The following is a 237,143-nucleotide window of genomic DNA, read 5'->3' as shown; positions in this document are numbered from 1 at the left end:
TCCTGCCCTATAGCTGCCCTATAGCTGCCCTATAGCCCACAGCCCCCGGAGCAGCCCAGGCACCACTGGTAAGTGCTCCCCAGCTCTGGGGCTGTGCTCTTCTTGTTATTATCGGTATGGTTCTCGAGGGAATGGTTTCTTTTCTGTGTAACTGAGGCTGTGAAATGGGCCGAGAGGGGGGTCTGCTCCCCGCAGCTGCTTGCTCCTGCCTCTGCCCGAGCAGCTCAGCTGCAGGCAGCAGGGGTTTTTCTCTGGAGATGTTGCTGATGAGCTGCTGCCGTTAACTCCCGTTCCTGGCTGTTGAGCAGCTCAGTGCACAGCCCTGGCTTCTCCAGGGGGCTGTGGGCACATGCTGTTGTTCAAAACCCTTGTTCCTGGAGTCAGGTGCTCGGACACCTCGGATAACTCTGCTTTAGTGACACTCCTCCCCGCAGGTAGGTTAGAAAACAGGACAGTGTTGATTCTACAGCTCCAGAAGCAAGGACAGAAAAAAATCTCTCCTCCTCTGTGCTCCTGTCTCTCCCCAACAGCCCTTATCGGGGTGCTGTGGCTGGCGCTGCCCGGGCACGCAACTGCACGCAGCCTTGACGCTGCTGCAGTGAAGCAGTAAATATTCCTCCCTGCAATCTCTGACCAGGTGGGCTCCTCAGGTTTGCAACAGAGTGTTTGTGCTGCTTCAAAATCAGCTTTTGCAAGCCTGCCCTTGTTGGATTGTTTACCCTGAGGAGCTGATGGCCTGATCCTGCTCAGCTGTTAGTGCTGCTGGCACACGGGGCCGTGTTGGATGCAGCGTTAAGGCAGGGGAAGGATGAGCTCGTTGCTGCTGTGCGAAGGTACCTGCCAGGTTTGCTCCTGCATCGGGCAGGCTTGGTTCTGCGAGCACGGCCGCGACAGCTTGGTGAGCTGCGAGGAGGGGAGGAAGCACGTCTGCGTGCTGGTGGCGTTTGTAGGGGGGGGCTCAGTCGGGGCCCTGGCACAGACCACGGCTCTGGCACCAGCTCCCGGGCAGGTTGCAGGAGCAGTGACCGGGCGGTGATGCCCACGTGTACATGGGAGCCTTGGGGAACCCATCTCTGCGCCCGTGCCCCACCGCTGCGCTGCCCTTGGGGGGGGCTGTGGAAGGGGCAGGAGCGGTTGGGTCGCAGGCAGCATCTCCCCGCTGCCTGCCCTGCAAAGCGTGGGGCGGCTCTGCAGCACGCACGTCCGAGGGGGTTTGTTGCGCGTCTGTGGGCTGGAGCGGGTCTGGACGCAGCTTTGAAGCTCAGCTGCTGCTGCAGGCGCGGAGAAAACCGAGACCTTTGAAGTCTGGTTGGTGCTGAAAACACTTCATTACGCTGCACTAATGAATGGCTGATTCTGGGAATTCGAAATTCCTCAGCTGTGATGGGTGCCTTCAGACAGGCTCTGTCCAGAGGGCAGTTCTGGGTAATGCTCCCTCCTGCGGCTCTTAATTGCCCCTGGAAATAAAAACAATTTCTCAACCCAGCTTTGCCTTCCCGACACAGACGTTGGCTTGTGCAAGGACCAGACTCTCCACGTGCTGCTCGGTTGTTACAGGGCCGCAGCCAGCCCTCTAAAATGAGAAAGCGCTCGCAATGCATTGTGTACGCGTGGCTTTTACGTCTTGCTCAGGGAGCTGGAGCTCGAACCCCGCAGGCCTGTTGGCTGGACGTGAGCTGGGGGCACGTACGGCTGTCGTGTCGTGTGACCCCCCCCCAAAGGGCTCAGGCAGCCCCAGGTTCCGGGGAGCGGCACAACAGCCGGATCCCAGCGCCGTTACCAGCACAACTCGTCTTCGCAGGATGTGAGTGGTTTTAATCCCGGTTGCTGAATGTCACTCGTGTCTGGAGACGGGATGCTGGATGAAATCAGACGGGCTTCACGGACAGCGGTGTTTGTGTCTATTTTTAAAGGCTCGTCCAGCTTTGTGCCTGGCCCTGCGGAGCCTCCGCTCCCCACGCTGCGGAGCCCCGGGGGGGGGATGCACCAGGGGATGCTCCGGGCACGGCCAGCGCTGAGCGGCGGGGCAGGGAGCTCCCAAACCAGGCGGTTGAACCCCGAGCAGCCCGTTTTGGAGCTTTTGGGTACCAGAATTGGCTGGTGCTGCTATCTGCTGGTGGGAAGTGGCCGTGCAGGGAGTGCGTGGCCGTGGCCAGGACCAGCCTTTCCCACGCGTGCCCGGACACGGGGGGGTTCGTGGTGGGCGTACGGCTCCCGGCAGCGGTGCTGGGTGTGCAGCTGGCAGAGCCCCGGGCAGCCAGGCACGGCCCGGCATTGGCGTAGACGCCGCGATGGTGGCTGCCAGCAGAGGTTGGTTCGTGCGACTCGTGCGTAGACCCATTCCTACCTGGCCGCTTCACCTTGTACTGGGAAAAACACATCCCTCGATAATAGTAACGTAAACTATTGACTGCTGGCAAAGGACAGGAGCTCAGGGCAGCGTGGCAGAGCTGGAAACATCCTCGATAGTAAGGGAATTGTTGTACGTACCTGCTGGCGCGGGACAGGGATAGATTCCCTCAGACTGCGTTAGCCTGAGCTAGGCTTTTCCATCGCGCAGAGATGGCTCTGGAGCTGCAGTTCTCTAACAGCGTTTGAACAACTCGAGGTGTCCAACCCTGGCGCTTGGCTTAGCGGTACCTGCTTTTCTACTTCAAGCTACACGCATAGCTACACACAGCTTACTCTGCCTTCTGAACTGACACAGCAGCTTCAGTGACTCGAAGACAACTTTGGGTCCCAAATGTCCTGCTTGGCTGGAGCGTCCCAGTCCCCACAGCAACAACTCATTCAAGCTGTTTTCTTTTGCACTTCAAGAAATGTTATCCACGCCTACATCTTATCAAAAATTTTCCTCCTGTCTGTGGCAGTGTTGCTTTGACGCAGTTTGCGTGTTTTAAAACAGGGAGACTTCTCCCTTGCACAGCTCTTCCCGCTTACCTTGAATTCAGGAATTCCATCTCACTATTTCCGTGCTTTAGCCATAATACAGAAATTCCTCGTGTTCTTTTACTTCTGCACGCTAATCTCAGTGCTCAACACTGGTGAAATCTTGCACTGAACCACATTTGTACTCAGCTCTTTAGGGGGCAAAACACTTTTCTAGACAAAGTGGGCTCTGCAGACGTTAGGTCACAGTTCTGTTCAAATAACAGTATTATCAAAGAGACAAATAACAAATAACAGTATTATCAAACAAATAACAGTATTATCAAAGAGACAACGTAGTTAGCGTAGACAGGTAGCCGAAGGCGATTCTGTCAGCACAGTTACGGCTACTAGCAACGTCTATCCGTGCTACACAGAGGCAGGAGTGACGCTTGAGCAATGAGGTTATTTTATTGAAATAACACTTGTTTTCGCTAACCACCAGTTAATAGAAACACTCAGCATTGCACACTGGCTGTACGAACACGGCAGGGGCGCAGGTACAGAACGGCGAGCACAGTACAACGGTAGCTGTTTCTGGATTGCAAGTCACATGTTTAAAGTGCTGATAACACCTTGCGATGACTGGCTTTTTTTTTTTGAGTCCGAGTGTTCTAAAGGCAGGCTGACCTCTAGAAAAGACATTTCATTCTACTTAGCACCAAGTCTAACTTTAATTTTACAGTAAATATAAATATACATATTTAAAATCCATAATATGAGTAATTTCTGAGCATTTACATAGGACAAAGTAAAAAAATTAACAAATGCTAAAAACAGCTTTTCAGTATCCTCCTCTAGAGTCTACCAAAAAACAGGTTGACACTGGAGCGTGTGAAGAATCATTTTGTAAAGCACAGTAAGTCTGAGAGCACTTGCTGATGTATAGTTCTGAGCCTGGCAGGGTTTAACCCAGTCCTACATCGGACTTGAGAAACATCTATGGGTCCCCACATAACCCAGTGGGATCCTTAAAATGCAACTCTCCGCCTCCCGTGCGGTGCCTGGCACCTGCTGCAGCGCTGGCTGACAAAGGCTCGGGCAGTGGAAGCTGTCCTCTTCACTGCCCTGCTCGTCCAGCAAGTTCTTAGGTCTTTCTGAGCAGTTCAGTTCAGCCACACCACTGAGGAGCGCTGGTCCTGCCTTGGCTGTGGCTATTCTCCTCGGTACAACTGTGACAGCGAAATACAACAGCTACACGGGTCATTCTGCGCACTGGTTATTAGTTAAACCATGCTAACTAGGATCAAGAGCTTGAGCTTGTAAACTGTGGCAGCAGGATAAGCGGCAAACCCTGGATATGTGGGTATGCTCCTGCAGAGGATTTCAAACTGTAGAACAGGCTTTACTGGACTTCAGCTTAGCTCATCCTGCGCCCGGGCCTTTACGACAATGAAAAGCTGCCCTTCCTAAAGTTTAAGAGCACATACACCTGATCAGTAACAGCACAGAGAGCAGCATCATTATTAACATATTTACAAGATAAGTTAAATGGGGGGAGTAGGGGATCCAGTACAAATGAGAAGCTGGTGCCACCCAGTCTTAGCCTGGCCTAGCTGCTAACAGAGGGAAGGGCCCCTGAGGGCTACCGACACCTTTTTGTGTAAAGCAGCCTCCTGGAAAACCTCCTGGAAAACCACTCTTCCCTGTTAAGGAGGTGCAGAGATGAAAGCTCTTCTCTCCTGGCGTTAGTCCTTGCTGGCTTCAGGCTAGACTCCGTTGGCACTGGCCTTGCTGCTCTGAGATGCTTCCATTTTAGTCTAGGTGTAAGGGAGAGTTTCTGGTTTTAGACAGTACCAATACAAATGCTTCTTAAAATTCAAAACCTTTTTTGAAGAAGCTATCTTCCCATTTAATCCAGTAAGCTGCTCTGGAGAATAACAGTTGCCTAAGAATAAAGTTATTTGGGGTAAAGGAACATTCTCCTGTCGATGAAAGTCAGCCTGGACTCCCAAACTCACCTTAAGTGGGCATCCATGATGTATATGTAAGCAGCTAAATTGAAATCAAATATTCAGAGAAAGAAAATAGGCAAAAGAAAAGGCAAGTCACTGTAGAAATGTTTTTACAGATACAAAATGGCTCTAAGCACTGCGGTGGTTCTGAGGGAAGGCTAGCCTGTCCTGGTGGTCCAAAGCAGATGATTAAGGAAGAGAATGGGGACAGGACACACTGGTAATTCCCCACAGTGCTCCGCTACCTCCCCCAGTTTGACTGGGGTCCCTCAGCCACATGTGCTATGTCTGTATTTAACAGCCCGCGATGCAGTTCTCGTCCACAGTTTCTCCAGTCGCTCCTTGAACTGAACATTCCCAACACCTGTAGCATCAATTTCCAGTTTGTCCATAAGTCATGTGAAGAACAATCTCCTTTGGAAAGCCTAAGAATTTTGAAAAGCTTACCTCTCGTGGGGGAGGCTTAACTGACACTTCTGAGACTGGCAATTTCTCCGTTGGCTGACATACAAATTCTTCATTCTTTAAGAAAAAAGCAGCTTTAAGTCACAGAACCCTCTCAGAAAACAAAGCTCTAGTTAGACCCTGTACCCTCCCTTCTTTCTGAATAAGGCTGTTCCCTGCAATGCGTGTTTGTGAAAGCTGTGTGTTGGCATTTCCATTACTTCCCCTACGCAATTTAACAGAGCTATTTGGAAATATTTCTAGCAGTTGACACAATATTCTCCTTTAATTTCTGTTGCTGCTTTTATCAGGTTGGACTAATCTAAGGAATTCACTTCAGCCTTATGCTGAGAACCATATGCTCTGGCTTTCTTCCCCCAGATATTTTGGCTCTTTTTGTCCTGGACAACTCAGCCCCAGTTCACTAGGAGAGCTGAAAATGAGTCGCTTTTAACAGGCTTCTCTGAGCTAAATGTGTCCGGATCGAAATCTCTGTATTTATGCAAATAAAGCAACTTGGAAGCTTGCGAGTGCTCCTCTGCTGGAAGCCAGTAACAGGGTGTTGAACAACCAGCTGCTTCCAGCAACAGGACAAGGCGTGCCACAGCAGATCTCTGTACCCTTTCATTACCTCTTAAGTCAGAGGATGCAACTGTGAGGCACTCGGGCAAAAACACGTACACAACAGAAGAATATCCATTGTGCTCTGTGCAATGGCATCAAACATTGGTCTTTGCCTAGCTTTGGAGAGGTGGTTCACGCGCTCTTCCCAAAGGTTACAGCACTACGCCCTCGTTTTCCTACTTGTAGACCACTATTTTCTAACCTTTCTTCCCTGAACAATGGGGGCAGGATCCACTAGGGTCTCTTGATCTTCAGGGACGGATGTCATGATTTCAGCAGTTCCACCTATCTGTGGAAGAACATATAGTTCAGCACAGTTAGAACTTCAGTCCACTTGGAGAATCAAAGAACAAGATTCATGTCACTGTGGTTCATTTTTATAACGTGTAATGGTTAAACTATTAACCTGAAAGTTTCATTCAAACAACTCACCTTATTTTGTGGAACCGGGACAGATTGTGGCTTTACATCTATTAAGTACAAGGCACGGGAAAGTAGGAGCAGAGAAGGTGGAACATTCTCTTTTAAATGCAGATCCAGCCACTGTTAGAAGAAAACAGAAGGAAAAGTCATTTCATATTGGCTCTACGTCAGTACTTATTTATATGGCACTCTTTGTCCTTAGAGATCTTAAAGCTATCTTGAGTTTGACTAATACAGTTTTAAGTTACCACAAAGAGAAGAAATAGTTTTGAAGAGTTAAGAATACCACAGGGAATATGCACTAGAGAGGAAGTTTCCAGCTACTAGTGAGGTACCAGCATCACTACTGACAGCCAGCCAACAGTGAAAGCTAAGTACTTTGCATTATCTACAGCTTATCTGAAATGCAGCACCTACAGCGGTATCTGTAATCTGTTTGAATGCCTATAAAAGACTAGCGTTGGCTCTACTACAAGTCTTGGCTACTTTAGAAGCCTAAAACATATTCTGTCCCCCCCAGACTTCATCTTGCTTCTATCTGGCCCTGATGTTACTTGGTTTTCTCTTTAGTGTAGGACATCATCTGGACACTTCATGCCTTAAAGCTCAGCTATGCAGGAGAGGATCCATCTAGAAATACTTGCATGAATTCTTGGTGAAACTGTGCCTGCTCTGTCTGAACACTGCACACCACTGCCCTAGGAGAAACCCTGTCAAAGAAGGCCAGACCAGAGCATACTTGCCTGTCTGAGCTGTTCCTTTAGTTGCTCCTCCGAGAGACCCAGTGATCGCATTCCTCTGGCTCTGCACGCGCTCTGCAGTTCAGACACACTCAGGCCATGGACTCCTTCCTTGGCAATCATCTGAAATAGAAAGGAACGTTCCTACCTGGGCATCGAGTAACCAAAACCCTGATGTGCCTGATGAGCCTGAGCCCAAAGAAACGTCTGTTTAGGTAAATGTGCATAAAGCCATACAGATAAAGACGAGACAGAACTGACTCTGCAGATAATTCATTCTGTCCTTGAAAGCTGACAGTCTTCAGCTACAGAGGATAAAAAAAACTTCGATCCTGATTATTTTGTTTTTCCCCCAAGTACTGGGAATTTCACTTTTACACGTGAACCTACAGGTTTGAAGAATTCACACAAAGGCAGGCGACCGTGAGAATTGTCAGCTTTAAAGCTGAACCTGTGGTTAGCTGCATGTGCCGTTCAGAACTGGTCACCTCTTAGTAGCAAGAAGTTTTCCGGTCTTTCCTCTGTGTCGTAACAGGATTCTTTACACCATTTCAAATTACAGTTCCTACGCAATCGCAAAATGTAGGCTGGAAGGGACTTCTGGAGGTCCCCAGCCCAACCTCCTGTTCAAAAGAGATGAACTTAAAAGTTTCTTTACATTGCTCAGCCTTTTCCATTTATGCTTTGAGCCTCTCTGGGGATGGGAATTTCACAACCTCTGGACAGCCATTGTTTACCCACTCACTGATTTTATTTTTTTTCTTTTCTTATCAAGTTGGAATTTCCCTTGCTGCAACTTACGACCATTACCTGTTGTGCTTTCACCATGCACCTGTAACTCTGGTTCCACTTTCTAAATAACCCCACTAGGCAGTTGAAAAGCAAGCAGATTCTCCCTTGGCCTTCTCCAGGCTACATAAATCCAGCCACTTCATAAACTAATATAAACTCGTACTGAATTCAGTTGGTTAAAATCTGGTGTTTCCATCCAATATTTATTCCATCATCAGAACCTCCCTATTTTACAAGTTAGTATGACTCCAGAATAAAAATATAAGGGTGTTCTAAACAGTGACACACGCGTGAGATTCACCAAAGGCAGTAAGGCTGCAGGAAGATGAACTCTCATTCTGTTTTTTTTCTGGAATCTCTCCCGGGGAGAACCTGACTCCCATCGATATTAAAGTTCAATCCGAGGATGGAGTGTGGGCAGTGACACATGCCTTATGTAAAGCAGGCAGTGATTCAGAGGGCAGAACTTGAGATTGCGAAAAGCATGCATTCCACCAAAGCAGTCACATCTGTGCTATTTTAAACTTACTTCATCATCTGCCTTGATAGTTCTGAGTCTCAGCAGAAGTTGAAAGCGGAGCAGATTGTTGGTGCCAATGGGCTGCAGCTCAAGCAATTTGCAAAGAGCTACCAACTGTGGCCGTTCCAAGTGTTCCAGGGTCAACTCATCCTCAAAGAGCTTGGAGAAACGTACAATCTCCTGGGTGCTGGGCTGATGGCCGGTGTGCCGAATCTAAACAAAGCAGAGGCATCAGGGCCAAAAGCCAAACCTAACCAGAATCGCAGTTTGTGAATCCTCTTCCCACTCCGAGGAAGAATCCCGTCCTGTTTCTCACACTGGTGTTCCTGTCTCTGGGTGGAAGCAGAATGATGTAGTTAAAAGGCCAAAGTGAAACCGTGTTTTTGAGTGACCACTTAAAGGATTTCACAGGGTAAGACTTTCATTCTTGTTCCAGGATGGAAACGCTTGTCTGTGCAGATCGCCCTGACAGATGAGGTCAAAAGCCAGAGTTAGTAGGACATCAGCTGCAAGAGCACATCCAGTTAACAGTAATGCCTGACAGGACAGCTCCGCGCTGTCAAACCTCTCCACAATCTTTGTTCGCTGCCCAAAAAAACAGCACTAACGCTGGCATAAGTACTATTGCTGACACCCCCAGCACAGCCCATTTTACCTGGTGCACATAAGAAGAGAATTGTTTTCCTTGTCCTGTATCTGCTTTGTTCCTTTTGGCCATCTCTGCAATGGTCTCCCGCAGGAACTTTGCTAACTCCAGCTTTGCGTTTAACTTCTTTTTCTGCTTTTCTTCCTTCATTTAGGAAATAAAACATAATTAGAAATTCCACTTGAAAATCGGAAGGGGGGGATTCTGGAAAAGAGATGAAATAAGACTTCAGTACTGAAAGCAAATAGGCTTTGGTTGCTGTAGAAAATTGCTGTGCACTTCCCCACTGATCCCTGCCTACAGTACGGTCTTCAAATTCTGCTGTCCTGTGTAGGAATAAGCGAGCAACGTCTGACCTAGACATGTGCGTGACGCTGACACTCATTTACAGCAGCAGGCAGGAAACAACAGGTCTTTATGCAGTTGTACAGACGTTCTAACGAGCTGCAGTAGAGAGCCTACGGCTTCACAAAGGACGCATACCTTTTTTGACTCAGTCTCAAACGTCGAGGGCAGCATTTCAGGAAAGAGTTTCAAGAATACAGGTAACAGAAATTCCATGAAGGGGACAATGACAAACACCAGGAAGGGAACCAGCCGGAAGAGATCTGCGCAAGTTCTCAGCAACTGTATGGAGAAGAGCACAGCAGAAATTATTATTCAACCAGACAAGACAGAAGCATGGAAACTGAGCGGTTAAACATCTTGCATTACAGTAAGCCTCTTAATGCATCATTTTAGCAAGGTGTTCATGTGTATGCACTTACCCTTCGTCTCTCCCTCCTAGTGAGGACCTGACCATGTAAGAGCCTCCACACCATCCTGGCAGCCACCTTAGTGTCAATCCAAAGCAAGTGGAATCCATTGTAATAATGTTTCAGTTCATCCACAATTTTTTGGCGTAAAGACTTTTTTCCCCCGGCAGTCTCTACAACTTGTTTTGCTGGACTTTTAGCAGGCTTGGTACCCTGGTTTACAGTACTTCGGTGGGGCGGAGGTTCGTCTCGGAGGTCCTGACGCAAGCAGGCGGACGTGTGAAACGTTCGCACGGCTTTAGCTGGTGAGTGAGGTAGGCCAGTGCCCAACCGTGCGCAGCGCAGCCATGGCTGGTTTTCAGAGTCTCTTACGCAAGTCCGGTTTGAATGAGAATCCACTAGCTGGACAAAAGCAACTGCTGGAGAGTATGGAGGGTTGGAGTGCGCAAGAAGATGGGAGCCTCTGAAACTGGAGAGGTATTTAAGAAAGGAATAGTGCATTGTGGCTAAGGTACCTACGCGTTACACACAAATTCGTGTTCTTAGTGCCAAAATTAATCTTGTGAAATTGATCTTGTGGCTGCCTCAGTATCTGAGATTCCCATCCTTCAGCAACAGATGAAACACTGAAAACTCGTCCCTTGTTAACAACTTCTCTCTTGGGGGAGAGTAACCCAAGATCTCAGACTGCCTCTCGGGAGCCCTTCTACCAATTGCGTCGGCTAAAACTTGCCAGTTGCAAACAAAGAAAAACCAAAGCCCCTTCTCCTCTCACCGAGCGTTATACAGATCTCTGTATTTCCTGCCCCTTCCCTCCCCCAGCAGCGTCAGCTGGAAAGGACAGGCTGCACACTGGCGAGAGGCAAGCGGTTAAATAGCCTGATCTCTTTTATAAGAGAGCTAAGACCTCAGAGACTGCTATGCCTTACGGCGACTGCTGAAATCCCTTACTATTAGCTAAATCAAAGTTTGCTCTTCTCACGTTTAGCCAGGTAATCTTTCGTAGGAGTTTGTGGAAGTACTCTGGTTCAAAGCATTGATATTACACTGGATTTGTACACTAGCAAACATCGGAACCGCACCAGTCACCTTCAATAAATCGCTAAAGATTTATTATAATCGTTGTCGTTTATAATCGTTGTCGTGCCAGGGAGCCTCCTTGCTCCCTTAGGCGTGATTATGCTCGGCCCGTTTCACCTCCAATCTGGTACAGGAACGCTACGGCACAGAGCGCCTGGAAAAATCAACCCCCGTCTTACCTCGACCTGGCTACTGCAAGGAGCATGTTACAGCTGCGGTGCCACGGAGTCATCGGCTCTGGCGGGGCGCGGGCGGCGGGACCCTCATTTCCAACGGCGGGGGCAAGCGGCCGGGGAGCCTCGGGGAGCTGCGGCCCTCTGCCGCGGGGCCGAGGCCAGGCAGGACCCGCCAGGCCTCTGGGACATCACGTCAATCACATCACATCATCACGTTACATCATCACCTTCCGCCCGCATCCTGGGTGTGAAGGGAGACGTGAGCGCGGGTGGGGGCTGCGGGACGGCTCGCCCCGGGCTGGCAGGGGGACAGGGCCCGCCGGCTGACCAGGCCGCACCGGTGCCAGCACCCGGCGGTTCCCCCGGTCCCGTTACCCCCCATCACCGGGCCGGATCCCGGCGCCCCGGTCCGTCCCACCCCCCCGGGCCGTCCCGACCCCGCTGTCCCTCCCCAGGGCCGGTCCCGGTGCCGCCGCCCCCCCTCACCGCCGGCCCCGCTCCCCGCCAGGGCCCCGGCCGCGGCCCGAGTCCTCCCGGGCTGTCCCATCGCTCCCTGCCCGCGGCGCTCTAGCCGGCAAGCGGCGCTCTATGGTTCCCGCTCCATCACGCCATAGCGTTGCGTCACAGCCCCTTTGGCGGGAGCCAATCGGAAGGTAGGGCTGCTGCCCTGCCGGAGGCCACCCAATGGGAGCGGGGCGGGGCGGGGCTTGACCCGAGATGCCCTCAGGAAGAGCCGCTCATTGGCTGCGAAGGGGGTGGCGGTGAGCCACGAGAGGGCGGGCCTTGCCGGGTGATGTCACGGGACGGTGCGTGACGCCATCGCGAGGCGGTGGGTCTGGGTGTGACGTAAGGGAGAGCAAGGAGGTGGCGCCCTCGGGAACGGCCTGGGGAGACGAGAGCCAGTGACCGGGGCGGCCTCTGGGCCTGAGGCCGGTGGCGGGGCCTGCGGCGGGGCCTTCTCCTCGGCCCGGTGCCCGGGGCAGGCGCAGGCCCCGGGGTGGCAGCGGCCTGGTGACCCGCCCGGGGACCCGCCTTTCTCCCGCTCTTTATGTCACTTCTCGTTAGTTTTGTCGCAGGCCGCCCCAGCGCACTCCCAGGATCGGCGGCGCTCCTGCCCGAGCGGTGACGCTGGAGGAGGTGTGCTGGTGGCGTATCGTCACCTCTGCCTTTTTGTTGTTTATTTAGCGCCTGGAGAGCCGGGGAGACACCGGGAGCCATGCACGGAGACGGGCTCCTGGGCGGAAGGGACTCTCCGGTTCTGCTCTGTGCGCCTGCTGCATCCTGCAGAGCCTTGGCTCGAGTCCTGGCGAAAGGTAGGAGAGCTTGTTAAGCAGTTACCTCACACACTGACATTGTTTTGTTGTCAGCCATGGCAGAAGTTTCCTGGTGCGCTTATAGGGTTTTCAGCAGCCTACCGTAGCTAGCCCACGCTATCCAGCAAAATGTTGACAGTATCCTGTTGTTTGTTTTTATGGAACAAAAATTTGCTTTTATGTGAAAAGTTCCCGTTTCAGGGACCGCAGTTTGCATCAGTGTAGGGAGCAGAACATGTTCTGAGCAGCTGCGTGTCCAGCTTTGCTTGGAATTAGGTGTCAGGAGGAAGTCTCAAGCCCTGACGTGTTTGACACAAATACTGTGGGTCTGGGATCTGATGAAACACGCCGGCAGCTGGAGAAACGCTCTCGGTAGGTGACAGGAGACTTGGTCTCTTGAAATGTCTTCTGTGTTTGAGAGGCGTGGGGAAAAGGTTTGTAACCCTTTGGCAACTTCACTAACGGGTGCCTACACAGATGAACAGTATTTAAAAAAGTAGAAAATAAAATTGGGAAAGATGGGTAAGGAAAAAGGACACAAAGCTCCCAAGCTCTGCCACCAGAGCTCTCGGCACATTGCTGTTTTCCATTGGTTGGAAAGCACGCTTCCCATAAAGGGCTGGGCTTCAAGTCCTTTAAATTCTGAAAAAAACTCACCCCACCATTTATCCAAATACTTTTTTAATGTCAAAAACATTTTGGCATTGTTAATACAGCCCATGTAAACAGTAAAATTCAGTTCCTGCATGCTTTGTTCTGCTGAACCATACCCCCCGGGATCACAGAAGAGGGTTTGGTTTTGTTTTTTTTTCCCCTTGGAGAGGCTCTTGCTTGAGGAAGTGACAGAATAGGAAATTAAAACTAGACGAGTAGGCAAACACAAACTCCCGTCCTCTGAACCCAGCTCAAGGTGTCCTTTGTTCATCTCGCTAGAGGGGGAGGCCTGCGTTACTGTTCCAGCGCTCCAGACCTTGGGAACGCTGGTTTTGTCTTCAATTGTGAATTCGTGAGACGGCCTCTAAGATGATGTAGGCCAGAGTTGAATGTGCTTATTTACCTTCTAGTTTTCACGGTGTTCAGAACTGTGATTTAAACATATTTAGATTAGATCTTCCAAGATTTTTTCCTGCATGACCGGGGGCTAGACACTCTTGTTTTTAAAGGAGACTGGTACGTGGATGCTCCCTCGCTGTGCTAAGTGCTGGAAAAGTCACTGAAGCGGCGTGGGGCCAGAGCCCCTCCTGTACGCTGCCCGCTTGAAGCCCTGCTAGAGACCTGCAGCTTCTGCGCCGCTGTTCAGAGCCCCCTTAGCAACGCCACCCCTTCTTTTTGGGAACCACACCGGGCACAGATAGATCGTCCAGGAACAGGCTTCGGTGCTGAACTGTTCTGAAACACGCAGGCAGCATGGTTTGGGGCACGGCTTCTGGAAGCAATTAGCGTGCTGTATTTAAAGGGGAACATTCTTCAGGGAGAACACAGCACCTCTTTGATTGTTCAAGAATATTGTTTTCTCTTACATTCGGCTCCAGTGTTATTGTGAAGCACTCGAGTGTGTGGCGTGTAAGGAATGCTGAGGTCTGTTACTGATGGAGCTGCGGTCGCTTGCTGGCTGGAACCGCGTGCGATGATCTCCTGGAGCTGGAAATGTGGAGTCTGGCGGCGAGGTCGCACAGTTTCCTCAGCGCAGGCTGAGTGGCGATCCTCGTGCGGATCGCTAATTACTGTGACTGCGTGTTCTTATGGTGGCCGGTTATATCTTGTAGTCCCTGCACAGGGTGAGCAAAATGGTGTGTTGTGTTTCCCTTATTCCTCATGCTGTGCTGGCCACGGCATGGATCATCCAGCCTTCCGCAGGGGCTGAGAAAGGTGAAGCTGCTGTCGCGGCGCTTCCCTCATCTGCGCTCAGCTTTAGCTCTGCCTGCGGTGTCCCAACCAACAGATCATTTCTGGTAAAAATTGTCAGGAGCAGGAAGAAGTAATGCGGAAGACAAGTGAACAAGAGAAAAGATGGAGGGAAAACTGTGATTCCTGTTGGAACGTGCATTAGTTGGCAAAAGGAATCAGAATGTATTCTCATCCCTTGACTACCTCAGCTGCAGGAACGTCAGGACCCCCCCCATATTAATATTAACCTTAATGTTAATGTTTAATATTAAAGCATTTAGAGTTTACAGAAGGGAGGAGAAGAGAGAGAAAGCCTTTTCTAGGTCACCTCCATTTTTGGTGCCTTATTGTATTGAAGGAGGAGGAGAATCGTTTTTTAAATTCACTTTATTACAGTAATTCCCACCCCCCCAGACAAGAAAAACGCCTCCTCGTCGTGGGCTCCGAGCCTCTGCTTTCAGGAAATGCTGTGAATTTGGAAATCATTGCTCGGTCTTTGCTCAGTGACTCGCAAAGCTCATATCTCTTCAGCTTCCTCTTTCATGTTGGGTCACGTCTCTCTTTCTACCTAATTCTTCTTGGTTTATTACCTGACCTTTTTTTTTTTTTTTCCCTTCTGGTAACAGACGTCGTCATCTTATCTTCCCATCTTGTTTACTTTCCATTCTCTTGTGCTTTTCTTGCTTTCCATTTTCCTTTTTTTTTTTTCCCTTGCACGTTAATGTTTTTGCTGCAGGAAAGATCTATTGTGTGCACTTCAGTTGCGTTTTCTTCCGCAAAAGAAAGACTTGAGGGTTGTGGAGGAGGGGAATTAATTGCAAACATCTCAACGCATAATTTTTCAGCCAAAATAGGATTAGAAACTACTGAGGATGACAGCATTTTCTTTCTCAACCCAGCCCAGACGCCAAACCTCAGGAACTAGACCCTGCAAGGCACGTTACCATCTCTCCAGCAGAATTTGTTTTTTTCCCAGGCCTCGTGCCGCCCGGCAGTAATTAAACACGTGCCGTACGTCTCGGCTGTGCCGTTCTTGTTTCCTACCAGCGGTGCAAGCGCACGGCACGGTTCGGTGGGGCGGTTCTGGGTCGGTAACACCTCGGCACGTGCCGGGCGTCGCAGGAACAAACGCCCGTGCCCAACGCTGGTCGCCCGCAGGCGTCTTTGTTGCTTAACCGGCAGCCGTCGTTGCGCCGGGGCTGCTGGAACCGCCATCCTCTCGCCACGTTCAGCTCGGCGGGCTCACGCGTGGCGCGGTTTGTTGGCAGGCGGTAGGCACGCTTCACGCCGCCTCGTAGCGCTTGGGCGTGCAGAGCAATGGCTCGAGAGCGCAAGGTCCCGGTCCTGGCGGCCGGATTTCCGTAACACCGGGGCAGCCAGCGGCGGGTGTCGCTGAGCGTGTTGAACGCGGGGTTACTTGGAGCCGGTTCCTGCCGCTGCGGCGCCCGCCCAGCTCAGCCCCCACCGGTGCCCCGGGCCCGGCCCGACGGACTACATCTCCCGTCGTGCCTTGCGGCGGGCGCCTCCCGAGAGGCCAATGGGGCGCGGGGGGCGGTGGCGGCGCGTGCGCGGGCGCCTGCGCGGTGAGCAGCGGCGGCGGGGGGGGGGGCGGAGGCGGAGGGCGCGCAAGCGGGGCCGGGACCCGGACAGAGCGGCACGGAGCGCCGCCTTCCCCCGCCGCCAGCGGTCGCCCGCGCCCGCCCGCGCCCCGCCGAGCGCCTCCCCTTGGCCGCACCGGCCGGGAGCGGGCGGTGGGGGGGCGGGCGGCCTCCCGGGGCGGAGCCCGGCGCCAGCGGCGGGGGCGCGGAAATCGAGGCCGGGGCTCCGTCGCGGCCTGCTGCTGCGGGAGGAGGCGGGGAGGCCCGTCGCCGCCGTCGCCCCCGCCGCCGGCCTTTGTCTCCGCTGGGCTGGGTGGACGCGGCGGGGGCAGTTAGAATGGAACAGACTGAAGGTGAGGGCGGCGGGCGGCCGCGCTGGCGGGCGGCGGGGGCGGCCGCGGCGGCGCCGGCCCGCCCGGGCTTAAAGGGGCCGCGGCCGCCATGTTTGCTGCCGCCGCTGCGGCGGCGGCGCGGTCCCCGGGGCCGCCCCCCGCGGAGGGAGGACGGGAGGGAGCGGTGGGCCCCGGGCCGTCCCGACCTGACCCGACCCTGCGGGCAGAGCCGGGCGGGGAGGCGGCGGCCTGCTGTCTCCGTGAGGCGCGGAGCCGGGCCGCAGCGGGCCGGACCGGGCCAGGCAAGGCTCCGTGACGCGCAGCGGGATCTGCTCGCTTGTTCTACCCGGCTGGGTTTCGGGAAGCGGTGGCCCCCAGCGCCTCCTTATTCCCCGCTCCGGCCGACGGCAGGTATCTGGGGCGAGCGCCCGGGTTTCGGGGGGTCCGCGGGGAGAGCCGGTCTTGGCGAGGAGAAACCTCCGGGTGGGGAGAACTTGGGGCTGGAGCCTGCCCGCGCTCTTCTGAAACGGTGCAAAGCTGTCTTCGGGACCGAGCCGCGGACTTGTCACCTTCTCAGATAAAAAGGTTTTCAGTGCATACTCTTAAAACTGCATATAAGCAAAGGATTTGCTGTTTTCTGGATTTTTTTTTTTTTTGAGGTACTGTTGCATTTGTACTCTGTTTTGGTTTGTGTCTCGCTCTGCTCTCTTTTGACTGCCAGTATAGTCGGTAGTTTTAATACAGGTTTAAGATTTTCGATTTATCTAAAAAAAAAAAATCTTAATGGTAACATAGTTCTATATATAACAACTAACTCAAAAGGCAATGTAAAGTAGCCTGTAATCATAGTTGAAGAAAAAATTGTAGCCTGTTTTGATGACTGTTTAGGACTTCCAGTGGCTTATTGTAGAGATGCACAGAGAATGTTTTGGCAGTTAGATTTTTATTTGTAAAAAAAAATTTTAAGGAACTGCTTGAAAAGATTTTGCTCTAAAAGGTGAGCACGTGTTTTATGAAATTACAGACTAAGAGTAGAGGGCGATGATCAAAGACTGTGTGTTTTGTTTTGATACAACCATGTTTTGCATTTTTCAGTTCAGCAAGTTTGCCTGAGTTTGGAGTGATTCACGTGAGATACGTTGCAGTTATAGTTACTACACTGGTTTTGATATGCGAAAGCGTGTCATGACTCTTAGAGTATTTGATATTGCCAAAGATCTGACTTCTGGTTTTATGTGAATATCAATCCATGACTCTCCCTGAAGAAGAAAAGATTTTCATCCACATTTCCTATTTGAATCCCAAGGCTGTAAAACCCAATGAGTACTCTAAGCCCATTTTCAAGACAAACTGCTTTCTCTTTTTTTTTTTTTTCTTTTTAGCATTTTCGTTGCTGCTGTCTGAGTTACTTCTTTCCATGTCACCATGGCAAACTTGTTACAAGTGGCCTTATCAAAACCGTATTACAGACATGACTATTTCTTCTGACATTTAAAAAAAGACCCAAACCACCTTTATAAAGGTATACAAGGAAGTAATCAGCCTTGCCACAATGCTTTAAAGTTTGTCAGGAGGCCTCTGATTCACCATTAGTGTCTGCCAGAAGAGACTGCTCAGTCCAGCTGAAGTCAGTAGAAATCCACAGGCTACAGTTTTTCTGCTAATGTGCTGTTGAAACACTTAGCATTGTCTTAACGTATGTAAATCAAACTTGCCATGCATGATTTCTTAAGGACATCCAGAACAAAACAGGAAAAAGCTGACTGTAAATATGGAATGCAGGAATCAATAGGAATAATTATTTTATTTCTGTCTACAGTTCATATAATTTGAACACCATAGGATGCTGGTACAGGCGATAAAGGTGGCCCTCTGGGTGATTTTTGGCATGACTGTAGAAAGAGCTCTAGCTCTAGTGAGGAGTGCGGTGGCAGGTGTGTATGCTGAACTTCAGCGAAAGCCATGCTCTACATTTCTCGTGGTTCTGGCTGGGCAGTCTTAAGGTTTTGAAAGGAGGAATGAAAACACGACAGAAGTCTATTGCATCAGTTAAAAATCCCGACCAACCCAGCCTGTTCCAGCCAAACAGCTGTCTGTCTGTAAAACGTGTAGCAGTGAACGTCTGTTGAGAGTAGTTGCTGCGCAGGTTAGACCCTTGAGATGACCACTGTCAGCGCAGGTTAGGTGCAGGCATACGTTGGACTGAAACAGCGCAGAAAATGGCAATAAATGTACGTGCGGTGACTCAGGTGATGATGGGGTGGTAGGACGCGAACAGATCTTTGAATCTCTCAGATTTAGGTCTGTGTGGACAGGAGTTGGGTTGTCGTTTGTGCATAAAGATGGCCTAGAACTTCTGCTTTCCAGGCTGTTGATAGAAAGTCCAGCTCAGGGTGACGAGGCAGTGACACTGTTCACTGAACACGTAAGACTGACTCAAATGACTGCTTTTTCAACTCAGTCAGTGAGCCAGTAGGACAGTTTCTGTTTTCACAGCAGACACTTTCCATCTATGTCAAATGCCTTGCCTCTAACGAGTGCTAACCCAGCTGCTTTAGGCAGGGCCACCCACATGCTGGCTGTCAACAGAAAAGGATAAAATCAGTTCAGAAAGGTTTTGTGGAAACTCAGTTTAAAATACGTGCATGCTACATGTTTTATCAGTAGATGGCTGTGGTGATAGCCAGCCTCAGATTAACAGGCATCCGTGCTGGTCCGAGCGGGGTTCATCAGCTGGTAGCAGCGGGCAGAAGGTGCACAGAACCCCCTGGGTTGCAGTCATTTTGCTTCTGGCTGCCTCTGGCTGGGTACGGCCAGTTTCTCTGGGTTTGCATCCAGCAGGCTTTGGAGAGAGTCTCCCCTTCTTGTGCTTGGAGTTTTTACCTTGGGCTCCTGTTCGGGGATGACTAGTGGTGGGCGCTTCTGACGCTTAGGAAATTTCTCTTATGCGTTGCAAAGTTACCGTATGTTTTCTCACTTTTTTGAGCTCTGCCCGACTGAGCAATAATACAGCGGATAGATGCATATTGGTGTGTGCTAGAGGTAAGTCCTACCGTGTTGCTGTATCTTGTGCAAACCTACAAAACTCCCTCTTTGGGAGAAAGAACTTTTATCAGTAATAAATGGGATCAGCAGTGTTCAGAATTGTTTGATAATCTGAGAAGTCACTTATTATTTAGTCTACTGCAGCATGAAAGCGATATTTGAGAACTTCATAAATATCTTGTTTCCTGAGAGTGAAAAATGTGAACCCAGAGGATTCCTAATCTCTCTGAAACTTTCCCATGACAGAGCACTCACCATTGAAGGTGTACCTTGATTATTTTCAAGTTAGTCTCAGTCAAACTAAGAAGCTCATGACGAGAAGTGAAACAGAAGTGTTGATGTAAGAAAGAGCACTGTAAGAGCTATAGTAGGTTGACATACCTTACTTTGTACTGCTTGTATTTTTTTATTTTTTTCCTCTGATACTTTGAATTGTGACTGTCCCATGGGCAATGTGAAAATATTTGCTCAGTGTCCATGTGTCAAGTCTTGGTGCCTGTAAATAGTCCTGTTTTCCTGCTTGGTCAGAAGATCCCACAGCCGTGGGAAAGGACGAGAACAGAATACTGGCTACCCACTTTTAGAGATCAAACTCTTTTTCTCTCATTAGGAAATTCAGTTGCAGTTTTGAAGGTATTGTTGATTTCAAGTTGTTTCCCAGCTGCTATAAAGTATCTATTTCCTGTAAACCTTGAAATAATTTGTTTCTTTATCTGTTGGTTGAGTTCCAATGTCATATCGGCATAGTATCTGTTGTGGGCCGTATTTGGAAGCTAAATCCTGCAGCTTGCAGGAGGCTGATACTGTAATTTAGTAGAGTAATTGCTGTTGTAGTGAGAAGACTTTGTTCTGAAATACTTTTCTGCAAGATCAACACATATCACTGAAAATCACGTTCACTTGTGGTTTTAGGTAGTGTTCCTCTGCTGAGGAAGGATAGGTACGACTCTCTTGGGCCTGTTGTTGATATTTCAATGACAATGGGGTATTCTTTGCATTAGAGCTTGGGAGTGACTTTCACAAAGTAATCCTTCCTTAAGTTTAAACGTCGAGATTCCTACGTGTTCAGGATTCATTGTTTTGTTCTATTATTTCGGTAGCTCCAGGGGCTGTCCTTTCATTGTAATGCAGCCCTGATGCCGTTTCACTGGGCAACAACTGAGAAATGAACAACTGATGCAGAGTTTTGGAAAGGAAGCAGGGTGGGAAAATCTGGGTGTGTTAGCTGCGATGACAGCGAAAGGCTCAGAAGGAAGAAGCTCTCGATGATGTAAGCTCTGTGGGAGGAGAACAACGTCTTGTGTTTTAAGACTGTTGAGAGTAGCAATTCAGTGAAGCAATATTCCTTGCTTCTGCAGCCTGTATAGGAAGATAATGAAGCCGATGTACAAATTGTCCCACCTATGAAGCATAGGCCAGCATCAAGGTCTGTTTTACACAGCCGAGCTCCAGAAAGGAATTACTTTTTAAAAAAAAAAAACCAAACACAAACTATTTTCTTTTACTGGTGACTCTTAAATCCAGTGTAAGTAGAGTGTTTTGAAGTTCACTAATCCACAGCTTGTCACATAACAAAATAAAGTGCACTGGTGGCTTCAGTTAGTACCTGTGGAAGCGAGTGCACAGACAGCTTTAGGAACTGTCACAGTGGGGGACTTGCTGCTGGGAAGAGCGATACAGCGTGGGCAGACTTTGACCTGGAGGGCTGCATGTGGAGGAGATAAGAGGGACCAGACACTGTCATGCAGCTTTTGAATTCTGTTAATACCGTGACTGGATCTCATTAATACCCCTTTGGTGGGATAGTTGTACCAAGGTATCAGCAGAGAACTTCTGTTTCTCAACACTAGCAAAACTGCATTTTTTTACTTCAATACCTTATTTCAGCCCTTCTGAGAAAAATAAGCTGTCCTGGTAAGAGCATTCTTTGTCTGTGTACAGGTAAGGGCTTTTGCTGGCTGCGTTGATCAACTATTGCATCTTACTGTAGACCCAGCGGACGTGACCGTGACGAGAAGCATGTGTTGTAGTCACAGCTTGGTGCTCTAGCCTTGTGACAGGGAGTTCTTCCTATTGGGAATGGGGCTGAGGCTCATAAGCAGCCTTTGTTAAATCACTTCACAGTCTGTAGATCATCAACTTTTGAATGATGTTTATAGATGGAATTAGAATGGGTGAATATGAATAGCCTAATACACTACGCTATAATCAGCCAGGTATATGCATGTAGCATCCCAGAGAATAAATAAACCTTGGTGTCCCAGTGAAATGCTGCACAAAATAGTTTGGGTTGTATCCCAACTTTTTAAAGTGTGGAAGCTCTTTTAAGGAAAGACTGGAAATTGCCAGTGTAATAGAAAAAGATCTGTTCTTATTTCAACGAGGTGGGATAGGGTAATGCTTTTTAGGGCAGAAACCTCTTCCTTAGGCTGTTGGACAATTTCAGTGTGTCTCAGACTGAAATGTTTGGCCGTGATTGTATGAACAGCTCTCTAGTGCTCTGTACACACCCTCACCTGATGATGCGGCTCAATTTTAGAGAAGTCTTTAAGGAAGATTTCAGTGGATTCAACATACCGGCCTGGCAAGAGATCAGAATTTCTGTAATGTTGTCCACAGCGATGTGCCATTGAACTGCTGCTGGAGGAATGAACTGGACGACTAAATTGTGTAGCCCAGAGGTCACAGTAGTAGAAGACAGGTTTTTTTTTTCCCTGATGCAACAGTTGAGTTACAGGTTCTCAGTCTGTACTTGGCGAGTTGAATGACTAGAAGATGGATGTACGGTTTCAAAGCAGTCTTCTGAATGTAAATATCTGTTGCTGATTTGAAAACGAGGGTTGGTAGAGGCTCTGAATCTGATGGTGTTGGCAGGATGAGCACTAGTTGTTATGGCAGGGGCAGTGAGGTTTTTTTCCTCTTACGCCTTGAGATACTTGCTCGTGAAATGAGTAGTTTGCCTTGATATTTGACATTGTAAGTAAGGCCAAAGAACCTGTACCTGGGAAAAATGTCTTTTAAACGAATTATCATCCTTTCTCTTCCCCCTCAAGAGAGAAACGAAAGGTGTTAAAATCATTCTACCACATCAGATTGCCATCTTCCAGCAGGACCCAAAACTTACAGTTTCCACTCTCAGTCAGACTGATAAGCAGGAAAACATAAAGCATAATTATTCAAATGCCATGTGACATTAGCAGAGTTATACTCTACACGAAGCACAGAATGCTGTATAGTTTTTTGTTTCATAGTTCTACTTTCTGCAAATTGATTTTTGCTTTTTATAGTTCTGCTATGACCGCACCAAAGGTTGGGTCCTGGCGTGACATACTTTAACAGATCCCTTATTTAATGTTCTGGTGCTTAGTTCTACTAAACTAAATGGATGGTCTTACTTTCAGAGCATCTGGGTAAAATAAAGTGATTTAATTACTATTAAAAGAAAACAGCAACAAAAAAAAAATTGGGAAGTTGAGAGTAACTCTAAAATTTCTTAAACTATTCCTGCTTTGACTCTGTCCATCCAGCAATGGATGTGTCGGGATGACTGAAGTGCTGTTGCAGGTTCTCAAGATTGAGTTTTTTTAAATATTCAAAAGAAAAAAAAAAGGTTTAACTTCTTTTTAATAACAAATAAAAGCAGCCTAGGGTGCAATTTCTTGCTAGTGTGAGAAATCCGTTGTTTGCTTTTCAGTTTGGCAGATGTAAAGTAATAATTAATTGGTCAATAGTACAAATAGTCCCACTTCCTCTTCCTAGAATGGGTGGTGGTTTTGTGTTTTTGACCTTGATACGCAATCCTGCCTGCTCTGTGTGCTGTCCCTCAGATATGCTGTCCCCTCGACAGTAACGTTTTTGTGTTGGTTTTGTGGCTGATGTGCAGAGCTGCTGGAGAGAAGGCACGGGTTTACAGCCACGAGATTGAAAAGTTACTGCAATTAGTGAATTTTGCTGTGTAGCGTTGTGCTATTAAGTTGTTTTCCTAAGTCGCTTAATTACAGTGACAAATGTGCCCCTAGTTGATTGCCTGGGCAGTAAAGATGAATACAAACATCAATATAGTCTGAGTATGAAGTCCACAAAACATAGAGCAAAATTCTGGTCAAGTTCTTGCTTGTTACTGTTATAACTTCAATTTCTTTTTGCAGTCTCAGAGGAGGGAAATATTCTTAGTGTTTTGAAAACTATTAGATAAGGTATTGAGATGCGTTGCATTGGGAGGGTGAGAATTTAATGTGGGCAGGGTTATATGTAGATTCTTATTATGAGAAGTATCTGTGGGATGTGTTAATGTCACTTCAAACCCTGACCAAAAGGGCACAGTAACCCTCCTTTGTGCCTACACAGAGACAGAATAAATAATACAGAGCTCTGTTTACTTTGGAAGGGCTAAATTGACCTTGCTTGGAAGCAAACTTGTATTTCTTACGTGATGTTTAGGTCACTGTATATTTCTTGTTGAACATTGAGATTATTTAGGTGAATGCAAAAGCCTTCTCTGAGCCAGCAGTTGAATTTTGGAAATATGACTTTGATTTAGTCTGATTTTGGTGTTTTAATATGCAGTGGAAAATTGAAAGTGTGTATGACAGCTTTCTCAGCTTTAATCTAATTCTGTGAATAATCTCAGGTTTTGGAGAGCTTTTGATGCTGAGGCTATTTTTCTCTCCCTCAGAACCACATAGTGTTTAAGCCCTAAGTGTTGAATATTAAAATAAGGGGGGGGGGGGGGACACGACACAGGGAGTAAGGAGAATAACCCTCCTCACTTAGTTGCTGAGGTGCAAACTCTGCTCCGGTTTTCTGGTGAGGGAAGAGGTTGGGAAAGCCCATCCAAGGCTGTCCTACCCTAGGTATGAACTGGTTTTCCCAGCAGCTGAGGTGGAATGACCTATTCGCTTTAATTGTGCCATTGTTCAGAAAAGCCCATGGCTTAGGGCTCCTTGCTGGCCTAAGGGCTGCTCATCTCGAATTTTGGCAAGGAGCTGGGGAGGAAGACAAGAGGTTTCTCTCTTGTTTGAGTGGTTTGTCTTTGGTTTTTCTGGCTTGTTCAGTTTGCAGCGACTATGATTGTCAAGAGAACTTGGTATCTTCTGTATGCTTGAGGGTCACAGTCTGCTGTCTTACTACTCTGTGTTAGAATAACACTTCTGAGTGCCAAACCAGGAGGGCTATAGCGGGTGATTGGAATTTTAGCACCATTTATTCCATAAACCATAGATTTTAAGCATTTGTAGGTGCTTATAACACTTCTTTGAATGTCTTGGAAAAGAAGAAAGTGGTCACGTAAAAAAGCTGTTCTGCAGAAATGTGTAAAGAGCCCTTTTTAAAGATTCAGTAATACCAGTCCGCTCTAAATCTGTGAGAGGGTGGCTACTGAATGGGGAGGGAGAAATTGATCTTTAGAGCTGGTTTTTGGTTTGTTTGTTTTTTTCCCCCAGCGATTTAATTTGTTTAATTATTATATTTTGATTTCCACTGACTTCTTATTTCCCTTCCCCTGCCTTTAGGCCCTATGAGAAAAAGGGAAAGCTAAGGATGCTGGAGCAGAACAATGGATTTCTCTTTCTCTTTCATGCAAGGGATCATGGGAAACACAATTCAGCAACCACCTCAACTCATTGACTCAGCCAACATCCGCCAAGAGGATGCCTTTGATGCCAGCAGTGACATTGCTGAAGATGGTGGACAACCGCCATACGAAACTGCCCTGCAGCAAGGCTTTCAGTACCCTACGCCCACGACGGAGGACCTTCCACCCATCACCAATGGCTACCCACCAACAATCAATATGTACGAACCTCAAGCCAAATACCAGACATACAGTCAATATCCCAATGGTTCGGCCAATGGTTTTGGCACAGTCAGAAACTTTAGTCCCCCAGAGTATTACCAAATGGAAAACTCTAACACAAGGCCACATGAAGTTCTGGAAAAACCTTCCCCTCCACAGCCGCCACCTCCACCACCACCTTCAGTTTCACAAACGGTGATTCCAAAGAAGACTGGCTCACCAGAGATCAAATTAAAAATAACCAAAACTATCCAGAACGGCAGGGAATTGTTTGAGTCCTCTCTGTGTGGGGACCTTTTAAATGAAGTACAAGCGAGTGAGTATGCTAAGGCGAAACATGAAGGGAGAAAAGAGAAAAGGAAAAAAAGTAGCAAGCATGACTCTTCCCGATCGGAAGAGCGCAAGTCGCACAAAATTCCAAAATTAGAACCAGAGGAACAAAATGTAAGTGGAATAATAGTTTCAGCCATCTGTATACCTGATATTGTTGATGGAGTATGCGTCTTCGGCAGTGTTTTTCCTTGCTTTTAGTTGTATATGTACTTAAAGTCATGAGGCTTTATTTACTGGTCAGATGCTCTATATTAGGTTACCAGGAACTGTATTTCCAGGACCATACGGTTTTGGTGAAAAGACTGCATATAAAAAAATAAATGTTAGAAAAGGTTATGTAATATTTTAAAATATTACTTAGTGTTTTAGCATGCTCAGAATTTGCTCTGAACACTTTGGACAACGTTGAAGATGGAGCTTTTGGCCAGAAGCATACAAGCATGCACATTCCTAAAATTGCCTCTTGAAATAATGCCGGGTTATTCAGTGGAAAGTCGGGTTACTTGGAGTATTCAGCACTGCAGCTTTTACTTATTTTTTGAAAGATATTCTAAATATCATGATGATGTACAAAACCCAAGAGCTATGTAGCATATGTAGAAGCCAGTGGGAATTAGTATTCTACAACAGTAGGCAAATTAGAAATACCAGTTGACTCAGCAAACTTTGGGAAAATTCTGTATTGATGTCTCTTACCGTTACTGTCAAGTTTTGTAACATGGTTGTACATGTACAGAGTGTGAGTATATGTCTGTGGTGTTTAAGCCTGGATCCCAGGAAGGGGAGACACAAATTACTGGTCTTTGGTACTCTCAGCCATTCTTTTTTCTTCAGTTTTATAAGCCACTTCATTAATTCTGTTTCCTGTTCTCTTGCTTATTCCAGCCAACTCTGTGATACTGGTTCCTGTATTTCCCAGTTTGAGGGGAATGGGTAGCAGAGAGGGGCGGCGAGTGTCAGGAACGGGGAAGTTGCCATCTCTGGCCGGGACAGAAATTCCCTAGCTCAGGCTGTTACAGTATACAGCTGAGTTTCTCGTGCCTGTGGCACCTCTTGAGCCAGCCTGCTTTTGGTGGGCTTGGGAGAAGATCCTGCCCTGTAGGGATCAGGATTCTGATCCAGTATAGCAGGTTCATGTGCTTGACTTATTATTGCTACGGTTGTTGTTGTTGTTTTTAATGGAAGATGTGCTGATTTCACGCACACACCCCTTACCAGGAATATTTACAAGTTTTACAACTGTTATATCTCCTTTCTGGTAAGTGGACCTCTTCAGAGGTCAGGTTGGTGATGCATCAAGATTTTGAGCTTCTACTGTATTTGATTACCATAGTTGACTCTAACGAAGCTCAGTAAGATCTTAATAAACACTGTAATCCAAACGTGAAATGGACTGTCCAACGAAAATACCAGCTATCCGTGACTGCATTTCTACGTCATTTTGTTGATCTCAGAAATGCTGTTTGAAGCCACATTCAGGTGGCTGTAGGAACTGACGTGTCCAGAACCGGGAGGCAGTTCTGATGGGAAGGCAGCGCCCCGAATGACGTTGTACCTGTGTGTGGGATCTGTTCTCATGGTCAGCTCTGCTGAATGCCTCTGCTGCTCCTGTGTTTGTCCACCTGTCCTTTGTTTGCTGCTGTAATCGTACATTTATCCCCCAAGTTTCACTTAAATCAAACCTCAGTGAGTTTGGTTCTTTCAGAGTTCAGCTAAACACACGGTCTTTTGTCCAGGCTTTCTGGCCTCTTCTCCAGACTTCTGTCGCCCCCACATCAGGCTGTCAGTTTGGCCTTAGCATTTTGTCCTCCCTCTTACCAGGGACTCCGATTCTACTCTTGCCGCTTCAGCTGTGCCTGTCCCTCTGGTGTTGACTGGTGTTACCTGGTTATCACGAGAACACAATCTTCTGTCTTTTCCAGTGTGCTGTGTTTCCCAGATTGAACTAAAACCTTGCCTATCAAATTCCACGTTCCTAGTCAATGTGTCATCCAGAATTCACCAGAAATCTTGGTCTTGCTTTTGTCCTCCTTGTAGCTTCCATTTCCCTTTCAGAAGGTGGTGTTGCAATAAAATCTTTCATGTTACTCACCCTTGTTTCAGACAGCAGATCACTCTGACTTGAACAGGATTTTGTGCTAGTGGTTTTCATTATGAACTATCCGATGCAGTCTGTTTCATCCTCCCAACATTTGGCTTTCTACTACACAATTTCATCTTCACGTCCGTCCATCATGTACGCTTTGGTCGTCTTTAGTATTAATGGTATGAGACTTGTAACTTAGGATCATCTTAATAGGAACAAACAAAACTTCTGGTACACCTGTGGTTGTTTCACACATTTATACTTGGCGTGGCTATTTGATCTGCAGTTGTTCCCTTGTTCTGACACTGTCATCTCTGTGGAAACCCACTGACCGTGGGGAGATGTTCACACTTGAAAGGCTGATTTGAAATGAAAATGTTATGAAAACATTGTTGAACTTTAAGCTCCGAATACTTGTTTTAAGAATAAGCTACTCTGCTCGTTAGCTGTGTTCTGTGAGGAGCTGGAAGTTTGCAATCTGTGTCATTGGCTTGGCTCTCCTGGCAGAGGTGAAGTTTCCACTAACTCACTGCAGTGAAAGAGGCGGGAGTCATTGCTGCGCTTTCTGCTGTGCCAGGGAGGAGTGATTTCTGCCCAGCAAACATTAACATGATTGGTCTTAAATGATCATTTTCTACAGAGAGGTCTAAATCATATACTGACCTTAATTGTTCTAGATGATGTTTACATGCACGTTTCCTAGTGTCTCTGAGCTGAAGCATGCAGTATCGACTAACGTGGGGTCTTCATTTTAAATGGACTAGGTATAATTTGGATTAACAGCATTATTAGTTCCTCGCTGCATGTGCCTGGCTCCTCTTTTTGGTGCTCTTTGAGTCCTTTACTGACTTCTCCTCTGCTGTAGTAAAATGTCTGGTCTCTGTCTCACTAGAGAGCTCACGACCCACCTCTTATCTGCTCACCTGCTGTGTCATCGCACTCCCTGTCGTGGCCACTCCGCCGGTGTGTTAGCGTCTGTGCAGAGGTGATCCCTCTTCTGCCAAAACCTTTTCCTGTCCTACTCTGCCAGAATGGACTGCGCGTGTGCCTCAGCCTGGCTTGTAAACACACCGTAGGCTTTATATTGTTGACTTTTGATCCTCTAAATATATTTGTCAGCTAAATGCAATTTAACATCCATTTTGAAATTTTTATACTGTATACTTAATGTGATTTTTGTAATGTGGTTTTTGCAAGTAACTGGTATACAGTGAGACTCATCACATTACTATGGATATCCTTCATATGTTCTTCTCTGTTTCTTTGAAGTTGTATATTAATTTAGGTGGAAAGTTATTTGGGTTTACTGTCCCTGAGTGTATGTTCTTCCATCACCTGTTACAGAAGAACACTGTTGTATGTAGGTGTGATGGTAATGTAAATAGTGTAGGGGGGAAAAAAAGGAATTTTTTTGGTTGTGATATGGCTATGTTTTGAATTGGACATACGGAGTTGTCATATTTTCTGGGTTCGTGGTTGCCTTTGTGAATTATTTTTTCTGCCTGGTTCATTATTATGCTTTTTATTTTACTGTCCCCTTACCTTGTCTGTGTTTGTTTTCCTTTTTTCTCTTCGTTGTTCCCCATTTCTTAGAGACCAAATGAGAGGCTTAGCATGCTATCAGAAAGACCAAGAGAAGATACAGTGTTGGAGGAAACCCCGGTTAGTACATAGACTAATTAACACTTTTTGAACTTCTAGTGTGTTACTATTTTTGGACTAATTATTACATGGATCCTTTAATTTGTCAGATAAACCAGTTGCCATTTCTTTGAAACTCTTATTAATCATTACTGTGTCAGAACATCTCTCGTTGTACTGTATTTATTGCTTTATTTTATCCCAAAAGCAACATTCTTAACTTAGAAAGCAGAAACACTTTGGGGTGGTGGTGGAGATTGCTGTTGTGTGTCTTGGTTTGTCAGTGACTGTTTAGGGTAAATCCTAGCTGTATGTCATTCCTTCTGTTATGTTTCCAAGAAATGTTTATCTCCTGTTAGATTATCAAACATCAGGGATACATGAGAGAAAAATAACAAGTCCCTGTGGATAGCGTGCACATCTCTAAGTGCCCTAAATTGTCTTCTGTGGCTTTAAGCTTGCATTTTCTTTGTAGGTCCAGCAGTTCTTGCCTTCTCTTCCAACACAAGTCACCCATGACATCAAGTTTCAGGTTGGCGATCTGGTTTGGTCCAAGGTGGGAACATACCCGTGGTGGCCTTGCATGGTTTCATGTGATCCACAGCTTGATGTTCATACCAAAATTAATACAAGAGGTAAGGGAGGAAGATCTTTGCTGGAATATATCAAGTGTCTGTAGTTGTTCCTTCGTTAAAATTATCTTATCTTTGAATTCCCTTTGCAGGGGGAATTCTGCTTGCGCGTATGCTAAACAGGACTATTCCTGAAATGTATAAATTACCTGTACAGATGAGCCTGTGCAAACTGGGCTTGTGCACAGATGCTCCCCCTTTTCTCAAGCCAATGTATTTACAAGAAGACACTGATAAGCATGAGAGTGTTCAGTGTGGCAGGGTATATTTATCTTCCCATGTTAACCTGTTCTAAATCTAGGCCTGTCTGTCTTCTAAACTTTAGCTAGGTACTTCCACCTGCAGGAGTTGAGTGATGTGGAGGAGGAAAGCGTAAGTTAAACCAGCAAAGCGATGTTGCGAAAACTACTGACTAGAATTTTTCATTTTCAGGTGCCCGTGAATACCACGTTCAGTTTTTTAGCAACCAGCCAGAGAGGGCCTGGGTGCACGAGAAGCGGGTTCGGGAGTACAAAGGACACAAACAGTATGAGCAATTATTGGCTGAGGCTGCTAAGCAAGCCAGCAACCACTCTGAGAAACAGAAGGTATGATGAACGCTAATTGTGTAGAGAGTTATCTGCAGTGCCTGTGCAAGTGAAACTCTCGTGGGGCAGTTTGAAACTCTGTAGTACTTTACCCTCTAGAGGTTTGTCTGCATTTCACTGGCAGAAGTGTTTTTCACAAAGATAATGAAAATGTTTCCATACTCTTATGACTTCCATGTGAAAAGGCTGATAGCTGAACCTACTTTGTCAGCTCCTCATGATGGCAGTCATCCTGGGCATTGGAGATAATTCTACATCTCTATTGAAATATGAAATAAAAACAGTGCCTGTGTGTGCGCTATTAACTTGTCCTTTGGAAAAGACAGTTTTTAAAGGACGCTCTTCCAGCCCCTGATACTAGTGGATAGGTTCTTTTTCCATTGTTTTATTGGAAAGGAATTACTTAGTGTGTAGATGGCCTACTTCAGTCAATATTTATGTTAATCAAAATATTGATGTGGAAGGAGAAGAGTGTTTATAGAAAACCAGGGAGGATTTAAAAAGTAGATAAATTAGGATTAATTCTGTGTCTCATGACAGAATTATGGGCTTGAATACTGCCTGCTCTTGTCTTCAGTGAGGTTATATCTCAGGGCAGACATTTTTAATTGTGATAATCATATGATCCAGCTTGAGTGTCTGCTTGTACTCTGCTCTGTCCACCTTTCAAAAAATACCCTGTAAATGGAGAGCAAATGTAAATCTGCTGCCTGAGAGATTTAAAGAACCTCAGGATTGCATTTTAAGTGCTATACCTGGCAAAATCTTCAGTGTAATTAGCTGCTTGTCTTTGTTCCTTAAGATTCGCAAACCAAGGCCGCAAAGGGAGCGTGCTCAGTGGGATATTGGTATTGCCCATGCTGAGAAAGCATTGAAAATGACTCGGGAAGAAAGGATAGAACAGTACACCTTCATTTATATAGACAAAGAGCCAGAGGAGGTTTTGTCAAAAGCCAAAAAGACTGCTGCTGCTAAATCAGAGACCAAGAAGAACCGACGACCGAAGCCAGCACTGAACCCCCAGCCAGAACATGCCAACGTGATAGCAGCGTCGCCTTCAAACGCTGAAGTGCGAAGACAAAGCCAACGGAGGCAGTCAAGTGTGGAAGAAGAGGAGCCACCTCCTGTGAAAATCGCGTGGAAAACAGCTGCAGCTAGAAAATCCTTACCAGCTTCAATAACCATGCACAACTTGGATCTTCAAAAATGTAACATGTCTCCAGTTGTTAAAATTGAACAGGTTTTTGCCCTTCAGAATGCTGCTGGGGACGGAAAACTCATCGATCAGTTTGTTTATTCCACTAAGGTATGTACTTTGTGTAGTGACTCCGCTTTTGTTCATAAATGATCCCAAGTCTGTCTTACTGTGGAGCTTAAACCTGTGTCCACCAGGCCTTCAGAATGCATGTTCCTTTCACTGGAGAGAGTAAACCTAGCAAAACAGATGTGACAACAGAATCTTTTAGTGCACTGAACTCTTCATTTCAGTGCATCCGACAGTCTGTGGCAGTTACCATTCCAACTGGTGGCAGAGAAGCTCCCTACAGGTGGTTACGTATTTGCTCATAACACATTCAAAATATTAAAGCTGTTTAATGCTAGTTGAAATAATCCAGAAGTTCTCTGTAAATCTTAAAATCAATGGATTTGTGGGAAACAGATGAGATGACAAAACTGTTAATAATGTACTAAAAAGTAATAACTGCGTTTTGTGTAACAGACTTTTAAAATGAGTTCTGCCTCCTAGCTTCCTTCAGGTGCACAGCAGCTTCTCACAGTCAGTGTAAGGAAAAGGTTTAGGACTATTTCTCTGCCTCCTTCTGCCTCTCTACCTGGAGGGTATTTATTTCATCCTAAGCATTAGAGAGAAGGTAATGTTTAGAAAAGCAACTGGAATTTTTTTTTTTTTTTTCCTTGTGTGTAAGGGGAGATTCAAAGGGATGGAAGGTTCTGCAAGGAAGCAGCTCAGTAGTAGATATTATCATGCGTTTGTGTTGCATTGAAGAGTGTTGATTGTTTGTGTGGTGAGGCTTAGGAGCAGATCAACATGCCTGTTAGCAATGACATGTGCATAAATAGGTTAAGAGAATATTTATTTCTTTTTAAGGGAGTTGGTAACAAAACAGAAATAAGTGTCAAAGGACAAGAGAAACTTAATTCTTCATCAAATCAAAGAAATGAAAAAGCAGCGGTGCAAAATGCGTCCTCTCCTGAAACAACTTCTGGGTCAACAGGTAGGCAAAACTGCAGAATCCTTGTCTGAACTTCAGCAGCTTAGCATTTAAATTCAAATATCAAACCCAATGTTTTCTCATTAGTTAAAAATTATTATTAACATCTTTCTGTTTACATAATAGCTGTAACAAGCATGGCTGATGTAACACATGATGAGCCCAGATGCTTAAGAAACACAGGATGTCTTTGGGATGGGATTAGCTGGTTTGGCCTCTGAACTTGTAGCGTCTGCAATTTGCAGTGTCTAAGTCAACCTATTAGAAGGATGGATGCCTTGTGGAGAGCAGATGGCAAGTTGTTCTGGAAGACAACATAGTGGATGTGTGTTAGCAGAGTATTGTAATGGCTTTTGGCACCAAATGTAAGATGCAACGCTGGGATCAAAGGAAGAGACTCTGGAAGTGGCATAGTTGAGTGAGGAATGGCTCTGGGTCGGGATGGGTGCTTTCCCAGACTTTGTTCTTGAGTTCCTGCATGACCTTTGCAAAGGATAGTGATTTTTTTTTTTTTTTTTAACTACTTCAACTAACTCCATCAGCAAAATGAGAGAGTGCTTGCCTTCTGAAGGCATTTTAGGGGCCCCATCATAAAGCACTAAGTTTTGAAGTATCGTGTCTGAGGGAGAAGAACCACTGAAGCGAATAATGGATCTTGAGATTGAAAATGGAAAGCCTGGAACAAGCTATTTGAAGCTTAATTTGTAGTAATAATCGGGCTGGGTGCTTTCTAGACTTGGAACAGAAAACCAACTTTTTTTGTATGTTTTGATTTTTGAGAAATAGCTAATGGGAGTTCTTTCAAAGAGATTGAGTTTTTCCCCAGCAGAGAGATTTGTCTGCAGTGTGTCCTCTCCTTCTCCTCAAGAGGACACAGATCCCCTTTTGGTGAAAGGATGGAGGTTCCTGAAAAGAGAGTTTTGAGTCATCCTAAACCAAGAGCTTTTCAAGTTCCTCCAGGCCTTATAGTGACTTCTGGTTTTCAACCACAGATTTTGTACAGGCCATGTAAAATCCTCATTAACTCTTGCATGTCTGTTGCTGTGCTTGTAATCACATCCTTGGTATAGGCTCAAACATACCCAACGTCAAACTAAGTACGTAAATGTAAATTTTAGGTTGCAGCAGAACACCTTGATATTTTCTCACAGTAGGATGCACAAATGCTCATAACATGAAAGCCAAAAAAAAAAAAAAAGGAAAACTTAATTACAGTACACATGCTAAAACCCCCTCTTTGCTTGAGGTAAAAAAATCTCATAATGTTGCCAAGCATCACTTCTGCTTTAACTGTCTGTCTTTTTCGTTATTTCTTCCGTTCCAAACATAAAATAAATGAGATTCCAAGTCAGAAACCTCAGTGGTCAACATAGATGGGATCACTGTCCTCTGCAAACAGGCTTCAGTTTCTGCACCTTAGTATAGTTTTTGTGTAGGCTTACTTCTATATGCGCTGTTTTATGGCCTGTATTTGGGACTTTACAGTCCGGGCTGAGTACTCCGGATGTTCTGGTGTGAGCAGGGTTTCCTCTGCTGCTGTCGACAGTGGTTCTTCTTTCCAGTTTTAGTTGCTGTCACTACTTCAGTTTTTTCAAACAATTGCTACTTTAGTTGCCTTGCAACAGGAGAGGTGATCGCTGTTGTGTTTCTCTCACCTGGGAACTAAAGGCTTCACCTTCACAATGGCTCTTCAGACGTAGGGGGGGTGAGAATTCTGAGCCTCTCTTTTTTCATTTTCTTAGGTTTTTTGGATACGTAAAACTCCACCTGGTAACACCCTATAGAGTGCATGAGCTTTACTTCAGTATACACTCCAAACACTTTCAAAGCCATTTCCAAAGTCCAGACAGTTATTGGTCCCCTCTCATGGAACATAACTGCGAAGTCCTTTTTTCAAATTTAAGGTCACCGGAACTTCAGAATACCTTTACGGTAAAGTATTTTACAGAATGACTCTGGGAGTCTGTATTAATTACCTGCAGTTAGATATACAGAGTTCCATAATGCCGGGATAATAATTCTGTAACTTGAAATCTGATAATAAGAGAACAACTATGAGAATTCAGAGTGCCTCTGGTCTCCACATACAGCTGAAACAGGATTGACCTGACCTGACCTGGCCAGTAGTGAGGTAGATTGCTGGTCTGAAATCTGTGCTGAAACTCTGGATGAAAATATGCATGAAGACGGGATAAGAGCATTGTGGAGGTGATGCATGGATCCTTGGAGAGCGGGAAGAGGAAAAAGTGCCGTTGCATTGATCAATACTAGATGTGCCGATTCGGGAGTTTCTCCTCTGATACAGGGCTTGCATCTCATTTCCTTTACTACAGTGGGGCAGCGCAGGCAGAAAATACATTATTGGTTAAATGAACTGTTGGTCGCACTTGCTCAAATTTACTTTAAGCTGCTTCAGAGACTTTGGCCAAACAGAAAGGTGACAAAAGATGGCCCTAGCTTTAGTGCTGAGATCTGTCGTGTGTGTGTCTCTCTCAGGATGCAGCTCGTTGTTACATGTGTGCTAACATGAAGGATGTTGAGCTCAGCTACTAATTTCTGAATTATTAATAACTCATTGCTATTATTAATTAGTTAATGTGCTGTAAAACTTTTTATCCCTTGAAGAAAAACAATTATTTTCCCCTCAGAAATACAGTTACTGTAAAATGACAACTTTTTCAACTGGAACGTTTGGTTTCTGAGATACTCCTGAGCCATGCAACCTTGGTAAAAATGCTCATCCGATTAATCATGATGAATCTTTTTTTTTTTTTTTTTCTCTGGAGTCCTTGTGCAAGGCTTTCTTTCAGCATCTGATTAAAGCCTGCCTCTCTCTCTAGATATTTTATCTCCTACCAAGAAGACGCAGGTTTACAACTTCTAACAGTATATCTCTCTGGCACAGTAAACTAATTTCTGGTCCCAAGAGTTTGCATTTTTGCTTGGAAGAATACAAAGTATTTTACATTCGTGTTTTCTTTAGGTGAAACACCCAAAACTGAAAAGCAAGAGTAATGCTTCACAGCAGATCATTGTAAATCTTCAAATTCCAGTTTTCTGTCAGTACAGCTCTGCGTACTTGGTTTCAAAGGTTGCACGTGGTGTTAAGTGTTGTGTCCGTGTTTCTCAATATGCCCTTTATGGAGGTACTGTAGCATAGAAAGGTCTTATTTTGCCAAAAACCCAGTAGCTCCTACTTCATCTCTTGAAATGTCATATTAACCTTCATTAATCTGAGTTTCTTTTCCATGGTAATATTTTCAAAAACTTGTTTTTCCCTTTCATTAATTATAATAACACATCATGATCACTGCTTCTGTTTGTGCTGAGCTTTTCTTCATCTCTCGAAATCTTTCGCTGAGCGTCGAGATTTCGTATTGATGGCACGTGTTATAACGTGGTTCTCGCTTTGAGTTTTTGTGTTGGCCAGTTCTGAGAAGGCTGTGCCCTGCAGAGCAGGGGTGCAGAACTGGTGCTTTGAGTGAAAACTCTGAAGCTGTGTTTTGCGTCTTAAATTTCTAACTTGTTTTAGTTCAAGGAGTTGATGGTGGATACCTTCCCATAAACACCAAAGATGGACTGTTTGGTTAAAAATTAACCAAAGTGAAGACTGTGTTTGAGAGGAGTGCTATGAAAATCTGTTTGCCCTAAACTGGATTTCAGCTTTTTGTTTCATTCTGTTACTGGTGTCTTTTTCTGAAGCCGATCTCTCTATGGAATCCGAACATGTTGTCTGCAACCACAGCACCAGTTGGCAAATAGTTTGGAACTGAATTTAAAAATAAAACATTCAAAAGAGGAAACAGTCTTGGTTTCGTTACTTTATCTGTCGGTTTGGTGTTGAACATCTTGTTGTACCTCAGAAATACAGGGAATCATATAATGGAAACCTTTTTCCTTCTTCAGGTTCTGTAGAAAAGAAGCAACAGAGAAGATCGATTCGAACCCGCTCAGAGTCTGAGAAATCCACTGAAGTTGTGCCAAAGAAGAAGATCAAAAAGGAGCAGGTTGGCTTCCTCCATGTAGAGAGTTAAAATATATTGTATTCATAAATGTTGTGGCTTATATTGGTGCCTTTTTATTTTTCTCCATTTTTCCCCATCGGGTTTCGTTTTGGACTATCCTTCATGAAATCCCCTTGTCAATACCATTGCTGTGACTCTGCTACTGGCATCTTCACAGTATCAGTCAGGCTATGGAAAATGGGAACTCAATGATGCAAGACTCCTAATGAACCTGCCATGTTTACTTTGAGATTTCTGTTATGAGCAAAATGATTTTGTTTCAGTAATTTCTATTTGATGGAATTGCCACCAGGTTCCTTCCTTTTGCTCTTGATTTAGCTGCTGGTTTGTATTGAGGTTTTGTTTTTCAAATGAAGTTAGACGGATTAATCTGACCACTTTTGAAAATGGACTTTAAGAATGATTTAACCTAAAGATGAATAGTCAGACTTTTATGTTGGCAGACATCAGCAAAACAGATCTTCTGGGGTATACGTTTTTTTTTTTTTTTCCTTAAGTAGATCTAACATGTACAGGGCATTCCTTTAATCTGGATGTCAGACAGACAAATGTTGTTGCTTTAAAAAAAACTACAAAAAATTCTGCGTGGAAATGCATAGGAAAGTTCAGTGGATGAATATTAATATTAAAAACTGAATACACCTTTTTAACAAGTTTGTCAAAGTTGTTGGTTCTTTTCCTTACGTGGTTGATCTTCCTTCTTCAAGGGCCTCTCCACTTCAAACTTGAGAATTTTATAGAAAATGTTTCATAGTATAGCTTTTACCAGTGAGAATTTTTAAAAAGGGACAGTCAGGCTAAAGATTTATATGGGAAGGGGAAAAATTGTTTTTATCTCTTTTATTTTAATTTATTCTTTGCCCTTTACGCTTTGTTTTGCACTTCATTCACTTCAGAGATTGAAAGTGGACCCACATGCTTTTTTCCCCCCCCCCCCCCTCTTTTTTCCACATTTTTCTTTCGATGCCATAGCATTTACATTTGTGTTCAGCAGTGGAATGCTCTAACTCTCAAAAGTTTCTTGCTGAAACTTTAAAGCAACTGAAACGTTGGGCATAAGATACCTGACGTAGTCCCTTAAGCCTCTTGCCATGAGGTGTTGCAGCCTCCTTATTTTCAAATGAGTTATTTTATGTTTGTAAATGTTTCTTAATTTAACAAAGGTATAAGAACCAACAATATGAACTTCATGGATCCCGGTTAGCTTTGCTTGCTTATATTATCTAGCTAACTAAGACTATGAACATTAAAGTGCTTTTCTCAGGAAAAGTGTATGACTAAAAATTAAACACAGATGCACTGTAATGCGCATAACCTTGAATGTATTAAGTTATATTAAAAAAAAAAAATCTTACTAACTTCTTACAATTATGCAACAATATTTGTTACCCAAAGTCAAGTTTTCTTGCAACTGATTCCCAAATTAGTCTGCAACAACTTGGTATAAAATTATAACTGGAACGAGTACAATTAATGGGAAAAACAAAATGTTAATGCTACTGTTACAGTGACTAGTGGAGAAATAAAAGTGATTGTTTAGATTTTATATTTGTATTACGAAATGTATCCTATACAAATCCTTCTATTGTATGTTTTTACCTATTGTACAACAAAATAAAATATTTTTTAAAAAAATTATAGAATAATCCTTAAATATTTACTAAATGTGTTTCTACATGCATATGTAACCACATTGTAAAGAAATAACTTGTAATTCTTAACCTTAAAACCAGGATTTTAGGCAACAACTTTCTTCTATAATTATTATGCAGTCACCAAATTCTCACGTGTTACATGTACGTTGGCAGAACAGTTTCTAAACTTACCCTTCCGCTATAGGGTGGAGAACTTGAAGCGCTTTTGCAAGGTTGTAAACTTGTCTGCCTCAGTGTGCGCTGGCAGTGAGTTTCCAGCTGTATAGAGCTCTGCAGCGCCGAGTGCGACGTCCCTCTCGCCATGGCTGGGCGCCGTGCAGCGCTCTATACAGAGAGGAAGTCTCTTCCCAGGAGCTCGAGTGCATGCTTGGTGGAAGCGCCTTAAACGGCCACGCATGAAGCGTCTCGCTAACCCGAGTGTCGTACCTGTTAAGGGGAACTGGTGCTTACAGAGGTGTGGGGTTTTGCCAAAGCTTCAGGGTTGGCTGCCAAAATGAAGCCCGCTCCTGCCCGCTGGACACGGACAAAGCTTCCCTGAAATCTTCATGCCCAGAGGGAGTGATTGGAAAGGACCTTGCTAGTGAACGTATGGCTGCCTTGTCTCCTGGTGTTCAGCGTAGGCAGCTAGGATTAAATCCAACAGGACAAGAAGGCTCACACTGAGAAGGGGATGACAGACTACATCTGAGTTCAGAGATGCTAATCGCTTAAACTTAAATGTTTTCTTTTTAATACTAGGGAGAAAAATTCCTCTGGTTTTAACTATGGATTTTCCTATTCAAACAGGTTGAAATGGTTCCACTGACAGCGGTGAAGACAGGACTGCAGAAAGGTGAGTTACATACAAAAATAAACTTCGTTAAAACTTCCTGGCGCATCGCACCTCGGCAATGGTTTTCGTTCTGTGTAAACTGCAGAGGCCTTAGTGCTTTCTGGTGATGAACAGGATAGATGCTGATCTTAATTTCTCCTGTGAGGGTTTTCTGGGGATTTTTTTTGTTGGTGTTCGTTTGTGAATTGCTCGTTGGAAAGAGTGTTTGTTAATGTGCTGTAAGCACATAATGTAAGTCCTTCTTCTGCACATGTCTTAAAAAAAAGTCTTTGCTTAGCCAGATGATAAAGGTGAATGATGAAGAGATAATCTCCTAAGGGTTTATCCCCAGTTATAGACAATTGAGTAGCTTCCTTCACGATGTCGGCATGTTCACAAGTTTGTCAAAAGCCCTTCCTAAGGTGGATTTCAGTTAATTAGCTTTTCAGGGAAAATTAAACTAGTTTCCAAATTGCAAACTGGACGTTTAGCAAATAAAGAACAGTTTCAGGCTCTCATATTTTTTTCTCCTTTATTAATTTTAAGTAAAAAGTTGAGAACATATATTAAAACTAATTTTAGTATGTTGTGTTAAGGTGCCAGCGAGATTTCAGATTCTTGTAAACCTTTAAAGAAAAGGAGTCGTGCCTCAACGGATGTAGAACTGACTAGTTCGGCTTACAGAGATACATCTGACTCTGATTCAAGAGGACTTAACGATTTACAGGTAAAGGCATATTGTGTCTCACGGGGGCTTGTTCGTTAAATCCTATTGCTAAATATGTGAACACTCTGTTTTCTACAAGTTTCGTATCTTATTGTCTAAAAAATAAAGCCATGTCTTTTTCTTTCTGTTCCCCTCCATTCTATTGATGTAAAAAAAAGATACAATCTTTCTTTACAAATATGCCTACTTTTTTGTCTGGTAAAACATTGGTTTACATCACTGACTCAGTTTGCTCTTTGGAAGGGTGTTGGATTCTTTGGGAATTGGGGGTGCTGCTGTATCTTGGTGTAAAACTGAGAGGTGTCTGGAGAAAGTAAGATAGACACCTTTGTGGTTTCTTGCTTGCACAGGTAAAAGATACGTCAAGAAGGCAGCACTTCTTGTATCGTTCTAACAAATTCAGCAACTTTCAAGGACCTTTTGTACCTCTTGACATATCGAATGATCTTTTAATCGGTGGCGACGTAAATACTTTTTCACACTGTTGTTGTCCTTTGGAAGTGTCTTGTTTCAGTGCCTTGGATTTTTCCTCTTTGTAGGGTAGTTTTGGAAAGCGTTCCGACAGCCCATCAGCTACGGCCGATGCTGACGCTTCTGATGTGCAGTCGGTAGACTCTAGCTTATCCAGGAGAGGAACTGGAACAAATAAAAAAGACACTGTTTGTCAGGTAAATGATGGTACTGTAAAGAAATGAATGCTAAAGATGTATCGTCCACTTCTGTTAGTTTGAGCTTGACAGGCTCTTCAAATTATGCTACTGTGTTTTAATTGTCTAATAATTTGACATCTTGGACAAAATACCAAGGCTTTGGGGAGTTTTTGTGCTCTGGAAACGATTCTTAGCCCTCCAGCATGCTAGAAAGCTCAAAAGCTAGAAAGTGGTGTGTAATCCATGCCTGCTAGCACAAGTAGAAAAAGTAGATGCTATTTTCTGCCTCACTGGAAGATTCCAGATGGTCTTTCAGGTTAGGGCAGAGTGAGACTTGTCCAGTATTTTGGAGAGAAAATCCTGGAATCTTCTGGCCAGTTTCCTGGTCGATAGTAAGGGAACAAGCTGCTCTCGCCATGCATGTGGGTGAGAAAATGAGGAGTCCAGGTGGCTCCTGTAGTGCTGCTCCTATCTCTGCCCAGGCTCGCACTGTTAGGAGAGCAAGGCGCATAAAGTGCTGGGATTGTCTTCAGCCCAGAGACTCACCAGGTCTGCTGTGGGATGTAGGCCAGTTCTCCTGCCTGATCTTAGCTCTGAAGAGATTTCAGCCAGTTTATGTTCTTTGTTAACATCTGGTAGTCATTTGCATTTAAGTATGTCGGGTGCCCTTTGTTCTCTGACTAGCTGTCTGTTTGTTTAAGATCTGCGAGAGCTCTGGCGAGTCTCTGGTGTCCTGCGAGGGTGAGTGTTGCAGCGTCTTTCATGTGGAGTGTCTCGGCCTGAAGTCAATGCCCGATGAGAAGTTCATCTGCACTGAGTGTAAAAACGGTGAGTGTGTTCCCGTGTCTGAAGAGGGGGAGGGATTTCCAATGCCTGAGGGGCCATAATCTGGTCAGAGCAAGCCGAGATGGGACATTTCTAGGTTTTGGGAGTGGGTTTGGGTTGTTCTGTTACTTTTTTTTAACCTCTGAGGCCAGATTCTCATTTTCCACTTAGCAACTACCTGGTAAGAAAAAAAAAAAGTAATAAAGTGGTCAGGGTTTTACTGAGAATAAGGGACTTTGATGTTAGCAGCAATTATGTAGTTTTTGTGGATTATAGTCACCAACTTACCTGTCTGAAGGGAAGGAGCCCGTGTTGCTCAAACCAGTGTAACTCTGTTCACTTCAGAATGTTTTTTAACACCATCTGTATCTGAAAGAGTTGGCTGTTAGTCAGGCTTCCTTATTCCTTCTTTCACAAGGAGAACATACGTGCTTTTCATGCAAACTTCCCGGCAAAGATGTGAAGCGCTGTTCCGTCAACACGTGCGGTAAATTTTATCACGAGGCCTGTGTTCGCAAGTTTGCCACTGCTCTGTTTGAGTCGCGAGGGTTCCGTTGCCCGCAGCATTGCTGTACTGCCTGCTCCATGGATAAGGATATTCATAAAGCAAGCAAAGGTGAGAACAGCCAGCTTTGAACAGCAGGAGGAAACGCACATGCATCATCACAATACCAGTGAATATAACTCTACCCTCTGTAATGCAGCATGCAGCAAGGAACAGGGGTTTCCTTCTTAATGAGGTCATTAATTTAAATATATTGTGGGTGGGAAAAAAACTAGCAGCCTGAGACCGCTGGATCTGCAACACCTGAGTTGTCTTTTGTGGCTGGGTTTAATGGGAGCCAATGGTTAGTAGTGCAAGGCCAAGGAATGTTTTTTAAAAAAGATGGCTGGTAGTGACCTTTAGAACAATTATTTCTCAAGAAAAAAAGAATTCCTTTAGAAATTAACCAAAATATTTAAACAAACCAAGTAGTCTGTAGAATGATTAAAACCATGTATTTTTTCTTAATTGAGTTTTAAAGTGACAGTCAAGAGTTAACATTTTTCTAAAGATGTAAATGTTTCTTTTAAATCTAGTACTCTGATTGGAATAAAAACCAGCCTTGCATCTCTATGTGGTGGCTTCTACCATATCCTGACTCCAGGGTGACATGGTGCATTTTTCTGCATTTATATTGAACAGGTCGCATGGTGAGATGTTTCAGATGTCCCATTGCCTATCACTCAGGAGATGGCTGTATTGCAGCAGGAAGCTTGTTTGTGTCATCCCACATTCTCATCTGTAGTAACCATTCCAAAAGGAATCACTCCTCATCAGCTGTAAATGTAGGCTTTTGTTTCGTTTGTGCAAGAGGTGAGCACACTTGTTTTTTCCCCTGTTTTATAGTTCTTCTGTGGTCACTTGTGCAGTTTAGTGGTAAAAATAATGTATTTCATAAAGAAAAACTCCCTTAGGGCTCTCTGGGATTTAAATGCTGCCTGTGATTATTTTTTTTTGGTCAACAGTTCTCATGAGACTTCCACTTGCTCTTTTGGTCCGTAATATTTGATATTCAGAAACAGCGATAGGTACTCAGAAGGCCTACTTGTGTTGCCAGTAGGAAAAGCGGATGCCGAGCCCCCAATTCCAGCCGTTGCAAGCTGAGAATGGATGCTGTGTTGTCATTCACTGTCTGTTAAGCAGAAGGGGATTCTTTCACCACTCACAAACTTAAAACTGTTTAAATTTTTAAGACTAAAAGGTAGGATTTACTCATGAACTAGAAAAATTCATTTTAATTTATATCTACCATCACATTTGAGAACTTTGAAAGAAAAACATTTGTAATACCGTATAAATAAGTTCCATATGCCAAAGTTCTCTTTTTTTTTTTCTTTTTCTTTTTTTTTCCCACTTGTTACTTTTATGGCCTTTAAGTCCATAGTGTTCTGCCAGACAACAAGTTGAAAAGTTTTGGTGCTTCAGTTGCTTTAGTCACACAATGCAAAAATATCATTATTCTCTCAGATTAATCAAAGTGACACCTTAGGTGTTTGAAGAAGAAGAATAGTAATACGTGTCTTACACAGTATTTCAAAAGTTGACGTTGGATGTAGTCTTTTCAGCAGCTTTTGACAGTCGCTAGTAAGGAAGTGAAAATGAGATGAATCCTGAAGTTCCTTGTTTTCACTTTGTTCGTTCAGTTGGAGCTTTGGTATAGGAAAGATTGCCCTGAATTCGGAAGAGCAGAGCAGTAATTAAAGATCTTTGAACAGGAAGGGAAAGATGGTACCAGAATAATTTCCTTTTTGCCTCTCTCCTTTCTTCCCATTTCCTCCTTTCCAAGTAATTTAGGAGCTGTCACAAAGAATCAAGTTTAAAATAAAATAAAAATCCAGAGGCTCAGGGAGAAACAGTAAGTTTTAGAATGAGCCTTAGAAAAGCTGCTCTGAATGTGTGGAAAGATGTTTACAACATGGGTCAATGTTTCTCCTTTTGTGGGCTTATTTAAACATTGTTGGGGCCACCCCAAAAGAGGATCTGTGTGGTGTGAATCACAGGAGCATTGCATAAATGTACACATGCAAGTTTGACATCGTATGTGTCTTTATGCTCTTTTATTTTAGGTTTTTAGGTAGCCTTATGTATGTTTTCTGTTTAGTTTTGGGTGATCGTATTATTACGTGTACAAATGCACAGTCTGAACAACAAAACCAAACCAGTTGCTGTGCCTTTGAAATAGAGCTAGCAGAAAATGTGATTCTAATAGCAGAGAGATGCTTTTGGGGCATTCTCATCAGCTGCTAGCTCTGAGAAAAGCAGATACCTATCCTTCACCATTATTAATTTAACCAATAATTATGTCCTAAAGCCCAACATAAATACGTGGAAAGAAGGTGATCGTTTTCTAGAGCTAGAGTAGAATCACTAAAACAATTTTTGTGGTAGGTAGAGCCATTCCATAGTATTTTCAGCACTTTGGTTTTATATTTTTTTTTTCTCTCAGTTGTCCAGAGTCAGTCTTTTACCAGGATCAGATATAGGTTTGTGACAGAAGAGTTTCTGTGGATCTTCCCAGGTTTGAATGTCAGATTAGAAATGTTTCTTGGCAAGGTCCAACGGTCCTTTGGCCTGTCCCTGTAAGTATAATGTGAAGAATTCTGTACGGTAGGATGATGTCAGGATGATCTCTTGTCCTGCTGCTCTGCTCCTGCATGAGGTAGGTCATAGGATCTTAGGATAGATAGTAGGTCATAGGATTAGAGAGCTGTGCAGATGCGAATGTCGCGGATCGCGGTTATGAAAGGGGTGTTTGTACTGAGATGTGAATGGAAAGCAATGGCAGCCTTCTGTCATTGGGTTTATCCTAAATGTTTTGGTTTCTACCAATTTCAAAACACTGTTACGCTGTGGTATCAAAATACATGGCATGATACAAACCTGCCAAATACATTCCTTTGAAGTTGTACTTTATTAACCCTGTGGCTAGCTACTACAGATGCTCGAAGCTGACTTAAGATCCAAATATCATAGAAGAGCCTCCTCTAGTGTATAAATCTGCAGTAGTTTGTTACAGATACATATGAAGGTGAATCTCCTTAGGAATTTTTTCTCCAAGTTTTGGCTGCTTCCTCTGTGACACAAAGGTGCAAAATAGAGGCCTCCTCTTGGGTAGAGCCTATTTAAAAGCTTTATGAAAAGGAATCCCTGCTATTTGGCATCCATCTTATGTATATGGCACAGAAATCAGAATTTAGGAGTAGGATTCCAAAACTGAATTACAGGAAGGGAGCCTTGTGCTTGCTGAAGATGCAGACCTGTGTTTATTTCTAAGAAATAAATGAAGTGCCAAAGGAAATTTTCATGCCTTTTTTTTCTTTTTTGTTTTTTTTCCCATTTGACATTGTTTTAGTAATTCTGTTTATACCTGAATCTAGCTTCATCAGAGATGAAACTACAGAAGTCTGTATTTTCTTCTGGCAATATAAGTAACCTCTGAACCCCAACGGATGGAATTTCCTGTCCTGTATATTCACCGAGTCTTAGTTATGAGAACTTAAAAAGTTACAAACCGCTACCACTGACTGAATCCTCTGTATTTTACAGCAACTATGTACTTGTTCTTCTAGAAAATTTTTGTGGGGTTTGTTTCTACTAGGCGTAGCTGGAATCAGGAGCCAGTGTGCTTCACCGAAGAAAGATTGTGCGAGGTTTACATTTAGCAAACTCCCCGGATGGGTTGAAATGAGTCCTGTCTAGTCATATGTGTCAGCGTGAGGGACATAAGGTGAGGACAGCATCTGCGGCAGGAGCAGAGAGTACCTGCTCAGAAAGAAATGGGGAACCGAATGCTTTAGAAATACTTGAGTGTCTGTACGTGAGAACGGTTACTGATTTAGTTTTAGTTGATATCAGAAGGAGAAACTTTGTATTTAGATGCAAAACGTTACTGAAGTGAGAGAATGTAGACATGAAACTATTAAAAAATACAAACTCGCTTATCATGAGGTACTTGGAATACGGTATATTTTAAGACTTCTTATTCACCTTCCTGAAATAGCCTTCATTAAGCACATTATAGTTCACCTAATTGCATGCGTAGGTCATACTTGGTTTCTCCTGAGGACGCGATTTCCAGGTAGGCTGACGCCATTCTCCTTACAGCAGGTTTTTAGGCACCCCAGTTCCAAAGCTTCTCTACAGCACTCAGCTCTGCGTGTGTCCCACACGGGAAAGAACTGGTGGCTGTCTGGGTTGCTCATCTTTCAGGCCTCTTTGGGTCCCAGTTGTTCTGCTCTTCCCATGAATTACTGGCCAAATACTTCTGATCTGTAGCTATGAGGCTCTTGCCTGGGCCACCTGGGTCTTTGGAGCAACGAGGGAAAACTCTTCTTGGTGGAGAAGGACAGAGAAATGCAACCACAGCGTTTGAAATAAAAGCGTGTAGGAGAAGAGAGCGCTTGACTGCTCCAAAGTACCTGTGGGAGGGAAGGGTTGGCAGAGCTTTACGTAAAAACGAACGGCATAGGGCAGAACTTTCTTCTGTTCTTTCCCCTCCGGTGCCTTGCAGAATCACTGACACACACTCCCCACCCCCCTTGTTTTTTTCCAACACAGCTATAAATGCAAACCGCTTTCATAGATAAGATCTTAGAGACAGATTGGTAGTAAGTGGGATGGTGAGTTTGTGTATACAACGTCTGCTTTTCCGGTTTGTGGCCCCAGCTAACAGCATGACCTTTGATGCAGTGACCATCATCCCCCAGCTCTTCACGTTAGCTTGTGTTTTTCATTTGGGAGGGAGGGTGGGTCACTCAGATTTCAAATTGGTTGCTTTTCTTGTGCTTTTCTATAAATACACAAATTAAGGGTAAAAGCACAATTGAAATTCCACTTTAGAAGCAGCTTATTCATCGTCAGTTTTTCCAGTCCAGTTTAATTTAGTCTCTCCAACACATAACCTCTTTCTTAGTGAAGAAACTTTCTGTCAGACTTTTCTTTTTCTTCATTTTACCTTTTTTTCATTCACACATATATGCATTAGAGGTGTTCATTTGATTTATTTTATTTTCTCCTTTATGGAATCATGGGTAGTTTCATTGCAACTCATCTCTTTCTGTTTGTTTCGTATAGGGTTGGTAGTGCAGGATCATTCAGACCCCCTGTTCAGTTCATATGCCTATAAGTCCCACTACCTACTGAATGAATCAAATCGTGCTGAGTTGATGAAATTACCTATGATTCCTCCTCCTTCGTCAGCTTCCAAAAAGAAATGTGAGAAAGGTAACCAAAATAGTTTCTTTCTCTTTAATTTACTTTCGCTTTTTTCTATTATTTCTCTCTCTTTAAATCGAGAAATGTCTGCTTGTCAAGCACCACTTACTGCTTTTCAGTAAACTTCACTCATTGATTATTGTGAGCGTGTGTTCATGTTGTTGGCAATTTTTTTTTTTTTTTGTGTTACAAAAGGGCTTAAAATAATTGCTGTCACTAAATTCTCCGTGAAAGAGGTTAAATCATTTCGTATCTGGCCTAGGCTCTTCCAGCTTCTGGGAAGCTATTTACACAGCAGTGTAAAGAGAAGGCAAATAGAGCTTGATATTGTTGCAGTTCAGTACTTCCCAGGATGATGTAAACCAGCTTCTTACATTGATTTTATGTGTGGAAGAAGAGGGGGGATGTTCTGCTTCAGACCTTCTAGGTAGCTCATGCAGAGCCGGAGAGAAGAAAGGGTTTTTCGGGTTGAACGCGGGTGGGTCCTGTGCCATCCAGGGGATGTCCGAAGGGTGAAGGCAGCGAGGTTTTGCCTGCATGTGTGTCCGTTAGTCCTCGGGCCTCGCGTTCCACCTCCGCTAGCCCGGGAGAGCCGGTGCTCCTCGCTCTCTGAGGCAGTGCTGTGCCTGGGCGGAGGGGCTGTCTGTCCTGCGCAGAACCCCTGCCGCTCCGGGAGAGCCATCGCTTCGTTCCGGTGTGGGTCTGTAGCATCTCAGAACACCTTCTGGGGAGATAACTGTTGTCTGTATAAAATACTCAGGTGTTATATTTTATTCCCCACAGAAATTTGATTTCCCGAGAGCGTTCAGAAACGGTGCCCAATTACCCATTCTAAAGTTAGGTTACTTTGAACGTTGCTAGATCGATGGCTTTCAGTAGTTCCTGTAATTCCTGAAAACAAAAATTATTTTGAGCCCTCTGCTTAGCTTGAGCAATATCTTACTACTGCATCCTGAGAGCAAAGTCTTGGGTTTTGTTTTTTTCTTGCTTAGCACTGAAAGTTTTGTGTTTGATTTTGTTTGATTTTTGCATCTCTTGGCATTTTACCATGTTGGATAATGTTTCAGTAATTTACACTGGGTCTGTATTTCCTCTGAAATAACATTGGGGAAAAAAAAAATTAAAAGTTCAAATTTTATTCTGGGTTTGGGGAGCTCTGGAAAATCCATATGGTTGGACTTTGCTGGTTTTAGCAGAGGAAATACAGTATTGGTCATGCAACTGATTTGTTTAAGGAATGCTTATTGTGACATACGCAATGATATTTTTGAAGGTCTATAGGTGGACAAGGTTTTCTGATAAATGGTTGAAAGTTATTATTTGCACTTCTTTTGATTATTGTGATTGATAATTGCTTTAGATACTCTCAAGTCTCTCCCAGATTTTCCATCTGGGACACAAAAACTTGTTAATTTTTGAAAAATTTGCATCTATAAAAATGTGTATATATATACTCACATATATAAAATATTACAATATGTGTAATGTATCAAGTCCTACTGTATGAGCCGCTTTGTTTGCTGAGGGTGGCTTAGAGATGTGCTGTGGCTCTCCACATTTCATGCATCTGCCAAAATATAAGCCAGCCAAAACAACTTCTGTCCAAATAAGCGCAAACTTCAGAAATTAATGTTAACTGCTGCGCTACGATTTCCTTTGTGCGCAGAAGGAACTTTTGGGATGGGGACAACTCGTGTGGTGTCTCATTCTGCATTACCTACTGTGCTCATACTGGTAAACTTTTGTTTTTGTGGAATAAACACAATTATCATTACAATTCTTTTCTAATGTCCTTGGTACAGAAAAGCATTGATCAACCTATAGGCTGCGGGGGTTTTAAGGCACACTAACTGATTGCTGGGGGATTCAGTCATAACAGTGTTGATTGAAAAAGTCTTTCTTAAAACCGTGGTTATTTGTCATTGTTTTGGCCGTCACCAAAGACATAAACCGAAGTTTTGGCTGTCATAGAAATAAAAGCTCGCAGTGCCACTTTCAGATGCGGTGCTTCCTTTGGGAACGCTGCTTCTCCTGCCAGCTTACCGCATACTTAAAAAATACTCAGCTGCTCTTTTGTGTATCTTTGATGCAGTCCAGAGTCACAACTTGCCCGTTAGGTGATTGCACTGCACGGTCTTTTTTAACCAACATTGTTAAGTTTGACTTGATCCCTTCTTTTGCCATTTTTTTTTTTCCAATGGGGCAAGCGAGAATGTAGAATGGATGATTTAAAATGAATGTCAATTGCTATGCCCAGGGGGAAGCAAATCCTTACTTCTATAAACCAAGCAGGGTTTCTTTGTTTAAAGGTGGAAAACTGTTGTGCTGTGAATCCTGCCCAGCTTCCTTTCACCCTGAGTGTCTCAACATAGAAATGCCTGAAGGATGCTGGAATTGCAATGACTGTAAAGCTGGCAAGAAGCTACGTTACAAGCAGATCGTTTGGGTCAAGCTTGGGAATTACAGGCAAGTTCGCTATTTTTGGTTTTTAGTGCTTTGGATATTTTTACTGTACCATAGAATTACAGGAAGATAACTCAAAGCAGCTCGGTCTTCATAAGCAAGAACAAGAAATACAGTAATTAATCGACTTTGTGTCAGACATCGATGTCGCCCTTGAAATGAAATTCTCCTGCTTTTTCCAGGCAATGATGGATACTTGATTGCACTCGTATTTGCTCTCTAGAGCGTAATAGCGATACGGAAAACCAGGGACTATTGTATAGACCCAAGATGTCCTAGCCTGTGTTTGCTGTTAGTCACCTGCAGGAATACACGCATTTTTAGGTGATCTTAGAAATCCACCCTCATGCCACCTATGTTCTTAAAAAGCTTTTCCAAAATTTGGAGTAAGAGCTTCTCTTGTGTTCTGCGTGGTGCTTCCCAGGTATTGCGAAGGGGACCCTTGACTGCATAAGAAAGGGGTTCATTTCTTTGCGAAAGGAAAACTGGCTTTTATTTCTCAGTCCAGGCAAACTCAGAAGCTGAGGCTATGGTTCAGAGAACTTACATTCTTCTTCTTTTTCCTACTTTCCAGGTGGTGGCCAGCAGAGATCTGCAATCCCAGGTCTGTGCCTCTCAACATACAGGGCCTCAAACATGATATCGGGGACTTCCCAGTATTTTTCTTTGGTTCACATGACTACTATTGGGTACACCAGGGCAGAGTTTTCCCTTATGTTGAAGGAGATAAAAGCTTTGCTGAGGGGCAAACTAGTATTAACAAGACCTTCAAGAAAGGTAAAATCAAACAAAGTTTATAGTGGTTTATGACAAAAATTCCACGTGTTTGTGTCTCCATCACCACTTAACCTGCATGGGAATATTATGTGACTAGTGTTCTGTGTTCACGTAAAATTGCAAACATTATGTAGATCCCTTGACTGCAGATTAAAATATGTTTCTTTAAGTGCCTACTCATTGTGTATTGTTGTGGGCAAGTTCAGTTCTTCCACAAACTGGGAAACGTTAAGACGGAGCTTGGGCTCTGCTGCATGGGATCATTGTTCAGTATCTCAGTACCTACTGAAAAGTACCTGATGCTAGATTCATTATATACTGCAATATCTCATTTTCAGCTTGTGTTTTTGTTTATAGAGTTCTGTTCCTAGCTTTTAAAGAAATAAATTTTAATACATACATGTATATATTTGATTAACAGCAGTTGGTGCTAATTGCTTTCTATTTTGAACTCCCTTGCATAGCACTTGAAGAAGCAGCAAAGCGCTTCCAGGAGCTGAAAGCACAAAGAGAAAGCAAAGAGGCATTAGAAATTGAAAGGAATTCAAGGAAACCTCCACCTTATAAACACATCAAAGTGAGTTGGCTTCTTTCTTTTCCTGTTTTTTTTCCTGTGCATGAGCTAGCTGTGTATTTAAACTAATACTTGCAACAATTCAAAGAAATCATTTTGCCATTCTTTTCAAGAACCTTTTTTTCTGTCTTATAGTACCGCAAAACATTCTTTTAGCAGAGTATTGGTGAAAGAGAGGTAACAGTTGAAGAACAGTGTTACCTAAGGTAGAATTTTGCTGGTTGTCAGCTCATCTCCAGTGTCTTTAGATACATGCTGGCTATTGCAACTTCCTAACTTTGTTAACACTGGACTGGTATTAGCAGGAATGCCGACTGCTCATCCTGCTGCAAAGTCTACCTCTTGCCAGCGATTTTGGACACATAGGACTCAGTGTTGTTCCTTTAATGTTTTTAGTTGTAGTTGGAAGAAATCCCAGTGATGTACTTGATAAACTTCATGTGCTTTGAGTTCCAGAACCAGTAATTTTACTGGGGAGAGACTTGTGCTATACTGTCTGGAGTCATAAGTTTTAATGTTCTTCACTTAAATCACTTACTACTAGTTTCTCTGAACAGTGTGTGTCCCAAATTGAGGTAGCAGTAGAGTGGCAACCACCATCTGTAAAAGCACGTGCACGTGTCAGTTGAATTGCAGGAAGCGTACTTGTTGTGACACACTATCCTTCAAAAGGATCTAGAGGAAAAATAATGACAAAATCATTATTTTCTTGCCTTCTCGTGTCAGTTGACGACTGGCCTCCAATAAAGCTGTTAAGTCTGTGTTCTTTGTGCATTGTCTTCATCATTTATTCTTTTTTTTCCCCTCTGTTCCCCAGTCCAACAAGGTAATAGGGAAGGTTCAGATTCAGGTAGCCGATCTGTCAGAAATCCCGCGCTGTAACTGCAAGCCGTCGGATGAGAACCCTTGCGGCCTGGAGTCCGAGTGTCTGAACAGGATGCTGCAGTACGAGTGCCATCCCCAGGTGTGCCCGGCGGGAGAGCGATGTCAGAACCAGTGTTTCACCAAAAGACTCTACCCTGATGCTGAAATCATAAAAACGGATCGACGTGGATGGGGTCTCAGGACAAAAAGGAGCATTAAAAAGGTAGAGTTACAAAGGGCAATGGTTGTGATAGCCCTCGTTGGACACGGAGTATTGCAGGTAGCTGTTTTGAACAGTGTTTTTATCCATCAGCATCTGCTGTCTTGATAAAGTGATGCTCAGAGTGCTGAGTATTGACTCCCTTGTGTCAAGGTATCAATCGCGTTCCAGCTTTTCTGAATTCCCTTAGGTAAAAGTTGGGAGCATGCTGTTGGCCTGGAGGGCTACTTTGAAACATGGTTCTTAGTGATTTTTTTTTTAAGTGTACAATTTTTGCATAGCCCGTGTTTCATTAAAACTTCATTACTGCAAATGTTCTGAGTTTATTGACTATTAAAAGTCCTAATAAAAGTGAAGTGTGTAGTGAAAATACTTGCCATTGTAATAGTTCACTTTTCCTTAGGAGTCTATCAATGTTGTCTCGTTGTCCTTTTTAAAAGAAAGCATGAAACTTTAAAGGATTCTAGAGAACTGACAAATGCAGCTTATGTAGTGATACAGAAACAGTGCTTGGCTCTGCTGCCTTTTTATTTTGGGTGGGCTTATTGCTCTAGGCAGCAAATAGTGGTGGACGTATTCATGGCTTGCCTACTAGAGGCTTAAAGTTTAATTCTTTTTGTGATGATGAGAGTATATTTTATAGCAAATGCTTTTTTCTGTGCTGCTTCCCTTTATCATCGTAAGAGTAGTAAGCATGGGTTTCTTATTTCTGTTTTCTGTTACTTTTCAGGGTGAATTTGTGAATGAATATGTTGGCGAGCTAATCGACGAAGAAGAGTGCAGATTGCGGATCAAACGTGCACATGAAAACAGAGTAACCAATTTTTATATGTTAACTGTAACAAAGGTAAGTATTATGTCTTGTTCAGTATAAACTGTTTATGGTTGAAACTAGGGGCAAAATGCTGGCAGATTCCTTGTTCCTTGTTTGGTGTTACCCTCCTACCACCACCTGGGTGTCAGTAGGAGGATAGCATCGGTGTTTCTCTTTAATGGAGCGGGTGAAGAGATGAAAGAGAAAGCCTGTGTCTCGCGTGTGCACTCTGTGCCTGTTTCACTTCTCTAAACACAAGTATTCAGACGTTTTTTCATAAAACTAACTCTGCAGGGAAAACTTTCCACTTCTAATTCATTTAAAATAAGCGTATTTTGTGCTGCCTTAGCCATTAGTAGTCACTTGTCGGCAGGAAACCATTTTTTGTTTGCAAGTACTAAATATGTCTTTGTCTTTTTATTTGAAGGACCGGATAATAGATGCTGGCCCAAAGGGGAATTATTCTCGTTTTATGAACCATAGTTGTAATCCAAACTGTGAAACACAGAAATGGACAGTGAATGGTGACATTAGAGTTGGACTGTTTGCTCTTTGTGATATTCCTGCAGGTAAAAAGATGGCACTGTTTTGCCAGTATACTTTTGTCTTGAAATGGCTAAGTTCCTAACCTGGCCATGTTTGGTTGGGTTTTTTTCTCTGAAGTTACTTTAATACCAGTTTATAGGAACTTCTGTCATTCATTGGAGTGGAGACAAATATTTGAGTTCCAGTGTTAGCAGGGATCTTACCATTAGAAATAATTTGAAGCCGAAAGCTCCTGCTAAAGTTAACTGCTGGCCTTGCTGCTATGTACAGTTAACTCTGTGCTGTGTAAAAGCTTACCAGAGCCTTGATGCTCTCACCAGTATTTGTCTGGTGCGGTATTATCTTTCCATGTTAAGTGTTTTACCTGATCTTCATTTGAACTAGGTCTGTGTGGTAGTATAGCTGCTACTTGTGTCTGATCTAGGAGAACTTGCTCCTTTCAAAGTGTATGACATCACTGCACTATTTCAAGCTTTCCCTTTTAAAACACATTACTGCTGGATCTCACAGGCTGTCAGGAGATAAATGCTAATGAACTGTCACTGTCACAAGCCTGTCTTTCCTCGCTGTCGGTGTGGGTGAATTGTTTTTCTTTAAATTTTAGGAATGGAGTTAACATTTAATTACAATTTGGATTGCCTGGGCAATGGTAGGACCGAATGTCATTGTGGAGCAGAAAACTGCAGTGGTTTCCTAGGAGTGCGTCCAAAGGTACGTGGATGAAAATTGAAGCTTTTCTTCCCAAATCCAGAGAGAGTAGGGCAAAGAGAGGTTTTTGTTTTAACTTTTAACTTTAGTCTATGTGATACTTTCCACCCTTGAAAGTCTCTAAAGATTTTACAGTTATGCGCTGTAGTGCCATTGTGTCTAGGGTGAAGTTAATTTCCCAAATGGTGTTCGTTCAGATACACGTGGATGGGCGTTTCTGGCTTTTATAGCTGAAAAACTTTTTTGAGTGGATTTAATTTAAGCATGGTTCATGCAAATAGCAACCCAAAGTTGATTAAATTAATTGTAATGCAAGGAGTTTATAAAGTGACTGTATGCTGTGATCTTTGTAATTGCTAGACAGCATTTGCAACGGCAAATGAAGAGAAGGTGAAGAATGCAAAATTAAAGCAGAAGAAACGGAAAATAAAAACAGAACAGAAGCAGATGCATGAAGACAACTGTTTCCAGTGTGGAGATGGGGGAGAACTGGTCATGTGTGATAAAAAGGACTGTCCCAAAGCATACCACCTCCTATGCCTTAACCTGACTCAACCACCCTTTGGTAAGAACGGTCACGTGGCTTCCTATTCCTCTCTCCCTTCCTGCAACAAGACAATGTTTGGGCTGAAATGCAGTATGCATTTATATTAAATGCAGCGTATTTGCTTTTGCAATACCACCCATATTTAGAAATAGGTCACGGGGTTCCTAAATGAGAACTGATGGACGGAGAGGCGTTGTTAATACTTTAATGTTGTTCTTGTTGCATCTATACTGCCATTGCAAGCATGATGTGTAGGGCTCAATTAATCAGTAAATATGTTTAAATTAGCTACTGTATCCTGATGGCACTTACCTTCCATTTGACTTTTTCCATGTTACGGCATAGCTTTTTGTAGCTAGGGCTCAAATTATTTGACAATACATCTTAATCCGATCACAGGATTTTGTAAAAGTCCTTATGTCTTTAATCTTCCTGATTCCAAAGACTTTGGTGAAAATAATTGGAAGTTCAGATTAGTCAATGATTAAATGAACCAAAAGGCTGCCACAAGTGAAGTTGAATGTCCCGTGCCTTTTCAGTGTATTAGAAACATGGAAGCAATCCTCAAAATAGCTTATTTGCTGGAGAAAGAATTGATAGCATCTTAGCACCAAGAGCAACTTGAGTTAGGTTTTTTGTTTGGCTTTTTCTTTGAAGTTCACGGATTTAACCTGGCCTCCTTGGAGGTCTGGAGTCCCATCCAGGTGCAATTCTCACTCTTTGACATGCGGGTCTCGACACACTAAATGCGGTGTGTTGTGTCCCTGTGAAGGAGAGCACTCTCCGTTTCTCAGCAGTAACCAGCCTGGGCACCACAGCGAGAAGCTTTTGAATCCTGTTTTGTTGTGTCCAGTATGAGAGTTCTGCAGTCTGAGAGTTCAGCACATGGCCATATGTGTCCAAATGGTTCGGGGGGGTCTGGGGGGTTTATGCTCAAACATACTTTTACACAGCTTGTTCTTCTCCGAGCCATTTCTCGCTTATTTTTCAACACTAATGCATTCAGTCTTCTACGTTAAAGTACGCTGCAGTTGAACTAAAACTCAATTTGGAGATACCCGTCTGAGCAAGCACTGTGTGTAGATCAGTAAGAGATGCTCACAAATCAGAAAAACGTACAAAACAAACTCCATCTTGCAACCCTTGATGCCAGAGGGGGTTGATCTAACTATTTTAAGCTCTGGTTATGTACGCAGCAATGTTTTGAGCCAAGCGAGGCCTAAAAAATGCAAAATGACTAAGAACTGTTTCCAGTCAGATTCTTGTAAATGAGAAGCAGAAGTAGTAACTACAGTAAGAGCTGATTTTTCTCAACTTTCTTTGCAATCATGAACAGTTACAGCATGGAGTAAGGGTTAAAGGTGGGTGCTGTCCCCAAAATGCACTAATTCAGCTTCCTGTCTCTCTCTTCTCCCTTCCCCATCTGCCCTCAGGAAAGTGGGAATGTCCGTGGCACCAGTGCGACGTCTGTAGCAATCCTGCAGTTTCATTCTGCGAGTTTTGCCCTCATTCCTTCTGTAAAGATCACGAGAAGGGAGCCCTGGTGGCATCAGCGTTGGATGGTCGTCTCTGCTGCTCTGCACATGACCCCAAGTCTCCTGTGGCACCCGAGTACTGGAGCAAGATAAAGTGCAAATTGGAAGCACAGAATCCTGTAGAAGAAGCAAAGGAGTGAATTTGGTTAAAAACAAACCCGGGAGGGGAGAAGAGGAGCAAACAGGCGATGAACTTGAAGAGACTGCTACGACACATTCAGTCTTTGTCATCGGAGCCGTCGTGTGTGAAGTGGGACCGGGACCATTTAGTCTTAGCAAGCAGAAGCAGGCAGTGGTGTTTTGGGTTTTATTGTTTGGTCTTTCTTTTACCCTTGAATGTGCTACAGCAGCTCTTACTGTTGGAAACCAGAAACATCTTGGCCTTGAAAGAAAAACGTCAGACCTTTTGACAGTGAAAAGAATATTCTGTTTAAAATATGTTCTTTGAGTGTAGAAAGCAAAGCATAGCAACATATTTATTTATTTAATTTTTAAAGGGTGTTGAAGATCTGGTTTTGATCAGTCAACGTGTCTTTAAAAACAAAATAGCAAAGCCAACGTAAGTTTTATGTCTAGTTTAGGAAATGAATAAAGCCTCCCCACTCTGTGTAACATTGAGATGCCATAAAGACAGATGTGGGTTTCAGACCAGGTGACCCTGAAATGCCTCCATTCCAGTACTTGCTTTTAAAGGCATTTTGAGAAGGTAGGTTATAGATCATGTGAGCTTAGGAATAGTATAGTAAAGCTTTTCCTATGAGAAATCAGGTGTATGACTTCTTGGAAGTGCTTGTAACGTGAGATCTGGCATTGTTTAAGGAGGGAAGAAACCATGGTTCCTTGCTCGAGAGCTATAATCGGTGTTTGCAGACAGGTGGAAGCTCAGGAGGAGCTTCATTGCACAGTGGTAATTTCTTTATCCCGCCAATTTGGAAAACCTTCATAGTTAGGAGAGCCTCTCGGCCTCAGGCACATACTGCAGCACACTCGGAACTGAAGGCTTAGTCCTGCCAGTGGGAGCTCTGCCATTGACTGCCACAGATGGAGGATTGTTCTGCGCGTGTGTATGTGTCTTCTGCCAGGTCTGCGCTTGGTTCACGGCAGTTATATTAGTGCGATTCTTTATTGCCGCCTTCTCAGACTCCCATTAGCTCCAAAGGAAGTTTGAGCGCTTAAGGAATCCAACCCATGTGTGCGTTTATTTTGATTGAATGTTTAGATTTTTGTGCTGAGAGAGATCCTCCAACTTTACTCTTCATTGTTCCTGGAGCTAAGAAAAATCTCAGCACTTCTTCAATGAACGGGGTGTTTTCTGTGTCTGGGTGATGGGCCACATTCACAGCAGCCGACTTGAGCCTCATGAGACAGTTCTCTCTCGGATTTCCTCTGTTAATCAGTAGAGAGGCTCCTTCACTGAGGCTTTTGAAGTGGCTTAGGTAGGCTCCTGCTCCGGATTTTCTTTTGAAAACCCATCCTTGTGCGAGGAGCCTGGGGGACTAGTTTCCCCAGGCTGGGGTTAGTCTTTGGTGAACCTCCTCCCCTAGCCAACAATCTTACAAAGCACCGTGCATCTCCCCTTGCCCTGGTAGAGTTAGAGCGTACTTTGGACTTGTGTACTGATACTAGCTAACTTCGTGCTAGCTTTTCACTAATGAGTATTGAAAATAATCCTGAATGAAAAAAAATTCCTATCAAGTGTTGCTGGCATCTGGCTAAATTTAAGCCTTTTAAGAATTAAGAACCTTGTCTCTGGAAAACTGCTTACGTAATCCTGCAGGGACATGGTGACTTCTCAGTTCAAGAAAATAGTAGACTGAAAAAAGTACATGTGGGATTTTAGAGCACGTCTTGCCTCTGGCCGCTGTCCTTCTCGTCCTCAAATTCATGTACGGGGGGGGGGAAATTTTTGTGTGCAATTGTAAAATTACAAAACACACTACAATCTCTTTAAGCAGCAACTGTGCCATGTAACTGATCTGGCAGTTCATCATCTGCGGATGCCTTTCCTACGAACTTGGGGTGTCTTGGGGGGCATTACCGCAGCTATTGGTGGGTCAGTTTGTGGTGCAGAGGGCTAGCGAGATCTATAAAGCACTTCGTCTTGTGGTCCGTACTACAGTGAATGTCTGAAACACTAATCTTGCTTGAAAGCAGTGCTATATTTTGGTATTTTTTACAAAAAAAAAATTACAAAAAGGATTTTATTTTTCTTAACATTTTGTGTGATAAATGTCTCTTTTTAAGCTCTTACTGGGGGTGTTTAACCTTTTCAGAAATTCCAAACGCAGCTCTTGCTACAGCGTCTGTGAGGCCTGATGTTTTTATAGTGTTTATTAGGCTTGGTAACGTTCAAACGATTTTCGGAAGTCCGAGCGTTCCGAACACCGCAGACATGCGGTCGCGTGAGTGCACCTACGTACTACTTCATTCCGTGTCCGTGGTGACTTACCGACCGGAGGGCAATGGTGTGGCAGCACCAGACGGCCCCGCGAGCGTTTGACGTGGCAGGGGAGCAGCCGGGAACCGTGTGTCGTGCCGCTGTGCCAGGCACGGCAGAACCTGTGACGGGTCACAGGAGGCTTAGAAACTTGTGGAATACTGTGATTCGAGGCCGGCTGCTACTCCTGTGCCATGTCGCTTGGTGTCTTGGTTAACTTTGCTTTCAGACTTCTTACAGGTGCTCCTTTTTTCCACCAAAAAAAGCTTAACAATAGCCAACAGCTGGGCTTGGACTTAAAAGGGAAAATAGCAGATTGGTTTATGAGCTTGAACAACAAAAAGTCTGAACTGGATTTCACGCTATCGGAGAGAAGGTGAATCTTTCAAAAAAACTTTAACATTCTGAGAGAAGCAAATACCTAATTCAAAGTGTCTTAGTAACTGTAGGGGGTTTGTTCTAGATGCCAAACACAACATGGTAAAACACATGTTTTAACCACATCTTTGCAAACTGAATAACGATAATGCAATTCCTTTGTAAGGAAAAGATTAAGAGCTGTTTTGATTAATTGGCATCAGCAGAGGGGGAGTCAGCTGCTGAATTAAATTTGTGTGGTCTCTAAAGTGAGCGAAGCCGTGTTGGATAGTTTGGTCGTATCATGCTGAGGCCTGGAAGAAATCCACAGAACTGATGGTGATTTCGGCTGAGAACTGAAATCTGCTGGTTTAAGACCATCAGTTGTTCCTTCACCGGAACGCACCGTCACACTTTTCCCTTCCTTTCATTTTATATTTTTGAGATAGCACCACGCTGCTGGCGATCACCTGCCTCGGGCTCGGTCGCCTGCGTGCTCTCTCTAGTGCGGCGCCTGAGCTGCTCCGCAAATTTCCCGGGATTTTATTGTTTACTGGAGCTTTTACTCTGCAGTTCGCACCTTAGCGCAGCGAAAACGTTCTGCAGACCGTGGCCAAATGGTGCAATGGCTGGTTACTACCATTTTCTAAATACATGGTGCAAGCATTAGTTATTGTAGCTTTCAGATTATTAGTATAGACTTGTCCTGTCGATAGACTGTTGAAGGCATTTGCAGCTCAGGAAGGAGAACGTAAAAGGCGATTTTTGTGGGCAAATTACCTTCTCTGGTCACCACCATGGTCTTAGAGAATCTGTTAAAATGGAGTAATAGGGCTGGAATGTTTAATTTTGGCCTTTCTTCTAAAAACCTTCTTGTATCTTAATTTCAGGATAGAATGGGAAAGACAGAATTACTAGACGTAATTAACAAGGAGCATAAAATCTGTATATATTGAAACTTTACAGAACTATGTGGGTGGGGCGGGGGAGGAGGGCGGGAGGGGGGATGTCCGATGCTGGTACGAAGTAGTCACTTTAACATTGAAACCTCTGCCTCATTGAATTCAGGGTTTAATGTACTTGAAGCTCTGCGGTTCCTTATACAGCTTTTTTATTTATACATAACTTTTTTTTGTATACTACATTGAAAATGTCTTTGACTTCCCTGAAGTTACTTTCTGCTCCCACTGTACAGTGAATCTATGGCAAACGGGAGAGTTTTTCAAAGCCGCTGTCTCAGACTTGTGTGTGTTCGAGAAGTGTGTTGCATGAGAGATGGCAACCTTGGAGTACTGCTGTCCCTTTGCTTTCAGTTTTCCATCGACTTTCCCCCGCCATTTATCTTCGTGTAGCAAAAATGTTTGCACTTACAATACACTCCTACACTTTGGATGTATTCACAATGTTGTTCTGAGGAGAATAGAAAAAAAAAAAGAAAAAAAAAAGGGGGGGAAAAAAAAAAGCTGTTTCCTATTCTATTGTATTCCTGAGTGAGGAGCTCAGGTCCTTATTACCCCTGTGAGGGGCTATCTCACTGCTCTGGAGAGAGGGGAGTTGTTAAGCTGAAACTCTTATCTGTGCTTTGCATAGAAGACTTCTGTAATTAATGTGAAATCAAAAAGGGAAAACGCGGATGAATTTGCCAAAGCCATTCACTCACCGTTTCTCGCGTGGTACTAACTGCCCGGGGGTCGTGCGTGGGAGAAGCGAGCCACTTTTCCCAGCGCTGCCTCTTCCAGCTCCGGGGGACGAGGTGGCCGCGTGGTGGCCGCGTGGTGGCCGCGAGGTCCTTCACAGCCGGGCGCTGCACCCTCTGAGCAGTTCTTACTCGCTTTTGGGTTATAAACTGGCTGGATGGGGGGGGGGGGGGGGGGGGGGGGGACACCAAACACGTTTCCTATTCACTGGTCGAGCTGTATCTCATTTCTGGTGTCACTTTTCCTTTTCAAACAAAGCGATGGCGGTGCCACAGAAAACAAGGTGGTAACGAAGCGTTTCGGCTGGCTGGTCGTGAGGTTTGTTCCGCAGAGGGGTGTGCGCATACCGGGGTTCCGGGAGAAGCTGAACCTCGGGGTTTCCACGCGAGTGATGTTGCACAACACAGATACCTGCAGATTCCGTTTCCATTCCCATGTACTCTTTCTCTGTAAGGATGACCTTTGTAGAGTCGTTATTTCTGTAGACTTTGTTTATCTGTAACAAACTTTGTAGATTCTGTGAAATGTTATTTTAACGAAAATCACTCGAGTCTTTAATAGCAAAGCATCAATATTCACTGAAGTCGGTATCTTAAGAGTTTTTGGAAGTTGACTAGAAGCTCTTGACACTAACGAAGTAGTGTTAAATTTCCCTGGCGATGTTCCACTGGGGCATTACTGTATTATGACTTGATGTTGCCGCATAGACTTTGAGATATACGATATTTTGGGGGTTTTGTTGTTCGGCCTATGTTCTCTTGCATAGTGTGAAACCTGTAAAGCTTGGTTAACCTGTATATAGATAGCTTACTGTCAACTAGTTATAGTGTATCTAGAATTGCCTGTAATATTTTAGCTTCTTACTGAACGTGTGTGATGGTAGAAACATATAATTTTTGTACATTATATTTAATGAGATGTTGCCTTTTTTATTTTACAAATACTTTGGAATTCAGATGTGTTTTTGCTTCCGTGAGGATTAATTTGGAAAGGTTTTTAATGACATTCCACTGATTTGAACTTTTGCTTGAGGTTGACTTCAATAAATCGTTCTGGATGTTCCAACGAGGAAAGGCTTTTCCCTCCGTCTCGCTGGCCGAGGGCAGGAATTCGGTGCCCGGGGGCGGGGGGTGTCGAGGCAGGGCCCGGGTTTTGCTGCTTCGGGAAACGCCGGTTTTCCTCTTGCTGCTCCCGGTGCTCGATGCAGGGGGCGGGACGCCGCCGGGCCCCTTTTGGGGGCGGGGGGGGGGGATCGAGGGGACTCCCGCCCGCGGCTTCCTGCTCCCGGGGAAGGGGAGGGAAGGGCCGGGCCGCTCCGCTCCGCCCCGCCCCGGGGAGGCTGCGGTGCCACGTCGGCGGAGCGGGGCGGAGCGGAGCGGGGCGGCCATGCGGCGGGCGGGCGGCGCGGCGGAGCTGGCGGCGGAGGCGGCGGTGCGGGCCGTGCTGCTGGCCGCCTTCGTGTGAGTGCCCGCCGGCATCGGCTCCGGCTCCTGGGCCCGGCCCGGCGGCATCGGCCCTCCCGTCCCCCCGCGGGTGGGGGTGTCAGCACGGCGCCCGGGGGCTGCGGGGACCGGGGGGAACCCCCGGGGCGGCTCAGCCCTCCCCTGCCCCCGCGATGGGAGGGGCAGAGCTCCAGCTCCCCCCCCGGCTTCTCTCAATGGCAGGTTGTGGGTGCAGGCTGCCTAAAAATAATCTCAATTTTTTCTTTTTTTTTTTTTTTCCCCCTCTCCAGGATGATGGAGTTTTTGCCTCCGTTTCAGCGCGTGGTACAGCCCGAAGAGATGTGGCTCTATAGAAACCCGTACGTGGAAGTGGATCACGTACCCACAGTACCTATGTTTGTAAGTTCAGCGCTTTCCTGTGTTTGCTTGGTTTTTTTCTCTGATTATAAACTGCCCTTTTAAAGCAAAGCCACTGGCTAAAAGACTTGCATTGCGAATACCTGTAGTTCTTAATGCACGTTACTGAAGGTGCAATACATCATTGCAAACCAGGCGACGTCTACAGTCGTTTCTGTCATCTTTTCAGGCTTTACAGGACATCCAGGGTTGTCCTTGGGATTTTAACTAAGTTTATAAAAACTAGCGGGGACTTTTCCGTGTTGTTCATAATCAATTTACCGTCCAGGTGACTAGGGCCGTGGAGGACTGTGTCTCTATATCAGGGAATGTTTTGCTTGAAAGCAGCTGTTTTCAGCAAAGTTTTATTAACGTTTTATTGTGAAAATGTTTTCCCTAGGTCTCTAGGCTCCGTTAAAAGGGTTTAATGTAAAACTGTAAGTGTTGGATTTCAAGCAGTCAGTGGTCCGTTGAAGGGGTTGTCTCTTCACCCGAAGCAGGGCTGTTTCGGTGAGATGCTGTGGCTCCAGGTTTGGGCAAAGCATCCGCTTTCTTAGCAAATAGCACTTTTGGTTCTCTGCAAGAGGCGGGCACTAAACATTAAAGAACAAAGCCTTGCTGTAGCATTAGGTTTGGCGGCGTAAAGCATGACGTATACCAGAGTTCAGGTGGTGGCAGACTCCCTGGGAGCCTGTCGGGCACACCGCAGACATCCCTGGGGTGAAATCCCACAGCGGCAGTTGCCCATGAGATGTTGCGAATGGTTTTCTCCGAATCAGCAACTCCTGTAATTTTTGCTGATGAGCAGCGTGGGCGCTGCTGACAAAGAGCTAATCCTTGTGCTTGCAGGGATGGGGAGAGGTGAGGTGCTGTGGCTGATGCTGCGAAGGGATAACCGGAGGCAGGAGAGGAGGGAGCTGCAGGCAGGAGTGGCGTGAAGCCAGCCAAAGCAGCGCTCTCGTGCCAGAGGTGCTGTTTGAAAGCTTGAGGATGTGCTGGGCTTTTCGGGGGGCGGGGAGGGAAGGATCCGCTGCCCTGCTGAGCGTGTGCACGGGGTGGCTACAGCACGGGAAGGACTGGGATGCAGAGAGGGATGTTTTAGTGCCCTGCATTATTTATGCTGCCTGGGTTGGTTTTTTTTCCTCATGCTTTGGTACAGGCAGCGTCCAGCGGCCCACGAACTTGTTCTTGTACGTGTGGTGCTGCCCTTGGATGGCAAACGGGAGGAAGAGCCGTGCTCTGGGGAGTGCAGGGTTAGTCAGGGTTTGCTGCAAACAGCTGGGCTTGGTTTTGCTTTCTGATGGAAACGTAATCGTGTGCGGAGAGGACAGGTTGCTGCTTGGATTTGGGGAAGGAAAACTTATAGCTGTCTTCAGCAATTGCTGTCGTGTTCTGGTGAGAGTGCTGAAATCTGCTTCGCCAACAGACACCTAACAATCTTCTTGTTTCGTGGCAGTTCATCGCATTTCTGTCTCCCTTACTGCTCATTGTCCTGGCAAGGGTGTTCATGAATGCTGACCGAGAAGACACGCGAGAAGCCTGCCTCGGTGAGCTCCTCCTTATCCCAGAGAGCCGCAGCCCCCTCCGAGGCGGGGGCTGCGAGCCGGGGTCCCCCAGACGAGCCCTTTGCTCTTGTGCCAGGGCTATCAAAGCCGAGCTGTGTGGCTCCAGCTGACGTTCGAGCACTGCCCGTGCCTGAACGTACCTCGAAGCTGCACGCTCAGGTGGGGACGATGCTGATGTGACCTCTCTGCTCTCTCCTAGCTGCCAGCCTTGCTCTCGCCCTGAACGGGGTTTTTACAAACGCCCTGAAGCTTGTTGTGGGGAGGTGAGAAACTGGCTCGTCCTACCTGCGCAGGGAGGGGAGGCACGTCTGCACGGTGGTAGAGCTACAAAAGCAGGAGCGAGGGCCAGAAGCTGAAGCTGAACGTACTCAGCCTGGAAAGAATGTGTTTTTTCTAGCTGTAAAGACAATTAAATATTAGAACAAACACTGCTGGGGACCTGCTGTCCCCGGGCATCTTTCAGAGGGGCTTGTTCAGGCCTGCGCCAGGGAGGAGCGCTTTGGCACGCGTACAGGGAGCAGGAGGGATGGTTTCATCTCCTCGAGCCACGTGGTCAGGGTGGCAAAAAAAGTTACCTGTGCTGAGCCACAGCCCGAGAGGTTTGCTCCGGCGTGCCCGCAGCCTGTGCAGCCGGGTGCATCGAGGCTGCGCGGGAATTTGATTCTTGTAAAGCGTTTGCTCTGCTGGGCTGGATGGGGAGGATCGGCACAGCGCTAATCCTCAGGGTCTGACCCGGGTCCTGCCCGAGCAGCGGTGGGCTGGTGAGGGTGCGCTGCTGCTGCCTGGCTCTCACCCGCCGAGAGCTGGGTGCGATGCTCAGTTTTGCATTGCTCGCAGCCTGCGTCGCGCCGCCTTCCCTTTGCACGGCGGAGGGAGCTGTGCGAGGTGGCTGGTGGCTGCATTCGGACGTGGGTGCTCCGTGGAGGGCTGGGCGCTCGGATGTCTCCCGACTCCGTGCTGGGAGCGCCGCGTGCCCGAGGGCTATGTGCTTTGTTCTCTCCCTAGGCCGAGGCCGGACTTCTTCTATCGATGCTTCCCAGACGGACGAGCGAACGCGGAGCTGGTGTGCACAGGTGACCCTGGCATAGTGACCGAGGGACGCAAAAGCTTCCCCAGCGGACACGCTTCCTGTAAGTTTTGCATGTCCCCTGCAGCCCCAGACAGCGAACCGTGGTGAGCAGAAGCCCGTGGTGGGGGCAGCTTGGGTTTGCTTTCATGCACCCCACGACTTTGGCTACATTCCTTGGCCTATCTGGGGGCCTCAGCTTTCCCTCTGCAAAGCAATGGGGTGAAAAAAGTCATCTGAAGCTGGCTGTAACTCCTGGGAGGAGGGACGCTTGCCAAGTACCAACTTCTACGGCTCCTCTCTCACTCTCGAGCCCGTGCTTCCCTTGGCTTGCGCGGGCCGGGCAAACATCCCCTTTGAGCCCCTCCGCCGCAGCAGGGAGAGGGCGAAGGTCCGGCTGAGAGCCCGTGGCAGAGCCCGGAGCCGTTTCTGAAGGACGCCCTTCTCTTCCAGTCGCCTTCGCTGGTCTCGCCTTCTCTGCCTTCTACATAGCCGGGAAGCTGCGCTGCTTCACTCCCGGCCGGGGCGGCAGGGCTCTGCGGCTCTGCGCCTTCCTCCTCCCGCTCTTCCTCGCCACCCTCATCGCCGTGTCCCGCACCTGCGACTACAAGCACCACTGGCAAGGTGGGTCGGCGTCTGCCCGCACGCCTGGCCGGGGGCACTCTGAGCACAGGGGGGATCCGCGGTGCCACAGGGGAGTTCAGAGCCCGTGGTGGCACCTTGTGCTTTTTAATTACTCCTCCGGTGGTAATTTTTTTTGCTGCCTGCAAGGTGATGATGCCTTTCTCTTTGTTTTTGAAATATAGGCCAAGCTTAGTTTTATAGCTGAGGGTCAGGTCGCCGATGCAGCTCAGCTCTGAGCTGTCTGCTGGAGAATTCACCGACGAGGATTGTGAAGGTGAAGGGAAGCTAACTCTGCTCTGGTCTTGCCCGCAGATGTGTTGGTTGGCTCAGCGATGGGCTTCGTGCTCGCGTACCTCTGCTACAGGCAGTATTACCCTCCTCTGATGGACTCCATGTGCCACAAACCGTTTCTGTACAAATCCAAACAACTGCCAGCGCACCAAGAAAAGCCTGCAGCTTCCAGCTTTCACCTAGATATTTAGCGACGGGCTCTGTCCTGCCAGCACCTTTCCTGCTGCTCCTTGAGCGCCGGGGCAGGGGAAGGCTTTGGGGAGGTCGGTTGTGAGAAGCGACTCAAATGAGGATGAACCTGAAACCCAGCTGGTGTTCTGGTAAGTTGTCCTGCTCAGGGACCGGTGTCGCTTCGTGTAACTGGATTTTGTAGGCGTCCCTCACTTCGGGACCGCTGCGGAGCGAGCGGGGCGCTCGGCGTGCGAGCCTGAGGGAGCACAGCCCGGGTACGAAAGGTCCTGAAGCAAGAGCTGGAAAAGCGTGACAATCTGGTGTGCCCCGTCCAGCGGGCGTTCTTGTGCCCGGTCCTGAAAGCACCGTCAGCCGTCTCCCTTCAACCCAGCCCGGCTGTCCCGTCCCTCGCAGGGGAAGCGTATGGTGAAGTGCAGGACCCGCTCCTCGCGCCGGGTTTAACTCCGTCTTTTCAATCGCAGCTGAGCTGGTCTGGAGCAATGAGCGCGAGGCCGCGGTCTCCGACCGTGGGTTAGCTGGGGAGAGGGAAGCTGGAACTGGCGTGGTGGCTATTTGTATTGTGCTAGCCCTGATTTTTTCTAATTTGCCAAATAAAGGAGTTAATTTTTTTTTTTAAATGAGCTGTGGTACTAAAAACTTGACTTCAAGGACTTGTTTATTGCTGTATCAGCCATTTCCTTTGGTGTGTCTGCAGCGGTTTCTAGGCGGGTGTTTATTCTGTATCTCTTCCCTTGCAGCTTTAATACGGTTGTAAAGAGATGACAATCAGCAGAAAATGAAATGGTGTCTGACAGCATCCCTTCAGAGGTGCTTGTTTCCCTACACCACGGTTGGTTTTCTCAGACAATGGAAGGGTAGAGAAACCCAAGGCACAGCTCTACGGAGGACTCCTGTAAGTAGTTATTTGTCACTAGTCTCCTCCGTAGATACGTGTGTTCTTGACCAAGTCTATGTTCCTGCGAACAGCAAAGGTGAGGCTGTAGCAGAGCACGTGTGCCCCTGCCAAGCTCAGGACGTGACAGTAATGAAAATGCCACCCCGTCGTCTTCAGCGTGGGCCACATAAGCCCTCTGTGACCCTGCAACTTCAACAGAAGTTACAGAAATAGCTTCGCTTTCCCCTAAAACTGTGCACGTGTGGATTCTTCAGCCCCCTCCCCTCCCTCTCCCCCCCCAACCATGCACACACCACAGTCATCTACTTATTTATTTTGGCTTTTACTGGAAAAGACATTAAATAACATTTAAAATGTATTTAACTTTTTTTAACAAAGTGCATAACTTAAAAAGCTGATCATGAGAGTGCCCCTCGTTAAGACTGTTCCTTTTCCTCCTCTTGTAGGAGACGCTTTAGCAATCAGTAGTTCAGGCGCCGACTGAGCAGCGTGTTTCTGCAGTCAGGTAAAAGAACAGCTTCTGTTCCTTTTGGAGGGGGGGGGACGTAGGCTGCAAACAAAACCTTCCAAATAGTGCAAATAACGTAGTACAACAGAGGACAAACAAACAGGCTGTGGAAAAAAGGCTCCTTACCCCACGCAGGGCAGTAGTCGGTGGGAGGGACAGTGGTTTGGCTTTTCCAGAGGCTGTCACAGCAACGGCCCGACACCTCTCTGAAGCGTCTGCCTCGGCCCCAGCAGCCCGCGTGGTTCTGGTGGCAAGGGGGGGGGTCACCGGGGGCTCTCTGGGTCCGTGCCCCTTGGAGCAGAGCTAGCGCACCACGGGCAGCTGCAGGCAGAGCTGCCCGCAGAGCTGGTGTCGTTTCTTCAGCGGGGCCGTTGGGACACGGCATCCAGACCCTGCGTTTCGTGTATTTAAAACCAAACCCAATGATGGGAGCCTGGCTGGTGTGAGATCCCTGTAGCCACCCTGCAAGCCACCCTGCAGCAGGACGGAAGCGTGGCTCCGTGCCCCTGCGAAGCCCGGGAGGGCTGTCCCTCCAGAGACTGCCTGGATGCTGCTGAGGAGCGGCTGCTTTCCCCCGGTCTAGCTGCAGTTTGATCTGGAGGTGAAGCTTGGTCCTACCACGATGCGGGCAGTGCCTCGGGGAGGATGCCGCGGGCTGGGTGAGGATGCTGAGAAGTTGCTACCGACGTATTACAGCAGGCAGGAGCGCCTGGGTCAAGTGCGCACAAACGTGCCGCGCTCAGGAGCTGGTTTAGGGGGTAATCCTGCCCAGGGGTGCACAAACCATGCAGCAGCAATTCGGGGAGATGAGAAGGGCTGGTAGATGCATTCCTGCTCGCTTAACAGCAGATGCCTGTGCCCTGGGCTTCACCTCCCAAAGACCGCGGTCCTCACGCCTGGTGCTCTGTGTTATGGCAGGGAGAAGTCGGCAATCTCCGCTCGACAAGGCTGCTATAGCTCTCTCCGCGGTGCGCGTTTAAGGCTTTTATTCCTCAAGGTCACAAGCTGCGAGTTTCCTCACCGTGCCAGGAGCAGAATCAGGCCCTCGATGTGGGTTCTGAGCCCGGACAGCTAGTCTGCTTCGGTGCTAGAGGAGCTAGTATGATAACTTCTGAGACGGAGGGTTAAAAGTACGTGTTGCCACAGGGAGTCACAGGGCGAGTGCTGTGGGTGTTTGAGCAGAGGTGTTTTCCCTTGATATTCTTTCCCCCCGCCCCTACCCAAAATGGAGGAAAATCATCCTTATCTCCAGGTAGCAGCAAGTACTTGGGAAGCAGCATGCGGGACACAGCAGCAGAGGAGAGAGGAAGGCAGAGAGGAAATCTGGACTTTCTTGGTGAGTACTCGGTTGAATTGGATCTAAGAAAGCAAAAGGAGAACGTAGGAATAGCTGCGCTAGGGCAGACCAAAATCCACCCGTCTCTAAGAAACGTTTCACCGGGAACCCTTGGACTAGAGGCCACGTGTCTGGCCGTTCCCTTGGATCGAACTGATCGTAACCCCGCGCAGTGCCTGCTGCCCTTCTCTTCAGCAGCACCAGTTCACTGATCAGCTCTCCTCGTGCCCGATAGCGCCCGCGTGCAGGATAAGAGGAAGGAAGCCAAGCAGGCTGACAGGCCAAAGGGAAAACCCGACACAGCGCTGTAAGGAAGGAATATCGTTCCCTCAAACGGACCGGGTGTCCTCTGAGGTGTCCTAGGAAATCTGGAAGGAAGGTGTCGGCAAGGTGACTTACCTCAAGCGGCCAGAACAGCGGAGGTTGGTCAGTGGCTTCCTGGCAAAGGTTGATCCGGGGTAATGCCTTGTGTCTGGTAGATCTCCTTCAGAACCAGCAGAACAGTGTCTTCCGACTCCCTGGAACAGGAGGACGTGGGGATTAGAGGGGGACGGTTCCCTCCGCTCTGTCAGGACAGCTGTGACGGTTGTGGGGTAGAGGTGGCGCTCAGCGAACGCAGGCGGTGTTGGAGCTACACCGGCCTCCTTCCTCCCTGTCCCTGCCCACCCGCCACGTCTGCGTTACAGGCAGCAGAATCACATTCCGCTTACATCAGACGTGAATTTGAAGCTTTGATGGTTATACAGAAGCTCACCAATAGCAGAGATGCCCTTGTAGTGCAAATAAATACTCGTTAAAGCTCTCTATTGGCTTCTCCTGCAGCACGTAGTCTATGCGATTCCCTCCGTTCAGCCTCCCCACGTTAATGAGGGAGGCCTCTTCTTTCGCCGCTGCGGGGGCCTCGTCTGGCTTTGTGTCTGAAGGGATAAAGAGGAGCAACGTGCTTCAGGCACGGGAGCCGTGAAGATGCAACAGCATCACCTGCCCTCCCTTCGCCCTCGGTCCTTCCCCCAGGGCTTTCTCTTGGAAAACGTTATTGCAAGGGAGGCTAGAGAAGGGCGGCAGGCTTACAAAGCGGTGTGGGTGTGCGGAGCCTCTCCCCCCCGCCCCTTCATCAGGCAGCTAGGGAGGAAGGCCGCAGCACGGGAGAGCCAAGCGCATCCGCAGCTCAAAGGCAATCCCTTGGCCGAGCGCGGAGGCCGGCGGCGGCGCCTGGGTTTGGCGCCAGGATGGCACCGTGGCTGCAGGGAGCCCGAACCCGCTGCTCCACGGGCAGGTCACGATGCTGCGTCTGCAGCTCCCCGCTGCACCACCGACCTGGCTGCTTCTCCGTGCCGACCTCTGCCGCCGTTTCGGTGTCGGTACTTGCCGCTTCCACGGCCGGCAGCGGGGCTCGAGTGAAGGACTGCCAGGCTACCCGCAGGGACCCCAGCAGGTTGTTCTTCAGGTCCACGCTCATGCGAGTCAGCCCTTCCTTCAGCTCTGAAAGGCAGGAGGGGGGGTGGGCATCGGGCTGGGGCCGCAGCGGCTGCCCCGGGCTGGGGGAGAGGGGCCGCGCTCTGCCTTACCCAGGTGCATTCTCTTCCTGCCCTTGTGATGGGGCAGCAGCATGGGCTCAAACTCCAGGTCTGGGACGATCATGGGCTCAATCCTGTACGCCACCGGGTCGAACTGCACGGAGGAGGGGGACAGTGAGCCCGGGCTCGTGCTCTGCGTGTCTCGCGCGGGAAGGCTCTGGGTCTTATACCTACAGGGTGGAAGATGTTGAAGAAGCCTTTGCAGGTGGGCAGGCTGTAGTTTGGGTTGATCCGCTTCACTCCTCGCACTGTGAGAAACATCCCGATGGGAGACCCAAAAGCAAAGAAGATGGTGGGCTTGTAGTTCAGCTGTGGATAGTTTGCCGAGACCTAGGAGAGAGGGAGATTCGGTTTTTCATGAGACAAACTCCGTGCTGGTGTTACGAGCACCTCGTTGTCGCAGTTAGAGCACGGTGTCGAGCTCAGTAGTTACCTGTCCTAAGCCAACATCCCGGTACTGGCAATTCCTGCCGTCATCTGTGCTCTCTGGGTCACGCTGCAGCGGGGACCCGGGCTCCGCTCCGCTCTCCCCACTGTGCCCGGGACCTGCTGCGCTCTGGTCCTGCAGCAACACAACCAGGACACCCCTGCTAGCGTGGCTCCTGCAGCACCCGCACGCCACGACCCGTCCTACCCACCCGTGAGCAAGCACGGAGGCAGCCAGCTGCCCGGCACCCCGCATCCTCCAGAACCATGGTGGTCTGGGCAGCACCATCCTTCCCCAACCGACCACCTCTAGCTGGCATCACTAACTGCAGTCTCTACCACCGTTAACAAGTCCTCCGGCTCTGCGATCGCCCTTACAGGCCACGGGATAAAGCGATGCCCGGGTACCAGGCTGATCGTAAGTGGTGGAGGCTGGTCCTTGTCTGAGAGCGGTGGGGTGTGACCTGGACAAACACAAGCCGTGCAGAAGACAAACCTGCGTCTGCATCTTGGAGCTGATGTAATGAAGTATCTTCATTCTTGGTCCTAAGGGAATTCCCATTTCTTTAAGGTTTTTCTCTGTGCACAAGAACTAGAAAATAAGCAACCCAGATATTAGTACAGGAGCAGAGAGGTGAGGTATTTCTGTTCTCTGTAATTCTGTTCCTGCTGTGCTCCTCGGAGACATTCCACGTGCGAGTGACTCAGTACCAGGACGATGTGCACAAGGTGGGAGGACTGGGAAGAAAAGCAAAGAAGAAACACAAGAGGCAGCAAAAACAGGAGAGCTCCTTACCAGTGCTTGCCCGTCCATTTTCTCCTTCTCAAAAACATCACAATATTCGGACAGCTCCAGCTTCTTCAGGATTTCTTTTACTTCCTCAATACCCCCGGTGCTTGAGGTTGTCCTGGATCCCTGTGAAAAGAGCCATCGGGGATTGTGCTTTGCGCTCGCTGATTTTCTCCTGTGCGTTCTGGAGTCTCTTCCCCCCCTTCCCCAAGCAGCAGCCGCAGCAGCAGGTCGGTGTGACGTTGCACCGGCACAGCGTGCAAGCGCTGCAGGAGTTCCCCGCGGGTCCGTGCACTGCCGGAGAGCCCGTACTACCTCTTTGCTATGCTCATCCTCCTCGGGAGCAGCCTTCTGGTTCGTCAGGAGATCAAACAAAATGAGCGACCCTAAAAACCAGGCGCAGGCAGACAGAGCGTCAGCGTCTCATCAGGGAAAAGCCCCAGGCCACCTCTGTTCTGGGATGACAGAGCAGCGGCCTCCCTGCTCCCACAGTACGGTGACGCTCACGGGACCCATGGGTGAAGCCCCTTACCCAAGCTGTGCCCCGCAATGGAGACCCCCCCTTTGAAGAGGGGGTTCCTCTGCAGGAAGAGCTGGTACAGGCGGTTCATTTCGGACGCCACCGTGTCCACGATGGTCTGGCAATAGGTGGAGCTGTTGTAAAAGAAAACGTCCAGGATGGTGTCGTTGATGAAGTGACGCAGGCGATTGATGCTCGGCAAAGTGATTCGCTCCAGGTCGCTGTAGGGGGGGGAAAGAGGAGGGAGGGAATTGCAGTTAGAGGTGCCAGCGAACCCCACCGCGTTTCTAAGGCAAAACGTGAAGTTCAGAGAAGGATTGCCACCGTCTCACAGGACGTAATGTTGTAACCCAGACCCTCGATTCATGCCGAGACCGAAGGTAGAGCACGGCCTTTGCTCTCTTGCTCTCCAGGCAGGAGTAAGGAGCCTGGCTTTTCTTCCCCAGGAGCCCAACCTGCTCTCTCCCCTTCCTAGGGCACTGCAGAGCAGCGCTGGAGTGCAGAAACCGGGTACTCGGTTTCCAAAGGCCTTTGGCAAGGTGCGGATGTCCGCGGTCCACCCTGACGTTAGCTAGAGAAAGGCAGAAGCCTCTCCTCTCCGGCTGGATGCTGATCGGAGCAGGCGCCTGCTGCCCGTCGCCAAACAGGGCTGCAAAAAGGCGGTGGGGAGGGGGTCTGGCACGGAGGTGGTCTGCGGGACGCCGTCTGTCCCGCTTACCCCTGCACGCCCACAGCCCTAAACGCTCACAGCTTTCCCTTTGCCTGCAGCGGCCAGCAGAAACAGCAGAGTTTACGCGGGAGGAGGCTGGCTGTGCGCTTTGCCATTCCCGCGGACGCCGGAGGAGATGGCTGGTCGGGACACTTACACGTCCACGCCGGTGGAGTGGAGGGAGCTGTGCCAGTTCACAGGTAGGAACTCCACCCGGCCGATCTGCTGCTGCTCCTGGGCTTTCTTGAAGTGCGCTTGCAGCATGCTCAGGGAAACGTTCCTGAAGTCGTTCACTGGAAAAAGAGCATGAACTCTTACTGGGATCCACTGGGCTACAGGGCAAGCCTGCTGCATCAACAACGCTTAATAAGATAAAAGAAAAGATCATTACCAGGGGAAATCCCACCAGGGTCTTTAATCTGCTGCTGCTACCCTAAGACCTTGAATCTTTAACTGCAAGATCAGGGGAAGGCTCCATGTCCTTACATGTGTGTTTACTGGATTTTGCTGTCCCATCTGTAACAAGCCGCCTTTCCGCATGGGCAAGGCTTTAACACAGCAGTTAGGATAAGAAAGGTACTTTGAAGAATTTAAAAAAAAAAAAAAAATAAAAAATTCTATTCTATGTTAGAAAGGGAATGCTAAGGGAGGAGGTGAACTTGAAATTGCTCCGTTCTGAGGGAGAAAGGCTGATTTTCTTCATTTCAAATGGTCAGCAGCCTTGAAAATAGTTTCATCAGATGAACATGAAGAAGAATAGACTGCATTAAAGCAGAGGTATATTTTATAGGAACTAAAGACAGCCTGCTGTGAAACATCTCAGCTCCCTTGATTTCTACAAGTTAAATCACGTCGGGCTTCCAGGCAGTTCCAGTGATCACCTCTCCTACGGAACCAGAGCACTCTGAGCAAGTAATAACGAACAGGCTGGACCGGAGTTACTTGGTTTAGTACCCTGACTCCAATACTGATCCACAGGGGATGCTCAGAGGAGTGTGTAAGACCAGCGACGCTTCTCGCGCGCTCTCCTAACCTCCAGGCGTTTGCAGCCTGGGGATTTCCTGAGCCAGAAGCAGCGTCCCTGGTTTGGGTCCGAAATCGCTCCAGAGGCTGCTGGATGGGGTGTTGCCTGTTAGGCTTCACCCAGCGAGATTAACCCGTAGCAATAGACTGAGCAGGTTACTAATTAGTTTAGCAGGTTTAGACAGTTACTTGGAAAATCTGTATCCAATTTGGGAAACTCACTATTTTGAGCAGCAGCAGAACACACTGATGAAAAGTGGTTGCCCGGACCTTTCCAGATGGTAGGATTTAGCGGGTTAGTGAGCGTTGCATTCACGCTCCCCACTGCAGTCAGCAAATTCAACCACGTGCCTTTGCCAACGTGAGTGTCGGGATGGTGCGAATGCACTCTGACAGCGTTTCACGCGGTCTGTGCAGATGAGGGTTTACTGGCCCCGCTACAAGCAACGCGCGGGAAGAGCACGCCGGCTGGGCTCCGCACCTACCGCACTGGACGATGCTCCTGAACCGAATGTCGCACGCAGGGCCGATCCCGTGCACCACGAAAACCAGGTGATCAATTTGCAGCGGCTCTCCTAAGGAGGAGAAAAGAATTCAGAGCACGGGCCCTGCGGGAGACATCGCTTAATGCGGCACCGACCCGCTCTGCAGGAGAGCGGAGCCTTCCGTCCTCACCTCAGCCAGGTAAAAACCTTTGGGTTAGCGCCTGGATTTTATGCCTAAAGGGTAGTGGGATTTCTCACGTTTCTGAACTCTTTGTCCTGCTAAATTCAGCTGCCCACCCTGGGATGGATCCGGATCGACAGGACGGTAGAGGAAGGCGAGGTGGCTCGTCCCCCGCTTCTGCCACCATCCTCGCTTCAGCAGGGGTGGCTGGTCCTCGCAGTTCACACCCACCCGGCCGTGGGGCACGTTCAGCATGGGGGGAGGACGGGACCAGGAGGTCTCGGTCCAGCTGCCCTGTGCCCAGCCTGCCCTGCTGAGCCACCGGCCCCCGCGTAGCTGCATCTCTCAGGTAGGCACCGGGTGGAGTTACGTCTTGTCCTCTGCTTCCCACACGCTTCGGTTTGCATAGGCACTTCCCCGAAGGTGCGCGCACGGAAAGCGAAGGGGTTAGACGGGAATAACGTGTTGGGGACGAGTCCTGAGGCCGGACTGGGCGCTCGGGGACAGCTGGGAGCGGGCAGAGCTGATGCACAGCTTCAGAGACGGGGAGAGCACGTGCCCCAGAAAGTCCCTGGCACGTAGGTAAGTGATAGACCCCTGTGTCCCTCCTAGGGCAAGAAAGTCTCCTCCTTTATGAACACAGACGCCAAGACCTCAGGGGTGATTTCACGCTCTGCAGTGCTTTCAACAGCTCTGGCCTCAGCGCAGGAGCTGGAAGCACGCTGCCTTCTCCCCGTGTGTCTGCTGCCTCTGCACGTTCATTTACGCTGCTAGAAAGGTTTCTGAAAACCATTCAGTTCCTTTCGGCACAAAATTTTTAGGTGTGCCCTTCATTTAAAAGATCGGGGAAGCTTCTGTCGGTCTTTTTGAGAAAACAGGTTGGAAAACAGACTCTACGGCTTTGGATGTGCGGAAGGGAGGGAGAAGCGAGCTCACCGTTGGGGATCTCGGCAGCGATGTTTTCTACGCCTCTCTTCACAGTCCGAGGTCGACCTTGTTCCGTAGGAGTTGAGCCCCAGTCATCGGAGGTGGCAACCGGATGGTAGTGCACCATCAGCTTGTAAACAAGAAGAGCCTGTCATTAAGCCGCGCTGCGTGCCGTGGTTAAGCAGGGGAGAAGTTTTGCTCCAACAGCTGGTAGGCGATACGGGGCGTCACCAGATCGCGATGTTTAACCGCGCTGGTACGAGCCCTTGGCCCAAAGGGAGCGTGTTGGAAAGAAACGTTGAGGTGCGAAGCAGGCGCTCTGCTGGCATCGCCCTCTGCTCTGGCGCAGGCAGGCGAGGGCAGTGCCGTTTGGACAGAACTGATTTCTCAGCAGACATGGATAAAAGCAACAGCACAAAGCCAGCACAAGGGCAGGCCCTCAAGGGAACCGATGGGATGTCCTTGCTGGTCAACACAAAGATCACCAGGCCCTCCTCACCTTTGGGTTGTGCAAGATAATGATTTCCCTGCTAGGGGACTCCAGTTTCTTCTTCCACTCATCCAAGGTCACAGCAATCATGTAAGCTTCCTACAGAAAAGAACACCCTCTGTGAGTCACCTGAAGGTATTCAACCACCTGGGACATCCCCCGCCCATTTCACGGTATCTCTTATCAACACGCTTTGCGAAAGAGGCAGAGAAATCGGCCAGGTCAAGCTGGAGGAGCAACGGGATCACCTGAGCATCACCTGCCAGAGAGTTTCCAAGAAGCCCCCGCTTTAATAGCAGCAGCAGACTTCCCCATCAATTCAGAATTGTATTTTTTGTTACATCAGAATACATCTATCTATATATATGTATATATTTATACATCTATCTATCTATCTCTACACATGTGGCTTTCCAAAGAAGGGTCTCCAGCCGTTAGCAGTGCGGACCGCTGAAGTCTCTAACACTACAGAGTGTTCAGTGGGTCCCCGGAACGACGATTCCTCCTTCTTGCGCTCACAGCTCCCTTGGTTTGGTCAAACTACGAGCGCAGGGAGGACGAGTCTCACGAGGAGAGTCGAGCTGAGCAGACAGGGTCAGGGAAAAAAAAAACAAAAAAACCAGAGCAAAGCTGCTAGAGCCAGGCTGCAAGCGATGCCGGAGCTGCGTGGTGTGCTGAGAGCACCCGGGTGCTTCAACGTGTAGGAGAAGGATGCTGGACGAGGGCAGGAGGAAGGGGAGGCAGGCGGGGGCGGGGGAGACGGTGGCAGTGTTTGCAGTTATGTTAATCAGCTGCGAAAACGCCCGCCAAAGCCTCTTTCGAGTTCACGTCCTCGGGCGTGACTGGTGCCAGCGGGAGTTTGGGACATCGGGGGCCAGTATTTGACAATGAGGAGCCAAGGTGCTTCTTGGCAAGATGGATGCTACCAGGAAAGGCGTCTTTACCTCCAGTTCCTCGCTGAAGGTCTCCGAGTAGGGAATATATTTGTTGTCCTTGTCTCCCTTGTAAAACCAGGTGCAGCGACGCACTTCAGATACCTCCTCCTCCCAGTAGACCGCGACGCGCTGCCTCTTCTTCAGATGCACGTCGTACCTACCCCCCGACGTTGGGACAACCAGATCTTCTTTGTCTCTCCCTGCAGGAACCAAGGCCTGGAATTAATCGCGAGAGGACCAGAAAGGCGCGCTACCAGCAAGCTGTATGCCACGCCAGATCACAGGGGTGAGACTGCGTCGTCTTCTGTGGGCAGCACGCACGAGCGTGTGTGTGAGCAACGGCAGCAGACGCCAACGTTCTCCGTACCCAAGCACAGAGAACAGCGTTGGCGGGCGTCCTAGGAGAGATGCCCAGAGTCAGACTTCCCCCAGAGGCAGAAGGTAAGATGAAGGCATTAAGCTACAACCGTCTTCCTCTCTAGTTCGGGCGCAGGCTTACGTGGACCCCGCCTGCCTCGCTCAGATGGCAAACCGTGAATTTGTGGCCCTGGGAAGTGCACTGCGTAACGGTGGAGGTGCGGGTCTCTGCGTCTCAAAGCCATTCCCCTCTAAAACGGAGAATTCCGCATAGATCCCAACGCGGACTTCAAATTCTGGTGGCTGGCTCTGCCCGCTGGCCAGGCTGCTGGCCGAGTGCCCCGTGCCCGGCTGTGCTCGGCTCGGCCGCGGCGCTGAGGACCAGTGGCACGACCTCAGATCCGAAGCTTCCCGGGAGAGGGAAGACAGGATAAGCCCTTGGGCAACCGGTGCTCTGCCCGTGGCCCTCGGCAGCAGCGGTGCTTTAGGCATGGTCTTGGCAGCGGGTTGCACGGACGGGTGATGCTCAGCAGCACGAGGGCCTCGTCGCAAGCGGTGCCGCTCAGAGCAGACCCCCCAGCCTGGGCAGCACCCTCCGGCAGCAGGCAGAGCACCACGCGTCCGCGCCGAGAAATCTCCCCAGCGGAATTTCTGCCCTCCTGCTCGCGCTGTCCCGTCCGCACCAGAAGGGTGCTTTGCAGTATAATTATATATAATTTAGGGCACGTATCAAATGAATAAGGTCAGACCATTCAGTGCATCCAAACGGCTTAGCTATTCCCGTGTTTACGGCTCTAGAGGTAGGCACATTGCCAAAAAAAAAGGCTCAATTTAAAATACCAGGGGGAAAATTCTGCATCCCAGGTGGAAGCTGTGGGATGCGTTCGGGGAATTTGCCCCTGCCACCCGGACGGTGTTTCCCTCGAGCACACACCTGGTGCTCTCCCATCGACCCTTACAACCACGCCAGTTCCTTCCGACGACGTTAAGAGCAAGGACTAGGTATTTAAAAATCAAAGGCCAATTTAAAAATAGAAACGACAGGAGCCGAAGGCAAGCAACGCCGCAAAATCCCCCCCACAGCCCGGGGAGGCGGATGGAGGGGGTTTTTTTGTTTTTTTTTTTTAATCTGCGGTTCCCCCTACCTGCACCGTGAGCCTCCTCCAGCCTCTCCGAGTCCTGCGTGCTGAAGGGGACCCACCGCTCCCTGCAGTCCGTCACCTTGCGGTAAAACCAGTGGGGAACGACCGCTTCGTATCTGTTCGCGGCGTCCGGCTCCGCAGCTTCGGGGGGGGCGGCGGTCGGGGTAGGGGGGGGTTGCTGCGCCTGTTGCTGCTCCTGAGCAGACATGATGCTCCTGCACACGCGCGACGGGGAGACGCGAGTGGGTGTGAATTCAAAAAGCCCTCAGAAACGCCTGTTTCGTCTCCAATGGAAAATGTTTCCCCCAAAATCACGGTGCGCTGGGGCCGGCTGCAGCCGCGGGTGGGAGCGGGACACACTCCACACACACACTCACACACGGCGGGCGGTTCCCCCCTCCCCGGCAGCCCCTTGCGCACACGCGTGTCCGTGGGCGTGCGATCCCCCCCCTCCCTCTACCCCAACCCGGCCGGCTGCCGGCGCGGCCCCCGCTACCCAGGCGGCTCCTCCGGCGGCGCGGCCCGGGCGGCAGCGGCAGGCCCCGGTCCCGGTGACCGCCCAGCCCGGGGCGGTGCTCCCCGCCCGGCCCGCCCCTACCCGGCCCCGCCGCCGCTGCCGTCACCAGTGCGGGCGGGCGGGGACGGAGCGGGCTCCTGCCTGCACCCCTGCCCGCAGCCCCTGCCCTCAGTCCTGCCCGCAACCCCTGCCTGCAGCCCCCTGCCCTCAGTCCTGCCTGCACTGCTGCCTGCACCCCCTGCCTGCACCCCCTGCCCTCAGTCCTGCCTGCAACCCCTGCCTGCAGCCCCCCACCTGCAACCCCTGCCCTCAGTCCTGCCTGCAGCCTCTGCCTGCAGCCCTGCCCTTGCCCTGCCCGCAGCTCTCGGGAGGGTTGCGCAGCCCCGCAGCTGGCAGCGATGCCCACGCTAATTAGGACTCCCCGGCCTAAATCTTGACTTCAGGCTGGTCATTACCCCTAAGCCGGATGCGGGCGGGCAGGGGTGCGCGGTGCCGGCACAGCATCGCCGGGAAGCACGCGCCTTCGTGCCAGTTGCCTCCCACGCGCGGCGTGGACAAACACTTGAGCATAGGGTGCTCTGCAGCAGAAACCACGAGACGCTGATTTAATGGTTGTTGTTCAAGCCTTTCGTGTCCCTTTTGCCTTGGTGGAGATTGAGAAACTCTCTTCTGATGCTCGTAGAAGCAACGGGCAACCCCGGAACAAGAGTTTGGTTTCTGTAGAGACAAGCCTCGTGATAAATAGAGACACGCTTTCTAATTTGGGGGTTTGTGATGTGGGTGGATGCCGTAAGATAAACCAGCTGCCAGGAACTGCCAGCCCACTGCTCACCTCCACCACGGCAGTTTACTGGCGAGACAGATTAAATGGCCAGAAGTGCTAAAATCCTCAGTTTTGCATCCGTAGAGCAAATGGCTGCAAAACCTTGTCCGTGCAGCCTTGCCTGCGCAGGGCCCCCGCCAGCTCGGTGCTGACACAGCTCCTGCCCGCGCCTCTGCTGCAGCGTGTTTCTCCTTTCAGATCGCCGTCCGAGCCGTTGACCCACTTTGGTCCTGCTTTGAAGGAGACGGAAGTCGGCGAGGACGCGGCGGGGAGGATGCGGTTATGCCGGCGGGAGCTTTCTGCAGGCTGCGGTGTGGAAGGTATGCCCCGATCCCTGCTCTCAGTTAGGCTCGGCTTTGGGGGAAACACATAAAACCTGCCCGAGGGACGCAGAAACGTCATACGCGGGGCCACGTCTTCTCACAGAGCTGTTCGAACAACCGGCCCCGCTGAAACGATGACGTGCCATTTCAGCCCGCTTTTTAATGTTTTTTCATGTGCTTTTAACCAGAGGTTCACATAACCCTCTGCCAGGGCCATCCCACATGCGGGGACTTACGCTCCAGAAGAGGAACTATTGTAAAGGAATATATTAATAAATACGTTACCTCGACAGGTTCAGCACCAGAGAAACAGCCCACCTCCCTCCGCCCTCCCAGATTTTGTCCGGCTCGTTTGCCACGTACATACTTTCAGTTTTTCATAGGAACAGATAAATGTTTCATTCTTACGTCTCCGCAGCAGGAAACCTTTGTCCCAGTCCACAGAGCACTGGTGACACAGCAGCCGAGCGTACGCTGTTTTCTCCCCTCCTAGCTGACTGCATTGCAGTGCTACTGAATTTGCAAGGTATCAGGGTTGCTCCGCACTCCTTGCACAGCTAGAACCTACTTTACCTCCTTTCCCTGGCAACGGACAGGGGAGGGAAATGAGTATTAGAGCAAACAGGATGCAATAAACAATACAGTTTTGTTCCTCATGCAATTCTTGCTGCCGAAACAAATACAGAAAATAAAGTTTCAGGCAGCGCCGCGGATTCCAGACGAACTGAAGCTGGCTGGTGGCTGCTGCTTTTCGCCTACCTGTAAGCGGTGACTTGCTGCAGCACGTCTGCTGCTAACACCGCATCCCTCAAAAAAGCAGCGGGGCTGACGCACGGGTGCCCTGTTTGTCTGTTGCCGCCTTACTCGAGCGACAGTAGCAGAAAGAGCTGTGAAAGCCCATCCGCAGGGGGAGGGAGCCCCACCTAGGGCTGGTGGCTGTTGTGGCCCCGTAGCCGCTCTCGGGGCCGTGGGGCAGGGTTAAAGCCGGGCTCTATAAAGGGGTCGATTTGACAAACCCGGCTGTTAGGAGGGGTGCGAAGGAGGGCTGCCTACACCGCGAGTGGTCCTGTGCAGCTGTAGCAGCTCTCCCTGCTGTAGAAGCCCGACGCGCGTCGACTGACGAGCTGAACGATGTCACTGCGCGGCTGGAGCACGGCTTACGCCATCTCCTGCAACAACAGATTTCAGGCTTTGGCTAGATCCTGCACAAAGGGAATCCAAACCTTGATTTCAACAGCCATGCCAACCAAACACAAAAAAACAAATGTGGTAACAGAAGAAACGAGCTCTTTGGTAATTCCCTAGAGAGCACAAACGCAATGAGCCCACAGCCTGGACTCCCTGCTGAACCTGAAATGGCTGGAGAGCGGAGCGGGGAGGGGGGGGTCTCTTTGGGTGCTTACATTCCTTCTTTACTTTTCCATCTCCTTCGTAGCCTTTTGTAGACAATCCTTGCGGGAAATACTAAAGGATCAGAAGAACAGGACTCTGGAATTGAGTCTGCTCGCAATCCTGTAGCACAAGGACTCAGCTTTCTGCCCCCACCCCAAGCATTTCCTCAGAGCGGTTGATGATGATTTTTTTTCTTCCCTGTATTCCCTTTCAAAAAAAAAAAAAAACCTAAATAAAGTTATTAATTTATCAAGCTAATTCAGTGAACCCGCAGCAGTCTCTTGGGAAAGATTTCAGGACGTTAGAGGCAGCATTTAACAAGACTTTCGAGCATAAGATAAAACAAAAGGGGTAGAGACGCCACAGCGCTGCTCTTCGTTCCCCTGGGTTTAAAGAGGTAGCGAGGCTGGCTGTGTGGACATCATCCCCACCGTGAGTATTTCCACAAACGGAAACGAACCCAAAGCACGGATTAATTCCCGGAGAACTGCTGCTGACACTGCTGCCTTTATCAGAGAAATGAAAAGTGGCATTCACTGGGGCTGGGCCATCGCGTTCTGCATCCAGCACACAGACAGGGCTTCGGGCTGTTTATTGTCATCTGCTCTATCTCCCAGTATCGCCACCGACCCTCAGAAGTCGGGTTTTGTGCTGTATCCGAAGGATGGATAGCTCGGCCCGGCTGCTCTCTGCCCGACAAGAGCAGAAATGGAATAGCAACCGCGCGTTTACCCCCACCAGGACGTTCGGCTCGTTCTTTCCTGGCTCCGTCGGCCCCTTGTGATCACAGACGCATCCAAGGAGCCGCAAAGGTCAGTCCGTGCGCACAGCCCCGTCTGGGAATGACGTGGGACCTGCCGGGTGCCTTCAGGCCATCGGCCGGCCGGCAGCCCGCAGAGCGCACGGTCAGGGCACGGCCAGCCGCGGGCATGCCAAGACCCCTCCCAAACCGCGGCCACCAGCCCTACGGCCACGGCTCCTGGAGCATCGGCACCGCTTGGGATGTGACGGGGGCCACGGTACCCCCCAAAACAAGGATGCTCGCTGGTAACTTGCTGCGCTCATCCCTCACCCTCAGCTGCCGAGACAGCCCGGCTGGCGTTTTGGTTACGTTACACAACCTTGCCCACAACTTCTTTTTAAAGAAAAGAGACTTTGAGACGTCTTAATTACAAAATAACATTTAAAAGTTGTCAGGGTTTATTATCTCGTCACACACAGTAATGATTCGCTTCGCGTGTTGTAACCCGCAGGTTAACATCGGCCGAGCTGTTCCCTTCCCCTCTGCGCTGTACAGTGCCACGGGTACGGCCTTTGCAGGGGAATACAAAACTTGCAGTGTGTGGAAGGACGCGACAATTAAAAAGTGGATTTTTACCCAAGTGACCTGGAAAGCGTTTCCAAGCATCCTGCCGTTTCGGGTTGCTCTGCTCTGACGTCATTCCTCTGCTTGTTCCCGTCCTTTTCAGTGGCAGAACTGAGGTTTCCCGGCTGCGTTCCCGTGTCCGCGGGGGACACCAGGCACCGGCTCTTCACGACGGAGGAGGAACAGCACGACGTGACATCTGCTTGCACTGATGGGCTGGCAGCGTGGGCCCTTTCTGCAGCGCTTCGGTGTAGCTACTTGAGTGCACTAAACCCAAACAAAACCCCACGACGACACACAAGATTTTATGGCGAGGAAGCTGAAGCTGAAAATACGGGCAGCGACTGACAAGTCCAGAGTCTTGGTTTGCGGCTGCACGTCGCAGTGCCGGCGTGACCGCGTCTGACAAGCGTTCCGGCTGTTTAAAGAACTGCTGCGGCTGCAGGAGGCACCTTTAGCTCGGGTCTGGTTTGGGGAACTTTGTACAGTGATTTTTTTCCTGCTGATAGAGAGGATGCAGACCCCCACGGAGACCTCTGCAGCGTAAGTACCTTGGGTGGTGCTGCTTTCCCAAAGCCTGGAACAAGCAAACAATTCAGTTTCCTGCTTCAGATTTCTCTTAATTTGTCCATTGCCAAGTTGTTTGTTGGGGCTGGGCTTCTCGGTTGGTTTTTTTGGTGGTTTTGTTTCGTTTTGTTTTTTTTAACTCGGGGCTTATTGCTATTCCATTGTCAATAGTGCGTAGCAGAAAGAGCTGAGATTTAACAGAACTAAAACTCTTTGGAACCTCAACAACAGGCTGTGTGTTGCGGCTGATGTGCTTTCACAACCCCTTTCTTTCCAGTTTTTCCAGTATGGCCTGAATTCTGTGGACGGACTCTTTCCTGGCCTGCCGAACACTGTCCTGGCCACCAGTCTCGATGGAATCCAGTTCCAACAGCAGCTTGGTCAACATCTCCTCCAGAAGCCGGTAGGATTTGTCTGTCTTTTTCCCTACAAATTCATCCACCTCTTGCTCCAGCTGTTCAGCCTCCCCCATTACGTGGAGGATTCTCTGAATCTCTGGCTGGATGGCTACAGAATTCGTTGGTGGGTGGTCACCAGGTTTAAAGCCACCCTCCCGATTCCGAGACGCGCTGTCGTACATTTGGGGCTGCGCGCTGTACTGCACCTTGGGGTTTGGGGGGGGTGGCTTGGCGTTGAGCGGAGTGGCTGGCCTGTGGTCATTCACTGTCCCGCAGTGCTGGTGGTTGACATTGGAGTAGTAGCGGTGTTGGTTTGCGCTTTGCTCGGGTTTGTCGTAAGCAGTATCCTATGGGAGGAAAAAAAACCCAAACCAAACCTTTAAGCGCGTTTCTCTTGAAGGAAAGGGGGGTTTAATCTCTCGTCTCGCACTCAAAAGGGAGGCAGGGCCGAGGGAACTGGGCGGCAGGTGAGGCTGCGGCTGCTCGGAGGGGCGCACGCCTGGGAGGACGGGACAGACCCGGTTAGGCATGACGTTACCGGGGGTCTGGGCAGCGTTTGCTAAACTATCACACACCATGACGTCATAGCACATCACGTCCTCGCAGGCTGGCACCCCGTGTCCTGCCAAGCGGGCTGGTTTCTGCGAGAAGTCCCAAAGAGGGACACGGGACCCACGCTCCAGTCCCTGGCTGTTAAAGAGCAGACCCCAGCAAGAGGCACGTGTCTAAAAGAAACAGCGTGAGTCCCCGAACACCCGTTACCCATCAACGCGGTGATGCAACTAGATTGCAGCACGGTCCCATGGATACACCAGAGAAGATACTTCTCTGCAGGCAGCAGACTTTTAAACTGTTCCCAAATAACAGCAGCCCCCACGCCACACATCCCCGGAGCAGGGCACATGCAGCACTGCTGCTGCTGAGGACCAAAAACCGTGGATTTGGGTCTTCTGTATGCAAACAGGAGATTTTGCTGGCAGTACTCTGGATCCCCGCTGCTTTGTTTCTACCTACGCTAACGGTGCTCGCGGAAAGGGGCATTCCCAGGGGACGGGACGGTGTTGAGGAAAGCCGTATAATCTAGGGGGTCTGTCCACAGTCAGGACCCGGCACGGGCACGCGCTGCAGAAGCATCGGCTGTACCTTTGAGTCCCACACGGGAGGGTGGGACGGAGCCCCGCTGCCGGTCCAGGATGGGTGCGAATCGGAGACGAACGGGTTCCCGTGTGCCGAAGCAGCGGGCCACGCGTAACGCGGCTGCGCCCCATAGACAGTGGGGGGAGCCCACGTGTCCTCCGGGAGTCTGGGCTGTGGCGGAGGCCCCTGCGGCGTGACCCCTGGATTGTCTCCGTATGGATACTGTGGGATGGGCATTGCCGGGGTCTGCAAGAAGAGAGGGAACAGACATTACCAAGCACCGCTCGCTCCAGACAGCCCTAGGAGCAGCCACGGCGTCAGCCTTGCTGCCCGATTCCCGCTTTCCTAACCCACCAGCGTGGAGTCTCTGAAGAACAGGGCAACCACCAGTCTTTGTAAGAATAAAACCAGGTGGGACGAGCTGCCCAAGGCACAACAGCCATTGGGACCCACAGATCCATCGGAGGAGGCACTGTGGGGTTTCCCTCTGCTGCGGCCCCAATAAAACAACTTCTCATGCCCCGGGAAGTGCAAGCCAGCATCTGCACCGACACCGGGGCTGGAAATTGCTGTGGCCGGTGCTCGGCCTCTTACCTGCGGTGGGGAGTAGCCGGGAACCTGCTGCCTCCTGAGAGAAGACCCTTCGGCGGGACAGTCCGGCGGGGCATAGCTCCAGGGGGGAACGGGCGACGGGGGCCGGTACATGCCCGTGGATTCGGCAGGGTAGGGGGTCCGTGGGGGCCCGGAGCAGTAGTACCCCCGCGTGTGCGGCAGGCCGGCATAGTGCGGGGCAGCGCCGGGAACCGGAGGGTACGGGGGGCTGTAGGCTCCGTTTGCGTAGGGAGAATCCATTGCCTGGGGAGGAGGGAAGAGCAGAGGAAAGGTGATGGGGCACGGACACGGGGCAGAGGGGCTCGGTCCGGTCCAGCAGCAGCCTGGGGAAAGAGGACTGGCCCTTCCTGCAGCGTTTAACCAGGGCGTTCCTTCGTCCCCAAGCTAATTTGCCCCAGTTTTAGGTTTTCCTGGGCTAACGTGGCTTTCTGTTGGCCACTGGCAATAAACGCCTGTCTGCCTCACGCTTTGGTCCCACCGCCCTCGCGGCGCGCTCAGGGAGACAGGCAGTGTCGGGGGCATCGCAGGGGGACGGATCTGTCTGGAGGGCGAGAAACAAAGAGATGCACTAAGCTTAACCTTGCTTTGCTCAGAAATACACGTACAGTTCCTCACAGCAAGCAGCTCTCCGGAGGTTCAACCACGTCAATGTAGTCACCGACTGGTGGATGAAAAACGCTCCAGGAAAGTTCGTTTCCTCTTTCAGTCCGCGAACAGAAATGATGCAAACGGACGAGATCTACCAGTTCTGGGGCTCAAGGAACAGGGTGTTCAGATCGCCGAGCCGCAGGTCATGCTGCAGTCGGGTTTGAGAACTTGTCGTACGAAAGGTCCGTATGTCCAGAACGTTTGCGAGAATTTATCTGAATACGTTCCAGTAATCAGTGTACATTGAACGCGAGCGTCCATCTGACCACAGAGGTGACAATTAAGCGTCAGGATTTCAGGAGCTCACGGGTGACTCCCTGTAGCTTTGGGCAAAACAGTTTTTCGCCTGCGAGCCGTTTCACGGAGGAGAGATTATATCACCTGCATGCCGGGATTTATGAAAGAGCCGGCTCAAACCTACACGTCCCACAGGATTAAAACAAACCACAGTTATGTCTGGACAACCTCTTTGGAAAGAGTAAAGCCTTTCTCTTCACACAGTATTTGCACAACGGCCGCTGGAAAAAAGCTATTGCTGCAATAAACCCAACAAATAATACATCTGGGAAGAGCAAGTCATGGGACCGGGGGGCACAGCGGGACCGGCGATGCTTTTCCCCCCGCTCCGCCGGCTCCTCTCCGCTGCCCCTACAAACGCCGCCGCGCTCGGGGCTGGCGTCTCCAGCGTGCCGTGCCGCGCAAGAGGGGGACGTGGCAGGGGTCGGGACCTTGGGCCCCCGCGTTCACACCGGGGAGCAGGTGGTTCTGCCTGCCGGTGACGGGACGGCCAGCGGGGACCAGGGCACGTTGCGGCCGGTGATGCCCGGCTCTCGCAGTCACCTCGGCAGCAAACCGACCGAGGACGGTGGCGTTTCCCCGGCGATCTCTCCGTTAAAATAACGCGCCCTAGAAATGTCACCTTGGACTGGATACCAAGGTAAAAAACTTTCACCACGTTTGTCGTTTTAACGCGTCTTTATCCCAGCGGGACGGAAGAGCCCGCCGTTAACGCAAACGGGTCCATTTGGAAGCCAAGGGCCGGGACAAACCTACCCGGGCCGGAGCTGCGGGGTGACATTAAAGAGCCGCCGGTCCCCAGGGCTCGTTGCCGCTGCCCCTGCGGTTCGGGTCGGGCGCGTTCGGGGAGCAGGCAAGGGAGAGCGGGCCGGTGCTGCCGGGCTCCGTCCTGCCGCCGCTGCCGCACCCGGGTGGCGGAACCGGCCGGTCACGTCTTGGGGAGGGAAACTCGGCTGCCCGTTAGCGGGGGGCAGAGACACGGGCTGCAGCGCTGCCTGCACTGCCTGTACTGCCTGTACTGCCTGCACTGCCCGCCCTGCCCCCGCGGGCAGCCCGCAACGAGGCGGCGCCCGCCCGGCAAGTGTCCGCACCCCGCGGGGCTCTGCCCCGGCCCCGCTGCAGGCCGAGGGGACGGAGACCGTGGCTGCCCCGGCCCGGCGGGCTCCAGCCCCGGTGGCTCGGCTCAACGGCCGGGAGCGGGGAGGCCGCCTCATCCCCCCCCACCCCCGCCGTTACCTGCGCTGCCGCCGGCGGGCGGGGGGACCCGGGGAGCCACGGCGGGCCCGGCTCGGCGGCGCGATCGCGGGGTTCCATGGCCGCCGTCCCGCCCCGTCCCGCCGCCAATGGCCGCCACCCGCCCCGCCACCAATCGGCGGCCAGGCCCCGCCGGCGCCGACCAATCGGTGGCCGTCCCGCGCGCACGGCTGGCGCGGCTTAAAAGGGCAGAGCCGTGGTGGGCCCCGCCCGGCGGCGGGGCGGTTCCGGGGCGGTGGCGGCGGCACCGGCGCATGGCGGCGCTTCCGCTGGGGGCGGCGCGGCGGCACCATGAACTACATGCCCGGCACGGCCAGCCTCATCCAGGACATCGACAGTGAGTGCGCCGCGGGGCCGGGCCCTGCCCACGGCGGGCGGCTGGGGCCCCCCTTCCCTCGAGGGCGTCGTCCCCCGTGGGGCGGCCGGTCTCTGTGGGTGCTGCCCCCCGTGGGGGGGTTGGACTACCATCCTTCCCCAGGGAAACCCCCCGCACCCGTGGGGCGGTCGGACCTCCCGTTCTCTGTGGGTGCTGCTCGCCGTGGGGCGGTCGGACCCCCTCTTTCCTCGGGGGAGCTGCCCCCCCCCGCCCCGCTCCGTGGGTACCTGTCCTGCGTGGGGCTGCTGCCGAAAGCTTCCCCTCTGCCCTGCACGCTGCTGGGGCAGCTCATCATTGGTTTCCCCCCACTCTACGTCAGGGGGGATTGGGGGGGGGGGTGTTAATACCCACGCGTGGCCGTGGCTGACCCTCCCGCTCTCCACCCTCCCGCAGAGAAGCACCTGGTCCTGCTGCGGGACGGCCGGACGCTCATCGGGTACCTGCGCAGCATCGACCAGTTCGGTACGTCTGCACCGGGGCGGGGGTGACGCTGCCGGGGGGGCGGTGATGAAGACTTAGGCCGGGCTTTAGACTGGCTCTAGGGCCAGCGGCGTGCGGGGGCTGGGAGGAGGAAGAGGAGGAGGAGAAGAACCCGGCGGGTCCCGTTCACCTGAGCCGGGCGATGCTCCCGTGCCCGTCGGGGCCGTGTTTACCGGAGCATCTCCCATCCCGAGCAACGGCTGAACGGTAAAGAGAGGAGCTGGGATTTGGTGAGAGTTCCCCCGTTTCATGGTCCCCGCTGAGCGCAGCGGCTGCACCGCTTGCAGTACCGACCCCGCCGCGTGCCGGTCCTGAGCAGGAGCACGCGTTTCCTTGGCTAAACCCAACGCGAGTTTTCAAAGAAATGAGTTTATCTGTGCGCAGAGTGACGTGATTGCAGGTCGCGTTTTTAGAGTGTTTGTGTTGTGGATTAAACCCCCCCTGCGTGTCCCGTCCCCCCCGCCCCCGGAATTGATGCGTCACAGAGACGTCTCCCAGAACCGGGTGCTTCCCCCTCCCGCCTGCATCCAGCGTTGATGCTCTGGAATCCCTTTTTGGGCAGAAATGGCCCGAGACACGTGCGGGTAATGGTTGTGTTCAGGACCGAGTGCCTTGGTCCTTGCCACCAACCTGCAGACCAGTCGTCTTCTCCTCTTCTCCATCGTCGGCGTGTGGTGCTTGGGTGGGCTTTGGCCCCGGTTGTCCGAGCTCGCTGCGCTGCCTGCCCTGCCTGCCCTGCCTGTGGGAGCTGGAGGGCAGAGGCCGCAGCCGCTGTGTTTCGGCCAGGGAGACCGTCGGTGCCTTCGGGGATCCGGCTCGGAGGACCTGCCGGTGCTGTGGCTGCCCAGCGGGGATGATACGCTTTTTATAGCTAGAAAACACGGCGAAATGTGGATTATTTCCTCTCTCTCTTGATCACTGCAGCAAACTTGGTGTTGCACCAGACTGTGGAGCGCATCCACGTGGGCAAGAAATATGGGGACATCCCTCGAGGCATCTTTGTCGTGAGAGGCGAGAATGTTGTTCTGCTGGGGGAAATAGTAAGTAAGCGGCTTGTCCTGCCTGCTCTCTGCCTGCTCTCTGCCTGCTCCCAGCCTGGGGCAGCGTTTCTGCCACAGTCTGAGGCCGAGCTGGTGGCGTTTGTGGTGACGTGACTCCAAGCAGCGCTGCTGAGGCGGACACCGGCGCTAGGTGTCCGTTCGTCTGTCTGTCCGCTGTGAAGTGGGGTTGCTGGCCCCTCGGGGGGCTGACACTGGAGCCCCCTCCCGGGGCCGGTTCAGGCTGAACCCTCAGCGTATCCGGGGGGCAGAGGTGCCATCCCGCAGCTGCAGCCCCTCTGGGACGATGTGAGGGGTAAAGAGCGACACGCGGGCTGGCGAGCGGAGGGAGATGTGGGGAAGCCCTGGCCCCCCCCCCGTTCCCCGTGCGTGGCATTGCTGGAGGGTGTCGTTAGCGGCTGCCCGTGGGGCTGTCCCCTCCCTGCTGGCTCAGCACCGGGGGACACCAGGATGGGCTCAGAGTTGTCGAGCGCCGTCTCACTTCTTGTTCACTTCGTCCCTTTGTGCTGAGCTCAGCCTAGCTGCTCCCCGAGCCCCCTCCCATGCGCCGCTGTCCCGGTGGTCCCCAGTTGTCCTGGGAGTCCCTGCCCCCATCCCCACCCATCGGGGTGCCTCCAGCACATCTGGTCTGCATCGCCTCTGCCTTTTTCACGGGACTCCTGGAAGACGTGTGGGTGCGAGGTCGCTGCGGTCCGGGGAGAGAGTCCGTCCTGCACGTGCAAATCTGTGACCCAGGGAGGACTCGAGCATTCGCAGGGCCAAATCCTCGGGTTGCCCTCGAGCTCGTAAGCCCAGAGCTTGGGAGGCAGACCCTGCCGCCGCTCGGCTGCTCGCCCCGGGAGCTGTCCTGCTCCGATAACTTTGGCAAGAGCGATGGAGCGTGCTGTCTGTGGCACGGCGATGCCCGCTCTCCCTGGGAGCACAGAGCCTGGCCAGGCGCTTGTAGGAAGTGCTCGGACGTCACCAAAGCCCAAGCAGATGAGAGGGGTGTGTGTCAGCATCCCAGTGGAGATGCGGGTGCCGGCCCACCCCAGACCTTTGCTGTCCCTGCTGGCTTTTGGCCCCTCCAGACCGGCGCCGAGATGCGCTCGACAGAGGCAACGTCAGCCCAGCGCCAAGCTTCCCCGCGGGCAGAGCGGTGCTCAGAGCACCCCGTGAGCAAAGCTGCCCGTCTCGGCCACGGCCGCCGCTTTGCGATGCTGAACGTGCCATTTTTCTTTGCAGGACCTGGAGAAAGAGAGCGACACGCCTCTGCAGCAGGTCTCCATCGAGGAGATCCTGGAGGAGCAGCGGGTGGAGCAGCAGGCCAAGCAGGAGTCGGAGAAGCTGAAGGTGCAGGCGCTGAAGGAACGGGGTCTCTCCGTCCCGCGGGCGGACACCCTGGACGAGTACTAGATGTGCTGCCCCTCGGACCTTTCCTCCGCGGCAGAACGAGGGGTGCTCCGTGACCTGCCCGTGCGCGGGCAGATCTCCGGAAAGGGCGGTTTTTATTTTCAGGTTGTTTTTTCTGTGACGCAGATAACTGTAAAAACGTCATGCCTTTAGTTTCTCCTTGCGGAGAAGGAGGAGAGAGAAGGTGTTCGGCTGCCCTTCAAGGTGGCCAGGCGCGCTGCGGAGCGCGAGCGTTTATGTTCAGGAGGCAAATCGCTTGGTCCTTTGGGTTTGTTTGCTTTTTCCTCCTCACGTGACTCTGGGCGAGAGTTTTCCTTGACGTGTAAATAAATCCGTGATCTCAACAACGATGGTTTTGCCTGTGTTCGGGACGTGATGCTTTCCCCTCTCTCGGGACAGCCACCCTGTCCCCACCGGGTGCTGTGCAGGGGGGAGACGGGACCCTTAGTCCTGCCATGGGGTGGGCTTAAGGATGCGGTGAGATCCCTCCCTCCGGCACGGGGAGCAGGACCTGGCTACCCTCCGCACCCCGGGAAGGGCTGCCAGCTCCCCCCCCACCCCCAGCCAGGCTGCGGCTGCTCCCCAGCATCTGAGCCCACTAATTACCTGCTGACGAAGAGCTGCTGGCCCCGCTGCACCGGCAGCATCTCCTCACCTCCGTGCTTTTGAGGAGCTGGCGTGGCTGCGGCAGGTAGGAGAGTCCTTCGTGTCGAGCTTGTCCCGATGCCGTTCGGTGGCGGCAGCGGCGGGCAGGAGCCTTCCTGCGCCGCGGCGGTGGCAGCGGTCGGTCTTGGGTTGGCTTTGGGCAGCTGCCAGGCTGTGGGAGCCTCCTGCGTGCAGGCAGGAAAGAGCAAACCTCGGCGGCGAGCGCAGTGGGTTCTCCCTGTGGAATTTCCCCACAAAGTGAAACGCTCTTGGGGAAGTGCCTGTGCTGGAGGGGAGGGGGGGGACACGATGAGGAGGGGGTCCCCGTGAGTGGGTTTTCTCTTCCAAAGCGGCTCATTTCTTTGCAGAACGAGCCCTGCTCTGCTTGCCAGTGCACGCACCGAGTACAAACGGGTCTGACTGCAGCCTTCCTGGAAAGCAAACAGCCACCATAGCCGGGGCCGGCCCCCCCTCGCTGGCTGGGCAGCCCAGAAATGCGTTTCCCTGCACCCTGCGGTGTGGGCTTCTCCGTTTTGGGGAGAAAACGCGTCTTCCCTGTTGTGTTTACTTGTGTAGGCTTGAGTGGGATATTGTGAGTTTGGTGGTAGAAGAGGCGTAAACAAGGAAATGCAATTTCTTGCTTTAACAAAAAACAAAAACAACAAAAAAAAAAGGCTTTATGGAGATGGTGGTGGCTCCTGCAGCTGGGAAATCTCTGCTGGGAGGAAACGGCTTTTCGGATTTGTTGTTCTGCCGCCCCTCTGTTGGCTTTGGGGGGGCAGCGGGGTGTTTTGGGGTGAGGGGGATTGGGGTGGTGATGCCCGCGGTGGCTGAAGGTGAAGGCAGCCCTGGCAGCGGCTGCCCGGTGGGGGGATCCCGTGCCCGGGCTCAGCCCCGTGGTGTGGGTGGGATGGGGCTCCCCTCCCTGTCGGTTTGGGGTCTCGTTTCTGGGGGGCTTGCGGGGTGCTGGGAGGAGGAGGAGGAGGAGGAAGGCTGCTGTGCTGCAACCTGCTGCTGGGGGTCCGGGGGTCGGTGCCCTCCCCCCCCCCTCCATGGGGGTGCAAGGAGCTGGTGCCGCCCGACCCCCCACCCGGGGAGGGGGAGAAGCCCCAAAGTGGGGTGGGCGCTCCCGTGCGGCGGGGCGCGGCGCTGCCCCTTACATAAGCCCGTGACGCCAGGGGGCGGCCCGTGACGTCACGGCGGTGACGCACCCCCGGAGGCGGCCGGTTGCGGCGGGAGGTGCCCGGACCGCCCCGCGCCGCCGGGGCCGGGGCAGCACCGCGCCGGGCATGGTGTGCGGGCGGCGGGGCTGCTCCGCCGCCCGCTGCCCCCCCTTCCCCTCCCACGCCGCGCCATGGAGCTGGAGAACATCGTGGCCAACACCGTCCTGCTGAAGGCCCGCGAAGGTACCGCGTGTCCCCGTCCCGGGCTGCATCCCGCTCCCCGCTCCCATCCCGGTCCCCGTTCCCACGCTGCATCCCGGCTCCCCTCCCCACGCACCCTTCTTGTATCCCCCTCCCCACGGCCGTCCTCGGCCCCGGTCACCCCACGTACCCCTCCGTGGGCACCTCGGGACCCCTCCGTCCGGGGTGGTGGGTGGCTGGGTGGGCTCATCCCGGTTGGCATCCCCGAGCCCCCGGGAGGGGACGGCTGCCCCGCCGCTGTACCCGGCACCCTGGGACACGTCCGTCCGTCTGTCCCACCCACCCTGCAGACCCAGGGACGTGGGGCAGAGAATTTAAAAAGCGATTTAGGCGCCGTTTCCCCAAACGGTGCATGTGCTGAGATGCCCCGGGCTCAGGACGCAGGTCGGCCGAGAGCCGCTCTGTCCGTCCATCTGTCCGTCTGTCCGTGCCAGCAGGAGCGTCTGGCTTGGACAGGGCTCGCGCAAACAAAACTTTGCTGGTGCCAGGATGGCTCGGTGCAGGCCTGAGCGAAATGGGCGCTGCCAGGAAAAGCACGGCCTTGCCGGTGCAGCGGTGGAGTCGCGGTGGTGCTGGTGCCACCGCCCCAGTTTGAGCCCCACCGGCAGCTGGGGTGAAGCCCGGGGGGGGGGGGCCAAAAAGCTGCGTGTGTCCGCACCCTTCCAGCACCGGGGCTTGGCACGGGCTCCCGGGGGAGCGCAGGCGCCTTTGTTTGCTTTTCGTTTCCTTTGGAAAACCGGCGCCTTCGTCGCTAAACCTTTGTGACCGAAAAGCAAACGGCCCCAAGAGCCACCGGTGCTGGCGCAGCCCTGCGGGCGAGGCGGGAGACAGGGCGGCTCGGAGGTGATCCCATGGTTTTTTGGAAACCCCTGTTCGCGGTCGCTTCTAGCAGTGCTGGAGACGCCGTGGGGTCAGCTCACGTGCAGGAGCTGGAGAGGTGCCGGTGCCTTCGCTGGGGAGGGAGAGGTTTGGTGTTGGGAGCTTGGGGCAGCCGAACCGATCGCACCGGTGCTCCCTGCTCCCAGGGCTGGACCCTGCCCCTGTCCCGTGGGATGCACGCCGCCTGCCCGCGTGAGCCGAAAGCTCTTTCGAGCCAGAGCTGGAGAAGGCGGTTTTGGCCTCGGGAACGAGGGGGGGGCTCTGTCGTCACGGGCGCCAAACGGGTTAATGTCGGTGTGCGACGGCTGCAAGAGGCGCCGGAAGCCGGGAAGCGGAGCGGGACGAGGGCTGGGTCCTGGCCGAGCGGCCGCTTCCCTCCTCGGCGGCATGGGGAGGACTGGAGCCACCTCAGCGGAAAGCTGAGACCCCACTGGCCGTAGCTGGGGGGTCCCCATGTTTGGGGGTCGCAGGCCAGCTTCATGCTGGGAGGTGTGGGGGGCTTGCACAGGTCCACCCCGGAGCAGCCATTGCTGCCACCTGTAATTGCGTTCGGCCAAATTCCTCGGTGGCCGGGGTGTGCTGGGGGAGCTTGGCCTGGGCAAGCAGCCCTGTGCCCCTGGCGCTTTTGGGGGTGCTGGCAGCAGTGGTCCCATAGCACAGGCACTGTGAGACCCAGCATTTGGACACAGCGTGGGTGGGTGCCAGCACCAGGCTGGGCTGCGGGTTCGGGGTCTCTGTTGTTTGAGGGGCTCCCCGAGCTGCTGCCGCCTGCTGTGCCCCTGGAAAGGGCGTTGCTCTGCTGCGGGACCCCTCGCTTTGGCCTCGTGGCCCTTCCTGCTGCACACCCGAAAGGTGCGGGGGGGGGGGGGGGGCTGCTCCCCCCCACCTGGCCCGAGGAGGGCTGCAGGGCTCTCTGGCCAGCCAGACTCCCTGGGCTTGGTGCCACCGGAGCTTTCGAGGGAGAGCTGGTGTCCCCGAGGGCTCCTAAAGCTCAGGGAGCCAGAAGGGCTTGTCCCGCGGAAGTGCCCGGGATAAAATCCCAGGAGCGTGCGGGCGCGGAGGAGGAGATAACAGGCGGAGGTGAGTAAGGCTTTTTATGGCTCACCGGGGCGGGGGCAGCCGGGTCCGTACCTCACGGGGCATCGGTGCCGTCTCGCTGCACACCGGCTGGTGATGGGGCATCTGGGGGGGACACGCGCTCCCGCCTAGCCGTGGGGCTTTTGCTGCCGGCAGCTCTGTTGGTGTAACACACCTCCCCGCGTGCGCCGTGCCGTTTGGAACGTGGGCTCCTTTCTGCTGAGGAATGGGTTTGTTTTGCTTCCAGCAGCTTTTCTGGTTGCCGCGGTCGGCTCGGCAGTGGCAGCATCCTCACGGGGGTTCCCGGCACGGTTCACTTGGGGGAAGCAGCGCTGAGGCGAGCGCCGATTTCTCATTTTATCTTTCCTGCTGCATCCCGCTGCCTGGCAGGCAACTGGCTCTCGCATGTACGGGCAAGGAGAAGGCAACGGTGGGATGCCCCGGCACGGTTGCCGGCCGCTCCCTGCCTGTCCTCTTTGCCGGCTGCCCTGACCCTGCAGCGGATGCTGCGGGAGAAGGGCCGGACGCCTCCAGCACGTCCCTGCCGGTGCTCAGCTCCCAGCACCGAGGGATCCATGCTGTGGGGGGGTGGCCATGCCCGGGCCCCCTGCCCTCCCTGCAGCCCCATACCGGGCCAGGAAAGGCTGCCAGCCCTTCGCACGGCTCCGCCGGGATCCGGCTCCACCCTGGGAAGCCACGGCCGAGGCGAGGGCAGGGCCGCTTCCGCAGGGGGGCTGTGGGTGGTGGGGGGGACGTGGGCTGGGGTGGTCCTGCCCTGCTGTGGGCTGGGGTTGGGGCTCGGTGCCTGCACCTGCCCGTCCCGCAGGTGCTCTGCCTGCAGGGACACATGCGCTGCCTGCACAGATGCGCACGCTGCCTGCAGCGGAGATGGCAGCCATGTCTTCTTGTCCGGGTCGGCATGGAAAGCCACCTGGGCTACTGTGGCACGGGGGGTCCCACTTCACAGGTCCAGGGCTGTAGGGTGCAGCCTGATGCTCTGGGATGAGAAGGGGGAGCTGAAACCCCCGGGAGCAGCCGTGTGCGGCAGGAGCAGACTGAGGACTTGCTGGGGCTCCCCCTGCCCTGGGGGTTTTGTGTCGGCTCAATGCAAGGATTGTATATGATACGATTTCCTTTTCCCCCTTTACTTTGAGGTCTTGAGGTCTCGCACAGGCTCTAGCTCCGTGTCCTGGTGGGACCCACGGCTCAGGTTCCCTCGCTGCGTTCACCACCCGGGGTGGGAGAGGTGGCGGTGGTGGTGGGTGTGCTGGGGAGGGAACGGGATGGGTTTTGCTCAGGCTGAGCACCCTGCGAGTGGAGGAGCGGGTCCCACTCCGAGTGCCGCTCCCCCTTCACCCAGGGGCCCAGGTGGGAGCTGGGGTGGCCCTGCCATGGGTGGGTTTTGGTGTAGCCTCACCCGGGGGATGTGCTGGGCTCTGGACATGCGCTGGGGACGCGGTGCTCGTCCCCGCTCGCCCTGGCTGTGCCGTGCCTGGCGCACTGCAGGGGGGACCGGACCAGGGAAGGAGGATGCTGCAGCAAAAGCCTGTGTGGAGGCAAAATGCTTCTGGCTTGAGCCTCCCCGTGCACTCAGCTCCCCTCCTTCCCACCCAGCCCGCAGCGAGCTCCGGCAGAGCCTGGCCGAGAGCACGTCCCCGGGGCTCAGCCGGGGGAGATGCACTGGGGCGCAGGCGACAAGCGTTAATTTATGTTTATTGTTGCAGCAAACAAGTTGAAATTCGGAAGGAGTGCCGTAAAGTGTCGGGCGGTGCGGGGTGCCAGGGGCTGATCCCTGCAGAGCCTGTGGAAGAGGCAGGGAGGGAATGGCGTGGGCAGCGTGCCGCTGAGCCGGGCCATGAAGCCGCAGCCTCTGAGCATCCCTGCGAGGTGGGGGCTGCCTGGGCCACCCGTGTCGGGTGGGTCCTGGGGCGGGCCAGGGTCCTTGCCTGGGCATCACCCCCGTGCCAGCTGCCTGGGGGAGTCCAGCCTGGGCACCGCGGGGCGAGGGGAGCGGCTGCTCCTCTTCCTCGGGCGCCGAGTGCTCGGGACCCCGTGCCGCCGGTGTCAGGGTGAGCGGGGTGCCCGGGGACCCACGCCTTCCCGCTGCCGAGCTGCTCCGCTGGCTGGCGTGGGGCTATTCCTGCCGGAGGAAGCGAGTCGATGATGGCAGGAAGCTCTGCCCGGTCCAAACGCCGGCTGTGCCGGAGCCCAGCACTGCAGCGTCCCGCGGGCTCGCCTCGGCGTCACCGGGGCCGGTGGCGGGTGGTGCTGGCCAGCCACCAGCTCGGAGCCGCGCTGATGTCAGGTCCCTGCAGAGATGACTTCACATGCCAAGCATCTGCCCGCGAGCGGCTGCTGCTGTGGGACCATCCCCTCTGCCCCCTCCTCATCCTCGGAGAGTCCCCAGCCCTGAGGAGGCAGAGGCCGGGCTGCTGCAGGACGAGCGGCTCGGTGGGGAGATAAGGAAACCAGATGTTTACGGGAGGGAGCGACACGGGGCCGCGGCATTGTTTGGGGAGGAAGCCTGCGCCCGCTGGGCTCAGCCTCCCCCGGCGCCGGGTGCTGCCAAGGGGGATCCCGTTCCTGCCCTGGAGCAGGGGATCCCCACGGGTGTTTGGGGCAGGGGTCCCCTCGGGGGTCAGAGCCCCTCTCCAGGGCTGAGGGCGTTTTCCCACGTGGCTTTAGAGTTGCCCAAAGCCCCAGCGCTGTCGGTGTGCGGGTACTTGTGTGGGTGATGGGGTTTGGGGATGGGGGGATACCCCAAACCGGGCGGCTCTGCAGGACTAGGGCAGGGGCTCTGCCGTCCCGTTCCCCCGTCGCCAGCCGGACCGGGGCCGCGGTGCCCATCCTGCCGCGGTGCCCATCCTGCCGCGGTGCCCGTCCTGCCGCGGTGCCCGTCCTGCCGACATGACCTCTTCTCTCTCTCCCCCTCGGCTGCAGGAGGTGGCGGCAAGCGGAAAGGCAGGAGCAAGAAGTGGCGGGAGATCCTCCGGTTCCCACACATCAGCCAGTGCGACGAGCTGCGGAAGGGCCTGGGTGAGCCGGGGAGGGCGCTGGGAACCGGCAGAACTGGCTCACGGGTCCCGGCACGGCACCGGGTTGCAGACACGGCGTGTGCTTGGCACAGCGCGTGGCACGTCCCGCCTTCCCTTGCAGAGCAGGACTACAGCAGCCTGTGCCAGAAGCAGCCCATCGGCCGGCTGCTCTTCCGGCAGTTCTGCGAGACGCGGCCGGAGCTCCTGCGCTGCATCTGCTTCCTGGACGCCGTGGTGAGGGACCCCGCGGGATGCCACCGCGCCGGCTCTGCTCAGGGACGGTGACGTGCAGAGGCATTTTCCCGGGATGGGGCCGGTCGGGGTTTTGCAGAGTCCCGCAGCAGGTTTGCAGCGGGAGCCCCGGGGTAGGGGCTGCGGAGCGGTACCGGGGGGCTGCGGGGGAGGCAGAGACCACCCCATCCCAGTGCGCTGCTGGTCATGCCGGAGGAAGGGAGCTCTCTGTCCCAGCAAGCTCCAAGCGCCGCGGCGGAATCCGTGCACGCCTGCCGCTGGGTTTACCCCGGCACGTGGGAAACAACGAGCATCATCAAATGATCCGTGTTTGCCGTTGCCGCACGGTTTGTGTCAGCAGCGGGGTCGGCTTTCCAGGGCTCCCCGGGGGGGGGGGGCCTCGGGGGGAGCAGCTGGAGCCTCTCGGGCGTGCAGAGACCCAACAGCCGTGGGGGCTGCTAAATGGGAGACACGTGCCTGTACAGCGGCTGCTGCTTGTGCCGGCTCGTAGAGCTCTCACAGGACGGGCTTTTCCCCCCTTTTTGAATAACTAGGGCTGCAGCGGGGCTGGGGCTGGCAGCCCGCTCCCCTGCCCCCCTCCCCTACCTGTGGGAGACCCCCTCGGGCTGCCGGCACCACCGTGAGCCCCCGGTGCAGGCAGCTGCCCGTGGCACGCGTGCAGACGGGTCCCTCGCCCCGTGGCCGGGGCAGACGTGCCTGGTTTGGGGAGGTTGGGGGCTCGGTGGGGGCGCAGGGCAGAGCCGTGCCCGGTGCCGCCGTCTGCAGCACCCTCCTCTCCCCGGGCATCCCAGGCGGACTATGAGCTCTCCCCGGATGAGAAACGGAAGGAGATGGGGGAGGAGATCATCGGCCGGTTCCTCAAGCAGGAGGTGAGTCCTGGGGGGGCTTTTCTTCCCGGAGCGGGACGGGGTGAAGCTGGGATGGGAGCGGGGCAGCGGCGGGGGGCACGGGGAGTCCCTTACTGGCCACAGAGCCACGTCGCTGCTCTCCGGGCACCCGCGGGTGGGATGCAGGAGCGATGCACCGGGGGCGTGGGTGTGCATCCATCTGCTCCTCTCGGCAGTCCCCAGATTTCCTGCCTGAGGTCGGCCAGCCCCACGCCAGCCGGTGCCTGCAGGACCTGGAGAAGAGCCCCTGCAAGGACCTCTTCAGCAGCTGCCTGCGGTGAGCGCCCGGCCCTGGGGACAGGGGTCCCGGGGGGGCTGCGGGCAATGCTGACCGTCCCCTCTCCCACCCACAGCCCCCTGCACGAGTACCTGAGCGGCGACCCCTTTGCCGACTACCGGGACAGCATGTATTTCGACCGGTTCCTGCAGTGGAAGTACCTGGAGAGGTGAGTGGGGGGTCTGGAGGGGTCCAAGAGGTCTTGGCGGGGGGGTCCGGGGGACGACGGGTCTGATGTGCCCGGGGCTGTGTGTTTCAGGCAGTCGATCACCAAGGACACGTTTCGGCAGTACCGGATCCTGGGCAAGGGCGGTTTTGGAGAGGTACAGCCATGGGAAGTGGGGGGGGGGGGGGTGACAGTGGGCTGGTGGGGACTCACTCCATCGCCATCCCCCCGCTCCTCCCCAGGTGTGCGCCTGCCAGGTGCGGGCCACGGGGAAGATGTATGCCTGCAAGAAGCTGGAGAAGAAGCGGATCAAGAAGCGGAAAGGGGAGGCGATGGCCCTGAACGAGAAGCAGATCCTGGAGAAGGTCAACAGCCGGTTCGTGGTGGGTGTCGCGCTCTCCTGGGGGTTGGGGAGCGGGAGGGGGGCCGGGGCCGGCGCTGACGGCCAGGGCGGGCACACAGGTGAGCCTGGCGTACGCCTACGAGACGAAGGACGCGCTCTGCCTGGTGCTGACCATCATGAATGGCGGCGACCTCAAGTTCCACATCTACAACATGGGCAATCCCGGCTTCGAGGACGAGCGCGTGGTCTTCTACGCGGCGGAGATCTGCTGCGGGCTCCAGCATCTGCACCAGGAGGGCATTGTCTACCGGTGAGCGGGGCACGGGGCCGGCAGGGCGGCTGGATGGGACCGCTCTGTGCTGAGCCATCCGTCTGTCCCTGCAGGGACCTGAAGCCGGAGAACATCCTGCTGGATGATGATGGTGAGGAGGGAGCTACTGGGTCTGGCTCTGCCCATGCTCTTGGCTTTGGGGATGGGTCTCTGCGTGCCTCCCGGGGGGGCTCTGCCTGTGTTTTGGGGACGACGTGCAGGGATTGGGGTGGCCCTTCCCTGGGACACTGCTCTCCGTGCAGGGCACCTTCCCTGGGATGATGCCCTCAACCCCCTCCCTGCCCCAGGCCACATCAGGATCTCCGACCTGGGGCTGGCTATCAAGATCCCCGAGGGCGAGACCATCCGTGGCCGCGTGGGCACCGTCGGCTACATGGGTGAGCGTGGGGGCTGCACCGGCCGGGTGGCCCAGGGGTCCCTGTGCCGCGGCATGCCTGGCCGCTGACGGGTTCAGGGCTGTGCCTCGCAGCCCCGGAGGTGATCAACAACGAGCGCTACACCTTCAGCCCCGACTGGTGGGGCCTGGGCTGCCTGGTGTACGAGATGATCGAGGGGCAGTCGCCCTTCCGTGCCCGCAAGGAGCGGGTGAAGCGGGAGGAGGTGGAGAAGCGGGTGCAGGAGGACCAGGAACCCTACTCGGACAAGTTCAGCAAGGATGCTCAGGCCATCTGCAAGATGGTGAGCTGGGGGGCGGCTGGTCCCCGTGGGGCCAGGGCTGGCTCCATCCCCCCGCCGTGACCTCCGGTCCCCCTCCCCAGCTCCTGGCCAAGGACCCCAAACAGCGGCTGGGCTGCGGGGCCGATGGGGCGGACGAGGTGAAGCGCCATCCCTTCTTCAAGACCATCAACTTCAAGCGCCTGGAGGCTGGAATCATGACACCCTCCTTCGTGCCGGACGTAAGGGACAGGGCAGGGGTGGGCACCAGCTGTGGAGGGGAGCCCCGGTCCCCCCCGCTGAGGCTCTCTGGCTCCTGCAGCCCCGGGCGGTTTATTGTAAGGATGTGCTGGACATCGAGCAGTTCTCAACGGTGAAGGGCGTCAACCTGGACCAAACCGACAACGATTTCTACGCCAAGTTCGCCACCGGCAGCGTCTCCATCCCCTGGCAGAACGAGGTACGGGGGGGCGCGTGGCACCGGGGGGGGTCCTGCCCTGCTGCAGCACTGCCGGGGCTGCTTGTGCCTGTCTCCTCCGTGACCCGATCCCCCCCAGATGATCGAGACCGAGTGCTTCAAGGACCTCAACGTGTTCGGACCCAGCGGGACCCGCTCCCCCGACCTGGACTGGCGGCAGCTGCCCGAGCCCCCCAAGCGGAGCCTTCTGCAGAGGCTCTTTCGACGCCACGTAAGAGACGGGGATTTTGGAGGGCGAGGGATGCCCTGGGGTCTCCCCGAGAAACCCCTGGCTCACTGTTTGCCATCTGTCTGTCCTTTGCAGCCCGCTGACTACAGCATCGGCACCACCATCCACGCCCCCCGCCTGGCCGCCGTGAACTCACAACCTCCCGCAGCCAACTCCGCCGGCCGAGCCACGGCACCGGCACCGTCCTGACCCCTCTCGCCATCCCGGGGCGGGGGGAGTCGCGGGGGCCGGGCAGCCCCCAGGAACCCTGTGCCCTCTCAGGGTTGTCTCGGGCCGGGGATGCTCCGGAGGCGCAGCGGGATGCTGGCACGGGCGGGCAGGAGTGATGGAGGGGCACGGGGCAGGAGCAGGGGCTGCCCGACCCCAACCCTGGCAGCTCCCCGGCCCCTTTCCCCCAGCCCCATGGTGTGTCCAGCCTGTTTTTGGGGGGTCCTGCTGCAGGACACCCCCACCCGCCCCCCCCCAAGCCGCTGCCAGGGGAAGGGGCCAGGGCAGGGACCTATTTTTGCTGCGTTTGAGCCCGTTATCTTATCGCCGGCTCAGTGCGTGACCTCTGTGGGCGCGGGGGGAGGCTGCGGGTTTATCTGTGCTTCCCAAATAGAAACAAAGGCAGCCTTGGAGCGGGGGGTGCCCCTGGCTCCCCGGGTCCCTCCGGCAGTGCTGCGGGGTCCCCGTGGTGGGAGGGATGGGGTGTCCCCAACAGAGCCCCCTCCCCGGAGCGGACACAGCCTCCCCGCTCCTGCTCTGGCCACCACAATGTGAAATGGGCTCAGAAAAGTGAATTTTTCTCCAAAAATTCTGGATGGGATGGGATAGGGGGGGCAGGGGGGAGGGCTCCCTCCGTCCTCACGGGACCGCTCAGGGAGCCTCGGGGTGCCCCAGCCCTGCCCCGGTGGGGTGCACAAGGGCACAGCGCCTGTGGGGCTGGGGGTGCGAGGGGCAGGCAGTGCACGTGGGCGTGCAAGGGGCAGCGCACGTGGGCGTGCAAAGGGCAGGCGCTGTGCGTGGGGGGTGCAAGGGGAGCGCACGTGGGCTGGGGGCGGGGGGGGGGGGCCATGCTGTGGGTGCCCAGGGCCCCCTCACCTTCGGACCCCGGTGAATCTCTGCCTCCAGCACCTTTGGTTTACATTCGATCCCGTTTTGTACATTTGTACACAGTTGTAAATATTTGTACGTTGAGCGCCCGGATGTACATTTTTAAGCTAAAAGCCGCAAACAGAGCTGTGTGGTGACTTTGCATGGGGACGTGGTGGGCATTTCATGGGGGTCGGGGGGGCTGTGGGGGCTTTCTTGGCTGTTTTACCTCCCCTGGTGTTTTCTCTCCCTGCTCCTGCCCCCATGGGACACGGGTGGGAGGGTGCTGGGTGCCCATCCCGGGGCAGGGCTGTGCCATCTGCCCGGGTATCCCCTTGCTGGTGTGCTGGATGCGGCCGTGCCCCCTTCGTACCCCCAGCTCAGCAGGGCCCGGCTCAGCATCGCCAGCCGAGGGTCCGACTGGGTCCAAGCTGCAGCCGGGGCCTCATCCTGCCCCGCGCAAGTGAGTGGTACCAGAGCACGCGTGTGCTCAGCCAGCCAGACCAGCCGTGGTCCCTCCTGCCCCGACAGAGAGGCACCTTCTCGGTGCTCGAGGTGGGTGCTGGGACCCACACGCCGTCCCCACGGCCATGGCGTGGGACCCCCGGGGCCGTCCAGGGGAGATGCCAAGGTGCCATCAGGAGCTGGTGAGGGTCTGGGGGCGGGTGGGGGGGGTGTCCCAGTGACACAGACCCTCCTGAGGGTCCTGGGTGCCTTTTTGGCACAGCTTCCCGCAGGCTGGGGGTCTGCCCGTGCGGGGTGTTCACCTCGTGCACCACGGTGCGGCGTGACTGTCCCCTCCCCAGGGGCACAGAGGGGCTTGTGCCCCCCCCCACCCCAGCCCGCAGCCGGAGGGGCGGCTCTGCCCGGGCTGTTTTGGTTCTTCTCCCAAACAACAGCGTGTCCTTGTGCCGAGGCCTTGTGCCCGGAGTGGCTGCTCCGTCTGGGATAACAACGGGCCCGGCTGGTTCACAGCCGGGGGGTGTCCCTGCCACCCCGGTCCCCGCTGCTGCGTCCCCTGGCTGGGGTGCTCGGGCCACCCCGGCTGCGGGGGGGGCCAGGGGTGACAAACCATGCCGGGGGGGGGGGGTCTCACCCGCTCTCCCCAGGCACCGCGGTCTCATCGGTGCTGGGTGTGCGTTTGGTACGAGCTCTGGGTTGGGAGCTCCCGGCAGCGCTCGGGGATTTCAGCCCCTCCTGATTTTTCCTCCCCTCCGTGTGCAGACATGTGGGGACCGGGTGGACGAAGTGGGGGGGCAGGGGGGGAGCTGCAGTGGGGCCCCGGGGAGCATGTCTGCGCAGAGCTGCAGCACTGGTCGGCGAGCGGGAGCGTGGCTGCGGCAGGGATTTCCCGGTAAACATTTGGGAAGGGGATAGAGCAGCTTTTGGCTTGCTCCTGGTCCTGCTGGCACCTCCATCTAATTGCCCATCGAGGTGTGATGGAGAACAGCAGCCCGGGTGATGGAGAGGAGCCATCCCGGGGAGCAGGGGGACCATTCCTGGGTGGCAGGTAGGACCCAAATCGTCTCTCAGGGGGGTGGGGGGGGCTTGGCGGGCAGGCTGGGGGAGGCGAGGGGCTCCCTGGGGCCGGGCCACCGGCATAGCGAGCGGCTGACCTCCCCCTTGGCCAAGTTGTTGCAACAGCGGGGAGGAAGGTCAGGTTCCCCGCAGGAGGGTGCAGGGGCTGACGTCAAAGGAAGCAGCTGGTGATTCACGGGTTCTTGGGAGCGCTGGTCTCTGGGGCCGTAACTCATCCCAGAAATGTCATTTTTATCCTTGAGTGTTATCGCTGCTCTGCCGTTGCCCACCGCTCCCAGCCCCGTGGCAGATAAACTGGCCTTTGGTGGAGGGACGGGGCTGTCCCTCGTTCCCAGCCCCAGACTCGGCGCCTTAATATGCTTAATATTCAGCTTTATATATGCTGAAAGACACACATAGACTGAAAAGCCCTATATAGAAGACGTATATAGAAGAAATGCTGTTAGTGTGGGGCTCTGCGGGCAAAAGGGTGGGCTGCGTGCTGTCCAAAAATGCTCCTGTCGGTGTGATGTGCACAAAGCATCCCTGGTGTTCCTGGGGCCCACCGGTCCCACACGCGTTCATGGGTGCCAGCGGTGCCAGGGGGTCCTGCTCTGCCTGCAGGGTTGGGTCTCGTGCACCGGGGCTTTAACGTGCCGGCGCATGTGGGGTCTGGTCCCTGGCATGGCGGGGGGGCGGGGAACGTGCTGCTCCAGGTCTTGTGTCCTCAGCAGAGCTTGGTCTGAGCCTGGCTCCCGTGATTCTGGGATGGTTGTGCTGTGAGATGGTGGTGTCCAGCATTATCCATTACTATCTGTTGTCATCCGCCATTATCCATTGTTACCTGTCAGAATGGATTATTATCCGTTATTACCCATGGCTGATGATCAGTGCGGGGCAGCGGTACCGTGGGGTTTGTCCCGGGCACTGCGACTGCCCGCAAAGCACCGTGCAAGCCGGGTGGGGAGGCTGTGCCTCGGTCTCCTGCCCTTATCCTGCTGTGGGACCTGCCTGCACCCCCCCCAAGGCTGGACCATGGACGGGGCTGGCCAGGCTCCACCGTGTCAGCGCGCTGTACGAGCACGTGCCCGCCTGCGCGTGCATCTGCTCGCCGGACGCGCTGACCCGCAGCCCCCGGCAGATGCGCAAGGAGCCGGGTCTGGCCTTGGCCCCCCGGGAGCCCTGCCGTAAGTGATGGCTCTTATCTCCCCGCTGACAAGCCAGCATCCTTCAGCGGGCGTACTTAAGGCCGAGCGCCCGGAGGGCCGGAGCAGAGGAGTCCTCGCTGCAGAGACGCCCACCCGCAGCCCACAGCTCCGTCTGGACCGGGGAGATGCTGCCCGCCACGTTCAAGCTCTGCGCCGCCATCTCCTACCGGCACCTGCGCAACATGACCGGTGAGGGGCCGGGGGGGGCCGGGACGCGGGGCTGGGGGAGCCCCTCTCCACGGGCTGCCTGTGGTGGGCAGCGCCAGCGGGGCTCACGGGGTGGGAGGAGGCTGGAGGCTCCGGGGATGCTGTGCCCACCACATGCCACGGTGCTTTCTGGGTTTCGTGTTTTATTGTCTCCACAACCCTTTTTGCAGCCAGACCTGTTGCTGGGGGTGAGGGGGGCTGCGTGCCGCTGCTGCACGTGAGGGGAGCTGTAGGTAACGCTCCCGCTGCCTGTGAGGATTTTGTATTCTTGTACTCCATTTCTACGGCCTTTCCTGGGTATCCACATGCTCCTCGGTATTTTTACGGCTGTCATCTGCTCCCCGCATGCTGCGTTGCCATTCCTGGAGCAAAGCCTGGGTTTGTTTCAGACAGCTTTTGTCCCAGAGCAGTGCAATGGCAGTCGGCTGCTCCCTGTGCCTGTAGGGACTCCAGCGAAGGCAGGAACAGAAATTTGTTCAATATGTCATATGTTTAAATTGGAAAAACCAAAACCAAAACCAACCCATAACTAGCAAGCCCTCTGCAGTGCAATGCCCGGTGCTGGCGAGTGATGCGCTCTCTGCTCGCAGGTCTGAGAAGACAAGCCGCTGTCGCCATCAGCCAGGAGCTGAGCAAGCTCGCCTGCCGCAGCACGGGCCCCAGCACGTGGATTAACCAGGTTCGCAGAAGGAGCTCCTTGCTCAGTAAGTGACCGGCAGACGGGGTCTGGCCACTCGGGGTGGTGGTGGCGGTGGCCGTCACGGGTTGGGGCTCAGGAGAGCGGTTGGAGGAATCCCCTGTGCTTCTGCTAAACAAGCAGCCAAGGCAGGCCAGCAGTGGGAATTGAGTTTATTTCTCCAGCCCATGGGCACGGAGAAGTGTATTTGATGTAGATAAAGCTTATCTGGCATTACTACGTGTTAGTCAACTGTGCGGTGTTCCTACGCTCACTCCTGCTTTTGTCTGATCCCATGCAGGCTCAAGGCTGGAGGAGAAGCCCTTCAGCGAGATGGAAATGTCTTACATCAAGCAAGGAGAGGAAGCCCTCCAGAAATCGCTCAGCATCCTCGGGGACCAGGATGGCTGGAAGACAGAGACAGTGATGGTGGGTGCTCTGCTTGGCAGCAGACTGACACAGTCCACCTGTAAATATTTGTGATGTTAATTCTGCCTTCCCCTCTCCAGGGTAACGGAGACAAAGTGCTGAGCAAGGTGCTCCCGGACGTGGGCAAGGTCTTCCGACTCGAGGTGGTGGTGGACAAGCCCCTGGACACAGTGTACACTGAGCTGGTGGACAACATGGAGCAGATGGGAGACTGGAATCCCAGCGTCAAAGAAGTCAAGGTCAGGCACGTCAGACTTGGTCCCACACATACGCGCTGCTCCGAGGGCCGTCACAAGGACCAAAGCATCGCTTTGTCCGTCACAGCAGGGACGCGGCCGGTTTTCCACCCATTGTTTGGGAAGGGAGAAGCTAGACTTTATCTTGTCCGCTTCCTGCTGCAGACGTAGAGCTTGTAACGGCATTGCTGCCGCAGCAGAAGTGAGTCGGTAACAGCGTGGCTGCGGAGGGAGGACTTACTCCGTAGGGAACACACCAGCTCTGTTAAATTTCTGTTGTTACTGGAGGAGAAGTAGCACAGTACCCCCATGCGCAGGGAAGAGCGTTTTGTTATTCCACAGCTTGTCTGGAGTAAGAGCCATACCTTCCCTGTTGAGGCATTGCAAACTAATGTTCTGTATTCTGGGATGAAGCACGTGGTTGCAATTTTTCCTCACTATAAGCATTGAGTTTTTCTAAGAGTAATCACACACAGTAATCAAAGCTAGCTTTTAGCCGTATTTGCAGTAAATACCTCAAATTAACATTTTAATTCTGAACTGTCCAGATTCTCCAGAAGATTGGGAAGGACACAGTGATCACCCATGAGAAGGCAGCCACTACCCCCGGTAACATTGTCGGACCGCGGGACTTCGTGAGCGTCCGCTGCTCTAAGAGACGTGGCTCCACCTGCGTCCTGGCCGGCATGGCCACAAAATACGGAGCTATGCCGGAACAGGAAGGATTTATAAGGTAATCGCCTCTTGCATTCACCTACAGGGTGGTTACTGCGTCATATTCACACACCAGCTCTCAGTATGGGCTCAGAGTAATTAGCTTTGTCACAGTAGCAGGAACCGCAGTTCACAAAGTGCTTCAGCACAGCTGGAATTTTGAGGTGAAGTCAGACGTTGCTTTCTAATGCGTGCCCTCCCGTCCTCTTACAGAGCGGAGAACGGTCCCACGTGTATGATCCTGCGCCCGCTGGCCGGCAGTCCTTCCCAAACCAAGCTCATATGGCTCCTCAGCATTGACCTGAAGGTAAGTTTTGCAGCCAATCTTTCCAAGTAGAAGCAGGGTTTGCGTTCGAGGCAGGTTCCACTCACAGCCCGCGTCTGCTCCTCTCTAGGGCTGGCTGCCGAAGACCATCATCAACCAGGTTCTGTCCCAGACGCAGGTCGACTTCGCCAACCACCTTCGGGAACGCCTGGCCCAGACCGTGGCCGTGAACTGCTGACCGTGCATGTAATAATTCATTGTTGGGGTGGAAAGTAGGGAATCTTGTCCTGGGGTAAGTCAGGCACAGTCTAACTTCAGGCTGTGCTGATTAGACAAGGCCTTTAATAGTAGACACCACTAATTAATACATAGTTTCAATAAATAAATAAGTAAAGCTTCATTTATTGAAAGTGACTAGTGAGGGAGGGCGCAGGGACCTGACAGCTCCATCAGAAATTCAAAGCAAGTCCTGCATTTGCTCCTCTGAGCATGTGCTGGCCCAGTCAGGCCCTGTGACCTCCCTCACTAATCACTTTCAATAAATAAATAAAGCTTTAATTAGTGGTGTCTGCTATTAAAAGCCTGGGCTAATTAGTTATTAAGGAAGTCCCAGACACCGGGCTGGGAAGGCAGGAGGACCAGCACATGCTTAGTGGGGTAAACACATTTTACTCCCCTCCTTCCCCCAAAACACAAACAGAGCACACACTTACCTAAAAATTTGATTCCCTTCTTGCCCCAGTGAATCAGCTTTAATTTATTTTTCCTGTACAGACACACGCAAAGTGTCAAATTATTTATTCATTCAAAGCTCTGCAATGATAACTTGTCAATGCTGTGAGCAGGAGATCTTCAGCTTGAGCGATCTCTAGAGCGTAGCTTCTTTGAGTTTAAACCTTATTCATTAAAAGTCTCAAGTAAAAAAAAACCAAAACAAAACAAAAAACCAAACAAACTGAAAGTAAGTTAAAGGCTTTATTTTTTAAACTGGTTTCCAGTTTGTGGGGGGGAAAAAAAAAAAAATACAGTTTGGCCAGCAGCCCAAATTTCAGTCTCACATGCAGTAGTCTTGTTACAACACAATCCTCCTGGCTGGGAGCTGCTGTTTACAACTGAGCGGAAGTGTCAGTATTGCTTCTGCAAGTGTACGTACAGCAGGACGGTCCAACTACAGCCTGCTCTCACTGAAGAGCTGACCATTACAACCCAGGTACAGCACATGAGAAGTTCTCTCAACACAATACTTGCTTCTTCGGCTAGCTACACTGTAAAGGGTACTGAAGACTCCGAAAGATGCCCACAAATAGCACGATACATACTAGAACTGCATTCACTTAGACGCCAGCGTAGTGGTAGAGCGTGGACTCTTCAGCAGGTAACAAATACACACAGCACCTGCCATCAAGGGCTTCAGCGTGTTGGCTTGTTGGCTGATTGTTCCGAGTGATGCATGTTCCTCTAGAATAAAAACCACTTGACTGGATACCCGCTGTCCTTCTCGTTAATGCTGCGCCGCCTGCTTCGTTTATGGCTCCCAGGGTGGGCTTCGTCTTCCATCAACTTCTGTCTCTACATGGTAGAGGACATCTGCCAGCGTGTGCTCGACAACAGCTCCCCAGCCCATGTCGCTCATCTGCAAAGGGACAGGCAGACAGTTAGCTCCAGTCCTGAAGTACAGGCTCCGGACAAAGGGTACAGCGGCGTTCCAGGACTGTTTCCCTCCCAAAAACATCGGGGGGGTGGGAAATTCCCAATTGTTTCCTTAAACAAGAATTCAGCCCTCTTACTGATAAAAGAGGCTAACACAGGCAAGAAAAGGGACTTTATAATGTGTCAGGAGGAACAAGACAGCATTTACTATTTAGTTAAAATGTAGCTAAGTTATATGTTAGGCTATATTTTTAAATACAATCCTTTTGGTTACTCTGTCCAAAGTACAAAGACTGAAGAGGACAGATACAGGCTTGGTCTAGATCAACTCCCGCCACAACAAAATCTCAACCACCTTTTGTTTAAATACTGTGAGGCTATTGCAAAGCAGGGGGTAAAAAGCTTCAGTTATTACTTACCGGGCGGTAAGTGACATCCCTAGGTGGATACTTGAAATATGGCCCAAAGTTTATAGAAACCTGTGGAAGATATACTTGTCATTAGATCCAAAAAAACCCAGGCAAATTTCTACAGTCCTCATTCCCACCCCCTCCTACTCCTGTGCCTACCCACACCCTGTGCAAGACCCCATGAACAAACAATCTTTGGCCTGAAAGGAGAGCGTTCGTTCAACAGCTTGATGAAGTAAATCACGCAAGGGAGTAACAGCATTGTTCCAGAGTCGCTTCACTAAAACAATTCCCGTCTTTCCTCTTCACATCCTTGACACGCTCCTGGAGTGCCCACATTCTAAAACTATGCATTACTAAAACTATGATGGACTTAGAAATTATCTTTCAAAAGATATGTTACTTACCGTGCAGCCTTTGTACAAAGAAATAGCAGGAAAATAAACTCCTTCAAAGATGTCTTTAAAGGCAATTCCTTGGCTGGCACCATTCTTGAAGAATATTATCTAAAAAGAAAAATGAAGAGGGTTTTTTTCCCCATTGATGCTAACTTTTATGGCCTTACTTGTGAACTACAAAGTAATCCTCAAGAAGCAGCTTAACCTACGCTCCCCTTTACCTGACGCCAGACAATTACTCAAGCACTCAAGCGACAGCAGTAACTTTACAAGCAAAGGGCGTAGCCGATTTGTTAAGTTCACGTTTATTGTTGCTTTAATAAAAGCATTCTTGTTCTTGATGAAGAACTAATGATCAGCCTCCCTTTGTGCTCATTAAATGCAAGTGATTAATACATACAATAAACCACTCTCAGCAGGCTTCCCACTCTTCCTGAAGTTATGCACCCTCCACCTACCAGTGCTTGACTTACCTGGCTCCCGGGTGCTTGCTTCAGGCTCTTCTCTGCTTTGTCCACAAAGTCCTTCTCTTCAAAGTACAAGTAGCTTTTGAATTTGATCAAAGCCTGAAATATTAGAAAACAACCACTTCAGAAGCAAGCCAGAAAACCTGTTACCTTTAGTGATGTATTAAAGAACGGCAGACTTACGGGAGCCCTGCTCTGGGGTCAGAGTCCCCATTAAGAATGCTTCACACAACTCAACTATTTGAGAACCAGGAGGGGAAGAGAAGATGAAACCAGATGTGGGCAATCTAGCCTGTGCAGAGTCTTCCCTCACAGAACCTCTGGGTGGTTCTGGATATGTTGTTTTCTCGAGGTTAATGCTTTGGACCTCTCTGCTATGAGCCACAGTGGTACCCAGCAGCAGGATGGAAAGGGGGCACTCAAAGGGGGCAAATGCAAGGCTAGAGCAACCCATTTTCCACTTGTCCTCCTAGCCAACACTTACTCCGATAACGAACTCCACACCTCACCTTATCTTTGTAAGTGTCAGGCAGTGATTTGGCAGTCTCAGTATCTTCTGGAAGACTGATGTAAAATCCCAGGATATCACCCTGTCCGTAGCCAGATGAGTAGTGTTTCCCTATCGACTGGTGAAACTTCGTTCCCTTTTTGCTGCGCCAGGAGTAACTGAACTTGTCGTATCCCAGAGGCGCCTGGAGGTTCCCTGCAGAAACCAACGTTTCTTCATGAACATAACACAGCGGATCAGGAGCACCTCTGTGCATCCCGCTTCAAGCTTTGGAACAGGAATGACATCCAGTTAACAAATAACAACTGCCCTTAGTACAAATGCATTGACTACAGAGTTAAGACAAGGCCAAGCATGCAACGGCATAAAGGGTCCACCCATGCTGCGGTTCTGCACAGTTTAGATCACCTGCAGAAGGAGTTTCCCCTTAGGAAAAGCAGCGAAGAAGTGGGCAAGCTGAACATGACTTACCCTCCCTAGTCTAAATCACTGGGGAAAGAAATACAGGAACCAGTTGGAATCCACTGCTAAGAAATACTTGGTTAAATTATTTACCCAGGGGCTGTGACCAGCCTAATCTGGCAGCTGTGTCTGGAGGCATCTCATCCATGGATATTTCAAAGTACCACGCTCCTTTCCGCACTCCATGCGAGGCTCGTACCATCGAATAGCCTTTCTCGCCAATAACGGTCAGTCTGTCATCCGAAATCTTTAATTGAGGAGCTGCGGTAGATGAGAGAAGATACAAGCAGTTCATTTGTGATTTCTAATGTGTGGTAACGTCAAAAGGCAAGCGAACACACAGAAGTGGATTTAACATTTGCACCTTTTAAAGAATGATGTCCAAAACGTCAATAACCGGTAGCATGAGGTTACAGAAGATGGCCCCTCATAAGAAAAGCCGGCTATACAATGTGCACAGGATTAGCAAGCTCCGTACCTCGGTCATGCAGCGCTAGGAGGACACGTTCATACAGGCAGGCTCTGTAGAGGTCCCCAGGAATAGGCTTTCCTGCCCAACAGTCTAGTTCCAGTTTTTCAGGGTCAGGTGCATGGGGGTCAGGCTCAGCCAAGATGTAACGGTATCCATCTTTATTAAAGGGGTGTTCCAAAGGATAACCGTGGGGTGGTAGGCGCTGGGCGGAAAACAAAGGGTCGCTGTGAAACACAAAAACAACAGGTTGGCATCTCACGGCAGCTATGGTTCAGTAACAAGTCGGCCCAGGACAACAGTGCTCAGGGGATGCACATCGCTTTGCTTCCAAAACAGTGGGTGCAAAATGAACATATACTCCTCTGTTTCAAATAATTTCTAGCATGCGACCTGTCTATAACATCACAGGGCTACAGCACGATTCCCCATGCATCTACCAAGGGCAGGGACAGACAGGAGGCAGCTTAAGGCATCAGAAGTAGAGCTGTCCCTCTGAGTAGCATACAACGCCTTGCTATAGGTGCTCATCAGTGTGCCACCACATCATCTTTCCTCTTACCTTCTGGTTTTCTTGGCTGTTCCCGTGGTCCCTCCGTCCTGCTGCTTGCGCTTTGCTCCCCGTCCCTTCCCACTGCCTCCTGCAGCAATTCCCCCTAAACACAGAAACCAGGAGTTATTAAACAGCTGATGATCAGAGAGCACCTGTGAGCACGGAATCTCCATGAACAGTAAAGGGGCAGAAAAAGCCAAATTAAAACCAGTTCATGAGTTCAAGTACCTTCTTCCACAATCACACTTGAAAACATTATTGAAAATGAGCATAGCAAAATCCAGAACTTTAATGAAGCTTCTAGTCAACTTTTGAAATATCTAAATTTACAGTGGAAGGAAGCTAAGTGAGATTTAGTAACAAAATGAGTTCAGCTCAAACGTTTAAGGTGACAACTAAGAATCTTTTCTGTCATCAAAAGATCTACAGACAACAGCATCACGATCTGCTTCAAAAGCATTTTTATTGGCTTTCATGGAGATTCCAGTCACAGTTCAAATTTCTTTCTGAGGAGTAGCAGAAAACCCAACCTAGAGCACACACTAACTGATTTTAAGCAAAGTCACCATTGCAGTGACACACTACGCTGGAGAAACACTCTGACACCAATAAGCAATAAGCACTTAACATTAAATTTCCATCTATAAAATAAAAATACACCTAAGTTGAGGAAAAATGAAAAGCAATAGAGGTGTTTCTCTTCAGTGTTATCAAAATCAGCACTATGACTGAACAGCGTATCATTTCATATTACAGCACTCAATTACCAGTACGCTATTTCGAAAGAGATCACTGTTGATTTACAAAGAAAACTATAGAATTTTTATGTACTGTAGATAAACACCTTTACGAAACACATACTGTGTTGTAGCTAAAAATATAGTCAGCTTTTAAATTATCAGCATTCCCCTAACGGCGTAAGGGATTCAAACCGTTGAAGGAATACCATATTCTGCACAAACATGACTTGATCTCAGCTGCACTTGCTAGTTTTAGCGCACATAAATATTTAGGCTCTCCAGTTTGTCGTCACTTGTTTACCTAATCAGAATATCATACCAGTTCACAGATTCAGACTGTTTATTCAGGCATTAAGATTTAAAACTACAACAATATCAGGCCAAATCATACAAAGTAAAAACAAACATAAATGAAAATAAAACTTTAAACCAGTCAAGTGGGGCAGAATATGATAATTAAAAGCTTCTAACTGCTACAGATTAAAAAGTGAAATTGTTGTTTTATATTAAAGTATTATTGCAATCACATGAGGGCACGCTTTTGATTTTTAATTGACTTTAGCTTCTAAGCCAATTGAGCAAAAAAGCTTTGCAAACAATAATACTTAAGTTTTAGAAGCTGAAAGGTAAATATTCACCTCCCAAAGAGGCTCCACCTGTAAGAACAGAAGTGGCACCACGTTTGTCAATCTTCCAGAAATTAAAGAAAAAACAACCAGTGCGTGAAATAGAGACAATGCTACCTTAGATATCTATAACCCTGTTTGAAAAAGCCCCAAACGCCTCCTGTTAGGTACTATTTGAATGTGCTTAATACGGAATGCTGTAGCCTTGTGCACAAAGAAATCTCGTCGGCAGTTAATATTACTGCAGTAAGATTACCATAAGTAATCCCAACGCCTTAGGCAAAGTCGTTAGACAGCTGTCATTCCCCAAAAAGCAACAACAGTAAAACACAAGCAGTGATTACAAGGCAGAACAGTACACGTACCTTCCCCAACTACTTTCAAGCCTCAGAGCAAGGGAAATGGGAAATCTAATACAAGCAGGTAAACTAAAATCATTATGGAAGAAAATTGAGAGCTCAGCTTTCTTGCAAGCATCGTGATGTAGTTGGCTGCCATGAAGATCAAAGTCGAACCTTCACAAGAAGGTAGAATTCATTTATCTCTCTATAGAGGCACGGTGAGACTACCTGAACATATTTTGCACATAATAAGCATAACCTCAGTTCACACAACAGGTTTAACTGCAGCATCTCAACTGACGTAACTGCACAGATGCCCAACTACAGGGCTGAGAAAACACAGCTTAGTCCCAAATATTCAAAAACCACCCAATTAAAGAACTTGCCATTTAAGCTTCCGCTCGTCGACACAGCGTTGTTCTGTTTCTGGTTATCATATGCGGGACCAATATTGGCAAGATCCTGAAGGAGATAAAAAAAATCTGATGTATACACTCAGTCAAACTTACGACTCAAAGCCTGAACACGGCACTTCCAGATGCTGGAGGACGCCAACACGTCGCTTGGCACAACACAGGCTCGCACTGAGACTTGGCTAAGTTTTGCTCATTTGACACCAGCAAAAAGAGCCCCCACCACTTCCTCCCATCCCCACGGCGCGCTTCCCTTCCACCTCTGATTACATACTTGGTCTAGGAGTCCAAACTTGGGGTAATCTTCTTCTGGGTCTTTACTCCCTGGGTCCGGATGCTCCTTCACCAAGAATACATCTCTTTCTTTACACTAAAATAGAGGAGGAGTTTAAGTTACATAGGGTAAGATCATACAAAGTTCATTAACAAGTGTTTAAATCATAGTATTTACTATTAATGCATAGTGTATATATCAACTACGTAAGAAGCATTAGAATCTTCACCATTTAGCTCTAAGTCCAGACCTCAGCAAACAACCGTACCATTCCCAGAAAATCCCCTAGGAATTTAATTCCTAATACTTACCATAGTTTTGACAATATTGTTTGGCCAAGTCATCTTCCCAGGTCTCTGTCGCGTTGTCATACACTCCCAGTATTTATCAATAAATGGGATAATATCCTGTAAAATAAAAAATAAAAATTGAGTCTTAACAGTGTGGCTCTGAAAGTCTCACTGCCACTATTTGAACTGGCTCTTCACTGAAATCATAGCTTACGTAAAACCACGATGATTTTTACAACAGCCATACATACCTTATCTTTTGAGAACATAGTTTTTGGGTGCTCATCTTGTGTCCTCGACTGCCACGTTAAGTTGGCCAGAGCACTAAGGCACATTTCCTTGAGATCTTAAAAACAAAAAAATACCAGAGCTGGAGTTACACTTCACAGGGAAGATCAAACATCCTCACATATACAGCGATTACTAAACACGCAGCATCCCCGTTATCTTGAGTAACAGTAAAACCCTCACAAGTTCTGTCCTAACCCAGCAGCCCTCACTAAACAGAAGATTTTCACCATCTTAAGTTAGTAGCAAAACATTTTTAGAAAAAGCCGCACACGCTTGTTGTTGATACTGGATTTTTTTGGGTCATTTTGGGAAAGTTTCAGCAGAGTCCTCCCACCGACTTTAGACAAAGTGAAGCCTCTAGGATTGCCTTGCACAAAATTTCAAATGAGAGTGCTTTTATACTTACTTGCTTGTTTTCTTAAGAAATACGTGTTCCCACTGTGATGGCAAACATTGCAATGGAAACTGTAGTTGGTCATGAAGGGCAGACATGATCTGGAAAAGAGCACACCGATTTGTAAGTTCTGGTGCATGCCTTGCTACATCAGGTTACGAAATTAATTATTCTTGACTACATCAGGGTAAGAAAATAATTATTCTCTCTCCAAAACCAGAAACATCTTATCTTTTCATCAAATTAGTTTTACCAAGGGCACTGAGAAAAGCGACGAAGCTCTTCAGAAAAATCGAAGCAAGTTAAGTGTCATCATCTTGTTTTAGAGAAGTCCTGAAATTCATTCAGCAAAATAAGAGACAACAATCCAGAAGCTCTGGACAAGGAGCTCCACCTGAGTTAATGAATTAATTTTAACTGGAAGTCTAGAGTACTTTTTAGGGACACAATACAACCAAACATGTTGAGTTTTTAAGAATTCTAAAGTCAGTCCCACATAGGCTCTAGAAAGCAAGCTGAATTTACTTTCCACCAACAGGAAGATTTTATCTTTTGTTGACGCCAGCTGAAAATGTCTGTTGAAGCCCCCCCCTGCTTTTCAAACAAGGCTACGTGCCCCTGAGGTGGTACATCCAAGGGCAGCTCTGACAGTCCTGAGGTCTGGGCAAAGACTTTTTAAAGTTGAAAAGTACAAACACGAACACTTCCCATGGCGCTGGGTAAAGCTTTTGTTATTTACACCACACACAGGTTTCCAAGTGTCCAAGGACCCAGGTCCTGGTCTGTGGGAACGTACCCTCTAAGCACTTCCATTTTTGCTAACCAAAGTTTCGCGGCCAGCATTAAGCAGAATTTACGTACGTGGTATCGATGCCAAACGTGTCTGCTGTGAACCACTTTGTACAAATTCCACACTGCAGCTCTATCTCTCCAAGCTGCCGTCCGTTCTCTTCATCCACCGAGCCTGCCTGAGCATCCAAAACCTCAGAGTTGTCCCCGGCAGCTTCCTACAACCAGAGCAGATCAAACTTGGACTGCCTTAAAGATTGACTGAATCAGACAGGAAAGAAGTTTTGTGCAGTAACCTGTCAAGATAGGAGAATTTAGAGGGAATTTCCCCCCCCCCCCCCAATAGACAGCCATGCTGTGAGTGAGCTGGAACTATTCTGCAGATTCACTTAGTTAAAACTAGTCAGATGGGCAAGGATTTAATTTTCAAAATAGTTCTTTAAAGAACTAAAACTGGAGCCAGTAAGATGGAAAGTCCTTCTCATCTGAACCACAGGAATGTGTTCGGATTTTGTTTTTTGAATAACTACTTTTTCCCCTTCTATGCCTTTGTCTTACCCCTGACTTAGTAACCTTGGAAAACTGAGGATGCTCATTAGCCCTAACACATCAGGCATTGCCAGCATCTATTTGTTAAACAGAAACATTTTCTCTTCTGAAAAAAAATTTGACATTTGCCCTTTTTCAAGGCCACGTACAGCCCGTGGCTACCTTACACCTTTGCATCTCCCCACTACCTGTGCAAAGGCACTAGATCGCTACCAACTAAGAATCCTTTGGGAAATTCTGCTGGTGGTGAGGCGAAGAAAAACCCGAATGGGAGAAGGGAGAGGATTAGCAGCCTGGTGAACAGGTATCCCCAGGAGAAGCCCCAAACTCAGCTTGCCATGGAGAGAAGGACAATTCCCTAGGATCGCCCAGGAGAGAAGGACAACTTCCAGCTCCGGGATCCCCAGCTCTCACAGACACACACAGGCTCACACGACAGGCAGCTGTGCCGCAGGGACAAATTGCGGCGAGAGGCAGCACCCTCGGCGAGAGGCAGCACCCTCGGCGAGAGGCAGCACCCTCACCTTCGGGAGCTCTCACTTTCTACCTGCCCCAGCTCCGCAGAACCCACCCCGTGCACTGGCCTCCCCCAGCGAGCCCCGGCTGCCCGCAGCCACCTACCAGGGGGTCCTTTCCGCTGGCAGACTCTGTCTCCAGAGCTGTGGCGACATCGACCAGGGCGGCATCCCCCCTGCGAGAGCAGAAACGAGTTCCCGAGAGCAGCCCCCACCTCGGCCCTGCCGTTACCGCGGCACCGGGCCTTCCCGGGCAACACGGGCCGGGGCACCCCCGTGCGGCTGGGGCAGAAGGACCACCCGGATCCCCGAGGCTTCCCGGGGGGGGGGACGGGACCCCCGCTCCCCTCACGGTTTCCAAGGTAACGGGGGAGCGCCCCCCCCGCCCCCCCTAACCCTCACGGTTCCCAGGGCTGCGCGTGCTTGGGGGGGGGGGGGGGGCTTAGGCCTGCGCCGGCGCGGCCGGGCACCGCGGGCAGACAGAGGCATACCCGGTCTCGGCGTCGGTAGCGCCCGGCTCGGGCGGTGCCGGAGGTTCCGCGGCGGGTGGGTCCGGGGCGGGCTCCGCACCCTCTGCCGCGGGAGCAGCCACTCCAACCGCGGCTGCCGGCGCCGCCGCCGCCGCCGCCGCCATCTTCACCCGCTGCGCCGCTCTCGCGAGAAGGCGCCGCGCGCCACTGGCGGGCCACGCCCTTCTTCAAAGGGCAATGATATCTGGTGGGGGCCACCCCGGGCGGGCGGCCGAGCGGCGCCACCTACCGACGGACTGCGGGAAGGACACGGGGGGGGCGGTGGCGTCAGCCTGCTGGGCCGTGACGTCACCCAGCCAGACCCTGGGAGTTAGGTGCGGGGGTAATAAACCGGAGCTGCCCAACGGGGCGGGGGGTGTCACCGGCAGCTTCAGCACCCACGGGCTCCTCTCTGTGCCCAGAGCCTTCCCACCCACACCGGCCCCACACCGGGGGGGGGTTCCCGCGTGAAGATTTAGCACGTTTCCCCCCCCCGCCCCGGAAAGGAGGCGTGTCACCTCGCCAGCCCCCGCTCTACACCAGCCTCTCGCTGGGAGGGCCGGCGGGGGCGGGCGACCCCCCAGCTCGGCTCCTCACACCGCCGGGGGCCGGGCACAGCTGTGCGGGGGCTGTCGCGCAGCCATGTGTCCCCGCGGCCGCTCTCCCTCGCTCATGGCTCATTTCACCTGTCGCATCCCTCTGCCTGGCCCAGCACCCCTGCCCAGCCGCATCGTGTCCCCCCTCTCTACCCTCCCCCCGCTCCCCCGCACCCAGCGGTACGAGCCCCGTTGTCCTGTCCCGCACGCTGTGCCCTCGGCAGGGAGGGTCGGTGGGTGCTCAGCACCCTCTCCCCTGGTCCTGCTCCGGATGGCGCTAGGAGAAGGGAAAACCGGGGCGGTGGGGGGGGCAGAACCCCTACCTGGACCGGGCTGGGGAGTGATGGGGACGTTGGCCACGGGTACCCCAGGTTCTGGTCCCTTCTCCAAGGAACAGGACAGGATTGCTGGGGGGGGGGGTGCTGTGGCCACCCATCCCCAGGGGTCCGAGATGCCGGGCGGTGCAGGGTGCTGGGGACAGCAGTGTCCCCGCACAGCGAGGGGGTGTCCGCCTCCCATCCCCGGCAAGGCAGGACCGGAGAGAGCTGGTGGTGGGGACGGGCCCAGGAGGGATGGATGGAGACAAGGACGAGGAGGAGTAGGAGAGATGGAGAGATGAAGATATGGAGGGATGAGGCAGCGATGGATAGAAGGGGGGGGGAGGGAGGAACGGGGGAGATGGAAATGGGGAGGGACGGCGGGGGACAGATGGGGGTCGAGGGGAGGGAGGATGGGGATAGAGACGGAGGGAGGGATGGAGCCGGGGACGGAGGGATGGGAAGAGGGACGGGGACGAGAGGGGAGGGCGGGCGGGAGGGGGCCGGGGCCGCGGGGAGGGGGCTGCCGGGGCGCCCGGGGCGGCGCTCGGGGCTGCTGTACAAATAGGGCGGCTGCGGGCGGCCCCTGCAGCCATGCGGGACCCGCTGCGCTCCGCGCCCGCGCTGGCGCTCTGCGCCCTCACCCTGCTCCGCCTGGGCTGCGCACCCACCCGGGCACCCACCCGGGCACCGGCCCACGCACCGACCCGAGCACCATCCCACGCACCCACTCGGGCACCGACTCACGCACCCACCCGCGCCCCGCCGCGCTGCCCCCCGCTGATGCTGCAGCTGCTCCGCGCCCCTCCTGCCCCGCTCCGCGCCGCCGCCGCCGCTGCCCTCAGCCTCTCCCCGCACGGTGAGTGGGGCCGCGGCCCCGAGCATCCCTATCCCGGGACCGGCACTGTCCTCGGGACCATCCCTGTCCCCGGGCATCCCTGTCCCGGGACCGGCACTGTCCCCGGGACCATCCCTGTCCCCGAGCATCCCTGTCCCGGGACCGGCACTGTCCCCGGGACCATCCCTGTCCCCGGGCATCCCTGTCCCGGGACCGGCACTGTCCCCGGGACCATCCCTGTCCCCGGGCATCCCTGTCCCGGGACCGGCACTGTCCCCGGGACCATCCCTGTCCCCGGGCATCCCTGTCCAGGGACTCACACTGTCCCCGAGCATCCCTCTCCCTGGGACCGGCACTGCCCGGTGCTCTTGCTGGCTCTCAGGGCTCGGGGTGGGTCTGGCTGCTCTCCCCAGACCCTCGGGCTCCCACGCCAGGGACCGTGCCCCGGTAGCACGGGAGGACACCGTTCCTCTCCGGCTCTGGCACTCGCTGGCAAAGCCGGCAGTCCCCTCACCATGCCCCTTGGGTTTCAGGCTCCCTGCAGAACGGCTCCCGCTGGGCACTCTCCTTCGACATGTCCTCCCTCTCCAGCAGCCAGGAGGTGAGTCTGGCCGAGCTCCGCATCCGCCTGCCCGGCCTCTCCCCAGCCCGCAACGTCTCCCTGGACATCTACCACAGCCGGCGGCAGAGGTGCTGGGGCGGCGGGACCTGTGCCCACCAGCTCTTCCTGGGCACCGTGGCTGGCAGCCCCTCTTCCACCCAAGCCTCCTGGAAAATCTTTGAGGTCACCAGCCTGCTCCGGTCCTGGCTCCACCAAACCACGGTCCCTGGGCACCGCGGTCTCTCGGGAGGGGAGCGGTGGGAGGCGAGTGGGTTGGCCACCCCGGCCACCGCTGCGACGCACTCGCCCACCTTGAGTGATGCTGGCCCCAAGGAACCAGCCCTGCCCCAGGATGTGACGGACAGAGTCCTGCTGCTCGTCTTCTCCAAGGACAAGTCTCCGGGAGACCACAGCCTCATCAGAACAGCGGAGACCTCCAAGCATGTCATGCGTGACAGCAGCTCCCAGGGCATGGGGACCCGCCGGCACCGCAGGAATAGGAAGGAGAAGCAAAGGATCAAAGCAAGCGATGCTGCCGCTGCCGTCCCGGGCGAGGAGGGCAGGTCCTTGTGTAGGAGGGTGGACATGATGGTGGATTTCGAGCAGACCGGCTGGGGCAGCTGGATCATCTACCCCAAAAAGTACAATGCCTACCGGTGCGAAGGGCAGTGTCCGTCACCCGTGGATGAGAGCTTCAAGCCCACCAACCACGCCTACATACAGGTAAGAGGGGGTTGCTGCCTCCACTCCCCCCACGCACCCCCAGACCCACCAGCCTGTGGCAGAGGGTGATGATGCTCTGCCCTTCCCATGTCTCCCCACAGAGTTTGCTGCAGCTCTACAAGCCCAACCAGGTGCCCTGCCCCGCTTGCTCCCCGGTCAGGATGAGTCCCCTCTCCATGCTCTACTACGAGAAGGGCGAAATCGTCGTCCGCCACCATGAGGACATGATTATCGAGGAGTGTGGCTGCAACTGAGGCCAGCTCATCCCTGCGGGAAGGGACACATCTCTGCCCAGAAAGTGTCCCCGAGGACTGGCTGCCCAACCCACAACCAACGTGCAGACCGGGGCATCACCGGACCCCTGCCACCTCCTAATCCTGCGTGCCCATGGGTTGGCTCTGGCTGTGCCAGGGAGGAGCGGGGTGCCCAGGCATTAGCAGCTCTGCGGCACTGCGCGGCTGCAGTACACGGATGGATCCAGGCTTCGTGCAGGGAAGATGCCGGTGGCAGCACCGAGGTGGTGGGTGCCTGACGGCTGCGTTTAGCCCGGAGCCATGGTGCTGGCCGCTGTGTGCCGGGGCAGCTGAGGGCTGGTGTTGCTCCACAGAGGCAGAAGCCAGGGTGCAGGGCTGGACCTGCACTATCGTTGCTCCATGCCATGACACGCTGCCTATTGCGATGCTCCTTTTGCCCACAATAGCTATCGCTGGTAGCTACGAGCTCTCGGCGGGACACTGCAGCACCAGTGTCTGGCCACACTGTTGGGATTTTCAATCATCCCCAGGGTTCTCTTAAGACTTCTGTTATATTTCTATTAAAACTTATTAAAGCCCAGTGTCCAGAGCCCCTGGACGGAGCACCATGTGGGCAGCAGCAGGCAGGGGTTCATCTCAGCCTGCTCCTTCCCTGAGGCTTCCAGGTTGAGCGTGGTCCCAGGAGGGATGGACCCAGGAGGAACTGGCTGGCAGCAGGCAGCAAGGCAGCGACCTGCATCATATACGTTCCTTGCCCAGGACCACGCAGGGAGTGATGCAAAAGATGGACCTGGGGCTCCCGCATCCCTCCCCAAAGCATCATCCATTCACCAGGAGCCAGAGAGGGTTTGCACGGGCACAAGAGGTGCCCCTGGAAATAATGCAGCCCCGTGGTCGGTCTCAGTGGGTCTGGGCCCCTCCCCCCAGCCCTCCTACCTGCCCTGAACATCCCGGCTCACTCACTGCTTTCCTTTGTAAAACCACGGCTTTGCTCAAAGCTTTTCCACCACTTGCTGGATGGGGCTCATGGTTGTATAATTCATCAATAAATTATATATATTTAAAATCCCTGGTAGATTCTGCTGATTTCCATAGTCCTTTGTTGCTGTAGAATGGTCTCTCAGAGTGTGATTCCCCCATGTCTCTGTGCATCTGGTGCACCCAGAGGCTCTCCCTGCCCTGGGATCTGACTGCAGCCTGCCCTGAGCTCTCTGCCTGCCCAGCATTCCCAGTTTTGCCATACGACTTGCCAGCAGGACCGGCAATGCCAGGCAGTAACACCCGGAGTGGGTAGGCTGCTACTGTAACTTGCTAGAGCAAGGGGGTCCCCTCAAACGGTGCGAATGATGCTCAACAGCTCCGTGAACAGGAAAGTTGGGGTGACATAATGAAGAAGCTGTTCCCACCCTGATGAGGAGTTGCTCAAGAGCAAGTTGGGAAGCACCTGCAGCCTTTGGGAAGGGCTAAGGGAATTTTCCACCTTTATTTACCCCTTGGAGATAAGGGGAAGGGCCATGTTCTCTAACAGAGATGATTTTCAGCCATGTGCAGCAGCCGGTGCAGGCAGCTCTCCTTTGGGTCACCCACCCGAAGGGGTGATGGGGCTGGGAGGGGGATTGCTCCAGCCGCAGACGATGCCCACGGTCTCGAGTGCCCCGGGGATGACCATGCCCCGCTGTGTGCCAGCCCTGAGGGGACGCTCCTCCTGGGGCAGCGAGGCTCAGTCCCGGATTTGGCCGGGCTCACACTGTCGCAGCCCTGGCCGTGGGTCTGGGCACCCCCACGCTCACAGCTGCCCCCTCCCACGGCCGTGGACGGGGACACGGCACACACGTGGGGACCCACTGCTGGCCCCCGGCTACATGCGGCGGAGGGGACGAGCGGGACCGCAGGCATTAGGGCTGGCAGCGGGTGGCCAGGGTGGCTGTGCAGGACCGGCCGTCCCCATCCCTCCCCTCCTGGGACCAAACAGCCCGGACTCCACATCCCGGCCCAGTCTGATTATCCCCAATCCACATCCCAGCCCGCGGATAAACAAAGCGTGTCTGGTTCCTCCTGCGCAGACCCTCCCCTGGGCCGCTTACATATTCCGGCAGCGTTTCACACTGAGACCATCCCGTCATTAGAGGGTCATTTGCAGGAGCTGTCAAGGGTGGGCGAGGGAGGCGTGGGGCTAACCCCTGGCAGGAGGCAGATGTGCACAGAAATCTGGAGATCTGGGCTCTTGATGAAATTAAATTCTTCCCCCCCCCCCCCCCTTCCTCTGCAGGTTCGCTATTCCCTCTCAAAAAATTTGTCACAGCAGCAGCGAAGCCAGGAGGTTTCGCTCTCTCCCACGCTCACCGGCTCCTCACCCCCCAGGGACCCCCTCGCCCTCCCCAGCCCCCTGCGTCCCTCAGCCGTGCTGGGAGCTGTATCTCTGCGATCTCTGCCCCTCCATCAAGCCTGTCTGAAATCGAGCAACGGGTTCAAAAGTTGTCGTGGGGCCAGGGGAGGCAGGCAGCCTTTCCCTGGGAAGAGCAGGGTGGAAAAATAAAGGCTGAGATTCCAGGGCTGTAAGGAAAACATCAAAGTGTGGACGGTGACAATAAAGCTGCACAGCCGTGCTTAGGCAAAGTATCTGCTAGCAAGCCTGGCTTTGCAAAGCTTGGGCTGTGAGCGGAGACCTGATCTGAGCAGAGCGTTCTGCTGCCCGGCCCTTCTGCCCCAATACACATCAGCTGGTGACACAGGGGGCCCAGACACACAGGACAATAAAGCGGGGGGGCAGCTCCAGCCTTGCCATGGGGGTCCTGCCCACCTGCAGGCATCGCCCGTCCCTGCGCTCAGCACCTTTCCAGTGACCGGCACGACCCTTCAGCATCCCAGGGCCAGAGGGTGCTGGGGCAGGGACACTGCACGGGCAGTGGGACGGCAGGAATGGGACATGGAGGCTTTCACCCTGCTCGCGCTGCACGGGGCAGGGAAGAGTCCGGCTCACACACACGGCCAGACCCCGCTCTTGCACTCAGAGATGCTCCTGTGAACCTCACCTGGGCAGAAGACACCAGTTTTTGCACCAGTTTCTGCACCAGTTTTTGCACCAGTTTCTGCACCAGTTTCTCAGAGGGAGTTCTGCTGCAGAGCAGAGACCCTGCCGCGAGTGCTCAGGCAGTGTGGAGCATCTTGCTGCCCTCCCGGAGGTGTTGGGGAGCTGGCAGGGTCTCTGCTTTTGGAAGGGCTGGCTTGGCTTTAGCACCCTGACACGTTGGGAAGGGAAGGACGGAGCCTTCCCAGTACCAGGGAAGGTTTTCTGGCAGGGAGAGCGCCCTGACTGTAATGGAAGTGCGCACGCTCCCTCCCCAACGTCAGCAAGAGCAGCGTCCGCTGTGCCGTACGCGCAGGGGCTGCCAGCGATGGCACGGAGCCGCAGCCACCACCTGCCTGCGTGGAGCCGCTGCCCGCACCTCGGAGGAACAGCACGCGGTCAGGGAGGGAAGACAGGCACGGTTTACTTTGGCTGCACGAGGAAAGAGTGAGAACAAACAGACCGAAGGGCTTATCAAAGGCCCAGGGCAATATTTGTACAACCGGCGTATTAAGGCGCTAGCTGGGTCAGGCAAGCATTGTCAGTCCCATGACCGGGATGCGGAGCAGGACGCAGGCAGGCTGGGTGTGCTGCTCTGCCCTGCTCGAGACGAAAAGGGGCAGGGACGGAAAATGCAAGGACAAAGCCACCACTTGTCCCTCGGACCTCCCCAGAGCATCCCAGCTGTGCAAGGCAGCCACCCACGGCTGCCTCCCCTCCCGTCGCTGCAAGGGCAGCCAGGCAGCAGCCTGCGGGCTCAGCCCGGGCAAGAGCAGCTCCTCAGGCTGTCAGTGCAAGTGCCGGGCGAGGAATGAACCCTGCTCGGGCAGGGATCTGCCCTGGAAACACTGAGCTGCTCCTGACATGGCTTAGGCAAGCTGGGAGAGCGCTAGAAACACGAATGAATGCAGGAGAGGGTCCAAACATGCCCGGCTGAAGGATGCGGCTCTGGCTGGGGGTGTACGGGAGGGAAGGACCGGAGCAGGGGATGCTGAGACCGTGCGGTCCCTGGCCACGGATGGAAGAGTTCAAGGCACGGGCTTGGGACAAATTGCACCAGAGCAGATGCGCACGAGTGCCGCGGCAATGCATCACGGGTTCACAGCTTTGGCAGTGACTCGTTCTGCCCCCAGTGACCGTGCCGATGTGCCCATGGCCCCAGGGCCCCGCACCGGGAAGCCAGCGGGAGCCCTGACCCTCCCGGACCCCCCCCCTCGCACCTGGCCGGGTGCTTCGCAGGGTGCTCGCCCTCTTTCAGAATTATCGGCTATGAATTGCTGTCAGAGGCACCTGGCGCTTTGATGCTCCCTCCAGATCTACATAAGCACGCAGATACCGATGCAAAGCTGTCGCAGGCACGGACAAAATACTTAACACTTAAACACTTGTCCCTCTCGTGTGGGGGTGGGAGGGAGCAGAATTTAAAATTGCTTGCAATAGTTGACACTCACTCCAAAAAACCCCACGCAGTCGCTTTCGTAGCAACGCAAGAACCCAACACCACGAGGCTCTCGTTCGTGTCTGGACCACGGCGAGTCAGAAACTCCTGGCAAAAAAGGCAGCGAGGCTGAAATCGGCTGGTTTCTCCCCAAGAGAGCCACGGGCTGTGCAGCCCTTAGCTGGGGATGGCACCGCTGCGGGGGCACCTCCGGCAGCTCTGCCACCCGGCTCAGCCGCAGTCACCGGCACCGCGTCCCCCACCAAACCTCACTCCGGTAACGCAGCGGGATGGTGCCTGGATGGGGAGCGGGCACAGGGAGCTGTGCAGGCAGCAGCCCTCGGGCCCTGCCCGCAGTTACATCAACACAACCCCCCCAGCTGTAAAGCCACGCTCGAGCAATAATTATAGACACTTTGTTTAGGGCAGAGCAGGAAAACAAGCTTCAGCACTGAGTGTATCGGCTTAATTCTTGCAACCACCACCCCACGAGCCTGTCATGGGTTTTTTGGTCTACCCTAAAGTAACCAGCTTTGGACAAATTAACATCAAGGCGATAAGTTTTCTTAAAAATAACTCTTCTGCTGGTTCTGGAGGTTGCTGTGATGCGCGGTGACCAGAGAGCAGGAGGGCTCCAAGGGCGCGTGTATCTGAACCGCTGCACAACGCTGTCAGCAACGGGGCGATCTAGTAGTGCCATTTCATCTGAAAATATTCATTCAGCAAGACAGACAAGTCAGCGGCAGCTGCAGGTCACAGCGCATGTTCCAGCAGCGACAGCAGCTCCTCTCTGCACACACATCGTAGCAAGACCCAGCACTGGTACAGAGTTGCAAGACTGATAAAGTGACACCCGAGGACAATACATTTGAATCTGTTCCCATTAAGGTTTCAGAGAAACGCTTAATCTTATCTTTAAAAAAACTGCAAGTTTATCTGCAGCAATTGCTTTGTTTCTTCTGTTACTCCCTATTAAAGGCTTGGATAGCATAATGCCACAATTGAGCTTAATTAGCAGATATTTAGATGCTATCTGCCAAGGCTGATTTGAACAGACACTTATTGTCTTTTAGGAAGTCTGAGGTTCATCCTCTTTCCTTGAGGTGCCTCAACCACCACCACACAAGCTGCCACCACCACCAGCACCTCTAACACAGCACCGCAGCAGCATGCTGAGGCTGCTCTAATAGATACTCGTTAAACTGCATCAAGACTAGAGGCGGAGATACTTTCTCTGGGAGCTCAAGTTGAACGCTCCCACAGTAAAATTATTTTTTAAGATGAAAACATCCCTCTCAAAACCAGACAGGCTTAGTTCTAACCCACCAGTTACCAGGTCAATGCAGTCCAAATCCCTGCCCACCAAGTGATGAAAAGGAGAATCAAGCATGAAAAGTTTCAAAAAATACAGCAAGAAACTGTAGCTGAGCAGTCACTCGCACAGTGGATGAGATGCGCTGGTTTGACTGGCAGGAGCCGGAGGCTCAAGTTTTCCCTGGCAGGAGAGGGCAGCTCGGAGCCAGGGACCCTCTTCCCCCCAGCACTCATCTACAGGAGGCTCCTACCAACCCCACGAAGCCGCCTCCACCCGCAGACTGCCTGAGCTCTGGCCCAAAGGCGCCCACAGACACCTGCACTGTGACCTTGCAGAAGAACCATCCAGAAACACAGAGCAGACAGCTCCTGCTATTTCTGGAAGCGGACTCAGAGCACACTGAAACTTCCTGCAGCGACCAGGTGTTGCATGTGGGACGTACACAGAGGTTTTGCCACGAGGGCTTACGGCAGCTCAGCCTGCGTCTCAGGGGAAACCCAAGAGCACGGTGTTTATCTCAAGGCTATACACAGGACCACCCGATTGATTTTCCTACAAGAAGTCAGTGGTTTCTTGCTGGAACAAACAAGGAACAGAAGCCGTATTTATTGCATTAATCTCCATACCAGGAGACTCAAAAATGATTTTTATTTCTCCCTTATATTGCATTTCTGTAACTTTTACAGTATTAAAATGATTAACAAAAGCATAAAACTGGAAACAAAAACAATCATTCAGAGTGTCTCCTCCGGCACCCCAAGGCCCGTCATCAGCAGGGGCTGCGCTTGTGTAATCACACGTGCGTGGAGAAGCTGAGACTCCGTCCTTGCAACAGGACACACGCTGTTCTCGGAAGGGAATGGACTGCCGTTCCCGGGAAGCAGGAAGGCACTCAAGGCATGGCCTGCTTTTAAGCCTGGCTGGTGGGAATCCTCAAGAGAAGGTCCTGGTTCTTCACTGGAGAAGCGCTCAGGGCACGTGCTTTAGATGTCCATGTCAAACTGCTCTTCCTCACCTGTGAGAGGGACAAAACACACGAATGAGGCCTCAAAGCTTCACATGAAATACCAAATATTTTACTGAAGAAACAACCATCAGCTGCCCTTCAGATGTGGCAGTTTGGACTTAAAATCCACGTTCAGGCATCAAGTTTGATAAGAAAACCACCTCATACAAGCAAAATATAACCTCTGTCTGTAGAGGGGATCTTACTTGCAGACAGACAAGAGCAGAAGTAGAGATGCCCTTTAAATAATTTATTTTTACCCCTGGATTTCCTTGTAAAAAGGAATGTAACGAATAACGTCGATGACAATCACTGGTATAAACTTCTGTTGCCAAAGACACGAGCGCACATTTCACACGTTACTATCTGTACAGCTGTTACCACAGCTCACCCAGTCTGACAGGGTGCCAACGTGAGCAGCGATGATCCGTTCCCGAGGACGGCGCTTCTTCGCAAGAGTCACAACCAAGCTGGCACCCAGCGTGCAGCCTGCATTTTGGGTTGCCAGAGAATCCATTGAGCCACTGAAGGTCACGACAGTGTGTAAAAAAAACAACATTAAGCAATATTGACTCTGGAAAGGTTTTGCTTAGAGTGGGCACAGAAGTCAGCTAACAAGCATTCAGATCTTTATTTTTAGAGAGAAGATATATAATCATGCTTGTAGTTTCAGGTTGCTTCAAGAAGTAATCTCACATAGCTTTAAAAAAAAAGTTCAAGAGAAATACTTGCTCGTGTTGCTACTACAGTGCCTGCAGTTATGTGCTGATGCGCACAGAGCGGCCAGTGACCTCTGTTCTCCTGTGGACCAACTCTGCCTTGCTGTCTTACACACACCTGCAAGTGCCTGCAGAACCTGCTAAAGACAGCGACGGATACCAGATAATCGATATCCACAAATCGGGTATTATACCCTAGCTACTTCCACTGAGCTCACTTGTACATCAGAAACCTCGGCGTCAAAAAAAAAAAAAAGTCAGAAGGAATTCACAACTGGGGCTGGTATTAAAACCCCCAGACAAACCCCGCTCTGAATCGTAACGTGATCCTTTCCAAAAAGGCAAAGCAGCTGCAGGATGGTGCAGGACGGAGAGGCAGCAACAGCTGCCCCCATTCTCTCACCACAGGACTATTAATCCAACAGCAGTTCTCCAAATGCTGAATTAATGAGAATTAAGTGATAACAAGAAGTTACACTTAACTAACTGAGAAAAATCACATTACTGGGGACCACCGCAGAACCTAATAACCATGAGAACCTAATTACCTAGTAACATCGAGCACACTTTGATTTTACAAGAAGTTAGCAGAGTATTGACCGTAGGGATCTCCCGGCTCCATTCCATGTGTGAACATTTGTATTCCCAGGAACCAGCACTTCAGTTTGTTGCCATGCTCTCACCTGTGCTCGCTTTCTCATCACAGCTCTGGACATGGTTGTTCTCAATCTTCAACTCCTCCACATTTGGGCTCGTAACTCCTGGAATGTCCGGAAGGTCAGAAGGTGGTGTTTTGGCAACCGGAGAATTGCGGCACTCCATCAAAAATTTACGATCATAAATAATCCTGGTACCTGGAGGGAGAGAACACCACTGTCAGCTTTTAGCATTTTAATGCACAAAATACAGCTGGGCCATCTTCACAGCTAGATGTGCAAAACAGGAGACACTTAAAATGATACCCATCATTTAGCACTTACTCCGCTCATTCTGCGCTACTTTACAAAAAAGCCAGATACAATTAATCTGCCAAAAAAAAAAAAAGGTATGAAAGTCAGTAACCCAAGCGATAGCTAACGCACCAGTGCACAGAGAGAACAAGACTCTGAAACCCAGACCGATATTGCGTGTGATAGGTAGAAGGGGCTGGATCTAACTCAAGGTCATAGCAAAACCCAAAGAAACTGTAAACTGCATTTCATTGCGGCTCATAAACATAACAGGCTTTTCTAAGTCGCCTGGGGCTGAGAATTGTAGACAGACACAAGCACACGCACGGGCTAACAGACACTGCCCGGCAGAAATCCCTGCACAGACATTTGCTCTCGCGTACCGGGTGCTGGCTGTCCGGCACGGTTACACAAAAAGGCTCGAACACAGAGTTGTTAATGCCCGGCTGTTTGAACGGTTAACCAGACCTACTCTCCCTGCCCTGCGTGGGACACGCCAGCTCCAGCACATCACAGCGAGCCTCTGCGGGAGCAGAGCTCGGCTCCAGGCACGGATTTCTAGGAATGATCTGAACAGCCTGTTCCTTATAAAGGAATTGTGCTGGAAAAAACTCAAAAAACACATACAGAAAAGGGATCTGTCCAAACAGACCGCAGCCTCAACCCAGAAAGTACTGAAAATCAGTTTTTTCTTCCCCCAAGAGGAAGTCTGTAAACCTCCTCTCTGGGTCAGGCCCCTACTGCTCCGCTCCTGCTCCAGCAAGAGGGAAAGGCAACTTCTCCTTGTGTGCTCCCTGAAAAACTTTTAGTTAAAATACACACACGCAGGGAAACAAGCACCCATTAACATCTGTTCAGGGACACTAAACTCACTTTATTTTGCAGCACGGCTATAACAATGTAGCTGCATATCACGTTTCAAGAAAATTCTGCTAATGAGCTCCCGAAACCCTGGAAACTTTTTCACTAAAAGATTTTGAATTGCTTCCCTAGATCCAAAGGGAGATCAAACCCAGCTCAGAACTGTGCCTAGCTGGATCTGAGCAGGCAGGCGACTAGCCTGCAAGTCGAGTGTTAAATTCCTGGGAGGTTCACAGAGGTGAGGACGGGGTTTCCTAGAACTACAGCTCCATACCGAGTATTAGGAGCACAGTTCAGGCGGACCAGAGCTTCCATGCCTGGTTCATGTTCCTCTGACGGTCACATGCCCAGAGCGTATGGAAGCAGGACACCCAGCCACGGCTGTCAACAGGCACGGCCCAAGGCCATAAAAATGGGCTCCTTCAAAAACATAAAGCCCAGTTAATAGCAGTTCTCCTCCTGTTGTAAGGGAGAGCATTTAGTATGAAAGACTACACCTCCTGGGAACTGCTCTGCTCCCTGAAAATCCCGGTTATACCACAGCTTCACCCCCCCCTCCAACTGCCTCACTGTGCAGCTTGGAAAGTCCGGATGAGAATTTGGCTCACTGAGTATTTTCATCAGGATGAAACACTAGGTTTGAAGGAGCATCCAGTACAACACCTCGCTCCTTTCCTGCTCCCTGACGGAGTACAGGCACCGTGAACTGCGCTGCTCTAAGCCATCCCGTCCCCGCTGAGAGAACCAACACCTCCGTGGCCGAGCCAGCAGTGCAGAGGCAGTTCCCTCTGCAAAAGGCACCTCTGCTCGCCGTGCATCTCTGCTCGCGACAGACCGAGCAGGCGGGACTCCCCAGATACTACTGCACGTGGGCTTTACTTAAAGACAACGTGTACGCGTGCCCTCGGCAAGCGGGCGAGCAGCCAGGACGGGCACAACAGGAACGCTGAGAACAGACTATGCTTAAAGGTCACACACCACCTCTTACACGCTCCTCTGTGCTCGTTCATGCTATTGTGTTGGGGTTTTTCAACCGCTGCTGGCTGCTGTAAGAAAAACAGCGCTGGCGGAGGACAGGGAATTTCTTCATCCTGCCATCCCTTCCAGAGGAGATCAAAGCCCAGAGAGATCTGTGAAGGTAGCTGAAAAAGGAAAATCAAGTCTTTTCCTCTTGGTTGCTAGCACCAAACCCAAGGCCAGAAACCACAGCGAAGCGAAGCTCGCTCACGTCAGCCCTACGGTGGGCTGTGCCGCTCCCCTGCTACCGGGATTAGAGGGAGGACGCTTTAGAGCATCGCGAGATGCGACCGCCCTCCTCAGAAGGGCCCTTTTAGCCAAACTGCATTTTAGGACATCGCTTCAACACTTCTGGAGACCCAAAAGCAATCTGCCCCAGAACTTCATCTCAGCATTGTGAAAAATCTTAGGAGGAAAAGCTTGTGGTTTTGACCCCAGAGCCAGGCCAGAAAAAAAGATGTTAAGGAGAAAGCTGACCTACAAGTGCCTGATGACTGGAAAAGCAAGTGTTCCCCTGCTCTCTCCAAGTAAATAACCTCGGCTGTTGGATGCACATAACTCGGCATACCACGGCTGTGGAGTCCCACCTTTTCCAAAGCTTGCAGTCACCCAGCACTGCTGCTGTGGGTTTCCAGCCCTGGCACCGAGCCCTTTTTCCATCACTCACATCCCCAGCGCTGCCTACAGCCAAAGGGATGACTTCAGAGATTACAGTCCTCAATTCTTCTCCAAAATTAGTCAGAGGTTTTGCACGACAAACTTGATTTGCTTCTTTCTTCCGATTCTTCGGATTTAACCTCCTGTTTTGCAGAAAATCTCAGACTTTCTTCAGTGGGCTACGTATGCTGAACACTTCCAACAAAAGGACCTAAACCAAGTGGTTCTGAAACATCAGATTATTTATTTTTACGGCAGTCAGGGCTTACACGCAAAGTATCCTGCCTGGATCTGTGGACATATGGGTTAGCGGAAGACAGATGAAGAGAGCACGGCCCAGGAAGCAGAGGGGCTCTCCGAGCCCACGCTGGCCTGGCCCCGGCACTCTTTAAAGTGACGCTTTAATGCATTAATCTGGGGAGTTTGCTGTGCAATGTATTGAGAATGTTTTCATGAGAGCTCTTCCAGACCGCGCAGCACAAGGAACTCTTTGCAATAGTGACCACGAAGGCAGACCAACTAGCCAAAGCTAACACCCCTCCAAGTCCTTCAGGGGTTTGAAGTCACTCCTCCTTTTAGCACCCAAATCCAACACCTGAAGGCAGACGGCCAGCGCCTGCAGCACGAGTTGTCCTCAAACAGGCTGGGGACGGACTAAAGTACCACGCAGTCACGAGAGCACTGTGGATTTTGCCAGGTGTGCACACCCTAACAATAAACACAATTCATGTTTCTCCTCCATGCTCTAGACATTCATTAACTCTCCAACAGAGACAAACAGATGATAATCCTGGAAGGCTCATTATGCTGCAGAGCACTGCTAATTGTTCATTTCTATTCTGTTACTCAGAGCACATGAATATAGCTGAGAAAGTCATTCTCCTTCTCCTATCTTCCATGGCATAATTACTGCAAGTACTATTTAAGTACTTCAGTTATTTACTGCTTTCAGAGGAGCGAGAACATGTGGCAAAAATAACACAAGAACTTCAGTTCCCCAACCAAGCTTTTCTGCACAAAAACAAAAAACCCAAGTGAGTCAGCAATGCTGACTTCCCCTTCTCTGAAATTTAACCCCTTAAATATTGTGTTGTGAAGAGTCTGGTAGGTCTGAGGGACGAACAAAACATCACCCACCACCCCCATTTAGTTTGTCCTTTTGGCTGAACTTCAAGTACAGTTTCATCATTCCTGCTGCTCACCCTGATCTTTTATGCAGCAGCACGGGGGAAAAATTCTTCAAGATATGGAAAAAATTATCTCAAACCACTGATCAGCAGGAGCGCAGGCAGCTGCCGTGGCTGGAAATACACACAAGCGATCCGATGCCCGGTGTTATCATCTGGAACAGCAGTCACGTATCTCGAAAGCCAAACTACTCAAAATAAACACTCAGGCAAGCCACAAAACCGTTCAGATGGACGAGCCCTTTAGGGAGCTTTGCACGTGACATCCCCACTGTAGTACGCGGGGACAGAGGACGCTTTAGGTGTAGCTCAGATAAACACAGAGCTTACACACTGCGGACTTGCAACCCAGCTGCCTCCACCCTGAGCAGGCAGCGAGTATAGCTAACTCTCACAATGTTTATTCTTTATTTGAAGATGAAATCTCTAAAAGATGCCACTCCTGGTAGTCACACGCAGCATGGCTATCGGGGCTGCACAAATCTCTTGCAGCAAAGAAAGAGGGAACCAACCCACCGTCCTTTTGTGACAGAGGAGCACTGCACTTTCAGAAGTTAGAGCAACTTGGGAGAAGAAAAAAAAAAGCCCCAGGGTTTACTTACTGCCAGAGGAAACAGCAAATATTAGAGATTAGAATTAATAAGTAACCCAAACTGGAGGATGGGTTCGCTCCAGCAAGGCTACCCAGGAGCACAAACAGCTGCCTTGCTTTGCAGCACAGACACCCAGGCGGACGCTGTCACGCTGCTCCGGCTCCAGTTCACTCTTGGGAGGGTGGAAATCCCCCCCCCCGCTCCCTTCTTCTCTCACACAGCACAGCAGCCGCCAAGCTCCCAGGGAAAAGGCTGGCCCTGCTAAGCCAGACCCCGGCCCGGGGAGGGGGGGACCCCCCCCAGGCAGCCCCCGGGGCTCCCAGCTCACCCCAGTGCTGAAGCGAGAACACCCACACAGCTGCTGCCGCCCAAACGGGGGCCCTCCCCACACCGCCTGCAGAACGACAGCCCCCCCCCCCGCACCCCCCAGTCAGAGCAAGCTCCCCCCCTCCCAGGCAAACCCCCAGCCAAAGCGGGGGCCACCCCCATATCCCCACCCGAATAAAAGACCCCCAAACCCCCATACAGCCCCTGGGCAAAGCCAGGGCTCCCCCCCCGCTCCCCCCGGACCAAACGAGAGCCCCTTCCCCCCTTCCCTCCTCACCCCCCCCCCAAACACTAGGGCCTTCCCCGTAACCCCACGCTGGGGGGGGGGGAAGAGCCGCCCCCGAACAAGGGCCCGTCCGGTTCCCACCGCAAACCCGGTGCCGCCCGCAGCACCGGGAGGGGAGGGGCTCCCGCTGGAGCATCCCCCCGCAGGGAGAGGCCTGGCCCCGGCCCGCCGCTCACCGCCCGGCGTGGTCCCGAAGACGGTGCCCCCCGGCGTGGTGCTGTAGTCGCCAGGCGGCAGCGGGGCGCCGTCGGGCAGGGCGAGGCGCTTGCCGGGGCCCGGGATGTCGCGACTTGGCGTCTGCCCCTGGCAGCAGCGGCCCGACATGACACCAGCACCGGGGCTGCTGCTGCTGCGGCGGCGGCTGCTCCCGCCCTGCCCGCCCTGCCCGCCGCTTCCCCCCACGGACACGCCCCTTCCGCCGCGGGGTGCGACGGGAAATCGAGCGAGGGGGCGGGGCAGGGCCGGGGGCGGGGGCGGGGTTTAACCTGAGCAGGGGGCGGGGCCTGGCGGGGCGGGGCGCGCCTGGGCGCACGGCGGGTCCCTGTGCCCCCCGGTCCCGCGGGGTAGGGGGGGTGGGGGGGGCGCGTTGCCCCCTGCCCCCCCACCCTGTGCCGTACCCCCCCCCCCCCCCGCCCTGCGGTGACCCCTCAGGGTGTGCAGAGGGATTGCTGACAGCGCTGCCCGCTGCCTCCTCCCCACCGGGGGGCGTGCAGCTGGGGTGGCCGCTGTGGGAGGTCCCGGGTGAGCCCCGTGTGAACCCTGCGGGGACAGATGTCTGCCCGCCTGGGTGGCAGACCCCCAGCCCAAATGGCTCTGCCACCTCCGGGGAAAGGGGGGGGTGAGGGGGGGGGGCAGGAAACAAACGCGGGGGGGCCCACACAGCGTCTGCACACGTGTCCGGCGCCCCCCCACGCCGTGCCCCGGGTGGGGTAGGACTGCTCCGGTCGGGGCTGCCCGGGCCTCGAGGCATTGGAAAAATAGATTTTTTTTCTTAAAACTTTATTAGCTAAACCATTTAAAGAGAAGCTGAAGCGCAGAGGGAGGGCAGCAGGGCGGGTTGGACCTGCTGTGCCCGGCCGGGCCGGGGGCAGAGCACTGAGCCCCTCCGAGCATCCCTGGGCAGGGGCAGAGCCGGCTCCCCCCCGCCCCCAACGCAGGACCACCCTGCTCACGAGTGTGCCGAGTGCCGGCAGCTCAGCCCTGCCTGCGGACGGAGGAAGAGGGGCTCCCCGAGCTCGTCAGCGGGGCAGCACGGCGGGAAGGGGGCAAGACCCCCAGCACTGCCCCCGCTACCCGGGCCGGGTGCTTTGCACGCCCATGCCGACCCCGCTCCCTGCTGTGTGTGTGTCCCCCCCCCCGCAGCTGCGGTCCCCGCTGCAGAAAGCCCTTCAGCTGCAGAAAGCCCTTCCTGCAGCTCCTCCTTGCTCGCCCAGCAGCGGCCGCAGGGTGCCGGCACGGGGACGCCGGTCCGATGCTGACACCTGCCGATGGCGGGGCGGCGGGGCCACCGGGGATGTCGGTACCGCTTCGGGGACCGCGGTGGAGGCCGGGGCTGTGGCAATGACCGTCCCTGGCAAGGGGCTGCGGCTGCTCTCCTGGCCCGGGCGGTGGTGGGACGCGGCCGGCCCCTGCGCTGCCCAAACCCCTCCATCACCCCGGCACCTCGCTGCCCTCCCTGCTTCGGCCGGCCGGGGCTGAGCCGGCTCCCGCGGCTGCTGGACCACTGCCCCATCCCTGGGGAACGAAACCTCATCCCTGCGGAGCCATGCTCCAACCCTGGGGTGCTGGGGGTCCCTGGGGGGGGGCTCTGAGCCCTTTCTCCAGGGCAGCATCTGTGTGGCCAGGGCAGCGGTCTCCTGCCAGGCTGGGGTATGGAGAGGGGCGCTTCAAGGGCTCTGCCCCCCAAGGACCCCTGGGACCCCAGGCAAGCTGCGGTGCCCCCCAGGATTCCCAGGACCTCAGGCAGGCTGCGGTGCCCCCCAAGGACCCCCGGGACCCCAGGCAGGCTGTGGTGCCCCCCAAGGACCCCCAGGACCCTGGGCAGGCTGCAGTGCCAGGCAGGCAGCCCTCGCCCCGTGCCAGCTGCTGAATCGATTACTGGGCGCTGGGGCAGGAAAATAACATATCCGGCCTTGCCGAATGACATCAGCAGTGACCCCCAACCCAGCAAGGCGTCCTGCCGCCAAATAAAAAGGTCCACTGCCATTTCCTCCTCCCAGAGAATGGACCATTACGGGGTCAAGGAGCTGGGGGGAGGTCAGGCTTTAAGGGCACATCCTGGCCAGGGCGGAGCAGGGGGCCACGAGCCCCCGCTTCATCGGGGCATCTGCCCTTGGCGCCTGGGGGACCCCGGCTTGGGGTGTGGGCAAGGCCTGGCTGCAACAGTGAGTGTGTGTGGGGGACCCTCCAGGGTGTTCAAAATCCCACAAAATGCTTTTTTTGGAGATGCCCCTTCGGGGGACCAGACCTTTTCCATCCTGCAGTGACAGCATCTTCACGCCATGAGACCTGCTGGCGCATCCCCATCGGGGGGGCTTCCACACAGCAGTTGGGGTGCCCAGGAGATCCCAAAAGGCTGCAGCGGAGCCGAGCAGTGTGAGACAGCCAGTCCCTGTCCCAGACCAAGGATGCGGACGCTCAGCTCTCACCGCCTTCACTGAGTGCTGCAGAGCTCCAGCCCATCGTGGAGAACATGCTGCTCTCCCAGGCTGGCAGCGACGTCCTTCCTGGACTCTGCTGATACAATCTCCACCGCTGGAGAGACCTCCCCAGAAACCAGCTGGCACCGAGCAAGCTGGTCCGGGATGCACAGCCCAGAGCCCTAACAATAGCCTTTCCTCCTCATCCGTCTCTGTCTCCCATTTCCCACACAGGCTGGAGACTAAAAAAAAAAGGAAGAAGAAAGAAAGGGGAAACCACCTGGACCCAGGGAACAACCAGCCCCGGGCAATAAATCAGTGATGTCTCTGGGGGGGGCAGGACCCCTGTGCCACCTCTCACTGGGCCATCCGGCATTTCTCTGAGGTTCTGTGCATGGGGACAGCACCAACAACCACCAAGAAAAGAGATGAGGGGGGATACGGGGACCCCAACCCCACCACGGCATCACCGTCCCACCGCCTGGTGCAGCTTGGTGCTCCCGGCAGCACACAAGGGACCAGGGATGCTCCTGGCCAGGAGGGTTGTGAGATGCCCCCAGACACCAGCTCCTGCCGCCCTGGTGCTGCCTGCCCTGCGCCGGCGGGCAGAGAAGAGGCATCGGGCCATGGTGCTGGTCTGCCCACGCTACCAGCACCCGCTGGTTACAGTATGTTCATCTTGAGGGCATTTTATCTGCCCTTTCTGGGCAGCTAACAGGGCTGGAAAGCCCTTCATCATCCTCATGTGATACAAGGCTATTGCCTTCTAAATCAGGAGCAGAAGTGCTTCGCGTAGGTGTCTGTCTCTTCGCCTGCTCACCAGCAATTGCAGCGTCTTTGCTACCGACCTGGTCTAAATCACTTTTAGCTGAGCAGGGTTGGCTTTTTGTGAAACGCTTGCTCCCCTAGCAGGCTCCCAGGGAGGGAAACGTACCTGGTGGCTCTTGGAAAACAGGTCTTATAAGTCATGAAATACTAAATTTTGCATTGCGCGCACGACGGCTGGGGGCTGCCGCAGGGAACAGCCCCCTTGTCCGCTGCCCTGCGGCCCTTGGCGTGAGAGCAGCCTCGGGGGACGGGCAGCGAGGGGCAGTTCCTGCCCATCCCCGGGCTATCGCCGGCGGCACTTCCACCAATACTAACTGGGCTGCTGATTACAGGAGGGTTTGCTGCAGACAGGAAGAAAATAAACTGAGGGGAGGATAAACTTCTGTGTGGTGGGCAGCGGGGACTTGGCGGCTTTTGTCTCACCCCATCCATCATCTCCCCATCTGCATGGATCCAGGGCAGGAGGGCTTCTCTCCAACCCAACACTGCACCCCGGCTCTCCCAGCTGGAAACCCAGCTCCAGCCCCATGCAGGACGGTGGGTCCTTGGGTGCTGCTGCCCACCGCAGCGACCCCCCGGGTGAGGATGTCCCTGTTGCGGCGGCATTTCCACCCCATCCGTGTTTACATTCCCCTCCGATTGCCGGCGGAGATAACGACAAACCCACATCCACTTTGCCCGCCCAAGGGCTGTTTGTGCAGATAAAAGTTGCCCCCGGTAAACAAGCCCATCCTGCCCGTGGGAAGCGCACCTCCGCCCTGCCCGCAGCCCTCGAGGAGGAAAACCCTGGCCAGGGCTCAGCAGGACCGTGGTCCCCAATGTCCCCGTCCCCTGGGCACAGATCAGGGCTGGCACTTGCTGGGGGATGCTCAGCATCCCAAAACGCACTCCTGGGACGTGCCGTTTGGTTCACGGCCTTGCAAAGGCAATTTGGCAGAGGCAAGGACATCCCTGCGGGCTGGCATGGAGTGGGCACACGCCTGGCACCAGTGTCTCGCACAAGCCACGGCTCTGCTCGCACCCGCAGCAAGCTCTGCCCCGGACCGAGGGGCCGCAGGGGCTCTCCTGCGCTGCGGGCTGGGGGGTCTCCTGCTGCTTGCGATGGGAAAGCTTGGCAGAAATGACTGTGGGGTGGGAGGAGAACAGAGCAGGGAGGGCAAATGGCACCGAATCAGATTCCCAGGAGCTGGGATGCATCACTGGATCGGGAGGGAAGCTTCTGCCCGTTGGCCGTAGGCTCCCATCCGCACCCTTTGCATGGCGCCCGGCATCCCTCTGCCACGTGCCGGTGGCTGCGTTTGCCCCTTCCTGCACGTGCCGGCCGGCTCCAGCCTGCTCTGTAGATGGGGTTGGAAGCTGGCCTGGAGATGGAAAGCGTTTATGAGCAATCTGCCTGCACTTCGGATGGATCCTGAGCTCTTCCCCGGGGCAGGAGCAGGCAAGCGGCAGGGCGGCTGGGCAGGCTGCAGAGAGCCACCCTGGCTGTGGGGTCGCAGCACCCGGAATCCCCTCGCTGCCCTTGCTCATGCTTCGGGTCACTTCTGGGAGCCAAAAGGCCCATGTGCCAGTTAGGAAATAAAATATTCATTGGACCTTTCCTGACCTCGAAGGGGCTCGGTCCCTCCGCCAGCCCGGCAGCTCCTGCTGGCAGGCTCCCCGCTCTTACAACACCCTGCCCTGCCCGCACAAGCCGTGCTGCCCGTCGCAACCATGGAAATGCCTGGACAGGGAAAGGTTTTCGTTCCCTGCGTGCACTGAGAGCAGCCTGCCCTCAGCAGCCTGGCTGCCCCATGGCCGTGCCGGATCCGTGCGAGCCGGGCTGCTCAGGCAGGTCTGCTGCAGGAGGCGAGGCTGAGCTCCCAGCATGGGTTCTGTCTTCAGGGTTTGGAAAGTGGTTTAGCTTCTGCCTCCTCCTCCTCCTGGCTCCCAGCGCATCCCCCAGTGCTTTGGCTGCAGCCGCAGGACCCCTCATCCACATTCTCCTCTCTCCCCTACCAAAGCACCCGGGAGTCACCAAACAACAAAGCCGCTCGCAGCACTTGATGCATAAGCGTAAAAGCTGAGCTCTGGGTGTGATGCGAACTATGTGCCGACGGAAACACCCGCCCGCACGGCACGGCACGCCAAGAGAAGCAGCTGGGCTGCAGGCGCTGTGGGTGCTGGGGCCGGGCTGTGCAAGATGGCTCTGGGCAGCGATGAGGGTGCCTGGAGCTGTGAAATCTTGCTCAGCTCCCAGTTCCGGAGGAGGGAGTTTCACCTGCCAGGGCAGAGGGACCCAGAACCCCTCACAGCCCCGGGGGTCTCCATCCCGGTGGGCTGGGCGAGGGAACAGGGCACTGGGGCAGCCGCTTCTCCCAGCACCCAGACATGAGCTCGGGGTGCAGGCTGCGGGGAGGAACCTTTTCCCCATTTGCTTCCCTCAAGAAGGAAGTTTCTGAGAAACACCGGGGAGGCAGGAGGAATGCACGGGTTAAAAATAGCTGCCGTGGCATGGGAGCCACCACCGCAGCCACGGCCAGAGCCCGCAGGGAAGCGCCTGACCTCCTTCTCCTCCTCCTCCTCATTGTTGTTGTTGTTGTTGTTGTTGTTGTTCCACCCTGCAAACATCGTGCGCAGAAGCAAACACAGCCCGGGGCTGCGCAAGCGGGGACGATGCCCTTGCACGGTGCCATGGGTGCAGGGTCAGGCCCAGGAGGGCACCGGAGCGCTGGGACGCAGGGATGCTGTGAGGAGCGGGGGTACGAGGAGCTGGAGAGGGGCAGAGGAGGGGCAGGGGGACGCCACCGCGGGCAGCACCGGGGGTCTGACACCGAGGTGGCATGTGGCAGTTTGGCCGGTGGCCATGGCCGGGCTGGCAGGCGGCTCCGCTCGGGGCTGCTGATGCTCCCTCCCTCCCTGCCAGCGCGGGAGCAGGATCTGCACCCCCATCCCTGCCCAGCTTTACCCAAAACAGCCTTTGCTCCCCAAAGCGGGGCCAGACCCACATCCTGCTGCCCCACGGCCGGGGGCAGAGCCGGGCAAAACCACCACCGGGATGCTCCTCTCTTCCTCGGAAACCTCTGCCTGAAAGCACGGCTACTCTCAGATGTTATTTTTGTTGCTGACATTTTTTTCACGACAGTTTCCACACTTTTTGTGAAATCTGTACCAATGTTATTGCAAACTTCTCCCTCCTTCCCCCCCACCCCATTTTTCTTTAGCAATAGCTGCAGGAAAACCAGAAATGATGGACAAGGGGTTGTGAAAAGGTCTGTAAAACCGTCGCAGGTCCCGGTGGCAGCACGAGGACTCTCGTTTCTCAGGGTACCTGTGGCTGGAGGGAGATGGAAATGTCAGAAATGAAACCCTGCTGCAAGGTGTGTTAGAAATGTCAGAAACTGGGAATAACTGCCCGCAGGCATTGCTTTTGCTGCTGCCGTAGGCTTTCCCCGCAGCAACATGGGAAAGAAAACAGCTTTATTATGATTTTTTTTTTTAATCTGAAAACATAATTGCACAGGGATTTGGGGGGCAGGAGAAGGACCTGAGATTGCTTTAGTGTAGCCTTTGACACTGGCTGGGTTTCAGAATCTCGATGCCCCTTTCCCTAATTCTCACAAGGCTGCCGTAGCCTCGGGAAGAGCCACAGCCCGACGCTGGCCAGTGGCCGTGCCCAGCCTCGGGGCTGCCTGCTCTGGGCAGGGCAGGATCTGCCCCAGCAGCGAGATTCCTGCCTCTGCCTCCTCTCTGGTGGGAAGCGATGCTGCTCACCACCGCGGGGGTAACAAGCTGCATTCACCCTGCCAGGTTTCCCACCTCTCCATCCCTGTCTGTCCCCTCAAAGCCACCCTGGGGTGCCCTAGGCGAGGAGAAGGGAACCCACCAGCCCTGCCCAGCCCCATCCTTTGCCCCGGAGGGCAGCATGGCTCCCTCCACCGAAGCTCTGCGTCCGTAGGGCAAAACACTGTGGGAACAGGCTAATAAACAGCAAATTGAGTGACCTCAGCCCTGCCTGCGCAGGCAGCCAGCAGCGGGCTTTGACCTTCTCGGTACCCAGGGTACACTCTGCCTCTTTCATCATTATCGATGCATTTGCTCCCAGGAGCTTCCCTTGGAAAACAGGATGTGAGCGTGTGAGATGGCCGCTCACCCTCCCAAACACGCTCGGACCCTGCCGGGACTCTCCCGTCCCCACCGCCGCGGGAAGCAGGGCTTGCCCCAAGCTGGGATGGCAGCGCCGGGGTGGCACCGGGATTATCCCCCGTGCTCTGCTGTGGGCTGCCGGGGGGGGTTGCACTCAGGCAGCAGGCAGGTCAAAGGAGCTCCTAGATGTGTGTGTGTGGGGGTTTATAAACTGCCCCAGATGCAAAGCAAAAACCCTGCTTAAACCCCCGTAAAGGCGGGATATATGCGGGAAACGTTTCCCTCTGCAGGTACGGTGGGCTATTGAGCATGCCTTGACTAACCCATACTCTGAAACGAGTCAGTGAATGAGTCACATTTTTATTATTTTTTATTGTTCTGACACAGGGAATTTTTTGCTGCCTGTGCCTGAGCCCCGGCTGACGCGGTGCTGCGGCTCCCAGCGCTGTGCTTGTATTTACCGGGGGAGGAGAGTTTATATCGAGCTGAGAGTTTATGTACAGCTTCCTCCAGCCTTCCCGGGACAGGCAGTACCCAGCGGGTTAAAGCTTCATCACAGCGTGTTTATGTGCTGACAAGGAAACATGATGACAGATAATCCCAAACAACTTCAAAGAAAGATTTGTGAATCCGATATGGAAACTATTCCTAAAGTCTCAGCGCAGAGAGCCCCAGACTAATTACCGCTGCGGACATTAAAGGCAGAGCAGGACCCATTGCCAAAAGCCCAGCGCCTGGCCTGGCCCCGTGCCCACCCCGCCGAACCCCGGGCTCCATCCTCGCACCGCATGGGGTGGCCAGGGGGATTTGGGGTAAAATGATGCTCCTTGAGCAGCTCTTGCTTAGGGACAGGGCTGAGCATCACACGGTCCTCACCATCCTCCTCTGCTGTCCCTGGGTGTCCCCGGTAGCCCTGGGTGGGTGAGCAGGGTCTTCCCTGCAGCCAGGACAGCCCCATCTCACCCTTTGGCTCCACCAGCGTGCCTGGCAAGAGGGGGTTAATGCTGAGGCGGGATGCAGCCCCCTCCACCTGGGAGGCATTTAGGGATGGAGGAACAGAAGAGGCCGGGGAGGTGGTGGGACCCTGGTGGCAGCCAGCGCTGTGGCAGGCAGCCTTGCAGGGGCCGGTGGCTTGCTCCGGTGCAGGGAGTGCCACGGCGCGTGGCTTTGCGTGGGGGATGGCTCCCAGCCCGGGTGGGTTTGCTGCAGAGGGGATGTCTGCTCAGCCCCACGTAGCATCGCAGGGTGCTGTGGGTCTGTGGGGTCTCTGGGCAGGGCTTGCTCAGAGCCCTTGTGCGGATGGGGATGCTGTGGGGTCCTGGGCTGGCAGGACTTCCACCATGGGGATTGGCAGCTCTCAGCAGTGACAGTCCTGCCTGCAGAGCCTGAGCCTGCTGCCCCGTACCTGCCTGAGTGCTTCCCCAGGGAGTTCACAGAACTAAATCGTATCTCGAAGCTCTTGAGGGTTTTAGTGGCCACTCAGGTTGCCCTGGCTAGGCTGGGGCATAGAGTATATGTGGTTTCTTGGAAAACCTTGTTGGAAGCATGGTGTGGAACGAGTGCTGATGAGGCAGTAGGGGTGCAGTGCCCGCCCCAGAGGTGCTGGGGCTCGCAGCTCTCCCAGGGCTCTGGTGGTGAACCCCTTCTGCCTGCCCTTGCCCTTTGCTCTGGGCTGGGGACTTGTGCCAGCACAGCTCTGGCTCTGAATTCCACGGACGGGCAATGCTTTGCAACACAAGCCTGGCTCAGGAGGGGTTCTGGCACGGTCTCTTACTGGTGCAAAGCTGAACTGCATCTCTCTGGGTACAGTAGTGCCTCCCCCCGCTCAGCTCCCGGTGCCCGTGCTCCGGGGAAGGGCTGGGGATGGACAGGCAAAACCCTCAAACGCTCTGTCGGCAGTTTCAGCGCTGCGCTGGGTTTGGTTTTCTGAGCCTCTGCTGCGATGGGGAAGCTGGGGAAGGCTGAAGCAAAGGGGAGAGCAGTGAGGCCCTGGGGAGATGGGGATGCCCCCGTCCCTGCCGCCGGTGTGCCTGCAGCGAGCAGCAATGCCACCGTGACTCCTGCCGTACGCTGGTTTTTATCACTTGTTCTGTAACGGCGAGTATGCGAACAGCGTGCCAGGGCAGAGAGAGCAAGAGTTCCCAGCTATAAAAAGCTTTTGTTTTATCCCAGTGTGGCATCAGCCCGGCTCAGCCTTGGCAGAGTCTGAATGTGCTGCGTTTAACGATGCTGAGAGGCAAAGCTGGCGCTTGCCTGTTGCTGCCCAGTCTCTCCTCTCCTCCCACCGAGCCTCAGCCCCTCCTCGGTGCCCGCCTGCCCTCTCTGGGCCCAGCCAGCTTTAGCGAGCTCACAGATGCAATCATGAATTGAACATGAGGGATAGAGGATTAAAACTGTGCTTAATACCTGAGGTGGCAGGTCACGGGAGCTTGGGCAGGGATCTGATAGCTGGTACCTCCTCCCTGCCAGCCGCTCGTGCACCACCTGGCCAGGCTGGATTCATCTCTTGGGCAGATGGGAATGATCCGTCCTCCCCTGCCACCCTCATCCCGGTGCACATCCGCACAGGCACGCTGGGGTACCTCTGGTTTGGACAAGGTCTGGCTCTCCAGTTTGCAGGTGACAGGCTGCGGTGCTGACACCGCCATCGACACCAGCTCGTCACCCCTCGGGGTGCATCGCCCTTCCACGAAGCGGGCTGGAGCCGGAGCTCACATCTGCCAAACTCCTGCAGCCGTCACAAGCTCCCCTCTATCTGCTGAATGCCAGGCGCTGATTTATCCGCTTTGCGTGTCTGGGATCGTGCCTCACCCACACCCTCGGTGGGGGGGATTAGTAGAACCCGAGTCGTACGTGTGAACCTGAAACGCTTAATTAGGATGTTGTGTGCGTGCAGCCTGCTTGGGGTGGATAAAGCTGCGGGACAGGGATTAAGCAGCGCAGGGACTTTGCATCCACTTAAGCAGGAGTGCCAGCATGCAAAAACTGTGTTGAAGATCAGGGCAGGTGATTTACACCTGACACAGGCTCAGGATGCCAGGGCTGGCCAAACCAGGTTCCCCTGGCCCTGCGTGGGGGGCTACGCTGGTGCACCAGCTGGAGGAAGGTGGGCTTGTGTCCCGCCTGAATGATCCCAAGTTATTTCCCTGGGAAGCTACAAAAGGGAATTTGAGCTCCTTGCAGGAGAAACACTGGCCCAGAGGAAGCATCCTCCTCTGGTCTAAGGGATGGCTCCTGCTTGCTGTCAGGGCAGTGCTGGGCATCAGTGGGCGTGGGGGAGCCTGATACTGCAGGATGGTATGCAGCCCCTTGCCCTCAGCACCACCTTCGGAGGAACCCCGGACCTTGCAGACGCCTTGTTCTGGTGCTAGGATCCATTTGGAGGTGAAATTGCCCCGCGATGAGGCATCTTCCAGGAGCTGCTAAACACCCTCTGCAAAGGGCTCCACAGCTGCTCCTTGGGCTCTCTGCCCCTCTAAAGCCGTGCCCAGGCAGACCCCCCGCCCCCTCGGATGCTGTTTGAGACCTCCGTGCCCAGGCAGACCCTCTGTCCCCTCGGATGTGTCTGGGACCAGCTCAGACATCTGTTTCCTCTCTCCAAACACATCCATGGGCACCAGAAGCTCCATGTGCAAGGAGAGCTGCGCCGTTCATTCCCTGCATCCCAGCTCTCCCTGAGCAGGGATCTTCCCTAATCCATCCTGACTCTCTCTCTATATATAAAGAAGTATTTTTAAATATCCACTGTTTATTCTGTAGCAACAGCCAAAGGAGCTGCTCTGATCCATGGCATAAACATATTTTCCCAGAGTTTTCTAAACAGCCACTTGACCCGCCGGCCAGCACTTCCCTGCAGCGTCTCTCCGGGGCTGGCTCAGCCTCCCCCTGCCCGTGGTGGCCGCAGGTAGAGAGCTGGGCCAGCGTTTCTGGCCCGTGGCAGGGATGGGCAAGGGGAGAGGATGCTTTCCGTGGTGACAGCCCTGAGCTGGAGGGTGCAGCCAGGGTCTCTGGCGTTGCGGGGGCTCGGTTCGAGGCTCTAGAGCAGCGGGGATGGCGGACAGGGCTGTGCGAGACCCAGCATCTCCGCGCTTCAGCTTTTCCAGCTGTAAAACTGGGACAAAGATACCGAGCCACGTTACTTCCCCTGCCTTGATGAAATGCCTGGGACTCTCCCTTCCTCTCCCCAGTCGAGTCGGCTCCCTGGGAAGGGAGGAGGGTGGCGAGCTCTCCTGTCTGGGAGTGGGAGGAAAAGTCTTGAGATCCAGAGAGAAGACATCAGCAGTGGTGTTTTGGATGCCTGCTTCGGCATCTCGAGAAAGCCTGGCTGTTTGTCCCGCCACGGGCAGTCTGTCTGTTGCTTTGAATGCAGCGGGAGATCCCCTCCAGAGCACGGTGGTGTGGAGATGGTCTGAAAGCGCCGTGAAGGACTATCTGCAGGAGAAGACACTGTAAAACCCCCAGGGCTGAGTCCTGCAGCCCTTTTCGGTACCCAGGAGCCAGCGCGCAGCCCAGCTCTGCTGTGTGGGTGCACGCTGGGCTGCTGGGGAAGCGGAGGCGAGGATGGGGAGCGGAGGCGAGGATGGGGAGCGGAGGCAAGCATGGGGAGCCAGCAGCTCCTGGTCACCCAGCAAGGTCGTGACAGAGCCGGGCATCCTGTCCCCGTGCCCAGCCTCTGCCAGCTCCATAGAGCCAAGCCCAGCGCCCCCGTTATCCACGGACATCCCCACAGCTGCTCTTGCTTTACTTTGCAGACACAAAATCCAGCTGCGGCTCCATGTGCTGACACACGCTTGAGTTGCATGTGCAGCCACGCTGAAAGGACGATGACTTTTCCTGCACACATCTCGTTTGTGCCATGCACCGTTCCAGCGGAGGGACAAATCACCCTGTAAATAGCAAGCCCAGGGCTCGGTCCAAGCCAGCAATTAATGCCAGAGCTAGGAGCTAAACGGGGTTGCATCAAGCCCTCGTCTGACCGCTTTGAAAAACTGAAACGGTCTTGTAAAGATCAAGCTTGTAAAAATGGGGCTCTGTTTTGCTAGCTCATGAATGGGAAGCAATGCCAACTGGATAATTTTTTACACATATTTTTTTCCTCTTTGTCAACATTCCCCCATTTGGCTGAAACTTCAAAACGCCATATTTGGAGAGCGCCTGTCTTAGAAGTTCCAGTATTTGTATAAATAGCTGATAGTGAAAAAATTACCCGCTCTGGAGCCTGCCCAGGGACCTTCCGGAGGAGCGGAGCTGGGGGCAGCGATGGGGCCGAGGCTGCTGGGGCTCTGGGGCAGCCCAGTGCCTTCCAGTCCGAGGCGGCACCCCGCTGCCGTGCGTGGAGAAGGAAATGTGGGTGGGGGTCTCCAAAACACCAGCACCCGCCCGAAAGCAGGAAGGGGAGCAGCAAAGGTCTGCCCAGCCTCCTCCACCAGCTGGGAAGGGGGTTTGGGCAATAAAGGTGGAAGTGAAATAGTGACAGTGAGACGCCCTGGATGTCGTCTCTTGGAGCGGGGCTGTCACCTCGCCATCCCTCTGCTGATGTCAGGGGGACAGGGGTGTCGGTGTCCCCGCCGCCTGTCCTGCCAGGGAGAGCCTGAGCGCGGTGACGGCTGTACGGAGAAGGGCAGGCGGTGGGGCGCACGCAGCGAGGTCCCGGGGTGCGGGGCGAGATGCTGAGGTGCGTGGGGCAAGTGGCGAGGGGTGCATAGAGGGAAGGAGGGGTGCACTGACGGCGAGGGGTGCACAGAGAAGGACCGGGGTGCGTGGCGAGGGGCTGGTGCGTGCACGGCACGGTGCGGGGTGCGTGGGGAACGAGGACGGATGGCGTGGGACCGGGGCACACGGTGAGGGGCGGCGGGGCAAGGGCGCACGGCGAGGGGCCGGGGTGCACCGGGGAGGTGCCGGAGGGAAGCGGGGCGGGCCGGGGGGTGCCCGGCCGGGGCGGGGGGGAAGGCGGTGCCGGAGCCCGCTCTTCTTTCATTGATCTCCGGAGCGGGGCAGCCCGGGGCCGCCCCGAGCCTTTAAAGGCTCCTCCTCCCCGCAGCGGCCCGGGCAGCGCCGCGGAGGGGAGCCCGGCCCCGCCGCAGCCCCGCCGGTCCGCCCCGAGGGCTGCCCGGGGAGGGAGCGGGGTGCGCACGTCGGGGTGCGGGGGTCCGTGCCCCCCCTACCCCCAGCCCGCCCGGCAGAGATGAGTCCCCTGCCCGCAGGCAACGGCAGCGCCTGGGGGGCGGCAGCGCTGGGCAGCGGCAGCAATTGCAGCGGGGCGGCCAGCCTGAGCCGGCAGTGGGCCGTGGGGGCCGCGCTCGGCCTCACCGTGCTGGTCATCGTGGCCGGCAACTTGCTGGTGATCGTGGCCATCGCCAAGACGCCGCGGCTGCAGACCATGACCAACGTTTTTATCACCTCGCTGGCTTGCGCCGACCTCATCATGGGCTTGCTGGTGGTGCCGCCGGGGGCCACCATCCTGCTGAGCGGCCACTGGCCCTACGGGACGATGGTGTGCGAGCTGTGGACCTCGCTGGACGTGCTGTGCGTCACGGCCAGCATCGAGACGCTGTGCGCCATCGCCGTGGATCGCTACCTCGCCATCACGTCGCCGCTGCAGTACGAGGCGCTGGTGACCAAGGGCAGGGCGCGGGCCGTGGTGTGCATGGTGTGGGCCATCTCTGCCTTCATCTCCTTCCTCCCCATCATGAACCACTGGTGGCGGGACGGGGCGGACGAGCAGGCAGTGCGCTGCTACGACGACCCGCGCTGCTGTGACTTTGTCACCAACATGACCTATGCCATCATCTCCTCCACCATCTCCTTCTACGTGCCCCTGCTTGTCATGATCTTCGTCTACGTCCGTGTCTTCGCTGTGGCTACGCGGCACGTCCAGATCATCGGCAAGGACAAGGTGAGGTTCCTGCAGGAGCCCCCCAGCCCCAGCTCCAGGAGCGGCCGGCGGAGACGGCCCTCCCGTCTGCTGGCCATCAAGGAGCACAAGGCTCTCAAGACCCTGGGCATCATCATGGGCACCTTCACGCTCTGCTGGCTGCCCTTCTTCGTGGCCAACATCATCAAGGTCTTCTGCCGGCCGCTGGTGCCGGATCAGCTCTTCCTCTTCCTCAACTGGCTGGGCTACGTCAACTCAGCCTTCAACCCCATCATCTACTGCCGCAGCCCCGACTTCAGGAGCGCCTTCCGCAAGCTGCTGTGCTGCCCGCGCCGCGCCGACCGCCGGCTCCACGCCGTCTCGCAGGACCTGCAGCGCTGCCCCTGTGCCTTCAGCCCCCGGGGGGGACCCTCGGAGGACAGCAAGGCAGCGGCCCCCGGACACCCTGGGGAGGACGGCGAGGCTCAGGGCAGCGGCAGCAGCAGCTGCTGCAGCAGCCGGACGGAGGAGACCACCCTGTCCCAGGGCAGCGGCCACCGGCAGCGGCCCCTGAGCGAGTCCCGGCCGCAGGGCACCCAGACCACGCTGTGCTCGCAGCTTGACGAGTAGGTACCCGCAGGCACTTGCTTGGGGGACTCCGGGGGACCGACCGGGGGGGGGCTGTCAATGGTGGGGCGGTGGTCTGACGATGCAGCGCAGAGCCGGAGGGCAGATAGTCCCTGGAGTCGAAGGGCAGGCAGTGCCCGGGGTGCGTGGGAGGGCTGCTGGGGTGCAGGGCTGGGAACCGCTGCCTTTAGGTTCCGCTAAACCCCTGGCCCCTCCACTGGGCTGCAAAACTGCCGTCCCAGCCCAGTCCCACCTTGTCCCTTCCCGGGGAACACCCCGGCCCACTGGGATGGGGTCTGCTGTTCCTGGGTAAAGAAAACACTGGTGGTGGACAGGGAAGCGAACCAGCTGAACAGGAACGCATCCTAAAGCCGGGAATTTCCTCCCTGCTCCCCCCGCTCCCACTTTCTGCTGTTAAAGAAGGAAAACACGGGGAGCCCCTCTGCACTGAGGCAGCCAGGGGGCTGCTGTTGCCAGCCTGGGCTCTGCGGGTTGCTTTGCCCTCTGACGGAGTGTAATTCTGGGGAGGGAATTTATTCATCACCCTCCGTCCCTGACTGCCGGCAGCACTGTGCACAGAGACAGGCTTCGCAAGCCGGCAGCGCTGTGCCAGGGCAGAGGGATGGCAGGGATGCCTGTGCTGTGCCTCTGCCCTGCCAGCCCGCTGCCTGCACCTTTACGTGGGTTTACACCTCCTTCTGCAAATTACAGGGTGGGGATTTTCCCCCCTGAGTTTTTTATCAGTGTTACAAAATTTGAATCATTCTGGTTACTGTGGATTTTAACTGGCTCGCTCTGGTCGGAAACCCCTCCTGACACCCGAAGGCAGGAGAGATTCCTGCCAGCACACGCAGGCAGAGCTGCCGTGGCAGAGATGTGCACAAAGTGTTTTCTGAAGCTGCGTGTTCTGAGGAAGGATTTATCCACCCCGGGAACATGGGATGGTAAATCGTGGGAAAGGTCTGGGCTCTTCACACACTGTGCTCGCTCTCCTGTTTAAGGTTTGCCGGCAGAGAGATGCCAGCAGGTCCTTCCATCTGACTGGGAGCAGCTGAGAGCCGGTAAGAGAGTGACCGCGCTTCCCCCTCGGCCGGCGCTGCGGCGGGGTCGGAGCCATCGTCCCTTGCGGCGTCTCCTCTGCCCGCTTTGGCCGCTGCCTTCCCTGGGGGAGCGCAGCCTTTGGCCAGCCCGCGGCAGCTGCCCGCTTTGGGGCACGTGAGCCTGGCGTCAGCCCGGCCGTCTGCTGACACCTCCCGGGGATGCTTTAACCCCCGTCGGGGTGGCTGCCTCTGCTGCGTTGGCTCACTGGCTGCAGGAGCTCCAGACCTTACACGTGGTGCTTTTTGCCCAGCGCCAATCCTGCATCCCCCTCCGTGCGCGCCGCTCCCCTTTCTGCCGGGGCAGTTGCTTTGGGTCCCTGTCCCCAGAGCTGCGCAGCAGCGAGGGTTGAGCCTGGTGGGTGACGCTGTGTCACATCCCACCCTCTTCTTGCAGGGCCGGGTGTTGCAAAGGGGACAGAGGAACGGCGCTGGGGGCAACGGCGCTGGAAGGACCCTCCAGTGCATGCACCGACCCAGAGAGGAGAGGGGTTCTCCCTTGGGAGCGCTCGTGGTCACAGCAGGGCCCGAGGAGCCGGCTGCTCTGGGAAAAAGCTCCCAAGCCGCTCTCCAAGAGGCAGCGCAGCCTCGGGGACGTGCCTGTGCTCCCCGTGCAGATGGGGAACAAGCTCCCCCACCCCGGGGGTGCTTCCTGGTGCGGCCGGCATCGAGATGCGGTGGCCAGTGGCTCCGCTCTCCCAAAGGACCCCGTTGTCCTGGGCTCGGCTGGGTTTCGGACAGCCCGTCGGGAAGGGGAGAAGAGTCTCCTGCAGGCACGAGCCCTTTCCAGGATCTCTGCTCCATCCCTGCCCCAGCCGCTGCATTCCCAGGGCTGGGTGCGATCCCGGGAGCCACGGTGATACCTTTAGCAAAGGAAAAGCACAGGGGAGCAAAAAACGTGAATTATGCTCTTGTCAAACCTCCCCCTGTCTCTCCCTCCCTGCTCAGGGCAGATGTCCGTGCCTCCCTGCCATTCAGGGCTGGGGGGGCTGTTTAGATGAAGCTGGGGGAGCAGCAGCGGGGTCAGGCCGGGGGGAGCGTTGTAGGAGGGTGGTTTTCATCCCGAGGTCCCTGCACACGGGGCTGGGTACGTGGGCAGCGGGGTGAGGGCAGGGAGGTGATTCGCTCCGGCTTTAAAACCCATTTGTGCCGCCAGCGCGGTGGGAAGCGGCGACAGGGCCAGTCCAGCTCCTCCGCACGCTGCAGCGCGAGCAGAGCTCGGGGGGCGCGTACAGATGGGCGCTCGCGTTCGTGGCTGTGCCCGTGCCACGCTGCTGCACGGCGACTTTTGGGGATGGTGTTGGTTGTAAATATGTCACAGTGACTGTAAAGTTTTTGTCCTGTTTTGTCTCTCCCCCCCTGCCCTCTGTGTGAAATAAACCTTCAAAATTTTGCGATGCCTTCGAATCCGTGCTGAGCAGAGGGATGCTTCTTCCACGTGTCCTTCCCGAGGGGCTGCCCGAGCTTTGGGGTGCATCTCCCTCCCGGGCTCCTGGGGCTGTGGCGGGCAGGGACCCCCTGAGCGGGCAGGCAGGGAGAAGCTGTGCTCCGGGTGTGCGCAGTGCCAGCCCCCTGCCCTGCCACGTGTCCTGCACCCCCAAAGGGCAGGCAGAGCCGGGGCTCCCTGGCAAGCAGGGGTGTCCCTCCCCGGCGCCGGGCACAGCACCCCCCAGCCCTGTGCCCCATGGATGGGGCTTTGTGTCCCCCGGGGGTTTGCCAGCCTGGGAATGCACCAGAAGGTTGGCACCACCGTCCCTCCATAATTCGGGAGTTTTTTACCAGTGTGAATATTTGCTGGGGACAGGCAGAGAGCCCCGTGCCAGGATGATGCCTGGGGCACCCCATGCACCCACAGCCCCTCAAGCTGCCCTGGCTGCCCCATCCCTGCCCGGGAGCCCATGCAGAGGCACCCAGTGCCACCTCCTGGCACCGGGGATGTCCCAGCTCCCACACGGAGCCTGCGGGGTCCGGCTGCAGCCCCAGGAACCGGGGTGCTGCAGGGTCTCCCCTGCTGGGATCCTCCCTTGGTGCATTTTGCTCGTAATACCCAGCAAGGATGAAATCACTAAATAAAGAGAAAAATGCAGCTCTTGGTGACTGTTTCCATTTTAGAGCTTCAGACATCGGTTTGGTGGCTCTGATGGCTCTTGGGGGGCTGGTCTCTGACCCCTGCAGCTGACCCCGAGCACAAGCAGGTCCTGTGTTCCCCCCAGCCCCCCATGGCCTCATCCTCCCCAGGGTACCCTCAGTGACCAGCACAGTCCAACACCAGCCCAGGAGCTGCTCGTTAGCCCCCCACCGTGTTAACGAGTAACTTCCCAAACAGCAGGCAAGCCCTGAGCAGGGGGTGAAGGGGGGCTGTCCCAGGGGATGGGGGGCCCCAGGGTCTCTTCATGCCCCCAGCAGGGCTAGCATCCTCATCTCTAATCAAGCTAAACCTGGCTCAGGTGAGCTTCCCTGTTTGGTGTAGGTCCTCCTGGGGATGTGCGGTGATGGGTTGGTGGATGGGTTGGTGGATGCATTGGTGCCACCTGCCCCCCCCCCCCCCCCCCCCCCGGCCCCGAAGCACCTGCACCGCATTCCCAAACTGCACCTCCTGGGGTCCCCCTGCTCTTTATTAACAGCCGGTGTGGGGTGCAGGTGCTTGTTGCTCTCTTGGTGCTGCTCTCCCTGGCTGGGTATGGGCTGCTGGGCAGGGTGTGGGGAAGGATGGGTCCTGTGGTCCCCTGGGGCTGCTGCTGTGCGTGGGGGGCAGCTCCCTCTGACACCCCAGTCCTTGTGCTGGGTTGTGCTGCTAGATTAAACGCCCATGCTGGCAAAGCACCTGATGCTGGAGTGGCATTTAGAGCCCTCCGAGTGCTCTCTCAGTACCAAATGTTTCCCTGAGGCTTCAGCCGCTCTGCTCAGCCCAAATTGTTCTGTGCTCAGAGGGTGCCCTGTGCTACCTCTGCTTATGGTGCTCCCCTGCTGCAGGGAGGCTGCTCATCCTCTTGGAGCTGTTTTTGTCTGTAAATGCATTTAACTGGCTTTTCCTTTCCCCAGAGGATGTGTAAGTGGTGGTTTTGTTCTTCACTTAGCGATGCTATCCTGCCCAGGGGACGTTGGTCCAGCTGCTGGCCTGGCTCCGGGCTTTTGAGACCAGAGAGTTTGCTCTCAGTGCTCCAAAGTCACATTTCTTCCTTGTGTTTCTGCTCCAGGGCAGCCAAAGGCTGTTTTCTCTGGTGTTTGTTCCACAGGAGCTGGTTCCTGCTGCCGGTGTTGGATCTGCTCCGGAGGATGAGCAGCTCTTCTCCCTTCTCCAGGTCGCTGTCGGCGGAGAGGCCGGTTACTGCCCTGTGGGGTACGGAGCTGCACGCCCCGGGCTGCTTTGGTGGGACCTGGTGGCAGGAGCGAGGTGGGGGACGGTGGCAGCCGGGGTGGGTGTGCATGGGGTGTGATTCCCCTTTTCCTGCGGAGGTGCACCTGGGGAAGCTTCCCTTTTGCTTTCGGCTCGCCCGAGGCTTGTGCGGAGGGGCGGCTTGCTCTTGCACCGACAGGGCTGCGTCCCTGCAGGCTGCCAGCTGAACACGGGCACCCGGAGCTGCGTGGTGAAGGAGGACGATGACTTCTTGGAGCACCTGCTCATGCTGAGAACGGTGAGATCTGAGGCTTGCCGAAGAGCCCATCGGAGACAGCTGGGTGCCCCAGCAGCGGGGCTGGCTGACGGCTGGGCTCCCTGCCATGAGGTCTCTGCTGGGCTCTGCAGATCTGCCTGGGGGCTGAGGCCAGGGACGAGCTGCACGTGGTGGCCGTGGATTCAAAAAACACCTACGGAGACCACAAGCCGGTGCCCATTGCGGCGCTGCGGACCTCAGTGCTCCCCATGGTAAGGGCAGCCTGGCGTGCGGCCCCTGGACGCAGGGTAATAACTTCAAATAATTTCACCCTGGGAGCTGGGTCTCCACCGAGCCGTGGGTGATGCTGGGGGCTCCTTTCGGCTCTGGCCACGTCCGTGCGACTGCCTGCAAACCCTCCCTGGTGCGGAGGAGTTGCCCGTGCCATGATGGTGCTGCGGGGGTGAACCCGTGCTGCTGCCTGCCCGGATTGGCCTGGGGGGTGGCTCTGAGCTCCAACTCTTTGCAGATCAGCCTCAAAGGTCTGGAGCTGGTCCCTCCCGTCACCTTCGTGCTCCAGTGTGGAGCTGGACCGGTCTATCTGAGCGGGCAGCACGTCACCCGTGAGTGCAGCGGGGCCAGGGCGAGCGGGTGGGTTGGGGGCCGTGCTGGGGATGTTCCGTGGGTCCCACGGTGGCTTTGGTGGCAGCTTGTGCCCTCCACAGGGCTGCTTCACCCCGGGGACGGAGGGATTGGTGGTCTGGGGGGGGTTAGTGCTTGTTTGCATTCATGGACTCAACACCGTGGTCCATGCTGGCTCTCAGCTCTGTTTTTGCTGCCGTGGGGTGGGATGGTGTCTGTGCTCCCCCACCTCGTGTGGGGTGGGATCGCCGGCTGTGTTTGCAGCCGGGGAGGGGGGGGGTCACCTCCCCTCAGTGGGGCAGGGCCACCCCCTCCCACTGCAGCCCTGCATCTCCTGTCCCCAGTGGAAGATGATGCTAAGTCTGAAGCCCACGAGGAAGAGCTCTCAGAGGAAAATGTAGGCGATGAGGATGATGTCAGAGCACCATAGAATAGCTGCAGCTCGGAGAAGACTTTGAAGTTCTGGGAGTGGAGCTGGCGTGATGGTGGGGATGCCCCGTGCCAGGAGCTGCAAGTGCCTCATGCCAAATGGGATGGATCCTTGCAGGGGGACACAGACTGTCTGGGCTGTGGATATCATCCCTTGTCTCCTCTCTCTGCCCCCTCCATTCCTACCTTGCTCCCAGAAATGTTCTTTTTTCCTCTTTTATTGCAATAACAACGGGAAAGTGCAAATACCCTGGAGTTAGTCTGGACTGTGCTCTGGTGCTGCCATGCCAGCCTGCTCTTGCCTGCTGTCCTGTCCCTCCCTCCCTGCCTGCTGCCTCCGGTGCCCCCTGCCTCCTCTCAGGAAAACGCGTTCCATGGGTGCAATCGCAGCGATGCTGTGGGTCACGTAGCAAACCCATGGGGCTGGGGGTCCCTGCCTGCTGCCCTGCCTGCTGCCCTGCCTGCTGCCCTGCCTGCTGCCCTGCCTGCTGCCCTGGCAGGGGGCTCAGGGGCCCTCCCAGCCCGAGCGTGTCTGGAGGAGGAAGGCTGTACCACACTCTGGCTTGGGACTTGCGTGTTCACGTAAGCTCAGCCACCCCTTCTGGGGGAAGATTGTGCCCCCCCCCAACCCTGCGCAGCCCTGGCACCGATTTTCCTGTGAGATCCCTTCTAATGGTCCTTTTGTTCCGGCAGGAATTGCTCTGGCCATCGCCTGTTTGGATCAACAGGACAAAGTTGTGTTGCTGTCTTCATGGCAGCCCAGGAAACGCAGCCAAAATCCGCCCAGAACAAGCAGCCACTGAAATAATATAATTAAAACTCCTAATTGAGAAAATTGCCCAAATCCATTACATGCATGGTATTAGCTGGCAGCGAGGCTGACTCTGAAGAGGAACCCTGAATCTGCAGGCAGGGTGGGCTGGGAAGGGAGCACGGGGGTCTTTTTTTTTTTTTATTTTCCCCACTTATAATAGAAAAAGCCACAGAGATGAGCTGATCGGCGCGTGGAGGGAAGATTGCTGTCATCACGCAGTAATGGCTCCGGAGATGGGCCTGGGTGAAACCAGCAGCCAACCCTGATGGGCTGCAGCACGTCAGCCACCGGCGTGGGCTGTGCCGGGCTTGGGGACGCGAGGGGATGGGATCACAGGGCGATCGCACGTGGGCTTCACCCTGGGAAGGGGTTTCTCGGGCATCGCCTCCCGCAAGGCAAGCGCGTGCCCCCCAGCCCCTTCCCCGCGCGTGGGTTTGGGGTGTGCCCTGGCATGGGGAGCAGAAAGCCGCTGTTGAGCCCAGCCCCGAGCTCGGGGAGGGGAGAGGGAAGGAAGAGCAGAACTATAACGAGCAATTAACTCGTCCAGCTTTTCCCTGCCCTCGCCTTGCTCCCAGCACACAAGACTGCGCGTGCGACTCCTGGAGAGAGGATCGGAGCCGTGACCATTGCACCTCTCACTGAAACAGGTGATTCTGGCTTATTTTCCCCACTGGGATCAGCTCTGGGACCATTTTCAGTGTGACGATGCCGTGCCTGAAGGTGAGGGCTCTCCCTTGCACCCTGCTGCCAGGGCTCCTTGGGTTTGAGGGTGCCTCAGGGCTGGAGCCTGCGTGAGGCTGGGGCGATGCAGCCCCCCCCCCCGCTGCCTGTCCCAGAGGTGTTCTGCTCGTGCTGGGTGCAGGCAGGGGTGCTAGCTGTGGGGGAGAAGGAATAAAGGTGGATGAATTCATTGCTTCTAATTCCTGAGGCGGGAATGAAACGCGCTGTTAATTGGAAAGCTTGCTGAATGCCGGCTGCTCGGCGTGATCCGGCAGCTGCATTAAGACATCTCGCTGGGTGCAGATTAAGCCCTATAAAGAAATCCAGGAAGAAAAGAAACGCAAAGCGGATTAAGGTCGGTGCCGGTGAATTTGCACAGTGGCCTCTTCAACTCGCAGTGCGTGTCGGGGGAGCGCCCGGCAGCGAAGTGCACAAGTAACCGCCGTGGTGCCGCCGACTTGCCGGTGCCTTCCGGTGAGCGGTGGGAGCACGGCGGCGAGGCCCCCCCAGCTGCTCCCTGTGTGTGAGCGCTAACTGCCCGGTGCTTGCTGATGGGTGCGTGGGGACAGAGCTGTCACCCCACACCAGCCGTAAGCCCCTTGCTGGAGCCTGGTCTGCAAGACACCATGCCCAGCCCTGGCTGCAAATGCAGCGCGGGATGCTGGAGAGCCACGGGCCATGGCCGGAGCTGGCATAGCCCCGGCAGCGGGAAGGATGGGTGTCTGGGGAGATGCTCTGTCCCCCTTCCCGCAGCCCCTGGCAGTGGCACGCTCACCCCATCCCGCATCCTGCGCGGCAGCATCTCCTGGAGGGCTTTGGCATAACCATGGCAACTGCCAGGTAATTAATAGACAAGGCTCAATGTCATGGAGACAAAACAGGCACAAACAGAGCGTGCTGGGCATGGAGGGCCCCGGCGCAGGATGCGGCCCCTGGGCACACCGTGCGTGGCTGGTGCTGTGTCCACCCAGCCAGCACCGGAATGGGCTCTGTTCCCGCCATGGCAGGGACGTCCCCTCATCACCTCGCTGCAAGGGTGGCCTGTGTCAGCCAGCGTGCCCCGGGCAGGACAGGGCTCTGCACGAGCTGGGTGTGAAGAGACAGCCCCGAGCTCCTCGTGGCGTTTGTACGCAGGATGGGTGCCCGCCTGCGACACACCAGCAGGACGGCCAGTGAGTGCCTGGTGGTTAAAGACTTTCTTTTAGGAATAACTGAGAAGAGTTTTGGCAGAGCAGGGGGGATGCAAGAATGAGGTCGTAGTGCAGAAAATGCTCCGGTGAGGCTAAAAGCTGCTTCAGATTTCTTTCAGGCTAACTTGCCCCCCAGGAGTTTGTGGGCTTTGCGCAGGGCGATGGGCACCACGGTCCTGGGCTCGGCTGTAAGACGGTCCCAGCCCCGAGCGGTTGCAGCATCACAGCCCTTCTGGCTTGGCTTTGCTGGGTACCAGGTGCTGTGCAGCTCCAGCTGTGTGCACATCCTCCAGATGTTCACGGTCACACCCCAAAGCCCGGGAGAGCTGTACGAGACCCCCCAGAGAGCGGGGGCTCACCCCAGGCTCTGCCTGTGCAGAAGTTTGTGCCTTCCCCTGCTCCAGGCTGGTCCCCGCACCTCCACCGGGCGCAAGTCGCAGCCTCCTCTGCCATTTTGCGTGAGCAAATTCCAATTAATAAATGCAGGAATGCCCTTTTATTTTGTGCATAAGTAGCCAATTATTTGATGCATGAGCACCCAACTAATTGCAAATGTGAGCACCCCATTAATGTCCTTGGGTGCCCGGGAGGTGAGGCTGTGTGCCTGGCTAGCTCTGGGGTGACACCCCCCCCCCCCCCCCCCCCCCCCCGTTATTTCAGGTGCAGGGCAGGAGGACGCCTGGGGACGGGGGAGGCATTTCCCCAAATACCTTTTAATTATTGACCCTTTCTGTTGTCTCAATACGCATGGCAATGATGAGAAGCTTGTGTTAATTGCAATAAACTAAATCAAGTAAAACTTTCCCCAGTTGAAATTATTTTGCCCCAGTCCCCCTCCTCGCTGGAAGGGCCAGATTCAGCCCCGCTCCTGGAGCTGGGGTGTCCGCAGCCAGCAGAAGGGGTGCACGGCTGAGCTACCCACCTAGGCAGGGACCAAAACCACCGTGGGCTCACCGCACCCCGGCGGCAGGTGAGGGGGGCTGCGGGGGGGGGTGTGTGAGCTGCCCAGCCCGGGGGAAGGCGGCTGCCGGCGAACGCTGCCGCTGTATGGCACAACTTAAGTCTTTGCTGCGGGCGCTTCATTTGGAAAAGCGACCTTTGGTTTCGGGATGCGTGCGGGGCTGTGGATGTATCTCGGTACACGGGGTGATTTATTTACGGGGGCGGGGGGATTTTTACCTGCTGATGCTCAGCTGGCAAAATCCCTCCCTGAGCAGAACAAAGAGCGGCGCGGGGCTGGCTGTGGGGGAGGCGGTTGCACGGCTTTGGATTCAGCGGCAAATATTTCATAAGAGGGACTTTATTCTGAAAAGTCTCTTCTGCCTCCGAATGCATCCTTTGAGGTGGGGTGCCTTGCAGATGCGTGGGGTGAAGCAGGTAGGGTGCGTGGAAGTTGATCTAAGAGGCCAGTTAATGCAAATTTGCAGTTTTTGGGGGCTGCTGAGACGCGTTACAAAACTGCGGCTGGGTGCAGGTCTCCACTAGGTTCCCCCGAGGACTTCCAAAAATCTGCTGGGTGGGCTTTGGTCTTAGGAAATCAAGTAGGCGAGGGCTTAAGGGTGAAATAACAGCTGGTACAGAGAGAAATAAACAGGGTGGCAAGTCCTGTGCTGGGAAAGAGTGGGAGGTAATATATGGAAATGGCCCAGGAAATTAAAGTTGGACGGCAGCGTGTGGTGACACGATCCAGTGTGCGGGGGGAGGCAGGGGATGCGGAGCAGCCCGAGAGGGACGGCTGTGCCGGGGGGGAGGTCCCGGGGGTCTGGCAGCAAAGCACCGTGTGCACAACCCGGCTGCCTGTAGGATGCAGGCAGGGCAGGCAGGGACCCGTCTGCCAGGACTGATGTAATTTTTGCCCCTTAACTTCCCTCTTGTCACCTGTCCCATTCCCTTCGGGGCCGATTACCTGAAAACCTGGCACTGCTTTCGGCAGGACTGTGCCGGGGTCTGTGGAAATACCTCGGCCGAGCCCCCTGAATCGGTGCAGCAGCAAACCCTGGGCTGGCTGCTGTCAGGCTTGGCGTTTGAGGAGAGCCCGGTTAATCTCGTTAGGGGGATGGATGAGCGGGGTGCAGGCGCACGAGGCTTTGAGGCAGCGCAAAAGTAGCAGAGCATCTTTATTCGTTTATGCATTAACGTCCTTTGTTATTTCCAGAAACATTAGGAGCTATTTTCTGGCTCAGCTGCCGCTTCCCTTTTCCCTTCTGCCAGCACCTGCCCCTCCGCACGGGCTGGGCTGGGGCAGAGGCAGGATTGCTGCAAGCGCTTTGTTTAGAGGGGTGCTGATGAGACCAGATTTCGGTAAGTGCTTCCTCTGAGCCCGTGGTCAGCCCCGCTGTTTTTCTCCTTCTCCTTCTCCCCTCCCTGAGCCGTAACTGCTGCTGAGCCCGGGGCTGTCTCTCCCTCCCGACGCAGGGCTGCTCGCCAGCATCGCCCCTTTTCCGAGCCTGATTTTCCATTCCTCTCCCCAGGAGCCCGCAGGACGAAGCCGCCATCCTGAGGAGCCTCCCCGGGTGCGGGGCAGGGTCCTGTGCAACTGCGGGGCAGGGGTGGGGGGGGCAGACAACCACAGCAAAGCTGTGATGAGGGGCAGGATGTGCCCCACGGACACCTGAAACCTGCAACCAACGGATTTTGGGGTGCTGAGGCTGGCCAAAACGAGGATTTCTCAGGTCTCAGCCGCAGCCATGGAACCTGATGGGGACGGGGACGTGACCAACGCCACCGTCCACGAGCTCACCCTGCAGAACCGCTCCAACGCCAGCGCGCAGTTCACCGGGGTGCAGCTCATCCAGTCCTTCAAACCCCTCATCATCCCCTGCTACGCCCTGGTCGTCCTCGTCGGCATCTTCGGCAACTACCTGCTGCTCTACGTCATCTGCAAGACCAAGAAGATGCACAACGTCACCAACTTCTTCATCGGCAACCTGGCTTTCTCCGACATGCTGATGTGCGCCACGTGCGTGCCCTTCACCCTGGCCTATGCCTTCAACCCCCAGGGCTGGGTTTTTGGGAAGTTTTTGTGCTACTTTGTCTTCCTGATGCAGCCCATGACGGTCTACGTCTCCGTCTTCACGCTCACGGCCATCGCGGTTGACAGGTAAGTGCCGGTGGGGCGGATGGTGCAGGGGTCTGGGTCGGTCCCCCTCAAATTCCCTCAAGCTGCTGCTCGCTTGGCTCGGGGTGTTAAGTGCCAAACACTCGAAATCGGAAAAGGAAAAATCCAGGGGATCGTTGCAGGCTCTCTGCAGCCTTTTCTTCAGCATCAGCGCTCGGCCTCGGGTGGAGGAAGCATAGCGGGGGTGTTTGGCCGGCTGCTGGTTTGCATCGGGGAACGATGTGCGTTTTCACGCCTGCCCGTACGAAGCCATCTCCATCCAAATCCAGTCCCGCCCGCAACCGGGTCTGTGCCCCCGGCAGGCGCAGCTCTCGCACGAGGGCTCGTTGGAGTTTGCATCCAGTTCTTTGTACTTTGCTGGATAAATTCGCACCCAGATCATGCTGTGTTCTGGTCCATGTGTGGAGAGCACTTGTGCCTCCCTGAGCGCGCCCGGGCAGGGTCTGACGGGAGGTGGTTGATAAAAACCACGTTTCCATAGAGATCTCCTCTCATAAAAGATGCTCCAAACCCTGCGGGGATGGGTGCGATGCCGGCAGCAGCTACGGCGGTGCTGAGAGTGCCTCTCGTGCGGCTGGTGCTGGTTTTGCCTCTGCCCCTGGGGCAGGACCGGGATGGGAAGGGCAGAAAGAAAAAAGAAAAAAAAAAAAGCAAAACCCCCAAAACAAACAAACAAAAAAAAACCCCCAAAGATTTGAGCGGAATAGCTGAGAAAACCTGGACTGCTGTCCTCGCCGGGGGATTGAGATGTCCGCAGGAGTGCTGGCGCGTTCTTCTTTTGCTCTTCAACAAAACTGTTTTTAGCTCCTGCTAAAGAGGCAGCCACTGAGTTATACTGTCCTCAGTCTGTTCATAAAACATCGCTGGGATTTATCGAAAATGGATGGGTTTTAGCCCAAATCCTCCGGCTCCAATGGAGGGGGGGGGAAGCACGCAGCCACGCCGGGGCTCAGCACGAGCAAAGCACGCGAAGAGCCGTCGATGTTTTCCTTTGGGTACGTCGCGCTACTGAACGTCGCAATTTTAAACGTTGCGATAGCGAACTCCGCAAACCAAGCAGCGGGCAGCGCAGGCTGTGGCGGGGGGCAGAGCATTTAGTATGTGAAAGAGCTGCGTGAAATCAAACGACGGTCACGGAAGGTACCTCGCCGGGAGCTCGTTTAGGACCAGCCCTTGATTATAGGTGAGGCAGCGCCGAGAGGAGCGGAAGATGCTCAAGGGAGGAGGAAGTGAAAGAAGAATTGCCAGCTTTTATCGTCACTCAGTGCTGCCTGCGGTCCTCAGGGCAGGTTCAGAGACAGGCTGCAGGAGGGATGCTCCGTGCCCTGCTTCCCAAAACAGGGGAGTGACCCGGCGCTCCCTTGGCCCCCATGGCAGAGCAAGGGGATGTGGTCACCCCCCCCCCCCCCCGTCCCCAGGCCAGCGCTTCCCAGCAGCCGCTCGGGGCCGTGCCCCTGTTCCCGGAGCTGCCAGGGCTCTGCCTCCCCCAGCCCTGCCGCCAGCCACCCCCTGCCCCGCGGCTGCCGGGGGGATGCTCCGGGGCTCGGGCTCCCCCGTTTCTCTCCCCACAGGTACTACGCCACTGTGCACCCCCTGAAGAAGCGCATCTCGGTCACAAGCTGCATCTCCGTGGTGGGGGGCATCTGGCTGCTCTCCTGCGGGTTGGTGGCCCCCGCCATCGCCCACACGTACCACGTGGAGTTTCGGGAGGAAGGCTTCGCCATCTGCGAGGAGTTCTGGATGGAGAAGGAGACGCAGCGCCTGGCCTACGCCTACGGCACCTTGATTGTCACCTACATCCTGCCCCTCTCCGCCGTCTCCCTCTCCTACATCTGCATCTCGGTGAAGCTGAGGAACCGGGTGGTGCCTGGCCACCCCACGCAGAGCCAAGCTGAGTTCGACCGCCTGAGGAAGAGGAAGATCTTCCGCCTCATCGTGCTGGTGGTGGCGGCTTTCGGGGTCTGCTGGCTCCCCATCCACGTCTTCAACATCATCCGGGACATCGACATCAACCTCATCAACAAGCACTACTTCCTCCTCATCCAGCTGCTCTGCCACTGGTTCGCCATGAGCTCCTCCTGCTGCAACCCCTTCCTCTACGCCTGGCTGCACGACCGCTTCCGCGGGGAGCTCCGCAAGATGTTCGCCTGCAAGAGGAAGATCATCCCCACCAAGAGCTGCGGGGCTGCCGGCGGCATGCTCTGAGGCGGGGGTCCCGCTCCCCAGACCCTCCATGGCCGCGCGCTTCATCCCGTGCACAGCAGAGCTTTCCTCGCTGCCTGTCCTGCCCATGGGAGCGGAGGCAAATGGGTTCCTCCTGCCTGCCCAGGGGTTTGCAGCACTCGCTGCAGGATCCTTCCCTGCGTCGGGGTGCTCAGCTCTGCTCCCGGCGTGCCCTGAGCCCCCCTTCACCTCCAGGACAGCAGCCGTCACGACCAAAAATGCATTTGCTGCAGCTTTTCCCCGCAAAGTCGCCCCAGCCGCCCCTGGCTGTGCACCCGCAGCCCTGCCAGCCCAGCGAGACCCCGTCCCTCCCGCGAGGGTCCCGAAGGTGAACCTGCACCTCCCGGGGGGGGACACGGGCTGGACACCTCTCCCCTCCCGACTGCGGGCAGTCCCCAGGGCAGCGCGCGTGGCCCAAGGGCTGTGTCCCCGTCCCCAGGGCCGTCCCCGGGGCTGGCCGCTGCCCGGCGCGTGCTGCTCGGCGTGCTGCGCTCCAAAGGGCTGGTGTAGCCTCGTGCCGATGCCACCGGGCTCCGGAGGAGGCAACGCGGGGACCGGGGCATCAGCAGCAGCGCTGGGTGCAGGGTGGATGCTCCTGGGGACGGGATGGGACGGGACGGGACGGCAAAGCAAAGCTCCCGGAGGACGCAGCACCCAGCCCCGCGGGAAGGGCGGCAGGGCTGCACGCGTCGCTTCGGGACCTCGTGGTGTAATTGTGAATTAATGAAGGAAATGGGCCTGCGGGAGCGCGAGGAAGGGGTGACAAGCGTTTTGCGGGAGTGACGGCTGTTAGAAGCTGCCCGTTTCATTAAATGAATCATACAGCTCTCATTAAATTGATTCCTGGGTTTTGGAAATGGTGTTTTCGGAGAAGCGCCGGTACTTTTCCTGCAGCCTCAGAGCAGGGGAGGGGACAGAGCTGGCACAGGACAGGTTAGCCTGTGCCGCCGGCCACGCTGCTCAGCCTTGCACACCCTTGCACACCCCCCTGTCACCCTACCTGTATCACTGGGCATGCACCTGCCTGTATGCACAGACACCTGCATACCCCCCCCCGAGACACCTGCACACGCTGCTCCGTGCAGACACACACAGCCCTACACGTGCACAAAACCACACGCCCCTGTACACACACGTGCCCGTACACACCCCTGTGCATATGCACGTGCCCATTCACACCCGCCTCTACACACATACACCCCATACGCACACCTGTACGTACACAGAGACGCTTGTACATACCCCCCATTTACACACCCCTGTATGTATGTGCACACTCTGTAAACTTGTATACCCCTGCACATATACCTGTACACACACCTGCACACACCTGCATATAAACCTGTACACACCCCTGCACATACACCTGTGCACACCCCTGTACCTATACCTGCACACACCTGTACATACCCCTGCACATCCACCTGTACACACCTGTACACACCCCTGTACCTATACTTGCACACCCCTGCACATACACCTGTGCACACCCCTGTACCTACACCTGCACACCCCTGTACCTATACTTGCACACCCCTGCACACACCTGTGCACACCCCTGTACCTACCCCTGCACACCCCTGTACCTATACTTGCACACCCCTGCACATACCCCTGCACATACCCCTGCACACCCCTGTACCTATACTTGCACACCCCTGTACCTACCCCTGCACACCCCTGTACCTACACCTGCACACACCTGTACCTATACTTGCACACCCCTGTACCTACCCCTGCACACCCCTGTACCTACACCTGCACACACCTGTACCTACCCTTGCACACCCCTGTACCTACACCTGCACACACCTGTGCACACCCCTGTACCTACCCCTGCACACCCCTGCACATACCCCTGCACACACCTGTACCTATACTTGCACACCCCTGTACCTACACCTGCACACACCTGTACCTACCCCTGCACACCCCTGTACCTACACCTGCACACCCCTGTACCTATACTTGCACACCCCTGTACCTACCCTTGCACACCCCTGTACCTACACCTGCACACCCCTGTACCTACACCTGCACACACCTGTACCTATACTTGCACACCCCTGTACCTACACCTGCACACACCTGTACCTACCCCTGCACACCCCTGTACCTACACCTGCACACACCTGTACCTACCCCTGCACACCCCTGTACCTACACCTGCACACACCTGTACCTATACTTGCACACCCCTGTACCTACCCTTGCACACCCCTGTACCTACACCTGCACACACCTGTACCTATACTTGCACACCCCTGTACCTACCCTTGCACACCCCTGTACCTACACCTGCACACACCTGTACCTATACTTGCACACCCCTGTACCTACCCCTGCACACCCCTGTACCTACACCTGCACACACCTGTACCTACACCTGCACACCCCTGTACCTACACCTGCACACACCTGTACCTATACTTGCACACCCCTGTACCTACCCCTGCACACCCCTGTACCTACACCTGCACACCCCTGTACCTATACTTGCACACCCCTGTACCTACCCTTGCACACCCCTGTACCTACACCTGCACACACCTGTACCTATACTTGCACACCCCTGTACCTACACCTGCACACCCCTGTACCTACACCTGCACACACCTGTACCTATACTTGCACACCCCTGTACCTACCCTTGCACACCCCTGTACCTACACCTGCACACACCTGTACCTATACTTGCACACCCCTGTACCTACACCTGCACACCCCTGTACCTACACCTGCACACACCTGTACCTATACTTGCACACCCCTGTACCTACACCTGCACACCCCTGTACCTACACCTGCACACACCTGTACCTATACTTGCACACCCCTGTACCTACACCTGCACACCCCTGTACCTACACCTGCACACACCTGTACCTATACTTGCACACCCCTGTACCTACACCTGCACACCCCTGTACCTACACCTGCACACACCTGTACCTATACTTGCACACCCCTGTACCTACCCTTGCACACCCCTGTACCTACACCTGCACACACCTGTACCTATACTTGCACACCCCTGTACCTACACCTGCACACCCCTGTACCTACCCTTGCACACCCCTGTACCTACACCTGCACACACCTGTACCTATACTTGCACACCCCTGTACCTACACCTGCACACACCTGTACCTACCCTTGCACACCCCTGTACCTACACCTGCACACACCTGTGCACACCCCTGTACCTACCCCTGCACACCCCTGCACATACCCCTGCACACACCTGTACCTATACTTGCACACCCCTGTACCTACACCTGCACACACCTGTACCTACCCCTGCACACCCCTGTACCTACACCTGCACACCCCTGTACCTATACTTGCACACCCCTGTACCTACCCTTGCACACCCCTGTACCTACACCTGCACACCCCTGTACCTACACCTGCACACACCTGTACCTATACTTGCACACCCCTGTACCTACACCTGCACACACCTGTACCTACCCCTGCACACCCCTGTACCTACACCTGCACACACCTGTACCTACCCCTGCACACCCCTGTACCTACACCTGCACACACCTGTACCTATACTTGCACACCCCTGTACCTACCCTTGCACACCCCTGTACCTACACCTGCACACACCTGTACCTATACTTGCACACCCCTGTACCTACCCTTGCACACCCCTGTACCTACACCTGCACACACCTGTACCTATACTTGCACACCCCTGTACCTACCCCTGCACACCCCTGTACCTACACCTGCACACACCTGTACCTACACCTGCACACCCCTGTACCTACACCTGCACACACCTGTACCTATACTTGCACACCCCTGTACCTACCCCTGCACACCCCTGTACCTACACCTGCACACCCCTGTACCTATACTTGCACACCCCTGTACCTACCCTTGCACACCCCTGTACCTACACCTGCACACACCTGTACCTATACTTGCACACCCCTGTACCTACACCTGCACACCCCTGTACCTACACCTGCACACACCTGTACCTATACTTGCACACCCCTGTACCTACCCTTGCACACCCCTGTACCTACACCTGCACACACCTGTACCTATACTTGCACACCCCTGTACCTACACCTGCACACCCCTGTACCTACACCTGCACACACCTGTACCTATACTTGCACACCCCTGTACCTACACCTGCACACCCCTGTACCTACACCTGCACACACCTGTACCTATACTTGCACACCCCTGTACCTACACCTGCACACCCCTGTACCTACACCTGCACACACCTGTACCTATACTTGCACACCCCTGTACCTACACCTGCACACCCCTGTACCTACACCTGCACACACCTGTACCTATACTTGCACACCCCTGTACCTACCCTTGCACACCCCTGTACCTACACCTGCACACACCTGTACCTATACTTGCACACCCCTGTACCTACACCTGCACACCCCTGTACCTACACCTGCACACACCTGTACCTATACTTGCACACCCCTGTACCTACACCTGCACACCCCTGTACCTACACCTGCACACACCTGTACCTATACTTGCACACCCCTGTACCTACCCCTGCACACCCCTGTACCTACACCTGCACACACCTGTACCTATACTTGCACACCCCTGTACCTACACCTGCACACACCTGTACCTACCCCTGCACACCCCTGTACCTACACCTGCACACACCTGTACCTATACTTGCACACACCTGTACCTACACCTGCACACACCTGTACCTACCCCTGCACACCCCTGTACCTACACCTGCACACACCTGTACCTACCCCTGCACACACCTGTACCTACCCCTGCACACCCCTGTACCTACACCTGCACACACCTGTACCTATACTTGCACACCCCTGTACCTACCCTTGCACACCCCTGTACCTACACCTGCACACACCTGTACCTATACTTGCACACCCCTGTACCTACCCTTGCACACCCCTGTACCTACACCTGCACACACCTGTACCTATACTTGCACACCCCTGTACCTACCCCTGCACACCCCTGTACCTACACCTGCACACACCTGTACCTATACTTGCACACCCCTGTACCTACACCTGCACACACCTGTACCTACCCCTGCACACACCTGTACCTATACTTGCACACCCCTGTACCTACACCTGCACACACCTGTACCTACCCCTGCACACACCTGTACCTATACTTGCACACCCCTGTACCTACACCTGCACACACCTGTACCTACCCCTGCACACCCCTGTACCTACACCTGCACACACCTGTACCTATACTTGCACACCCCTGTACCTACACCTGCACACACCTGTACGGCCCAGGCCCCGCCCACCCCGGCCCCGCCCCTTGATCTCGCGAGAGGGGCGGGGCGCTGGGGCGGGGCGCTCGGGCGGGGCGGGGTCGCACCGTGCCGCTCCCGTTCCCTTCCCGCTCCGCTCCCCGCTCCGTCCCGCTCCCGCCGCCATGTCCGGCCTGGGCCCGGCCCCGGCCTGGGCGCCCACCCATGTGCAGGTGACGGTGCTGCGGGCGCGGGGGCTGCGGGCCAAGGCGGCGGCAGGTGGCGGCGGCAGCGACGCCTACACGGTAATGGCGCTGGGCCGCGACAAGTTCTCCACCTCGGTGGCGGAGCGGTGCCAGGGGCAGCCGCTCTGGCGGGAGGAGGCCACCTTCGAGCTGCCGCCGCCGCCGCGGCCCGCCGCCCTCCGCCTCACCGTGCTGCACCGCGCCCTGGTCGGCCTCGACAAGTTCCTGGGACGCGCCGAAGTCGACCTGGCCGCGCTGCGGGCTGACGGCGGCCGGCGGCACACCAGGTGGGCCCGGGGGCTCTGAGGGGACTTCTGGGGAACCGGGGCGGGGGGGGGGCTCTGGGCCCTGAGGGGGCTCGGGAGAGGGCTGGGGGGGGGGGCTCTGGGCCCCACGGGGGCTGTGGGGAGGGCTGGGGGGGGGGAGCTCTGTGCCCCACGGGGGCTGTGGGGAGGGCTGTGGGGGGGCTCTGTGCCCTACGGGGGCTGTGGGGAGGGCTGTGGGGGGGCTCTGTGCCCCACGGGGGCTGGGGGGGGGGGGGGGCTCTGTGCCCCATGGAGACCGGGGAGAGGGATGGGGGGACTCTGTGCCCCACGGGAGTCAGGGAGAGGAATGGCGAGGGGGCTCTGGGCCCCACAGGGGCTGGGGGGGTGGGTCTGTGCCCCAGAGAGACCTGGGGTTCTGGCAGGGAACCCCAGTTCCCCATGGGATGTCCTTGTTCCCCGTGGAAACCTCTGTGCCCCACAGAGTTGTGGGGATCTGTGGGGGGGACCTATGTGCCCCAGAGGATTGGGGGACTGGTGAGGGACCCCTGTGCCCCTCGGGGACCCCCTCAAGCCCCTGAGGGCCCATGGGGTTACCCACCCTCCTGGGGTGGGTCAGCCCCCCATGGCTCCAGGGTGCCTGTCCCCTGGAAGAGGCTGGGGGTCCCGGCACTGGCGGCTGCCTGGCCGGCCCGGGAAAACACAGCCAGTGCTTTTTGGTTTTACATATTTACGTGTGAGTGCTGACAGCTTACACTGAGAACTGCCGGGCTGACCTCAGAAATTTAATTCTCCCTTTCCGACAGAGAATGAACGCAGGCTACAGCCAGCTGTTTACGTATTTTTCTTAATAAATACTTAGCAGAGCTGAAGCACATGTAAGAGCAGATAATTCAGTGTTATATGGTCTGGCTTCACTGTTGTCAGCAGGACACCGAGCTGGGAGACTCTTCCCTTAATGCCGAGTGCCAGCTCTGTGTCATACTTGGTCCTTTGAACATAAACACTGGGACGGCGCTGAAATCCCAGGGTGGTTACTGGGAGGGTTTTACTGGGAGTCAGCAGCCTTGTAATGTGGCTTGAGGTGGCCGGTGAGTCACCTTCCTCTTGCTCACCTGAGCAGATCCAGGTATTAACACCGGCTGGGCCAAGATCTTCGTCGTGTTTCTTGACAAAGCCATCGCCACTTGTGAAGCCTTAATTATAAGGTCGCTGTCATTAAGGTTGTGTCAAGCGCTAATGTGTTTACAAGCCGGAGCATAAAGTCCCTGCAGTCAGCAGAGTTCAGGAGTCAGCCCTGCGAGGCCAGCACCGTGTGTCTGGGCCGAAGGGAAATAGAGGGGGAAAACTCACAACTTGGATGTTCCTGGGAAAACTCCTGATATTTCCAATTGTTGGTGTCGTGCCCCCAGCCCTCGATTTTCTGTTTGAAGCCTGTTTCTTTTGTCATCGCTTAGCTGCTGTGGTGATGTATAGCCATAAAGGGCTGGTTTTATTTGGAAAATAAATGCACGTGGATTGAGGGGTGCACGTTAACATAATAAATTAAATTAATAAGACTTTATATTTTGTAGTTTTGGGGGGGAGGTTGTCAGTACATTATTTACTTTCAGCCGCTCGAAGTGAGGTGAACGTAGTGACGTGCTTCTCAAAGCGATGGCTGTGTTTCGGTCAGTGCTAAGCTGCCTTTCGCTGAGCTCATACTTTGCATTTTGGATGCCGTTTGAACAGGACCCACTCTTTCCCCGGGGCAGAGAGCGCAGAGAATGGATTGTGGCACCAAAACCGTACGAGCGCAGGACGCTCCTAGAAATCACGCGGTTTGGAACAAAAGTGCCCGGTGCTGGCTTGCATTAAAGGCAAAGGGTTTCTGCTGCCCTTGCTGCTGCTGCTGCGGGACTGCAGCTCTAGGGACCTGACAAAACCTAACATCTCCATATAAAATCCCTTCCCTGGTGCTGGTGTCTTGTAGCTTCAGGTCTGACCATCTAACTGGAGCATGGTGCTTGAGCGTTCATTTCCCTCTAATGTGTTTCTCTGCAGCAGATTTCTGAATTCCTTTCCTGCAGTTAATGCTCATGAGTTTTGAATTTTCTCTGAAGCAAATTGCCTTTTCCTATTTTCTTTCATTGCTTCCAGTGCGCCTTCAAAGGAATGAAGTGCAAATTTGATGGAGAGGCGGATTTGCATGCTCTGTTTACCTCCTTTCTTTTCATGTACCAGCTGGTGAGGAGGAAGAAGCTGGCGTTTTCCTGGCGATCTTTCCTATCAGTTCTGTGGAGTCGGGAAGTCTGTGGCTCCAGCAATAACAAACCAGTATTGGAGTGCAGTGCTGATAATTTTCTTTGCTGGCTTTAATGTGGTTTGAGTGTCACTGAGCAGTAATCGAGCACGTGTGATAGCGGCACGTGGGTGGTGGTTTTGCAGTTCGGATACCCTGAGTGCTTACTTAATATGCAGTGCTTAATATTGTGGAGCTGCATTTCAGGAAGGGATAAGGTTTGGTCTGTAGTGAACGTCCTTCCTGGTGCACTCCAGTCACGAGCTCGTAGAGGTGAGTGGAAATCCCCAGACAGTCTGTAAGGCTTGGTTTGGCTCTCGGGCTGTTGATTAGGGGTTCCTTAGCTTAAGAGGCATTAAGATAGCAACTGAAAAGGAGCTGGAATGAAAGGTATGAGGGCGTGGGACGTGTTTGCAAGCTCTCTGGTACCGGTTTCAGGGCTCTGAGGCTGCTTCTTATGCACTTGCTTCAAAGTCCTAGCTTCTGCTGCTTCTGGGAAGCCAGATAAAAGCACAGAAGAGAGCGACTGAGCTGAAATACAGGAATTCTGTGTTGTGTTTCCTCTTTTTATTCCTTTTTAAAATCCTTCCTGGTCTGGGTTTTAAAATAGATTTTACTAATAACTTTATATTTACGATAAGAAATGTGTTCCTTTGGACCTGAGGCCATATAATTATGGTGTAGTTGTAAAAGTAAAGGTTTTTCTCTTTTCTTTTTTCTTTTTTTTTTTTCTACACTGTAAGCATAATTGGTTTTTAAAACATAAACACCCTCTGTTGCTCTAAATTACCCAGGCCTCTCAGGAACTTGTTTGTAAAAGAAATCTCCTTGTTTCTGCAGGTGGTACAAGCTTCGCTCCAAACCAGGGAAGAAGGAAAAGGAGAGAGGGGAGATCGAAGTGGATATCCAGTTTATGAGGAGCAACATGACAGCCAGTATGTTTGATCTGTCCATGAAAGACAAGTCTCGCTCCCCCTTCGGCAAGCTCAAAGACAAGCTCAGGGGGAAGAGGAGCAGTGGCCTTTCTGACACGGCATCGGCAATCATTCCCAGCACAACTCACTCCCCCGCTGACAGCGAAGATGAGTCAGTCGAGAAGGAAAAAAAGAAATCGAAGTTCAAAACCCTGTTTTCCAAGCCTGGCCTGCAGAAAACCTCCCTCTCCCAGTCCATGTCAGTCCTACCGACGCAGCAGCCCGCCACCGAGAGGGTTCGGCTTCGGCCCGGCGACTTCCAGTCACGATGGGATGATGAGGAATCTGAGACCTCTCCAACCTCAGAAAGTGAGTATTGGCACTGATGAAGCAAAAAGCCTTTCTTCAAAGATTTGCTTGCACTTTTCACGCTTTTTAGAGTACTAGTTAAATTATTCTTACTGAACAAATCCATAGAAAGTCACTTCTGTCCACGGTGGCAGGTATGCACGTAGGACGTTAGACACTCAGGGCTAAGCTTACCTTGGGATAGCACAGAAACCGTGGGGCAGTGTGAGTGGTGCAGCTTCGCAGTAAGTGGTCTGTGGTGGTTTTAGGTCGTTGAACAGTGCACGTGATGCAGTCTGCTGAGGGCTGGCAGTGGTAGGGGACCCAGAAGGTTTGGAAGCAACTGGTGTAGTCGCATTTGTGATGTTTCTGTTGCTGCAATCCACTAATGACTGTGAAGTACTGAGGCTGTCAGTAGTGTCAGAGGAAAGGATGTTCTTGCATCTTGAATTTCTCCCCGTTTATTTTTTCCAGAAGCCTTTGGAAATGCCCTGGAAGAGAAGTCCTCTCTTTCTCCTGTATTTAAATCTCGTAAAACAGCAACTTTGGACAGCAGGCAACTAAACCAAGTAACCACTAGCCACACCAAGAAAGAAGGGCTCTCTTTATTCAGTGGCCTTAAATCCAAAAACGATCCTGTTTCCAAGTCTAGTCTGTGTATCAATGGCAGTCACGTTTATATGGAAGAGAGCACAACAAAGGACAACACTCCAGCCTCCTCCCCCTCTCCTCACAACTTCAGGAGGAAGCAGCTCTTTGCTTCAGAAGAGAACCTGTCCTCCAGATCTGCTAAAGGACCTGAAGAGACGGGAAGAACATCTCCTAGTCATGCTTTCTCTGGGTCTGCATCCTTGGAGACTTTTAAATCTATGACTTTGCCATCATACAAATTGCTTAGTAGTGAAGAATACCCAGAAACCAGCATTCCTCCAACTGTCGAGGTTATTAAAGAGACCAAAAAAACGGACCACAAAAAGTCTGCCTTGCTCTCTCTGGTCACAGGGAAGAAGGATGCAGTGAAGACCATCGATGCTGAGAATACTCCCGACAGGACCCTGCAGAATGAGGAAAACAAAGTTCCAGAAGAGAAGAGTGAACAAGAGGCCAAAGGTCTTGAACTTCCAGCAGATTTAAGCAGAGGGAATCCTTCAGAAGACAGTCACCGCGCAGAAGATGTCTTTGCAAATAAGCAGCCGCTCAACCCTTTCGAGGAAGAGTGGAAACCCGAAAAAGCTGCTGCGCCGGCGAAGACCAAAGCTGTCAAGCCCAGGTGAGTGGTGTTTGCTTCAGAGGTTGACATAAACAGTGATGCAGCGGTGGTGGCTTTAACTGCGTCCTTCCTTCCTGCCGCAGAGCAGCACCTCTCAGCTTGGTGTCCTGCGCGTGTTGCTCTGCAGGGTACCTGCTGGTTTTAAGCTGACCGTTGGGCCCTTAGTTAACAAATAATAATTCCAAGTTCTTTCTCGGTATGAAGAAGAGATTGATGTAGGGATGTTCCTTCTAAGTGATACTGAAATAGTGGTTCTCTGAGTGCAGGCATCTTTGCAGGTACCGTAGGGGTGATTTTTCTTGCTGGATCTCTTGCAAAAACTAACTTCTATCTGAGCTGTGCGACTTGAACGTACCCAGGGGCTGAAATACCAATTCTAACATCTTTACTTTTCTGTATTTGGCTGTGGTCTTCAAAAGTGTTAATCTTGGAGCCCTTCTGCTTCTGGCACTGTTCACAGCAACATGAAGGACTTTGTGCAAACTTGTACACAAGGCTTTTTCGAAAATTCTGCTCCTTTATCCTTCATATACATATATATATATAAAAACACACAGGGTTTTTTTATATATATGGGTGTGTTCTACTAATAAGGCTACGTTTTGTGTCTGTGTCTAACTCCTTATTTTCAGTGCTTCTCATGTTTAAGCGTCTTGCATGTGAAGTGTCTTACATACTAATAAAATTGCTTGGGATGCAAAAGATGAGGTAGTGCTTAAAAGCAGACACCGCGGTAACCTGTGCAAACTCTGCAGCAGAAGTGTTCTGACATAAATCGAGTGCTTTGTAAAGGCACATTTGAGTATGTAAAGTCTATCAGATAGGCTCTGAGGTCTCTTGCAAGTGTAATTCCTCTCCAGTGTTAGGAGTTAATGGAGTCTGGTGCTAACGCTTGTCTGTTCCTGCCTCGTGTTGCATCCGCAAGTGACATGCGAGTTTTTTGTCCCTTTTTGCAGACTGGGCGTGTCTTCAGAGGAGGAAACCAAAGCCACGCTTCCTACTCTTGCACCTGATTCCCTTCCTGCTTTTCTTTCTGTACACCGTATCAGTAGTGACAATAATCCTTTTATTTCTAAAATGGAACAAAAAGTCCGAGTGCCAGACTCTGAAAACGTTACTAGTTCTCCTGCATCCCTTACTTCTTTTGCTGCAGAGCTTTTGAATGGCAAGAACCCCTTTACTCCCGAGTGGGGCAGGGCATCCGCAGCTCTGGATCCCGCAGGCATTGCCCGTTTCTCTTCGTCCCACCATCTTGCAGCCTCTGTTCCCAAAACGCCTCTTCCTGGTCAGGTCTCTGGTAGTGGTAATAATCCTTTTGCTTCTGAATGGGGGCAGAGCTCATGGGGCCGGGGTCCTGAAAGCTCTGCTACGCGGGCTTCCCAGGGTCTCTCTCACCCTGCACCTTCTCTCCCCACTAATTGTCATTTCAATGACAATAATCCCTTTGTATCCAAGCTTGGGTGGGAAGCAGATGCGCCAGGTTTCAAAGCTGTTGCTAGTTCTTCCCCTTTCTGCATTCCTTGTGATGAAGTCTGTTCCTCAGCAGAACACCCTGCTGAGCTGAAACACTCTGATTGCGATGCTTCAGGGAGCTCTTCAGATGTGGCTTTAACTAGTGATGTCAGAGCTGTATCAAACCCTCTTGGCACCCTTTCCGACAACCCTGGTCTGGCTCCAAAGAAGCGGTGCAATTCTCCCCAGCTTCAGGTTGAGACTTCTTTGAAAAGAAGTAAGCTAGGCAACAGGAAATCCGTGTCCTTTCTCCTTGATGGATCGGTGGGTGCTACATCAAGTGATGAGGATTTGGGTGGGCAGGAGGGGGAAAAGCAGCACTCTGATTTCAGTGAAATGTTATTGATGGGTTCAGATGCAAAAAGAGAGGGAACAGGGTCTGTTTGCAAACTGGAAGCGAGGTGCTACCCATCGTCAAACCTCTCTAGTGACAGCATAGGTCCCATCCGAAACAGCGAGACCGCTGTTCGGGGTGGTGTGGAAGTCAGTGGTGTAAATACTGAACCCTGCACAAAGGACAGCAAGCGCTTTACGTCTCTCTTGAAGTGTAGTAATAGCCTCTTGGCAGAGATTGGTGCTGAACAGCCACCGTCCCCCGAGCTGAATGAGAAGCAGGAGATCTGTGGTGAAAAGAGATGGGAAGAATGTGCACCCACGTTAGAGCCCCAAGCAACTCCACTTGATAAAAATGACTCATTTTCTCAAGTAGGATCTGCCGAACCAACCTTGGGAGGTTGCACGCTGTCCTCTCGGGAAGTCGATGTAGGGAGGGCTGGCGGTGAGGTGTTAGTCACTCCAAAGCCAGCACCACGGCTGTCGTTAACACTGAAGAAGTGCCTGCTGGTTTCTCAGGCTGATGAGTTAAGTGGTGATGTGCCTTCTTCAGGTGATGGTGTAAAATCTGTGCCTGCGCTCCCGTTACCTAATGATAAAGCCTCAGATGCTGGTGGGTGCCTCCCCCAAAGTGGCTCGTTAGAGACTGTCACTCTACCAGTGACTCTCGGAGACGACAACAATAACGGGCATTTAAAAAGTGAGGGTGAGGATGATTTATTTGACTGTCTTGCACATCTAAAGTCTGCCATTCCTGTTCCCGGAGACCGTGGTTCGAAACTGGCCACTCTTCCGGTCATTCCGGAGGGAGGCTCCGATGACGAGCTGCTGGGTGACTGTCAGGAGAACCACGGTGTCACTGCAGGTGATAAAAACGTTTCAGAGACTGGAAAGCGGTCTGTGGGTTTAACGCCTTTGCATGATGAACTGAAGGAGCACTCTGATAGCTCTGCTGCGGCCCCAGTAACCCCGGCTGCTCGAGGAGGAGGAAGTGCTCCTGATGCTTGTAAGCCGAGCAAACCACCCATGCTGCAGGCCCGAGTAGATGTTCACAGTGTCAATAACCAGGTAGCTGACTCAGGCTTAGGTATGACATCTCATTCCAGGGAGTGTAATAGTCATTTTGAGAAACAAGAACTGAAAATAAGTGCAGGTGTTGAGGAGCATGCAGAGTGTGACTTCTTTGAGCCTTCTGTTTCCTCTTCCTCCCTGTCAAGTCCTTCCCAGCCCTACTCTTCCTCTCATTCTCTCCCCTCTGACACCCCCAGTCATAGAGCAGAGTCTCCGAAAAAGCCAGCAGCCGAGGGCTTCGCAGATAAAGCAGGAAATTCTGGCAAGAAGAAGCTTCTTCAGGCATGGGTTTCACCCTCTGAAACATATCCTAACCAAACTCAGCAGAGTGGTGAAACCGTGTCTCCTAAGCACAGGTGAGAGAAAATGGGAAATACACAGAAAGTATCTCAGTGCTGATGTGAGCCTTGCTTTTTCTTCCTGTGAGTGCAGATCTGTCTCTCCAGCTGCAGGAATTAATTCACTGCGCTTTGCGGTGACATGACGTCGTACAGCCTTAACTTCCTCTGGCCTGTGGATTTGTCGGGGCCTGGGTCCTGCCATGCCAGCATAGGGTCGTTGCTGGCACCAGCTATTAGAGATGCCCAGAGCGTTCAAGAGGACCTGCCGTTCATCGCAGTGCTACCTCTTAGGAAAAATGTTAGGAAAATGTGGTGGCAGTTTAAGAAATAAGGCCATTTCATCAAACTGGGGAAATGGACTGCAATTCATCCATTTTTCAGAAGTGGGAGAATGATCACAGGAAGCCTGATAAACGGGATGCTTCCTTTCCTGGCCGAACTGGGCTCCTGAGCCTCAAAGTGAATTGCAGCAAGTGATGCAGCTAAAGCCCCTCTCTCCCAAGAACAGTGGCTGCTTTCTGGAGCTGTCTGCAGCTCCTCCTGCCTGCTGGGGTACAGTTGGCCGTGGAACAGTGCCACCGACATGTCAGCCCTCAGTACTTTATCTGCAGAACTCTGCCTAGGGTCCAGGATGCTTCTGGGCCGGCATTTGCTGAGATACAAGTAAAATTTTCTTCCTGTGTTAAAACTGGCAATATAAATCCTGCTTGAGCAAAGGAAGATAGTGCTTTTTGGCAGCTTATCGCCTAAGTTGAGATTGGAAAAGGCATAATACATGCTTGTCCCAGGATAATAAAAGTGTTTGATATGTTGCAAGAACCACAAATGTGTTCTCGTTAGGAAAGTCAGACTCAAATACTAGTGCGTGAGAGATCAGAGTAACTGCCGCTGTGTACTGCCTTCTCATGTAGACTGACCTGGCTTTTCTTTTGTGACACACTGTTCAGGATGTGTTTCCCTTGTTAATGCTGCTTTATCTCCAATGCCTTAAGTCAGTAAAGATAGAAAGAGAACTGGAGTACATTTATAAAAAGCCTATGGCTTAGGCAGAAATGCCTTGTCTTCCCGAAGCTGAATCTCTCATCTCTCTGGAGATAGAGAAGGGTAGGTGTAGTGCCGTAGTTATATGTGTAGTGCTGCTGTTATATGTGCTGCCTAAATAACATAAACCTTTTTTAATGTTGCAGACTCCATCCTGTGAAGCCAATGAATGCCACAGCAAACAAGTCTCAAAGTAAAAACCTGAACGTTATCAGCACTATGAACGAAAAGCTGCTCGAGATGAACGTGAAGGTATGGAGGGAAGAGGTGCTTTAAAAGCTTAGGCAGTAAATTGAACAGAGTTCATGTATTTGAGACAGTTTGTCTAGGCTCGTATCTCATCTGTCCTGAGCAGAAAAAGAACAGTGGTTATTAGACCGTTGGGGGCATGAACTTTCTTTTTGTCAATCCCCAAAGGTGGGGACAGTCTTTAAATACTTATTTTCTTGCAAACTGATCTATAATGGAATTGGTGCCTTTTGCTTGCAGAGGGGATCCTGAGTGTAGAGGAGCGTGGGGTGCCGTCCGGCTCCGCGAGGTGAGCGGGATGTGTGTGACCCGTGAGGTGGCTGTGACAGGAACCACGGGTGACTCGCGGGGGTGCTACTGAAGATTGTCCCGTTGGTGACGTGAGGGAGCTGCGTAACTTGGGTCTGCACAGAAGGCTGGGCAAATCACTCACTGTTTATTTTCAGACGCAATTAGTCCCCGAAGCTCATTTTCACCCTGAAATAAGTTTGTGGCTCTTAAAACTGAGAAGGTGGGAAAAGTCACCGCAGGGTGGCTGTTGCCTTGCAATGTGTTGCATTAACACCCCGCGCAGATTGAGAGGCCAGCCCTTAAAGCACGGCCGCTTCCTAAGAGCGTAGCTGTGCAGCGTGCGTAATCACTCAGAGTTAGAGGAGCTTTTTGCATAATCTTGGCCTCAAAAGAGACCTCCAGGCTTGGGGTGTAGTTGAAAAGTCACATTGATCAGAATGGCTAGAAGCGTCTCTGGATCAGCAGGGAAAAACCCTGGCTGCTATTTCTGCCTCTGAGGAGTTTGGGGAACATGAAGAGTTAGTGTCAGAATAACGGTAGTGCCTGTGTTTAGGTGGAGAAGAAGAACATACGAGTTAGGTGATTCAAACTGGCATGTCGCTATTTTGAATGGCTTGAAAACTTGTAATTTATATTCTGGTGTGGTGCTCTGATTCCACGTGAGAAATGATGCTCGGCGTACTCAGGTGAGCCTGTCGCACGCCTGGGCTGGCACTTGTGTAGCATCTGAGAAGGTAGCTGGAGGAATTGGCAGAAGCTGCTAAGTACCCGCCAAGGTTGCTTAAGGGTTAAAAGCAGAGTTTTCGGAGAACCTGTGTTGTGTTTTCACAGTGATAATTACAGTAAGAGGGAAATGCCAGAGGCCTAGGTGGGTTTTTCTTGCTGTTTAACCTGAATTTGGAGCAATAGCTGTCCCAGCGCTCGTCTATAAACGATGGTAGCTGATGGTGCGTGGCTGTAACTTCCATGCCTCTTCGCTAAGCTGGGTGCGCTGCTGCCTGGAGTCAGCATGACATTCTTTCAGCGTAGATTGCAGCAGAGTTGCGTTACAGAACTGACGTTAGGCAAAGATTTTATGCTGACACTGATGGCCTGGTTACCGTCCATAACGGTGCTCTCACTCTGAGCCTGCCTTCTGTTCTGGAGAAGACTGCCTAAGCTCTACAAATTGTGTCTCTGTGCCATAAGTAACACGCACTTACTCCGAGGAGGTTGCTCTTTTTTCCTCTAAATACTTTTAAAAAGCTATTCTGAATTCTGGAAGTGCATGAGTAGATAGTGTTTGGTATGAATTTTCCCAGGCTAGGTTTGCTAATAGCCCCAAAGGCCCTTTGTAGCAGAAAGCTCACCAGGCCTGCCAGCCTCTCCCTGTCCTTGTTAGTGCCTTGGCTGCTGCACAGCTTGGCTCTGAGCAGCCTCCTGCTCGATCCTAAAGTACTAACAACTGCTGTTCCAAAATGTCATTTGGATGGAACTTACTTTTAAAAAGATATGAAGCACAGTAGTACTTGCAAAGAGCAGCTGTGGTTCTGCAAACGCCGTGTGTAAAGTTGTTTATTGGTGCTTTCAATCCCCCAAGCCAGCTACCAGATACCATTCTGTTGCTGTTTTGAAATGCCCGTATGTCTGTAATGACCCTGCCTTTCTTCTCTCTCAAAGAAATATGATCCTTCAGATCCTGCCTATGCTTATGCTCAGCTAACACATGATGAGCTGATCCAGCTGGTCTTGAAACAGAAGGATACCATTACCAAGAAGGATCTCCAGGTGCGTGAGCTTGAAGACTACATCGATAACTTGCTTGTCAGAGTCATGGAAGAAACCCCAAACATTCTTCGTGTTTCAACTTCTGGAAACAAAAAAGCTGGAAAGATGTAAAAGCTCTCGGGATGTTGGTTGAACAAAGGACTGAATTCCCGCCAGTGGAGTGTGATGAATAAGGAGATGATGTGAAGTAGGTGGTGCCAGTTGTGCTGCCCACAGAAAGTAACCTCTTTCCTGTTTCTGCCTTGAGCAACTCTCAGTTTGATTAGTAGTTACATCAGGTCTTGTATATGGAGTCCAGAAGTGAAGTCAACCTATCCTATTTATTTTTTTGTTTCTTTCCATCATTTGGGAAGATTTGTTTAGGCATCTAATCCAAAGGCCGGTTGCGATAGGAAGGATGAAGGGTTTTTGATGTCCTTTGCTTGCCAGCAAGGCACTGATGATCCTTTATGAAGATTTTTTTCATGGTTTTGTTTTGTAGCAGCTTTGATAGATCAATTACTCTTCTTTCCATTTCTTAAGTTGTAGTGCAATATAAAATCTTGTACAGTACAGCTTGAGGATTTGATTGTTTTTAAATAATAATAATAATAATAACTACTACACTGGAGAAGTCCAAAGATGTGTGCTTCAGACAGGGCTGTGTGGACCGTATTTTAAAAGTAATTAATGCCCTAAAAGTTAAATGTAAGTTAAACCTTAGCTTGGAAAGGAAGAAGCAAAGCTTAGTTAATCTCATAAAGCGTGTGTTGTTTCGAAGCAGTTCTCCAAGGGGAAGGTTTACAGGTTTTTTTGGTATAGGAAACATTGAAATGTCGAGGTACGTTTGCGTGCCATAGGAACGGCAGTAATGAATTTGGGCCAAAGGTGCATTTTAAATCAGACACTGTTCTCTTATAGACTTCAGATTCCCGATTCGAAGGTCGTTCAAACGAGGGAGGCAAAGGGACGCCTGGTTTCTGTTCTGTGGCCTTCAACGGGCGTGGATTTCACAGCACACGTGCGTGGTCCCTGTGTCTTGCCACGTGAGAGTTCTGTGACAGTTTTCTTTTTACGTCATTGCAGTTCAATAAATTTAAATACCTTGGATTTTGGAGCTGGGGCTTACCTTGGAACGACCTTCGAAGGTGATCAGTCTTACAAACGCTTCCTTTCCTGCATTCCTTGTACAACCAAGAGAGGAACTGAATCGCCCTCCCCTGGGGATGGGAGCAGTCACAACGCTGGTGCTCAAATCTGATTCGATTTTCTCTGTGACTTGTTGCTTAGAATGGAATGAAGATTTTATGCAGCTGAGAAAGGGTGCTGGTTTTGCTAGACAATCCATACCTCTTGGTCTGCTTCCTCAATGTGTGGCTGCTTTGCAGCTCGGTAGAGGGAGGTGTGTTCTCCTCCCCAGCTCATCGGACAGCAATTGCGCTATCAAGCAGCCACCAAAACAGGCTTCCTCCGCTGAAAAACTAAATGCAGCTTTTTTCTGGCGAGCTCTTGTCAAAGATCAAAAAAATCAGATGCCTCTTTGCATCTCTGGGATTTACCAGGGTTGTGAGAGTCTGTAAAAGACTTAGGAGAAGGTTGAAATACCGAAAGAGCGGGTAGCAGAGGACCAAAGCGAATGCTCCTCCCTGTGGAAGTTGAAAGGGTCTGTTGGGTCACTCCTGGCTGAGCTCGAGAGGGGGGAGTTTCTAACTCGTTTTTTCTACAGCAAAGCACTTTATTGAGGGACTAGACCAGCTGGATTGACTATCAACCTCTTAGTAGTCTGCTTATTTTCATAAAACACAGAAAACTACTGGAGACTTCTCAAATACTGTATTTTTGTAGTGAAGAGTAGTTTAATATATTTGCCTAGAGATGTATACATTTATTGGAAAATTCAAAAAAATGCTGTTAATTACATTTTTATTACTGTAAACTGACTAACTACCAAAGTCTGGAGCTTTTCTGACAGCTGTCCTTTGCAGGAAGCTTGAGTTGAAACAAGCCTTAAGTGTCAAGAGTCTTCTAAGACTTCAGGTACTTTTTTCTAATTTTATTTTTATTTGAGCAGATGTCTTTAGTGAGGGGTTTTTTTCTTTTCTACTGTACCCTCTTCTGTGAATGAAGGGTCTGAAACGCAGGAGGTCTTAATGACATCTTCAGCTTTTGGCTGGTGGTTTTAATTTTGAGCGGTACTGGTTGGCCTTCCTGAAAACTGCTGCTGCTTCTTGTGCCTTGGAATAGTGAGGAAGATGAAGGATTAATTTGTTTCCTCCTTGTGCCTCGGTGGATCTCTGGGAAGAAGGGGTTGCCTATACCTCACTAATAAACTCGTCTTCTAGACTTTATTCCAGAGCTTTCTGATGTTCTAGGTCAGAGAGTCGGAAAAACCGGTTGTGCCTTTGAAAGGTGGCTTAACGGTTCAAAAATCAAAACCCGGTATTATCGGTAGTCGTAACTGGACACGTGGGAAGCAAGACTGGACTCTTGCTTTTTGCTGGCCTCATTTTGAAACAATATGGGTACTACTGAGTCGCAGGCTGCTGGAGGCACCCTGGTGCTGCGTGCGATGGAGATGAAGCCTTGAAACCTGTCATGTCCCTTCCTGGCAGACTTTTTGCCAGCTACAGCCGTGACTGTTGAGGTGGACGGGGGTTGTGTCTGGCTTTTGCCTTTGGGGCTGTTTGTTACCTGCGGTGGCTGCAGGTGCGGAGCCTCCTGCCAGAGCAGCACGGGCGCTGCTGCGGGGTCACGGTCCTGTGCCGTCCTTCGACTTCCACGGCTGGGAAAGCATCGCACAAACCTCGTACCTCAGGCTTCTGTCGGCAATACTAGGTAAAGCCTTTCTTTGGCGTAAGGGGGCTGGCATTTTATGTCCAGCGAGGTGCTTCACCTTGACTTTAAAGGCCTTAAGAATCAAATGTATTGTTTTATTATTGAAGGATCTGAATGTATTTTTCCCTGTTTATACTGTCTGCTTTTATCCTCGGTACCTATTTGTTTTTAAATGCCTTTTGGTTTCGTGGAACACTAAAATAAAAATACCTTAAATCCATTGTTCTGGTCCCTTTGTCTTTTCTTTTTTTTCTTTTTTTTTTTTTTCTTGAAAGAGCCGTTTCAGAAGGGCCCCATCCCTTCCTCGTGACCTGCTCTTCTGCTCGAAACTCCCCATCCTCAAGGTGGTTTTGGGTTAGTTCCATCCCTGCAGGAAGTTCATGGCAAACACCTCGCAGGGTGGGGAAACCTGATGGACGAGCTCATCCGCATCCCGAGAATCGAGAGTTTCTGTGAAGCAAAAAACCAACCAACTGTGAAAGGTTCTTGGCCAGGAGCCAGTTCAATCACCCCACGTCCCTAATTGTAATGGCCTCAAATTGTGGGCAGCGATGACAAGAGAGGAAATCAGCCTCCTGCTGTCTCGGGGCCATTTAGCCTGAAACCTGCCTGCGCTGCGGGAGCCCTGAGTGCTGTCATCGCCCTCATCCTGCGCTGGCGCTGAGGGGCGGATTGGGGGGGGGGGGGGTCACCCGGAGCCCCCCGGCACATCGGGGTGCTGGGGAGGGATGCGGCTCAGCCCTGAGGAGAGCGGGGACCGTGAGCCGTGGCTGATGAGTGACCCGAGGGGAAGGGTTTTATGATTTCGCGCGTTGTCCCCTCGTCCCTCTCCCCTCCGCGAGTGCCCGGGAGCCGCCGCCGCCGCCTCCTGCCCGCGGTGGGTGGGTCCGCCCGGGCGGAACTCGCGGAGCCCGGAACGCGGTGTGCGAAGGCGGTGCCTCGACCGGGCGGGCGGCGGGACGGACCGCGGGGGGCGCCGCTATTGGTGGGCGGCGGTGCGCCCGGCCCAACGCTTCCCCCTTGCGTGATGGCGGCGATGGCGGCGGGGGGCAGCTGCCCCGGCTGCGGCTCCGCGGCGCTGGTGGAGGACGCGCACTACGCGCAGCAGCAGCTGGTCTGCGCCTCCTGCGGCTGCGTCCTCGCCGAGGGGCTCCTCACCACCACCTACGCTGAGGAGGAGCACCTGCGAGGTGCGGGGCGGGAGCGTTTGCATTCGGCCTGGTGCAAAACTCTGGGTGAAGAGCTCGTTCTGACCGTGCTGAGTCGGTCTGAGCAACGAAACGCTCCCCAAGCAGCCGTTTTAAGTCAGCCCCCTTGCACGCCCTCAGGTCTGCGGGCTCCCCAGGGAGGAGGGCAGTGCTGGGTGCTGCTGGGGTTCGCCCTGCTGCCTTCCCCTCCCTCCCTAAGCGAAGGCCCGGTGTGGTTTTTCCATTATAAGGTCGGACCGACAGCACTTCTCTGCCAGGTTTTAGGTTTGGAACGTGTGACGTGCTGCGCTCTGGCGTGTTAATCTCTTCCAAGTGTAGTGAAGTAGCCCCGAGGTCATTTGCTGGTTCTGTTTATAGAGAAGCGGCGGCTTTAAGGGGCCCTGCTCCTCACTATCACTTAACCTGTGCTGCCAGCTCTTGGTTAGTGGCCTCAAAGACCTCTCAATTCTGGTAATTGAAATCTGGCACCGTGGGCGTCTGGTTGCTCAAAATCTAGATGACACCATCCCCCAGAGTCACTGTGAGATTACCTGGCCTAACACTGAGTGTTTTTCAGAGGTGGCGTATTCCCAGAGCACTGGCCAGAAAGAACAGCTGAGCCGCTGCCTGCAGCGAGGTAAGCACGCCGTTTGGTTTCCTTCACACCTCGATTCTCTCTTGCTGCTGTTCTCTTTTGTTTAACGTGTTTCTAATGCTCTCTGAAATGGTCAAAACCTTCGGAGCTGGCAGTGAAGCACGAAGGCGGCGGTTAGTTCTGCGTCTAGCCAGTGCCTGCCTGCAGCAAACTGCCTCACCTGCGCTAAGGGACTTGGGAGACCTTCTGATGCTGCAGGAACGGGGCAGCTCTCATGCCTTTGCTGGCTGCAGTGTGATGCTGAGGATCAGCTTGAGCTGATCTTTAAGGGTGGTGTCTTCTCACAGGGATCAGGCGGGTCCAGGATCTCTGTAAAGTCCTCCAGCTCCCGACGGTGTTTGAGGAAACGGCGGTGTCGTACTTCCAGAGAGCTGTGCAGCACCCTTCCTTCCACCTGGTCAGTCTGGAGAAGAAGGAGCTCTTGGGGGGCTGCTGCGTCTTTGTGACTTGTCGACAGCACAGCTGGCCCCTGACGATGGGCACAATCTGCTCCCTCCTTTACGCGAAGCAGGAGCTGTTTGCCAGTGTCTACCTGAGCCTTCAGAAAGAGCTGGAGCTCTCTGTGCCGGCCCTGAGCCTGGCAGACCTGGTGAAAACACACCTGAACAGGTAACGGGGCCGTTTCAGCCATTTTAGAGTCCTGCGCTGGACACCGGTGGGTGGAAAAGCTGCTGAAACGCAGCCGTGGCCAGGGCACACGCAGGGTGACCCGTGCGGTTACACAGGCGTGTTGTTAGTGCACTAGGGCAAAAGCAGATCATCTAAACAAGTGTCCCCTTGGACATCTAAACAAGTGTTCCCTTGGACAGCTTGCAGCCCTGCGTGCTACGGGGAGTGTATTTACCGAGAGCCCGTTAGGCTGAGTGGTGGTACTGGTGCAACAGCATCCAAAATTTGTCATCTGGGAGCGTGCTGTGTTGTCCCTTGAATGATAAACTTCATTGAGTTCTTGCTCCATCCAGGATCGTGTACCCCGGAGGTGGATGTGAGCAGCTGAAGGAGCAGGACTGGTGTTTGCTGACGGGCTGGGGGGTGACGGCCCACGTGTGTGCTGGAGTTTTTACAGACTCTGATGGCTTTTTTGCCTCCCTTGTCACAGTCCAGGCTGTCATTCTTCTCTTCCTGCCCCGTTCTCCTCAGTGTGGAGAGTGGGCAGCGCAGCTCTTAGCTAGGTAACACGAGCAGAAGCCCATCACAGGAACAGGGCGTGTTTGTCCTGAAGGACCTTACTGCAGGCAGCTCCCACGTTGAGGTGGATCACCGAGGTGCTGCGTGGCGAGGCTTCCCTGTGCCCTGGCGCTAATGATGGGCTCTTTGCTCTTGCAGTTTTCGGCTATTCCAGCACGCGGCCGACGTCCCTGCCCCGTTTGTGGAGGACAAGGAGAAGATGGTCACTCGAACGATGCAGATTGTGGAGCTGGCCAGCGAGACGTGGCTGGTCACCGGCCGGCACCCTGTTCCCATCGTCACGGCCGCGGCTTTCCTGTCGTGGCAGTCGCTGCAGCCCGCTGCACGCCTCACCTGCACTTTTGCCCGTTTCTGCAAGGTGGCGGGTGTTGATCTGCCCCCACCGGCGCACCTGAGGCTGAAGGAGCTTCTCGAGATCCTCCTGAGAATGGCCTCCCAGCTCGCTTGGCTGAGGGTGTTTAAAATGGACAAGAAAACTGTGGTCAAGCACATTGGGGACCTGCTGCAACACCGAATTTTCCTGCTGAAAAATGCCTTCTGCCTGGAGGATGAGGAGGAGCGGTGTGCCACGGCCCTGGGCGAGCACTCCCCTGTCTCTCCTCCAGCGCAGGAGGAAGGCTGTCCCGCGGAAGGGAAACGCCAGCGTGAGGGCGGCCCGGGGCCCTTGCTGCCACCCTGCCTTACCAATCCGAGGAAGAGACTGCGGACGGCAGCCCCGAGCGCTTCGGACTTGGCCATCACCGGCGACGAGCCCATCTCCGACAGTGAAATCGAGCAGTACCTGCGGGGCCCGGAGGAGATCCGGGCCTTCAGGCAGGCAAAGGCCTGGCCGTGATGGTTGTCTGGTGTGGCCCAGAGGACGGTGCTGCCAGAGACGCTGGGGCAGCAGGGACTGCGCGACCAAAAGGGTGAAACCCAGCGGTGACAGAGCCATGGCACGCTGCGGGGTTGTGGGGAAGGAGAGGGCTATGTCCCCTTTCACGTTCTGGACCAAAATGGGGCTTTTAATGGACTGACTGCTTTGGGTCAGGTGCCAGGACAGGTTTCTGGCTTCTCTCTCGTTGCAGCCTCTGGTAAAAGGCGTTTTGGTGAGTCCCAGTCCTGCGGGGTGGCATCACGGGTCTGCAGAGCCCATGGCCTTACTCTGGGGGTGACACCCAGGGGAAGGTCTCCAGCACCTCCACTGGAACTGGTTTTCCGTAGCGCTGCTCCGGCTTTTCCGGGGACGGTCTCACCTTCTCGTGCTTCACCTCCTTTGACAGAATGGGTTTGTGAGTGGGTCAAGGAGACACCTTAACTTGCAGAGAGAAAACTACCCCCGTCTCGGTTAAATAAGGGATGTGAAGCTGCTGGAAATCCGCGGCAAAGGCGCAGCTTTGGGCAGCGTGGGTGCAGTGCCGCTGGCTGTTCACAGCAGCGTGCTGCTCGCTCAGTAAAAGGGTGCCCTCTCCCTGCCTGGTGGTCTGTTGTGTTTGAACGCAAAATCTACGAGAAATAACAGTAGATCTTGGCAGATTGGCAAGTCTTTAATATATTAAACAAAACATATCTGCTAGAAACATTCTATTTATATAAAAATGCAAAAAGACCCCTTTAAAGACATTTCTTTGGCATACTTTCCCCTCCCTCCCCCACGTATATTGCAAGAAGCTCTCTGTTGATATGTCATTTGCTTGTAATGTAAACAGACAAGAAAGTGTAATTAATAATACAAAGCTTTTTATATAATACTGTCACAGTGCAGCAAGCATATATAGCAACTCAGCATCAGCAAGACCGTATAGGCTGCGGTATCGACAATAAGGATTTAAATTGTATTAAACACCAGGCGCGGTGAAATGTGGTTGAAACCGTCGGTCGGGCAGAGAAGAGGAGGCAGGTGGGGAGCGGCAGAACCGCGTCAAGGCCAGGGGTGCCCCAGAACCACAGAGGGGTTCTGAAGGTGAGACAAATCCGTCACTAAGTGCTTTTTACGCCACGGGCCTGCGGCTCCCTGTCCCCGCTGGCCCCTGCCTGGTCCTCGTGACCCCTTGGGAGGTAGCTAAATAATTAAACTCGTTTGCATGCAGGAGAAAACTGAGGCAGGGGAAGGCTGGGAAGGGCAGAGGAGGCACCAGGCTCCCATCCTGCCTCACTCTTATGGCTGGGGTCGGCATCAGCTGGACGAGGGGTGAAATGTGGGCAGGGGCAGGCAGCACCCCGGCACAGGGATGGGGTGCTCCTGCCTAGCTGCGGGGTGACCAGCCTCCTCTGGTTTTAGGAAACCTTCAAGACCTGGCCGGGAACGGCTCCCAGAGCCTGCTGCTGCCTGCAGTGTGGCATTTTTAGCTGCATGCTAGATAAAAAAGGGACTTGTTTTTAAATGGGGAAAAAATAAGTGCTTATCCAAGGTCTAGCCCTCTGAATGCATCATGTGAACTGTCCAAGGAAGGTCCCTAATTAATTGGCATCGGTCTCCCACTTTCCCAGGAACTCATCTCACATGAGTGCAGGTGGTTTCTTTGCCTTCCCAAAAGCAAACCCAGGTGTTTTTGAGCCTGCACCCCTGGGTGAAGGACGAAGTCCCGCTTTGGGTCTCTGCTCACAGCTCGGCTCTTTGGTGCTTCGACAGAGAGGGTCAGTCTCGGCTCCCGCAGCGGCACGGCTCTGCCAGCCCACCCCATTGCATAGCTTAAACCTCCGGGGGCTTGGGAGCCTTTTCTGGCCGTGATTTTAGTCTCTGGCATTAAAACAGTGCAGACAAGCGCCTCGCCTTGGAGCTGAGACCCCTCTTACCTTGTGCTTGCTTTGCAATATGGCTTTTACTTTGGCAGCTGCGTAACCCACAGGGCTAAACGCTGGCGTTACACACATACGCGCAGCTAAAAGCTTTTGCATGTAGAAACAATTCAGACGGAGAAGCTGCTCTCTGACTCTCTCAAAAGCAGCTTGCTCAGGCTGGGGGGGTCACACAGACGCCGGCGCTGCGGTGCCGGTACGTAAAGGGCACCCGGCGTGGTCCCCTCGGCGGGAATATTGCAGTCGCGGCACGAGCAGGCTATTGCCAAAGCGCCCGGGGGCTTGCCCGCTCCTGGAGAACACTGCTTGGTAATGAGGCACTCGCATCACTTACTGATCTGTCTATACATATATACATTCAATAATATAGCTTTGAAAAATAGACATTTGTTTCCTCTGTATATTATAAAATAGCATTTAGGATCAGTCTTAAGTGACATGCGGGAGTGATTAAAGTACGGCTGCAATTCAGGCTGCTGAAGAGCAAGGATTGCCTTTCACCTCGAGACCCTGGTGCCGCCGCGGGAAGCTTTGAGCCTCCTCGGGGGGACGGGTGGGCCCGGCATCGCCCTCCACCTGGGGTGAGCCGGAGCCCCCGGCTGTGCCGCCTGTCCCCACTAGTGCACGTGGCGATTCCCACAGCGTCGCCTCCTCGCAGACACCCCGTGTGGCTCCGGCTGCGGCTCCTGGAGGAAGATGCTGCGGTGCTGCGGCCGTTCGGTCCTTCCCCACCTTTACACGGTGGTTTCGCTCTTCCAGAGGCCGGTCTTCATCCCCGCCACGCTGTCGGCGCTGGCCAGGTTGATGTCGTACTTGCTGCCCTTGAGGCCGCCGTTGTGGCTGGCCACGTTGAGCGGGTAGGACCGGCGCTTCGCCTCCTTCTCGGCGGCGTTGGCTTGCCGCAGGTTGTCCCTGCTGGCGCTCCTCCGGCGAGCCTCGGCGAAGTCGGGCGCCCGCCGTCCACCGTCGCTGCCTTCCGAGTGGCTGGGCGCCATCTCCCCGTCCTGGGGGGCCCGTGGCCCCACGCGGCCGCTGCTGACGGGACTGTTCCTGCCGCTGTGGTAGCTCTCGGAGTGGCTGTTGTGGAGGCTCCCGCTCTCGCTGGAGGGATGCTCCGAGGAGGGGCCCCGCAGCATTTTCAAGCGGTGGTGCTTCCCGTCCCGGCACTGCTTAGTTCTGCCCCGGTGGTTCCTGCGGCTGTGGAGGTTGCTGGCGTGCCTGCCAGTGCCAGCGGTCTTGCCGTCGGCGGGGTCCGGCTCCGGGCAGGCGGCTGGGCGGGCGTCTGCCTGGCTCTGGGCTACCTGCAGGTTGGTGAGCTTGCAGCGGCCCCTGGCCGAGCCGGCGCTGCTGGGCGAGGAGGAGGAGGAGGCGCCGGAGCGAGCCGCCTCTGGGTCGCAGCCGATGAAGACCTGCGAGCCGTCCTCCGGCACCAGCCCGGGGTGGACGTACGCCTGCATGGGCAGCGCGTTCCTGTAGGAGGGGCAGCAGGAGAACCAGGAATTGAGGACGTCCCGGCGCCGGACGCAGTGGTGGATGAAGATAAAGAGTCCCAGCGCCACGGCGGTGATGCCGTAGAGGCAGCTGAAGATGATGTTCAGGTACCAGCGCTGGGACACGGCCATGGCACCAAACGTCCACAGGGCCACATACAAGGTGTGGGTGGTCACCAGCGCCCAGAATTGCACCTGCAGAGAGTAGACGCCGTCCGCCTCGGGGCAGGGTGGCCCCGAGTTCAGCGTCACCGAGATGGACCCGGAGTCCGTCAGGAGGTCACCGGCACCCCCCAGCCGCGGCGGCGGCTCCAGCGGCTCGGGGATGTCTTTCCGGCGCGACGGCCGGCACTGGAGGCTGAGCCCGGCGCAGAGGAAGTAAATCCAGGTGACGAGCAAGATGAAAGCCACGGGGACGTAGAAAGCCCCCAGGCTGGGCCGCCACACCAGCCAGCAGCTGTACGGGAGGAAAGGGGTTCGGTGAGCAGATCTGGGTGCTGGCACAGCTGGCAGCCACGCGTCCTGGTACCGTGACGCTCAGCACCCTCCTACCCCAACGGGACGGGCTCTGCGGAGGCGGGCAGGCTGCCTGGCTGTTGTTGTCCCGACATATGGCTAGATAGACCTCCTGGAAAAGGTCTCACCAGCCTCTCCCAGGCTTGTCTGGATTCCTGGAGCTGCTGGTTCCCTTGCCCAGGCGGAGGGATGCCACCCGTTTGGGGAGGAGGGCATGGGCGAGCAGGGGCACTTACTAGGGGTTGTTGTCGTGGTAGTTGTGGATGTTGACGGCTGCGGTGATCCCGCAGATGATGAGGGGGATCCCACCGGCGATCAGGTAGAATCTGCATGGTGGGGGGGATGGTGTCACCGCACGCCCGGAGCGAGCCCTCGGGAGAGCACGGCATGGCTGCGGGCGGGACGGGCTTGTGCGGCCGAGCAAGTCCTGCCCCAGGCTCTGGATGTGGGGCAGGGGAAGCTGCCCCGGCTCCCTGCTCCCCCGTGGGGCCGCGGCGGGCGGAAGGGGTGTTCGTACCGTAGCATGGGTCTGGGGGCCAGCTGGGACGCGTCTCCGTCTGGCTGCCGCGGCGCCTTCCAGGTTGCCTCCTTGTAGAGCACTCTGGCTTTCACCGCCATCCACAGCAGCGTGGAGAGCGAGGAGTAGTGCAAGATGATGCCGACCTGAAGAAGGGAGGCGATGGTCGGGAAGCGGGGGTGCTGCAGACGTGGCTGCGTCCCCGCCGGTCACCGTCCTGCAGGTCTCGGTGGCCGTCCCCTCTCCCCTGGTACCTACCGCTTGGCAGACGATCAGGTAACCGGTGAGGGTGATGCCTCCCGCGAAGACGGCGGCCGTCATGGCGATGTGGAAGCAGAGGTTAAGCAGCATGTGCCAGCCCTTCCGTGGGATGAGAATGGTGCTGAGGGAGAGGCACGACGTGCGCCCGTCAGCTCCTGCCTGGCCGCGAGCGGGACTTTGCAGGGTGTGAGAGAGCCACAGCTCCTGCCCGCACAAATCCTGCCCGCACAAATCCTGCCTCCGCTGCTCCAGAGGGATGCTCCAACACAGCCAGGCAATGGAGCGAGGCTAAGGAAGAAGCCGTGCACCATGTACGTGCACGCACGTGGGCGAGGGACTTCCCGCAGCAACGTGGCCACCACGGGGCCGTCAGCAGGGAGCTGCCGGTGCTGGGACGCGGGGAAGGGCACGGCAGGAGCCAGGACCCCTGGCTCTGGGTCGTTCCTGGCTGTGGCTGGGCTGGTTTCCATCACCAGCTGTGGGCCGATAGCGCTGCCCGGCTCTGCTGCCGTTTGCTTCACTTAGAGCAACAGGAATGGCTTGGCCGTGTATTTATCTAAATAAGTACTTGTTAAGTGTTAGCTATAATAATTATTATTGGGTTCTTCCAACTGGGTAACAGATGTGGACTGATAGCGTTGCTTGGCTTTAACTGTTAATACTGGTTTCACGTATCATAAAATGAATGGCCTGGCCTCATATGTAGCTCGTTAAGAACTGTTAAGTATTTCATATACTAATTATTGTTGGGTTCTGCCAAATAGATAATAGTTAGATGTGGACTGATAGAGTTGCTTGACTCATTAGTGTTTGTTTCCCTTCGAGTAAGGGGAACCATTTGTCCTTATGTGCATCTCATTAAGTGCTTGTTAAATATAACACTTATTATTGGGTTCTTTCTGAGAAATAGATAATAGATGTGGGCTGATAACGTTGCTTGACTTTTTGTTAGTGGTTCTTTCCCTTAGAGTAAAAAGAGGAACGTGCAGGCCTTGTATGTATCTCATTAAGTGCCTGTTAAGTGGTCGATATAATTGTTCTTGTTGGGTTGGGGTAATAACTGTGGACCCAGAGTGTTGCCTGGCGTCGTTAGCGTTTGCTTCACCTACAGCAGGAGGCTTTCTTTGGCCTTAAGCACATCCCGTTAAGTACCCAGTAAGTGTTAGATATAACCCTCTCTGGTCCTTTAGCCCATAAAGGCACCTTGTGGGCTGCTGAGGTGGTCTCGCTCTGGCTCTGTTGCCCTGGACCCCTCTGCATCCTGGTGTGTGTGTGGGGGGGTGGAGGGTGCATTAACCGTGGGGCGCTGCTCCATCCCGGTCGCTCGTGGGGCGCTGCTTTTGCAGAGGGAAGGCCCTCCCGCTCCTGTCCAGCCCACCCCTCCGCTGCCCACCACCCCACTGTCCCCCTCCTGGGAGCTCATTGGCCCCAGGTATGGGGTGACCCCATCCCTGAGCCCCAACTGCTCACCCCTTCTGACCCAGCGAGGTCTCTGGGGGTCTTCACACCAACCCTCACAGTCCCACTCACCCCCTCCATGCCTCGCAGCTGCAGTAGAAGACACAGCCGACCAGCCCACGGCCCCCATTCCCACAAAGGCAGGACACAGCCAGCCATTGCCCCAAGACGGGCTCCTGTGGCAGCACCACGTGCCAGGCAGCACGTTCCTGGAGATCCATCTCCTGGAGGTCCATCTCCCGAGGTCCATCCCCACACACCTTCCTCCCAGAGCTCCTCCAGCCGCCCAGGGAGACATCCACCCAAGCACAGCCCCTCCAACCATCACCACGGCCGAGACCGGCGCCAAGACACTCGCTCACCCGTGGTTGACAATGTAGGTGATGATGGTGGTGAAGAGGCAGAGCAGCAGCACGGCTGTGCAGGTGTACATGGCTGGGTGCAGCACCTCCACGGCGCCTCGCGCCTCGCTGGGGAAACCGCTCAGCTCCTGCACAGCACAGCCCAGCCCGTCAGACCCCACACCACCCATCCCCGTGTCCCCGTGTCCCCACACCACCCACCTGCAGCCCCCAGGCTCCGCACCCCATCCCCGGGCAAGGCTCCCGCACCCGTTGCTCACCCCCCACCTACCATGAGCACAGCCACGTTGCTGAGGTGCCGGCAGTGCAGGGAGGTGACGTTGGGCTCCCGGGCGGCCAGCTGGCAGCCCTCGGCGCTCCAGCCCCCCATGCCCCCCAGCACCTCAAAGTTCCAGTACGCAGCCACCGGGTCCGCGCCCTCCCCGGGGTGCCGCAGCGACACGGCCACGGGCTCCGACAGGTTTCCCACTCCACAGCCGTCTGCAGCAACAGAGAAACTTGGTCAGTGGGACGAGAGCCACCCCTCCGCCTGCACCCCCAAAGGGGGCTGGACACGGGGGAACCCCCCACTGTGCCCCACAGGCACGCTGCCACCTCCCCACGAGGAGGGGCAAACCCCCCCCCCAACACGCAGCCCTTACAAGTCCCGGCGTAGATGACCGGCGTGGCCACGCTGCGGCGCTTGCCGTCGTCGGCCAGGCGGGAGGAGTTGCCCGTGCTGCAGAAGAGCTTGCCGTTGCGGAAGACCAGCAGCTGGAGCTTGCAGTCGGCCAGCGGCGTGGCCGGGATGGGGCTGGCGAAGAGGCTGGGCGGCAGCTGGATGGAGGCCAGGGCGATGCTGTTCTGCGGGCACACGGTGGCCAGTGAGCAGGGGCCAAACCCCCCCCGCCCCGTCCCCCGGTACCCTCCCCGTCCCCTGGTTTACCCGTACCTTGATGTGGAAGCTGGTCAGGGAGACGTTGGGGCGTCCCGTGGTGCAGCGCAGCCTCAGCTGCTGGTCGGGCAGGGGTTCGGAGCCCTGCTCGGCCTGGGGGGGACGCCCGGCCGGACCCCCGTCCCGCCGCTGGAAAGCCACGCAGCTCAGCCCCACGTAGCTCTCGGGCTTCACCACGTACGCCTCGAAGGCGATGTTGCGTGAGTTCTGCCAGGCACAGCACCGCAGGGTGGCCGTCAGCCCTGGCACGGGCAGAGACCCCCCCTGGCATGGGCAGAGACCCCCGGCATGGGTAGAGAGACCACCCAGCACGGGCAGAGACCCCGCACAAGCAGCCCAACTACCTCCTCCTGCCCCCATTGCCCCCCCATTGCCCCCCACTGACCACCGCCATGTGCTGGGAGTTGCTGCTGAGCGTGTGGGCAGCGATCTTCTCCAGGGAGCGGACGATGCTGGTGCAAGCCTTCTCCTCCTTCTGCGACATCCACAGGATGTGGTCATCCACCAGCATGATGTTGCTGGCCATCTCCACGATCACGTCCGTCAGCTGCGAGGACAGCACGCGGCTCTGCAAAGAGCTACTGCCATCCCCGGTGGCAAACACCCCAATTCATGCTTTTTCACCCCAAAACCACCCGGCAGGGCCGGGGCAAGCAAGGGACAGGAGCAGCGCTCGTTACCTGCTTGATCTGGTCCACGTAGCCGATAAACTTCTCTATCATCTGGGCCACATAGAGGACATCGACCATGTCCGAGAAGTTGGCCGCCTCAGCCGTGTAGACGCGGAGCTGGTGAGCCAGGGTCAGGGCGTTGGAGGCGTTGATGGGCATCTGCAGAGCGGCACGGCCGCGGGGGGTGGGGACGGTCACCGGCTGCGCCAGTGCCCCGGCACGTCCGAGCTCCCCGTCCCGCTCCCCGGCTCACCAGCACGAAGGTGTAGAGGACGCGGGTGATGTCGTTGGTGTAGAGGCAGTGGGAGTAGTTGCCCTCCTCCCAGCGCCCGGTGCGGTCGCAGCGCCGCCACGCCTGCTTCTCTGCCACCGAACCCCCGCCAGCCGGCACCGCGGCGAAGGGGTACTGCAGGCAGGGCTGGTAGGCGGTGATGCCTGCCAGGGTGCGGGGCCACCTGCGGGCACAGACACGCGGTGACCGCAGGGCACGTGCCACCAGCTGCCCCCTCCCGCTGCAGATGGGCACCCACCTCCCCCCCCCAGCCTGCTCCCCCCGCGCGGACCCTGCCCAGCACCGCGCCACGACCCCTGGGCACTGCAGTCCCCGAGCCCCCCAACAAGCCCCCCCCTCGGCTCTGGAGGGGGGGGGTGAGGGTGATGCTCCCCAGAAAGCTGCCGCCCCCCACTCCAATCCTGTATCCTGCTCAGCTCAGCACAGAGGGGAGCAGCGGGCGGGGGGGGGCACCGCTAATTTAAGCCACATTGACTGTACCCATAATTTATATTCCGTAACGGCCTCGCCGGGGTTACGGCAGGCGCCCGGAGCCTTTCGTCTCGTGCCAGAGAAATTCCAACACCTCTGCTGCTGGAGCCGGGCTGCGCCGCCGGCACGGGAAGCGCTTCAAAGGCGCTCGCGCTCCCCGCGGCCGCTAATCGCTACCAGACGCACGGTCACCTGCGGCGAGCCCCCCGCCCCAGCACGCACCGCTCACGCTGTACGTGGCACGCACCACACACCCCCCCCACCCATCCCGCCGCAGCACCCGTCCTGTGGCCTGGCCAGCACCGGTCCCTACCTGAAGTCCCCGCGGTTGTTGGTGACCCGCTCGGCAGGGCAGTAGGACGCGGAGGTCTCCAGCACCACGATCTCCACCTTCTTGCTGACGTTGCCCTGGGAGGTGGAGACGGCACACTCCCACTCGCCGTTGGCGGAGACGTGGATGTTGGAGAGGATGAGCTCGCTGCGGGCAGAGGGGACGGGCTGGCACGGTGGGTCTGCCCCACAGCGAACCCGCAGCAGTGGTCCCCCAAGCTTGGGGACATGGGGACACACATCACGAAGCACAGAAGGTGCCCACGCTGGGCATTTGGTACCCGCAAACCAGCAAGCCCTGTGGCCACAAATCCCCATCCCCATCTCGTCTCCATCCCCATCCCCATCCCCTCTCCATCCCCATCCCCATCCCCATCTCACCTCCATCCCCATCCCCATCCCCATCCCCATCTCACCTCCATCTCCATCCCCATCCCCATCCCATCTCTATCACTGTCCCCATCCCCTCTCCATCCCCATCCCCATCCCCATCTCACCTCCATCTCCATCCCCATCCCCATCCCATCTCTATCACTGTCCCCATCCCCTCTCCATCCCCATCTCCTCTCCATCCCCATCTCCTCTCCATCCCCATCCCCATCCCATCTCCATCTCCATCTCCATCCCCATTCCTGTTCCCCATCCCTGACCTGGTGATGAAGGTGCAGTCATGGATGAGGCTCTCCTCCACGATGACACCCGTCTGCTCGTCCTCCTCCACCGGCTCGTGGTTGTGGTACCATCGGATCTGGGTGCTGTTGTCCAGGTAGGTGGCCGTGCACTGGAAGGGCAGCCGGTCGCCCTGGAAAACCACCTGGCGCAGCGACGGGATGAGGTGGTGGGTGTGCAGCTCCGGGGTGCCCGCTGCGGGGGACACAGCCGGCCGGGTGAGCCCGCGCCCCCGCCTGCCACCGCCGCCCCCGCCCCGGCCCCGGCTCACCGCAGCGGAGCTGGCTCTCCCGCACGCTGCGCAGGGGGAAGGCGTGGAGATGCCGGGGGTAGACGCACGCCGTCCGCTCCGAGATCTGCGCCGAGCGGTTGCGAGCCCAGGGCAGCACCCAGCGCAGGTTGCAGTCACACGTCAGGTACTCGGTGGCAAAGTCCCTGCAAGGGCCGGCGTCACGGGGCGCCCGCAGGGCTGGGGCAAGCCACCAGCCCCGAAACCCCCCCTGTCAGGGACACCCCCCCCCCCCGGGTGCCAAAATCCCGGGGCACAAACTCACACAACTTTCAGGGAGGGGAGCTCATCGAAGACGCCGGGTGGGAGGCTGGAGAAAATGTTTCCGGACATGTTCCTGCGGGACGGGAGGAAAGGTGGCGTGGAGGGGACCTGCCGGCCCCTCACTGTGCCCGCACACCCACCACGGCACCTGACGAGGGGGGGCACAGGGCAGCCACAGCCGAGCGAGCCCCCCCGCTGGCCGGAGGCAAAGGGTAGGAGCCGGCCTCAGGATGTGGCACGGGGACAGCCCCAGGGTGCAGAACGGTCAGCGATGCCCCGGGGCATGGGACAGCCCCGGGGGCTCCTTTGAGGAGCCAGGGGACAGGGCTGGCCGGGGGTCCCCAGGGAGCTACGTACAGCCTGAGGAGGTTGGGGAGCCCCTGGAAGACGCTGGCGCTCAGGCAGCCGATGCGGTTGTTGGAGAGGTCCCTGCAAGGCAAGCGGAGGGGCTGTCAGGGCTGGGGACACCCCGCTGTCCCCGCTGTCCCTGCTGTCCCCGGGTGCTCCCCGGGGGGGCTGTGCCAGCACTTACAGACGCTTCAGCTCGGGGAGGCCGAGGAAGGCGCCCGGCTGGACCGTGCTGATCAGGTTGTTCTTCAGGTCCCTGCGGGGAGACAGACGTAGCCCTCGGGGTGTGCAGCAGGGAGCCTGGGACGCGTCCTCTGCCCCGTCCACAGGACGATCCCCAGCCCCCATCTCCCACGCGCAGGTTCCTCGGCAGCAAAACCCCCTGCAAGAGCCTCATTAGCAGCTTTCCGTCCCACTTCCCTCTCGTTATCTCTCCAAAGGGTGCAGGGAAGGTGTGAGGCTCCCCGCCGCTCATGAGTGTGCACCACAGAGCATTGCACGCTCGGGCACGCTGGCAGTGGCTGCCGTCCCCTCCTGCACATTGTTTCTGGAGCAGCCGTATCCCGGCGGGTTATCTCCTGCGTGCAGGATAAGAGCACGCCGCAATTGCCAGCACGGCCCTGAAAGGGCTTTGCAGCCCGCAGGAAGCTCATTTGGGTTATTAGCCTGATTGGAGGCACATATCTAATCAGAGGCTCGCTAAGTGTGCACCGGCGTGGGGCGGCTGCCGGCACGGTGGGGAGCCGGGGAGCGCCGGTGGCATCAGCCGCTCCATCCGGCCCCTGGGACCGGCGAGGCGGCTCCTGCCGAGCACCGGCAGTGGCCGGGAGAGGAAATGGGATCCATATGGCAATGCCGTGTTTATTTATAGCAGTCTCCACGGTGCTCATCGAGGGGTTGCCTGCTGCTCCGTGCACGGCCCCAGGGACGCCCCCGAACCACAGCCATGAGCCGTTTCAAGGCCACGAGCTGGCACGCGGGATGGGGGAGCGGTGCAAACCCTTCCAGCAGACCTGGGGGTGCAGGTGGGCGTGGGGGTCCCACCGGCGAGACACGAGGGGCCACGCAGGGAGAGGAAACCCGGGCGATGCTGCCTGCACACCATCAACACACCAACATGTTTTGCTTCCAGACTAAAACTCACCTAAGTGGCTTCTGCGGGTCCCCTAAAGGGGCAGAGCTCGGTGCGGGGGGTGCACGGCCCCGTGCTGCAAACCCCAGGGAAGGGAAACGCGGTGTGACGCCTTCCCGGCCGGCATCGCCCCGGCACCGCTCAGCCGACACAACACCCCCCCACGCCTGCCGTCCCCGGCCTCCCCCGACGGGCAAAAGCGTGTCCTGCCAGCTCTGATGGCCGGGTTCCCGGCCGGGTGTGCAGGCAGGCGTGCAGGCAGGCGTGCAGGCAGGTGTGCAGGCAGGTGTGCAGGCAGGTGTGCAGAGGGGCCAGGTGAGTGGCGGTGCTGAAGGAACAGCTCCGCTCACCTGCACCGCCAACACCAACACCAACACCCGCTGCACCAACACCCGCTGCACCAACACCCGCCCGCAAACACCCGCTGCACCAACACCCGCTGCACCAACACCCGCTGCACCAACACCCACCCACAAACACCCGCTGCACCAACACCTGCCTGCAAACACCCGCTGCACCAACACCCGCCCACAAACACCCGCCCACAAACACCCGCTGCACCAACACCCGCCCACAAACACCCGCCCACAAACACCCGCTGCACCAACACCCACTACACCAACACCCACCCACAAACACCCGCTGCACCAACACCCACTGCACCAACACCCGCTGCACCAACACCCGCCCGCAAACACCCGCTGCACCAACACCCACCCACAAACACCCGCTGCACCAACACCCACTGCACCAACACCCGCTGCACCAACACCCGCCCGCAAACACCCGCCCTGCAAACACCCGCCCTGCAAACACCCGCCCTGCAAACACCCGCCCCGCAAACACCCGCCAAGGGAGACCATCCATGCCAGCCCTGCTCCCTGCCGGGGCCCAGCCGGAGGTCCCTGGGGTCCCCCGTGCCCTGGACACCCACCCAGCACACACCGCCAGCACAGCCCGCAGCGGTTGGGGACGCAGCAGCCAAAACACGCCTGCTGCCAAAACTCAGCGCCCCTGGCTCTGGCTGGTGTGTGGCCGGGCGCTGCAGGGGACCACCGGCCAGGGATGGGACTCACCAGGGACCGTGCTGGGCCCCGGGGGCTCATGGCCAGCCCGGTGCAGAGCCCAGCAGGGAGCCTTCCTCGCTCAGTCATTTCCTCCCCGCTGGCCGGGGGCCCGGGGCTGCTGCTGCTGATTTACGATAAGGCTCTTCTCTCTGCACCACGGTTGTTTGTCTTCATGTTTCCGCCGGTCCCGATCCCCCTCCTCCCCCAGCCCCGGCGGGGTGACGTGCTCCAGGCACAAGAGCTGGCAGCGGCACGGTGCCACGTGTTCACGGGGACCCCCCACTGCCACGTGCGCACGGGGATCCCCCTGCTGCCGTGCACGCATGGGGACCCTGCAAAGCAATTGCCTCCTGCGCCGAGGCAGCGAGCCTCGATGCACGCAGAGAACCCCGGCACAGACGGCCTGATCCAGCCCGGCGCAGCCCCAGGGAGCCCAGCGCCCCAGGGCTGAGCCTGCAGCCACGCGAGCAGCTCCCTGTGCACAGCAGCACCCACCGCAGCCCAGCGTGGACGGACAGAGGGACAGAACTCCATCCCTGTCACTGCTGTCACACAACCGAGCCCCCTCACAGCCCAAAGCCCCAAGGGGGGAAGCGCTGGCCCCGGGGGAGGGCAGGACGTTCCCAAGCGGGGTTGCGCTAATGAGCACGGCCGTCCCGGCTGCATACCGGCCCTGCTCAGACTCATTAATCTCATTACGCCGCTACAAATCACCGGAGATGCCAAGCTGCAAGTCTGGAGGGGTGGTGGTCCGTGGGGGCACCCCGCACGCTGCTGAGATCCCGGGAATGGGTTTCCCCCATCATGTTGGGACACCGAAGCACCCACGGCAGGCAGCCAGGGACCCTGCGAGCCCTAGGACAAGAAGTGAGGGGCCCTCAGAGCCCCCACCGCATCCCCGCCGCGCCAGCACGGTCCCTCCACAGGGCACATCTGCGCCACGGCCTCGAACCGACCCGATGAAAACAATTACGGCTCCTGTCGAGAGCAATCAGGCGCGGCACGGTGCGATGCTGGCTGGCCCGGGATGGGGGAGCGATGCCCACAGTTCCCCCCCAACTCAGGACACGCTGGAGCTGCTCCTCCAACCCACGTGGGGTTTCGGCACGGCAGAGGTGAGCGGGAGGTGACATGGGGCGGCTGCTCTCCCAGAGCACAAAGACTTTTAGGGGGACCCTGGGCACCCCGGGGGCTGCAGAGCCCCCGGGGTGCCACCCCCCAGCTCCACCACGGCCCTTCCCGACGAGCGCAGTGCCCACGGCGGCCCCGGCTGCTCCCGGCCCGTGCACACGTCAATCCCTCCTGCTAATGAGAGCTCGGTGCCAGGCGGCAGGAGGGGGTGACCCCACGCCTGGGACCGCACTGGGAAGGACTCGTCCACGTGGGACTGCAGGGATGCAGGGTGCCCAAGGTGACTGCTTCCCGCTCACCCCAAAAAACAGTCCCGCAGGCATTTCCATGGCTTTAGAATCCCAAACCAGCCCCACTGTCGTGCCCGCCCCCCCCGCCCCCCGCCATCCCAGCACCGTGCACTCCAACCGTCACGCACCGGGCACCGTGCACCATGGGGTACCGGCACCCCACCCCACACCGTGCACCCCGCCGTGCACCGGGGGCTGCCCAGGGGCTGGCACCCACTGGGGGCTGCAGGTCCCAGCACAATGCCACGACTGGGCACTCTGCACCCTGGGCCCCGTCGCTCGGCCCTGCAGCCCCCGTGCCCGCCGGAGCAGCTGGGCTCTGCTGCGGGCCAGGGCAGGTGCACGCCCTGTAACTCGAACAAGATCCACGTTAATAAACGCTTCCTTGTTCAGGCTAATGAAACGCAGGCGCTGCGAGTCCCGCTGCCCCTGGGGAGCCCCCGCTCCCCCCGCGAGTCCTGCAGCTGGCAGCGCCGGCACACCGGGGCTGTGCCGAACCCTCGGCAGGGCTGTAACGCTCCCCGGACCTGCCCCTTGCCCACCTGCACCCAGAGCGATGCCCTGCGGGAAAGCGCCAGGCCAGGCGCTGCGGGGCAGGGACCCCTCACCCACAGAAGGGGACCCCAGAACCGCAGCCCCGGCCTCCGGCACCGTGTGCCGCGAAGGACGCCCAAGGTGGACACGGGCTGCCGGTGCACAACACCCCGCGGGTGCCGGCAGCCGGGTCACCGTCACACCGGGTGAGCGTCCTGCGGCGGGAGCCCGCCCGGCCCTGCTCGGCGCAGGAATGTGCGAGACCCTCGTGGGGCCGCGGTGGGGAACAAAACGCCCTCAGTGCGCCAGTCCCCGCTCCTGCATACCTACAGATCAAACCCATATGGGGGCCATAAATCTCCCCTTATTACAGCTCCCTCCATAGAGATGCCTTTCATGGAGAGATAAGAAAGTTGACTTTGTTCGGGGGGACAATGTCGCTTTTCATACTGGCCCCCACGGAGCGCAGCCCCCCCCCCCCCCAGCGCCTCTCGCCCCAGCGTGGCTCCCCGGGGTCTCCGGGACGCCTGCGGGTGCCAACCCCAAACCCCGCGCCCCGGTGCCAGCCCCGCTGCTGCACCCAGGAGCCGATGTTGGGAGCAGGACCCACGCGGTGCTGCCTGCACCCGCCCCGCTGACACCCTGCGGAAGCCCTGCCTGCACCCCGCTGCTGCCCGTCCCTCCTGCCCCGACCCCCAGCTCCCCGCCGGGCACTCACAGCTTCTCCAGAGCCCGCAGCCCGAAGAAGGAGCCGTTCTCCAGCACCGTGATCTTGTTGTTACTCAGCAGCCTGTGGGAAGAGCAGAGGGAGAGGGGCAGCCCCATTACTCGACCTGCCAGGCAGCCCCCCGTGCCCCAGTGACCCGCGGGACTGGAGGGGGAGCGGGGACGGCCGGACCCGCCGTGAGAAGCGGCAGCCCTGGCCAAGGCTTGGGCACAGGTTTGCACGGCCGGGTGGGGACACGGGATGCACCGGCCGTGTCGGGATGCCGTGCCACGGTCCACGTGTGTGGCAGCACCGCGTCGGCTCTTGGGCCATCGCTCCCGTACCCGTGCGGGCAGTCAGATCCCCACCCCACCACCCGCACCTGCGGCCAGGAGGGGACCCCACGGCACCCCCAGCTCTTGCTCCCCACCAGCCTGACCTGCTCCGGTCACGGCATCGCCAGCCATCCCCGGAGCCTCCCAGCACCAAGGTTTTATCCTAAAGTAAAGAGCTTCGCTGGCCAAAGGGGCCCTTGTGGGGTGGCAGGGGAAGGAGGGAGGGCACGAGCACCCGACAATTCAGTCGGGAGCTCATTAAAGTGTGTTGGTGGCAATTAGCAGAGCCAGACCCTGGCCTGGAGACGGGACCTGGCTCTGGGGGACCAGAGGCGCTTCCCTGGTGCTCCCGGGTGGCTGCGTGGGCACCGGCGATGCTCCCACCGGCAAACGTGATCCAAAAGCAGAGGGGGGGCAGCCGCCAGCCGGGGCCGGGAGGGCACCCTGGAGCCCCGGTCGAGGAGAGGAGCGGGGAAAAAAGGGCTCATTGAGGGCCGGAGCCGGGGCTGTTTACACACGGGCGGGCTCTGCAGCCGGGCTGAATGGCGGCTGTGTGCTGCAGAGCTCCAGCCCCTCCGGACACCCAGCCTGCCGCAGCCGCCGCCAGCCGGGCTCGGCTCTCCCTGGCCAGGCTCCATGTCGGGGCTGCCTGGGGAGCGGGCAGGAGCAGGACCCAGCTCGGGGGGCTGCCTTGCCGGGGGGGGGGCAGCTGCCAAAGCCCGGAATGGTTGTGGGGAGGGAAGGGTTGGGGGGCAGCCCCCCACCCCAGGTCGCATCCTGTGCTAATGAGGAGCCGCCACCGGGCACCGCCGTGTCCGCAGGGCCTCACGACCCGGCCAGCGGTGGGGAGCGGAAGCAGCCAGCAGCTCCGCCAGCCTGCAAATTGCTTCCACACACCGGCGGCCGGAGCCATCGTGGCCAGGACCATATCTTGCCCTTTGCTCCCCGCAGGGACCTCGCTTTCTCAGGGCTCGGCTCACCCCAGCACAGCAGCAGCGAGAACCAGTGCCGGCCGGTGGCAGGCTCAGCCCTGGGACCCTGCCCGGAGCGGGGAGCAGCAGGGATGGTCCCGGAGCAGCATCGCTCCCGGAGCAGCCCCGGTTCCCGGGCACGGCAGCCCCATGGCACACCTCGATCCCCTGCCACGGCATCAGCGGGGGCTGTTGCTCAAGGACGTGCCAGCCTCAGGGGCTCCAGAAGGTTTTAATTCCAGCAACAGCGGATTTCACAACCCAGCAAAGCCTCCGCACGCTGCGCGCGCATGAGGGAACCTCGGGGGCTCCCTGCTAAAGCTGGGGTGAGCAGAAACCCCCTGACTTGGGGGCCGAGCCGGAGTGCACGCTGGACCCTGCTGAAACAGCCCTTGGGGGCCGCAAGAGCTGCAAATGCAGAAACCAGACAAGTGCACGAAACTCCAGTCTCGGACCTCCCGTGCTTGCTCCCGTACCCTGGCCCGGGGTGGCAGGGGGGTCTCCGGCACGGCCAGGGACATGCGAGGCCTTTGGGCAGGGGGGAGCCAGGCACCCCGGGCAAGCCGGACCCAGGGCTTCCCAGGGCATGGTCTTTGCAGAGGGGGTTACGACCACAGACGTGCGGCCAGCGCGGCGGGCAGAGAGCAGGCAGCCGGCTGCCCGCACCAGGGGCCAGCGAACCCGAGAGCTGCGCCCAGCTGCGCCCATCCCGGTGTCGGGGATGCTCGCTTTGCCGGTGGACCCATGGGACCATCTGTGCCTCTGCCACAAACCCAGAACTCCCCGCCTTAAAAGGCAACGCTCCCGCGGCCCCGATGGGATCGGCCTCCCCTGTGATCTGCAGCCAGGCAGCTGGGCCAGCAACCCCCCCGCCGACGGCCGGGAAAGCAGCCCCGGCACCCTTCAGCCAAGGGCGAAGCCACCCCCGGGGCCAGCAGCCCCTCAGGACCGGCCATCGGGGAGCGCGGGAACGGCCGGGGCACCCCGAGCCACGGGCACTGCCCACCCCTGCAACACCCCACTGCTTGGTGCCAGGTCTGCCCTTCCTTAAGGAAAATAGGTCCTCGACCAAAACGAGCGTTTGGCACGTGAAAATTGCGCTCACAGTAATGATTTGACAGAAAGTTTTCTTCCTGACACACACATTTTCCAGGTAGCGATCCCAGCTCTTCCTTTCCCCATCCTGTAGAAGCCAGCCGGGTCGCGCTCCCCCATTACAACTCACATCCTCAAACATGGTTTGATTTTGTTTTCTCTAGTTTTATGGATATAATGTTCCCAAATATTTTCTGGGGTTTTTTTCCAGGAAGTTCTCATCAGGCTCCACAGGACTTTCTGGCCCCGTGCGTCTGCAGGCGGCAGAGCTGCGTGCGGGTGCCCAGCACTATCCCCTCAGAGGACATTAACTGAGAAACCCCAAAATACGATGGAATAAGTGAGGCCACCCCGACCCAGCACACGGGGTCCTGGGCGAGCAGCCCCCGAGCCACACCGGAGCAGCAGGACCCCGCGCTGAGACCCGGCCCTCAGCACGCAGCACCGGCTCCGACCCAAACCCTCGGTGGGATTTTAAACCCCAAGAGTTGCCCCCGCTCTCGCACCCGGCCGGGAGGAGGGATCCGCTGCGGGGGGAAGGGGATGGGGGGCTGGAAGCAAACCCCATCGCCTCCTGGTTACCCCGGCTTGCCATGGCCAAGGTGGCTATCGCCACGGCAGGCTGGGGACCGTGCCGCGCAGGGGCTGCGGCGGCTCCCGGGGTGCTCGCCGAGGTCTGTGCGGGGCTGGGGGTGCAGAGGGGATGCGGTGCCCCCAGGTCCCAGCCGTCCGCAGGGCTTGGCAGGCCATGAAAGCGCAGCTGTGCTCCTCAGGAGCCGCCACTCCGCCATGCCTTGGCTCCCACCCAGCCTGGGACTCCTCACCTCGGCAGCACCGGCAAACGCCGCGGCAAGAGGTACCCCTCAAGCCTGGCTCGGAGCGATGCACCCAGTGCAGCGCAGTGGGAAGGGCCGAGGACCCCACGGACACCCCCAGCCCTGGATGTCCAAGCACCCTCGCGACGCTCCAGCACCCTCCTGCCTGTGACAGAGCCTTCAGCCCGCCGGCCGCCCCAAGACCCTCTGGCATCGCGGTGCGTGGGCGGGCGGGCGGCTCCCATCGCCCGCCGGGGACAGCCCCGCCACCGGGACAATAATCGGCTAATTGAGCGATGGCTGGAAAAGTCTCTCCGGACAATGCGGGGATTAAGGACTGGAGCATCGAGTCAAACGGAAACGATGGGGGGATGCGTGGTGGGGACGGGGGTGGCCGGGCAGCAGGAGGGAGCCCCCCCGAAGAGCATCCTCCTGTCCCAGGGTGGGGGTTCAGCTTTGGAAGGGGTTCAGCATCCTTGGTCCAACCCGCCCGCACCAGAGCTCTCAAGGCTTGCACCCCCACGAGGCTGCAGGCGGGGAGATAGAGATCCCTTCTTCTTCTTCTTTTTTTTTTTTTTTTTTCATCTCAAAAGAGGAGCCAAAAGTGAAAAAAACAAGATTGTTTTTTCAAGCGTGCTGGAATCCACTTGGATAAATAACGGCTCCAGAAACTGGGCTGCTGAAACAATAAACTTCCTCTGGACCCAACCAAAAAAGGACGCGGGGAGACGATGGCTCCCCGGCCCGGGCGCGCAGGGGAAAGGCGCAGGCAGCGGCGCGGAGGTTAATAAGGGGGGGGGCCACAGTGGGGGCGGGGAGGCCGGCTATGCTTTGCTCTCCAAGTGCATTAATTCAAAGCATATGCTCGCAGCAGATACGGCGCAGGCTGCGCCCCGAGCAGAGCTCGCTGGTTTGCAGAGGGATTTGAGGAAGAGAAAAGAGGGGCCCCGAGGCTGGCGAGAGGTGCCGAGTGCTCCGGCACCAGGAAGGGCTCCGGAGGCGGCAGCATCCCGGAGGGGACCCCACAGCTCCCAACCCAACGGGGCTGGAGACCCCCCCAAGACGGCCAGGGCTGTCCCCTCCCCATTCTGTTTGGGCGCTCGGGGGCTCTTCCCCTCCCCACGACATGCCCGGGGCGTTGCCTCCAGCCTCGCGTCACGCTGGGCTATTTCAGATGGTGAAAATTATTGTTCCAACCTTCGGCTTTTGTTAGCACAGGAAAAATAAGCCCTGGAGAGAGAGCGAAACCTCCAGAGCCGGCGCGAGGCGGCAGAGCCGGGATGCTCAGACGCACCGGGCAGCACCGCGACTCACAGCCCCCAGAAAAACCAAACCTGCCGGAGCTGCAGCCCAATAAATAACAAATAAAAATCTGAAAAAGGTTTGAGAAAGAAACCATCTGCAGGGCCCAGGATAAACTGGCCTCGGAGAGGGGAGTTCAAGTAGAACTGGAAATTGGTCATAAGTCAAAGCCCTCTATTCCCTGCAGACAATCTGTAATTTCAGTGCAATCAAGCTGTGCACATAAATGAGGCCTGTGCTGGGATTCCACATCTGGAAGAGGTTTGGGCTCCCGCCCGTGTGACAGCGGGGCTGGCCACGGCCGGCGTGGCTATCTGGGTCTCGTTAGGGATACGGTGCTTTTTCCATTAGGCGATTAGCACAGAGGTCAGCTGGAGGGGGAGGGAATTAAAGCCTTGTTAATACACGTCTGCAGAGCCCCGGCACCTCGCGGCCATGCCGGAGGGACGTCCCCGAGAGGTGCCAAATCCCTCGGCCCCGAACCACGGGGAGACCACAGTCCCGGGAGGCTGGACCCTGACGCAGAGGCCAGGCAAAGGGCCATGCCCTGGCTGCATCGGCGCGAGTTCTGCAGGGCTACGAGTCAAAAAGGGGTGACAACCCAAACCGTTAAGGTTGGCATCCCTCCATCCTCCCCGCAACGAGCTGGGGGCAAGAATTAACCTGTAGGTATAAAACGGGGCAGGTGCCCGAGAGCACGTGCCTTGTAACGTCTGCTGGGGTCGCACGGGGATATCGCGCCCCTGTGAGCATCGTCCTGCTCACCAGACCCCACGCACGTCCCCGTGCTGGCTCCCTGCGCCTGCTCCGTGCTGCGGGCAGCAGTTCTGCCCACACCGGTCCCGGTTGGCTGCTCCGTATCCGCCGGCCGCAGCTCTCCCCACGGCACGAGTTTCTCAGGTAGGACCGAAGACTGGCGGGACAGGGCTGTGGATATTTAGGCAAGAACCAAAGCTCCCCATCTCCCCGACCTGCCGCCGTCCCGCAGCTTGAGGGGCTCCAGCGCCACAGCCCCCGGCGTCACACCCGCCACCAGGATGGAGCGGGACCACCGGTTCCCAGCACCCGCGTCCGTGCCGGGTCTGTTCCCCACCACGCTTCCCCACGTGGAGTTAATTTCTGCAGCTCCACATCTGCGGGCGCTGCCTCGGCTCTGCTTTGCTCTCTCCTGAAGCAGCGATCCCCGCGAGGGGCCGAGGGAAGAGAAAAGGAGCCGCGGCTCCGCTCGACAGACGGCTCTCCGTGAGGAACCGCCACGTCCCCCCGGGACGCTGGGATGCCGTGGCCGAGCGCAGCGCTGGCTGCAGGGCAGGTCCCCGTGGCCGAGGGCATCCCTCGTCCCTCACCCCCTGCTCCTCCCGTCCGCGAGGCCAGCGAGCGTTTCTCAGGCGCGGGGGGTAAATAAGCAGCAGCTGCCGCGGAGGCAGCCTTGGATTCCTCAGCGCAGGCCTAATAATTAAAGATAAATAAAGAAGTAAACCGAGAGTGTGGGAAAAAGCCAAACAAGAGCTGGGGTTAGGGACTCGCCGGGCGGCAGACCTCCTCTGTCTGCCCGCGTGTCCCCAGCCATCGCCCGGGTGGCCAGAGCCGTGGCTGGGACAGCAGCAATCCCACTGATGCTCGTTAGCACTAGCGCACGCCAGCTTCCAGGCCAGGCCTGACGAAGACTGGGACAGGGCTCCGCTCTTAAGCCTTACTCTGCACAAAACACACCATGCGTTTCCTGCGGCTGGGCCAGCGCTGACGCTGAGCATCCCCGGGGCACAGGCGGGACCTGAGCATCCCTGGGGACACACGCAGGACCCGAGCATCCCCGGGGCACGCGTAGGAGCCCTGCTCGCATCCAGCTCACCCACAGGGCTCAAAATTTGGCTGTTCCCAGCGGGGTGTCCACCGAGGCACGTGCAGCCCTTGCCACGTGCCCGGGCCCCGCTGCCTCCTCCGCTCCCTGCCCGCACCCCAGTGGCTCCAGGAGACGCTCCCGAAGCCGGAGCCTCTGGTTTTGATTGTTCCATCTGGAAAGGGTTTAGAATAAATCATGTTTACTGCGCGAGAGCAGAGCCCAGGGTCACCGCATATTTGTAGGTTTCTGCCTACGCCTGTAGGTTTCATGTCACGTTTTAGTGGGATCGTGTAATGCCCTAATGCTTCTGCACGGTCATCCCGGCCCCTCCGAGGGAGCCAGACGGCTCCAAACCCCCCCGTCCCACCAGGCACAGCCCACCTCGGCCACTCCGCCAGCGTGGGGCTGCACCGGCGCTCGACTTGAGCTCGACATTAGTTGCAGGCAACTAATCAGATGCTTTTCCCAAATACAAATTGAGAAAGGACTCAAACGTCCCCGCGGGCATTTGCAAGGGACTGACATATAAGAAAGGACCGGAGGAGGAAAGAAATGAAGAGCAAAGCCCGCCCGAGTGAGAGTGTGACCGGAGAGCCCCGTCTCCACCTGCCCTGCAGCCTCCCAGCATCCCCCCACCAAGGGGAAGCTCAGGATGAACTCAGCGGTGTTGCTCCAGGTTGATTTACACTTTTACTACGCCCGTCGCACCGCAGCACAGGTGTGTTTCACAGCCGCACTCCACGTGGGGGATGGCGGCGGTGGCTGGGTCTCCTTTGCAGCCACCCCGTTTTTCACGAAGCAGACACGGCCACCCCAAAACGAAGCCCCTTCGCAGCGAGCGGCATGGCAAACGGGAACCAAGAGATGCTTTAGAAATAACAGCAACTCCAGCACGTGAGCGGCAACGCGGCCCAAGCGGGTTCAAGCACGTGAAAGCAGACGGGACCAGGAGCACCGCAGCCCCCAGCCCCGCGCAGCCCCAATCCTCCACCGCGTCCAACAAAACCCACCCGAGAGCAGGAGGTGCAGAGCCGGGGCCGTGGGTATGTTCGCGTGGGCAGGCAGGCACGGCCACCGTTGTGGGACGACACTCCGGGCAAAAGCGACGTTCCCTCCAGCAACAGAGCTGCTGGCCCTGCCCTCCAAACCAGATTTTAATTCAAACGTCTCCTCCGGAGTTATAAATAAACCCTACAATCCGCTGCTGCAGCGAGCAGGCGCGCCGGCTGCCAGCGCCGGCCGAAACCCCAACCCTCCCCGGCACCGAGGGCACGAGGAAGCTTTCAGGAAGCAAGCGGCAGCTTTAGACCCTTTGCACAAACCGAAACCCACTTACTGGTCCTGATCTCTTTTCAGTACATATTTCCAGTATAGATTTCCAGTAAGAGCCGTCGCTTTCAAACAAAAACATCCTCCCCCAGCGCTCAGACAGCAAACGCCGCAGAGGGAAGCGTGGAGAAGGAGCCCGTTTCCTGGATTTCCAGCTCACGTCCACACTTTAAACCCGTGCTGCCGCTGTGCCGTGGGGAGAGCGGGGTCCTTTCCGTGATTCTACAGCCGCGACGCCCCACTTCAATGCAATTTAAACAAAGTTACACAGAACCGAGAGATGCTTTTGTGGGTACGGAGTCACTTAACGAATGAAAAAAAAGCGAAAAAGTAACTGTTCGCGCTGTGCTCCCCGACACCGCGGGACTTTGTCCCCCCCATCGCCCCTGTCCCCACCAGCACCTGCCCGCCCGTGGGAGTGCGGCCCCGGGTGGCTCCGGGGAACGGCCGAGCGGTACCCGCCGGCGTGGGGCGATGCGGGGGTCTCCCCGCTGCGCGCTGCTCCTGCCCCCCCCTCCCCTCCGGGACCACGGAAAGGCACGGAGAGGGCTCAGCGCGACCCACGCGTGGGCTCCCATCCCTCTCAAAGCACCTCGGCGCAGCAGATGCCCGGCCGGAGCAACCCGGGGCGCGGAGCGGAGGCGGGGGGCGATACCCGGAGGCGGGGGGGGGGGGGGGCGATGCCGGGGGCGCGGTACTCACAGCGTGGCGGTGCCGTCGGGCAGCAGGCGCGGCTCGGGCGGCACCGGGAGCCCCCCGCCGATGCAGACCACCCGCCGTCGGGGCGCGGCGGGGCCGCCGGGCGCTTTGGGCCGTTCGGCCGCGCACTTGCAGCCCAGGCTCTGCGCCGGGCAGCTCCGCGCCGCCCCCCCGCCGCTCAGCACCAGCAGCACCAGCACCAGCGCCGCCGCCCGCCGCATGGCCCCGGCCCCGGGCGACGGGCTCCGGCTCCGCGCCCGCCGCCGCCCCGCTCCCCGGGGCGGCTCCGGCGGCACCGCCTCCCCCGCTCGCCGCGCTCCGCCGCCGGCCCTGGCGCCTCCCCCGGCCCGCCCCGCACCGCCCCGCCCCGGCCACGGCCCCGCCGAGGGCATCGGCCCGCTTTCACCCCCCCCCTTCCCGCCCTGGGCGGGAGCTTGCGTGGGAGAGAGACGGAGTGCCCCGTGGGCCGGGGCTGGAGCTCGGAGCGGTCCTGGAAAGCTGGAGACTGCGTGGGAGAGAGATGGAGTCCCGCAGGACCAAGAGCTACAGTCCCCGTGGGGTCCCGCAGGACCAAGAGCTACAGTCCCCGTGGACCAGAGCATCCTCCCAGGGAGCGGGAAGCTCCAGCCCCCCGCCCAGTCCCGAGCCGGAGCCCCGGGCAGCAGCAGCAGCAGCAGGGAGGGCTGGAGCCCTGCGTGGTCCAGAGCGCACGTGGGCCACGTCGGCCACGACACGACGCCTCGCTGCAGCATCCCAGCTGAGACAAGTACAGGGTGCTGTGCCCAGGGTGGTGGCACGCACGTGGCCCCACCAACCCTCCTGCATGTGGGGTCTCTGCCGGGACCCCACGCCGTGGAGGAACCCCCTGCACAAACTCACACAGTTCACTTCATGGTCACGCTGCTCCGTCCCCCCGGCCTCCGCTCTGCAGTTAACACTCTTCCCTTCTTGCCTTCCCCGTTTGCTTCACTGGTTTTCACACTAAGTTCAATATTTTTCTTCCCGCTCCCCCCTCCCACGTCTCCTCTGCCTCTTGCGCTGCCCCCAGCCCTCTCTCCCCTGGGGCTCTGCTTCTCCACGGCCACGGCTCACTGCAGCTTCAAATCAAAAGGGATCAAAAGCAGGCAATGAAGTCTCTAGGACCCCGTGCCAGGGAGCGGAGGAAGAGGGTCATGGAAGGCCGACAAGAGACGACTCTGGGAATGCGGTTTCTCTCCAGGACCAATAGTTCCTGGAGGGGAAAAGAAATTTACTCCTTTCTCCAAATATATACAACGTGCTGTGGCGGTGGGCGTCGGAAAGAGGAGAAACTCATCAGCACACACTCCCAGGCTGTTTCCACATGCACTTTTGTTTGGGAGCATAAGCAGCCCAGTTCCCGCACAGCTCGTTAGCCACTTAACCAGCGGTTGCCTCATTTTTCCAGCTCTTCCCTGCCCACACCCAGCCCTGCCTGGGCGCTCGCTGCCTCCAGCCAGGCAGGGACAAGGACTCTGCCGTGGCCAGTTGCACCTCCCCAGCCCTGGGGGGTCAGCCGTAGGACCCCAGTGCCCTGGAGACCGGCATCATCGCATTAGTAAAAAAACAACAATCAACAAAGTACCCACATCCTCCTCCTTTTTTTTTTTTCTTTTTTCCACTGACAAAATTTCCACTGCAGAAATTACTCTCCAGTGCTCAGCGCTGCAGGATGCTGGTCCCAGATCCTGCAGATGAAGCTGGAAGAGCAACAGGAAACCGCTTGTGTCCAGTATCCGCTCAGAGATCCTGTGAGCATCTGCACAGTACGAAACCCCTCCCAAAAAACCCAAACGGTGAGCTGTGCCTCCCACTTAAAACACTGCAGAAAGCAAGAGTGGTTCTCCCTCCTTCTGGAGGAGGTGAGCCTGCAGGCTGGAGCTCACTGCTTTCCCCGGGTGTCCCCACCAACCTGGAGAAGAGACTGCTTGTCTGAGTCAGACAGCACACCCAGCCCAGCGCCAAACAGGGACGCGATCCCAAAACGCCGCAGGGCACAGGGCTCAGCCACCTTCTTTTGCTGGACCAAGCCCTAAATTAAGAAATCCTTGTCTCCAAGAACTCCAGCACTTGCAAGGACCCTAGGAGCCACCGCACAGCACCGCTCGCCTCTGCGCCCGTCAGCGCAAGAGCTGGGAGCGAGACCCAAGGTTTCGGTGCCTCGTCCCCGAGGGAACAGCCCAACGCTGCGGTGTGAGCGGCTGGAGGGGCCTCGAGCAGAGCCCGGCCTCGCACCTCGCTGCGGGGGGCCCTGCTGCTCCAGAGCACTCTCGTCCCCGGCTTATTCTGCGTTGCTTTAACGGCCCATTTCGCTTCTCCTGCGCAGGGAGAGGCAGGGAGCTGCTCACGCTCCTGTTCCTGCCGAGTGCAGCTCTGACCCTGATCCAAACCGCAGCTGCTACCCCTCTTCCTCAGGGCAGTGGCTCTACAGCTGGGCAAGAAGGAGCCCTGGGAAAGCCCAGGACTAAGCCAGAGCTCCCCGTGAGAGGCCAGGAATGGGACTTGGCATGATTCTCAGGCCCTGGAGGATGTTGGTCAGTGCTGGCAGCATCCAAGGGCAATCAGAGCTCTGGAGTTGTCTCCATGACACATTGAAGCAATCAAGCCACTGTACGTGGTCTTCAGAATTTCAATCTCCTATAAAATTACCTCCAAGAACAGTCAAAACCTTGTCCAAACTAGTAACAAATGTGAAATACCCGGCCCCAGCCCCGCAATGAGGAGAGGAGCTCAAGCAACACTTCCCACACGCTTCCAGCCCAATGGAGTTCAGGTTCTTTCAACTACTTCCAAGCCCCTCTCTGTGCTTCCCCAGCCCCGACCCCTCCTGATGCCTCCTGCCCAGGAGACAAGAAGGCAACCTGTTTGAAACTCCATCACCACGGACGTGCCGGCACTGGATGCCAAATCCCCGTTCCCCTCGCTCCCATTCAAAGGTAAAACCGCTCCTTAACCACGGCAGGCATGGGGAAAGACAACAAGCACAGAACTCTAAATTCCTTTCACTGGGATCCAATAAAAACCTTGGCAGTTGCCGGCCTTCCTGCCGGAAACCCGATATCCCAGAAATAAACAGGCTTTCCACTTTGAAGGGCTGCAGCAGGCTCTGTTTGCCCCAGGGCCAAGCTGCTCCCGGCCGCCCCCGGGCTCTCACCTGCCCACAGCATCCCAGTGGCAGCAGGAGCCTGAGGCAGAGCAGGGAACTGACCCAAATCTCTTGATTTTCTCATGCAAACCGAGCACCCTGTGCCTGCCCGCAGATGGCGGGGTGCCGGGCACTGGGACCAGGCCTGGCTACGGCACCGAGTGCCACACGTCGGGGAACGGATGCTTCCGTGTCCCTCCAAGCCCTCCCCGCTCGCAGAACTGGGCTTGGCACCCGCCACCTCCCTGCACGTTTGCTGCCTGCGTCGCGCACCCAGCCACGCTGCGATTCGGCAGGGAGGCCGCGCTTGGCTCCAGACACTCAGCAACACAAAGGATATTATCTGATAAAAAATAAATCAAGCCTGGCTTTGTGGAGGAAGGGGAGTGAACGATGCCCAGACTCTCACCTAACGGGTAACTGGAGCCTGCGGAGCTCAGCAACTTCAGAGAGTGCTGCTAACAGGAGAGGCTGCTGCTCCAGTATCGGCACTCCGAGGATGAGGATGGCCTCAGGCAGCCAGCCCGTCTCTCCAGGAGCCACAAAAGGAGAAGCAGCAGCACATCACCCTGTCCCACATAACCGACAGTTTTATTCCTTTTAAAGTCTACCCACAGACGCTCCCCAAACCCCCCTGGAAGAGTTTTTCTCCACAGTACATGTCAAGTCCTGCTCTGGGGGGGGGGGGGTGTCAGGCTAGCCAGCCCCCCCATCCAAGGGATAGCGTGGGCACTAGTGTCACCTCAGGGGACTGCTGGGAAACCCAGCGCTGCGCCTTCGCTCCGGGAGGTGACGGCGCCTGCGCCATCGGCCAGCAGCAAGGGCTGCGAGTCACGAGGGAGGAGGAGTCCCTCCGGCCGCAAAACGAGCCTTCGTCTGCTGGACGCATTCCTCCAAGGCAAATATTGACAGTGACATTGCCCCGAGGAGCGGGGAGCGAGAGCACTGCTGCTTCAATAAACCGGCCAAGTGCTTTTAATAGATGTAAATAAAGCTTGTGTTGCAGGGGGCCGAGGTGCCTGCCCGGGGAGGGGTTCATTAAGAGGCCAGGGAGCCTTTCATCTCCGGCTTGTTGGCTCCACTCCAGTGACCAACAGTTACCATCTGCCGGGTGACCTCTGAGGAAGGAGTGGGTGGTCTGCGCCCTGCTCCCCCCGGACAGGTGTCTGGCGTCACCAACACCGCAGCTCTGCACCCTCCCGGCTCGGTCTCAGGGTGGGTGCCTCGAGGAGGAACAGAAGGTGCCGGGGGGCACTGCCTGCTGCACCGGTGTCGGAGGGGGGCTTGGCCACTGGAAGAGCACGGCAAAGCTCTAGGGCACGACGGAGTCAGAAGAAAAAAGCCTGTTGGAAGCAGGGTGGGTGAGAGAAACAGCTGCAGAGGAAGGGAGCAGAAGCTCAGGCTGTTCTCCTCTCCAGCGCCTTGTCACAGCCCAACACCGGCCACCGCAGCTGCTCCCCGCAGGCCACCTGCACAGCCCGGGGACAACCCGGCTGGAGGAGAGAGGTGTCCCACAGCTGACAGCATCCCCAGAGCCACTGAGACACACGCAGCTCTGTCACGGCCTCACGCAGGAGGCCACCACCAAAGCTGAGGGAGCCCTAAACGCTTTAGCAGATCAGAAAACCAGAAGACCACGCGTTTTCGTGAGCCAGTCTGCCCCTAACACCGCCGCGCCAAGCCAGAGCTGCAGGGCACGGAAGACAGGACAAGCCTTGCCCTGCCCCACGGCCACCCGCGCACGCTCACCTCCCAGTTTACACCATTTACTACTTCATTAAAGCTTGGCTAGTGTCCAGTTTCAAGAGAACAGAGGGTCCTCGATCACACCCTCGGGCTCCGAACCCCTGCTCCGGGCTGGGCTAGCCCTGTCAGCTCAGGTACCACATCAATTTTGTTCCTCCTTTGCTACGGAGAGGTCCAGCCAACACTTTACAAGTAGCAAATAAACAGCGCAGGGACCCCGGCTGTCTTTGCATGTTGGAATCAAACCCAGATAGGGGAAGAGGTGTCCTGTAAAATAAAAAAAGGCTTTTAATAAACGCAAGGCTTTTAATGTTGTGAAACAAGGATCTGTGGTCAGTGTGTGGTGCTGAAATTCTGGGAATAACGAGGTGGAAGAGGAAAGGATTCACTCCAACCATCAGATGGAAAATAGTTATTTTTGGGACTCATTATTGACCCGTACCTGCCTGCAAGCAGCCGAGGCGCTGCCCCGGACTGGGGAGCAGTGCCACCCAGAGGGCTTCTCCAGAAATACCTCAACCATCTGACTGCACGCCCAACTAACCAGCTATTTTTTTCCCCCTTCCGAGGAAAGAAAGCTTCACTTTCTTCACCAGCTCCGTTTCAGCTGTCTGAAGACAGGCAAGTCTCACTCAACAGCAGCTCCAGGTTAGGGAAATAGCTTCAACGACAGCTCAGGGCATTTATTCACAACGCTGGACCATAAAAATAACATCTTTAATAGCTTTATAGTTGGCACAGATGGTATTAAAATTCACCACTTTTTATTAATAGACTAAGAAACAACACATGGTGCAGCGCTGAGGAGGGCAGCTCAGACTGCATGTTGCTTCAAAACCACGTAGCTATGACAGGTTGGTGTTAGAGTTGACTCCTCATTTACATTCAGCATTTACAGTGAGAGAGTAAAACCAACAGCTAGATTTAACCACACGCACACAGAGAAAAGCCTGGGAAGGATGTTTCTGCTGGCAACCAACGTCTCCTCTTAGCAGCACAGAAAAGCCCAAAAATGCCGGTGTAACACAGGTTACGAGAGAGACTTGCCGTAGCTACCGTTGGCCAAACGGCACATGACATAACGCAGGAGCTTCTGCTCACATCCAAACAAAACAGTTACTGCAATGAACGAGTCCCGTTTCCCTCTTCCAGGAGAGGTGAAGGCTAGACGAGTGTTTAAGATATTAAGACAGCGCCTAGAAGCTCTGTCGGGGGCGACTGGATTTTTTTTCAGGAACCTAGAACACAGCGGAATAATAACACCTTACTTTCTGAAGTACTTTTCCCGAAGGGCCTCTAGCAAACCTCCCCACTGCCCTGTGAGACAGGCAAGTATTATTATCCTCATACAGATGCAGATGGGATGGTGGAGGCACCAACCGGTTAAGTGACTTGGCTTGGAAAGCAGCAGCAAGCTGATGGTAGACCAGGTACCTTGCCGGAAAGCCCCATTCTGACAAAAAAAACCCCCCTTACAGCGTCAAGAACTACTATGCAGAATGAAAATAACTCCCAACACCACAAGGTTGAAAGCATCCCAGAAAATCTGAGCAGACACAGAACCAATGGGAAAAGTTAGCAGTGTCAGCCTGAAAAAAACAAATATAACCTGCAGTGGAAAGACATTCTCACACTTGCGATCTGCATCCAAAACGTAACGCCACGAGCTCATGCTGGCAACGGTGCTCCTCATCCAGCCTCGCGTGCTTGTCATTTGTCCTCTCTCCAAAGGGGTATCGTCCCTCCGGTGTCACGGTATGTCTCTACCACAGTTTCCACGTAAGCATCCCCCACTAGTGACCACGTGCAAACCTTTTATTTGGGGAAACATTTATAGGTCTCTGGCAAGATTATAACTTGTTTCATGAAGAATTTAGTCCTCAGTGAAAACATAATCACCGACACTGCTGCAGATACATCTTGCTCATTAGCAACTCCATCCTGACAAACATTTAGTTTGTTGAACCCGGTTATCCGAGTCACTGTTATTAAGGACCCTGAAGGAGCCAAGTTACTACAGTCACTTTCAACCATAAATTTTCTTATCATTGGTCGGTTATAAAAATTTCCAGTTTCTATGGGTACTCTACAATCACAATAAATTACGAGGCATTTCTGGCCTCTGTTCTGGTACGAGGAATTCCCTCTCACTGTCATGATCAGGTGCCAACATGGAGGGAGGTAAGAATGCATAGTGAGGTCTCCCATCATCTGTCCTCTGTCGAGGTCACTTTTTTTTTTTTCCCCCATCTAATGACCCTGCACCGTCAAGGTCTCCGTTTTGCCTTTTGTTTCGGCAGGGGCCTTGTCACTGACTGCTTTGTTGGAATAATCTCGCTCTCCAAAAATAGTGCTTCCAATCCTGACGTTTGTGGATCCAACCTCTATCTACAGAGAGAGAGAGAGAAAGGAGGGAGGTCAGGGCAGGGCTGCACCCACAGCGCCCGCACAGTCCCTCACCACGTCACAGAAGGACGATTCCCCACATACTCGCCATCCGCAGCTACAGCTAGGGTCTGTTTTCACCCCCAGAATTCTATCCCGGGACTGGGAGAGCTGTTTTTCTTGGAACAGCACCACCAGCATCTCCATCCAAGGCCTGTTTGGATGACGCCTGGGCTGGACTTTGGGGTGCCCACTGCGGGTGCTGGTTCTTTTGGTTCCCGAGAGAAGGGGCAGCAGAAGGAAACCAGACTTACTGCATGCTGGAAGTCTGTGGACATGCCCATGCTCAGCTCCACCTTCTCAACAGGGAGATTCAGCTTTTCACACACCTCCTGCCGCAAAGATAGCAGCATCTAGAAGGGAGGAGGAGAGAAGAGAGGATCATGCACTTGACAGCCACGCCAACTCAGTTTCAGGGTTTCACAGATTACGATTGCTGCCTTTCTTTGAAGTCTCCTTCACACAGAACATGCAATTCCCACACTTCCCACTGAAGCTTGCTCTGTGGCACCCTAACAGTGCCTGGAGATCTCCCATTACAAGCTACGTTACTGACAAAACACGTACTTACAAGTCTACACATCTTCTGAAGACATCCAATTATCACAGCAGCACAACAGATGAGGAACGCAGACCCAGTTCCTCTGCCTGACGCAGCCCTGCGCACACAGCGTGCAAATGAAGGCTGACTGAAACCTCAGCTGAAAGCAGGACCAGAGGAGCCAGGGCAGTAACTGCCCCCGCCAACACCCTGGCTACAGCGTCAGAGAAGGGATGGGACAAATACACACAGACCCCCGGCCTCTGCAGAAACGAGCCTAACACCTGCATTAATACTGACACTTCAGAGCTCTATACTATGAACAAGGTGTTTCTACTGACAATCTACAGTCAGGCTTACAGCTTGACTGCATACTGGTTTGGCTGGGACAGCACAACGGGAGGCCAGCCAACAGTTGACATTTTCTTCTAGAAAATCTTACCTGGAAGTCAGGATTTGGCCCCTTACTAAGGTCATGCCCGACGCTGCCGATTGTCATCAGCCCCACAAATTCCAGGCTGGGACACTTGTTGATAACATGCTCCACAGCAGCCGTGGTGTCTCCGGGAGGAAGGCCGTGCTTACCTGGCAAAAAGCAGGGAGATTTGTGCCAAGCTCTGCCAGAGACCTCCCCTCCTCGCAGCCAGGCAGAAGCCAACGGACGAGCAACTTTCATCCTACTTTGGAGAAACGCTTTAAGAGCACAAACCATCCCACCCCATTCAGGTTGTTTCTGTCAAGTCAGCAGGACAAACCTGCGTATCATCAGAAAAAGGCACTTACTGTCTTCTCCGCTCGTGTTAACTTGCACCATGACCTTCAGCTTCTGAGACGACCCTTTTTTCTGCCACGAGCTGTTGACTTTGTCTGCCAGTTTCACAGAATCCACCGTTTCCAACATGAACAGGTTAGGGACAGCTGGGGAGAAAACACAGGCTGAGAGCAATTCTGCTGGCACAGAAATTTTTGTACCTACGACTCAGGTCACTCACAGAGACAGGCACGGATGAGTTAATACACATGAGGTTCTTACTATTTGATCACTGAAGACTATTGCCCACAGGGTCACTGCACATAAAATTAAATAGAGCTTACCAATCAACTTGTTGACGTTACTTTTCTGCAGATGGCCGATAAAATGCCACTTGATCTCTGGACAAGAGGACAGAATCTGAAAGTAGAGAGGAACAGTTAGGTCTGAATGACAATTCCCTCTTCCCCACACAGTGCTTAAGTCTTAGATTGCCCACAAACAAAATACCAGACACTCAATCTTCTTTTATTTACCCTGAAAGACAGAGCTCAGGAAGTGCTTGTGGTGTGTACTGAGATTGCAGGAGCAGGACTGTAGCTGCAGAACATTGCAAGGTGAACTCTTTTGTAACTGAACAGCCATAAAACAATGTTTCCCCCCAAACTTAGCGTTACCATTTTTAAAATGAGGACTGTGCATCTCCTACAGCAGAAAGCACAAAAAGTAAATCACTGTTCAGGCAAATACTTTATGACTATGGCGCAATCCTCTGGAGCCAGCAAGGCAAGGAGGGGGAATGGGCAGAGGCAAAGAGCTAAGAGTAACCCCACCATTTATCTGGAAAGACAAGGATCAAACAGCCTCCATCGCCAAATCCCTAACAAAAAATCAGGACTTATGCTGAACAACTCCCAGGACACAGCTTACAAGGAGAGAGAACATATAAAGAACTGTGTACTTACTCTGGAGTCTGATGCCTTTTCTAGCAACTCTTGAACCTAGGAGAATTCAAGACAAGCTCTTGTTAAGACCAGGCCAGACGTGCCTGTACCGTCAGAATGGTGCATCCTCTGGAAGGGACGTACCCAGGACCAACACGCACCCCATAAATAAACGGCCAAGGGCCTCCTGCTATAACCAAGCCTAGCTCCCCACTCGGGCTGCCTGGCGCCTGCCTTCGGCATGGGGGCCCACTCGCAGACCCGTGGGGCCCAGCAAACTCACATAGTTCTCCCCGAAGCTGCGCTGCCCGTGGCTGTAGGCGTCGATCACCATCTCCGCCGGCTTCGTCTTGCTGACGGCCACCAGCCGCGGCTGCACGGCCGGGAGCCCCTGCAGAAGCACCGAGGGTGAGGGGGATGCGCAGCAGAGGCTCCAACCTGCCCCACGCTCTCTCGAGCGTCCTGCAGCGCCCAGCCAGGCCCCCCAACCCCGGCTCAGGTCACCCCACAGCCTGGGGGTGCCATGGGAGGGGGTCAGGGCCCGTCCCTGCGCAGGGTGGTGGCCTGGCGCTGGTGGGGGAAGGCCCACCTCTAAGGACGATGACGGGGTCCTGTCTCCCTTGCTGGGGGAACAGACAGCCGGCTCCATGGTGGGCCCGTCTCTGTGGTGAAGGGGGGGGGCTGTCTCCATGGCGACGAAGGACCTGCCACCATGGCGAGCGGGCCTACCCCGGCGGGGTAAGGGCTCCCCCCCGCGACTCCGGCCCCCCTCCCCGCGCCCCGGCGGGCAGCCCCGCCGCCCCTCACCTGCGGCCTCCGCGCCGCCGCCTGCTGCACCTGTTCGGTGACGGCCCGCAGCGCCGGGCCCAGCCCGTCCCCGGCGGCCATGCCCGCTCTCCACATCCCCGGCCGGCCCCGCCGCCTTCCGCCACACACACACACGCGCAGCTCCTCCCCCTCCGCCCCGCGACCAATGGGAACGCTCCGCCGTTCATCGCCGGCCAATGGCAGCGGCGAGGCGGGGCCGTGGGAGGCGGCGCCATGTTGGGAAGGTCGGCGGGCGCCATGGCGGGCAGCGCGAAGGGCAGCGCCAAGGCCCGGCCGTGGGACTCGGGGCGGCCCGGGGCGGTCCCCGCTCCCCGAACCGCCTGGGGCCGGCCGCCAGCCTCCACGGGCTGCACGGGGGAAAGGCTGGACCGCAGTACCTGGCTGGGGCTGCCTGCAGCGCACAAACTGCCATGCACGCCCCCACGCCCCCCCCGCATCTTTTTTCACGGGTTTTGGCCAAAACTGGTGACAAATGCAGGCGTAGGGCTAATCTGGGTCCGCATACCTTGCGTACTCCAAAAAAAACCCCCCAAACCCACCTCCCAAAACTTAAGTCCACAACTCACTCCCCAACAATGAGGTTCTTCCCCCGCTCCTTGTGTGAGGAGCGATCTCCCTAGGGTGCAAATCACAATGATTTCAGAAAAGAAAAAATAATCATAAAAGCAGCGCGGGCAGTGGGGAGCGCAGCCCCAGAGCCTCCAGCGGGAGGCCCCAGCGCCGGGACAATGCCCGTCTGTATGGCGGTGGGGCACAGGGAACAGAGGGGAACTGCCGGCTGGAACCCATTAACCAAAATATTTGCCTTAATGTGCAGAACTTCACTCTCCCTCCCTGTATTCTGAGCAATGACAGTATTTACACAGCTGTTTAAAAATACCCAGAAGGTTCCTGCCCTTTGTCTGGTAAAACACAACAACGATTTTCTGCAAACTTCACCAAATCCTCGGTATTTGCCGCTGAAGCCTTGTTACCGTATTTTTCACCGATCCGGTTAGCAAAGCGGGGGTGAAAGACGCTTGTGGCATTCCTCAAGCAGACTCGGACCCCTCTGCCCTCTTCTTCCACCGGAGCTCTGCTTTCCTCGCTGGAAGGGGAGGACCGGCACAGCACCATCCGCAGCACCCCACGCTCCCACCGGAGCAACCTTGGTGTCACCCCTGGTAAAACTTCCCCTGCTAATCTATCTATACATTGTGTTAAAGTTATCCACAAAAAAAGAAAAAGAAGAAAAAGACTGATGTTAAAATTGAAGGCCATTTTATTGTCATAGCAAATATCAAAATAAAAAGGCTTTTAATTTGATGCATAAGATCAAAGACTGTACTGGTACAGCATTAATTACCGTGCTCCCGCCAGCAATTCTCAGGTATCAGCAGTGCCACAAACTGTATCTTCTTTGTTATACAGAGTGGGTTCATAATTCAGATCTTCATTTCAAGATCTCAGATTATGGAAATTAGGACAAAAAGTCAGTTAAAGAGACAGACGGAATAAAGATGTGCATGGTAGTGACAGATCTACTCTGGAAAGTTAAGGAAATTATACATATAATGAAGAAACCTGAATGAAAACACAACAATGGATTTTGGCTTGAAGATCGGTATGATTTCAACTTTGCTTTTTTTACTCTTATTACAAGTTAACTAAATTACAAGAATACTTTAGCAGTAATGTTTTCAATTAAAAAAAAATCATCAAGACCTATTTATTCCAAACTATTGTCTTACCATGAAGCCATACAAAAAACATACTTTATAATACCACTTTGGTTTATTTGGGTCTCTTCATTAGTGAAAAATACTCACATAAAAAGTAGGTTTTAGTTACTAGTGGAAATCTCTAACACAAATGTAGAACAATCCCAAATGAAATCATCCTCCAAAGTTTAGGTACTATTACCTCATTCCTACGTTTCTGCTATTCCCTGTTCATAATCTTCCTGCAGAGACCTATTTATAACAAGTCAGTAATATTACAGCCTACCTATCGATGCAATTTTTTGACCACTGTGCTGTCTAATGGAGTACATAGGTCTGGAGATGGCACTTCACTTAGCTCGTATTTTCCAACAAATGCAAAGATGACACATAGGAGACGGGACTTTTCTCCAGCAGAAACTGATGCTTATTTTTTATTTTACATTTTCAAGTCTCACTAGTCACTCTCCTAACGGGGAAAAGAAAACAGAAGTAAAAATACTGGAACCAGCAGCTGAAATCCATCAGATTTCTATCTTAGTGTGATCGCCTTATTAAAAAGACTAATGCATATTTAAAACACTGAAGAGTGAAACCAAGAGTAGTAGGTAGCAAGCGTTTGGGGCACAAGATTGTAAATGCTGATCTCTGACAACTAAATTAGCACTTACACTTGCATCATCTCATACTAGTATGTTGGCCACAGATTATAACAGCAATTAATAAACAGGCTCTCCTGCCAAGTGGCAGATGGATTAGGGAGAGAAAAAAAAAAACGTTCTCTCTAGGCCTGAACTTTTGTCTTTAACACCCCCTCAAGTTTTGCATGTGTGCAAAACAAAACCCTATTACCTCTTTGCATCTGGTATGTGAAGAACTAATCAGTTTTCTGAAGTGAAAGGTACATTATATAGCATCATTCTGAGCAAAAAAGGAAAATTTCTCTTTGGACAGTCCAGAGATTCTTTTCTTTGCCCCGTGACTTTTCAGTTTGATGGTTTGTGTCCTTTGCTACTAGGAAATCTTCCTTTCACAAGGTCTATTCAGAAAAAAAAACCCCAAACCCAATGTTAACTCGGTTCCATTCGTTTCAGTTTACCTGAATGTCCTCTTTCTAATAAGACACTGTAAACACTGAAATCCAGTTGGCCTTGCAGAGGCAGATAACGTACTGTAATGACCACGGGACTAGTCATTCAAGTGGTTACTTGCCAGCAAAGCTTTTTGCAAAGTCAGGGTCCCTGAGACAAAAATTCTTTTCTCCCTAGTTTTTCTAACTATGACAACTGTGACAAGTACCACGCTCGCAGTCTGGTTTCACTGAAAATCGAGTCCAATTATCCACTGGCAGGACACTGCCTCCGTCAGCACGCCTCCCCCCTCGCCTAGCCACTCAACTGCTGGCAAAAGCCTCGAAGCACAGACTCCCCTTCGCCCTCCCCAGATTCGACAAATGGAAAACAAAGCAGCGTGAAGATGCAGAAAACGAACCTGCGTGACGCACGGTCTAAGGCTCAGATCCCCCCATGGTAACTGGGTAACCTGCAGGATTGCAGCTGAACGTCTGCGACTCGCTGCGCCCACGGGTCTCGGCTGCCCTACCGAGGCAGAACACATTGGCGCAGAGCTCTGTTAACGGCGGTTTCGTGCATTTGCTATGGCCCGCGCTCAGGATGGGCCTGGAGCAGACACAGGCTGCGAGATCGTCCCAGCGCCCCACACAACAGGCAGCAAACTGCCATTTGGACAAGGTCCAGGCATTCAAGCAGACAAGCGTAGTGTACAAAAAAGTCTAGCACCTTTTTTTTAAAAGGGGTTTGGAATAAAGTACTCGAAATTTCCAACAAGAAAAAAAAAAACACCAAAACAACAAGTTGTAGCAGCAATTCCCTTCCCTCCAAAACCTCAAAATTTCTTTACTTCCAACTGCTACAAAACCACCTCAATCCAAAATTAAGTACCCATCTAAGCTGGCTGCGGAACAGAGAGCCTAGCTAGCCTCTCCAGAGTAATTTGGTCTGTATGTCCAAGAGGGAGAGGCGCATCTAGAGGACATACCTGGAGCTGGTTGCTTAGAAGTTACCAGAAAAAACACCCCATAAATACCAAAGTCTTTGCATCTAATTGTCATACAAAAGATTGAAAGGATTAAGTCTGATTCAACTCTTTCAGTAGAGGAAAGGGGGAAAACGAAAAGGAACTTCCCAGTTCATGTTTCTTTTAATATAAAACAAATAGAAATCTTTCTTTTCAGTTGACGTTACGAAGTAGTTTAGCGTCCTCACTGGTTCCTGCCCCATCCTCCTCTTGGATCCCTTCTGCCAGTCCTTCTGCAGATTTGGTCTGGCTTCCTGTATAGTCCATGAACATGTTGGGAATATCTTTGCCAAAATATATCTTGCTGTTTGCTGCAATAGCCTTGTATTTCATCAGCTGCAAGTACTCAGGAGTTAACTTCAGCTGCACAAAAAGAAAATAGATCAGCAACAGCTCGGATTCAGTCAAAAGCAAATTTCTGTTGTGAGCACAGGAGGCATCTCCTTTCCCACACCACTAGCAGGCATGCTCGTCCTCTCTTGAGCTGAGAGGACAGGCTGTCCAGAAGAAGGCTCTCTTTCAGTACGTCTAAGTGAAGCTCTAAATCCCAGTGACTAAATGGCAAAATGAGAAAGGGATGGAAGCAGCTGGGAAAGCGTTCGTTCCAAATGTGCCAGAGATGGAGATGCTCGAAAGCACATAACTCACTGAAATCCCTTGCAATACAAGCTACTGGAAAGAAAAATACAATTGGCTTTTTTCCAGAGAGTAGACTGATGAGTCCGTTTCGGAGAGCAGAGCTCATTTGTTCAGGATAATGACATTATAACAGAGAGGATAGAATAACTGGGGCAAAACTTGTGCACCAACATCCCAGACCTCTGTCCATTCTCACTGACCCTTGCAAAACAGAAAGTCTTCCTGCTGGGATGTCCTGGGAACCTGCTGTAGGCAGTAACATGCCTGGCAGTTCCATCGAGAGAATTTCTCCATTTCCAGTTTTTTTGTTTGGTTTGGTTTTTTGGAGCTTTTTAGCTTTGCCAGGCTAGTTAGTTCGGTGTGTAAGATCAGCTCATTTGTTCTTTACCTGAACACTTCTTTACTCTAAGCCTGCCTGTCACTCTAGAGATCTCCCTGCTTTGATCGCTTGCCAGCTTCCAGATTGGAATGAATCGACATTTCTGATTACAACAGCGTGAAAGGGCAACACTGAAACTGATATTCTATCTACAGAGGGAGCCATGGCCCCGTTAGCATCTAGCAGAGCTGCCTCCAGGCCTGACCAATATTTCGTATATCCTGACATAAATTTATCTGTCCAGAGAAGAAAATGAATTTGCAAATAAGGATCTAATTGTTTCAGTCTCAGTGAAAACCTTTCTGAGAGGAGATGGCTTTGTTTTGCTTTTTGACTTAAACAATGAGTCACAACAAGCAAACAACAAACAGACTGCTCGTTTGCCGACTATTTCTATACAGCCTAATGTAAGGAGCCCTGCTTCAAGGCACAACGTAAGGAAATAACAATACCTTGTTAGCCTCAGCTACTTTCATAGCAGTGTAGCATTCAGCATCAGCTCTTGCCTTCTCTCTTGCAAGAAACGCAGCATCTGGAAGAAAACACGCGCTCTCATGTTCAGAATTTTATTTCCAGCCATATTAGCACCATTTACAGCTGGAAATTTTTTAAAGTGGCCAGTACCACATCTAAACTGTACGGGACACAGCAAGGGCAAGAGGGAACAAAATGGGAAACCCAGAAATGGGATCTCAATTTACATCTAAAACACTGCAGGATGATAGCATTAAATTAGTAAATCGCATCTGCAGCTAAAGACCTCAAAGCATTTTATAAACATAAGGTTTTTATTACTACCCCTGTCACATGGGCTGAGAACACTCTTTCTTCTCTAGCCAGCCACTAACTCTCGTGCTGCAAACGCAGCAACTGTTCCACTGCAAAAGTGGTATTTACCCACAACATTTGCACAGGACTCCAAGAACAGCAGCAGCAGACTGCTCTGCAGATGAAGTCTGTGACTGTGAATGAAATTCCCCAGATGGGACTTTGGGATACTGATGATTCTGGCACGTACAGCAGGCGATTTTAACCTTTACAGGCTCTGCCCCTCGGACAGATGTTGGAGAGCTGTTTCTCTGCAATATCAACAATTGCGTTAAGGGTCTAATCCTGCAGAATACTGAAATTCCCTGACTCCTAGCAAAGACATTTAAGGAAAGAAACACTTCCCCTTTCTGTATTGCACTCTTTTTTTTTTTTTTTTTTTTTAACATCTGACTTGCTTTATCATGATGTGGTATCACACCACCACGTTAAGGCTGAGTGTAATCTGGCTGGTTCAATGTGATCTCTTGATGTTCCTTCTATGACAGGGAGCGACACGATTGCAACACACGCCAGTCTGGATTTGAGAGCTGTGCAGCTGGACAAACCATTTGTTTACCTATACTAGCAGGGAGTCCTCTGAGCTGCTACGCTTAAAAATCATGTAAGCAACTGGACGGTTTGGCCTGCGACTTCCTCCCTTTTGGCTAAAAAGAGCGGTTCCAGTCAGAGACACTAGAAAGAATGAGGGAGACAGCCAGAGTTGAAATGAAGGCCTGACACCCGGTGACACCCATTTGTAAGAAATAAAAACCATTGTATTTCTGCAAAGAACTTCTTAAGGAGAAGCTGCTGGTCTGTAAAACTCTTAATTGGCTCCTCAGTGGCCTTCTGCAAAGCTTGACAGGGCCTATAATGAATGTAATTGGAAATAAGGCCTTGCACTCTGAGCTGGAAACGCAGAGCCCTTTTCATGTCCTGGAATTTCCTTGACAAAATGTTGTATCAGATGGGTGGGGGACATCTTAACCGTACAACCTCCTGGAAAGATCACCTTGAGAAAGAGAGTTTCAAGCAGCACAGTCTGCAAAGAGACATGCCTATTCCTGCCTCTGGTCAATCTAGCTCCTAAAAGGAGTCAGCTGCAAAACTAAAGGAGGATGAAAAAGCAAAAAAATGCAAACTAAACAGAGATATTACAGATTTATTGGTTAAAGCACAACACCGCATTTTCAAAAGCAGCGGCTCCCCCTCCCTTTCTCTCAACCTTTAGGAGTTGGATGCTACATAACAGACCCCTGCTGCTGACGTGTCACAGCCAGACTGTTTTCTAACTATTTCACAGTACACAAAAAAGCTAAAGCAAAACTTGCGTACCTCTTCTTCCCTCCAAGAAAGAGACAGGGTCTAGAAGAATCCTAAGCAAGAAAAGGATAGAAAGCTTCCGCACCCCTGCCCTACTGCAGATAATCAAGAGATGCGGCTGCCCCCACAAGACTGCACAATAATATTTTAGGATGCTTCCACTGCTCTGTGAGACTCTGCAGCTGTTATCCAAAACCCGACACAACTTCTTTTAGGAAGACATCAGCTTGCCATTCCCTTCCTCCGTACTTGTGACACCCATACTTCCTGCACTTATGTTACATGAAGAATCACCCAAGAATCTGGAGTCAAGCTTCACTAACTTTGTCATTGTTCAAGTATCCTGAATGCCCTCTACTATCCTGACTGATCCGCCCCCCCAAAACTCCACTGCAAAACAGGCTGTGAAAACATTGGGAGAATCTGAGTATTCTGACACGTTTCTTCAGAACTGCAATGCATTACGTAAGGTACCACACACAGAGGCTAAAACGAACGACTTCAGAGCAGTAACTTTACCCCTGTCAACGTCAGCTTCAAGAACACAGTCAATACACACGCTTCCAAGAATTGAACTCCATGGCGAACTGCTTCAGGATCTTTAGATAAAATTCACCACAGAACATTTACTTATTGGAAAGCTCACCACTCACCTTCAATCTCTGAAATTCGCTTCTCTGTTTCCTTTTCCATCACTTTCTGTCCGTAAGTTATTTCAGCAACTTGTGCAATTTTTTCTGCCTCTGAAATGAAAAAGCACACATCCACGCTGTCTTCACACAGTCTTCCCAATGCCAGAAGCAGCTTCACCCATGAAAGTCCTCACCACCCCCTTCTGGCGGAAATAAATTGCGGGAAGAATTTTCAGCCCTCAGAAGGCATCAGTCTATGTTTGTGGGCAAAGCTGGAGCCCACCTGAAAAACTCTTGAGTTTCTCTGGAAAAGTTTCAGATCAGCAGCAGACGGATGCAGCAGAGGGATCACCCAGAAGCAGACCAGGTACATCCCTTCCCAGTGTCTGGGTTCTTTTTGCTGCCGGCCCCCCCCACCCCCCTATAGTTACTGCCTTCAAGCAAAGAAATACAGACCGATGAGGGCTTTCTTCCTTTCTGTCTCGGCTTCCTTCTCCACCACCTTCTGCTTCTGTGCCGCAATCAGCAGCTTTGTCTTCTCACTCTCCCTGGTGAGCCAGAAGCAGCCAGTTACAAAACGTGAGCTTACTGAGGTGGTGTGGCCTGCTCCCACTCCGGGATGAGCTCAGTTCTCCTCAGAGCACGCGTTTAGGCCAGGCAGCAGTCAGAAAAGTGAGTGCATGTACCTGCACACATGGAGCTTTTTACCTAAACTAAAGTATCTTTTCCTCCCTGCCCGCATAGCAGGGAGACTTTTCAGTCAAGTCAGTGTGAAACACATCTGTAAGTTTTTTGGGCTACTGTTAATGAGGAAAATATTTAAATGAAGTAAGAAATGAAAATCCTGTAAAAGCCTTGCCCTCACAGACGGCTTCATTCGGAAGTATACAGCTTTGAAATCACCCTTCATTCAGTCACATGGCTCTGCACATTTTACATGCTAAAGCCTTTTCTATCTTACTGTTTTGTTCATACACTAATAAGTTTTAAAAATGTGTATATAAATAAAATACTCTGCTCCCAATCAGGGAAGAGAGGTTAGAGCCAGGAACAAGTCTCTCTCAATACATATCCTACTGTATTTATGGCAACAGATAACAGGCTGATTTGGGATCCTGCCTATCATGACCATACCGCACATGACTGACTACGATACCAAAAGGTCATACGAAATGCTAGGGAAGCAAAATGGATGAGAGGGATCTTATTCTGGCCTACACAGACAGTGTTGGCAGAGTGCTCAGAGAATATAAGCATTTCTGAATGATCAAGTACAAGAGAAGGCAGCTGGCTCCAAGCATTGAAAAGGGATCAGTATGTCAAGTGCTATTAAAGAAAGTTATTTCAAAGCTTTGCAAGTCTTCAGCCTGTTGAATCAACAGTTTCTCCGCCCTAGTCAAACAACAGGATTAGCGGTGGAATCTATCCACCTGCCACTCACTCACACACTCTGGGAGGCCTCTTTAAAATAGGGCCAGTGTCAAGAGGAGAGAGCCCCTGGGCAAATAATTTCTGTGCTCAAGTGTTCAAAACAGAGAAATCTAACTGAGCAGTGACCTGCCAGCCACTTACAGCGACAGACACGCGCTCATCGGGTGCAGCCTCCCCAGACCCTTTCTGAACGGCAGCACGAAGCTGAGCACAGGCCTGGCAGAGGGCACTCCGATCTCTACACGCTGTGAAAACACATTAATCTGGATGAACGATTCTTTTTGGTAACACAAAGGTGCAAGTCTCAGGCACTTACATGAGCTCATAATTCCTCCGGATTGTTTCAGGGATGTTTGGCTTTGTAACTCGAACTGCCTGGAAAGAGAGACCGAAGAAAACATAGGCAAGCAGCCAACAATCAAAAGCCAAATGGCCCCTGAGGCTGCAGAGGACGGGGGGGAGCTAACACTTAGGGCGTGCTCTGCCACACAAAGCTTTTACATGCTGCAGAAATTGTGACCAGCTCCAAACTCCACAGAGCAGACGCAGGACTGAATGATCTCCTGACATAGCAGCAGATTATAACCTGGGTAAATCAGCACCCAGAGCAACACCAAGAGAAACCCAACACATCAAAGCTAAGATGGGAGGGAAAGGATACTGTTCTCATTCCTTAAGTTAAACAAAGTCTGTATTATTAAGCGATTTTCTAAAAAAGTTTCACAACTTCCCATTTCCTTTTAGTCTTTATCTCTCCTTATGATGGACACCTTAGACTTCTCAAAGCGGAATCCTGATTACCTGTATAATTAATCCAGGGGCCATTGTAGTCAGGTCTTGCTGCAAGGCCAGTTTAAGGTTTTCATCAATCTGATCTGATTGAGGGGGAAAAAAAAGGTAACTAAAAACCTGCGAGGCAGCTTGCTGTCAACACATACAGAATTAGCTGGAATGGCTCAGATTTCTTATTCCTGGAAAGAAAGTACAAATGTAAGTTTGATGTAAAAGTGCTGGGCTGAGAAAAACCATCCCTGACCCCAAGGCAGGTTCCCACCTCTCTCAGCATGTCAGGCAGCACTGACTAGCACCAAACGCTTGGGACAGGCTACAGGAACATGGCAGGCCTAAAATGAATCTCTTTCCAGTTTCCCAAAACCTGCAGTTTGGAATCTTTCCAAGCCAGAAGTAGCATCTTTACAATAAAGAATCTGTGCTCTAACCCATGTCCCCATCGATACCTTCCCAACTAGATCCTGAAGTAACATGGTGCAGCTAAATTGTGACTGATTAGGAACTGCATCTGTGCCAGCAGAAAATGGTAAGGCAGAAACGTGAAATGGCTGCATTAGCTATTTTAATAGGCTGCTAAAAAATCATCGGTCACGTCTGTTTGGCTCAGTGGATAACAGTTAACTCCAGCGTAGCTAAGAAATTTCAAAAGGAAATACAAACCAAACCCCTGCTTCAATGAAAGCTCTAAGGATAGCAGTGTTTCCAGTTGGGGCCTGCTGAAAAGTGCAAAGGGAAAATAAAAATGTAATGGCCTTGAAAGCAATCACATCGCACTCCTTGATTATTTGCTTTGGTCCCAGTTTAGCTATCTGGAACTCACACTCATAATGAAGTTCAGCCAGGAGTTTAGGAAACAGCTGTTATCAGTTTCCTGCACCTGCTTGCAGATGCGGGGGCAGAGAATGACATAAGTCTGCTTGAAATGGGCTGTGCCCCATTTCAGAACTCCCGAGCCAGAAAACATTCAGCTCGAACAAAGAGTTACACGGGAGTTTATACAAGTTCCTTCTGTGCAAATCAGTGGCTTTGAGTCCATTTCAAGCAGTTGTCGTCAGCAGCTGCCGACATCTGCAGACTCCATCGGCAAAGAGCTGCTACACCCGCCAGCAGTCCCATAAAGGAGCTGGAGGGGAACCGAGCCCCAGTGCTGCATCTTGTGCAGAGGCCTGTCAAAGTGAATAGCCAGGATTCTTGGAAAGCCCAGTTCGAATAGAATAGGAGTTTACAAACACCCCGTGTTCTTCCAGGCACAAATTCTGTCCATTTGTGGTCCAAAATCACTCACAGCAACACTCTGCCCGCAGTCAGCACTGCTGTAGTGCTGAAACACTGAAAGGATTTCTTGTCAGTCCAAAGCCATAAACAAAACACTCAGCACTGGCAGTGACTGGTCTATTTCTACCAAGAAACCACAACTTTTCCTCCCAATGCAATGTGTTCTCCCAGCATCTGTGCTGCCTGATTTCCCAGTGGCCTGAAGTGAGGGAGGGACGGTCAGCAGACCCTCGCGCCAAGCAGTCCCATTTCCCAGCGCTCGCTCGCACTGCAGCCACATGCACGACACAAAGCTAATCAAACCCACAGGCCAGGGAGTGCTCGCTCATACTTTTTTTAACAGCAAAGAGCAGAAGATCAGCTTTTCCATCTAAACTAGCAAACCCTGCAGCTGATTGAGCAAGTCTCATTTGCTAAGCACACAAATTACACTGCAGAATTACTGCTCCCTTCCCTAAAGTCCTCCGCTACTACTGGCGGGTTTGGGTTTGGATTTGTTTTGGTTACAACATACTGAAATACCCAGCACCAAAAGATAACAAGGAGTAAATGATGGTAGCTGGTTAACAATCCTGATTCCAAACAGAACAGACACTGGATTAATAGGCAAAAAGGCCATCAGTTGGGGGAGGCGACTTCTGCACCAACAGACCATGCAAATAACCATCAGAAACATCACTCAAGGAGCCATCGATCCAACAGCAAAAGGTCAGAGGGGCAGCTCACCGAACAGCTCGATGTAGACCTCCTGCAGTGTGTGGACGCTGCAGAACTGGTTCAGCTCATGATGAATCTTGTTGAAGATGAGAGCTTTGTCATAGTCAGCGGTATAGTTCTTCACTATGTCATATACTACAAAAGAAGAGGAGAAACTGGTGTTGACAGCTGGGATGGAGGGATGCCTTGGGTTGGGCTGAGCGCCTGCAGCAAAAACCTCAGCAACAAGAGTCGCAGTGCCAGTCTGAAACGGGGAATCCACCCGCAAGAGAAGCCTCCACCACAGACACTTTGTTCAGGGGAGTTTGATTTATTGGTAATATCTTATAACACCCTAACCGATATTCTGTCGCATGCTCTGTAAACAGAAGGACATCTAACTAATAACAGCCCTCTCTATACTATCTGCAAACACACACGGGTTGTGTCTGAGCTGCAGAACAGAGACTGTGTGGTCTACGCACTCCGAGGGAAGGGCATCCTGCAGCTGGCATAAAACAGAGGTCGCAAAGCCGGCCACCGATGAGCCAGGCAGTTACACCACACTTGTAACCAACAGGATGTTAAAAAATCAAAGAATTTGGAAGAAAGGCTGCACAGGTCATTCTCCTCAGCCCTCAGAGCCAGCCTTCTGCCCACAGACACCCTGCCTCCCCTACCTCTTGTGCATCTCATTATTCAAATCAGAAGCATAAAGCCCCGTGGGACCATAACAACATAAATAATAAAAGCGATGGATGGTATTCAGATATTAGTGAAGCAACTAGCAGCATAGGACAAGTATGTGCAAGAAATAATAAACACATAAAATGTCTGGGAGAGCTGGTTTAAAAGTTTCCACCCAGGAAGTACAGGACTTTACAAGGCACACCAGGGAATACCCATGGTACGCCCCAGCTCCATATCAAAGCACAGCCACGCACAACCTCTTTTGCTCATCCACACTAGCAGGAGAACAAACAACTCTGGATTGCAGGATTTGTAGGGTCACAGGGGAAGAACTCACCTGCACTCTGGATGAGGAAATTCACCACCTCAATTCTGTCAAAATAAATCATCACTCCTCCACTGCGAATGGAAGAAAAAGAAAAAAAAGAGAGAGGTTCGCTGGGGTCCGAGTGCTCTGCCTGTGCAGCTCTGAGCAGAGGACACTCCCCTCTAGCGGGCTGCGCGCGGCATCCACACCTGCTGCACAGCACCGCTGTGGCACTCCGGCAACCCCAACGCCCCGCTCCTTGCGCCAGGCTCCTGGTTTCAATTCCACGTGTCTCCAGAAACTGGATCATGAAACATGGGCCCACGCTTGGAAAAGTCAGTGCAGCCCCCGAGGATGGCTGCACATAAACTGTCCCAGCGGGGCTCGGGCAATGCATGACAGAGCCTTCCACCGATTTCAGTGGGGTGGGGGTGGGAAAGCCAGTCCATGAAAACAAAACTACACGTTTTAAAGCACACTGGAGCAAGCAGTGGGGGAAAAAGGGAAAGGATGGAAAGGTTTCTAGCAAAAAATGAAGGAATGCAGGGAGTAACAGCTGAACATCTCACCTGGTACCACAAGGAACATTTTTCACCTCATCTGTCTGCAGCGTGGTCTGAAGAGAGATTTAAGGAAAGAGGCTTAAGAGACAGGATTTTCCCTGCACAAATCCTACTTGCTCACAAACATGTAACACACCCGCAGGCTTCTGCCCACAGCTGCTCTTCGCACCCCTCGGGGAAACCACCAAAAGCAGGAGCCGAACCTGCCCCGCCCGGTCCCTCGAGCAAAGCTCAGCAGGACAGTCCCGAGAGCCGCCTCTCCCTCGGTACCGGGCACAAGCACACGCCGCCACAACGCCCCCCCTTCCCCCGCCAGCCCGACACCACGACCCAGCCCCAGCGTTTACCACGACGGTTCTCAACGCCCCCCCTCCGCGCCTCCGCCGAGCCGGGGGGCTGCGGGAGACCCGCAGAACCCGACCCACCCCCGCGGCAGGGCCCCGTTCCCGGTGGGCGGGCAGCGGCCCAGCAGCACCTGCACTGACTTGTAGGACGTGATGAAGGGCAGCATGAGGTGGAAGCCGGGCCCGCTGGTGGAGGTCAGCAACGCCCCGCCGCTGCGGAGGGAAGGAAGGAAACAGAGGGCCGTGAGAGGCGGCCTACTCAGGGCCCGGCCGGCCAGGGGGAGCCCGAGGAATCCGCCTCACCGGTAATAGACGCCGATGTGCCCCTCCTCGATCTTGTGGATGGCCGAGAGGAAGGCGGCGGCGAGGAAGCTGAGGGAGAGCGCCGCGATGGCGCCCAGCTGGGCCATGCCCGGCGCTCGGCAGCGGCTCTCCCGGGCGGCGGGGCCTGCTCAGCCGCCTCGGCCCGGCGCCGCCCTGACGTCATCACCGCGCGACCGCCCCTCCCGCCGCGGCGGCACCCCACCAGGGGGCGGTGGAGACGCGGGGACCGGGGGACCGCGGGTTCGAGACCCGCCGGGGCTCCTCGCCACGCAGGGCCGCGCACCCCCGTGTCCGTCCCCGCTCCACGGCGGCGTGGCGAGGTGCTCCGCCCGACACCACCACCCCCCCCTCCACGGGAGATCCCCGCAAAAGGTTCTCCCATGCACTGAGCTCTGGCTCACGCGTGGGACAGGTCCCCCACGCCCC

General features: G+C 54.2%; 18 protein-coding genes and 1 long non-coding RNA gene across 46 annotated transcripts; 11 read left to right on the top strand and 8 right to left on the bottom strand.

The window, feature by feature from the left end:
* Positions 1 to 3,314: 3,314 nt before the first annotated feature.
* Positions 3,315 to 11,696, bottom strand: LETM2 (leucine zipper and EF-hand containing transmembrane protein 2). 2 transcript variants are annotated; one of them, XM_054804699.1, is made up of 11 exons: positions 11,570 to 11,696; positions 11,087 to 11,324; positions 9,840 to 10,296; positions 9,556 to 9,699; positions 9,082 to 9,216; positions 8,436 to 8,639; positions 7,118 to 7,237; positions 6,384 to 6,494; positions 6,154 to 6,240; positions 5,331 to 5,405; positions 3,315 to 4,688 (listed from the first exon to the last, which is right to left on the bottom strand). In XM_054804699.1, exons 2-11 carry the CDS (start codon positions 11,137 to 11,139, stop codon positions 4,638 to 4,640), a joined length of 1,437 nt encoding a protein of 478 aa, XP_054660674.1. In that variant the 5' UTR covers positions 11,140 to 11,324; positions 11,570 to 11,696; the 3' UTR covers positions 3,315 to 4,637. The 2 variants fall into 2 exon arrangements, with proteins under 2 accessions (XP_054660674.1, XP_054660675.1); XM_054804700.1 differs by lacking the exon at positions 11,570 to 11,696 and having other exon boundaries at positions 11,087 to 11,500.
* Positions 11,697 to 11,897: 201 nt separating this feature from the next.
* Positions 11,898 to 61,618, top strand: NSD3 (nuclear receptor binding SET domain protein 3). 11 transcript variants are annotated; one of them, XM_054804794.1, is made up of 25 exons: positions 11,898 to 11,912; positions 12,269 to 12,396; positions 24,769 to 25,496; positions 29,065 to 29,133; positions 29,588 to 29,747; positions 30,177 to 30,331; positions 31,134 to 31,637; positions 32,439 to 32,565; positions 36,469 to 36,569; positions 39,029 to 39,074; positions 39,650 to 39,780; positions 40,320 to 40,448; positions 41,132 to 41,258; positions 41,674 to 41,871; positions 42,442 to 42,612; positions 46,873 to 47,022; positions 49,323 to 49,479; positions 50,051 to 50,253; positions 50,718 to 50,830; positions 51,645 to 51,914; positions 52,642 to 52,758; positions 53,153 to 53,294; positions 53,876 to 53,982; positions 54,340 to 54,544; positions 55,960 to 61,618. In XM_054804794.1, the coding sequence occupies exons 3-25, from the start codon at positions 24,813 to 24,815 to the stop codon at positions 56,199 to 56,201; spliced, it is 4,308 nt and encodes a 1,435-aa protein (XP_054660769.1). In that variant the 5' UTR covers positions 11,898 to 11,912; positions 12,269 to 12,396; positions 24,769 to 24,812; the 3' UTR covers positions 56,202 to 61,618. The 11 variants fall into 11 exon arrangements, 9 of the variants coding, with proteins under 9 accessions (XP_054660769.1, XP_054660767.1, XP_054660765.1 ...); XM_054804792.1 differs by lacking the exon at positions 11,898 to 11,912 and having other exon boundaries at positions 12,211 to 12,396; XM_054804790.1 differs by lacking the exons at positions 11,898 to 11,912; positions 12,269 to 12,396 and adding an exon at positions 15,877 to 16,234.
* Positions 61,619 to 61,904: 286 nt separating this feature from the next.
* On the top strand, positions 61,905 to 68,859 carry PLPP5 (phospholipid phosphatase 5). 3 transcript variants are annotated; one of them, XM_054804350.1, is made up of 10 exons: positions 61,905 to 62,012; positions 62,285 to 62,393; positions 63,847 to 63,937; positions 64,155 to 64,218; positions 64,961 to 65,085; positions 65,475 to 65,645; positions 65,958 to 66,256; positions 66,866 to 67,020; positions 67,470 to 67,528; positions 68,784 to 68,859. In XM_054804350.1, the coding sequence occupies exons 1-7, from the start codon at positions 61,939 to 61,941 to the stop codon at positions 66,125 to 66,127; spliced, it is 804 nt and encodes a 267-aa protein (XP_054660325.1). In that variant the 5' UTR covers positions 61,905 to 61,938; the 3' UTR covers positions 66,128 to 66,256; positions 66,866 to 67,020; positions 67,470 to 67,528; positions 68,784 to 68,859. The 3 variants fall into 3 exon arrangements, with proteins under 3 accessions (XP_054660325.1, XP_054660324.1, XP_054660323.1); XM_054804349.1 differs by lacking the exons at positions 67,470 to 67,528; positions 68,784 to 68,859 and adding an exon at positions 67,095 to 67,380; XM_054804348.1 differs by lacking the exons at positions 67,470 to 67,528; positions 68,784 to 68,859 and having other exon boundaries at positions 66,866 to 67,380.
* On the bottom strand, positions 67,321 to 78,996 carry DDHD2 (DDHD domain containing 2). 5 transcript variants are annotated; one of them, XM_054804346.1, is made up of 19 exons: positions 78,926 to 78,996; positions 78,433 to 78,644; positions 76,940 to 77,130; positions 76,005 to 76,094; positions 75,515 to 75,635; positions 74,398 to 74,487; positions 73,047 to 73,182; positions 72,193 to 72,401; positions 71,976 to 72,046; positions 71,667 to 71,786; positions 71,367 to 71,462; positions 70,878 to 71,006; positions 70,619 to 70,774; positions 70,436 to 70,538; positions 70,185 to 70,349; positions 69,622 to 69,784; positions 69,267 to 69,385; positions 67,658 to 68,890; positions 67,321 to 67,573 (listed from the first exon to the last, which is right to left on the bottom strand). In XM_054804346.1, exons 2-17 carry the CDS (start codon positions 78,635 to 78,637, stop codon positions 69,295 to 69,297), a joined length of 2,136 nt encoding a protein of 711 aa, XP_054660321.1. In that variant the 5' UTR covers positions 78,638 to 78,644; positions 78,926 to 78,996; the 3' UTR covers positions 67,321 to 67,573; positions 67,658 to 68,890; positions 69,267 to 69,294. The 5 variants fall into 5 exon arrangements, with proteins under 5 accessions (XP_054660321.1, XP_054660316.1, XP_054660317.1 ...); XM_054804341.1 differs by having other exon boundaries at positions 67,321 to 68,890; positions 71,667 to 72,046; XM_054804342.1 differs by lacking the exon at positions 78,926 to 78,996 and having other exon boundaries at positions 71,667 to 72,046; positions 78,433 to 78,758.
* Positions 78,997 to 79,230: 234 nt separating this feature from the next.
* Positions 79,231 to 82,867, top strand: LOC129196592 (uncharacterized). Its single transcript, XR_008574183.1, has 3 exons — positions 79,231 to 80,089; positions 81,528 to 82,296; positions 82,738 to 82,867. It is a non-coding gene; the product is annotated as an uncharacterized LOC129196592 (long non-coding RNA).
* BAG4 (BAG cochaperone 4) lies at positions 82,653 to 87,866 on the bottom strand. The gene is made up of 4 exons (XM_054804347.1): positions 87,746 to 87,866; positions 85,547 to 85,807; positions 84,959 to 85,198; positions 82,653 to 84,162 (listed from the first exon to the last, which is right to left on the bottom strand). Exons 1-4 carry the CDS (start codon positions 87,821 to 87,823, stop codon positions 83,674 to 83,676), a joined length of 1,068 nt encoding a protein of 355 aa, XP_054660322.1. The 5' UTR covers positions 87,824 to 87,866; the 3' UTR covers positions 82,653 to 83,673.
* Positions 87,867 to 87,973: 107 nt separating this feature from the next.
* Positions 87,974 to 91,409, top strand: LSM1 (LSM1 homolog, mRNA degradation associated). The gene is made up of 4 exons (XM_054804351.1): positions 87,974 to 88,100; positions 88,533 to 88,601; positions 89,544 to 89,659; positions 90,902 to 91,409. Exons 1-4 carry the CDS (start codon positions 88,055 to 88,057, stop codon positions 91,070 to 91,072), a joined length of 402 nt encoding a protein of 133 aa, XP_054660326.1. The 5' UTR covers positions 87,974 to 88,054; the 3' UTR covers positions 91,073 to 91,409.
* Positions 91,410 to 92,937: 1,528 nt separating this feature from the next.
* LOC129196583 (G protein-coupled receptor kinase 5-like) lies at positions 92,938 to 102,962 on the top strand. 7 transcript variants are annotated; one of them, XM_054804336.1, is made up of 16 exons: positions 92,938 to 93,120; positions 98,035 to 98,130; positions 98,251 to 98,363; positions 99,173 to 99,250; positions 99,445 to 99,545; positions 99,622 to 99,714; positions 99,805 to 99,868; positions 99,954 to 100,094; positions 100,174 to 100,364; positions 100,439 to 100,476; positions 100,673 to 100,762; positions 100,855 to 101,063; positions 101,144 to 101,281; positions 101,362 to 101,499; positions 101,597 to 101,728; positions 101,822 to 102,962. In XM_054804336.1, exons 1-16 carry the CDS (start codon positions 93,069 to 93,071, stop codon positions 101,933 to 101,935), a joined length of 1,788 nt encoding a protein of 595 aa, XP_054660311.1. In that variant the 5' UTR covers positions 92,938 to 93,068; the 3' UTR covers positions 101,936 to 102,962. The 7 variants fall into 7 exon arrangements, with proteins under 7 accessions (XP_054660311.1, XP_054660310.1, XP_054660304.1 ...); XM_054804335.1 differs by having other exon boundaries at positions 92,940 to 93,120; positions 98,251 to 98,406; positions 99,174 to 99,250; XM_054804329.1 differs by lacking the exon at positions 92,938 to 93,120 and adding an exon at positions 94,345 to 95,097 and having other exon boundaries at positions 98,251 to 98,406; positions 99,174 to 99,250.
* A 2,623-nt stretch (positions 102,963 to 105,585) lies between these two features.
* STAR (steroidogenic acute regulatory protein) lies at positions 105,586 to 109,556 on the top strand. Its single transcript, XM_054804340.1, has 7 exons — positions 105,586 to 105,735; positions 106,344 to 106,457; positions 106,731 to 106,858; positions 106,939 to 107,097; positions 107,643 to 107,827; positions 108,022 to 108,115; positions 108,204 to 109,556. Exons 1-7 carry the CDS (start codon positions 105,672 to 105,674, stop codon positions 108,309 to 108,311), a joined length of 852 nt encoding a protein of 283 aa, XP_054660315.1. The 5' UTR covers positions 105,586 to 105,671; the 3' UTR covers positions 108,312 to 109,556.
* ASH2L (ASH2 like, histone lysine methyltransferase complex subunit) lies at positions 109,035 to 118,869 on the bottom strand. 2 transcript variants are annotated; one of them, XM_054804337.1, is made up of 17 exons: positions 118,704 to 118,869; positions 118,319 to 118,388; positions 117,221 to 117,366; positions 116,372 to 116,460; positions 115,926 to 116,020; positions 115,696 to 115,791; positions 115,385 to 115,480; positions 115,084 to 115,159; positions 114,369 to 114,386; positions 113,000 to 113,093; positions 112,447 to 112,664; positions 112,062 to 112,229; positions 111,508 to 111,701; positions 111,005 to 111,097; positions 110,541 to 110,639; positions 110,143 to 110,202; positions 109,035 to 109,706 (listed from the first exon to the last, which is right to left on the bottom strand). In XM_054804337.1, exons 1-17 carry the CDS (start codon positions 118,844 to 118,846, stop codon positions 109,599 to 109,601), a joined length of 1,863 nt encoding a protein of 620 aa, XP_054660312.1. In that variant the 5' UTR covers positions 118,847 to 118,869; the 3' UTR covers positions 109,035 to 109,598. The 2 variants fall into 2 exon arrangements, with proteins under 2 accessions (XP_054660312.1, XP_054660313.1); XM_054804338.1 differs by lacking the exon at positions 114,369 to 114,386 and having other exon boundaries at positions 118,704 to 118,865.
* A 1,359-nt stretch (positions 118,870 to 120,228) lies between these two features.
* Positions 120,229 to 123,068, top strand: NODAL (nodal growth differentiation factor). Its single transcript, XM_054804339.1, has 3 exons — positions 120,229 to 120,493; positions 121,006 to 121,796; positions 121,898 to 123,068. The coding sequence occupies exons 1-3, from the start codon at positions 120,229 to 120,231 to the stop codon at positions 122,048 to 122,050; spliced, it is 1,209 nt and encodes a 402-aa protein (XP_054660314.1). The 3' UTR covers positions 122,051 to 123,068.
* A 5,406-nt stretch (positions 123,069 to 128,474) lies between these two features.
* EIF4EBP1 (eukaryotic translation initiation factor 4E binding protein 1) lies at positions 128,475 to 135,907 on the bottom strand. The gene is made up of 3 exons (XM_054804654.1): positions 135,650 to 135,907; positions 130,279 to 130,449; positions 128,475 to 128,885 (listed from the first exon to the last, which is right to left on the bottom strand). Exons 1-3 carry the CDS (start codon positions 135,795 to 135,797, stop codon positions 128,854 to 128,856), a joined length of 351 nt encoding a protein of 116 aa, XP_054660629.1. The 5' UTR covers positions 135,798 to 135,907; the 3' UTR covers positions 128,475 to 128,853.
* A 13,110-nt stretch (positions 135,908 to 149,017) lies between these two features.
* Positions 149,018 to 156,816, top strand: ADRB3 (adrenoceptor beta 3). Its single transcript, XM_054804788.1, has 6 exons — positions 149,018 to 150,541; positions 154,876 to 154,979; positions 155,192 to 155,274; positions 155,385 to 155,504; positions 155,762 to 155,855; positions 156,219 to 156,816. The coding sequence occupies exons 1-6, from the start codon at positions 149,247 to 149,249 to the stop codon at positions 156,302 to 156,304; spliced, it is 1,782 nt and encodes a 593-aa protein (XP_054660763.1). The 5' UTR covers positions 149,018 to 149,246; the 3' UTR covers positions 156,305 to 156,816.
* A 4,691-nt stretch (positions 156,817 to 161,507) lies between these two features.
* Positions 161,508 to 164,918, top strand: LOC129196726 (prolactin-releasing peptide receptor-like). Its single transcript, XM_054804607.1, has 2 exons — positions 161,508 to 162,127; positions 163,717 to 164,918. Exons 1-2 carry the CDS (start codon positions 161,715 to 161,717, stop codon positions 164,348 to 164,350), a joined length of 1,047 nt encoding a protein of 348 aa, XP_054660582.1. The 5' UTR covers positions 161,508 to 161,714; the 3' UTR covers positions 164,351 to 164,918.
* A 4,819-nt stretch (positions 164,919 to 169,737) lies between these two features.
* RAB11FIP1 (RAB11 family interacting protein 1) lies at positions 169,738 to 184,588 on the top strand. Of its 2 annotated transcripts, XM_054804679.1 has the most exons (6): positions 169,738 to 170,160; positions 173,258 to 173,700; positions 174,154 to 174,949; positions 175,906 to 178,221; positions 179,394 to 179,499; positions 181,447 to 184,588. In XM_054804679.1, the coding sequence occupies exons 1-6, from the start codon at positions 169,814 to 169,816 to the stop codon at positions 181,663 to 181,665; spliced, it is 4,227 nt and encodes a 1,408-aa protein (XP_054660654.1). In that variant the 5' UTR covers positions 169,738 to 169,813; the 3' UTR covers positions 181,666 to 184,588. The 2 variants fall into 2 exon arrangements, with proteins under 2 accessions (XP_054660654.1, XP_054660655.1); XM_054804680.1 differs by lacking the exon at positions 175,906 to 178,221.
* An 816-nt stretch (positions 184,589 to 185,404) lies between these two features.
* Positions 185,405 to 188,877, top strand: BRF2 (BRF2 RNA polymerase III transcription initiation factor subunit). The gene is made up of 4 exons (XM_054804641.1): positions 185,405 to 185,558; positions 186,133 to 186,192; positions 186,498 to 186,819; positions 187,537 to 188,877. Exons 1-4 carry the CDS (start codon positions 185,405 to 185,407, stop codon positions 188,231 to 188,233), a joined length of 1,233 nt encoding a protein of 410 aa, XP_054660616.1. The 3' UTR covers positions 188,234 to 188,877.
* A 32-nt stretch (positions 188,878 to 188,909) lies between these two features.
* On the bottom strand, positions 188,910 to 212,612 carry ADGRA2 (adhesion G protein-coupled receptor A2). Of its 3 annotated transcripts, none has more exons than XM_054804637.1 (19): positions 212,301 to 212,612; positions 203,921 to 203,992; positions 199,233 to 199,304; positions 199,058 to 199,129; positions 198,702 to 198,773; positions 198,419 to 198,582; positions 198,129 to 198,342; positions 197,462 to 197,626; positions 196,639 to 196,840; positions 196,395 to 196,544; positions 196,100 to 196,282; positions 195,712 to 195,921; positions 195,422 to 195,623; positions 195,052 to 195,260; positions 194,781 to 194,908; positions 192,958 to 193,081; positions 192,700 to 192,845; positions 192,419 to 192,508; positions 188,910 to 192,123 (listed from the first exon to the last, which is right to left on the bottom strand). In XM_054804637.1, exons 1-19 carry the CDS (start codon positions 212,516 to 212,518, stop codon positions 190,911 to 190,913), a joined length of 3,906 nt encoding a protein of 1,301 aa, XP_054660612.1. In that variant the 5' UTR covers positions 212,519 to 212,612; the 3' UTR covers positions 188,910 to 190,910. The 3 variants fall into 3 exon arrangements, with proteins under 3 accessions (XP_054660612.1, XP_054660613.1, XP_054660615.1); XM_054804638.1 differs by having other exon boundaries at positions 196,100 to 196,261; XM_054804640.1 differs by lacking the exon at positions 203,921 to 203,992.
* A 5,292-nt stretch (positions 212,613 to 217,904) lies between these two features.
* Positions 217,905 to 222,827, bottom strand: PLPBP (pyridoxal phosphate binding protein). Its single transcript, XM_054804709.1, has 8 exons — positions 222,695 to 222,827; positions 222,171 to 222,278; positions 221,909 to 221,944; positions 221,288 to 221,363; positions 220,976 to 221,110; positions 220,635 to 220,777; positions 219,906 to 220,004; positions 217,905 to 219,594 (listed from the first exon to the last, which is right to left on the bottom strand). Exons 1-8 carry the CDS (start codon positions 222,788 to 222,790, stop codon positions 219,457 to 219,459), a joined length of 831 nt encoding a protein of 276 aa, XP_054660684.1. The 5' UTR covers positions 222,791 to 222,827; the 3' UTR covers positions 217,905 to 219,456.
* Positions 222,828 to 223,955: 1,128 nt separating this feature from the next.
* Positions 223,956 to 236,881, bottom strand: ERLIN2 (ER lipid raft associated 2). Its single transcript, XM_054804550.1, has 11 exons — positions 236,697 to 236,881; positions 236,525 to 236,606; positions 236,056 to 236,102; positions 235,517 to 235,578; positions 234,520 to 234,645; positions 232,528 to 232,601; positions 232,043 to 232,101; positions 230,752 to 230,843; positions 230,317 to 230,406; positions 227,983 to 228,062; positions 223,956 to 226,875 (listed from the first exon to the last, which is right to left on the bottom strand). Exons 1-11 carry the CDS (start codon positions 236,801 to 236,803, stop codon positions 226,666 to 226,668), a joined length of 1,029 nt encoding a protein of 342 aa, XP_054660525.1. The 5' UTR covers positions 236,804 to 236,881; the 3' UTR covers positions 223,956 to 226,665.
* Positions 236,882 to 237,143: the final 262 nt, after the last annotated feature.

This window comes from Grus americana, chromosome 26, assembly GCF_028858705.1.
Source record: "Grus americana isolate bGruAme1 chromosome 26, bGruAme1.mat, whole genome shotgun sequence".
In the NCBI taxonomy this organism is placed as follows: domain Eukaryota; kingdom Metazoa; phylum Chordata; class Aves; order Gruiformes; family Gruidae; genus Grus; species Grus americana.
This window is presented reverse-complemented; position numbering and strand designations above follow the sequence as displayed.

Excerpts from the sequence above, each read along its gene's own strand:
- LETM2 (XM_054804699.1), bottom strand. The coding sequence starts at position 11,139 with ATGACTCCGTGGCACCGCAGCTGTAACATGCTCCTTGCAGTAGCCAGG. Across the intron at positions 10,297-11,086 it reads CTTGCAGTAGCCAGGTCGAG|TTTCAGAGGCTCCCATCTTC; the intron begins GTAAGACGGGGG and ends ATACCTCTCCAG. Across the intron at positions 6,495-7,117 it reads TAAAGGAACAGCTCAGACAG|TGGCTGGATCTGCATTTAAA; the intron begins GCAAGTATGCTC and ends TTCTTCTAACAG.
- NSD3 (XM_054804794.1), top strand. The coding sequence starts at position 24,813 with ATGGATTTCTCTTTCTCTTTCATGCAAGGGATCATGGGAAACACAATT. Across the intron at positions 32,566-36,468 it reads AACAACTTCTGGGTCAACAG|GTTCTGTAGAAAAGAAGCAA; the intron begins GTAGGCAAAACT and ends TTCCTTCTTCAG. Across the intron at positions 41,259-41,673 it reads CTGCACTGAGTGTAAAAACG|GAGAACATACGTGCTTTTCA; the intron begins GTGAGTGTGTTC and ends TTCTTTCACAAG.
- PLPP5 (XM_054804350.1), top strand. The coding sequence starts at position 61,939 with ATGCGGCGGGCGGGCGGCGCGGCGGAGCTGGCGGCGGAGGCGGCGGTG. Across the intron at positions 62,394-63,846 it reads TACCCACAGTACCTATGTTT|TTCATCGCATTTCTGTCTCC; the intron begins GTAAGTTCAGCG and ends GTTTCGTGGCAG. Across the intron at positions 65,646-65,957 it reads CTACAAGCACCACTGGCAAG|ATGTGTTGGTTGGCTCAGCG; the intron begins GTGGGTCGGCGT and ends TCTTGCCCGCAG.
- DDHD2 (XM_054804341.1), bottom strand. The coding sequence starts at position 78,637 with ATGTCTGCTCAGGAGCAGCAACAGGCGCAGCAACCCCCCCCTACCCCG. Across the intron at positions 72,402-73,046 it reads CACTCCACCGGCGTGGACGT|CGACCTGGAGCGAATCACTT; the intron begins GTAAGTGTCCCG and ends CCCCCCCTACAG. Across the intron at positions 69,785-70,184 it reads CGGCACGGAGAAGCAGCCAG|ACACAAAGCCAGACGAGGCC; the intron begins GTCGGTGGTGCA and ends TTATCCCTTCAG.
- BAG4 (XM_054804347.1), bottom strand. The coding sequence starts at position 87,823 with ATGGAACCCCGCGATCGCGCCGCCGAGCCGGGCCCGCCGTGGCTCCCC. Across the intron at positions 85,808-87,745 it reads GCCCGCCGGCGGCAGCGCAG|GCAATGGATTCTCCCTACGC; the intron begins GTAACGGCGGGG and ends CCTCCTCCCCAG. Across the intron at positions 84,163-84,958 it reads CTCCCGTGTGGGACTCAAAG|GATACTGCTTACGACAAACC; the intron begins GTACAGCCGATG and ends TTCCTCCCATAG.
- LSM1 (XM_054804351.1), top strand. The coding sequence starts at position 88,055 with ATGAACTACATGCCCGGCACGGCCAGCCTCATCCAGGACATCGACA. Across the intron at positions 88,101-88,532 it reads CCTCATCCAGGACATCGACA|AGAAGCACCTGGTCCTGCTG; the intron begins GTGAGTGCGCCG and ends ACCCTCCCGCAG. Across the intron at positions 88,602-89,543 it reads GCGCAGCATCGACCAGTTCG|CAAACTTGGTGTTGCACCAG; the intron begins GTACGTCTGCAC and ends TGATCACTGCAG.
- LOC129196583 (XM_054804329.1), top strand. The coding sequence starts at position 94,497 with ATGCTGGGAGGTGTGGGGGGCTTGCACAGGTCCACCCCGGAGCAGCCA. Across the intron at positions 100,477-100,672 it reads CATCCTGCTGGATGATGATG|GCCACATCAGGATCTCCGAC; the intron begins GTGAGGAGGGAG and ends TCCCTGCCCCAG. Across the intron at positions 100,763-100,854 it reads GGGCACCGTCGGCTACATGG|CCCCGGAGGTGATCAACAAC; the intron begins GTGAGCGTGGGG and ends TGTGCCTCGCAG.
- STAR (XM_054804340.1), top strand. The coding sequence starts at position 105,672 with ATGCTGCCCGCCACGTTCAAGCTCTGCGCCGCCATCTCCTACCGGCAC. Across the intron at positions 106,859-106,938 it reads GGAAGACAGAGACAGTGATG|GGTAACGGAGACAAAGTGCT; the intron begins GTGGGTGCTCTG and ends TCCCCTCTCCAG. Across the intron at positions 108,116-108,203 it reads TCCTCAGCATTGACCTGAAG|GGCTGGCTGCCGAAGACCAT; the intron begins GTAAGTTTTGCA and ends GCTCCTCTCTAG.
- ASH2L (XM_054804337.1), bottom strand. The coding sequence starts at position 118,846 with ATGGCGGCGGCGGCGGCGGCGGCGCCGGCAGCCGCGGTTGGAGTGGCT. Across the intron at positions 111,702-112,061 it reads AGGCTGGTCACAGCCCCTGG|GGAACCTCCAGGCGCCTCTG; the intron begins GTAAATAATTTA and ends TGGTTTCTGCAG. Across the intron at positions 111,098-111,507 it reads CTGACACTTACAAAGATAAG|GCTTTGATCAAATTCAAAAG; the intron begins GTGAGGTGTGGA and ends CTAATATTTCAG.
- NODAL (XM_054804339.1), top strand. The coding sequence starts at position 120,229 with ATGCGGGACCCGCTGCGCTCCGCGCCCGCGCTGGCGCTCTGCGCCCTC. Across the intron at positions 120,494-121,005 it reads CCTCAGCCTCTCCCCGCACG|GCTCCCTGCAGAACGGCTCC; the intron begins GTGAGTGGGGCC and ends CTTGGGTTTCAG. Across the intron at positions 121,797-121,897 it reads CCAACCACGCCTACATACAG|AGTTTGCTGCAGCTCTACAA; the intron begins GTAAGAGGGGGT and ends GTCTCCCCACAG.
- EIF4EBP1 (XM_054804654.1), bottom strand. The coding sequence starts at position 135,797 with ATGTCGGGCCGCTGCTGCCAGGGGCAGACGCCAAGTCGCGACATCCCG. Across the intron at positions 130,450-135,649 it reads CTTCGGGACCACGCCGGGCG|GTACCAGGATTATTTATGAT; the intron begins GTGAGCGGCGGG and ends CTCTCCCTCCAG. Across the intron at positions 128,886-130,278 it reads TGATGAGAAAGCGAGCACAG|GTGAGGAAGAGCAGTTTGAC; the intron begins GTGAGAGCATGG and ends TCCCTCTCACAG.
- ADRB3 (XM_054804788.1), top strand. The coding sequence starts at position 149,247 with ATGAGTCCCCTGCCCGCAGGCAACGGCAGCGCCTGGGGGGCGGCAGCG. Across the intron at positions 154,980-155,191 it reads GCCGGTTACTGCCCTGTGGG|GCTGCCAGCTGAACACGGGC; the intron begins GTACGGAGCTGC and ends GCGTCCCTGCAG. Across the intron at positions 155,505-155,761 it reads GGACCTCAGTGCTCCCCATG|ATCAGCCTCAAAGGTCTGGA; the intron begins GTAAGGGCAGCC and ends AACTCTTTGCAG.
- LOC129196726 (XM_054804607.1), top strand. The coding sequence starts at position 161,715 with ATGGAACCTGATGGGGACGGGGACGTGACCAACGCCACCGTCCACGAG. Across the intron at positions 162,128-163,716 it reads ACGGCCATCGCGGTTGACAG|GTACTACGCCACTGTGCACC; the intron begins GTAAGTGCCGGT and ends CTCTCCCCACAG.
- RAB11FIP1 (XM_054804679.1), top strand. The coding sequence starts at position 169,814 with ATGTCCGGCCTGGGCCCGGCCCCGGCCTGGGCGCCCACCCATGTGCAG. Across the intron at positions 170,161-173,257 it reads GGCGGCCGGCGGCACACCAG|GTGGTACAAGCTTCGCTCCA; the intron begins GTGGGCCCGGGG and ends TTGTTTCTGCAG. Across the intron at positions 173,701-174,153 it reads GACCTCTCCAACCTCAGAAA|AAGCCTTTGGAAATGCCCTG; the intron begins GTGAGTATTGGC and ends TATTTTTTCCAG.
- BRF2 (XM_054804641.1), top strand. The coding sequence starts at position 185,405 with ATGGCGGCGGGGGGCAGCTGCCCCGGCTGCGGCTCCGCGGCGCTGGTG. Across the intron at positions 185,559-186,132 it reads TGAGGAGGAGCACCTGCGAG|AGGTGGCGTATTCCCAGAGC; the intron begins GTGCGGGGCGGG and ends AGTGTTTTTCAG. Across the intron at positions 186,193-186,497 it reads GAGCCGCTGCCTGCAGCGAG|GGATCAGGCGGGTCCAGGAT; the intron begins GTAAGCACGCCG and ends GTCTTCTCACAG.
- ADGRA2 (XM_054804637.1), bottom strand. The coding sequence starts at position 212,518 with ATGCGGCGGGCGGCGGCGCTGGTGCTGGTGCTGCTGGTGCTGAGCGGC. Across the intron at positions 203,993-212,300 it reads CCCGACGGCACCGCCACGCT|GCTGCTGAGTAACAACAAGA; the intron begins GTGAGTACCGCG and ends CTCTTCCCACAG. Across the intron at positions 192,846-192,957 it reads ACCTGATCGTCTGCCAAGCG|GTCGGCATCATCTTGCACTA; the intron begins GTAGGTACCAGG and ends TCCCTTCTTCAG.
- PLPBP (XM_054804709.1), bottom strand. The coding sequence starts at position 222,790 with ATGTGGAGAGCGGGCATGGCCGCCGGGGACGGGCTGGGCCCGGCGCTG. Across the intron at positions 220,005-220,634 it reads GGCCAAATCCTGACTTCCAG|ATGCTGCTATCTTTGCGGCA; the intron begins GTAAGATTTTCT and ends CCTCCCTTCTAG. Across the intron at positions 219,595-219,905 it reads CCACAGACTTCCAGCATGCA|ATAGAGGTTGGATCCACAAA; the intron begins GTAAGTCTGGTT and ends CTCTCTCTGTAG.
- ERLIN2 (XM_054804550.1), bottom strand. The coding sequence starts at position 236,803 with ATGGCCCAGCTGGGCGCCATCGCGGCGCTCTCCCTCAGCTTCCTCGCC. Across the intron at positions 235,579-236,055 it reads AATGTTCCTTGTGGTACCAG|TGGAGGAGTGATGATTTATT; the intron begins GTGAGATGTTCA and ends TTCCATTCGCAG. Across the intron at positions 230,407-230,751 it reads AAGGAAGAAAGCCCTCATCG|AGGCAGAAAAAATTGCACAA; the intron begins GTCTGTATTTCT and ends TTTTCATTTCAG.